The sequence below is a fragment of the Rattus norvegicus genome, chromosome X (assembly GCF_036323735.1).
Source record: "Rattus norvegicus strain BN/NHsdMcwi chromosome X, GRCr8, whole genome shotgun sequence".
NCBI classification, from domain to species: domain Eukaryota; kingdom Metazoa; phylum Chordata; class Mammalia; order Rodentia; family Muridae; genus Rattus; species Rattus norvegicus.
Genome location: NC_086039.1, coordinates 75,063,126 through 75,330,211, shown reverse-complemented (window position 1 = coordinate 75,330,211; position 267,086 = coordinate 75,063,126). Strand labels below are relative to the sequence as shown.

The window sequence follows — 267,086 nt, the reverse complement described above, 5'->3', positions numbered from 1 at the left end:
CCTTTATCCTTGAGATTTAGGCTGGTCTTCTCGGATTTCTCCCTAATTAATTCAGGTCTCGTAATCGGTCTTTTGTTACCGAAGTCACGAGCCAGGTAGTCACGAGCCAGGGTTTCCCACTGTGTTTCCCAGATATGTTCTACCTGGAGAACTTGGGTATATAAGTGGTGAATAAAGCTACAGGAGTCTCTCACTCTTCCTCTCTCTCTCTCTCTCTCTCTCTCTCTCTCTCTCTCTCTCTCTCTCTCTCTCTCTCTCTCTCTTCCTCTCTTCCTCTCCTGGCTTGACACGATTGTGTGTGTGTGTCTGTGTGTGTTTCTTTCATCCCGCAGGCTTTCGCCCGATTCTCGTACCATGTCGGTGCTGGCGCCAACAGGATACAACTGGCAAAATCCCAAATATAGGAGACCCAACAGGAAAAAAATATCACCTGGTTTTTAAAATTGAAAGGACAGGAAGAGGATGGGAAAAGTACATATTCAAATACATAAAAGAGGGGTTGGGGATTTAGCTCAGTGGTAGAGCGCTTGCCTAGCAAGCTCAAGGCCCTGGGTTCAGTCCCCAGCTCCGAAAAAGAAAAGAAAAATAAATACATAAAGGACATGCCAAAAGAGTATGGTGGGTGTTTCCTGTTATTTCAAACAAGCCAACCATAAATATTTAGATCCACATACACATGTTTATGGAACCCCCTAAAATGTTGAATATTGACTGGATATTTGATGGTCTTCAAATATTTTATTTAAGATTTTGGATATGATAACTATATACTTATATAATGGATTAAAATAATTCTTTTAGAATTACATACAATGTATTTTGACCACTTTTCCCAAATTCCTCCCCACTTTTACACAATTTTGATTTTTTTTGAAGGGTCAGTGTCTCAGACATTCACTAAAATGATTTTGTTTTCTTTTGTTTGTAGTGGTAGGATCAAGGCCAGAGTCTTGAACATCCTTGCCAAATGTTATACCACGAGCCTACATGTACCAGCCTCTGTCCTGCCTCATTCACCTTAACTGTAGGCTCATACACCACCAGATCCACCTCACTGCTGTTTTGTTTGTTGTTGCTAATGATTTCCCTTTTGAGATACACTATGCAGCCTAATCTGCCCTTAAACTCCTGGCAATGCTCTTTCTTTGGCCTTCCAAGTCCTGAGATTACAGGTTTGAGCCAACGCACTAAGCTATTATTGACATTTTGGTTTTTGAGATATGTCCTCCTGGCTAGCCTAGAACCCACAATGCAGAGCAAGCTGGCTTCTAACTCACAGAGATTCACCTGCCTCTGTCTCCTCGGTGCACTGGGTGCTCACTGCACTCCTAATAGAAAATACACGATGTTTGTTGCAGTGTTACTAGTGATAAGTGATCATTTGGTTAAGGCAGTCCCTAAAACTACCATAATTTTTTAGACAAAGTCTTGCTATATAACTTTGACTGGTCTACTACTCACTATGTAGATCATACATGCTGGCCTCAAACATGCAACAATCTTTCTTCCTCAGCTTCCCAAGTGCTAGGGACACAGGTGTATTTTACCATACCAGCTACCCTTATTCTTTTTACCTTACTGTAATCAGTAAGTAATCTGCAGAAAGATGCAGTGAGTTTGTATAAATGTCCTGTCCCTTCTGATAGTTGTAGCTTTTACATGAATCTCTCTCTCTCTCTCTCTCTCTCTCTCTCTCTCTCTCTCTCTCTCTCTCTCTCTGTGTGTGTGTGTGTGTGTGTGTGTGTGTGTAGTATGTGAAACAGGCTTTGCAAGCAAGCAAGCAAGCAACACTCAAAGCATGTCTGCCAACTGGATGCAGCCCATGGGTCACAAGGCTGTAATCTTTGCTCTTTATTGCCCATATTAAATACAGTGTCTCAAAATAATCTGTGATGCTGAATGAACATCAAGAGAGTGCTTCGCCTTTCCAGAGGAGGAGTGGGTATTAACTGACCAGTCATTTATGAGCTTCCTGAGTGCCAGGAATTTCCTATTATTCTTGGTAATCTACTGTAAACAGCTGTCTGGTTTGTCTAGGACCAAGGACTCTCCCAGGATACAATATTTGTAGGGCTGAATGAAGTTAGAATAATCTTACTATAATCACAACAGTTAGTCACCTGAACAGTTACATGTTCGTACAGTGAAAGTTCACTGAACTGAATATTTATGATTTATACATTGGTGACCTGAACTGGGCAGAAAAGAGGTCTGGTCGGCACAAACGTAGAACTGATATTTGTAGAATCTAGACTTCTATTAAATGGTCTTAAGGTTACATTATCATTTTCCTCAGCCATACCATAGAGTTAAGCTATGAGGTAATTAAAACTCTCATCCATAGTTTTCATGAGCTGTGATTTAGACATGATTCCTCTGTCCTTCCTTCATACAAGTAATTTTTAACCTTAGAGGCTTGACCTCCATTGAAGTTCATCCTGCTTCTGTGTCTATTATATTTTACTGAAATAAAATATATTGACTGACAGAATTCACATCTCAGTCCTGAACCTCCAATGGTGGTTTGCATGCTAAAGAAGGACACAAAAGAGCTTTCATTCTCCAGACTTTGTGCACTTCCACTGTGCTTTGACTTCTGATCAACATCACCAACCGTTTTCTCAGTAGTCTGCTGTATTTGAATCTTGTGTCCTCCAAAAGTCTCTATGGTAAGGGTCTTACCTGGTGTTGTGCCACTGGGAGTAGGGGAAGCTCTATGAGGTGGGCCCCAGTAGGAGATTTTTCAGGTCATTGGAGGTATATTCAAGCAGATACGGGACTCTAGTTCTTTGTCTTTTTCTGTTTGTCTTCTATCCATGTGGAGGACAAGGATGCGCTGAGGCATTGCCACTGGCGCAACAAAGCCAGTCAACTATGAATGGAATGCCCTTTCTCTTTAGGCGTCTATTTATCTCATGGATTTGTTGTCTTGATGGAAACTCACTAACACACAATACTGATTCAGCTGTCAATACAACCCCAAACATTTAGTGTTTGGTGTGTTTTGTATTATAAACTCAACTGATTTTTATTCACAGAGCTGGGAAAATATATATAATTGTCAAATAATTTTTTTCGTTTACTAAGTAAAATGTCGATACTACATGTTGCTCAGAATAGAGTAATTTTTATTTGTTTGGGTTTTTTTTTGTTTTGTTTTGTTTTGTTGTTTTGGGTTTTTTTTTTTTTTGAGACAGGGTTTCTCTTTGTAACAGTCCTAGCTTGTCCTAGAACTCACTTTGTATTCCAGGCTGGCCTCAAAGTCACAGGGATATACCTACCTGTGCCTCTCAAGAATAAAGGCATGTATCACCACCACCTGGCCAATTCTAATTGCAGAGAACAGTACTTGCTCATATCTCATGGTTAACTCTGTTTCCAGAAACTATTCTCTGTTGTGAAGAGCACTACTTTGCCAGTGCTGTGCCCTAATTCCCAGGAACATCTACCCAACTCCAATTGTTTATCGAAGTCACAAAGACCTAGCCTATGCGCTTCATTTCCAGGTCATTTCTAAATGCCTACATGTCAGAAATCAGGCCCTCTACCAGTCTGCCCTCAGGGATTCAGTGCACCAGAAGGTACATCATCACTACCCACCAACGCTTTTAAAGGCCCTATCCCAGATCACTCTCTTGTTCTTTCTCTCTGTCTAAAAATCTCTTTGCCTGCCTGCCTGCCTTTCACAACCTCACTCCCTTATTCCAAGTCTTCCTTTCATTCCTCCTCCCTCAATAATTCTCTGTCCTGTGATCTGTAGGGTGATGTGGTCTCTTTGCAGCACACCTTGGCCTCAACCCACCAAGGTACTTATGCCAATAAATTCTTACACCACATGTGGTTCAGAATTGTCTATAGAACTGGCTCAACCACACACGCGCGCGCACACACACACACACACACACACACACACACACACACATACTGTAACTTTTCCTCTCTGTACTTATTTCTTTACTCCTTTACAAATTTCATTACTAGAAGAATCTCCCAACAATCTACACCATATAAATCTCAGCTAGTCTTTCCAAGAACCCTAGGAAGAATTCTAAAATGGCCCCTATGATCTCTTCATTCTACCATCCACATGTTTGTATACTTTTCACCCCTTAAATGTGAGATGAATCTATTGGTTTCTTGTACCCAACAGCATATATAAAAAGCAATGGAATTGCATTTCAGTGATTAGACTGTCACAAAGCCCTAGGGGTTCATCTTGTTAGTATGCACTAGGGAACCTCCTCTGGTGACTCTGAAGTACACCACCATTTTGGGAGTCTGTTGAGAGGGCCACATATCAAGGAAGAAAGGGGAGGCTCTAGGATATAAGATCAACCCACTGGTGACTAGACAGTACAAAACTATGGACCTTAGTCCTCCAGTAGCTCTCTCCTTATTTGAACCTCTGATGAGGCTACTCCCTAGATGATAATTAGAATACACCCTTAGTGACACAAAGGCGGGTTATCTGGCCAAGATGTACTTCAGGTCTCCTAGTCTATAGAAACTGGAGATTGTAAACATCTATTACTTTAAGCTCTTACCTTTGCTTCACAGAAATAGAAAACTAATACAAGCACATGACACCCAATGTTAGCACATATACTCATAGAAAGAACAAGGAAGATTGGAAGTGAAACAAGTCTTCATATGGCAACAGTAGAACCCAGGTCCTAAAAAATGGAGCTTCTTCAGCCAATCTCTGCTGGCAAGGAGAACAGCCTGGAGTTCAGAGTCCAGAGGAACCTCCTCCCAGGAAAAGATTTCTGAAAACTTTATCCACAGCTAAATCTATAAATGCAGATTCCCTGGCTTTGTTTCATCTTGTCTAGAGGTTACAGTACTGTTAAATAAGTGGCAGAGAGTAACGAAGAGGTTTCTTACCATGAAGTTTTTAATCTCCATTTTTTTCCAGTAAGGTGAAAATCAACAGATCTGACATTTGGATGATAATGTGTTTGATTTTCAAATTTTGTTTTACTACTTGAAATATCTCAACTTTCAGTAATAATTTTTAAAAATTGCATTTTAATTAGGTCCATTGGTGTTTTAGTCCATATAAAGTACCTGCTCTGAAGCCTGAAGACTCTTATTTCCTGACCAACATGTTGGAGGGAGAAAGCCCCACAAGGCCTCTGACACCCACAGTCACATGAACAAAGTAAATAAATAGATGGCCAAACAAATCTGGCAAGAGTATGAAGAGAGAGAGAGAGAGAGAGAGAGGGAGAGAGAGAGAGAGAGAGAGCGAGCTTATTTGACAATTAAACATTAGTCCAGAACTTCTCAGAGTTGAGTCAGGAAGCATCAATGGAGATTCCATTCTTACCTCTAAGGGTTAAGAGACTCTTTATTCTGAGCCAGGAAATGAATTCAGGTTGCCATGAATATTCCAGAGTAGAAGTAGTTACATGAACTCTTAAAGAACAAATGAAAGTAATAAATAAGTCATTTTTCAAGTACATTGGTCACTGCCAAAGGTTTCAAATGCTATTTAATGGCTCTTTTTGTTTTTTTGAGATAGGGTCTCACTATATAGACAATGCTGGCCTCAAAGTCACAAAGAGCACATACCTCTACCTCATGAGCCCTGGGATTAAAGTCATGCACTGCTATGCCAGGCACTGATGGCATTGTTAACCTTTGAGTTAGTTAATAATAATGCTCTATGAGTATCTGTTAATGCATACGAAAGGTTTCACCTGATAGTTGAAAGGACATTAGGTAAGACACAAAGATGGGCTCTTAAAATGGCTCTTAAGATGCCCTCTACTATTTGTCCCTAAATCTGTAGCATTCCAACACTCTACATTTGTGGAAGCTTTATCAACTGGTGCTACAGCATCTTTAACATAGATGCGCCCTTTTCTCTGGGAACTTCAATTCACAAATGATAGAACTTGTAAAATAGTTAAGCTGAAATTTTCTGCATGTCTATTAAAATATAGTATTGAGAACATTCCCTGTTTGACAGGTTTTGCTGTTTCTGTAGAATCAATTCATTAACTAATTAATTGATTTGATTTTTTTTTCAAGACAAGGTTTCTCTGTGTAGTTCTGGCTGTCCTGGAATTCTTTCTGTAGACCAGGCTAGCCTCAAACTCACAGAGATCCACCTGCCTCTGCCTCAGGAACACTGGTGTTAAAGGCATGTGCCAGCACAGCCAGCTATAAGTCTTCATTTGGGGAGTTTGGGGAGCATGCTGAGGACTGAACCCAAGGTAGTGCTAGCACTCTACAACTGGGTTAGCCCCTCACAGAATAATTTCATGATTTCAATATTATGACCTGTATAGAAAAATCAATAGAAAATGTCTATAATTTCACATTTTAAGCATAAAACATAGTTGTAATTAAGCAGATTATGGGCAATATTATGGAAAATTAAAAACAGTAAGGTCATATTATAAAACCACATTTTTAGAAAAATACTAGTAACGTGGTATCGAAGAGATGACTCAGCGGTTAAGAGCAGTAACTGCTGTTCTAGAGGTCCTGAGTTCAATTCCCAGCAACCACATGGTAGCTCACAGCCATCTGTAATGAGATCTGATGCCTTCTTCTGGTGTGTCTGAAGACAGCTACAGTGTACTCATAAACATAAAATAAATAAATAAATCTTTTTTAAAAAAAAGGAAAAAAGGGGGGTTGGGGATTTAGCTCAGTGGTAGAGCACTTGCCTAGCAAGTGCAAGGCCCTAGGTTCGGTCCTCAGCTCTGGAAAAAAAAAAGAAAGAAAAAAAGGAAATTACTCTGTTTATGTTATTTTAATGTTCAGATAAGCAGTATAAATAAGGGATTTTCTCATATTCATTAATATGTAATGTACATTGCTTATTTTTAAAAAGAACTTCCTTTGTTGGCTTTGCCATGTGGCTCAGACTGACCTTAAACTCCATCATTCTGAATGATTTTATTTTTGAAGTTAGTTTTTAATAGAACTCTTTTATAACCTACCCATATAAAGTCAATTTTTCAGCCAGCAGGTAAAAATTCTGACACAGGGAATTATTTCAGTGCCCTAAGCTCTTTGAGGCACTCTGGTTTGGGTAACAAATAACATGACATTAGTATCACGCATGCTTTTGTGGCTTTATCTCTATCCTTTATCAGTGCCTGCAACTCAGATCCCCTTTCACAAGGAACCTGAGCCAAAAGAGCCACTTAGGCCTCTTAACTTAACTTAGGCCTTCTTCTCTATCAGATTCAAGTGAGGCAGCAAGGGAAGGGAAACAGAAAGTTCAGAGGTATAAAAAGGCTCTGGCATTTTTTCCCTGGGAGGCGTCTTTTCACCAATTAATTTATTAACAAGCCCCAAGAGTTGTCCTGGAAAATAGATTGCTGTCTCCATGGACGTGTGAGCAATGGGAAAAGAAGCAACCGAAAATGCATACATTTGGCAGCACTGACAGGAAGAGAACAAGGAAAACAAGTGCCCAAGAATTCCAGTAAACAGTAAATAGCACTGAGCATGGGGAAAGCTCACCTGGGGAAGGCAAGAAGTCGAAGCCTGCATAAACTTGGGATGCCCCGACATCAGTTGCCGCCTTTGTTTGTTAGATTTATATTTTTAGGTATGTGAAGTGCTCTATCTGCATGTACACCTGTGTGCCAGAAGAGGGCATCAGATCCCATTATAGATGATTGTGAGCCATCATGTAGTTGCTGGGAATCGAACTCAGGATTGCTGGAAGAGTAGCTGATGCTTTTAACCACTGATCTATCTCCCCAGCCCCTAGCTAGGGTTTTATTACTATGAAGAGACATCATGACCACAGCAACTCTTTTTTTTTTCTCGGAGCTAAGGACTGAACCCAGGGCCTTGCGCTTGCTAGGCAAGCGTTCTACCACTGAGCTAAATCCCCAACCCCCACAGCAACTCTTAAAGAGGAAAATATTTTAATTGGTGCTTGCTTACAGTTCCAGAGGTTTAGTCCACCATCATCACAGCAAGAACAGGAAGTATGGCAGCACGCCAGCAGACATGGTGCTGGAGAGGTAGCTGACAGTTGTAGAGTTCTATATCTAAATCTAAACACAGCAGGGAGAGAGAGAGAGAGAGAGAGAGAGAGAGAGAGAGAGAGACAGAGAGACAGAGAGACAGAGAGAGAGAGAGACAGAGAGAGACAGAGAGAGACAGAGAGAGAGACAGAGAGACAGAGAGAGACAGAGACAGAGACAGAGACGGAGAGGAAGTAAGGGAGGTAGGGAGGAAAAGGAAGGGGGTAGGGAGGGGGAGGGGAAGGAAGAAGGAGGGGGAGAGGGAGAGGGAGAGAGAAAGAGGGAGAGAGAATGAGAAAGACTGGGCCTGGCTAGAGCATCTGAAACCACAAAACCCACTAGCCCTCTGTGACACACTTCCTCCAACAAGGCCACACCTACTCCAACAAGATCACACCTCCTTCTAATAGGGTTACTCCCTGTGAGCCAACAGGAGCCAATTTCATTCAAACCACCACAGTTGTCCACTGCGAACTCCTGAAGAGGGGGGTTTATGCCATTGTTTAGACTACAATGCTTCAGTACTTTCTTGGTACCCTTAGCATCACCACCATACCAGAGATCCCTTTGTCTTCACTAAGGGGTAGAACACCCAGCTCTGAGTCAGGCTATAGCCATCCAACAAGAAACTGTACTTGCTTATTTCTCTTGCAGCTTCAAGTGTGCGTGTGATCAAGTTCGAGACCTCCTGTGTGAGATCATTCCACGGAGTGACCCTGAAAACGAAACTCATGATTTCTTCTGCCCTGTATTCTCCCTGTGTAAGATCTGAGTTTTTGTTGCAGTATCTGTCTTTTCCCTTATAAAACTATGCTGAACTCGTCTTGAAAAAGACCACACACACACACACACACACACACACACACACACACACACACAGAGAGAGAGAGAGAGAGAGAGAGAGAGAGAGAGAGAGAGACAGAGACAGAGACAGAGAGACAGAGACAGAGACAGAGACAGAGACAGAGATGAGACGGGGTGGTAGAAGGGAAAAGACTAGACCAGGAGAAGACAGAGCAATGGGCCATTAATAAACTAATGGGGTAAAGATAAATTTCTTTTTTAAATCAGTGGCACTGAGAACAGAACACAGCATTCTAGGCAAATGTTAGAGCACTGAGCTAGACTTCTACCCTAGAAAGATAAAGCACAAATCTTCACTCACAGCAGGGAAAATTCTAAATAGACACAGATTTAATGCTTTTTTATTTTAAGCCAACAGTTTCATTTCTCTGAACTTATTGTAAAAATATATCTGCACTTTATATATTAAGGCATTAGTATTTTCTCATTGTGTATTTAAAAAAAAGAAAGAAAAATCCCTGAGGATTACATATCTCCTTGCGACTTGTAAGGTTTTGCTGAATTGACACAAGCCAGGCTCATCTGGGCAAAAGGACCAATAACTGAAAAAAAGGACCCATAACACTGGCCCGTAGGCAAGTTTGTGTGGCATTTTCTTGATTGGTGATTGAAATGATCACTGTGGACAGTGACATTCCTAGGCAGGTGGTCTTGGATTAGATGAGACAGCAGGCCGAGTAAGCTGAGAAAGTAAGCCAGTAAGCAGTGTTTCTCCACAGACTCTCACCATGCCGGGCTTCCCTCTTTGTCTTTTTGTGGATTGATGCATATCTTTTTTTTATCATTGAATAATATTCCATTCTCTGGATGTATCACAGTTTATACGCTGACCTATTGAAAGGCATCATGGTGGCTTCCAAGTTTGAGCAACCTTGACTAAAGCTTCAATGAACATTTGTGTTCAGATGTTTGGCTGGCTTGGTTTTGAAACAGTCTCACTGTGCAGCCCAGATGGGCCATGAATTCAAGCTTTCCTGCCTCAGCCTCCCCAGCTGGGAAGAGCTGACATGAACCATCCATGGCTCTGATATTGTGTACATAATTTTTAAAAAGAATAGTTCTTACTTATTCTTTGGGGATTTCATATGTACATACAAAGTATCTTGATCATATCTATCCCCAGTGTATAATTTTTCTGTAAATGACTTACCTTTTATTTGAAACTTAGAGTTTTTCTAAAATCTATTTTAGGTCTAGCCAGAAAGCTTAGTATTTAAAAGCCTTTGCTAATAAGTCTGACAAACTGAGCTCAACCCCTACTTTGTAGAAGGGGGAAACCTACTTCTGAAATAGTCCTCCAGACTACACACACACACACACACACACACACACACACACACACCAAATAAATAAAAAAAATAAGGAAATAAATAAATACAATTAAAACATATTTTAACATTTATTGATAAATGTTGTCCTTTAACAATTTCATACATGTACATAATGCAACCTGATTATCCACTTCCCCTGCGCTCCAATTTCTCTCTACCCCTATCAAGAACCACACACCCCCTACGAGTCCCTGTCCCACATTTATTACTTTCAGTTTGGTTGTGTGGCCCCTTTAATGTGTGTCAATCTTTGTGACCATTGGTGCCTAGTGGGATCACAACAGAAGACAGTGACTCCCCTTCTCCCTGATTCTATCAGCAAACATTTAAGCAGTGAGGAGTAAGGTTCCCTGAGCCCTCCTCTTCCATCCCTGCCTGGATCGACAGGGCCCATTCTTTTGCTTTTGAATATTTTCCATACTGAACTAATCCATGGTTTCTATCACACCTTCAAATATCTTAGAAGTAAATAAAGTGAAATGTAAAAACTAATCCATAACACACTACTTAACCTTTTTAAAAAATCATTAAAAATCACCAGGCATAGTGGCCCACACCTTTTATCTCAGCTTTAGGAAGCAGATGCAGGTGGATCTCTGAGTTTGAGTTTACTCTGGCCTATAGAGTGGGTTCCAGGGCAGCCAGGTAGACACAGAGAAATTCTGTTTGGCAAAAAAATTATATAATATTTCATGTTCATCCTATAGAAATTGAAAAACACAGTGAGTAAAATGAGGGGGAAATGACTTCCAGTTTCATCCCGCAAACACAGCTGTTATCAACTAACATTTTTGGTGTATTTTCTGACCTTAAGGATGATTGTTTAAGATGTTTAGCCCAGGCTAGCTTCAAATGTGTTATTTAAAGTATGAACTTGATCTTTTAGTGTGCAGGTGCATGCAGAGGCCGTAGCAAGAAGTTGAGTATCTTCCTTTATTGCTGCCTGCCTTCTTTTGCCTTCTGATATTATCTCTTATTCAATGGGAGGTTCAACTGTTAGGCTCAGCTGGCAGGGTAGCAAGTGAACTCTTTTTTTTTTTTTTTTTTTTGGTTCTTTTTTTTTTTTCGGAGCTGGGGACCGAACCCAGGGCCTTGCGCTTCCTAGGCAAGCACTCTACCACTGAGCTAAATCCCCAACCCCGCAAGTGAACTCTTAAAATACATGTGTTTATGGCCCCCAGGGCTGGGACTATAGGCACATACATATACCTGCCTTTTCCATGGCTACTGGGGTTTGAACTCAGTTCATCAAGCTTACAGAGCAAGCACTCCTATACAGTTACTTTCCCAGCTCCCTCCTTACAATCACTCCAAAACTAGATGTTATCTTTGTATCTCACCTTTTCTATGTCTCTGTCTCTCTCTCCATTCCCCCACACACATTGTATCTCCTCCTTTCTGTGTCTCTGTATCTCTGTCTCTGTCTCTCTCTCAGACATTATATACATCATTTATAAACTATAGATATAAAAAGATTAACCCATTCAGTTTCACCACTCAATAATTATCACTGTTAATATTCTCCAGGGTGCCTTCATAAAATCGCAAGTATATGTCTAGACATATAAATGTACATATTTATATACAGGGCGTTTCCTTAACATGATTTTTTCAACTTACACTACACTGGCACTTCTTTCCATTTTGATAAATATATACATTTATAGTCTCATTGATGAGACTTATATAGCCCCCTGCTCTATGGACATATTGTAAATTATTTTAGCAGTGAACTACTACTTAACATTATTATGATCTTCAAGTTTTCGCCTTTACAAAAAAAATTACTTCAAGAAATAGCTTTAGGGCTGGAGAGGTGTCTCTGAAGTTAAGAGAGCTTGCTGCATAAAAGTTTTCAACTATAAGTCTCTTGACACCCTCTTCTGGCCTCCTTGGGCACCAGCAATGCACTCACAGACATATGTACATAGGAGCTCTCTCTGTGCAGCTCCACTTCCTGTCCTCCATTGCCTGCTGGCTTCCCTTGAAAAGCTGGTGGCACAGAGACACCCTTTTCTTTTCTTTTCTTTTCTTTTTTCCTTTTTTTTTTTTTCCGGAGCGGGGGACTGAACCCAGGGCCTTGCGCTTGCTAGGCAAGCGCTATACCACTGAGCTAAATCCCCAACCCCCACCCTTTCCTTTTTCTACCCTCAAATCTAAACCCAAAACTCAGCACCCCTGTATGCCATCCACTCAGCACGCCCTGTCCAGCAGGTCAGTCCTATATATTAATTATTAATAAAGAGTAATTAAAATGGAGTAAAAGAGGCTAGGGAAATGGCTCAATGTGTAAACTCTTGTTCTTCAAAGTCGAGGACCTGAGTTTAATCTCCGGCACCCACATAAAAGCCGAATGTGACAACCAGAACGTATAATCTCAGCTCTGGGGAGGCAGAAACAGGAAGATCCCTGGGACTTGTTACCCAGCCAACCTAGCCAAAGCCGGGAGCTCCAAGGTCAATGGGAAGCCCTGTCTCAAAACATGAAGGGGAGAGATATCAGGGAAGACATTAACACGGGCCTGGCTCACGCACACACTGAAGCGTGCACGCACGAGGAAGGGAGAGAGAGAGAGAGAGAGAGAGAGAGAGAGAGAGAGAGAGAGAGAGAGAGAGAGAGAGAGAGAGAGAGAGAGAGAGAGAGAGAGAGGAAGAAGAGTGAGAGAGAGAGAGAGACTTTGGGATTTCTGACCTCTAAGACTTTGAAGAATGCATTGCGTTGCTTTAAGCCACCGCATTTGTAGTAATTCGTTATAGTAGACTCAAGAAATTGATACACGCTGTGCGGTTACCTGCTTAATCTGATAACAGTGGAGTGCTTAGGCAGCTCATTAGGAAAGAACAATGGGGCCGGATAGGCTGTCTGGGTTTCATGCTGTGCCTGCTCCAGCACAGGTTTGGTTGGTTATTCCTCAGATGACCAGCAGGTGGAGGTGCTGTACAGGAGGCGGAGAGGAGCCTCCTAGTTCACATTCTCCCTGCATTTTCTTTTGAGGCAAGATTTCATGTGTCCCAGGCTGCCCTCTAACTCACTATGTAGCTGAGGATGGCCTTGAACTGCTGATTCTCTTGGCTCCATTTTCCAAGATCTAGGAGTACAGATGTCCACCACTCTACCGAGATCCCTCTCCCTCATTAAATAGCATATTTTCATCCTTTGTACCCATAAAACCAGAGTCTTCTTCCTCAAAGCAGCTTGTTTGGCCTTTGAGTATCTCCAGGCTGTAGATAATTTAGATTCCTGAGATTAGATTGGGCATTTCTTTCTCCCTCCCTCTATTCCCTCTTTATCTTTCCTCCTTTCTCCTTTTGTAACAGCCTCTTTATGTGTCCTCGGATAGTCTAGAACTCACTGTGTAGCCAAGGCTGACCTTTAACTCCAAACCCCATCTGATTCCCCTCCTGAATGCCGAGATTACAGACACATCCACAGCGACACCCAATTTATGTGATACTGATGTTTAAACCCAGGATCCCATCCCTGTTAAAACAGCACTCTTCGGCTGGGGATTTAGCTCAGTGGTAGAGCGCTTACCTAGGAAGCGCAAGGCCCTGGGTTTGGTCCCCAGCTCCGGAAAAAACAAAACAAAACAAAACAAAAAAAAAACCAGCACTCTTCTAGCTAAACTACAGTCACAATCCCTAGACTTGGCATTTTAAGGACTCCAAAGGATTTTTGAAATGTAGCCAAGGCCGTACTACGTTGCCCTGGCTGAGAGCTTAATGTTCCTGCCTTAAGCATCTCAAGTATTTAGAACTGCAAGAAAATGCCCCTGTGCCCTGCTGAAGATCTGTTAGTATTTATAAAGGTGTCAATGCTGGAAAATTGCAACCCTTGATCTGGATCTGTTGGTACAAGCCTGCCATCCCAGCTACTTAGGAGGCTGAGACTGGATGACTCCATTGAGTTCAAGGTCTGTCTGGGATGAAGAAGGGGTTCAAGGCAAGCATGAGGAATTTAGTGAGAACTTGTCTCAAAAAAGAAAAGTCAAATGAGAGCTGTGGATAATCACCCAGTGGTAGCCCTAGGTTTTATGTCCAGTGTAGTAGTAAATAACTAACCAAATACTGTGGTCTTTGGAGAAAATGCTCCAGGTTTGTCTTTAGGAATGGTCTTAGCAAATAATAAGACAGACTAAGCTGGTAACCACTGTGTTTATAGTGGCTTCTCTTTAATAATGCCAACATCACACACGCGCGCGCACACACACACACACACACACACACACACACACACACACACTGCTCCTTCCACTCCAGCTCCTTTTGTCTTGACGAAGATGGATTTCTTAGCTAGTGTTTCTTGGTCAGGAGTGCTGCTGATCCCTCCTATGTATTATTTCAGTTAATCCTTACAACATTTTGGAAGAGGCTGTTTCAGTGATACCAGTTTCATAGATGGGACATATGAAATTTATGGAAGTTTAACATCCGAGTTAGTTACTGAGAAGGAAATCCAAGCCCCAAGTCCTGGTCATCTGGGTATCACTTTATCTGTTAATGTAAGGGATTTGGCTTCTGGCCATCTTTCTTTTCTTTGACTTAGCACATAGACTTGATCCTTGAACCATGCATCACATGGCATTGTAATTATCACTTTGTAAGGAGATGTTGGATTAATTGCTGCAATCATCGCCTTGATAATCTACCTGGCAAAGGCAGCTGAATGATCTATTTTGTCTTCCAGTTTGGGTAGAATCCATTATAGTGGAAAAGGCACGGTGGCCAGAGCGCAAGGCTGTGCCAGCAGTGAGGGAGCAGAAGGGAATGAATGCTTCTGCTCAGCTCGATTTCTCCTTTGTATGTCTAGCTGCCATCCCATTCCCACCATGTTGGACCCCAACTACAAACACCCTCCCAGACATGCTCAGGAGTGTGTCTCCTAGGTGATCCTGAATCTGTCAAGTTGACAGCCGCTATTAACCGTCAAATATATGTTACGTTTTTTTCTAATTAGATAGCAAATTTCTTGAAAAAGAAGTTAGGGAACCTTGATGTCCACCCAAAACCTGGTGCTGTGCTAAAAGTCATTGCTTTTTACTACATACTTGTTAACATGTGATTGGAGGATGTTCCCTAGTTAGACCTTCGGTCAATGAACCTTTCATTGCTGTGACAAACTCCCTGAGGAAAAGCATCTTTTAAAAAAAGATTAACTTTGACTCAGCATTTCAGAGGTTTCAGTCCCTGGTTGCTTGATTCCAGTGGCTTTGGGACTATTGATGGAACAGAATAGCCTGGTGGGGAGCACCATGGAGCAAAGTCTCAAATCTCAAAGACAGAGAAGGGGTCTGGGTTGCAAATCTCAGGGCTTGCCATCACTGATTTAATCTCCCACTGGGCCTACATCCTAGAGCTCCTAACACCACCCACAAGTGCCACAATCTGGCAAACAGGTCTTTATTTAGGATTTGGGAAGTTTGATGGCGTGCACTTAAAATCCAAACCATACAGGCTCTTGTTCATATCAATATACTTAATGATTTAATATGGAAAGAGCCCCCGGAAAACTTCATCTGTGATGTACTTACCCTGTCACTATATTTAATGATTTAATATGGAAAGAGCCCCCGGCAAAGTTCATCTGTGAGCTTATTACCATTAGCCACCAGTAATAGTCTTAAAATGCACCCTGAAGGTAAAGTACATAGTAAAATCAGGTGATTTCATTAAGTCATTATTGAGTCGATGTAACCTTCCTGGTTTACAGACAGATTTGCACAGAAGCCAGTGTCCAGACGCATCTAGAAGCCTTATTGCATATTTCCTGAGCTAACAGGCCTTTTTTTATTGAGCTAATTGTAGAACACTCAGGTTAAATTGCTCAGTTTTATATAAATACATAGCATATTGCTGGATATGTAGACCGATTGGTCGAATAAAGTCCTAGCTTTGATCTCTAGCACTGTATGTGATCCTCCCTGCCCCTGGGATCACCAGCCAATATTGGTCCGTGAGGATAAATGGAGCAGAGCCTATAGACGGGGATTCTGAAGCCCTGTAAGTAAGTACAGTAATGACCACACACAGGGACCTGCTGTGGGAAGACAGATCAACATCACTTGGGAATGATTCAAAGATTATATAGTTTTAGGTTACAGGGGTGGGAATATCCAGAATGGGCAAAGGTCACTGGCTGAAGGCTAAGGTACTGAGATACCTTATTCGCATAGGGAGGCATTCCAGGAATCTCAGGTGGTAGCTGAATGAGTTCTTATCAGGAGAAAGGAAGTTGAAACTATAATCTAAGGCTACGTGACATTCTGCAGTTAAAGGTGTGTGTGGTGGGGGTGGCGGTTAAGGTCAGAGAAGGGGAAGTCATGCTACTAAACGGAATCCTCCATTTTGCGCTGAGCCCAGAAGGCTGTTTGGGCAATGGCAAACTTCAACCTTAATTAGCAGTTTTCCCACAATAGTCTATCACCCCAGCACTGTTGAGCTACTGTATGCTGGAGGATCAGTAGTTCAAGTTTATCCTCAGCTATATAATAAATTCAAGGTCAGCCTTGGATACCTGAGCTCAAAGATACATGTAGCTTGCAGATCCTCTATTTTAGTACTTTGACAATGAGAATGAACAGTATTTTAGACAAATAATTAAATTTGCCCAAGGATAAAAAGCCCTTCTGGGATTTGATGAACCATTATGTATTTTCACATGCAAACATTTGTCCTCGATTAACCCCATTTATAATATAACTCTAATAATCATAATTTATTTTTTATTTCACTGTAACTGTTATTCTCAGGTTTAGAAATAGCAGTCTTTGAAAAGAAAACAATATATGGACCTGAAAAAATGTCCCAGTACATAATGGGGCTTACTTCCAAGCCTGAAATCTGAGTTTGATCCTGCAACCCACTGAGTTTGATCCTGGGACCCACACAGTAGGAAAGAGTCAGCTCCCAGAAGTTCTGTTCTGACTGCCACACACTCTTGAGTCTCACACAGAACCATTATTGCCCTAACTTCATATTTATTGGTAGAATGATTAAAATACAAAAAACTAAGGATGACCATAGGTAGGGAAATGTTTGTGAAATATTAATAAAATTTATAAAAGCAAAATTCCATTATTGCTACTGTTATTTTTTAAATTAATAATTATGGGCTGGAGAGATGGCTCAGTGGTTAAGAACATTGACTTGTCTTCCAGAGGTCCTGAGTTCAAATCCCAGCAACCATATGTTGGCTCACAACCATCTGTAATGAGATCTGATGCCCTCTTCTGGTGTGTCTGAAGACAGCTACAGTGTACTTTCATATAATACATAAATAAATTAAATCTTTACAAAAATAAATTAATAATTATGTGTGCATATTGAGTGTGTGTGTGTGTGTGTGTGTGTGTGTGTGTGTGTGTGTGTGTGTTTGGGGTGGGGGCTTCAATGTTAAAATCAGAGTGCATGTTTGTGGAGTCCATTCTCTCCTTGCATTTTTATGTGGATTTCTGAGATTAAGCTTTCTTGGAAAGTGCCTTTTCCTATGGAGCCATGGCACCAGGCCTGTGACTATTATTTTTTAAGAGATAGTACATAAAGAGAAATCCAAGGAATGTGTAATGATTAACCCTGTGCCACCTAAGGGGAGTTAATTTTTGAAGATAGGAGAACCTTGACAGAGTAACTCTCGGCATCTCTCTCTCTCTCTCTCTCTCTCTCTCTCTCTCTCTCTCTCTCTCTCTGTGTGTGTGTGTGTGTGTGTGTGTGTGTGTGTGTGTGTGTGTGTGTGTGTGACTTACTTGTGCCTAAGACTCACCTGGGACTTTTGCTAACCCGCAGATTCAGGTTCAGAAGGTGGATTTGTGTTCAGTAGGCCTAAGATTCTTATTTGTGAAAAGCTTGAGGCGGGGTGGGGGCTGAGGGTGGAGGGGTGGGTGGGGCAGCCAGTTACACTCATGTTTGTGGAACGGTGTGAATAGAAAGCAATCATGTTGACTCTGCCTTTTGTTTGGCTTGGTTTGGTTTGGTTTGGTTGAAACACGGTTTCCCCATATAACATATGCTTGTTTCAGGCCTCCTGATCACAGGCCTGGCTCCACCTTTTAAACCATCATCAATACAGTAGGTGTGGTTACAAGAAAATACTGTAATAGAGCCCCAGACCTTAGCACAACTGCCTTCATGATGGAAGATCGTTCTACCCGTAAAACTCTGCACTGAGCACCCCCTGCCAAAACCAAAACCAAGACCCAGCCCATCAAAGTCCACGGTTCTGGGAAAGTCTCTCAGTGGACTAACCTTGCTTTTTGGCTTCTATAGTTCTACTTCTGGACAACTGTTCTTATTAAATGAAATATGTAAACCCAAAACATGTTTGTTTGTGCTTAAAAGCTCACTGTGAAGAAAGGCTTGGTGCCACACTGGGATCCAGAATACCCAGTGTAGTTGCTGGGAGGCTAATAAAGAACATCTATTGGCTTAAACCCACATCCAAGGAGTCTTCTCTGTGGACTACCATACAATAATAAGTAACCAATGAAGATGTAGAAACATTACCCACTTCAAACAAATATAAAACTGGCATGACTCTGAGGTTTGGAAAAGCTTGAAAGTCACTCAGGTGGGCAGCAGACTGATTTCCTAATGGAGAAGTCTCTGCCTGCCCCTCCTTTCAGTACTCATAGGGAAGAATAATTCAGTTCTTCAAAATAAATTAAAGCTTACTATATTTCTGCCTTTCGTGGAAGAAGGGTGTTTCTTATTCACTGTACATCACAATGGCTGTCTCCCTTCCCGGTTCCCCTACACACAGTCCCTCTCCCATTTCTGCTGTTTTTCTCCTCTGAGAGGGTGGAGACACCCTCCCACACACACAGGAATCCACCATCAGGCTAGACACATCCATTCCCACTGAGGCCAGTTAGGGGAATGGGAGCCACAGGCAGTCAACAGAGTCCAAGTTAGAGATGGTCCGTGCTCCACATGAAGACTGAGCTCACATCTGCTACATACATGTGGGGGCACTAGGCCCAGCCCATGTATGCTCTTTGGTTGGTGCTTCAGTGTCTGGGAACCCCCAAGGATCCAGGTTAATTGACTCTGTTGCTCTTCGTGTGAAGTTCTTATCCCCTACAGGATTAAGGATGTTTATTTTTGGGGTTGGGGATTTAGCTCAGTGGTAGAGTGCTTGCCTGGGAAGCGCAAGGCCCTGGGTTCGGTCCCCAGCTCTGAAAAAAAGAACCAAAAAAAAAAAAAAAGGATGTTTATTTTTATATTTTTTCTATTATGATTTAACCTTTGCCACTTCAGATTTGTTTAAAAAGAAATATAATAATTTTCAAATCTGTTTTTAGAAATAGAGCTCAATGCTTTCCTTAAAAATTAAAAAGTGCCTGGAGCTCTAGTAATTTAACCTAGGAAATGAATTTTCCCTGTGTCCTGGCTAGCTAGTTAATATTTAACATATAAGAATACATAATGTTGTGCTGGAGAGATGGCTCAATGGTTAAGAGTGCTGACTGCTCTTCCACAGGTCCTGAGTTCAATTCCCAGCAACTACATGGTGGCTCACAACCATCTGTAATGGGATCTGATGTCCTCTTCTGGTGTCTGAAGACAGCTACAGTGTACCCACATACATGAAATAAATCTTTAAAAAAAATCTTTTTTTAAAAAAGAAGACATAATGCAAGCCCCTGTGAAGTGAATGAGTATGTCTTGAACTACAGTATTACCCATTCCAAGTCCTAAACAAGAATGACAACAGCATATTTTATCAGTGACGGCAACAAATAGTACTTTGTTCATTAAATTCATCATCATCTTCATCATTATTAAGACTTTTTATTTTTATTTTATATGTACGGGTTTTAGCTGAATGTGTGTCTGTATACCATGTGAATGCAGTACCTTCAGAGGCCGGAAGAGGAGGCCAGATTCCATGAAACTGGAGTTATAGATAGCTGTAAGCCACCATGTGGCTTGTGGGAACCAAACCCTTATCTTTTGAAGGAGGAGCTATTTCTCCAGCTCCTACTTCCTTTTTAATACCAACCACAGTCCACTTATCAGATTGCTTCAAAGGTGCAGGATCATTTTGTTGCAACAAGTGTCCACCCTTGACTGAAGTGATTTATAGATGCTTTGGGCATATGCCCACTGGTTTTCTCTCTAGCGACTGATCTTATGCAGGCAAAGCTGATATTCTAGCTCATAGTAACAAGAAAGACCAACTTCATGAACACATAAATGATGTCCTCACACAAGGCCCCAAGCCTCAAAGGTCCTTATGCTTGCTTGGATGCTTTGTGATCTCTAATCTTGAAATTCTGAAAAACCTTAAGCTCACTATGTATTCCAGCCTAGCCTTGAACTCACAGAGATATGCCAGCCTGTGCTTCCAGAGTGCTGAGATTAAAGGTATGTGCCACCATGTTCCGCAACATTTCCAGTTTACACAGAGTCCCCCAATCTCTCCAGCACAAGAACAAACATACTGTTCAGTTTCCTAGAAAATGCCTATTTCAAAAGTTCTCCAAAACAAAGTCAGCTCTTGTAGTTAACTATTTACCCTTTCTGTTAAGAAAGATTCGACCCCTATGCACCTAAGTGTACTTTCCGATTAGCCCTCAGCTATCATCTACCCAGCATTGGAACTCTCATGTTACATAGTTTCAAGGACTCTTAGGCCATTGACCAGAATGGTCAATGATCTTAGTCTTTTTGACTTTGTGTGAGATAAGTTCGTTTCAGTAAGATAAATGTGTCATGTTAGTGATGTTAGATCTTAGTCTATGTTTTGTTTTCGCTGTTGTAAAAGAATCAGTAAGATTGAGAAGAATCAGTAAGAACAGGAAGACAATGTTCTCCCAATCCAAAACAATCTGGTCGGATTCCTGCTGTGATTATTTGAATCCTTCTGCTCTTCTGCCTGGCATGCAGGGAGGGTGGAAAGGATTGCAGCCCTGGAGTGGAAAGAGCAGTCGTGCAGTGGCCAGATCAACCAGACAGGTGAAGATTGCCCAAGACCAGGAGAGGAACACAGGCTTGCACGTCCCTTCCATTACTCAAGAGCTACTCCACCCCAGACAGATGACAGAAGATCAGGAAGGAATGGGTGTGGCCAGTTTCAGCAAAATTACAGTGCCCAGCATTGCCAGAAGCTGTAGATTCTGAGGCTCCAAGATCCAGTTTGGACAATGGGTATATTATTGGTAATCAATATGATTCAAAAATGGGACACTGTCCCCAGTTTTTCTTTATATATAAAAATATATAAATATTTTATATAAAATTATACATATATGTATGTATTAGAAACTAAGGTGCATGCCTGCAATCCTAGACACTATGAGGCCCCAATAAGATCTTGAGTTCCAAGCCAGTCTGAGCTACATAACAAGAACTTAGTTCAAAAACAAGGGGTGAGGGGGAGAAGGACCACAGTTTTTGAGTAAGTGGTAGACAGGCCTGGAGTTGATTATTCTACCATTTGTGTTGGGGGGTTGACTAGGGCATATTGAAGTACATGTCTGTTATCCCAGTTGGAAAAAAATTGTCTTCTCCAAGTCTCTTCCTTAACAAGCTGCTCCTAGAATATTGTAGATAAAGGGGAAACTGGAAGTCAGCAACTTAGGAGAAAGCTTTTCCCGGGACAGGAAAATAGACAGCACTCTCCACTATCAGCTGACCTGATTTATATTCCTAAGGTGTCACATACAACAGGGATTTGTAACACTTTTGTACAAAATACCTGCCTCTTTTAAGAGTTGGTGGCCTCTTTGTCTAATGCCAGAGCAAAGACTCCGTTCGACTTTAAGAACATTCTGTTGAGAAGGGTTCTGAAACTTCAAAACAGAAAATCAGTCCAAAGTCATAGTACTGGTACTGGAAACAACATGAAGTTTGGTCTTTTTACTGGAATCACGTGAAGTTTCCATGATAGTTTCTGTTGGCATGCGATTCCCTAAGTCAATTTTTCCTCCAATTCAGAGCACAAGCACCAGAAAGAGCACTTGCATTAGATCTCTCCGTTTTTGGAGAAGTGGGCTTGATGGATTAGCAGAACAGTAAGAGATGCGGAAGACACCACCCAGCCTACTTGGGTAAACAGATTTCATAGAAATGCCATCTCAAGACATCTTTTTAAAAATTTTCTGATTTATTTATTTCATATATGTGACTGCACTACATTGTAGCTGTCTTCAGACACACCAGAAGAGGGCATCGGATCCCACTACAGCTGGTTGTGAGCCACCATGTAGTTGTTGGGAATTGAACTCAGGATCTGGAATAGCAGTCAGTCCTCTTAATTACTGAGCCATCTCTCCAGTCCCTAAAGACATCCTAAGATAGGTTTGAAACTCTAATGGCTGTGTGCCTGGAGCATCAGTCACAGACCAGGATCATGCAGGAGACAATTGCTTTTCTTTTCCTTCTTTTACTTTTTTAATGTCATTTTGTTGTTGTTGTTGTTGTTGTTGTTGTTGTTGTTGTTGTTGTTCTTGTGTTGTCTTTGTTTTGGTGTTTCTGTTGTTATGTGACACTCTTCCTGGGGAGACACTAACAAATGTCTACTCACTCCAGATAGGGAACTGACAACAGACCAAAGTATGGATACCATCAAAGTCCAAATTGGTGAATCAATGAGTTTTATTGGGGCTATTTATAAGAACATGGGTGAGGGGTTACTTACAGGAGCAGAAATGATTCAAAGACAGCTGCATCACTAAAACCCACCCCAGCGTGGCTAACAGTTCGCAAAAACTGGGAACCTGGCACATACTACACAGACTTCAGGCAGCTCAACAGGATGGAGAGTGTCCTTTCCTGGTGGCTCAGCTGGTCTGAACCTCTTCCAGGCAGCTCTGCTGGTCTAAGAGTCTTCCAGGAACCAGGCTGCTCTCTGCTTCTTCCGGGCAGCTAGGCTTATCTGAGGGTCTCAGCAATCTTTACTGTTTATATACATTTGGGGAAGGAAAGGGCCTAGTCCTGGTCAGTTTCAGGGACTTTGTGAAACTATTCTGAGTTGTTTACCTCCTGTCTTAACAAGTTTCCCTGCAGGGTGGAATAGTTCCTTCTCCCCTTAGAACATCCTATTGTTCTCCCTCCCTGTAAACCTTTGTTTTAGGAAGTTTCCCTCCAAGATGGAAAGTTTTAATCTTGGGGCAGTTTGGGTACACAACAAGTGCAGTCTCCTGTGACAGCAACTGGTCTGGAGAAATGATCTGACCAAAGTTCTGGAACACATGCCAAGACCTTCCTGTTCCCCAGCATTCAGGTGACTGGTGTTCCAAGTCTTCTCCTTAATAAAATAGAAATTCCTTCTGCATATCCAATCCCATAATAGTGGGACCCTGCCCCTGAAAATTTTCTAAGCAGTCTCCCACACCCTTCTGTTTGTCCCTGGAAAGAGAGTTCACTTAGTCAAACAGCTTACACTTATTTTGTGCAACATTTATGCAGATGGATTTGGGATTGTAAGACCCCAGTCACTCGACAACAATTAGATGTGTATTTTCTTTCTCCACAGTCTCATTGCCCAGGGCATTTCTAATGCGAGCCCAGAAGAGTGGTTGCTGGTGAGCACTGTCGGGCCAAGTGATAAACGTCTGTCTGTTGATGAGTTTCCTGAGTCGGTGGTAGCTGGACAGCTTATAGTTCGGAATCTCTTCAAGGAAGATCAAGATAATGACATCCTTGTGCTCATAAAACATCTTCATGCTGGCCAGCTGGACTTCAAGCCGGCACCATTCACTGTGTAGGTAGTGGTTACTGACTACACACAAGGTTTTCCTGCTTGCGTTAATCGCATTCTGGATGTTCTCAAAAATGTCAATGCCTGGTTCAAAGTCCCGTTGGTGAAGACAAAGTTTAAAGGTGGTCTGGCTGCCTTCTTCTAGGGCTGGAACAAGCTCTTTGTATACCCATGCCTCATCAGTGGCCGAGAAAGAGACAAACGCATCATATAAGAACTTCTTCTCAGTTTTGTGCCATTTAGTGAGGTACCAGGCCCTACATATATACAAACCATACCACAGAGACGCAATCATCTTGGCACTGAACCAAGAGAAGACCATGGTGCTGAGGACCACACTGAAGGAACATAAGAAGTAGACCTTTCCCAAGTCAAAATTACACATGGCATCATCAAAATCTATAAGTAAACTCTGGCTGTTTGGCTGCTGACAGGGATAGCTCCGGAGGAAGGGGATGTGGACTTCCTCTGTGTTCATTGACCAGTTCTTGAACCACAAATTGTCACAGGTGCACTGAAGTTTGTTCCCATAGACATCAAAAAACATCAATGATTTCAGATTCTCCAGATGACTTTGATTAATGACCTTCAAGTTGTTGAATCTTAAAGAGAAGACTTGGAGGTTCTGTAAGCTGGAGAACATGCCAGGAACCAAGGACTCTAAGTTGTTATTTTCGAGGCGGAGGACCTTTAGCCTTTTGAGGTTTTGGAATAAGGAAGAGTTTAAATAGAGACTTCTATCTCCATCTTTTGTTCCTGAGATATCCAACTTTGTGAGATTAATGAGGGGGTCAAATTGGTGGTGGTCCAGGAATACTGAGGGGTTTTTTCCTAAGAGTAACTCCTGCAGACTACTCAACCCTTGGAAAAAGTTTCTTGGAACAACCTGTATCCCATGTTTTTGTCCTTCTAGATTAAGCTGTTTCAAAGACTTGAGCTTCATAAATGGAGGATACTGAAGGGTCCTAGTAGTTTCATATGTGATCTTATTAAAACCAAGTTTCAAAACCAGCAGCTTTTCAAGGCCCATGAAATGGTGTTTATGAAAATATGACAAGCTGTTATACATCAGGTCAAGGTAACGTAGGCCAGTGAGACCAGAAAATGCATTCGACTCCATGATTTCCAGGCGGTTGTGGGAGAGAATCAAAGTATGGAGCTTTTTCAGAGGTTGGAAGGTTCCGTGGTTGAGAGTCCGAATATTGTTGTCTCCAAGATCTAAGACCTCTAAGTTTGGAAACTGAGTAAAGGAATACCTGTCAATTGTTACAATCCAACATGCAGCTAAATTGAGCTCCTTCAGTGAAAATAGCCCACTGAAGGCCAGATTATTGAGTTCTGTGATGGGGTTTCTCGAAAGAGAGAGAAACTCCAAGCGCTTCAAGGGGGAAAATGCAAAATCTGGAAAGCTTTTAAACTTGTTGTGGCTCAGATCTAGGATGGTCAAGTTCTGCAAGGAACTCCAGGTCTTGTTGCTGATGAAGGAGAGCTGGCACTTGTTCAGATTCAGCCTTTGGAGACTGGGTAGAGCATTGAACTCGCTGTCGTTGAGATGAACCAAGTCACTGTTTTGGCCCAGGTCGAGGAACAAAAGCCTGGTGCACTTTGCCAGCTGCTTAATGCCCTCTGCATTGGTGGCATTTTTGTGAAAAAACAGTATCTCTAACATGGGTAGGTTTCTGAGGAGGTAACAAACAATTTTCATATTTAAGTGACCATGTTTAAGTTCTCGGTTACTGAGGTCCATAACCCTTACATTCTGCAGGTGTTTGGCTGAAAGCATCTCCAATTTCACCACTGTTCCACTCAGATTCAAGCTTTGAAGTTGGGGCAGAGTTTTCAGATACACATCCTGAATGACTCCATGGCCATTCTGGGAAGCACTTAGATTGGTTAAGTTAGGCAGTGACAAAGTAGAGAAGTTTAACTCCGTTAGATTGTTCCCCTCAAAACTCAGGTGAGTCAGAGAAACCAGTGACCTAGGGCTGTGGTCCAAGTACATAATGCTGTTGTTAATAAGATCAAGGTGCTCCAGGCACGGAAGATGCTGGACTGCTTCAAGTATACCAGAAAAATTGCTAATCCTGTTTCGAGATAGGCTCAAATATTTCAATTTGACTAGAGGAGTAAAGGCGTCTTTGTGAATATGGGTGATCTGATTGTGGCTCAGGAGCAAGGTCTCCAGGTTGGACAGGCCCTCAAAGGAGTTATTCACACTTTGAATCTTATTTTCCACTAAATTCAGCAGAGTCAAATTTTCAAGTCCTCTAAAGGCACCTTCATCGATCTTCCAAATTAGGTTCCACTCTAGTCTCAAGTCTACCAGAGCAGACAGATTAGTGAAACTCCAAGGAGGAAGGACTTGAATGTAGTTGTTTGTAAGGTTGAGGTGAGTAGTATATCTAGGTATGTCACTAATGGCCTCTGTCAAGTTGGTGATCTTCTTCCGAATGCAGAACACATGGTGAATATCAAATTCATACTGGGTGCACTTGTTGAATCCATATGTCTCTGCCAAAGATAGCAGAGAAAGTCCTATTAACATGAGCAGGAGCTGTAGAGAAGGCACGACGCTGCTCCCACACATCTTGACTGCCTTGGGCATCCAGGTTACAACCAGGAAAAAAATCCCTTCTCATATAGGATGCTCATGTTCAAAAGCATGGTCTTTACACATGGACTTTTCTGCAAAAGAAAAACAAAGGTTTTTGGTTGTAAATTCTCTTTCCTAATAAGTATTTTGTAGCTGCTTCAAGGACACAGAAAAGCTCAAGTTCAACATCAACCTGGATTTTTTTTTCTTTTTTTTTTTTTTTTCGGAGCTGAGGACCGAACCCAGGGCCTTGCGGTTGCTAGGCAAGCGCTCTACCACTGACCTAAATCCCCAACCCTGGGGTTTTTTTTTTTTTGGGGGGGGAGTGCTTTGTTTCGTCCCCACCTCCACCCCGTCAGGGTTTTTCTGTGCAGCCCTGGCTGTCCTGGAACTCACTCTGTAGACCAGGCTGGCCTCAAACACAGAGAGATCTGTGTGCCTCCTGAGTGCTGGGATTAAAGACATGAGCCACTGTGCCCAGTTCAACACCAACTTTCAAAATCCACTTCCAGAATATTCTCTGTGTTAACTAGGGGAGGCTGCTGCTCTTTTTCTGTAACCAAAATTCCCAGCCTGCGGAACCAAAGGAGGCAACAGTGTGTACAATTTATTTTAGTATGACAATCAGGAAGTCCCCTTATCCTCCTCTTAAATCTGTACAATAAAACATGCCCCCGTGTTTTGTGGGCTGGTACTTGAAACTCCATCATTGCAGGTGCATTGAATGGGTTGGGGTAATGCAATGTCACCTGTGATGCAAGTCACTGCTACCTCAATGTGAATGAGGCTGAGTAATCAATTTCACTGAGTAATCAGTTTGCTTTTGATAGAGGGAGAGGTGACTCAGTAAGCTCTGTCCTTGAGCTGAACTGGGGGAAGGGGCATTGGGCAGGAGGAAGAGATAACTGATAAACTCTGAGCAAGATGCCCTGACTAGTGAGATGCAGGACCACAATATCTGAGTATTGGTGATTTTGAAAATCTGCTTATATATTTGGAAGCTTCTCTTCCAGTAGCCTGCTTCTTCATCTCCATCCTCCATTTTCTTTCTTTCCCTTTTTTAATCCTTTTTGAGCATTCTTGTATACTCCTTATATATTAATCCTTTGTCAATAATTTAAATGGATTCTGCAATCTATAATTTAACATCGTTTATGAACTCCTTTGTTGACAGAAAAAAATCAGTAATAATATGGTGTGGTGGCTGGTTTAATTGTCAACCTGAAATAGTAAAGAATCAAGTGAGACAAGTCTCAAGAAAGGATTGTCTAGATCAGATTAACCTGGGAGCATATCTGTGGGGGACTGTTTTAATTACATTAATTGAGATGGGAAGACCTAACCTAAAAGTACATGGCACTATTCCCTGGGGTTGGCTCAGAATCCTATAAAAGTAGAGAAAGCAAGCTGAGCAGTGGGCATGCATTTGTTGTCTGCTCTCAACTCGGGTGCAATATGGTCAGATGCTTCCAGTTCCTGCTGCCCATATTTCCCTGCCATGATAGACGAGATATGAAAATGGTGTCTTTGAGATGCTGTTTTGTGGGGGTCTCTGCAAACACCAAAATTCCCAGAGCAACAAACCACATTGAAGCAAGAAGGAAATCCGATTTATATGACTTAGTTACTCAGTACCAGTTCAAACTTCTAGAGGCTGATACTGGGCAGTTTAGTTTGTTTTAGGTATATTTAAGTGCAGTACAATCTTGAAAACAAATGTTTCCTCATGATAATTAACGAAATCTCATTTGTACAGTAAAACTTTACACGTAGACACGTTTACATTGAAATACTTTGTAAAGTGCATGTGACCTCTTCCATAAAGATGGGTTCTGTTGACTCAGAAACAATGCTTTAAATATGGGTTAGGGGAAATGACTAAGATAAATATGTAAGTTTGTGGGAGTACAGAGTCGCCTAGCCCTATACAGATAGCACAGGGGTTACCCAGGCTGTCGTAAAGTACGTAAAGTACGAGAGACATCTCCCATAAGGAAGGGTTTTATTGACCGAGAAACAATGCTAACAATAAAGGTCTAGGGAGGAAGAGTCTGGGACAAAAACCATAAAAATCTGGGGGATTCAGGTGTGACCTGGCCCTCCAGATAGCACAGGTCACCAGGTTATCAGCTACATCCAAACCCAGCTTTCTGGGTGGAAAACAAGTAAACATGTCCCTGCTGAGGAGACAGTCTCGTGTGTTTAACATTCCTTTCCCTACTGCTTATCTGGGAGCAAAAGGACCTTGTGCCCTCTGCACGGGTTTCTGTGCTGCCTCCTGGAATCAGTTGAATCTTGTTATTTTGAGGACTCTCTGTTTCCTCTTATTTACTAGTTCAATACAACAAGAGAATCAGAATGTTCATTGATGCTGATCATAAATATAACAAGCCTTCTGAATTCTCTCAGTTTTTAAAATGTAAATGTTGGTTTCGTCAGAATTTTTAATTAGTTTTTTCTGTTTTCTGTTTGTTTGCTTGTTTATTTGTTTTGGATTTTTTTTCTTTTTTTTCCCTTCTAAAACAATGTCTCACTATATAGCCCTGTAGACCAGACTGGCCTCGAACTGAAACTCACAGAGAGCCCCCAGCTTCTGCCTCACAAGTGCTGGAATTAATGGTGTTCACTGCTATACCGGTTGCATTTTATCTGTTAACAATTATGCCTTCAGCAAGGAACAGATCCTTTTTTTAAGTCTTTGCATTTTCTATGCCTTTCTTTTGTGGTGACTTCCCAAAAATTGAATACAGCTTCTAGCATTATATTATAGTAGCATTATATTATAGTAACGATAGAGCATGCCCTTTGTCAGTGAGATGTCATCTATAATCTTATTAATTTTTATTTGCTGTAGTGCTGGACAAATATCAAGTCAGAAATATTCCCTCCCATTCTTAAATTTTTAAGATTGGGGAGTGTTGTCTGTTTCCAGGGAGACCAGAAAAGGGTGACAGATTCCTTAGATCTGCTGTTATTAGAGAGCAGGTTTGAGCTGCTTGGTACTGAGTGTTGAGTGTGTGAACAACTTTGTGGAGTTGGTTCTCTCCTTCCACTTGACGGGTCAAATTCAAATGGATTGCCAGGCTTGCTATCTGTGGGCCTCATGTGATACAGTCCATGATGAACAGAACATGTTTGCTTTTGTTTAATATCTGCTGGAGGCAGGCACACAAGGGCAAAAATGTCTCAGAGATTGAGTACTCTGCTTAGCTTGGGCTATACATAGACTTGTCTGCAAGTCATGGACCTGGCAACCCAGGCCCCTCCATGTGCACAAAGCACATGTACACTCACCTTTAAGCAATGGGAATGGCTTAGTCCCTTTAGCAAACTTTCAGTAATGCTGTTTCTATTCAAATGTGTCCCAGGATGCATTCTTAAAACAGAGAAGATGGGTCGATCAAGTCTGGACTGGTTTGAGGTGCTTCTGTAGCAAGGCAAACTGTCTTCTGAATGAATTTTCAAGAAAGATCCTCTACCTACCATCTTATGCTTATGCGTGCCGTTCATATATGTGATTAAAACCAGATGTATCACAGGAAATTACATGTGCAGTGAACAAAGGCTTACATAATCCAAACCTTTCAATGAAAATAGAATCATTTGTGATAATCAAACTCCTCCCTCCTAGACTTCATCAAGAAAGACCCCAGATGAAAGGCAGGGGCCCTTGAGTACTCTAACTCGAGGAAACTGCTGCTCTCTTGTGGCCTATTTAATCTGCATTATAACCTTGCCTTTGGATATAGCTTCCGTGCAACTTTGCAGTCTGTGTGCACTTTCGCAAATATATGAATAAGTCACCAAGTATCCGGAAATACCTGGACCAGAAAACAGTCACCAGACTGAGCTGAGTAAATGAATTCAGTGATAGGAACTGAGATTGAGGGCATTTCTGTTGCTGTAGTTGTTCAAAAGAGGTCCCACTCTGGAGCCAGGCTGAGCCAGGCTATTCTGGAATTCACTATGCAGCCCAGATTGCCTCATGGTGATCCTCCTGCCTCAATCTCCTGAGTGATGAAATTAAAGGTACGCATGCACCATTAAGTCCAGCTTTTAAGGGATGTTTACTAAGGTAATAAGAATGGAACAGAACAATGAGGAGAGATCTATCAAAGTAAATGGAAGAAATGGAGAAACAGAGATGGAGCCTAGGCCCTGAGTTTGAGTCCCAAGACTCTCCCAAAAACCAAAGACCTCAACTTTTCTGGGCATGGTGAACCATGCATATAATACCAGCAGCCCAGTCTCCAGAGCAAATTCCAGGATGGCCAGGGCTACATAGAAATATTAGACCTCCTCCCCCTCTGCTAGTGTCAGAGACGTATTTCAATGGGTAGAGGTGCTTGCCACAAAGCTTACATTCTATCCTGGGAACCTACATGTTAGTAAGAGAACTGACTGAGGAACCTGAAAGCCACCTGGGCAACTCAGAAAGAAAACGGGAAAGAAGGAAAGAGAGGAAAGAAGCAGGGGAGCAAGGGAGAGGAGAGGAGAGAGGGAGGAGGGGAGGTTGAAGAAATGGCGAAGAGAGAGGAAGCAGTGAATCCATATTGCACAAATGTGGCTAGAGGAAATTGGGTGGAGCAAGATGACACTGACAGATTAATGTGCTCTTTGTTCTCAGAGATGACAAAGGACAGCGATTTAAGCCCTAACATCTACAAGAATATTGGAAATGAAGGACACTAGCCATGAAATAGTAAACACAAAAGCTGATCTGAGCATGGAAATATTTATGCTGCTGTGTGAGGGACAGAGAGAGGAGCATCATCTGTGAAGTTGTCCGGAGGCAGGGCTGGTCGAGAGACAAGGAGCAGACGAAAGAGCAAAAGCCCCAGCAGAAAGCTGAGGCCTGAGAGCAGAACAAAGAGAATTCTGGAAAGTGTGGACCTGACTCCCGGCAGGTGGCAGGTGAGATCGCAAAGCATCGAGGAGAGAAGCAGGGAACAAGCTAGGCTGCAAAGGCACGGCTCTTTCAGCGGGATTTTTAAAATTACATTTAATTTGAGAGAGAGAGAGAGAGAGAGAGAGAGAGAGAGAGAGAGAGAGAGAGAGAGAGAGAGAGAGAGAGAGAGAGAGGGAGAGGGAGAGGGAGAGGGAGAGGGAGAGGGAGAGGGAGAGAGAGGGAGAGGGAGAGGGAGAGGGAGGGAGTGTGTGTGTGTGGGGGGCAAGTGCAGCACAGCTGGAATGCGGAAGTCAGGAGACAATGTGGGAGTTCCTTTCTCTCCTTCTGACTACGCGGTTCCAGGGATTAAACTTAGGTTGTCTTCAGGCTTGACAGCAAGTGTCTTTACTTGCTGGCCCCTATAGCTGGAATTTTACAGCTTTCCCTGCCATAACAGTGTGTGATGCAAGGAACTTTGGAAAGGACAGGGAAGAAAACCAACCCCTTAGAGTTGTGACATTAAAAACAAGGTAGGGATGCCTGGTATGGTCTTATGTCTGTAATTCTAGCCCTGGAAGCCAAACTGAACTACTACACAGGGAGGCCGGATCTCAAGAAAGAGATCTGAGAAACAAACCTTGCTTAGAAATCCCCAAACCTAACACCTCACTTTCTGCTAGGACAACATGCTATACAAGGGCACATTGAGCCTGAGCAAAATAAACAAAAAACAAAAACAAAAACCCACCCAATGAGCAGGAAAATAAAAGGGGTCAGGGGGATGTAGTGAGTTACACCTAGAATCCCAGCACTCGGGACTTAGAGGCGGGAAGACTGAGAGTTCAAAGCTAATCTCAGCCATGTGTTGGGTTTGAGAACCCAGGATATGTGAGCCCCCCTTTCAAAAACAAACCAAACAAAAAACTGTGTGGCCAGAAATAGTGGCACCCATGTATAATCCAGCACTGAGGAGATGGCAGCAAGAAAACCATGAGACTAAGGCCAGCGTGAGCTACATAGTGAGATTCTGACATCAAAAAAATGGTTGCAGACCTGGTGTGGTGCCACCTACCTTTAATCCCAGTACACAGGAGGCAGAGGCACAAGGATCTCTGTGAGCTCCAGGCAGCCCAGTCTCCAGAGCAAATTCCAGGATGGCCAGGGCTACAAAGAAAAATTAGACACCCCCCCCAAATGGGTGCTAGTGTCAGAGACATATTTCAATGGGTAGAGGTGCTTGCCACAAAGCTTACATTCTATCCTGGGAACCTACATGGTTAGTGAGAGAACTGACTCCTCCTCCTCCACCTTCACATACACAGCATGGCATGCACACATTCAATATCCCTACTACTTCACACACACACACACCACACACACACAACACACACACAACACACACACACACACACACCACACACCACACACACACCACATACACACACACAACACACAACACACACACACACAACACAAACCACACACCACACACACACACACCACACACACACACAACACACACACAACACACACACAACACACACAAACACACACACACACACACGCGCATACACACACACACAATGGGAAGATGCAAGTCAGTGCAAAGCTACTGCAGAACACTAAAGTTTCACTTCTCTAAATACTTGGAGTTTGGTCTCTGCTAGTTAATTAAAAAGAAAAATAAATGTGAGAAATGGGAAGGGCTGAACACACAGAATATATGAGCTAGCTCATTTACAGGGTAAACAGAAAGGCCAGCATTTTCGGTCTCACCCCACAGATGCTATTCGAGATTGTGCTCAGTGCCTTTAAGCTTGTCGAGCCACTGTTTGTGTGTCTTTGCTGCACACAAGCCTTTAGACAGACACTCTTTTCTGCTCCCTATGGAGATGCAACTGCTTTTAGATGCAATAGGCTTCTAAACCTGCCTGTCAAATCCACACAGGAAAGGGAGGAGCTTGTGTTTGCCAGCTCCAGATTTTCAAAGAAAATCCTGCTCTGGTGTATCAGGCTCCCACTGCAGAAACTGCGAAACCAAGAGTCTTTTCAGAGAATGGCTCAGCCAGGGCTTTAAACAATGTTCACTCCAGTCCTTGCACAGAGGAGACTGGGCCTACAGTTTGAACCCAAATTTCAATTATTTGGAATCTGTTTCTTTTAAAGCCTCAAAATTTCATCTCAGGATAGGAAGTTTTAATTGAAGGGCAAGAACCCCCACTTACTTGTTATTGTTTTGTTGTTGTTGTTGTTTTGTAGACATTGTGTGTGTGTATGTGTGTGTGTGTTGTTACATATGCACTTGCTAGTGTGAGTGTGTGCACATGAATAAGGGCCTGTGCACATGTACATACGTGTTTGTGAAGGCCAGAGGTTAATCTCTGGTATCTTTCCATTTGGACAAGGACTGGCTGGCCAGTGAGTTTCAGGGATCCTTTCTGTCCCCTCACTGTACCCTACATTCCATGTGAGTTCTAGGGATTTGAGCTCAGGACCTTTTGGATTGTCATCTCCCCAGCCCCCAGCCTACTTTGTTAAAAGATTTTTATGTGTGTGAGTGTTTTGCCTGCATACACATGTGTACCTTGTACATGCTTAAATCTGGAGCTACAGTAGGTTGTGAGCTAAAGTGTGGGTGCTGGGAATTGAACTTGGTTCCTCTCGAAGAGTAGCTTCTGCTCTTAACTGCTGAGCCATCTTTCTAGCACGGCAGTCTAGTTTTTTATTAGTATTATCACATGTTTCGTGTTGAGATAATAGAGATTCTCATGCAGCATTAGCAAATACAAAGACATGCCACTACAGCTTGAATCTCGAATGTCCCTCAGAGGGCCATATAAGGCAGACTCAATCCATGTGGTACTTCAGGGGAAGTTAATGAAACTGTTTAGTGTGGGGCTTTATATGATATAGATTCTCAATGATAGTCTTTGTTAGATAGGAACTAGGGCTTTAATAACACCCAATGTCCCTAAAGACCAAAAAAGGTGTGTGCCACCACGCCGAACAAACTACGGCAAGTTCATTTTTAAACAAAATGTTAATATTGGATTTTCATCTTGACTCTCCCTACATTGACCCACTAGGGGACTGAACATAAAGTGTATCCCATGGCAATACCTCAGCAGCATTATCTACATTAAAAAAAAAAACTCAACCTCTAAAATCTTCAATCGCCTCAACTTTTCACCCCATCCATTTCCTTGAAAGCAAGGAAGAGTAGTCTCAGATTCTTGGGCCAACATGGCCTGACGTAGCTAAGCTTTGAGGTCAGCACAACCTCACTTCATATCTCAGCTCTGTAATTTACCAGATGTGCTCAGGTTGCATACATACTCTGTTTCCTCATCTGTTCCTTTGGAACTCAACTGATAACATTTCTAGGCATGGTGGCACACACCTTTAATCCTGGCACTTGGGGAGGTGGAGGCTTAAAGATCAGAAGCTCAGTGCTAGCCTCTGCTACATAGTAACATTAAGGTCACCCTGAGCTACATGAGAACCCATCTTAAATACCCAAAACAATAGGGCCAGCAAGATAGCTAAGTGGGTTAAGGATGCTTGCTGCCAACTCTGATGACCTGAGTTCAATTCCTGGACCCATATGGTGAAAAGACTGAATTAACTCCAGGAAGTTGTCATCTGACCTACAGACATACGTCCTAATGTGTGACTGTGAGTTATACACACACATACTCACACACACACACACACATACACACAATCAATCAATCAATCAATGTAGTAAAGAAAAAATGATGACTCAATCATTAATAACTGTTAACTCAGTGTAAAAGCTTTCCACAAGCATAGATCTACCTAGGTACTGGACAGCCCCAAGGCTGTCTCATATGTTCAGGCTAAAGAGAGTTTCCCATAGAAAAATGGAAGTGAATTGAGGGGCCAGGGGCAGAAGAACAACAAGGGAAGTACCACTCTGTGTGGTAGAGGAGCTGGAGAGGTCCTCTTTACATTGCTCTGGGGTGAGAGCCATCTCCAAGTTCCTAATCTATTTTAGTAAAAACCCAAGGGGTGGGGCTGGAAACCACTGTCTGGTTTACCAAGAAAGTTTGGCTCATGTGATGAGAGCTGAGGTTGGATACAGACTGTGCAGTAGAACTGAAGCCTACCAAGGCCAGGAAGATTTGGCTTTCATGGGTTGTACAACAGGCTGATCTAGAAAACAGCAGTTTCCTTTGTTCCGGTCACTGGGGACTTTTCAGAGCAGATGTGGCTTGTGGCACTGTGTCTTTCCCGTGCTAGAAGCTGGTTGGGTTAGCTGCTTTAATGTGGGAAAGTAGAGTACAAGCGAGATTCAGACAGAGCAGGCCATAATCCACCACTACTCTTGACTTCTATAAGTGATCTTGGAAAACCCACCTTGAGAATGATGGATTGTGAAATTTCCACAAAGATATGCCCAACATGACTGCCAGAATTAGTCCTTTTCCTAACAGAGATGAAGGTTTTCTAATTCTGTGGTTTAATCTATCCTGGGATCAAGCACATGTTTGCCCTAACCGTAGGTATAAACATTGAGATTTACTTCTGATCTGGCTTTAAAATTCAACAGAGAGCCAGACATGATGATAGAGGCCTGTAATCCTGGCAATACTCAGGAGGCTGAGGCAGGGGCATCGTAAGTCCAAAGCCAGTCTTCAGAATGAACTTCAGGACAGCTTGTGCTATAAGTGACATCCTGTCTCTGAAAACGACTCAGGACCAGCCTGATCCACAGAGAGTTTCAGGACAGCCAGGGTTATATAGAGAAACCCTGTCAATAAATAAATGAATAGATAGATAGATAGATAGATAGATAGATAGATAGATAGATAGATAGATAGATGCAAACAAAAAGCAGAGAATCTCAAATCTAGGAGAGATTTTCAAAGGTCATGAAAATTTTGAAGCATACCTTGGTCTGATATAAGCAAAAGAATTCTGAGACTCCACAGCAAGGTCTGAGAGCCCACAGTACTCTGTGGTAGTTTATAGACTTGTTTAGTGGTTCCCCCTGGCCTGGGTCTTGTAGCCTTTTCTCATCACCCCAAGCCTATCACCATTTATTTAGGTTTTTCTACAAACAGAAATTAACACACATTATATTGGATGAATGTAAAAAGTGGTAAATGCCACCAAGCCCAGTGTCCTAAGACATGCTGAGGATAATTGGAGAACATCTTAGCTGGATCTGGTTGTATAGCTGTATACTCACAGCTACCCAGACACTGAGACAGAAGGACCACAAGCTTAACGCCTGCTGTGGAGGAGGTTCATGGCCAGACTGGGCAATTTAGTTAGAACAATCTTAAGAGCAAAACCACAAACAAACAAAAACAGTAGAAGGCTTGCCTGGAATGGGCAATCTCTGGTGTGACACACACAAAAGATTGTTATAAACAAAAAAAGGAGGAAAGATGCCCTATGAAGGGTGACTACCCACAACTTACCAACCAAATGGAGACGTCAAGTATGAGAAGGAATCAAACATAACAGGAACTAACAAAGATGCAACTGGTTGCAACATCTTAGTCACCCTGTACATAGGCTAAAAGAGTCTCCCATCTGTATTGTATTTATAGCTTATGAGTTACAACAGAAACCACATAATTCTTGATGGAAGAGAATAGAGCAAAGTTAGGGAACCAAGTGCCAAGACAATTGAGGTACTAATATGAGACCATAAAGCTGTGTTGGACCCATGCGGTCATCTGTTAGTTCATTCTACATACACATTCTACAGTGCCTACCCTACTCACTCATCTAGGTGGTGTGTAAAAAAAATTCCTTTCGCTAGAGCACTAACTCATAGTGAGGGTATCTATGGACTACTTCTGCTAATCAGGGTCGAAGTCTACCATGACCAGGTAGCTCCTATGGGCTTGGCATAAAATGGAGGATTCCCTTTACCAGCAAGGCTTCTCCTTCTCTGACTTTGTCTGGGGATCCTGACCTCCCACACCCTCTACCTGGGTTAGGTCAAGTAGTCTTTGGTAAACCTAAAACTTCAACTTCCCCCTTTCCCAACCCTTCCTGTGAGTACCTGGAGTTTGTGGAATGCCTCACCATACAAATGAGAACTTTAAATTCTAGCCAATGGAAACTTCACCCTAAGGAGAATCCCTTCCTACTCTCCAAAGTTCATGTATAGCCCTTTTCAACTCCGAATAAAGTGTATTAGTACAAGCCCCCCCCCCCCCAGAAAAAAGAAAGGCATGTGCATAAGCTAAGATTGTTTCAGAGAGCTGTTGCACTGAAGATTGCTGGAGAAGGCCTATGTCTAAAAAGAGCTGTGACACTAAGATCCGCACAGAAGACTCTCCTCACAGCCCTTCACACTCACTTCCAGCTGAGCTGGGATCCTATAGAGCCCACCTTTTGTGGACTCTGCTTCATCCTTCCAGCCCAGTGTGCAGTAGTGTCTGGGCACCCTGAGAAGGAGGAAGCAGACAACAAAGAATCATAGCTGGATCCCAAGACACATACCACAGGTATCTTGCTATAGAAAAGTTCTGCAAAGGAAGACATTTAGAGTGACTATTATGTCCAAATTTATGCCAATAGCACAGTCATTCCATTTAATAATTTTCTCCCTTGGCTCTCAACATAGACTGCTTTGTATGATAAGCTGCTCTTCACATACAGATAATATTTATTACTGTTCCTGTATTGTGCACAAGTGTCTGTCATGCAAGACCTCAATAGTTATCTGACCCAGTGATACAAGTGTCAGATAACTATAACCCTTATAGACAAAGAATCTGATTCTTGCCAGAGCCTTGCCAGTATCTTCCTGAGTACTGCAGTTTGCCAGCCCTACTTCGTGGTGACCACGTGTGACAGGAAAACAGCGATAAAAATGCAGACATGGGGGATGGAGAGACAGCTCAATGGTCAAGAGCACTGGCTACTCTTGCAGAGGACCTGGGTTTGGTTCCCAGCATGCACATGGCAGCTCAAAACCATCTAACTTTAGTTCCAAGGAATCCAATGCCCTTTTCTGACCTCCATAGGCATCGGACATGCAGGTGGTACCCAGACATTCATGTAGGCAAAACACTTATACGCATAAAATCAAATAAACCTAAAAAAATTTAGTGCAGATATTTTGGAAAAATGTAACAGGATTTGGTGGAGTATGCTAGCCAGGCATTTGTGAAATACCAAAAGCACAGGGTACAGCAGCCCATGTAAAACATCTAGGAGTAAGTCAAACCCCACCTGGCATTGCATCCTGCAACAGACTGAGTCATTTTGTCACATGAAACCAAGACTTCATCTATGGGGGTCATATGGCCATGATTCTATTCAAGTCAGAATAAAAGCATGGGCTCCCATGATCCATCTGAAAGACAAAGGCTGCAGTCTAGATTGGAAATACCAGAGTCTGCTGATGTTGTTGGCCTTGCTAAAAGAACACTTTCATGGTGTTTGGTACTAGGAAGTCTCTGCTCTGGTTAGTTGTGGTTATGGAATTGTTAATAAATCAGTTGTGCATTTATATTTTGTTTATTTTTGTTTTTCATTTTTTGTTTCTTGAGACAGGGTCGTATGTAGCCTCAAACTCACTTTGCAGCCCAGACCACTTTAAACACCTGATCATCCTGCCTGCCCAGCACCTCCCAAGTGCCAGGATTGCAGGCTTATGCCATAAAGTCTGGCCTTGTGTTTGTGTTCTATCCCATTCCTCCATGCCCTCTGGCTTTTTCTCCTCGTCCATTCTTTCAAAGAACAAACCTTGAGCCAATGGGATTGCTCAGTGAGTAAAGACATTTGGTGGCAAGCCTGAGAAATGTGATTCCTGAATCATATGGTGGAAAGTGAGACCTGACTCCTGCAAGTTGTACTCTGACTTTCATGCACGCACTGTGGCATGCACATGTCCATGCACTTATGCACACTTACACGTGGTGCACACACACACACACACACACACACACAAATTGAAAAAATAATCTATTGGAGATGAGGATGTGGCAAGAATACAGGCTAAGTATGCTGGCACGTGCCTTTAATCTCAGAGCCCCAGAGATAGAGGAAAGTGCATCTCTAGGAGACAAAGGTGAGATTGACAGAGTGAGTTCCAGGCCATCCAGGGCTAATAAGATCGTGTCTCATAAGAAGGAGAGGGCACTGCAGAGGAGGGAGAGGAAAAGAAGGAGAGGAAGAGGATTGCCGAGTGTTTAATTGTGGTGCTGAATTCCCCAATAGGCATAGTAGGTACTAAGTTTTTGGCATATAGTATTTCTAGAGTTCCATAAATGTAATAAATGTATTTTATTTCCTTTTAAAGTGTGTGTGTGTGTGTGTGTGTGTGTGTGTGTGTGTGGTGCCCGCAGAGACCAGAGAGGGCACTGGATCCCTGGAACTGGAGTTACATGCAATTGTGTGCACCCATTGTGGGTACTGGGAAATGAACCGAAGTCCTATGAAAGAGCAACCAGTGTTCTTAACCACGGAGCCATCTCTCAAGCCCATCATTTACTTTTTAAACTAAGGTAAAAATGACACTGTGGTGGAAGGAAATGTTTTCATGGTGAATGCTAGGATAATTGCATATTAGCAATGCCTAGTTTACAGTAAGGAAGGTCCAGGGGCTATAGTTACTATGTCCTCTAGCTGCTGTTCATTTTGTTGTTTTGACACAGGATCTCTCTATATAACCCTTGAAGCTCTGGAACTCACTATCTAGGCAAGGCTGGTCTTGAACTCACGGAAATCCCCCTGCCTCTCTCCCACATAGTGGGATTAAAGGTCATGGCAGCACATCCACCAAACGTCCACCGTTTCTGTGGAGCCTCTTTTTCCACATCTTTGTCCAATATGGAAGTAGAAACTGCTTCATCATTTTCCTTGTCAGGTTCACGATTTTCCCCTTTACTGTTATGTATTCATTGCACACGGCGCTGGCTTTCATGCAGAAGAACATTTTCATGCAGTAAAGTACTTTGAACATATTCACACCAATCCCTTCCAGCACCTGTTTTCTCACCCCTTCTATTGGTACCCCACTTCTGCTAGGCACTGTTACTTCTCCTTTCATTTTTAGATACATACACGATGGTATCTAACTCTATAAGATCTAGAGCTCATGAATGAGGAAAAGTATAGTATGTTCTTTCTTAGTCCAACTGACACAATTCACTTAATATAATCATCTCCAGTTATATCCTTTTCCCTGCAAGCAGTGTTTGTGTATTTTCTATAGCTGAATAAAATTCTTAAACCATAACATATACACATAATGGGATTTGATCGAGCTAACTGCTGTTTCTAACCTTTAAGGGAGAAGAAAAAGAGGACATCCAGACACCCCTGAGCTTCTCCGTTAAGCACAGGTGTCACCCTACATAGGCTTTGATCCAGCCCAGAGGCAGGTCCTGAGCTAGGAAACCATCTAATCCTACAACAGCAACCTATAATCCTAAAGGAATAAAGAGTCCATGACAAAAGGCAGCAAGACCCCAAGTAAACTTGCTGTATTGGTTGGGGAAAAGGCAGGGGAGACTCAATTAAGAAAACTCCCCCATCAGATTTGCCTGCAAGTTTCTAGGGCATTTTCTTGACTAATGATTGATACGGGAGGGGCCAGACGACTGTAAGTGCTGCCTCCCCTGCTCTGGGGTCCTGGCTAGCCTGGTCTACAGAGCTAGTTCCTGAATAACCAGGGCTACACAAGCAAACTCTGCCTCAGACAAAAGAAAAGAAGGCATAGAAAAACAAGAAAGAAAGAAACAAAGAAGCAAACTGAGCCAACCATGAGGCACAAGCCAAGAAACAGTTCCTCCGTGACCTCTACTTTAGTTCCTGTCTCCAGGTTTCTACCTTGAGTTCCTGCCCTGACTTCCCTCAGTGATGGATTATTAACTCTGAACTGAAATAAACCATTTTCACCTAAAGTTGCTTTTGGGTCCGGTGTTTTATCACAGCAGTAAAAAGCAAAACTGTGCCCTCAAGAACAGACTACTTTTGTGCTTCTCAATTCTGCCCGGGAAGCAGAATCCCCACTGCAGGGCCTGGATTTAAAACAAATGCCTAAATATACGCAGACAAGATTGAAACTAGGCTCAGAGGAAGGGATTCTCAAACATTAGTGTGACTCTGGCTCACCTGGGAGGTTTGCTAAATCACAGGGAGGGGGGGGGCGGGTTGGGCTCCACCCCTGGACTTTTACTGTCACTCATTCTGGAGAGGGCCCCAGATGCATTTTATCCTGTTTCCTGGTCACATTGATGCCTCTGCAGGGAAAAGGGCACATTCTCAACATCTGTCAGTACATATGTAAGTCTGGCCTTGATTCCTACCAATCCCCATAGTCTTCTCAGTTTGCTCCTGCACCAAAAGGAAACAGGAGTGGTGCCCATGGAAAGTTACCACACCATTCTCTGTCCTGTACTCACCACAGACAAAAATATGCTCACAAACCTTTCCAATATCACAAACCTTCCAACAGTATCTCTCTGTGGCTGTTCCTTTCTGTCTCCCTGTCTCTCTGTCTCTGTCTTTCTCTGTCTCTGTATCTTTCTTTCTTACAGACACACACACACACACACACACACACACACACACATACACACACACACACCTCTCAGGCCACAGGCTTGGAAATACAGTTTTTCCCTCAAGACTGGACCTTTAATAACACTGGGTCTGAAGGGTAGCACTGGTCCATCAAGGAACAACAGCTTTTGACCGGTGGCTTTCATTGAGGCTTATCTAATACAAACTTCACAGGCCCTTCAGCAATCACATCGAAACAGGCAAGAGATATGCTGAAATCAAAAGAAGCCTGCTGGTGTTCCATTTACAAAGGTTATCATGCCTCGGGGACATTCGTGAGCTGCTTTTCGAAGTAGATCCATGACCCCATTGATTTTCCAGCATCCATCACAAGCATTCCTGAAATGGGCAGGGGCGAAGGGACTGTGTGAAGCTAAAGCTGTCAGAAGGAGTCGTACGGAATTTTGATTAAGTGGCAGAGCTTCTTGACTGTTTTCCGAACTTCCAACTCACACTCACAGTGTTACATGCCTTGAAGTTATGCCCCACCGCAACTGTCTGTGAAGTGCTCTGTGAGTCCCCAGTGAAAGCTTTCTATGCCTTTGAAAGTACAAATACCTTCCTACTTTTATAATACTTCTAACCTTTCTCTGTGGAGTTAAGAGGGTGCTTCTATTGCTGCTCTGCCTCTGTCTCTCCCTCCATCTCCCTCCCTCTCCTTCCCTCTCTCTCTCCCTCTCTTTCTCTCTCTCCTCCTTTCTTTCTGTGAGGTCCAGGATGAGAGCAAACTCTTGGATTCAAGGCTCCTCTTGCCTCAAATCCCAAGGCTGGGATCTCAGGGTACACCACCCTACCTGCCTGGAAGTGGCTGGGCAGTGCTATTACCTGACCATCAGTATGAGGACAGAGGAGAGCCTCCACTTTTACAGGAGGTGAACCAGAGTTCATGCCCTGTGGAACTTGCTCTCCAGGGGAAAAAGGCCTCATAATTGCTTCGATTTTCACAGCCTACAGTCCTACCACATAATTCTCCATCAGGGTTTTATAGAAAAGGGAAGCCCATAGACATAGCATGACTTGGCAGTCAGCTATAAGCACTATGCAAAGATGGCCATTCAAATTCGGGCCTCCTGAACACTTACACTTCAGCAGAGAGGGAGAAAACATAGATACACATGTACATGCTCTCCAAAGGCCACTTCTGCCTGAAATTCTGCCCCATTCACATAACTGCTTGGGCTGGGAACCTCTGAAGTGTAGGAAAATCCTCTCAACGAGCACTAGAAAAACAGTGGCTGTACCTCAGTTGGTAGAGTGCTTGCTTGTCTAGCATGTGTGAAATCCTGGGTTCCATTCTCAGAACCAAATAAACCGGGCTTGGTGTCCCACACTTTTATTACCAGAACCTAGGAGGTAGAGGTGGGAGCATCAGAAGTTGAAGGTCACCCTGGACTGCACATTGAGTTTGAGCATCCTGTGAGGGGTGGGTGAGCAGGGGAAAGAGAGAGAGAGAGAGAGAGAGAGAGAGAGAGAGAGAGAGAGAGAGAGAACAAATCTGCTGCAACTCTAGCACTCTGGAAGCTAAGGCAGGAAGCAAATTCTTGGCCAATTTGGCCCATGCCTTTAATCTCAGCACTTTAAGGCACCAAAGGGAGAGGCAGGTGTATTTCAATGATTTAAGGCTGCTCTGGTTTACATAGTCGCTTCCATACCAGCCAGGGCTATATAGTGAGACTCTGTCTTTAACAAATGAACAATAATAACCAAAAAAAGGCTAGGGAAAATTTATAATTCTAAAAAAGCTTATTAAAATAAATTTGCATATGTTACATTGGAAAGCTTATTATAAAAAACATGGGAGTATATTTTAAAGCACAGTAGTTCAAAGTGATCTTCAAAATCGAGCTGGTATGAGGCCCACCTGGACTACATAAGACCCTGTCTCAATAATAATAATAATAATAATAATAATAATAACAACAACAACAACAACAACAACAGCAGTAGCAGCAACAACTTCAAAAAGTGTAAGCACAAGGGAACAGGGACTTTGCAGTAATGAGAAAATAAATGTCACTTCCCTTCGGTGCATACTACTGTCTATGGCAAGAGTCATGAAGTGAGTTACATTGAATTAAAAAAAAATTCTTGAGCAGAAATGGTGATGTTTGCTTGTAATTCCATTACCCTTGAGGCCGAAGATCAGTGGTTCATGATCATCCTTGCCTTATAGAGAGCTGCAGGCAAGTTTAGGTTACATGAGACCTGTCTCAAACAAAAATTAAACATATTTCCATTGTTTGCTGTATACTGCTGAAATGGAATCAAGTCAAGAAAGCTTAACTTACCTCTCAGAAGCTGCTGGCACAGGGCATAGTTGTTCTTCTTCATTAAAAAATGACATTCTATTTAAGGACTCTTAAAAACCCCGTGATGATTGTTCTAAACTCTTAGGACATGACACGTTTCCTTCCTCTTCAAACTTTTTTTTTTCCAGGCGTGGTGAAGGAGGCGGGCAAGGAGGTGTACATCAGATGTACCAAAGTCTTATGTGATGTGAATTGCAAAAACAGTCTCGAAGGGACAGTTCACTTTCTGCCTACCATACATTCTTCCAAGTTTCTTGCTGTGTGGACTCATTTGGGGATACACAGCCAGACCATGTCTTGGTGTTGCAAACCATCCTGCCCCATACCTGGACCCATACCTCAAGGTCCCAATTGTGGTTAAACTGTGGGATCAGATGCCCAATTCTGCCACCTGACCTTTGACTCTTCAACCAACACACATTTTGTTGCCTAATTGATGGGGTTCCTCAGGTAATTCTATATTTACTGAATTTGGGGGAACACAATTTGATTATTTGTCTAAAATGGTAGCCAAAAGAAGCCTATTTTCTTTCTGTTGCTGTGATAAAACACTCACCAGAAGGGACTAGGGGTGAGGCATGAGGTAGGAATATTCATTTTACAGGTTATAGTTGATCATCAAGTTCCATCAAGGCAAGAAACTCAAAGGGAAGGGGTTGGGGATTTAGCTCAGTGGTAGAGCGCTTGCCTAGCAAACGCAAGGCCCTGGGTTCGGTACCCAGCTCCGAAAAAAAGAAAAAAAAAGAAGAAAAAAAAAAGAAAAGAAACTCAAAGGGAACCTGGAGGCAGAACCTGAAGTAGAGACTATGAAAGAACACTGTTTACAGGGCTGCTCAGCCAGCTTTCTTATATAGCCCAGGCCCGCTTGCCCAGATATGCCAACTCACAGAGGGCTTCAACAGTTAGCAATCAAGAAACTGTCGATAGCTATGGCAATCTAATGGAAATAAATTCCTCAATTGGGATTTCCCTTTCCTAGGTATTTCTGGGTTTGTGTCGTGTTGACAAAAACCAACCAGTACAAAGACCAAATCCTCAAGTAACCACTCCATCAGGATCTGACTGGAGAGAGGGAGAATCAGTCTTCTCTAGGGATGAGCACCCTGATAAGTTGTCTAATTCCAAGTGGTCAACCCTAAGCACATTTACAAACAAGCAACACTAAGAAGACTTAAGCAGGTGTTATATGTGTGGTGCTTTGAATAAAAATGACCCTCTAAGGTTCATATATTTGAAAGCTTATTCACCAGGGAGTGGCAATACTTGAGGATTAGGTGTGACCTTGTGTCACTGGGGGGTGGGCTTTGAAGTTTCAGAAGCTCAAGCGAGGCCCCGTGTCTCTCTCCCTGCTGCCTACAGATCCAGACACAGAACTCCCATCTCCTTCTCCTGCATCATGTTTCCTGGCATGCTGAAACTCTAAGTAATTCAAATAAAATGCTTTCTTTTTTTTTTATTAAGATTTTATTTATTGTATATGAGTACACTGTAGCTGTCTTCAGACACCAGAAGAGGGCATCTGATCCCATTACAGATGGTTGTGAGCCACCATGTGGTTGCTGGGATTTGAACTCAGGACCTCAGGACCTCAGGAAGAGCAGTCAGTGCTCTTAACCACTGAGCCATCTCTCCAGCCCCCTAAAATGCTTTCCTTTATTAATGTTGCTGTGGTCATGGTGTCTCTTAATAGCAATAGAATATTGATTAAGATGATGTGTATATGTTTAAAAAATTGAAGTCATTTGAGACTTGTCATGATGACACACAACACTTAAGAAGTAGAGACCTGGAGGACTAAAACTTGAAAGTCTTCCTTGGCAACAGAAACAGTTTGAGAACAACCTAAGCTAGAAGGCTGATGAGATGGCCTAGCAGGTAAAAAGGCACTTGCTACTTCAATTCCTGGTGAAAAGAGAAAACTGACTCCTGCAAGGTCCCCCATCTCACACACAAATAAATAAATGTAATCGTTTTTAATTTGAAAAAAAAAAACACTACTGACTTTAGAATGCTCTGTCCTCCTGTCACATTACATCTACCTTTGAACTATATTAAGAAGCTTCCAACTTGCTACTGTCACTGGTTCACTAAGGTCCAATTACTCTAGCATCATTGTTGTCCGTCCATATGCACAATCCAAGATGTACTGTGTACTGTGTACATCTAGTGTACTGTGGTGGTATGAATGAGAATAGCCTCACATAGGTTCATGTGTTTGAATTCGTAGTGCTCAGTTAGTGGAACTGTTTGGGAAGGATTTGGAGGTGTGGCCTTCTTGAAGGAGCTGTGTCACTGGAAGGGGGCTGTGAGGTTCCAAAAGACTGGAGTCCTTTTTCAGTGTTTCAACATCTATTTCATGGCAATGTTGCAAGATATGAGAACTACAACTCCAGCACCATTCTTTCCTGCCTCCTATCATGTTCCCTACCACAACAGTTATGTATTTTAACCCTCTGAAACAGTCACAAAAACCCTTTCTTCTATAAGTTACCTTGGTCATGATGTCTTATCACAGTAATAGAAAAGTAACTACTCTCAGCCCAACAACCAGAGTGCATGTATATACGGATGCTCTAGAACGACAGAATAGAGCATTAAATCCCTTGGAGTTACAGGGAATTCTAAGCGATATGGCTGTGGTTCCTGGAGAACAGGAAGTGTTTTTAATCACTAAACCATCAGTTTATCACCTCTTATCTTGGTTTTACTGAGATCTACAACATTTAATTAATAATGCTTGCATGAGCATAGTTAGGCAGTTATCTACTTGAGCAAGGGCAACTTACCAGTACCTACACCACTGAGGAATGTGACCCCCTTCCCCACCAACTATTAATTACTTATAACTCCTCAAGGACAGGCAGGTCCTTATGAGTCATAGCATTGTTTTAATTTGTATTTTTGATTACTAATTGTGCTAGTTTGTGTTCTGTTGTAGTAATAAACACCACAACTAAAAGCAACTTGGGGAGGAAAGGGTTTAATTAATTCTATACTTCCAGATCACAACTTGTCATTGAGAGAAGTCAAGTGCTGGAATATCTGTGGAGCATTACTTTGATTGCTAATTGATATGGCAGGATCCAGTCCACTGTAGGTGGTACCATCCCTAGGTCCTGGGCTGTACATAGCTAAGCATGAGCCTATGAATAAGCCAGCAAATAGCATTAAGCCATGGTTTCTATCTTTAAATTCTTCCCTTGAGTTCCAGCCCTGACTGCCTTGACTTCAGCACAACACACACACACTCTCTCTCTCTCTCTCTCTAAAAATAAAAATAGAGTTGAGTGTGGTGGTCTACACTTTTAATGCTGTATTTGAGAGGCAGGGGAAATCTCTGAGTTTGAAACCAGCTACTTCCAGAGCTATACAGAGAAATTCTGCCCCCCCCCAAAATCATGATGATGATGATGATGATGACAACGACGACGATGACGACGACGATGATAAAAGTTCAAAAAGTTAGGGAAAAAACTAAACACAGCACTATCTCCTAATCTGGGTGTGTAAAAAGAAATACAATCCCCAAAGAATGTGATGATTGAAAAAGAATATTTATTTACAAAAAAAGAAAAGGAAGATTTAAGAACCTAAATTCGAACACAGAAGATAAAATAAAAAATGATCCCGACGATAAGCTGATAAATCTGCTTTCCCATGTGATTTTGTCAATCAGGGTGGGGGTCTGAGAACAGAAAGTAGAGAGAGGCAATGTAGCCTGTGGGGAAGAGAACGACTCAGAGCACTTGCTTATAACTGAAATCAAGCAAAATACAAGGTGCTTTCCTCTGGAATGTGAGCTACCAAGAAAAGGAGATATATATATAGAGAGATAGTACACTGCTTTCCATGACAGAACAAAGGATGTGCCTCATTCCTATTCTGGTTCTGCTTTTTCTGTCGACACAAATGGGTTTCTCAAGGAAATGGAGAAGTGAGGCTATAGACATTTACAATGAAGACAGGCAATGCCCTGGCAATCAAAGGAGCAAAGTGAAAAATGTTGTTTTGAAGCAGTTTTTGGCAAAATTTAGATAGATTATTTCAAAGAAGACTCGAAGGGAACAGGTCAGCTAACAAGGAAAGCCTGTGTTAGATCTTCCCTCTCAGCTCTTCCCGAAGAGCTTCTGGCAGGGCTGCAGAGGCAGCCCAGAGACTGGCCCTTTCAACAAGCTGGTGCTCTCTCACCTCTGAGCTACATGCTCAGCCTCTAAATTAACATTACTGTGAGTGTGAAGACTCAAAACACTTTGCTTATATAACTCAAGAAAATGTGGTAAATACATTGCACAAGTTAATCAGGGTAAATCTAAACATGTGAATTTTCTCATTCCACGGACTTCTTCTTTTTTTTATTGTGAGAACATCCCTTCTTTTTATTCGTATGTTGAGATAAATTACAGAGACTGAAAGACAAAAATTTGTAAATCATTCATTAGACCACTCATTAAAAACCAAAACCTGGGGTTAAGGATTTAGCTCAGTGGTAGAGTGCTTGCCTAGCAAGCCCAAGGCCCTGGGTTCGGTCCCCAGCTCCGAAAAAAAAGAAAAGAAAAAAGAAAAAAGAAAAAAAACCAAAACCTGCTTAAGAGTTCTCACATGAAACCTTATATAAGTCTGATATAACATTACATTTTTACAAATCAGACCTTCCATTTTTAAACCTAATTATGTGGTCTTGAATGCACTAGGGAAATCTCCTTTACCAATAGCACTTCATCTCACGTATACAAGGCTTCCATTAAGATCTCACCAGACCTTGAAAACCCATATCACACCTTGGAAATTACCTGCAGCTTAAAAAACAAACAAACAAACACCCTAAAACTTTAAATAAAAAGTCTCACATAGCAATCTAAAGACTAGAAGTCAAGCAAAAATGCAGCACTTTTAAATGCAAAGAAATTACAGATACCAATTGCTTCTGTCTTCCTGTAGTCACCCAAATCAAAAATAACTCACTTGGAAGGCACTGGTGAAGGTGCTACAGTGTCATGCAAAAGTGCCTTCCTATGTTACAGTATGAAAGGCTAAGCATGACCTTACAGAGAAACCAGCAAGACTTGCCAGCACTTGCGTCAGGTGCCTGTTGCCTCTGTGCAGTTACTAGACAGTTCAGTAACCAGTCACCCCAAGTTTTAATAAATTATTAAACCAGGACATTTCAAGAACCACTTCTGGATTACCAGGCTCAGAAAGATACAATTTTACATGATACATGGGCCTTGTGATAGAAATGTGCATTAAAAACATGGAGATCAACTGAAAATATTTCACACCGATGAAATTCTACTGACTAGTGGTCAATGTTAAAAATAAGAACCCACCAGCTCTGTGTAAATAGTATGGTACTTATTAAACAATCACACATCTGAGGTATTAGCTGGAAATATATATTTATACATGGTCACAGCCACAGAATATTCACTAATATAGTGGCCTCTACATCAGCAGATCAAATGAATGGAAAAAGAACCACGTAATAGGAAAAAGTTACACAAACGGCATTTACAAAACTGTGGTTACATAATCCGTAATATAAGGAGTATGTTTTGAACAACTGCTTTGAGGAAAATAATGCTTCCATTTATAGGAAAGTGTCTGTCTTAACAAGATGAAACCAAAAGGGAAACCTGGATTCAGGACTGTGATGCCTACATGTTTGCAAAAATTGCTTGAATAACCTGGTTTTACCTACTTTTGTTTTTATTTTTTATTGTATTTGGGACAGGGTCTTACAAGGCACCCAGGCTAGCCTCAAATCATGTCTCTACCTCGCTTGCTCTCCCAGGTGTGGGTACTACAAGTACGAGCTACCCTGCCTGATGTCCATTTGCAATGGAAAAACTGGATTGTATCGGGGAACAATGTGGAAGCTATTGTTGGGCTATTCTTTTCTTTTCAATGGTTTACAGAGAATTTTAAGGATTTTAACTACTCTGATATGGCTACTAGACAGGGGTTTTTAACTATTGCACGATTAGAGTTCAGGCTGTTCATTTTCACACATTTTTCTATACAAATAATAAAAAGTGACCTGGGTTTCCTCTTAGTTTCCCTCACTCAGTAAAAAGATGGATAGCAAAACATCCAGAACTAAGATCAAACTTGGTGTGGAGAAGCTAAATAAAGACATTCATTCCTCTTTTAACCATGTGGTCCTTTGTTATAATACTTGGCTAATTGAAATGATTACTTATTTGGCTCTCTGTCCACCATGAAACATTTCACTGCTAGCAGAAAACCACCAAACAGAACAGGACCCCCTTGGGGGGAATTAGAGGAAGGACTGAAAGAGTTGAAGGAACTTGCAACCCCATAAGTACAACAATGCCAACCAATCAGAGCTTCCAGAGACTAAACCACTACCCAAAGACTGACCCTGGGCTCCAACTGCATATGTAGCAGAGAATAGCCTTGTTGGGGCACCAGTGGAAGGGTAAGACCTTGGTCCTGCCAAGATTGGACCCCCAGTGCAGGGGAATATGGGGGGCAGTAAGGGGGATGTATGGGGGGAATACCCATATGGGGGAGGCGGGGGAGGGGATGAGGGCTTATGGACAGGAAACCAGGAAGGGGAATAGCATTTGAAATGTAAGTAAAGAAATATATCTAATAAAAAAATTTTTAGAAAGTGGGTGTTTGTCTGTTTGGTTTTTAATGAAATAGCTGAGAACACAGTAACAACCATATCATGTTTTAAGTAGCCATATTTCAAATATTACTGAAAAATATTTCCTTTTTATTTTACATATCAGTGTAAAAGGTTTAACAACAAAAAAATTAAACATAAAGGTGCATTTGAAGTGAAGGGCTGCATTCCACATTCCTACTTTTGGGAAGACCTGAACTGACACAAAACAGTACTGTGGTGCGCTGGTGTACACACACACACACACACACACACACACACACACACACCCCTACACCTACACATACACACACACATACACACACACCTACACATACACATAGACACACACATACACACACACACACCCCTACACCTACACATACACACACACATACACACACACCTACACATACACATAGACACACACTTACACACACATACACACACACCCCTACACATACACACACACATACACACACACATACACACACACCTACACATACACATAGACACACACTTACACACACATACACACACATACACACACACACCCCTACACATACACACACACATACACACACCTACACATACACATAGACACACACTTACACACACATACACACACATACACACACACCCCTACACATACACACACACATACACACACACCTACACATACACATAGACACACACATACACACACATACACACACACACACCCCTACACCTACACATACACACACACATACACACACACCTACACATACACATAGACACACACATACACACACACACACACACACACACACACCCCTTAAGAACCTTCATTTTTCTGACCAATTATTTGAAAATCACAAATAAACATGTAGTGATTATGAAATGAAAGCAGGTCTTAAATGTTATTTTCATTTGTTAGATGAGAAACCTGAGATTTCTCGGCATTCACTTAGCCTATCTGGTTAAAAAAATGACTTAGAAATGACTCACTAATACCGGTGCATTCAGGAAGAAGGAAGTTGAAAGGAGAAAATGTGCTGTTTTCATTCCTCGTGTGTGTGCATGAGTGTGTGTTTCTCTATGTATAAACAGATAAAATGTCAATTACTAGTCAGTATAACTACTGTTTCCAAACTTACAAAAGAAAAAAAACATTTAGATAAAGAGCTACTGGGTAAAGAGAAAAGTGATCAAATGAAATAAAGAAACTCCATGTACCTAAAAATAAGACAGGAAGATATTGGGATTTTTATTATAAGAATAATCAGAAAGCACAAAAAAGCTTTCAGCTCAAGCCATCCAAACACACATAAAGTTAAATTCAAAGATAGCAACTGGTCCTTTCCATAAGACAGGAAACATTGAGGACTCAGTGTTTCCTGGCGTGCTTTCACGTAGTTTAAGATACTGCACTCAGCCAACATCTCCCACAGATCCTCCCGAGCTTTGTTTATTCTAACCCATAAGTGCTATAAATGTGATGGCAGCAATGAATCTCACATCTAATACTGTACAGTGCATGTAGGACTGCATGCTGTGTTAGCTTCTCTAATCTGATAACCTGACCTATCCTCTCTACCTCACTAAAACCGGAAAAATGCAGCAAACGTCTCTACAAATTTCCTGACAGCTATGAGCCTTCAAATTAGAATGCTACATTTCTTTATTCTACAGGCTAAAGAAAATATGTAAGATTCTATTGACACATGCTCACTTTTGCAACGTGTACTGACAGAACAACACAGAGATTAGCATGCCCCTACGCAAGGATAACACCAAAAATTCAATTAGCTATATTTTTAATTCAACGAAGAAAGGTAAATAGAAATTAAAAATAAACCCAGTGAACTACTTGAAGAAAAAGAGGAAGAGTGGGAAATGAGACCAGCATACACCAACACTATCAAACGAAAAACCACATGGACCACAGGTTACACTGAAGTCTAGACAGAACTTTGCAGTTTCAGATTTCCATTAAAATAAAAGACAATGAACTGCTTATTATGTTTTGGGCCAATAGGTGAATGCTACAGCCAGTTTTTGCCACAGAACATTCAGTTTTTTTTAAACTGGGCAGAAGTAACTGTGGAGCTCATAGTGGCCATAGTAATGAGATGTGACCATTGAGTGCTTAGCCTAAGTGGGACATCTAACATTACCCACGTCAAGGAGCAAAGAACATTCTGGAACAAGGGGAGGGAACAACAAGAAGGGGTGAATGTGCCAGATCAACAGAAATCAGCCTCTGTCTCCCAAAGGAAGTAGACCATAAATACTCATAAATACTTGCTAAATGCTTTTACAAAAGTATGTGTGTACTCAAGAAATTATTCCCAAAGTGTAGTGGGAAGCCTGTTCATAGTAACCAACTGAAGAACACTTAGCAAGTTTAGCTGATCAGAAAAGCAACACTGACAACCCCTTCCTCACAATTGAATCTCACTGGGATCACTGGATTCAGCATTGGCAAGCGTGCAACCATTTTAAGGGCCTCTTTCTTGGTTTTCTGAGATGGGGGGAGGGTCTCCCTCTCTCTGTAGACTAGGCTGGCTTAGAATTAACTCACTCTTGTTTTTTTTAATACTGGAGATTTTTCTCAGGTTTTCATGCATATGCATGTTAGATAAATATTCTGTCACTGAGCTACATATACATACATACATACATACATACATACATACATACATACATACACACACATCCATCCTTCCAGCAAGATATATCCCCACTGAGGACCACAACTTTAGTAATTTATTTTATTTTTAATTTCCTTATACTTTTAACTTGCATGTTGCATATGCACACATTTGTGCAGGTGTGCCAGGAGAGGATGCTTGGGGTCCTGCTCTATCACTGTCTTCTCTTGAGAGAGAATCTCTCACTAAGCTTCAGCAATCCTCCTGTCTCTGCCCTCCCCTCCCCCTAGCACTAGGATTATAGACATCCATGGCCACATCCAGTTTTGTTTGAAGACGCTGGGGATTTGAACTCAGGCTCTCAGGACCATGCAGCAGGCACTCTTACCCACTGTGATATTCGCCCAGATGCAGGACCACAGTCTAAAATGAACTTTCCCAAAGTTGGTTTTACAGAAAGTCAGGATGTGAAAAGGACATGTTGGTCACATTACCTGAAGAGGGATGGTTCGGGGAAGTGGGGCAGACACAAAAAGGAATTTCAAATGGGTGGCTACGTGAGAGAACGTAGTCTCTGGTCAGAGGTTAGACTACTTAACCAGGTCAGAGATAGAGGAAAGAGGTGGGGGAAGATGAAACGAGCGTTAATCTTATCTTTAGCTCGGACGGCCATGGGAACAAGAGCAAGCTCCACTAGTACTTTCCATTACCTGAGCCTTGTGAGCAAACATGTCAATCCAATCATGTATTATGAGCCCAGAAGACTTTAGGTCGCTGCCATTTCCCGAGTACATTTCAGTCATTCATATATATATATGCACACACACATATATAAATTTTTTTACTGTTTTCCTCTTGTACAGTACATCCAGACCACCATTTTCTCTTCCTCCCAGTCCCTTCCCGATTTCCTTTCCCTCAGATCCACTCCTCCTCCATTTCCTTTCAGGAAAGAGCAGGCCTCCCAGGAATACTAACCAAAACCAGCAATAAGACCTGGCATACACCCTTTTATCAAGGCTGGACAAGGCAAGCCAGTAAAAGGGTCCATAAAGCAGGCAAAAGTCAGCCCCTGCTCCCACTGTTAGGAGTCCCACAAGAACACCAAGCTAACAACCATAACACATATGCAGACGGCCTACGTGAGGCCCTGGCATGCTCTCTGGTTGTTGGTTCAGTCTCTGTGAGCCCTTATGAGCACAGGTTAGGTAATTTTGTAGGTTTCTTTGTGGTGTCCCTGGATCCCTATGGCTTCTGCAATTCTTCCTCCCCTTCTTCCATGGGGTTTCCTGAGCTCTGCCTGATGCGTAGCTGTGGGTTTCTGCATCTGCTCCCATCAGCTGCCAGACGAAGTCTCTCTGATGATATTCCCCTACTACATATTTTATTATTCTGCTGTGTCGACGAATAACTTGAGCTGTGAGTTCCTCATTTGCTCAGCTCACTTCCCAGTTCTCTAGCTATTCTCAGTTAAAGGTCCATATCTAATGGTGAGAAGTTGACCCCAGTGTGCAGGCACACAGGTCTTAGACCTCTTAAGGTCACTTTCACACAGCTCCTGCCGTAATTAAAGGCTGGTGAGCATGAAGCAACAATCAGGGAGGGGCAACACGCTGAAGAGCAGCTGCTGCAAAACCATCCATCTGCAATGGTAAGTGCCATGGTATTGTGGAGATGACAGCTTTATGCCTCTAGCTGGAGCAAACAGGAGTTACTTCCCACGAGGCATCTGACGGGAAGTTCTCTGACTCATGTTATACTCATCACCACCACCATGTACTCCTGCATGTTCCCAAAGCCATAAAGAAACGATATCGATTCTGAGTCTGCACGTATACTTGCTTGCTGGCTGCCTCATTTATTTCTTTTGGAAGAATTTCTGGCTTGTATCTAAAAGCATAGTTCCTTTAAAAAGTAGTGTGTGGGGGTTGGGGATTTAGCTCAGTGGTAGAGCGCTTGCCCAGAAAGCACAAGGCCCTGGGGTTCGGTCCCCAACTCCGAAAAAAAAGAAAGAAAAAAAAACAAACAAAAGTTGTGTGTGTGTGTGTGTGTGTGTGTGTGCTCTCTTTTATGGTGTTGGAGATCAAAGTCTATCCCCTATCATGTTATGTGTGTGGTCTACCTTAGCCTCATTCCCCATCCTGCCCACATTACTTTATTTTTAAAGATTTATTTATTTATTTATTTATTTATTTATTTATTTATTTATTTATTTTATATATGCGAATACACTGTCACTGTCTTCAGACACACCAGAAGAGGGCATCAGATCCCATGACAGATGGTTGTGAGCCAACATCTGGTGGCTGGGATTTGAACTCAGGTCCTCTGGAAGAGCAGTCAGTGCTCTTAACCGCTGAGCCATCTCTCCAGCCCCCACATTTGTTGTCTAATGCAAAGGCTGCAGCCAACGCAACCAATGACTTTCAGAGTGAGGATCTGTGAGTGGGGACAGTCTCTAGAGAGAAAAACTAGTGACTGCTAGATTTCACTACTCCAGTTGCTCAGCCACAGGGGAAAACCACTTTTGTTGGGCTTTCATTGTGCAAAGGGCACCAACCACATCACCACCAATTGTCTCTAGATCCAGAATTACTGGAGACGTCCTTTAGGAAAAGAAAAACAACCAAAAGCACTACTTATTTAAATGTCACATTGAAATATGAACATCTTCCAATGGAAGCATTTCTCTCTTCCATTTTGCCCCTCTTGAGATTTACTTTCTTCCTTGCACAGAATCCTGAGTACTCAGCTGCTCTGAGGCCAGCCAGGGTGCTGTGAATGGCTGAGAGGGAAGAGAAGGTGGTACCCTCACAGACTGCACTTGCACCTGGTCTGGCTTTAACACCAGCTGTTAGAGGGGCTCTAGTGGTGGCTAATGAACTCTGGACCCAGGTGCCACCTACACTAAGGTAAGCCAGGGGTCAGCGACAGTCTGTGCAACCCACCTTCGTGCTCCAGGCAAGTCACAGGCTTTCCTGGAATAAATAGATAAATCACTGTGGAGATGTTGCTTCACTTCTGCTTTTCAAAGCTCTTGCAAAATGAGTTATGTGGCTAACACTGACATACAAAGGAACACAGTTCTACGAACTGTTTACCAGAGCTGTGCAAAAAGTCATCACAATTACGAACTGAGAAATTTGGTTTCCTTCAGCTATGAAGACCCCAGCAACTGAAGCAGGAGGATCTCAAGTTTAGGTGAACCTCACAGCAAAATTGAAGGGTTCGGGATGTAGCTCTGTGACAGGGTGCTGTCCTCGAATACTCAAGGTCCTGGATGCCATCTTCAGCACCACAAAGGAAAAAAAAACATTGAGATATGTAAAATGAATCACATCCATTTAAGTTGGCACTTTTTAAAAATATGTTTAAAATGTGTATGGGTATTCTGTCTGTATGCTGTCTGTATATCATGCACATGCCTTGTCTTCTGAAAGAGTAGCTTGTCCTCTTAATTGCTGAGTCAGCTCTCCGGCCCCACCCAAATGTATTTTTGGAATACCCACTGTTATGCTTTGAATGAGAAATGTCCCCTAAAGGCTCATAGTCACATACTGATTTCGTATTTTATATCTCTCACGATTAGAATTTTGTATATCCAGCTACTTATTTGGTATCTCCTCTGGGACACCAAAAGTGAACTTTTCTTTCTCTTCTGCCCCCAAACTCGAACCATTCCACCCGCAGTCTTCCCCATTTTAGTAAATGATAGCCCCAACCTTGTTTGTTGAGACAATGTCGTACTATATTACTCAGGCTGGTGTTGAACTTCCCAGATCAAGCAACTACTTCTACCTCAACTTCTGGAATAGCTAAGCCTACAGGTGCGCCCTACCACACCCAATTAACCATAGCCTTTTCTTTTGCAGACAGGGTCTTTCTATGTAGCCCTGGCTATCTTAGAACTCACTATGTAGACCAGGCTGGCCTTGAACACACAAAGATCACCCTGCCTCTGCCTCTGAGTGCTAGAATTAAAGGCATGTGCCACCATTCCTGGCCACAGCCTACTTAATACATGCGTTCATGCATGTACGAATGCAGGCACACAGGCACACAAGAAAACAAAACACAGAGCTGTCCTTGACTCTTCTCTCTCATTTTATAATGAAATCAGGGGCCAAGAACCTGCTGCCTTGTTGCCAGCCTGGTTTGAGCCATGTCCCAATTATTATTCCTGTAGCTCCTCAATAGGGCTGACAGATAAAGTAACAAGGCATCCAACTCTATTTGAATTTCTGATAAACAGCAGCCATCTTTTAAATATGTGTCCTATATAGTATCATCCTCTTCTAATGGTCCTCTCTTATGTCTCTTCATGGCAAACTCTCCTGACTCCAAGATTTTTCTCTAATCCTAAATTTTCAGTAGGTATGTCTCTGAACACCTTAAATAGCAACTCCTCTTCAGTATTCCGTGTCCCCTTCTCTATTCATTTTTCCATTGGTGATTGCTATAGTTTGGATCTAAAGTGTTCTCCAAGGCAGAGAGCTTCTTGCCTAAGCACTACCCAGCTGGAAAAAGAGCAGCTGGGGGCTTACAAAGACCACCATAATAACCAGAACTGCCAGCTCTTCCCTGATTGGTGGGAGGTAGTAAGATAATCAAGCAATCAGAACACCCTGCTGGCAGAGGGAACTCCTCATTCCTGCCTCAGCCTCCAAGACTCCAGGTTTCAGATTCAGATAAGAATTCTGAGGTAGAATCCAGGCCCAGATGTGGTGGACCTGCCACTTCAGAGATCAGCTGCTGCAGAAGTTTGCCAGGGCTGCAGACTTGCCCTGCAAAGGATTGACATCTGAGTGTCTTCCAGGAGTTTGAGGTACAACCTTTCTCTGATCTCTATCAGCTCTCAGCCAGCATCCTGTGTGACTGAGTTCAAATTTGCATCATTTAATCCCCATGTGACAATCAGGGTTGTTTTACCCATTTCACGATTATAATCCCAATTGACAGTGAAGTAGCTCCCATTTATTCTGGGTGCTGTCCATCACTCCACCTTTGGAGAAGGGTGGAAAGAGCCCAGTTGGACATAAAAGATGGTTTCCACTGACCAAAAGGGTCTATCTTTTTCTGTCTCCTCCCCCTACAGAAGATAAATATATCCTCTCTACATAGTTTATCACACTGACAGAAAATGAATGCAAATTAGTATCATCCATCATGCTATTTTATCTTGTGTCTTACCGCACCAGAATCGAAGATCCTCAGGGCAATGCTTAAGTTTTTGTTTTGAATGTTTTATGCTCTGTGTATCGTCAATGTTTAGATTAGCACCTCATATATGATGACATTCAATATTTATTGAAAGAATGAAAGCATAAAGAAAGAACCTTCATTTTAACAGAAATATCTGGGCAAATTTTAACTGTAAATTCTACCCAGAGCTTATAGGAGAGAGGGAGAAAGACAGATAACTACTACTGAAGGTGGGTCCTTGACAGTTCTATGGGTATTTCCAACACATCCCAAGGCACAGTGAAAGTAAGTGTTGTAAGGTACTAACTGCTTTTTGTGTTGTTTTCTTTGGAAAAAGGAAGAGAATCTTAAGGATCTTAGGATAGTCTCTCCCTCTTCTTCAAGTATAAGGCAGTGATTGGCCTGTCTTCCTTCTTTCCTTCCTCCCTTCCTTTATTTTCTCTGTGTGACAGTGATATGGCCCCCAGCAAAATTTGCACTCCAGACTGCCCTTGAACTTCTGGTTCCCCGTTTCAACCTCCTGAGTGCTAGGATTACATCGAATGCTAAAGTAGGTTTATATAAATCATCTGGGACTCTGTCAACACACACGATCTTGTTCAGTCAGTCTAGGGTGGGGTTTGGGAACTTGAATTTCTCACAAGCTCCCAGGGGATGCTAACACTGGTAAGTCTGGGACCACTCTGGGAGCAGCAAGAATTAAAAGGTTTTTTAAATTAATTATTAGTATGTCTGTGTGGGTTTCTTGTGTGTGTGTGTGTGTGTGTGTGTGTGTGTGTGTGTGTGTGTGTGTGTTCGCATACATACCACAGCACTCACATGGAGGTTAGGGGACAAAATAGTGGAGTCAGTTCTCCCCTTCCCCCTGTATGTGGGTTCCAAGGACCAAAACTCAGGTCACGAGGCTTATGTGGCAAGTGCCTTTACCCAAGTAAGCTATCTGACAGGCCTAGGCGCAGGAGCCAAAATGTGACGGGTTGTTGTTAGATCACACATCTCAGCTGCCTTTACTTCTCCCTGTAGTCAGGCCATGGAAATCTCTCTCCAGTGTGTTGACAATTAGGAGTTCTGTGACCCCTAAGTTCTCAGAGATTTGTCTTCTCAGTTACAGGATGAGGACTCGATGGCCTTCCCTATTGCTCAGACCCAAGACAGCCTTGAGGTGTAACTAGACTTTAGCACTGACTTCTTGACTTCTAGCATGAAGTCAAGGTCATGCAGGATGGAACCGAACTGACTCCCACTCTGAAAATTTATATGAGTAAGCAACTCCCCCTTTGCTCTTTGGAATCAGAAGTGCTTTCTCTCTTCAAGAACCCATCACACTGTCCATGATAATGATGTTATAACTATACTTTTAAGATTCTGGGAACTGAAGAGTCAATCTCCTTCCCTTCTGGATGCCATCATGGTTGCCTGGGCCAGGGTGTTCTCTTTAATAAGGTATTCTTTCTATGAACCCATACTCTTTCTCTTATCATAGTGGTTCAACTTACCAAGGAACAAACACATCTATTTTAAACAGAAGCAGTTAGTTTTTATTAAGCCTATTTGAAGGAACCTCTTGCCCAAGAGTTATGTTTTGTTTTTTTCTTTTGTTTTTTTTTTTTTTTGGTTCTTTTTTTCGGAGCTGGGGACCGAACCCAGGGCCTTGCGCTTCCTAGGCAAGCGCTCTACCACTGAGCTAAATCCCCAACCCCCAAGAGTTATGTTAAATATACAAATGTACTCCACTACGGTTCAATGAGGCAGTGTTACTTTAGTGGAACTGGCACATATATGAAGAGCAAAAGTAATGGAGGAAAAGGGAAGGCTAACACTGTTAAATTTAAGCATCCAAAGTGTATGACTGCTCTTGGTAAGGAGATTGGTATTTTGGTGCTCCTTAAATCACACTAAGGTTTCTTTTTTTTTTTTTTTGGTTCTTTTTTTCGGAGCTGGGGACCGAACCCAGGGCCTTGCGCTTCCTAGGCAAGCGCTCTACCACTGAGCTAAATCCCCAGCCCCCTATAGTAAGGTTTCTTAAAGGCAAGAGGAAAAGCTCTCCCTGACGTATATAATTAACAACTTAAATAACTCCATACCAAAAAAGGATCTATACATCTAAGTGGTATGGCCAGTTTCTCTCTCCTTATGCTCAGGCCAAGGAAGTAACAGCAGTAAACAGTGTGCTTTTGCAATACCCCTCCCAGTGACTCTCTTGGAGAAGTCCACACCCAAGCCCAAGGGTGTGTCTTACTTTCTTCTGGACGGCCTCTTTCTCGTAACTCTCATGCTTAAAATATATTTTAAATTATCTTTAATAAATCCTAACTCTGCCTCATAAAAAAGGAACATCACTTCCATTCTTGGAAAGCCTCGAAATTCCAGTACGACGGTGTAGTCAGTATTATTCTCATTTTGCACTTGAGGAAATTTTCAGGCCAAGTCAAGAACTTGACTATGGATTCCTTGATTGGCCCTCAAGATGTCCTAATTCCCAGAAGCTTTGGTGTGAAAGGGATTTTGTATCGATGATTAAGTTGAAGATCTGGACCTGAGGAAATCATCATGAACGATGTTAGTAGACCCAATGTAATCTTGCAAGTCACTGTAAGAGGAGCGATTGCATTAGAGGTAATAATATAAAGTATTACAGTGGAGACTAGAAAATGGAGCAATACCTTAAAGAAGCCATGGGCTAAAAAACACAGACAGCTTTCGGGAACCCCAAACCCTCAAGGCACTGAAGTGCATCTGAAGGAAGCACAACTTTACTAACACTAGTTTTACTCCTGCTGTCCTTTTTGGACTCCAGATCTCCTGGAATGTAAGGTAACAAGTTCCTAATCAAGAATGACACAGTAGCCCAAGCTGGTGTGGAACTCAGTACGTACCTCCAGCTACTCAAACAATCCTCCTGCCTCTGCCTTCTGACTGCTCCAATAACAGGTGTGAGCTACCACGCCCAGCTAGATCATTGGGCAGATCAGGCCCCAAATGGTTTCTACCTCCGTGGCCGTTACTTCAGTAGTCATTTGGATGTTCGAGAATGCTTTTCAAATAAATTGCAAATACGTCTGTCAAGCTCTAAAAGGCTTTGTTCTTTAGAATACACTAAGTTAACCTTAGCTTTTCTGTTATACTTTGTGATTGTATATGACAATGAAGAAATTAGGAGTTCTGATTGGGTGAGAACAGCACTTCAGTTTACAGATCAGCCTTGGATATTTGAGAGACACAGAGGGTGCTGACAATTAAAACTGACACCACTTGAGGGTAATAGGTACAGAATGCCAAAAGCTGCTCAAGTCCATTTCAACCTTTTCCATCAGTTGAGACTACTGCTGCTGTCACCTCGGTCTTTCACCTTGCCAAGAGCCTTCCCTTTCAGGCAGGCATGGTAGCACATCACATGCCTTAAATCCAGTAGAGGTAGGAGGATCTCTGTGAGTTCGAGGACAACCATGGCCTATATGGAGAGTTCTAGAACAGCTGAGGGAACAAAACAGAGAGGGCTGTCTCAAAAAGGGGGATGAGGGGACTTGCGTTTTGTAACTTCCTTCCAATTCATGAGCCATGTCCACAAATTGAAAGATAAAAACACACAGCAAGGCTGGCAAGTCCTACTCAAAGCAGACGACTCTATTTCTCAGTATCTACCCTCACTCCAAGGACCCCTGGCGTCTTAACCCAGCCTTCCCAGGACAAAAGCTCCTTCACTTTGGTAAATATGCAAGGGTTTGAAACCTTATCGGCTGCACTGCTGCTCATTGCGCAGTCTCCTTTACAGGCAGAAAGGGGTGAGGAATGGGAACACAGGAGCGCAATCCCGAGACACCCATCCTGTGCCTAGCTTTCCTTTTCTAACAGAATCACCCCCTATATTCGCTATGGAAGGTAGAAACTAGCTCTCACAATTGAATTTTTTTTAATCTTTTCAATTTAATGGTGTGCTGGGTATGTGAACACGTGTTAGGTAGGTTGACCATGGTCTTCCTCCAAGTATGGCAGCTGGAGTTACTCAAAAGAGCCCTAAGATCCAGCTAAGTCATTCCTAGAAGGAATGAGGAATGTTCTCTGATCCTCACGGTGGATTTCCTCCATGGGCTCCCACACCTCCCTCCCAGCCATACAGGTTTCTGGCCAGACGCACATGGTGTCGGGAGGTGACAAAACAGCTGTGGTTCGAGACTTTCACTAATTAAGCTGCTTGGGGGTGGGGGGTCACTTACGCTCCTGTCAGCAAGCCCAATAAATTCACCGGCTCAGCAAGCTGGCCTTGGGTGGACTCCCTCCTTCTGTTTGTTGTTAGTGCTCTATCTGCGGTGAGCAGTCATTTACTCACATTTCCCCAGGAAAAGTTCAGGCAGTGAATGGGATCTTCACAGTGCCTAGGGCTCCCACAAATCAAGCAAAGCTCATGTAGGGTGGATACTATATCAAGAATTTATTAGACACTACAAAGGAGAAGAGGCCATACACATTCCTTTGTCTCTTGTTCTAAGTGACAGCACCAGGGCAGTGGGATCGGAAAGACAACAGACTTTTGTCCCCTACCTGAATGTGTGCTGCTGCCTCTGGTCCTGGTACAGCATGGATTAACAGCTGAAACAGCCAAACAACCCCAAATAACACAACGAGGGTAGAGGGGGCTGGATGACTTAACACAGCAACACTTGACAACATTTTTTTAAAACAACACTATAATTATAAAGTTGAAGGCACATCTTCGGCAGAAATATCAATTACATGCGCATGAGGAAAAAATAAACTAAACTACTGTAACGAAATATTGCACAAAGTTGCCCGCTCCTGTTTTGGATTCTAACCAAAGTTTTACAATACATTTCTTTAAAAACACAAGGTTGAGACACCTGGTTATGGCTACAAAAGTTAATTATTAACAACATCATTAAAGAAGCTAATATGATTGAGGAATAAGAATTTTAGGATTTGTGTTCTATCTAGTTACTCACACCAGACTAAAGGACGTAAGAAAGTTAGTGTCAAAGTTGGTAAAGATTTGGCATGAATCTGTATGTTTATATTTGGTACAGAAATAGGTCTTTTTAATACAGAAAACAAAATAACTCAAAGGAGTGATTATCAGGAATGTCTATATGAAGAAAAGAAGAAGAAGGAGGAGGAAGAGGAGGAGGAGGAGGAGAATTATTATTATTAACCAGATGCCTCATACAAAGAAAATAACAAAGTAGAATAAAATAAATATTATGAAAAATAATTTTAAAACAGAAACTACACATAATGGAAAAATCCTCTACTATATCTTTTTGATTTTAAGCTGTGTACAGAAAAGATATGCACACTCACATTTTTGGAAACATCTTATCTATAGTGCTATTTCAATCATTCTCTATATCTAGCTGAATGAAGACATTTTTAAAAAATTAAAGCATAATATAAAATTATTTGTTCATAAGGCATCAAATTTAACATACTAAAATGTTGATACTAAAGTAGGAAAAGCAACATTTCTACTTCACACCTAACAACTATACTTTTAAAACTACAAGAGTAAATATTTGAGTTGTATTTTAATCTTTAAATTCAAAAAGCATCTTTGGATATTTAAGTTCAAAGGTGGCCCCTAGCCAAATCTGTATTAGCACTGGACAACAAAGTGTCCATGATGCTTTCTGACAGGGACAATGGTTGCTGGGTAAGTAAGGAAGTAACAAAGAACGTATAAAGAACCTCAAAGCAGATGTGTGTTCTTTCTCCCTCTCTGCCTCTCTCCGTCTGTCTCTCTGTGTATGTACATCTACACATACACACATGCACGCACAAAACCTGTTCTGAGCAGTGGCTCATTACCTAAACTAGTGGCCACCTGAAAGCAATGTGCTTGATCCCCTCTCTAAATGACCCTCCTCTCCTAGGAATACAGCTGCTCTCAAACAGGTTCTCTTCTGGCAGTGAGGCCTGAAATGCTATTCTCACTGTCCTCTAACATGACGTGGAGGCTAGAGGAGGACTCAACAACATATGCGTAACCAAAGGAGAAACTGGCTGAGGACTGAGGGACTTGTATTCTCAATCTGGATCCAGAACAAGAAAAAACTATTATAAATATCCAGTTTAGCTTTCTTCTAGAAGTCAATGAGTTTTACTATGATGATCTGCTAGAATTAAGAAACAAATATCCAAACTCAAACTGTTAAGACAGCATAGGTACTGGTTTAAAATACAGTTTAAGCATATAAACTTAATCATACTTCATTAAAACAGGTTTGCCTTTCTAGATTAATAGCACCTTCATCAAAAGTTTCACCTCTCTAAGATAGCTAAGATAGAAGTTAGGTCTTTCCCAAATCTGGAAAGACCGCAGTGAAGAATGTAAACGTTTTTGGGTGTTGGGTGTGAAAGGACTAGGAGAGAAAGGGGGTGGAGAGGACAAAACCCATTCTCCATTTCACTTTATACTCCAGTAATATAAAAATTATTTTTATATTCAATATTGACTTGAAAAGGAGAAATGAACATTTTCAGAGCACAAATTATATGTTAAGCATTGTGCTAGTAGCTTAAAGTATGGGATGAAAATGAAAGATTAGGAGTTTATAAGCACAAATATTTTGAATGAAAGAACAACATATTTGATTACAAGATATCATAAACCAGGGATATTCTGATTTCTCTATAACAGTTTGGTGTATATCTCAATAAAAGCAGCTCTGTGTGATAAGAATATTTTAAATTCATTTTGATAAGTTATCTAAAACATAAGAGGTAACTAAAATTTTATTAAATTACAATATACCAGCCAAGTGATTTTATCCCAAAAGATGAATTTAATGAGTCCAAGTACTTTTCTATGGCCTACATATGTTAATATATTAGTGTTACTCTTTGAAGAACTTTTCAGTGAAAGAGGTTCAAATGTTAAGTTTCTAGATGGGGACGGATGGACAGACGCCATCCACTATGAACAAAGCTGAACTCAACAAGAAGGTACTGAAAGCCAGCACAGGGCTAGGGAAACTGAATGAAGACTCGGAGATTTCTGCCAACAGTGAACAGAACTCACAATGTGATTAGAAAAGTAAGATTTCAGAAGAGCTGTCAGTTACAAAAACGCTTTAAGACAGGGTCTTAGTGTATCTAGTCAAGGCTGGCTTTGAACTTGTAACCCTTTGGCCTCATTCCAAGTGATTGTTGTCAGTTACTTTTAATCAAAGAAAAACCACATAAACTTGGCTCACTTGAAAGAAGATGTCACAAGCTGTCCTGTAGGCGATGGGAAACTGAAGGTCAAGGACACAGAATTATGAGGTGAAAGCAAGCCTATAATAAATAAGGCACATCTATTTTAGGACAGTCGCAACTGTTTTCCTTCTAAACTAGGTGCTAGGTACAGTGCTTTCAAAGCCATTGCTCCCAAGTGGGGCAAGGATACAGGCTCAAGGATACCCTCAAGGTCATGCTCTCAAATCTTCACATTTTTAATTGTCCTGTCTTTGGGCACTTTTTTTTTTTGGTCAAATAAAAATGATCTGCCCTATTAGCAAAAGTTAGCAACTTCTAACTATAGAGCTTGTTCTAACTTGCTGCTCTACCCTCTGTATCCCTAATCAAACAAAACTGCTGGGAATTTGTTTTACATAATGCCAGGTTCAGAGCTCCTGCCCTGAGAAAGGTATTTTTGCCATTAACAATTAAAACTCAGATAGAATCCTGCACATAAGAGCATGAGATTGACGTAAGATCCTTCTACATCAACGTAAGTGCTGTGTCAGTGCACATGAACTTCGACTAGCAGCATCCCCAAAGGCCTGTTACAGTGTGGTGTCGTCATCTTCCCGGAAGTCTCCCACCAGAAGTGAGTGCTTATCAGGCTCACTAGTGACGACGCTGTTGAGGGAGCGTTTGTCAGACAGCAGTGAATTTATGGAGGCTCTGCTGTAATTGACAATCCGGTCCAGTAAACCCAGTCTTGGAGAATTTCTGGAGGTATCATCTATTCCAACGTGAACGCTGATTTCTGAAGGACTCCTCTGTCCTGTGTGGCTCCGGGGACGCAACTCATAATTGTCATATGTTGGCTTCCTGTAACTGGATGGAAATTTAAAGCAATCAAATGTTAGCTACATGCTTGTTGTGTCTACAAACAAAAGGAGATTTACCCAGTATGAAATGTGCAAAAGTGGCTACCGCTAAGAAACTTGCTTAGAACGAACTTCATGCTGTCACCCAATCCGAAGTCCTGTTTCTCAAAGCTAATATATGACACTGAGCTCTACTCTGGGTTTATGCCTGCAATGCATACACAACACAAAAATAACAACGACTTAGCTTTTTCTTTTTGATTTGACACGGTATCTTTACTATGTAGCTTAGGCTACACTATCTGATTCTCTCACCCCTTCCTCTGAGTGCTGGGATTACAAGTGGGTACCACCACACACAGCTTGCTAATATTTATTAGATACTACCCTGTAATTCTTTTTTTCTTTCTCTTTTTTAAAATTTATTTTTATTTTAAATTTATTTTACGACCCAAATGCTGCCCCCTTCCTGGGCCCCCTTCCCAGGGTTCCTCCCTGACATTCCCCCTCCCCCAGTTGTTTGGGAGTCTGGGAAGCCGGCTCAGTGGATCAAGTGCTTGCTATAAAAGACTGAGGGCCTGAATTAGGATCCCTAGCACCCACGTAAAAGCTGAGTATGCTGACTGGCATCTGTGATCTCACTGCTAAGGAGGTGAAGCAGGAGTCTGGAGGCTTATTTCCAGTTGAACTGAACTGGTGAACCCCAGATTCAGTCAGAGACTCTCACTCAAAATATAATGTAAAGAAAAATAGAAGACACTCGATGTAGACCTCTGACCTCTACGTACATGTATATACATGTGCATACCTACATGTACACAGGTGCATGTCAGACACACATACACATCTTGCCTTACCCCAATAACACAAGAATCAAATCTCCTAAAAAAAAACCCTTGCTGTTAGTCTATGAAATAGCAAGCGTCAGCATACTCACAGCTTGAGGAAAAGGGAAGAAAGTACCACAGAGACAGATGAAGCGGCCATGGCTGCGGATCCCATCCAGGGTTGTAAAACCAAGCCGATGGGCAGAAAAACTCCTGGAAACAAGTTTGGAATAGAGTAAACAGTACTAAATGAATTATCAGCACACATTTCGAACACGTGCAAAATTTATTTTGTCACGTCTTCAGCGTTTTATCCTCTTGTTTGTGGAGATGTATGTTGCTGTCAATTTTTCCTTAGAATATACTTGTGCCTATTTCCTGTACTCATTTTTAAGAGTTTCCCTAGGGTGCGTGCTAGGGGGAGACACTGCTGTGTGCTGACAGCTGTAGCTGGGTATTCTTCACTTCTCTAGTGTGCCGGCATTCCGGACCAGCTAGTTGGCTGGCCTTCCTTCAGCCTCCCAGCCCGGCGTAGGTGCAGATCCCAGCCCGGCGTAGGTGCAGATCCCAGCCCAGCGTAGGTGCAGATGCAGCTGCCCTGAACTGGGAAGGCCATGCTCTACCAAATCACACACACTTGCTTGTTCTTTTCTTCCTTTTCTCTGCTTGCTTGTTTCCTTCCTTCCTTTCTGTTTCTGAGGCAAGGTTTCACTATGGAGCCCTATCTGGATTTTCCTATTTTTCTTACACTAATCAGCACTTAGATGATTAAAATAAAAAGTCTTTTGCTGCATGATTTAATCTAACTGGACATTGCTTCATCAGCATTTATGTGCCCGAGGGCTAAATATCTCTGCAGTTAGTTTACATTTTGAGGCAGAGAGAAGGAGAAGGTGAGAACTACTTCTCTCCTCACTGTCTCCTCGTCTATCAGTTCTCAGAGAGTGTTCTCTCTTGTCATTATTAATGTAGGAAGTCAGAGACGATTATTACACAAGACTGTTAGCGTTTACTGTTCCTATTCCTACAGTCACTCTGTCACTTGATCTCCTAGTGTAAAGGAACACCTGCTGACCACAAGAGAACCTTACAGGAAAAGCAGGAAAGTCAGAACTATGGGAAAAGAGCAAACAGATGCAGGGGCAAAACGACCAGAAGGAAACTTAAAATGGTAACAGTGGTTGTATTTAAGTAGCAAAGTTATGTGTAAATTTCTTTTATGCAGTAAAAATAAGTGTGTAAGTAAATAAATTATATACATCTATCTTATTTTTAAAAAGATTTATTTTTAATTTTAATTATGTGTGTGTATACCTGTGTGTCGGCACAGATTTTCTGTACCATTTTTTCAACATTTGCTTAGGTGTGAAAATTTTCAAATTATAACATTAGAGGGAAATTTTTTTAAAGTATTAAGATGTTTATAAATTTTTAGGTTATAATAAATTCGTTGAACATTACTGCTTTTAACAGTGCCACTCACCACACTAGCAGAATAAATGGAAAAACTAAGGTCAGAACAAAAATTAGTAAGTCTATTCTTTCAATGTCATAGGTATCTAATGACTTTAACCACAAAAATAAAAACTGTTAGCTCTTGCATACCAGCAGCGATGGGAATTCCAATCAGATTATAAATCAGAGCAAAGACAAAATTGATTCGAATCCTCTTGACTGTTTTCCTTGACAAGTCAATACTTGCCACAACATCCAGAAGGTCATTCTGAGAAGAGAGATCAGTGATATTAGTGACAGACCAATTCACCAGGACCGTCTCTACATGTTACTGTATAACAGGAGTATGTATGCTGTGGGACACACTGGGAATTAAGCACAGATTTCAGATACTGCTAAGCCTTAAGTCAAGGTTGGAAAACTTTTTTTTTTTTTTAGATTTTTTTTTGAGGGTTCTAAAAACATTTTCATGGTTGTGTGCTAGTATAATGACTGAATATTTAAATAATGTCAGTGAATATTGTTGCAAATAATTATATTATTGTTAAGTCTTCTTTTTCACATCAGAAGCTTGTGATTCTTGTTTGTATTGCTGGCCTGAGAAAGTCAGTCAGTAGTAAGCCTATCCATCTGTCTACTCCACACTCTGTGTTTTCCTGGCTAGGAGCATGGCCTTGAGGCAGGATCACTACAGTTTGGTTACAGTACGATCACTAAGCACGTCAGGCAATCTGCCATTCCTCACGCCTCAGACCGCAGGACCTACTTAGTGTATAGTAGTGCCCGCTAACTGACGCACCACTGGAGCCCTAGGACTTACCCTTATCAAAACCACGTCAGCTGCTTCGATGGCTACATCTGTGCCTGTGCCGATGGCAATTCCGACGCTTGCCATTGCCAGAGCTGGAGAGTCATTGATTCCATCTCCTACCATGGCTACGCGCTTTCCCTCCTCCTGAAGCTGCTTCACCTTAGCAACTTTGTGGGAAGGCAGAACTTCGGCAAACACCTTAGTAATGCCAACCTGGGTGAAGGAAAGCAGCTCCTGTCACTTCAGGAAGTGATATTAAGCACTGCGAATAATGCTCAGCTCAGAATAATGAGCCGTCATTTTGAACCTGCCAAACATTTTCATTTTTTTTTTATTTTTGGTTCTTTTTTTCGGAGCTGGGGACCGAACCCAGGGCCTTGCGCTTGCTAGGCAAGCGCTCTGCCACTGAGCTAAATCTCCAACCCCACATTTTCATTTTAAAAGACTGAAAACAATCCAGTGATAATGGAGAGAAATAAGCATTCCTCTTTTTATTTTTAAAAATTATTTATTTTTATTTTGTGTGCATGGGAGTTTTGCCTGCATGTATGTCTGTGTGAGAGTGTAGGATCCCCTGGAATTGGAATTACAGAGGGCTAGAATTTTCCATGTAGATGCTGGGAATTGAACCCACGTCCTCCTGAAGGGGCACCAGTGCTTTTAACTGGTGAGCCATCTCTTCAGCCCTGACATTCTTCTTTTCAAAAAGACGTATTCATTTTTACCTTATGTTTTGCCTGTGTATATGTGCTAACACTGTACATGTGTCTCACACTCACAGAGACCAAAAGTGGGTGCTGGATGCCCCATAACTGGAATTAAAGATGGTTATGAGCTACTGTGTATGTGTTGAGAATCAAACTTGGGTCCTCTGCAAGAGTAGCTAGTACTCTTAATGGCAGAGTCATCTCTCCAGCCGTGATCAGTCTTCTGCACTGCTTGTATGTACGGAATGACACTGTCTTCAGGCAGACAGCATTGGTCAAAGTGTGCACATCATCTGCTCTAGAAAAGGATAGACTCTTTTGTGTCCTAATATATCAGACACATTTTTTACTGCCTGTTTTAAAAATGAAAAATCCAAAACCACCTAAATGTCCACCACTAGGGGATGGTAACATAAATTATCATCCTTCTATACTACAGAATTCCATGCAATAGTCTAGAAGGAATGAAATAATTTTATATGTTAAGATCTGCAGAACATCAAATACACATACACACACACACACACACCCTACTAGATAAACTGTAGAATGATCCAATTAGTGCTGGAATAGCAGAACTCCATGCTTCTATACAGGCATACACAAAAAAAGCAATGCAGGAGAACTTGACAGAAATGAGGAAAATGTTACAAAATCTTTACAACTTTATGTAAGAATTTACATAAGAATGTGCTCATATAGTCCTTCTTAATTTACTAGAAAGGGACCATTAAGATGGCTCAGAGGGTAAAGGTATTTATTTACCATCAAGCCTGATGACCGAGTTTAGTCCTTCGAATCCACACAGTAAAAAAAAAAAAAAAAAAAAAAAAAGAGAGAGAGAGAGAGAGAACCCAACTCCCACAAGTTTGTCCTCTGATCTACACACACTGTGTGTCACATGCATGTACACAATGCACCCTAAATGCATACCTAATAGGAGAAAAAGCATTCCGAGTTTTTTGTAATTGAAAAATGGTGGAGGTTAAACAAATATAGGCTTAAAAAAAAGGTATGTCAATAATGAAGACAGTATAAGTAATATGACATCCTTAGCACTTAAATGGAAGAAAAAATTATATATTTAGAATCAGATGTTAGCACATGTTCGTATCCCAATAACTAAGTAAACCAGTTAGTTACCTGAGAAGCAATAGACCGAGCTGTTTTACTGTTGTCTCCAGTCATCAGAACTACTTCCAAACCCATAGATTTCAGAATGTGCACAGCCAGCTCTGCCTCAGGTTTCACAGTATCAGCAATAGCGATCAAGCCACACAGTTCATCTAATACAGGAAGAGCAGAAAAACAGTTGGAATATGGTGAATGAAGAATAACAGAATAAATAATAGAATAACATTTCAGAAAGAAATTAATTTTGCTAAACTGTTCAGAGCTGGTTTAACTCAAACATCCTGATCTCATATAAACTTTATATTATATGTTCTGTGATAAGCTTTCATATTTGGCTGTGAAATATTCATAAAAGAGATATATTAAATGAAAATGGAAAGATGTCATTGAACATTAAAAACCACTCACCCTTAGGTATTAAACACATTTTGCTAATTTAAAAGCAAACAGCATGAAAAAACAATAGGTAAACAGGATAAAACTGATATTTTATATTAGGGGGAAACTGCATGAGAACTCGAATTCAAATTCTGAAACATTGATACTATCTTAATACTGTGGTGTCAAGACAAGAGGAGCACTGGGGTTTGCTTGCTGTCAGTCTAGTTCCAGGTTCACTGAGAGACCCTGACTTAAGGGGATAAGGTAGCAAGTGACAAGGCAAGGCATTAGGGTGCTTCCCTGACAATCTGAGTTGGATCTTCAAGGTCCATATGTTGAAAGGATTCTTACTAGTTGCCCTTTGACCTCCACCTATACACCTTGGAACATATGTGCTCTGATATATATATATATATACAGGTAGACAGATGCATACACACACACGATATACACAGCAAAGTACAAGTAAAAAGAGAATAAATTTCCAACAACATGGGAATAATTATACTGCATGAAGAATAAAATAATATTCTAGAATTATGTGAGTGTAGCCTTATATGTGAAGTGCATGTCCAGAATATATCATCCTGTGTTTTGTCTCCAGAACTGCAGAAATAAATATATAATACAATTATATAACAATGAAATTATTTCATCAAGTAAAATAAACCACAATACAATAGTATGTGTATAAGAAATCTTGGTTGTTTTTGTGTGGGGAACTACAGTTTGAACTCAGGACCTGCTTTTTTCCTCTTTTTTTTTTTATGCTCCCTGCTCTAGATATGAAACTGGTGACCTCAAGCATGCTAGGCAAGTACTCTACTGCTGAGCTACATCTGCAACAGGATTTTTAAAGGTTTTTTTTGTTGAGATTTAATTTGAATGTCTATGTTGGTGTCTAGTCTGTATGTAAGTATGCACACAGACACCAGAAGTTGGGGGACATATCCTCTGGAGTTAGGATTACAGGCAGCTCTGAACCAACCAACATGGGTCCTCAGAATCAAACTCTGATCCTCTTCAAGAACAGCAAGTACTCTTAATCACTAAACCATCTTTTCAGCATACCACTGCCAAATAAGATTTTAAATTTTTATTCAGGCTGGAGAGATGGCTCAGTAGTTAAGAGCACTGACTGCTCTTCCAGAGGTCCTGAGTTCAATTCTCAGCAACCACATGGTGGCTCACAACCATCTGTAATGGGATCTGATGCCCTCTTCCGGTGTGTCTGAAGACAACTACAGTGCACTCGTACATAAGATAAGAAAATTTTATTTAACCTTCTTGACATTGATTTTACATATAAAATGTACATATTAGAAGTGGTACAAGGCTGGAGACATAGTTCAGCTGGTAGAGTGATTGCTTTGCATGTACAAGGCCATAGAGTCAAACTCTAGTACCATATAAACTAGGTGTGCTGGTACACAACTACAATCCCAGCACTTGAAAGGTAGAGAGAGGAGGATCAGAAGTTCAAGGGCTTTCTTTGCTACATATCAAATTTGAGGCCATCTTAGGATACATGGGACTTCATCTTAAAAAACAAAAGAGACTGGGGAGAAGATGCAGAGGTAAAATGCTTGTCACAGAAGCATGAGACCAGGATTTGGATCTGTAGAAGCCAGGTAAAAAGCTGGGTAAGTCTGCCTGTCTGCCTGTAATGTCAGAGGCAGAGGTAAGGATTGACGGGAACAAGCTGGCTGGCGTGACTAGGGAAAAGAGTCCAAATTCAGCAAAAGACCTTGCCTTGATACATAAGGCTGAGAGCTATCAAGGAAGACATCCTACACATGCATGCCCACATTAACACACCCGAACGTATGCATATATACCACATATACACAAATGCAAGAAAATAAAAGTAGCAGTATTATAAATACATAAAGGGTATATATAAATATACCAACAAACCAGTAACAGAATACATAAAATTAAAACTTGGGCTATATTAGAATGGTGAGATTATTAATGCTATTTTACTGTTATTGTTTAACTGCTGCCACTAAATTTTGTTTAAATCTATGATTAACTTTCAGGCAAGGGAAGAAAAGAGCAAAAGAAAAATGCAAGAAAACATTTTTTTGAGACATGGTCTCAATACGTAGCTTTGGCTGTCCTGAAACTTGCTATGTAGACCAGGCTTACCTTAAACTAACAGAACTCTCCTAACTCTGCTTCCCAAGTGCTGAGATAAAAAGATGTGCATCATTATGTCAGGCTGCAAGGTACATTTTTAAAGGTCCCACACCCTGATGTAGTGCTGGGAATTAAACTTAGGGTCCAACCTGAGGTTGTTTTGCCCTTTTTTCTGATTTAGTGTTTTGCATTTGTTTTGTCTTTTTTAGACAGGTTCTCATGTAGCAGAGGTTAGCTTTGAACTCACTACAAAGCCTAGCCTTCAACTACTGATCATCCTGCTTCCACCTCCTAAATGTGAGAATTACAGGCTTGGACCACTGTGCCTGGCTGACTTGGATTTTGAATAAGTCTTCCTCTGTAGCCCTTAAAGTCACGATCTTCCTATCTCAGGCTCCCATATGTATGTGCCACAACAGCTGTAAGAAAACCCTTAATTACTAACCATCATAGTCTGTACTACTTTAACTTCGAATTCAAGCCTCTTTGAAAATAACCTTATAGTTTAAGGCTCATAGATACATAAAACAATGACTGAGATCACAATTGCGTCAGTGTATTTCACAGAAACTTTACCATCGATTGTCACCAACACAGCAGTCCGGCCTCTTCTTTCATGTTCAATCATAGACTCGTCCACATCATTACTTATGACAAGACCATTTCTAATCATCCATTCCCGGTTACCAATGAGGACTTTGTACTGCTGAGTATTAACAGCATCTAGAAGTACAGAAATAACATTCAATAAGCTTATTTAATCTTTAAATCCATCTCATGAGGCAAGTTCTTCCTGCCTAACTTTGCAGTCGCAGTACACTTTTGGTAGGATATAACCTGTAACAACAATTTTCAAGTTTTCCAGGAATATATTCTACTCTCCCATACCTCTGAGCTCATGTTGCTATGGAAACTCAAGTGTCCTTAACGTTTCTCTCCAAATAGCAAACTCCATCACACTGTTGACATGCCAGTTCAAAGGCCGAGGATATAGCTCAGTAGTATGAGTGACTCTAGGTTTAATCTCCAGCAAGACTCAGAATTGGGGGAGGGGTAAGAATGTATTAGCTAAGACATTCCCTTCTGAGGTTTTCTCTTCGAACCTCCATCAAGATTCAAATACTTATTGTGAATCAGTAGCTGAAAGTCCATAGCTGCATGTAAATATGCAACTATGTTGATGTCTCATTTTAAACTTGTAACTACTAATTTTGTTTGGCTGGTTTTGGTTTTTCAAGACAGGGTTTTTCTGTGTACCCTTGGCTGTCCTGGAACTCACCCTATAGACCAGGCTGGCCTCAAAGTCAGAGATCCACCTATCTCTGCCTCCCGAGTGCTGAGATTAAAGGCGTGCACCACACTAATTTTAAGTGAGCTCTTACCTCTGTTGGACAGATGCTTGACTTGTCTCTAGTCCACTCTATTTCTTCAGGATGATTATTTGAAATCTCCTCTCACTTTTAAATCTCTAATTTTCGAGGGACCCAACCGCCTGGTCAGGTGGGCACTCCTGAGGCTGCAGAGCGGAAGAGACCACCAACACTGCTCACCCCTGCCCACATCCCTGGCCCAAGAGGAAACTGTATAAGGCCTCTGGGCTCCCGTGGGGGAGGGCCCAGGAGCGGCAGGACCCCTGCCAGAGACACCGCCGGACCCTGAAGGAAACAGACCGGATAAACAGTTCTCTGCACCCAAATCCCGTGGGAGGGAGAGCTAAACCTTCAGAGAGGCAGACAAGCCTGGGAAACCAGAAGAGACTGCTCCCTGCACACACATCTCGGACGCCAGAGGAAAAAGCCAAAGACCATCTGGAACCCTGGTGCACTGAAGCTCCCGGAAGGGGCGGCACAGGTCTTCCTGGTTGCTGCCGCTGCAGAGAGCCCCTGGGCAGCACCCCACAAGCAAACCTGAGCCTCGGGACCACAGGTAAGACCAAATTTTCTGCTGCAAGAAAGCTGCCTGGTGAACTCAAGACACAGGCCCACAGGAACAGCTGAAGACCTGTAGAGAGGAAAAACTACACGCCCGAAAGCAGAACACTCTGTCCCCATAACTGACTGAAAGAGAGGAAAACAGGTCTACAGCACTCCTGACACACAGGCTTATAGGACAGTCTAGCCACTGTCAGAAATAGCAGAACAAAGTAACACTAGAGATAATCTGATGGCGAGAGGCAAGCGCAGGAACCCAAGCAACAGAAACCAAGACTACATGCCACCATCGGAGCCCAATTCTCCCACCAAAACAAACATGGAATATCCAAACACACCAGAAAAGCAAGATCTAGTTTCAAAATCATATTTGATCATGATGCTGGAGGACTTCAAGAAAGACCTGAACACACTTAGGGAAGCACAGGAAAACATTAATAAACAAGTAAAAGCCTACAGAGAGGAATCGCAAAAATCCCTGAAAGAATTCCAGGAAAACACAATCAAACAGTTGAAGGAATTAAAAATGGAAATAGAAGCAATCAAGAAAGAACACATGGAAACAACCCTGGATATAGAAAACCAAAAGAAGAGACAAGGAGCTGTAGATACAAGCCTCACCAACAGAATACAAGAGATGGAAGAGAGAATCTCAGGAGCAGAAGATTCCATAGAAATCATTGACTCAACTGTCAAAGATAATGTAAAGCGGAAAAAGCTACTGGTCCAAAACATACAGGAAATCCAGGACTCAATGAGAAGATCAAACCTAAGGATAATAGGTATAGAAGAGAGTGAAGACTCCCAGCTCAAAGGACCAGTAAATATCTTCAACAAAATCATAGAAGAAAACTTCCCTAACCTAAAAAAAGAGATACCCATAGACATACAAGAAGCCTACAGAACTCCAAATAGATTGGACCAGAAAAGAAACACCTCCCGTCACATAATTGTCAAAACACCAAACGCACAAAATAAAGAAAGAATATTAAAAGCAGTAAGGGAAAAAGGTCAAGTAACATATAAAGGGAGACCTATCAGAATCACACCAGACTTCTCGCCAGAAACTATGAAGGCCAGAAGATCCTGGACTGATGTTATACAGACCCTAAGAGAAAACAAATGCCAGCCCAGATTACTGTATCCAGCAAAACTCTCAATTAACATTGATGGAGAAACCAAGATATTCCATGACAAAACCAAATTTACACAATATCTTTCTACAAATCCAGCACTACAAAGGATAATAAATGGTAAAGCCCAACATAAGGAGGCAAGCTATACCCTAGAAGAAGCAAGAAACTAATCGTCTTGGCAACAAAACAAAGAGAATGAAAGCACACAAACATAACCTCACATCCAAATATGAATATAACGGGAAGCAATAATCACTATTCCTTAATATCTCTCAATATCAATGGCCTCAACTCCCCAATAAAAAGACATAGATTAACAAACTGGATACGCAACGAGGATCCTACATTCTGCTGCCTACAGGAAACACACCTCAGAGACAAAGACAGACACTACCTCAGAGTGAAAGGCTGGAAAACAACTTTCCAAGCAAATGGTCAGAAGAAGCAAGCTGGAGTAGCCATTCTAATATCAAATAAAATCAATTTCCAACTAAAAGTCATCAAAAAAGATAAGGAAGGACACTTCATATTCATCAAAGGAAAAATCAACCAAGATGAACTCTCAATCCTAAATATCTATGCCCCAAATATAAGGGCACCTACATACGTAAAAGAAACCTTACTAAAGCTCAAGACACACATTGCACCTCACACAATAATAGCGGGAGATTTCAACACCCCAATCTCATCAATGGACAGATCATGGAAACAGAAATTGAACAGAGATGTAGACAGACTAAGAGAAGTCATGAGCCAAATGGACTTAACGGATATTTATAGAACATTCTATCCTAAAGCAAAAGGATATACCTTCTTCTCAGCTCCTCATGGTACTTTCTCCAAAATTGACCATATAATTGGTCAAAAAACGGGCCTCAACAGGTACAGAAAGATAGAAATAATCCCATGCGTGCTATCGGACCACCACGGCCTAAAACTGGTCTTCAATAACAATAAGGGAAGAATGCCCACATATATGTGGAAATTGAACAATGCTCTACTCAATGATAACCTAGTCAAGGAAGAAATAAAGAAAGAAATTAAAGACTTTTTAGAATTTAATGAAAATGAAGGTACAACATACCCAAACTTATGGGACACAATGAAAGCTGTGCTAAGAGGAAAACTCATAGCGCTGAGTGCCTGCAGAAAGAAACAGGAAAGAGCATATGTCAGCAGCTTGACAGCACACCTAAAAGCTCTAGAACAAAAAGAAGCAAATACACCCAGGAGGAGTAGAAGGCAGGAAATAATCAAACTCAGAGCTGAAATCAACCAAGTAGAAACAAAAAGGACCATAGAAAGAATCAACAGAACCAAAAGTTGGTTCTTTGAGAAAATCAACAAGATAGATAAACCCTTAGCCAGACTAACGAGAGGACACAGAGAGTGTGTCCAAATTAACAAAATCAGAAATGAAAAGGGAGACATAACTACAGATTCGGAGGAAATTCAAAAAATCATCAGATCTTACTATAAAAACCTATATTCAACAAAACTTGAAAATCTTCAGGAAATGGACAATTTCCTAGACAGATACCAGGTATCGAAGTTAAATCAGGAACAGATAAACCAGTTAAACAACCCCATAACTCCTAAGGAAATAGAAGCAGTCATTAAAGGTCTCCCAACCAAAAAGAGCCCAGGTCCAGACGGGTTTAGTGCAGAATTCTATCAAACCTTCATAGAAGACCTCATACCAATATTATCCAAACTATTCCACAAAATTGAAACAGATGGAGCCCTACCGAATTCCTTCTACGAAGCCACAATTACTCTTATACCTAAACCACACAAAGACACAACAAAGAAAGAGAACTTCAGACCAATTTCCCTTATGAATATCGACGCAAAAATACTCAATAAAATTCTGGCAAACCGAATTCAAGAGCACATCAAAACAATCATCCACCATGATCAAGTAGGCTTCATCCCAGGCATGCAGGGATGGTTTAATATACGGAAAACCATCAACGTGATCCATTATATAAACAAACTGAAAGAACAGAACCACATGATCATTTCATTAGATGCTGAGAAAGCATTTGACAAAATTCAACACCCCTTCATGATAAAAGTCCTGGAAAGAATAGGAATTCAAGGCCCATACCTAAACATAGTAAAAGCCATATACAGCAAACCAGTTGCGAACATTAAACTAAATGGAGAGAAACTTGAAGCAATCCCACTAAAATCAGGGACTAGACAAGGCTGCCCACTCTCTCCCTACTTATTCAATATAGTTCTTGAAGTTCTAGCCAGAGCAATCAGACAACAAAAGGAGATCAAAGGGATACAGATCGGAAAAAAAGAGGTCAAAATATCACTATTTGCAGATGACATGATAGTATATTTAAGTGATCCCAAAAGTTCCACCAGAGAACTACTAAAGCTGATAAACAACTTCAGCAAAGTGGCTGGGTATAAAATTAACTCAAATAAATCAGTTGCCTTCCTCTATACAAAAGAGAAACAAGCCGAGAAAGAAATTAGGGAAACGACACCCTTCATAATAGACCCAAATAATATAAAGTACCTCGGTGTGACTTTAACCAAGCAAGTAAAAGATCTGTACAATAAGAACTTCAAGACACTGAGGAAAGAAATTGAAGAAGACCTCAGAAGATGGAAAGATCTCCCATGCTCATGGATTGGCAGGATTAATATGGTAAAAATGGCCATTTTACCAAAAGCAATCTACAGATTCAATGCAATCCCCATCAAAATACCAATCCAATTCTTCAAAGAGCTAGACAGAACAATTTGCAAATTCATCTGGAATAACAAAAAACCCAGGATAGCTAAAGCTATCCTCAACAATAAAAGGACTTCAGGGGGAATCACTATCCCTGAACTCAAGCAGTATTACAGAGCAATAGTGATAAAAACTGCATGGTATTGGTACAGAGACAGACAGATAGACCAATGGAATAGAATTGAAGACCCAGAAATGAACCCACACACCTATGGTCACTTGATTTTTGACAAAGGAGCCAAAACCATCCAATGGAAAAAAGATAGCATTTTCAGCAAATGGTGCTGGTTCAACTGGAGGGCAACATGTAGAAGAATGCAGATCGATCCATCCTTATCACCCTGTACAAAGCTTAAGTCCAAGTGGATCAAGGACCTCCACATCAAACCAGACACACTCATACTAATAGAAGAAAAACTAGGGAAGCATCTGGAACACATGGGCACTGGAAAAAATTTCCTGAACAAAACACCAATGGCTTATGCTCTAAGATCAAGAATCGACAAATGGGATCTCATAAAACTGCAAAGCTTCTGTAAGGCAAAGGACACTGTGGTTAGGACAAAATGGCAACCAACAGATTGGGAAAAGATCTTTACCAATCCTACAACAGATAGAGGCCTTATATCCAAAATATACAAAGAACTCAAGAAGTTAGACCGCAGGGAAACAAATAACCCTATTAAAAAATGGGGTTCAGAGCTAAACAAAGAATTCACAGCTGAGGAATGCCGAATGGCGGAGAAACACCTAAAGAAATGTTCAACATCTTTAGTCATAAGGGAAATGCAAATCAAAACAACCCTGAGATTTCACCTCACACCAGTGTGATTGGCTAAGATCAAAAACTCAGGTGACAGCAGATGCTGGCGAGGATGTGGAGAAAGAGGAACACTCCTCCATTGTTGGTGGGATTGCAGACTGGTAAAACCATTCTGGAAATCAGTCTGGAGGTTCCTCAGAAAATTGGACATTGAACTGCCTGAGGATCCAGCTATACCTCTCTTGGGCATATACCCAAAAGATGCCTCAACATATAAAAGAGACACGTGCTCCACTATGTTCATCGCAGCCTTATTTATAATAGCCAGAAGCTGGAAAGAACCCAGATGCCCTTCAACAGAGGAATGGATACAGAAAATGTGGTACATCTACACAATGGAATATTACTCAGCTATCAAAAACAACGAGTTTATGAAATTCGTAGGCAAATGGTTGGAACTGGAAAATATCATCCTGAGTGAGCTAACCCAATCACAGAAAGACATACATGGTATGCACTCATTGATAAGTGGCTATTAGCCCAAATGCTTGAATTACCCTAGATCCCTAGAACAAACGAAACTCAAGACGGATGATCAAAATGTGAATGCTTCACTCCTTCTTTAAATGCGGAAAAAGAATACCCTTGGCAGGGAAGGGAGAGGCAAAGATTAAAACAGAGACTGAAGGAACACCCATTCAGAGCCTGCCCCACATGTGGCCCATACATATACAGCCACCCAATTAGACAAGATGGATGAAGCAAAGAAGTGCAGACCGACAGGAGCCGGATGTAGATCGCTCCTGAGAGACACAGCCAGAATACAGCAAATATAGAGGCGAATGCCAGCAGCAAACCACTGAACTGAGAATAGGTCCCCTATTGAAGGAATCAGAGAAAGAACTGGAAGAGCTTGAAGGGGCTCGAGACCCCAAAAGTACAACAATGCCAAGCAACCAGAGCTTCCAGGGACTAAGCCACTACCTAAAGACTATACATGGACTGACCCTGAACTCTGACCTCATAGGTAGCAATGAATATCCTAGTAAGAGCACCAGTGGAAGGGGAAGCCCTGGGTCCTGCTAAGACTGAACCCCCAGTGAACTAGTCTATGGGGGGAGGGCGGCAATGGGGGGAGGGTTGGGAGGGGAACACCCATAAGGAAGGGGAGGGGGAGGGGGATGTTTGCCCGGAAACCGGGAAAGGGAATAACACTCGAAATGTATATAAGAAATACTCAAGTTAATAAAAAAAAAAAAGATTCCACTCTTAAAAGAAAAAGAAATTCCAATCTGTATTTGCAGGTTGTTATGAATGTTCTTAAGGGATGGATGTATATAGGGCTTTGAATGTTTAGGTGGGCAATTATATCCTAACAATTGGATCAAAAAAAAAAAAAGAAAAAAAAATAAATCTCTAATTTTCCTCTCCCACTCTTACCCAAGATGCAACTGCTCCTGCTATCATAAGAGAATTTGTCATGGCTAAATTGCCCGAGCTCCAGTGCTTCCTAGGTGCACACAGCTTGTTTTCCCTGTTATAAACAGAGCTTAAGCCTGCTGAAGGCCTGTATGATAGCTTACCCTCCTATGCAGGCACAGAAAAACCCTCTCTTGAGCTTGCTGCTCTAGCTGTCACACCTCTTCTTCTGTGGGTAGCAGAACTGTTCAAAAAGCATTTCCCCTACTAGCTGTTTCTAATTCACCTCTTCCTATTCTCTTTTGAATCCATTCTAGTAAAGCTTTAGTCTCTACTATTCTACTGAACTATTCCCACAGTGCTCCAGTGATCTTTATTTTAGAAAATCTAGCAATGTTTGAACAGTTGTTCTAGCAATGGTGGAAACCTGTTCTGTTTAATTCTATAGCCACTAGCCAACACATGTGGCTACTGAGGGCCAATATGATTAAAAAGCTGGATTTTACATGAAACTAAATTTCATTAACTCAAAAAGTAAACCATCACATATAAGTTGTAATTATTGTATTTGATACCACAGATCTACAAAGCAAATAACTCCCAACTCTTTTTTTTATTATTATTATTATTATTATTATTATTATTATTATATCATTTTTTACAGTCCAGTTGTTATCCACCTCCTGATCTGCCCTCCAAATATTCCTCATCCCATTCCTCATCCCAACTGTGTATTTCCAATTCAATCTCTTTCTTGGATCTTCAGGCCCTGTAGACAATGGCCTACCTAAGAATTCCATTTTTGATATCTCCACTTAGATAGCTAACAGGCATCTAAATGTAACTTCTATAAAACTGGACTCCTGTTTTTCTTGTCTTCTTTATCCTGTTTAATAGTAACTCTATCCATCTAAATGGTGGACCACTAACTTTGGCATGGCTTTGAGTCTTCTGTTTTAGTTTTTAAAAAATGGTTCTTATGTGTATAGGTATTTTTCCTGCATGTATGTCTGTGTACCATGTCAAACAGTACTCATGGGAGGTCGGAAGAGGACATTGGATCCCCCATGGAACTGGAGTTAATGGCCAGTTGTTGAGCTGTTGTGTGGGTGTGTGGAATTGAACTGTGTCCTCTGGAAGAGCAGTCAATGCTCTTAATTGATGAGCCCTCTCTCCAGCCCCTTGACTCTTATTTAACTTATATTCTATATATCTAGTTGGTAATTAAAATCTTTCAGCTTGCTCTTCAAGACACAGCTGGAATCTGATCACTTTGTACAAACTTTACTGTTATCACACAGTCTGAGCCATTGTTCTGTTTTGCCTCAGTTATGACAACAGCCCACTAACTCAGTCTCTTTCTTTGGTCCTAGCTCCCAACTTCTCCCTCAGTGGTGCTGGAGATCAAACCCAGGGCTTTACACATGCTAAGCCGAGGAGAGGATTAAAGAGGTGTTCCATTGAGTTACACCTCTGCCCTCACTGATGATCCTTTATAGTGCTGTTAACAGTCCAGAACATACAGTAGATGATCCTGTTGAGTGATTTTTCTATATGTCAGTTACTTAATATGACAGCCATAGACAAAAAGTCACAGAGAAGTAGAAATGGTTAGGAAATAAATATTTTATAGTATGTTTAACATAATAGAAATGATGTACAGCTATAATTTAAGATGAGCAAGGATTTCTATCAGCATATTGTTGAAGTATCACTGAAAAGAGATGTGAGTTAAGTCTAGAAAGTTAAACAGGGTAGATGCTGTTTGCAGATGAGGGCACTGCATGGAGAAAACAGGAAATGATGTATAGAAATGGCAAACCATAAAGGGGTACCAAGAAAGAAATACTCCTCCCCCTAAAAACTCCTCAAAAAACAAAACAAACAAAAAACAAACCACCACAGGCCACTGCCAAGGTTATTTGGTGCCCTCTACTAGTAAGGACCTATTGCTGAAGACAATACTGACTTATATCGTAGAACATGGAAAAGTCGAGCTTGTGCCTAACTAGAAGCTTCACTTCTACTGACTAGTGTTCAGGGTACTGAAAGGTACTCTGCATTCCTGCATTCCACTAGAGAAGAAAGGTAGCCATCAATATCACCACTCAACTGCAAACCCTGCAACCTACAACATTGACCTGCCTAGTCAACCATTGAACTGAGAACAGGGTCCCCAATGGAGGAGTTAGAGAAAGGACTGAAGGAGCTGAAGGGGTTTGCAACCCCATAGGAAGAACAACAATATCACCAACCAGATACCCCAGAGCTCTCAGGAACTAAACCACCAACCAAAGAGTACAGATGGAGGGACCCATGGCTCCAGCTGCACATGTAGCAGAGGATGGCATTGTTCGGCATCAATAGGAGGAGAAGCCCTTGGTCCTGTGACAGCTTGACGCCCCAGTGTAGGGGAATGTCAGGGCAGGGAAGTGGGAGTGGATAGGTGGATAAGGGAGCACCCTCATAGAAGCAGGGGGACAGGGAGGGGATAGAGGGTTTCTAGAGGAGAAATCAGGAACGGGGATAACATTTAAAATGTTAGTTTAAAAAAAATATCCAATAAAAAAAGGTTTAAAAAGTTATTATTTTTCCTTTAAAAAAAAAGAACAATGGCCTGCCTATAAGACATACTGGTACAACAGTGGCACACATGGTATGGGAGTGACTTAACTGGTTTTTTAATCAGATTTAAGGCCTAGCCCATGAAATGGAACCCATACCCAGTACTACTAAAGTGGCCATGACCCCAAGACTAGAAAGGTCACGGGTCTAAGGTAAACCTTAATGCTATTATTTTAATAATGCTATTATTAAAGGAACATAGGAATAAAATGAGTCCTGAGGATATACTATGATACTCATAGAGCAGCACCTTACTCAACTCACATCACAGAAGCTTCTTCTTGAAGAAGATGGAAATTAACTTAGATATCCACAACCAAACAATATGCAGATTGTGGATCTTCCTACAAGACTCAAGGATCTATGCAAAAGAGAAAGCAGAACTATTTGAATCAGAGGTGATGGATGACTCCAAGGAAAGAGTGCCTTCTAGACATAACAGGATCGAAGCACTTATGAATGAAGATTGCAGCAGCATGCACAAAACCTGAACATGTTTAAGCTAGATGGGGTCCTACTCTTAACCAAGAAGCTATCTGCAATAGATACTCATTGTCAAAGGAAAAGTCAGTTTTCTCTAATAGACTGCCATCAAGTATATGAACCACATTCTAGGGTAGGCCCTGTGTCTAAGAGTAGTTAGTTGGCTAACATAAAATGAACTCAATGGTATTTTTGTAGACATTTGTTTCATTTTTCTTGTTTTGGCAGTTTTTGGTCTTCTTGGCCTTTTGCTTCTTTGCTTTTTCTTCTTTGTGCTTTTGTTTCTTTGGGGATTTTCATGGTTTTGTTTTTTGAAAAAGAGAAAGAACATAAAGTTGAACGGGTATCAAGGTGGGGAGGGTCAGAGATGAGTTGTGGGAGGGAAAAACCATGATCGAGATATACTGTATAATTTTTTTCTCAAGAAAAAAAATAAAAAAGAGATGGTAGGCCATGAGGAGGAAGTATAGGTAGGTGGCTAATATCACTGGAACACTGAGCACCCGTGGAGCGTCATGGAGAGACTGATAAGTAATTATAGAGGAAGGAGATGGACAGAGCACAGCAGACATCAACGTTCTGAATGAGTGACAACTATGAAACAAGGATTCTGAGTGAGTCACAGTAGAGCACGCCTTTAATCTCAGTACCCAAGAACAAAGGTAAGTGGATCTCTGAGTTTGAGGCTAGCCTGGTGGACACAGTGAAGTGTTTAAAGCAGCCATGACTATAGTGAGAACCTATGTCAAAACAAACAAGTAAAAATCCAAGGATCCTTAATTAAGATCCATGAAAGGGCTCCACGACACAAGCGAACCTTTTAAAGGAGATACGATAATTACTTATCATGTGGGTGGCCTATAACTTTCAGCACATTCCTTCAAAAGAACTATAAGTCAAACTACTAAAATAGTTATATGTCAGAAGGTAGTATGATCAGATTTGCATAGTAGCAAAATCACTTGAGCACAAATGGGTGGGGAGATTCTGAAACACTTAGGTAAACAGAGCATGTTGGGAATCAGATGATACACCAGCTGCCACCCGGGAGATACATATCTACCAGGGATACAGAATTTGGAGTGGTAATGGAAACCTGTAGGTGATTACGTAAGTGGTGGCTATGAATGATACTGTCTGGAGGATAGAATGCAAAATGAGAAAAGGGCCAAAGAACAAGTAAAGCATTGAGAATATCTAATACTCTGGAGTGGGATAAATAAAGAATTGAAGGATTAGAAGGAATGCTCAAGGCGGAAAGAGAAGAATCCACAGATAGCTGAGGCAGGCATGCATGCAAAGGATAAGTGGCTTTTAGGAGGAATATACAGCCAATATCCTCTACTGCCTTGTGAGGTCATGCAGAACGCAGAGTGGAGAACAAGCACTGGAGTGGGCTTTGAAGAGGTTGGTCTGTAATGAATGAGGCATCCCTCTGATGGGAGATGGAGAATGTGTGGATCTGGGAAAAGAGAAGGTGGGGTGGCTGGGAGCAGTGGAAGGAGGAGGAACTGTGGTTGGGATGCACTGTAAGAGAGGAGAATCTATTTTCAATTTAAAAAAAAGAAAAACAAGGAAAAAAGAAAAAGAATATCTACAAACTACTACAAACAGGTCAACTTACTTGAGAGATGAGCATCAATAATCATAGACGATGAAGGTGATGACTGTTCATTAATTGCATCAATTTGAACCAGGGATGCATTTTTAATGTTATTTTCTTCTATCTTCAAGTTACTCTTATGTAGCAAACCTTCAATATTGGTGACTTTACAGCTAATTCCACAGCCGGGTACAACCTGGAAATCTGTGCAGGTACCCAAGGTTTCAGTGTCCAGCTCCTAACAAACAGAAACACAACACACTAAATAAACAAACACACAAACAAACGCTGTGGTATTTTTAATTAGGTAAAGTGTTAGTAAGAATGGAAGAAGACAGCACTGACAATTTTGGGTGCAGGTACAAACTGATAAAAACCATTTGTATGGACATCGGTAGTAGTCATGAAAAACAAAACTGTAAGCATCCTTTGATCTAACAATCGCACTGATAGACGCTCAGCATAAAGACAGACTTGGAGAAACAGACAAGAATGCTCGGTATGCACTGAAAACAAAACACCACTCAAAGAAACGAATACAAAACGATGGGGTAGACTTGGATTTCCTGATAGGAAAATTTCATCTAATAAAATAAAAAGCAAAGCCACTGTATGATTTTCTATATAGGGTTTCGAAGGATAAATGCAGGGAGTCATGATGGCATACATTTAGAATCCTGGCACTTAAAAAATGGAAATCGGGGACTGGAGAGATGGCTCAGCGGTTAAGAGCACTGACTGCTCTTCCAGAGGTCCTGAGTTCAAATCCCAGCAACCACATGGTGGCTCACACCCATCTGTAATGGGATCTGATGCCCTCTTCTGGCGTGTCTGAAGACAGCTACAGTGTACTTATATATAATAAATGAATAAATCTTTTTTAAAAAAAGATGGAAATCTGCTCAGATATTGTAAATTAAGGATTTACCTGGCTATAGAGAAAGTTCCAGACCAGCCCCAGCTATGTAAAGAAACTCTGCCTCAAAGGCAACAAAAAAGTATCATGAGCTAGGTCCAATGACACCTGCCTACAGTTCCAGCCAAGTGGAGACTGAGGCAGAAACAGCACTTAAGCCCAGGAGTTTAGCACCGGTCTGGATAACATAGGAAAATCTTTGCTCTTAAAAGAATGAGGTTTTGCTGAAGAGATGGCTCAGTAGTTAAAAGCACATGTCACTCCATCAGGGGACTAGAATTTGTGTCCCAACACCCACATTTGGCAGCTCAGAAATGTAACTTCATCTTCAAGGTATCCGACACCCACTTCAGGTGTGCATAAATACACAGAGAAAAACACATTAATATCTAAACTAAACTAAATCTTTACATAATTAAAAAAGTAACATTAACATATACATTTGTGAACATACCGGAAATTGTTTATTAAATTTTATAAATTAAAAAAAAATCAATAAAGACGCCCCAACCACTGGGCAAGAACTCACTTTTAAAAATTAATTGGAGATTTCTGAATGGAAAACACATACTATCCTTTTAAGATTAGGAGGTGGGGAGAATTTTTTTTTTTAAGCTGTGATCGTAAGCCATGAATAGCAATTATTAAGCTTTGGACAGAGGAATCATGTTGGGGTGAAGGAGTGAGGGGTCCATTTTTTATTACCTAAATTATGCTATCAGTGAACATATTACTTCTATTTTAATGTTTTATATCAAACAGCGGTCACTGTGTGATAAGATCAGAATTAACTTCTTTTTTATGTTTACAGTTGTCTATATGAACAAAACAGTACATAATCATTTTGAGATAAGGTCTTATAGAGTCTAGGCTGCGATCAAGTTCACTATGTAATGAAGATGATTATGAAATTTTTTGTTTGTTTGTTTTTTGAGACAGGGATTCTCTGTGTAGCCCTGGCTGTCCTGGAACTCTGTAGGCCAGGCTGGCCTTGAACTTCAAGATCTGCCTGCCTCTGCTTCCTCAGTGTTGGGATTAAACATGCTCACTTTATTGGTGCTAGAGTTCAAACCCTAGGTCTCAACCATCTGGGAAGCATTCCAAAAGAGCTAGCTACATTCCCAGCCCCAACCCATTCAGTTAAATAAGAAAATACAATTCTCTTTAGCCTCAAACTGATGATACACATAAAATATAGTCAAAGGCCAGCCCAGATTAGGTCTGTATCATTCCTACATAACATAAATGATAACATAAATATGAAAGATTAAATGTACCTGCTTGCAATATTTGGTTACAGCTGCTCCTAAAGGATGTTCACTGTTACTTTCTGCAGTTCCCACAATGGCCAGGATCTTATTGCGTGATATCTTGTTACTTTCCACCAGAACCTTTACTTGGTTCACTACTGGGGTTCCATGGGTAATGGTTCCAGTCTTGTCAAACACCACTACCTTTACCTGGAGAAAAGTTAAAAACATAATTCACCCCTGTAACATCATCTTCCCAGAAATAAAAAATAGGTGTATTTTTTTAACAGATTTGATATTTCATTTCTTAATAAACTGGTCTTTGGCTTCACAACTGATCGCCTCTGGATGAACAAAAAGCATATTAAGAAATACTCTTGGAAGCACCAGTGGAAGGGGAAGCCCTTGGTCCTGCTAAGACTGAACCCCCAGTGAACTAGACTGTTGGGGGGAGGGCGGCAAGGGGGGGAGGATGGGGAGGGGAACACCCATAAAGGAGGGGAGGGGGGAGGGGGATGTTTGCCCGGAAACCGGGAAAGGGAATAACACTCGAAATTTAAATAAGAAATACTCAAGTTAATAAAAAAATTTTTTTTCTCTACCCCACAGTTGGGTTTTAATCCTGTTAAATGTCTGTGAATTTGTGTTAAACAACTAGAGCTGTTAGTTTTGGGTTGGCTGTTAATAAGTAATTAAGAGATGTCACTGGCATCTCTAGGGGAAAAACAAAGGTTTTCAATACTACTAAATTATAGATCTATTGGAAAAATCTGGGTGGCAAGCAGATGACTGTAAGAGAAAACGAAAATGTTAGGTTGAAGGGAATACCAACTGGGTTGCTGGACTTTGCTAGGACTTGGTGAAGAACTTGGGCTCTTAAGAGGACGCTCAGAGGAGCACTTTGAGAATCTGGAGTTAGAGACTGTGTTCACCTCACTATAAACTCAGAATGAGAACTTTGGAGACTGAACAGCCTAGTGAGCTGATATAAAAGGATAGGAATAAATAGTCAAAGCATCATCTGGATGAGAGAAAAACTGCTCTAACAGGTATCATGGAAACAAGAGAGGAAAGCAGAACAGGAAACTACAGACTCGATAACAGCACTGGGTCAATATTAATATCTTAATTTTGATAAATGTACTGTGGTAGCATAAGGGAATGTCCAAGGTCTTAGTATGATAGAAACAGCTGCAAAAAAAAGAGAATACTTTTTGTAAGTTTGAAATTATGCCAATTTTTTCCCTATAAAAACTAGTACCCTGGGGAGTGAAGACTCGGTGCTTAAAAACCCGTGTGTTCTTGCAGAGGACCCCAGTTCAGTTCCTAGCACCAATATTGGGCAGGTTACAACAACCTGTAACTGTAGCTCTAAGGAATCTGACACACCCTTCTGGCCCCCACATGAACCCATACATACGTGAATATACACATGAAGGTGCATGTACATGAATAAAAATAAAAAAATAAAAACTAGCCTTTAAAAAATTCCTTAGAGGGCCCTAGTGGCCCATACATATACAGCCACCCAATTAGACAAGATGGATGAAGCAAAGAAGTGCAGACCGACAGGAGCCGGATGTAGATCGCTCCTGAGAGACACAGCCAGAATACAGCAAATACAGAGGCGAATGCCAGCAGCAAACCACTGAACTGAGAATAGGTCCCCCGTTGAAGGAATCAGAGAAAGAACTGGAAGAGCTTGAAGGGGCTCGAGACCCCAAAAGTACAACAATGTCAAGCAACCAGAGCTTCCAGGGACTAAGCCACTACCTAAAGACTATACATGGACTGACCCTGGACTCTGACCTCATAGGTAGCAATGAATATCCTAGTAAGAGCACCAGTGGAAGGGGAAGCCCTGGGTCCTGCTAAGACTGAACCCCCAGTGAACTAGTCTATGGGGGGAGGGCGGCAATGGGGGGAGGGTTGGGAGGGGAACACCCATAAGGAAGGGGAGGGGGGAGGGGGATGTTTGCCCGGAAACCGGGAAAGGGAATAACACTCGAAATGTATATAAGAAATACTCAAGTTAATAAAAAAAAAATTCCTTAGGGCTGGAGGGATGGCTTAGTGTTTAAGAACACTGGCTGCTCTTCCAGAGGACCCAGGTTTGGTTCCCAACAGCCATGTGGCAGTTCACAACTGTGGATTACTCCAGTCCCAGGGGGACTCAATATCGTCTTCTGGCCTCTGAATGCATGTGGTACATAAGCATACATGCAGCCACTGCACTCATACACATTAAAACAAATTCTAGCCTGTATATACTTGCTAGCTATTCAAGGTTCCAGATTTGTTCTAAGCCATGTACAATGTATTCTCCATGCACCTGTATCTACTTTAGATCCTCATAATGAGATTGTGTTTTAATTGAGCATGGCTTTAATTGAAGTAGCCTTAATTGAGGCTGAAGTCACAGCTGCAAACTGCCAGCTGGTGGCGGTAAAGGCAGTGCCATTGCAGGTGCAGCTCCCACAATGTTGAGTCAGACACGAACATGTCAGAAGCATGTTTGGACATGCTTTTGCCTGGCAAATTTTCCCAGGCAAGTGTTGGAGTTGGGTGTAATTGGAGACCGGTTTGAACTACAGAGCCTCTCCATTCAGGGACTACTCTGAGGGAATAGCTAAGGGAGTATTAGAGCTCTTAAGTAACCAAGGCAAATCTGAAGAAGAACCAACATCACAGCTTTCCTACTTCAACCCTCAGGGTAGTTCCAGAAGGGGCTTAGCCAAGAACCACAGGCAAAAAAAAAAATCTATGAACCCCATTTCTCAATAGGGTGTGACTGCATGTTTGATAGGGCAATTTTTCGTTGTGAGGACTCTTACCTTATGAGCCATCTCCAGTGGCTCCCCACCTTTGATAAGTATGCCATTCTGAGCACCTACTCCTGTGCCCACCATCACAGCAGTTGGAGTGGCTAGCCCCAGTGAACAGGGACATGCGATACACAGAACTGTGATAGACGCTTGGAAAGCAAAGCGGATTATGGTTTCTGTTCGGGAGATGCTTCTGTTGTAGCCCTTTAGAAGAAAGACATGCACTCTGGTTATTCATTTACAGTTAGAGTCGTTCAAAACAAAAGAAACGCTGCTCAACCCTGTTTAAATAAAAGCTACGTCAAAGTCCCACATCCTACCTGGCTACTTATGTATACTTTAGTTACTAATGATAAACAGTTTTTCACTTAAGAACATGAAAAGGTGGGGCAAAATTGATTAATAAGTCCTATTTATTATTTCAGAGTCACTAACTATGAAGAAAAATCAAGAACATAGAACCTTATAATTTCTCCATATCTAGAAGAACTAGTAGCAACTTTCAAGAATAACGTGAGACATAATTTTCAATAAGTTTGTTCTTGAATGAATTCTGACTCTCTGATACTGAGGCCATAGATTGGACGTCCATACAACATTTTAAAGGCAATAACTTAAATATTCACTTTAGAGAGCAAAGGTTAAAGCCAGAAAGATGGCTCAGCAGATAAAAGTGCTTGCTGTGCAACCTCACGACCTTAGTCCAATTCCATGAGATCACAGTGGAAACAAAACAAACTCTTAGAAGTTGTTCTCTGTCCTCCACACATGTGCAATGGCACAAATGTTCCAGCATTCACATACATACAACACATATGCATTCAGTAAGTAAAATAAGGTTAAAAAATTTAAACGAGGCTGATGAGACTGCTCAGTGGTTAGGAGTACTTACAGAAGAGCCAAATTCAGTCCTCAGAACCCACATCTGGCAACTTACACCTGCCTCTAGAGCTTCAATGTCTCTGATGTACTCTTCTAGTATACATAGACAATTGACCTCACATGCATATTTCCACACACAGATATACACACTTAGGCATAACTAAGATAACTCTTTAAAATGTTTTAAAAGATAAAGTTAGAAGGGAATTTCATAAATATCTAGGCATAGACTTTTGTATAGGTCATGTGCAAATGTTTTCACATATGCTGTGTGCTCTCACCTCTGTGAATTTAAATCTTTTAACTTAGGAATTATTTCCCCTATGCCTCCCCTTACAAAAAGAGAAGCTGAGTTAAAGTTTGTATATCTAAAGTGAAGATCTACAGCTGCCAAAATGAAGTTCAATCCCTTTGTGACTTCTGACCAAATGAAGAATGGCAACCGGTATTTCAATGCACCTTCCCACACGTGGAGGAAGATCATGTTCTCCCCTCTTTCCAAAGAGCTGAGACAGAAGTATAGTATTCTGCCTAGGCCCATTGGAAAGGATGGTGAGGTTTGTGCTTTGAGGACACTACAGAACCCAGAAGACTGGCAAAGAGGTCTAGCTGTCCAGGAAGAAATATGTCATCGACATTGAATGAGTGCAGCAAGAGAAGACTACTGGCACAACTGCCATCCATGTGGGCATACACCTCAGCCAACTGGTTATTGCCAGGCTGAAGCTAAGCAGAGACTACAAAAACCCTCCCAGAAAGAACAGCCAACTCTCAACAAGGACAAAGGGAGAGAGGGAGAAACAATGGTGAAACCACAGGAGTGGAGGAATCTCGTGTACACTGTCATTAAAGACTGTTTAAGCAAAGTAATAAAGTGAGGGACAGCACAGATCTACTTTAGGACATCACAGAGCCATACTTACAAGGTATCAGAGACCTCAGTGAGTAGGCACTAATACAATAGCTTTTTAAACACTAACTATAAGGTATTCTTGGGGGCTGAAGCGATGGCTGAATGGTTAAGAGTACTGGCTGTTCTTCCCAAGGCCCCAGCACCCATATGTGAAGCAGATTCTCAGTACACACATGGTGGTTCATATCCATCTGCAACTACAGTTCCAGGGAATCCAGTACCCTCTTCTGGCCTCCACAGGGGACTAGTTATACACATTGTGTATACACATCTACACAGACAAAATAATGAATATATTGATTGATTGATTAAAATGTATTCTTTAATACATTCTCTTAGCCAGCTATGAGTAATCCTAACACTTGAGAGGTAGAGGCAGGAGAAGCAGGAGTTTAATGTTATCCCTGACAACACAAGACGCTCAAGGCCGGAGACTCTGTCATATACACACATATGTATGTTATCTTGTTCAGCCTTCACAACAAGTTATATAAAATGAGCATTATTAAAATGTCATTACAAACTAGGCATACTGGCCTACACCATTAGTTCCAGCACTCAGGATATAGAGACAAGCAGAAATCAAAGCTACACTGGTCTACATAGAGAAATCTAGGCCAGCCAAGGGCTATGGTGAGTGTCTCTCTCAAAAAAAAAAAAAAACCTAAAAACTAAATTTAAATTGCATACCATTCTAACAAGCACACTGAAATACTATTCTGTCTTATCTGAACAGCACACTAATGCTGTACACAGTATCTGCCATTAGCAACCCACTACCTTTCTCCTGGATGTTGAATAGCTACTGAAATATTACGGCACTTGTATAGATCCCCTGTTTTTGTTAAACTGTGTCCCCCAAACATAAAAGCGCGATGATGACAATTTAGACATGACAGAAAGATGCTGTCTGCTTCTTCTAAGTGAAAAGGTTGAAGTTCTTACTATAACGAAAAAAAGAAATCATATTCCAAGGTTACTAAGATTTATAAATTTCCACTTCCTAAAAATGTAAAGGATAAAACAGAAAGTCTGCTGGCTTTGCTGTTATAGCTCAAAACTGCTCAGGTTATAAGCTCGGTGCATGACAGTGCTTAGTTAAGACAGCCAAGCAATCGATTTGTGTAAAAGTGTCTGTACTGGAGCTAAAGATGACAAATACAATGTTACGTGCGCTGGTGGTTTGAATAGGTGTGGTCCCCAGAGACTCGTGTGTTTGAATGCCTAGCCCATAGGGTGTGGCACTATTAGGAGGCATGGCCTTATTGGAGGAAGTGTGTCACTGTGGAGATGGACTTTGTGGTCTTATGTATATGTTCAGTGTGTGCCCAGTGTGGAGGACAGTCTCTTTCTGCTCTCTGTGAATCAAGATGTAGAACTCTTGGCTCCTCCAGCACCATGTCTGCCTGCATGCTGCTATGCTTCCTGACATCATGATAATGGACTAAACTTTTGAAGAGTATGCCATCCCCAATTAAAGTTTTCCTTTATGAGAATTGCCATGGTCACAGTATCTCTTCCCAGCAACCATAACTAAGGCAGTTGCTATCTGTGGTTTCTGACATGTACCAGGACTCTGAAAATACAATCCCAAAGCCGGGCAGCATTCTACCACTAAGCTACACTCTTAACCAATACTGCTCATTTCCAAAGTCTGTTTGTGTATTTTAGACAAGGTTTCACTGTTCATTCCTGGCTGGCCTGGTACTCTCAGAGGTTGACCCTGAACTTATAGAGATGTGCTTGACTTTGCCTCCTGAGTGCTAGGATTAAAGTTGTGCATCATTGCATCTGGCTCACAATCATTTATGTTTGGAGGGAACGTATGCATTCATTCTCGGTGCAGGCATTCTCAGAAGCCAGAGGCATCAAATACTGCTGTAGACGGAATTGCAGATGGGTGCGATTTGCCCGACGTAGGTGCTGAGAATGTAACTCAGGCCTTCTGCTAAAGTAGTGTGTACTGTCAACTATGGAGCTATTTCTCCAGCTCCTCAAAATGATCTTTACTTAATGACCTCTATAAAAGTTTCACAAAGCGTTTTGCACATGGTCAAAAGTTATTATTACAAGTCACTTACGGGAAAGTAGGCTTCCACAATTTCAAAATTTTGAAATCCAATTATAATCCACACCAAGAGGGTAACAATGGAAACCAAGACGATAAAAGGAACAAAGTAGCCACTGAGTTTGTCTGCAAACTGCTGGATAGGAGCCTAGAATTTAGAGAAATGATAATGAGTGTCTTTAAGTCTTTTCTCTAACACTGAATACAGATATATCTGATAGTCAGCACAGACAGAAACATCTTAACAAACTACACGAAAGCAAGTAGAATTAATCCAAGGAAAACACACAAGAGTCATACTAGAAGGGTTTAATAAGAACAGCTTCTGCTTGTCCTAGAGATCTAGGTTACCTTTGATGTCTGTGCCTCCTCTACAAGTTTGACAATTTGAGAAAGTGTTGTATCTGCCCCTACGTGTGTTGCCCGGATGAGGAGCGATCCATTCTGGTTAATGGAACCTGCAATCACCGTGCTGCCAGGTTTCTTAGCCACAGGCATTGCCTCCCCTGAAGAAAGAGAAAACAAGAAGGCATTTATTCATTCACTGTCAACCAACACCTAGAAAGAACATTCTTCTTGAAACTAGGATCCGGACACTTGCAAAGGTAAAGTTGCTCTCCCTTTCTTCCTTTTCTTTCTCACCCAGAAAACACAGGGCTATACAGCCTGGAAGAGCTTCCCACATTGAGGGAACTTCAGACAGTCTCTAAAGAACTCATATTCTTTGCTCATGGTTTGTACATTGCTTGGTTCTCAGTGTCTGCTTTTCATTATCACTTTTGATCCATTTCCCTTTCATGTCATGTCCCTCTGACAGAACATACCTGTGATGAGGGACTCGTCTACCATAGAATGCCCTTCAATAACACGGCCATCCACTGGAAATTTGCCTCCTGGAACGACCTTAATGATATCTCCACGTTGTACAAGTTCCACATCCACTTGTTCTTCACTGCACATGAGTTAACATAAAAAGCATCATGGCATCTGCTTCTTATTCTACCCTTCACACACACAATTTGGAGACCATGTCAAGCTATGACTCCATAATTACCAACAGAACCTGGGTCCAACATTTATGCGAGCATCAACTCCATTAGTTTTGTGATGAACAAAGTCTTGGCCCAAAACAAGCACTCTAAATATTTACAGTAATCATGGAATGAATTAAAGCTTAAAAAAAGAGCACCACAGTCAGGCATGATAGCATATGCCAGTAATCCCAATACTTGGAAAGTGGAGGCAGGAGAATTATGAGTTCAAGGTCAGCCTGTATTACATGAGACCCTAACTGGCTGTACATAGTTGATGTCAGATATCTTATGTTTCTTTTAAACTAGAATAGCTCCTTCATTCTTTCCTTTCTTACTTCTTTCTTGAGTCAAAGGAGGTATCACTAAGGAGAAAAATAAGTAACACTCAGTGGCCAAGCACTTGTCTGACATACTTAAGGACTTCAAATAGTTTCTTAACACCAGAAAACTCCTAGAGACAGAGCCCCCAAACAAGACCTGATGTCAAAAGATGGGTAAGGTAAGAGGTTGGCCCAGGTTATTCTCAAATCCATGATCCCCCTGCTTCAGCTTCCAGAGTGTTGGGATTACAGGTATGTATCACCACACATGTCCCTTTTGGGGTGGGGGGTTGGTCTTGAGACAGGATTTCTCTGTGTAGCCTTAGCTTTCCTAGAACTCACTCTGTATAGATCAGGTTGGCCTTAAACTCACAAGAGATCTGTCTGCCTATCTCCCATGTGCCAGGATTAAAGGCATACGCCACAGCCGTCCAGCTGAATACATCCTTCTATAAAGAAATACTGTAGAAAATGGACCACAAAAACTATATGCCTACGATTTACTTCTTACTACAACAACAGAAAGAAAGATGAAACAGACAGATGAAGTAAAATATCATAGGATGGGGATAATTGTCAAATCTGAGAGCCAGATTATGTGGCATTATGACAATCCCTACTTCTACACACATCTCAAACTATGTCCATAAAAGAGGGCCAGTGGGATTGGGGATTTGGCTCAGTGGTAGAGCCCTTGCCTAGGAAGCGCAAGGCCCTGGGTTCGGTCCCCAGCTCCGGAAAAAAAAAAAGAACCAAAAAAAAAAAAAAAAAAAAGAGGGCCAGTAAGCTGGCTCAGCACATAAGGGAGCTTGCTACCAACCCTATCAATCTGAATACTATCAGTAGGACCCACACCGTAGAAGGAGAAAACTTCCCCAAGCTGTCCTCTGACCTCCACACATGTACTATAACATACGAATACCCACCGCAAAAAAAAATGAATGTAATAGAATGTTCAAAACAAGTTACAAAAGGAAATGAAGATGAATACCTCAGGAGGAGATTTTCAGAGTTAAGAGTTACAATAGTTGCTTCTGTTGCTTGTAAGGAAATTAGCTTTGCAAGAGCCTCGGAAGTTTTGCCCTATAAATTAAAACACAATAATGATACTCAAGAAAGGAAGTGTTTAAACCTAAAGATATAATCTTTTAACATTTGCTCAAACATCAGCTTAAGAAAAACATTTTATCAGAAAAAATTACATTGGAATATTAATAATATAATTTTAGAACCATTTTAAAAGTACTAGGTATAATTTGTAAAGAAATACAAATTAATAGGAAATATCAGGAATCTAATACATACATAAACAAAGCACATGAAAAAGTAGATTATTTAAGAGGGATTATAAATCCTCTATGTATGGGTATAGTTTTTCCACACTACTGATAGAAGAAACTCAAACTAGAGCCCCCTTGTAATTCTAGTTAACATCTGCCAACTTAGCAAGGAATTAGAGAAGATGCGATGGTGAGGACGCTGTAGTAAAATCTACTTTGCTGACAGACCCTAACTGGCAAAATTTCCCACACCTAATAGCATGAGACCATGAAAAGATTATGCCCTTTGAGACAACAATCATAAATCTCATCCTTTCTAATTACTCCTAAGGTCCTCATAAATCATATACTTTCTAATTACTCCTAAGGTACTCAGCTCAGAGGGAAAGAATGTTAAGACATGATTATGCTCAGTGTAGTATTATCTAAAACAAAAAAATAAGAGAAAAAAAGTGAAGAAGAAAGAATTGTTGGTAAACGAGAACACACTGACTTGACAGAACTAGCAAGTCATTGTCTAGACTGTAGTTAGGGAAAAACTGTACAGTGCACAAGGTACTGAGATGCACATAGATTATGCTTTTAACTCAGTTAAATATAAAGGTACATGGAGCAGGATTAGAACGTGGCCTTCATCACAGCATGGAAACATGAACGACCTTTGACAACACTGTTTTAAGTCACATGGCAAAATCAATTCTCAAATAACAATATGATATGACTAATAACTACCTCTCAAATGGTTCTCACAAAGTACCATGGGTATCCTCTAACCCTGGCAGTGATATAAACTTGGTAAATTTGCTGAACATATTGCTAAAAGTAAAACGATTAACTACATAAATCAATGCATATTTCTAATGAGTGGTCGAGAAAACATTGAGGTCTTTGACTGATCCACTATCTTAACAAATGTCACCCTTTCTTACTTTACCTTCGCTATGTGTTCCAGCCATCGGCCTAGTGCGATAAACACAAACAGCATAGGAGGTGTATCAAAGAAGGTAATAGGGTTCACTTTGGCTCTCTCATACATTGCAACCAGAAGAATGACCAGAGAGTAGGCAAATGCAATGGTGGTTGCCAACACAATCAGCACATCCATATTTGCTGTCTTATGCCTCAGCGCTTTGTAAGCCTGAATGTAAAAGTACCAGCCTCCACAAAACTGTAACAGAAAAGTGAATATTACTGAATTTTCCTAAAACTGAAATTCATATGTAAACCTAAGTAAACTTAGCATAAAGTATCAATGTTTGCTTCCTTTGCCTTTTAAGTAGTCCATAAACACTGTTATAGTGCCTCACATGTAAGCCCAGGTTGGTCTTGAACTTGACGAGGTTTGGGGCTTATAGGCATGCATCACTCCACCTGGCTGTAAGAGGGAGATTTTGAGTAGGAACAAGTTTGCACTTTGGCAGAGGTATGTACACAAGGCCTTCAAGTTGCTGTGCAAGACACCAAGGGACATCATCTATGATGCAATGAATACTTCATACCATTAAAAAAAAACCTCAGAGGGCTGTTGCGAGTTTTCTTTTCTTTTTCTTTTTTGGTTTTTTGAGACAGGGTTTCTTTGTGTAGCACTGACTGTCCTGAAACTCTCTCTATAGACCAAGCTGGCCTGGAATTCACAGAGATCCACATTTTCCTTTTTGATCCTAGCTTAAACAAGTAAACTAGGAAGATAATTTAGATATTTTGGAAAGTTTTTTTAAAAGATTTATTTATTATATATAAGTACACTGTAGCTGTCTTCAGACACACCAGAAGAGGGCATCAGATCTCATTACAGATGGTTGTGAGTCACCATGTGGTTGCTGGGAATTGAACTCAGGACCTCTGGAAGAGCAGTCACTGCTCTTAACCACTGAGCCGTCTCTCCAGCCCAGTTTTTTTTTTTTTTAATATATGATATGTAGCCCTTTTCAGAAAGTCAATCACAAGCCACGGGTTCTGGTGGAAGTATAACAGGAAGGCTTGTCTTCCATTAGTACAATTGGCATTAAGCAATTGTTAGTACTACTGCCTTTTGTTTTGCTTTTGGTTTTGGCGGTACTGGGATTGAACCTAGGGCTCTGAGTATATTAGACAAGTAATCTACCACTGAACAACACCCTGAGCCATCACTTTTAAACCTTTAGTGAAGATCAAATAATATACTTGATAATGTCACTTGCCTGTACAGGTAGACACAATAAAAGGGACAACAAATTCATAATGGACAGTCCCGGCAGGATCTGACGCTCCAGGAACATAGAAGAATGCATGTTGATCATTTCTTCATTACTCATGTTCTGATTATGGTTTAGAGTTGCAAGGTGGTGGTCCATAACCATCATATAGATCATCAGTCCCATTACAGGGATACAGAAAAACAGGCTCACAAGGAAAGACCCTCTCCATCTTAAATGAAAATATTTTTCAAAGAAAAAACACATTTTTAGTTAGTGAGTAACGTAAAAGTTAAATATTCTATGTGCTACAGAAAAACCATCTCACTCAGTGTAAGAAGATATCATGAGGCTGGAGCAATCAATGTCCCTGCAGTTACGAGCTCCTACTGCTGCTTCAGACGACCCAAGTCTAGTTCCTTCCACCCACATCAGTTCAGAAGCACACATAACTCCAGTAGCAGCAGATCCAACGCCCTCTTCTGACCTCCACAGTCTCCTGCATGCATGTGTCATACACTCATACACACATACACCCAATTGAAAAGTAAAAGTAAATCTTAAAAAAAATACTAGAGTAAAAATTGACATGCTAAAAGGATGTTAAATTTCTAAAAGGAGTCGAAATGTTTTTATTAACAACCCCAAAGTACTTACTGTTTTATTTCTCGTTTATGATCTAAGTGGTTGGCTGATCGATCTTTCTTGACCAAAGAAGCTTCAAAACCTAAGTTCTAAGGAAATTCATGAGAAAAATGTCAATTCACTCCATGCAGAGATATTCTAAGCCATGTTGTTATTACTTAGAACAACTCAGTTCAATTCCTGAGTCAGTGTCATTCTGGGGAATAGAAGCATGAAGCTGTCCAGAGCTTTCTGCCCATGACTAATCTGGTTTCTAAGTTTGTGAAGAAATTAAGAGCACATTGAGGCTAGCTACTGTCTATTTTGCTGCTCGTAAACTGGCAATTTCACTTAAGGGCAATAGCCATTTCCACCGACAGTGCAAAAAATCTAGCACTATAGTAAATACACTGTCCAAGGCCTTGCCCTCATTTATGTTCCACCTTAAAAAACATGAACCAGAGTCCTTTCCCCCACTACAGCAAAGTCTGAAGAGGGAACTACACCTCAGTAAGATGCACATGGGCTCAGAGAGTTCTATAACTGAAACCACCACGTTTTCAACTGCTAGGGAAACGGCTGCCATCTTCTAGTTGTTGGCAGCGTAACGTGGTGAAAGGAGCAAACGTGAGCTCCAGGGCCAGCGTGATCAGCATAAAGTCTCATGGAACTCAACAGATAGCTTCTCAAGTTGTTTCACCTCTGAATAAGATGGCAGCCCTGCTCTGAGAATCTAAAACTGGAGCTTGGCAACTCATCTGTGTACCTGCTGAAGGTGGCTAGATACTCAGAACTGCCAGCTCCACAGATATCGATGGTATATCTGCCTCAAATAATAGGATATTAGTATATACAGTGAACTGTAATACACTGTCAATCATCAGAACGTCAATTTCATAGCACACTGACAATGCATAGTATAAATATGCACAATATAAATATAAAATACATGTATATAACTGCTTAAGATGCACTGAAGTACATGGGATGAAGTTAGCACAAAGGGTTGCATTTAACTTGAAAGTGTTTTTTTTTGTTTTCTTTTGTTCTGATTTGCTTTAACAAACCATAGCACATCCAGCATGATGCTTTAATTTTATAGTGATTTGCTAGAGTCTTTCTTACAAATTTAACTTTATATCCGTTTCCTAAATACTTTAAGTGATTGACAGTTCCAGCTCAGGTCTGCTCTTGGTTTAATTGTACAAATGTGCATGTAAGTTTCCTGATGAAGGCCATGGGGGTTGGGGGTAACAAAAGCAGACACACACTAATGTTCTTATGTGGACAGTCGAAGGGGTCTTTTCATTGTCTCTGTCTAATGTAAACCAGATGTGATTCCAGAAGGTGGTTCACTGGAAAGGGAAGACAGAAAAACAAAATCAAGACTTACTCCAATGGTATGGATAATATCTCTGGGACCAATAATTTCTGGATCATATTTAATATGTGCTTTGTTCGTTGCCAGGGCCACAGAGCAGTAGAAGATCCCTTTGTGTTTTGTGAGCGTTGACTCAATTTTATGGACACAGGAGGCACACGTCATTCCTCTCACCTGTTAAAAACAAAGCCTTTGTTACTAAAAATATCCCTTTCCTTCTACAAAAATTTAGTACTTCTAACTCAAAGGACTATCATAACACAGGATTGTCTTACAAGGTTTCATCTGTGCAATGAGTATCCTTTTGATATTATTATTAGGATTCTGATTTCATGACGGAGTGCCACCAGTGATGGAGCTGGGGATTCTCGGAATAATGAAGAAGAAGATTCTGAATTTTTCTGAAACTAAGTGGACTAACCTAGGCATATACTAAAAGCCATGGTGTGGCATGTTTTCACTGAGTGCATTATGTACTGTAAGAGCCATATGTTATCCTGATAAAATTTAACAGAGGAAAAAACTCTCTTTTTTGTTGTGTACATGTATGGTGTGCATGTGTATGTATTCATGTGTGGGATTTGTGTGTGTGTGTGTGTGTGTGTGTGTGTGTGTGTGTGTATCCATATGCACGTGTGTATAGGGTCAAGAGGCTGAAATTCCGTATCTTCCTTAATTGCTCTACTTTATTTCTTGAAGATTACTGAGGCAGCATCTCTAGCTGAACCCAAAACTCATTCTTTTCTGGCTTCCAAGGCTACCTTAATACACATATTCAAGCACAAGTGTGTGTGCGAGTTAACTGTTAAGCCATTTTATCTGTCCAGCCCATTTAAAATATTCAAAGTAAGTAAGGCCTAGCGAGACGGCTCAGGAGATGAAGAGTACTCGCTGTTCTTACAGCGGATCAAGTGGATTCAACAACTGCTTGTAAGTCCAGCTCCAAGGAATCTGACATCCTCCTCACACATATGTATAAATATAAGTATTTTAAGTAAAAAACGTAAGTAAATAGCTCTCAGATTCCCCCATAAAAGAAAAAAATTTTAAAAAACTGTCTTAATGAATTTGTTTTTCCAGGAAGCATTTATTCGAAACCGAGTAAGAGGACTCTTGATAAAACCAGCCAGCTGTGTGGCACTGCCGCCCATTGCACTCCCTTCTTTTCCTGTCCATTCTGTGAGAGAGAACCATGAAGAAAAACTGCATAGCCACTAGCTACACAGAACAAAGAATCCATTCAGAGCCTGGATTCTAGAGTACTTATCATTTCTCCTGTCTGATAATTCTTGGAAATATCCCATGCAAGATTGTCTGCCCCGACTGTAGTTCAATGAGTGCAGAAAGCCTCCTTCCTGGAAAACGTCTCTTGGTGAGTAATGGTTTCAGGGAAGTGGACACAAGTTCTCATTCCCAACCATAAAGCTATCTCTAATTAATAGTCATTCACAAAGGAAAAATTAATTTCTACAAGGGTCTTGCTGAATATAAGCACAGGTCCCATGCCTAGCAGCAGATGTCCAACACAAAACTAACTCAGAAGTAGTTTTGGATATTGGTTGTTTCATATCGCTTTGTTTGGACGTTTTTTGTACCTTACTGTTTTTTTCCAGTATATTATGGTTTCTGGTTTTGTGCATTTGTGTGTGTGTGTGTGTGTGTGTGTGTGTGTGTGTGTGTGTGTATGTGTGTACGCATGTGTATACCTTTCTTATGCTCTTCCTTAATTTCCTTTTTGTTAGTTTGTCCATTTTGTTTTACCCTTGTTTGTCTATCTTTTCTATTTGCCTGCCTATTTTCTTAAGAGAGAAAGGAGTTAGAAGTGTAGGGGAGGATCTAGGAGGAAATGAGGGAAGGAAACCATAATCAGAATATATTGTATGAAGATGAAATTTTCATTAAAAATATAAACATGCATTCTTTTTAATTCAGTAGTTCTTTGAGAATTTATACAACTTATTTGAATATATTAACCTTCTCTCCCAGGACTCTTCTTATATCTACAGCCCCTTCCCTACCCAACTTTTTGTGTTCTCGTTTTTTTTTAAACCCATCAGGTTCAATTTCTTTTCTTTACATGAGAGTTACTTAGGTTCACAGTTGTTTTAGCTTTGTCATTTATTCCCCTCTCTTTCCATAAGAGAGCATTTCACTATGTAATCCAGGCTGGCCTCACACTCCCGGAGCCCTCCTGTCTCTGCCTCCTGAATGCTGAGATTCTGAGCAGGAACAACCACACCCCACTCTTTTTAGTGCATTTATTTACATGTGGTGTTCAGAGGAGGACTTTGCAGAGTCAGTCTCTACTTCACCCTGTGGGTCACAAATGCTCTGATCATCAAACTTATCAGCAAGCACCTTTACTGGCTGAGCCATCTTGCAAACCCCACCCCCTTTTCAGTGTTTAAAAAGGTAATACTTCCATCCTATGCTTGAAGACTACCATTAAGTCACAGCCTTCTACCTTTCGGTTTTTTCATATGTCGAATTTTCCAAGTTTTCTGTAAAAACCTCTCCAAGTTTCTACTGGAGGTTTATTAAACATAAAAAAGTTCCTACTTACAACAAGTTCCAAAATGCCATTGCCTTCTCCAGCATTTTCCATCACCACAGCTCCAAAGCCAAGCTCTCGAATAAGCTCTGCTATCACTCGGGGTTGGATAACAGCTGGGTTATATCTTACTTCCGCCTTGCCAGCCATTAGGGCTACAAGTACAGAATATATTCCTGGGAACATTGATAAGAAAAACAAAGCAGGTAATAGGTTTTACAAAAAAAAAAAAGAAGAATGCTAAAACTACTTTTCATTTAACTGCAAAAATATGAAAGAGAATTTGCTAAAATTTACTACTCAACATTTTATACAAGTCTTAAACCCAAACAATTTAAAAAACTGTTTTAAAAGGTGGCCTTAGTTCTTTAAACTTATTATACCAACTTGTAATTATGTATATGGAAAAGCGGATAACATTGTATCTTGATGTGCCTTCACTAAGCTTAAACAATTATTACTATCAACAACATCTGGTTTGTGTTCAAGGCAGGAGCTCACTAGGCAGCCCTAACTGGCCTGGAAACTGCTAAGTACATGAGGCTGGCCTTAAGTAGAACTCACAGAAATCTGCCTGCCCCTGTGTCCCGGGTGCTAGGATTTAACATATGCACCATTAGACTTTTTAGATACAGAATCTTGCTGTCACTCAGGCTAACAAAGGACTCCTAGCTACAAGCTGCCTTCCTGGCCCCCAAACGGCCATAGGAGCTGGGTCTTATGGATCGAAATTCTTTCTGATCCTGCCCTCTACCCAAATGATGTTGAAGCAAATCCCAAACATCTTATCACTTCGCGCAAAAATCTTTAAATATACATCTCCAAAAGATAGACTTCTTACAAAAACATAGCCGGAGCTCTTTTCCACCTCAGGGGTGATAGTGGGAATTACACATAACCAAACTTTGCACAGGCTAGTCATAGTACACACGGCCAATTAGTGTGCTGTGCCAGGGAGCTCCACTCTTAGAAGCTTTGGGCTTTTTAAGCAGTGCAATGTAAACTTGGTGAGGAAAGCTTACTTACATGAGCCAAGGCCAACAGTGTTAAATAAGAGGTGGTAAGGACAGTGGGGAATTAACTGAGAGAATTAATGAACATTAAAATGGGGACTAGGAATGTCACTTACTATCCAGGAATATATTTAGCTTTCATCAGGATCTGAGGAGACAATCATAACTGGCATCAACATTTTGGGGTAATATAGAAATTTCCTTTTCAAGAGACAAACAGGAACTGTGCAAGTTTCCTCTGAGAGCATTTGCTTAGCAACATTCATTGATCCCCTCCTTCCCATCTTTCCTTTTTTTTTAAAGATTTATTATGTATACAGTGTTGCACCTGCATGTACACGTGCAGGCCAGAAGAGGGCACCAGATATCATTATAGATGGTTGTGAGCTACCATGTGGTTGCTGGGAATTGGACTCATGACCTCTGGATAAGCAGACAGTGCTCTTAACCGCTGAGCCATCTCTCCAGCCCTTTCCTTTTCTTTTTAAGACAGGATCTGGAATCAGCTGTATAGACCAGGCTATCTGCAAACTTACAGAAATCTGCCTGCCTCTGCCTCTGCCTCTCTTTTCCTTTTTAGTGACTCAAGCAAAGCCTTGACTACACATTCAGACTGAAATGAACAAGGCATAAGTAACTGAATGCAAGACACCACAATGAACCACACATATGCTTATGTTTCATAAAAAATAAACATCTGGCCTTACTATAAAAGACAATGTACTAATTATACTTTAACTTCTTTCCTCAATTGTCAGGATATGCTTGTCTCATTAATCCTTTCTTCCTTATTTCAGTCCCTATAAGTGACATCTATCAAGACATCTAGGGTTATAGCAGCCTAAGTACCAAACATAAGACTTTGGTCTCATTAAACATAATTGTACATTTATATGACTAACTAAGCTACTATGCTATACTGATATATCTATAAAATGTGTATAAATTTATAAAGTAAAACATCTGAGCAACTACAGAAAAACAGTGGTATTGATTGTCAAAGATTTTGTAACCTGAGGTTAAAATACACAGTACTAGGCAACTTAGATCTTATAAGGAAAGATCAGAGGTCAGACTGTTAGAGGAGACAATATAATTCTACACAAATATGGTTTGGCCCTGGTGTTTAATCTAGATAAGACAATACCTAACTTATTCATTATCACTTTTAGAAACAGCCATGGTTCACAATAGTAATGCTATGTATATCCTTCTGCCATAACATTTTTAGTAAATTTCACTGGCACTAAAATGGGATCATAAAAGAAATAGCACTAATAAAAACTTGCAGAAATTCAGGAATGTATTATGCATCAAGGATGATCTTTAGGAAGTCTTGGGAAGAATTCTAAGTATGGCCACAAAACACAGATGGGAAAGAACCTGGAAATAAGAACATAAAAATAAACACACTGAAGACTGTCTTACCTTCTTCTCGTCTTAAGTTCCGTTCAATGTTTGCTACACAAGAAGCACACGTCATCCCCGAGACCTGTATGTAACACTTGTTCTGAACTGGTGTCATCACATTTTCTGGCTCAGTAGTTGAGGGCAAAAGAGGTGTTTCCAGTGAGGGCTGAGCTATCACGACCAGTGGCTCTTTCATGTCTGCTGGAAAGAGAAAGGTTCTTTTCATTTATTATCCAGCTGCCACCTTGTCATACGTCACAGTCCACACCTCCAGGCCTGCCAACCAATTTCTTGAAAATCAGCAAGGTCCTAAAAGCCCTCAACAAATACATTGTTATTACCCATTCCCAACACTGACTTTGAATTTCTTTATTGTTCACCTCAGCGGCTCACAAGAAGATCTGACCCAAGTGAGTACAAAAAAAGTTAGTTATGGCAGATTCTTCTAGTCATTATCTACAAACGCAACCTCAAATGGAGAACAACTGGTTACTAGACCGTTCTTGTGCTTATATTTAACTAGCATTATCATGCTGACAATTTTCACACTGGCATCAAAGGAGTCCTCCTTTATCTATAGGAGATACTTTTGAGTGGGTGTGTGAAAATATCAATAGTGCTGTCACCGTATGTGTAGATGTATACATATATGTGTGTGGTAATGCTTCATTTACCAATGAGGCATAATAAGGGTTCAACGACTGATAATAAAATAGAATAATTATAACACCACTCTGTTAACTGTTGAGCCATCTCTCCAGCCTTCTCACGAAGTATATACAAAATATTCAATCACATACACTATACAAAACCGTAACTACCATGTTGGTCTGCTTTTAAGTTTGTTTTGTTGTTGTTTGTTTTTTATTTTCACTGTGTAGTTGTGGCTTTCCTGAAACTGGCTTGGTAGACCAGGCTGGCCTTGAACTCAGAGATCCACCTATCTCTTCCTCATGAGTGCATGCACTGCCACGCCCAGCTGTACCTTAAAGTTTTTAGGCTCCTGATATCTTTAGGCATTTTTTACATGCTCGTGACTATGTCATAGGGCTCCTTTGTAAGAAGTAGAATTTTAGCCAGATAATGGTAATACATGCCTTTAATCTCAGCATTAAAGGGGTAGAGACAGGTGCCATCTCTGTGAGTCCAAAGACAGTCTGTCAATATTCACATCAGCAAGGGCTACATAGGAAAACCCTTTCACAAAAGAGGTGACATTTCAGTGACTATGAATCACTTCTTGTTGCTAAAAGCCAAAGGAAGAAACAAAATAGGAATACAAAAGCAATGAAGAAATCAAAGAAAAAGTGATGATTACCTGGAAGGACAGCATCAAATCCCATGTCTTCAATTGCTTCTCGCAAGGGTTCTGGAGAGGTTAGTAGAGGATCATATTCAATAGTCCCGGTGCTATTTGTGAGGGAAACGTGGATGGATTTTACACCTGGCTTCTTCGATATTACACCCTCTATCGACTGCACACAAGAATTACAAGTCATGCCATTAATGTTGATTACAACTTCTTGGGTCAGAGGCTGGCTCACTAAGTTCAAAGGCATCTTCTGAAGAGATGAGCTGGAGGGAGAGCTGGTGGGACTTTCAACTTCACTTGAAATACTAACTCTGTATTGCCCTGGAGAAACGGCCTCTATCGCTTTTCTCAGTATTTCTGGAGTGACTAAGCTTGCATTGTACTTTACAATGGCTGACCTATTCTCTAAAGAAACTACTATGCTGCTTACATACTGGAGTGTAGATAAAGCACTTTCGATATTTGACACACATGATTTACAATGCATGCCGTCTATGGTAAATGTGATTGCTGAGTCACTGGGATACGCTGGGCTCTTTTGCTGAGATCCTTCTGAAGATTTGACTGGTGTACTCTTCAGGCGCTCAACGTCAATGGCTCCCAATTTGAGGTACTTTGGCTGTTTTTTTATGAAGGCTGGAAAACCCACAGCTTCAATCTGCTTCTTTATTTCCTCTGCTGTGATCAGATGAGGTTGATACACAATAGTAGCTTCTTGGTTGTCTAGGGACACTAATAAACAGAAACATCTGTAAGTTACTTATTCCTGCTCCACTTCGGAGCCAATTGCTCTTTCTCCCTCACTCTTCTCAATGCCTTTTCCCTTAGATATCTTTGTGCTTTTTAGAAAATGAGATTGACGGGGTTGGGGATTTAGCTCAGCGGTAGAGCACTTGCCTAGCAAGCGCAAGGCCCTGGGTTCGGACCCCAGCTCGGAAAAAAAGAAAAAAGAAAAAGAAAAAAAAATGAGATTGACATACTTTGGAAACAAGCAAAAGACATGACCAGAGCTCCTATGGTCTCTATGTTTCTGCATCACTTCAGTACAAATATATTATAGGTAAAACATACCCAAGGCAGGCTGTTCAGGAAGCCTGAACACCACAAATCGCTACCACAGTGCCTTTCCTGCTAAAGTTCAACTCTCATAACCTTTCATTATAATCATTAACTTCACTGACATTTAATACTGGGAATATGCTACAACTCTAACTTCAATAAAGCAGGAAGCAATTCTAGGCCCATGGGTTTGAAACTCATGCTTGGGAAGAAAGCAAAAAGTTTAATGATCAAAACAAAGAATAGCTTTACAAAACGGGGGGTGGGGGGGAAGACAGCGGACAAATTACCTTTAATGCGTTGTACACCTTGCAGCTTTCCAACTTTTCCTTCAATGGTGCTAGTGCATGAATGGCAGGTCATCCCTTCCACTCTCATCTTCAGCAGGACTTCCCCTGCCTGAGGTGTGCTATGCTCTTCAGAAGTTCCTGACTTTTTCTCCTGAGTTCCCATGTCTAAACTGAGGTCTGGGACCAGCTCCACGATCTGATTAGCACTCACCACAGATGGGATTATGGTAACCACTGCACTTCTTTGCTGAGGGGAAATCTTAACCCCAGTCACACCCTTGGTCTTGAGCAATGTACTTTGGATATGGTCCCATGGCAGAGCCAGTGGAGCAGTAACAGTCAGAAACACAGTATTGGTTAAGACAGGAAGAGGGTTAGCATTGTGAAGAAGAGCATCAAAGCCCATGTCATCGATAGCTTCTTGGAGGGTCTTTGGAGTCTGAAGTTTAGGGTTATAAATAACAGTTGCACTTTTTTCTTCTAGGGAAACCTTTGGGAAAGAAATTTCAAAAGTTAGTTCGACTCAGCTGTATGACATAGGAATTAAGACTATCAAACATCAAGAACCAAGCCCTCCTGAGCCATTTTGCATTCCAATGCATAGACACTTAGCTCACAAACTGGCCTTCCCTGATAAGTGTAGCTCTCACTTCTCATCAAAGAAGTTTCTTTTCTGCAGCAGATGGAGACTATCTCAGAAATCCACAACTGGTCAAAATGAGTACCACGAGGTCCTCATTCACAACTGACACATCTGTAACACAAATCCTACACCTAAAACTCAGGGAACATTGCATAAGAGTGGGCAAAATTTTTAGAGCCAAAGGACCATCATCCATGAAACCATTGATATCTAAACAAGACCTTTGTAATGGCAACACCAGTTGACACGCCAGTGTGGATGGAAGAAATCGTACAGGGTCCTACTCCTAGATGCACAGATACAGCCAGTTAATTGTTGCAGAGAGATGGAGGATCAGTCTTCTCTAGGGATGATGGTCATCCCTAAACACATGAACAACACTAAATGGACTGAAAAATGTGTGTGTGTGTGTGTCTGTGTGTGTGTGTCTGTGTGTGTGTGTGTGTGTGTGTGTGTGTGTGTGTGTGTGTGTGTGTGTATGCACGTGCGCGCGTGTGTATGGATGGTTCTGATGCTAAGGTCATGTTTCCTAATTGGTTCTTGATCTATCAGTAAAGAAGCCATGGGGCAATTGCCGGGTTGAAAGAATAGGTGGGATTTCTGAGTCCACAAGGGCAAGGAAGACAGATACAAGGAAGAGAGAGAGAGAGAGAGAGAGAGAGAGAGAGAGAGAGAGAGAGAGAGAGAGAGAGAGAGTTCACCATGCTTCTGATGGAGAAAAGGTGACAAGCCATGTGAGATTTTGGATGGAATGGCCACAGGTCACTCTTACAGGCAGGTGGTTGGGGGTGAACAACTAAAGTGGGCAGGTGGAGAGGTGCAGAGCTAATAGTATTGATAAGGGCCTACTTCTCCAGGAGATAAGTAGTGCCCAGCAATTGTGCCAAAAAGGCAAGTTGAAATTGAACAACTATGTATGTCTATGTTTTTCATCTGTGGATCCAATATTCTCTGGGTGGGGGCTGGCAGCATAGTCCTTTCCTGGAGCTTAGTTGGGGTAGCTAAAACTACATGTAGCATGTATATGTGTGAGAACATGTAGCAATAATAATTAAAGAAGAAGGCATGAATTTGAGAGTAGTGTAGGGGGACATGGGAGGGACAGGGGAGAGAAAGGGAGAGAAATGAGATGAATTCCATAGTCATATACAAAATCTCAACAAAATAAATTTTAAAAATAAAATTAATTTTAAGAAGAGACTATCAACATTCAAGAATGAAATAAATAATAGCACTAGAAACTAGTTAGTGGTTTCTCAGCGAAGTTTTTAGCTTTTCTACTCTCACTGGAAAGACACACTAAATGTCTTGCCTTCCTAAAAGAGCAATGTGTGGGCTCCATGTGGTACCAGTCAGGCCTGTGAAGTATGTGCAGTAACATGTACATGCTAGAATTTCACAAGAGAATATAGACTATATTTTCCTAACACATCTTGTCATAAATTACTGTAATGTGTCACATTATACATATTTTAAAGGTTATACAGGAAATGAGACAACTATAGAAAATGAAAGGTAGGGCTGAAGAAATGGCTCAGTACTAAAGAGCATCTGCTGTACAATCATGAGGACCAGAGTTCATATCCCAGTGTCTACCTAACAATCCAGGTATCTCACACATATCTGTTACTTTAGCTCGGAGTGGGACAGAGACAAGAGGATTGTTGGGGCTTGCTGGCTTCCCTAGCTAAGAAAAATAGAAGAAAAAAATTTCCCTCAAAAGGGAAAGGGAGGAAAGATGATAGATGAGGATACAAGGTAATATGAAATCTAATCTTTTGAAAATGTTAATTGAAGGATGAAAGTATAGCTCAGTGGTAAAGTGGCTGATTTGTATACACAAGGCCCTGAATGTAATGCCCTAGATATACTTCCCAGTACCAAGCCAAAAACACAGGAGTAGGGGAAGGACATGCATGCTCTATTATCTTCCAGGATTTTTATAAGTAGGAAAGTTTTTTGTAGCACAAATGAGTTATAAAATAAATGTAAACAAAGATCAGCTAATATTTACCAAGCATTTGTTATATGTGCTAGGAAATGGGATTCTTAGGCCCCAATGCTGAACATGACACACTCACATGGATCAACACTGGGACAAAGAATAGAAAGAAGGTGGCTAACCATTAATCCCTGAGAGTACGGCTCAAGAAAGGCTCCTTAGAGGAAATAATGCGTACTAAAAGACAAATGGACTCATGAAATATGAGGAAAGTGCAGGCAAATGGAAGAACAAATGTAGAAAAGTGTGATAGCCTGGGGATGAAAGAATCATTCTATTATGAGGTCGTATGTCAATAATAGTTTGTACTTTATCTTAGTGGTAATAGAGTGCCATGAAAAAGTTACACAGGGGAAGGCATGAGATCTGTTGGATAAGAATTATTGCAGAAGCAGTATAGAAGATGATGGGATGGCTGGAGAAATACCAACTAGGATACTACTCTAATTGTAACAATAGCATAATACGACCTCTGAATTAAGTCATAGACATGAGGAAAATGGGAAGAGAGGCAGTTCTGAGACATGCATAGCAGATACAGATACAGTTAAATGATAAGGACACTGAGTAGCATGACTTTTAATTTTCTAGTTTGGGCCAGTGGGTAATGGTGTTAAATGGTATGAGAGAGGAGGGAAATAAGAGGTGTTTAGCAGATAAGAAAAGAAAGAAAGGATAAATGATTAATTCAATGCTAGCACTGTTCACTTTGAGATAGCAGCAGAATAAAGTGCCAGTGACAGTTTAAAGATAGGAGCCATCATTATTCCTAGTACAAAGCTTTGTTTCATACAACAAAAAAAATGTAAAAACTAAAGTAATTTAGAGTAGGAAATCTCCTTTTAGGAGAAGCCCTTGGTCTTGCCAAGGTTAGACCCCCAGTGTAGGAGAATGTCGGGGTGGGGGTAAGGGGGGTGAATGGGGAGGGGAACACCCATATAGAAGAAGGGGAGGGTGAGAGGATAGGAGGCTTATGGACGGGAAACTAGGAAAGGGAGCAACATTTGAAATGTAAATGAAAAAATGTCCAATAAAAAAACCCGAAATCTCCCTTTAAATCCTCTGTGATAACTATACAGTTAAATATTCTGTTTAATTTTTTTCCTTTAGATTTTAAAAAATGAGTTTGGGTATTTTAGCTGAGTGTATATCTGTGCAAAATGCACATGTGGTATCAAAAGAAACCAGAAAGGTCATAGTATCCCCTAGAATGGAAGTTATAGGGAGTTATTAGCTGTCATATAGGTTCTGGGCATCAAACCCACATATTCTGGAAGAGCAGGCGGTGCTCTTAACTACACCATCTCTCTAGCCCCCTGTGCATATTTTAATGAAATTAATTTTTATTTCTTCCTTTAGCTTTGTAACTGATAAAAATGCATTTAATAAACATTTGAAACATGGCTGGGCAATGGTGGTGCACACCTTTAATCCCAGCACTCAGCAGGCAGAGGCAGGCAGATCTCCAAGTTAAAGGCCAGCCTGCTCTACAGAGTGAGTTCCAAAACCTTGTCTCAAAAAACAAAACAAAAGTTGAAATGTGATCATGGCACGGAAGTTCCTAGGGCTCAGATAACTCTAATTCAGTAGCTTTTTTTTTAGTTTTAGAAGAGAACACTTAGTGTAAATGATCCAAAACAGAAATGGGAAAATAATTTGTATTAGTATTAGATTATATCATATAACATTTTTCATGAAAAAGCAGAGAAATAAAAGCTATGCATAGTGATACACTCCTGTTATTCCTGTATTCAAGAGGATACTGTAGATAGATTGTGAGTTCAAGATCAGCCCGGGGTATAGTGCAAATTATGATCTAGCCTGGACCAATAGTAAGACCTTGTCATAAAAGACAACATACAGAGTCTAGAAAGATGACTAAGAGCACTGACTCCTCTCTCAGGGAACCGGGGTTCAATTCCAAGCACCATATTATAGCTAACAACTATCTGTAACTCCGGTTCCATCATCATCCGGACTCAGCATCATCTTCCTGCCTCCATATGGGCACTATACATGTACATGTGCACAGATATCCATGTAGGCAAAATACCTATATATATATATATTTGTGTGTGTGTGTATACACAAAATAAAAATAAATAAAGCATAAAGCTTGGGGCTAGAGAGATGGCTCAGTAAGCATATGTGCTACTCTTGCAGAGGACCCTGATTCAATCCCCATCATCCACATGGAAATTCACAACCTTATCTGGAACTCTAGTTCCAGTTCAAGTTCCAGGGGATCCAATGCCCTCTAGAGGCATAAAACCACATGCAAGCAAAACACACATGTATATAAAATAATATAATAAAAAATTAAAACAAAGATGTTTTTCAAATTAATAGTTTATAGACTGTGAAGGTTTGTATATGCTTGGCCAGGGAGTGGCACTATTAGAAGGTGTGGCCTTGTTGGAGGAAGTGTGTCACTGTGGAGGTGGGCTTGGAGACCCTCCTCCTAGGTCCCTGGAGATGCTGAGTCTGTTCCTGGCTTCCTTCCGGTGAAGATGTAGAACTCAGCTCCTCTTACTGCACCATGCCTGCCTGGATGCTGCCATGCTTTGGCCTTGATGGTAATGGACTGAACCTCTGAACCTGTATACCAGCCCCAATTAAATGTTGTCCTTTATAAAGCTTACATTGGTCATGGTATCTGTTCACAGCAATAAGACCCTAAGATAGACATATAACTTTTTAAAACGTACAATATAATGAATGGTAGCCACTATCAATGCAGTTCCTCATGTTATTGAATAGATCTCTTTTAGTCTCACTCATCTGTGGTCCATGACATTCTGATTAAGGAAACAAATGTGAGTGTAGTGTTGTAGTCTATTTTCTTAGCCTGTGCAAAGACCTCCAGTAATCTTGAGTGTTGCAAAGAAAAGGCTTTAAGGTACTTTAGGCAGCCTAGCTAAGGGGAAGCGGGAGAACAGATCACTGGTTATCAGGGCCTATGTGTCTGTCCGGCTTAGGCAGTAAATACAGGGAGGTTTCAGGAATGGTGGTATTGTTCTGCCTTGTGCTGCTGCTACTGCTGCTGATCTTGCTGCTGCTGCTGCTGCTGGTGGCTGTGGTGTTCAATGAATTTGTACATGCATTTCTGAGAGCCGCTACACAGGGCAGGGATATTCAGGAGTAAACTCCTATGTTAAGATACCTTTAAACAGTTTAAGCACCATTGGAAATAATACTGCAATCACCTTCACTACTGTACGTAATAAGTCTTTCTCCATGCCTTTATGTTTTGGCTGTGCTTGTTTTAGCTTTTATACTCACGAAGAAGGGAACCTATACTATTCGGTGACAATAACATTCACAAAAATAAAAATGCCTATCCAGTATAGAATTCTGGTTTTAATGCAAAATAAGAAAAAATTAAAGGAAAAATCCTAATTATTATACAACATAAAAGTCAACATAATTAAAGGGAAATTTTTTAGATAGGGTGTAACTATGGCCTATGTTTACTTCAAGCTCACAATCCTCCCTCTGAATACAGGAATTACAGATGTGTGCTACCATATCTGGTTCTACATGAATTTTTTAAGTAAGAAATTCAATTAAGGTTAAAAATCCAGTAAGTGAGCTTTACTCCCTACAACTGAAGACCTCGTAATAGCTAGCCTGTCATACCAGAGAGGTATATATAAAACACTCCCATCACTGCTGAAGATTTTTGCACATCCCTATGCTGGGGACCACTGTACATTTAAAAGTACTAGTTTAAATTATTCTTTTCCTTTTTAACTTTCAATATATCATAGCTGATATGTCTTTTTTAAATGTATTGTAACATTTTTTGCTTATGGGGTTTAGGTCCACACAGTAAGTCTGAGGCCAGCCTGGCTTGATGAACCCCTATCTCAAACAACAATAATAAATAAAAAGAATATTCCCAGTGTTATTCATACTGCAGATGAAGAAAATATAGCCTTATTTATTCCTCTTTCTATGTTTTAAAGCTAGACAGCCATGCTTAGCACAGATCACTTTGGGGTATTGTAGTATTAGCACTCAACTTAAAAAAGAAGTTTCAAAGGAAGCAAAATTTCCTTTCAAGAAAAAGGTCACATAATAGCTCAGAATCATCACAGGACAGTTCTTAGTGCCAAAACCTTGAGTACTAAGTTGGCATTTATTTACCTAGCAAATATTGACTGAGTGTCCATTATGTGCCTGGCATTGTACGGGCTGCTAGAGACACAATGGTGAGGAAAAGCAGGCAAGGCTGTTGAGAGCTAGTAGGCTGTTGAGAGTTAGAAATTGCTGGTAGCAGTGTGACTCTATGCCTAAGCGAGCGACTCTTTCATATGCTCCTCTTGTCCCTAAATCACCTCCTCCAACTCCCCACACTGTGCAAATGACTACAGAATTTTGCATTAGGAAACAATGATGTTGTTTTTAGTTTCAGAGAAACTATTTTCCATTATGTCAAGTCTCTTTAAATGTAATCAGGACGGCCTACGGATTATGAGCACAGGAAGCACTAGGGACAGAGGAATATAAAGTGGTTATAGAAGGCAGTAATGGAAGAGAACAAAGGAAAGCCAACTGATGGTACTCTGTGAGCTTAGCGACAACAGGTGCAGTGGCACCCACATGCAGACAGAAGGAGCACAGATCCAAGGTCATGCTGTACTACTGTCGAGTTTGAGGCTACTCCACCACTACCACCACCACCACCACCACCACCACCACCACCACCACCACCACTACAATGTAAAGAGGGGGTAATTGCCCATATAATTTATATTAGTGCTTACAACTTTGTAAGTTTCTTGAAGTGTTAAACATGAAATTCAGACTTGAAACTAGGCATGGTGGCTCATACCTGCAATCCCAACACTTATAGGCTAAAGAGGAAGGGTCAGTGTAGTGCCAGTTTGAGACTAACCTGGAATACACAGTGAGCTCCAGGTCAGCTGGGACTACACAGTGGGACTCTACCAAGAAAGAAAAGAAGGGAGAGAAGGAGGGAAGGAGGAGAGGAGGGAGGGAGGAAGAGAGGGAGAGAGGAAGGAAATCCAGATGTAGCACACTTCTCACATACAATTTCTATGTAAACTGCATAAATACATAAGTCTGTATGCTCTATTCTCAGACAATATAAAAAGTGAAAACCTTGGAAAAATCATCCCATTTCTTCAGTTTCCTGAGTATACCACAAAAATATTTATTCCTTTTTAGCTCTACTGGTCTACAAAATCATAAAATTATGCCAGCAAGATGGCTTACTGGATAAGGTACTTACATAACAACTCACAATTGAGTCCCAGAACATATATTATGAAAGAAGAGAACCAAATCCAACAACTTGTCCTCTAATTTCCACACATGAACATCTGTTTGTCTCTCTCATGCATACACACACACACACACACACACACACACACAGAGAGAGAGAGAGAGAGAAAGTATTTAATCTATTCAACCAATCAAAATAAAAGTTACCACTTACAACTATTAAGTCAATTATGAGCCTGCAAAAGGCAATTCTATGAACTAAGAATAATCTAAAAGCAATCTAAAACTTCAAATATCTTAAGATGAAACAGATTTCATAGATTGTAAAAAAAATTAACAGAGCTTTTCACAAAGTAAGCTATTTATAAGTTGAGTAATTTGTCAAATGTCACTCTAATAGATTTCAATTGCTTCAAAAATACATAACAAATACATAATTATTCATGTAAAAGTTCAAATGCAGCAGTAAAAAAGAGAAATATACCACTTCTCTACTGCTAGGTTTTATCTTGGAATTGACCCTTTTTTGATCTTTGGAACAGAGTTCAGAACCTAAGCTTCTTTGAATAAATAACAATGTCTTTATGGATGTATGATTACTCATTTATAATTATTTTAAGGTTTAATGTTTTTATTTATGTGACTGTTGGCCTGCCATTGTATGTGTGTGCTCCACATGCATGGCTGATGTCCACAGATTCCAGAAGAGGGCATCAAAACTTCTGAACCTGGAGTTACAGATGGTTGTGAGCTGCCATATAGGTGCTGGGAACTGAACTCTGGTCCTCTACAAGAACAGCAGTTCTATTCACTAATATTTATAATAATCAGAATGCTGTTTTATCCTAATATATATATATATATATATATATATATATATATATATAGTGTTGGTAAGGGGGCATTAGTTTGAAAAACAATCAGTGCGCGTGCTCCCTTTTAACAAAAACCTTAAACAATCCTAAGATGAACAAGGGATGTGTTTATTGCACCACAGGAACTTAGTAAGTACTAGCACTCGCAGATCCTTTTCCGGCATGAGCATGGTGTGTAATGCATATGTATTTATGTGTTCCCAGTTGTGAGAGCACACATTTGTAGGTCTATTACTCATGTGTGGATGTCAGTGGCTGCCACTGCAGGCCTCCATTACTCACCACTTCATTTTATGCCCACCTGGGTACAAGGGATTCAAACTCTGGTCCTCTGGTTCTCCTGCTTGTGTACTTTATGTACTAAGCCATCTCCCCAGCGCCCCGGGAGATCACTGTTAAGGGCTACTGTACATAAAGAGGGTAAACTACACTTACATGAGTAAAGGGGGATCCTACTCCAAAAGTTAGCATTCTAAGTTTCAGGTTAATAAGGCATTAACCTTTACAGCCATCCGATTCTCGTATCTAACAAAATTTGATTTTACATTCCCACTTCAAAGAAGTCAAACAATCGCAGAGAAAAATCTTCACATTATCGGCTCACGTTATGTTTCCTTTGAACAGACCACTGGGGTAATTCAATTAAACTTCAGGTTAATCCCTTTAAAGTCGACTGTGATGGCTCTAGCAGGACAAATAAGAATACTGCACTCAATAACAATACAATTGCAGACAAAATTCCCAAAATGAATTTAAATGCTAAAGCTAAAAAGGTAAAAGATGAGATTCCATTTATTTCGGAGTTAGAGACTCCCTTTGAGTTAAAGCTTCAATGTCTTCTACTGCTGTGTGATTCAATAAAGTAGCTCACTCATTTCAACATCACAACTTTATTACCTTATTATTCCAAACACTAGCAAGGGCTCCTTGACTTAGTCCGAGTTTTGTTCTCCCAAACCTTTTTTTTTTTTCTAAATTGGTTTCACAGAAGCTGTGGGTATAGGCCAGTGCTCGAGTGTCTGTCTTGTATGTGTACGGCCCTGCATCATTTACACATAAAAAGACACTGACAACATAGTATAACCTCAAAAGTTATGATCCAGAAAATGTAAACCTTTAAATTCTTTAAAAAGTCATCAGTATTTGTGTATTTCCAAATTGAACTACATTCTGACTGTAAATTATGTCTGGACAAAGGCAATTTTATAAATGGTGCCTAGGAAGAGACAAATCCACTTTTGGTGGAGGGGGGGCCTCTGAGACAAACAATTGGAGGAACCTTCTATAAGGAAAACAACCATAAAACTACAAATGGTAAAATTCTATACAGAAGGAAGTGGTCTGAATATAAAACAAAACTTACGCACTGCATCTGGCCATTAAGGTACAAGCCGGTAATCCCAGCACTCGGAGGGAGAGGGATGAAGAGTTGAAGGCCAGCCTGAGCCTAACAACAAGACTGTCACACACGTACATACAAATAAACTCCAAGTTACAAACTTCTTTTTAAATCTTTTTTTCACTACATGTGTATGAAACTGAGTGAGAGAGCAAGAGAAAGAGCACAAAATATAAACTTTCCAAAGATAAAGGTTTAGTCAGGTATGGTGGTACACATCTTTAATCCTAGCACTAGAAAGAAAGAAGCAGGAGGATCTCTAAGGCTTGGAGGCTAGACTATATTGAGAGTTCCAGAACATCCAAGGCTACATAGTGAGAGTCTGTCAAACACACAAAAAAGGGCTTCCATAAAGCTAACATTTTAATTACTGATGTCTCAGGCATGTCTATAACTAAGTTTCTTTACCTATACCTTTCAACTATATGGGTATTTGATGCAGATGATTTTATAAAATCCTTTCTGTATAGAAAAATAATTGCATTTGTCCTGTAGACTGAATAGTAGTTTCCTCTGTCCTACAATGCTGGTGAGAGAATACTGTATGTAAACCTAGGCAGCATTAGTCCTACAATATTTGTTCACCATTGTTTGAAAGGTCCTTTCCAGCATTATAATTAAACGCTCAGTTTTTATAACTGTTGGCAAGTTGGAGGAAAGTCCTGAGTTCCTTTCATATATAAGCTATAATATTTCAGGGCGTTTCATAATTCCTTGGGCAGTGACTAATCTTATATACCCTCTGAGGTACTGCTATCCTTTTATATTTTTATATAAATATTTATACACAATTATATAAACTTAAAGAAAATTATAGTTTTATCTCAGGCCTGGTATCTACATGGTAAGACCCTGGGGGAGGCAGTACATTAGATGGGGAGCCATTCCTATACCATAATTCCTAATAATAATTCACCCAAAAGATGTAACCAAAACAAAACCACCCAAAGCCAAATAGCCTAGTAACTCAACCGCCCAATCGCAGGTAGTCCAAATGGTCATATATACTCCAGCCACTGAACACAAAGGGAACCTTTGTTAAGAGGGAGAGGTGAAGTGGAAAGGACAGTAGTCATTAAAAGACTGTTAAAAACTGCTTTTGCAAACTGTACAGAACATGACTGTGGGCACAGTAGCACATATTTACAGTCCCGCCTTAGGAGACTGAGGCAAGCTCAAATCCTGCCTGGGCTACACAAAGAGAATCTATATTACTTCTTAGCCTTTTGGCTAAGTTCCAACATAAAACCAAAGTCAGGCAAAGCGAAGCAGGCATACAGAAGGTCACGAGTTCAAAGCCAACCTGGGTTATAGTGAGGCCCAGTCTCAGAGCAAGTAAACAAAACACGTATTCATAGGAGCACATCTGAGGCTCTTTCCAGAGTCTTGGCAGGAAGTTAATGCACACAGAAGCCCTGAAACTAAAGTTTCACAGTAAATCTCTAAGTCTAAAGGCTTAATAGTAAAATATTTTTCAAAGGAAAGGAAACAAAGGTCACAATGTATCCCATTTCATAAAAGCTTTTGACAGAGCCTGAGGAGATGCAAACTGGAAAAGGCTGCTGTGTTTCTTTTCAGGTTCAGCAATCAAATTACAAATGTACCCTGGAGAGTGCAGACTTCAGTACCTGTCACTAGGATTCATATAAATCACTGCTGGTTCCCCAAGTGCTTTCATATCACAGCCCCATTCTTCTGCCTTTACTGTTTAATCAAGATACACTGGCATTTGTCTGACTTTAAACAGACCTTATTAGAAGTGGAAATAGAGGTTTTACATTTGAGTGGGGCACCGGTCGCCTGCTTTGAGAAATAGCAATGTGCTTGAAAATATTAAAACAGAATCTAGCTGCAGATGGGGAGCTTCCTAGCACACACAAGGCCCAACTTTCAATCTCCAACACCACAAAAGGCTGCCCAATATGGTGGCCTATATTCTTAGTACTTCAGAGGAAGAAAGGAAGATGAAGAATTCAAGGACATCCTCAACTACAGACTAGGTCTGAGACTGGTATATTTGAGACTCTGCCTGAAGAAACATGTAGAGGGGACTGAAGAGCTAGGTTAAGAGCACTGGCTGTTCTTTCAGAGGACGCAGATTCACTTCGCAGGACCACATTAGGAAGCTCATAACTGCCTGTAATTCCAGTTCCAGCCAATCCAGCATTCTCTTTCAGTCTCTTCCAGTACATGCTCACATGTGGAGCACATTTATACACTCAGGAACACATACATAAAAATGCATAAATATTCTGTTAAGTAGAATCTAGACCTATCGTTTTGTGTAGATGTTTTAACAGAAAGAAATAACTTGGGTTAAAGGTTCTGGAAAAAATATCTCAGTTGCCAGTAGATAGCAAGTAACCAACTTGAAGAAAAATTAGGCGACCCAGCATCTATGCTTAAATGACTTTATTGCAACTGTAGATACAACTGTAGATTTGGCTTCTGTTCTGGCCTCCTGGACCAGCGCTACCTTACCTCAAGTGGAGTTAAAACTGTTCAACTATGAATAATAAAGCAAGCAGAGGTGTCATACATATTACTTATTGAAATGAACTCAGTTTAAAGCTTTGAGCCTGAAGGATGCAGAACTTCCTTGCTGACAAACCACAAAGCATTCATCTAATTTGTTAAGGCTATAATTCATAAATATCGTGTAAATAATTTTTACAAATTTGTCTATTTGGGGAGATAAGTGTATTTAGGAAACCTGTAGCATAGGAAATAAATAAGATAATGACTTCTCAGCTTTTCCAACCTGGTTCTCGTGTCAAAAACATTAAAGCCAGCCGTACTAATCCTTACTGGGTTATTGGTAAGAAGTAAAGGAATCGGGCCAAGGCAGAAAAAAAATTATATCTGAAGCATGTGAAGATGGCAAGTACATGCCCAGGCGTTCACACAGATGCCTCTGGGAAGAAAACTTCAGGCAATACAAATCGCAAGACAGGAGTGAAGCTTAAACACAGCTGTCTGCTTAGCCTTGGCTGATCAGTCAGGACAGCAGGACACTGCTTCCCTCTAGGCAAATACTAAACTGAACCCACAGTTTGTTCCGTCTGCTCTAACCAAGAGTAGGAAAGAGATGAGAAAAGCACCTAGAGATTCCTATTTGGAAAAGAGAAGCCAAATGCACATGAATACTCTCACATGATTCTTATGTGAAGGAAATTCAAACAGAATCATGATGTGCCACTTAGTCAATGTTTTGTAAGCAAAACAAAGTGAACAAAATCAGTCTGCTCAAGATGCTGAGAAGAATCATGAACAAGAATATTATATAGACATTACAGTAGAAATCCTGTGTCTTTCTGAAAAACCAAAACCATCTGATATCTCTGGTGACTAAGTAGCTAAAGGTTTAGATAAAACAGAGACCAGGTAAGTATATAATCTAGGGATACACAAAACTTCTAGATCCAATGGGATAGAGATAGGCTCATAAGAAGAAATCTGGTGAATCCTCAATTTTAAATTATGTGCTAAATTGGGTGTATATGTGGATGAAGCTCTTTAAAATATTAACATCTGGAAGCTTCCACCTGTGATACTAGCACTCCTGGGGGTGAAGCAAGAGGACTGCCCTAAGTATGAGGCCAGCTTCTGCTACACACTGTGGTCACAGAGTGAGACCCCGCCCCCAACCCCCATTCTCAAAAGCATCTGCTCTTAGTGGTAAAGCTAAGAATGCAATGTTTGCATGTGGATGTCAACTGCTCACAGGAAAAGCATTCTGGGATTGAAGCAAGCTGATCAAATTCCAAAGTGACATTCTCTTTCCAACAGCATTATAATAAGCACCGCTTAAAGCCAAAATTACAGAAAACCTCCAAAAAACACAACCACCATTACTCTAAGGTAATTTTTTAAATGGTGAAAACAAATATTAGAACAGCAGGCACAGTATGCAAATGAGGACAAAATCCAGCGAGAGCACTACATACTGGAATTAACTCAGTAGGCTCCAGCAGTAAAAATAAACACGCTCAAGTCTAAACAATTTGTAGCTTAACATTTAAGAAAATGGTTCTGTATATTACTGTTATTATATTAGAAATCTTCAAACAAATTATTTTTGAGCCAGATTCTTGCTATGTGGCTCAGTTTGAAGTGGGACTTGCTATGAAGCCCAGTCAGCCTCACACTAACAATTGTCCTGCTTCCTCCCAAGCACGCCCAGGAATCTTCAATACTCTGACAAGAAAGGGACTCTTTGTTGATTTCCTTGACCTCTATGGATAAGCTGCAGGACAGGGAAGAAAGGGTATGTGAGAAACCAGTGAAATAAGATACATTAATCTCAATGCTGAGACTCTGAAAAGGCTACAAGAGACAGGAGGGAGGGTCCAAATTACGTTAACAACTGAAACATCTCTACAGCTCCCTTGGTTTGGAGCCTTACCCCTATCAAACTCGGACTGAGATCCCACATAAATATTCAGGTGTGGTACCATACACCAGTAATCCTACTGTTGAGGAGAAAGATACAAGAGGATCTCTGGGGTGTAATACCTAGCAAAAGTAGCCAAGCTTCAGGCTACTAAAAGACCCTACCTAAAAAATCAAATTGGGGGCTGGAGAGATGGCTCAGTGGTTAAGAGCACTGGCTGCTCTTCCAGAGGTCCTGAGTTCAATTCCCAGAGACCACATTGTGGCTCACAACCATCTGTAAAGGGATCTGATGCCCTCTTCTGGTGTGTCTGAAGACAGCTATATTCAAATACCTAACATAATTAAATAAATTTTAAAAAAATCAAATTGGAGAACAATCAGGAGACATTTGGCTTCCTTAAGTACAGAGACACATACCTTCATATATCACACATACATAAATATGTGCGTTTAGTTTTCTAAAATATTAAGCTTGAGGCCAGACACTGTGGCACATACCTCTAACCCCAACATTTGGGAAACAGAGGCAAGAAAATCACTGCAAATTCCAGGCCAGCCTAAGCTACAGAGTCCCTGTTTCAAAATACAAAAGGCAAAGAACAGAGGCTGGAAAGATGGCTCAGTGGTTAAAAGAACTGACTGCTATCCCAGAGGATACTAATTCAATTCCCAGCACCCACATGGTACCTCACAACCATCTGTAACTCCAGTCCAAGAGAATATGGTGCCCTTTTCTGGCCTGAAAGGCACCACACGCACATGGTACACAGATACATATGAAGACAAAACACTCATACACAAAAAAATAATAAAATAAAAAATTTAAGTAAAAAAACAAACAAAAGGTATAGAAATTGTCATCAGCATAGATATACTAGCAATTATAATGCACTAGTTAGGGTTCTCTGCATTACTGTATACAATAGGCAGGACCAACTCTGCAGAAGGAGCACACTATCAAATTCAACTGGTGATAGTGTCACGTAAACAAACAGCAAGGACTTGCCTATATGTGGGGGTCTCTTGCACCAGTCTCTCTACTTCTGTATATCTGAAACACTTCATTAAATGAGTATTCTTAGCCAGACAAGATGGCTTCTGTTTGTAATCCTAGTACTTGGAAGATTGGAAGTGGGAAGATCAGGAGTTCAAGGATAGCTTGGCTACATATGAGATTCAAGGTTAGCCTGAGCTACATAGATCATGTTTCAAACAAACAAACAAATGAAACAATGAAAATATGCTCTTAAGAAAATATCAAGCAACTGGCAGGCAGGTGGCCCCAACTATAGCACTCAGGAGGCTGAGACAACTAAATCACAAATTTGAGGCTAGCTTAAGCTATATTAAGAGTCCATGACAAACCTGGCTATACAAATAGATCCTGTCCCACTAGCCACCTCCAAGAAGAAATATAATACCCACCCCAAAAAAAATGTCAGGCACAAGTGCTCTCTCTAGTGTTGGTCTAACTGCTTCAATTCCAATATTAAAAGTTATTCTTTTCTTTTTTTAAAAGATTTACTTATTTATTTTATGTATATGAGTACACTATAGCTGTCTTCAGACACACCAGAAGAGGGCATCAGATCCCATTACAGATGGTTGTGAGCCACCATGTGGTTGTTAGGAATTGAACTCAGGACCTCTGGAGTCAGTGCTCTTAACCACTGAGCCATCCTCCAGCCTTAGAAGCTATCCTTATCAGAATTCTTGTTAATGGCAGCTTACCAATTTACAAAGAGCAACTTACTTTAATGTGATGGACACCATTCACTTTCCCAATCTGCTGCTCAATGGTCCGGACACAGGAAATACATGTCATTCCCTCAACAGTGATAGTAATTGAATTTGCATCCATATTTGGTTCCATTTTGATGTCTTTACATTCCTGTTAGAGACAATAAAATCATCAATTTAGGTTGGGGATTTAGCTCAGTGGTAGAGCGCTTGCCTAGGAAGCGCAAGGCCCTGGGTTCGGTCCCCAGCTCCGGAAAAAAAAAAAAAAAAAAAAAGAGCTCTCGTTCTAAAATCATCAATTTAACCATGGAAATAATCTTTACTCACCGTTTCCCACACACCTCCAATTGAAAATGTGCTAATAATAAAATATGCATTTGTTTATACTTGTTGAGGAGAAAGTTTTAACCAACCTTTGATAAAGTAAAGGAAAATAGATTCAATGGCTAAGCTAATCAAAACGATACAACACTCCAAATAATAAATTTAACTTGCCTTGGAACCAACAAGATAGCTCAGTGGGTAAGGGAATTTTGTGTCACGCTTGGTGATCTGAGTTCAAGACCCCAGAAATAACTCCCTAAAATTGTTCTCTGACATCCACACATAGGCACATGCATGCACACACACATAAATTAGCAAAATATAAGAAACTTGCCCTTATAAACTACTTTCCTGATTATGAAACATACATTAGCTCAGGCAATATTCATACAGTCCTATGTGATTTCCCCCGTCTGCCTACCTCAAGTTGACCTCTCTGACCCTCAACCATTCACCACATGTGACTTTGTGCTCGCAGAAAGCTGCTTAGCTAATTTTCTGATCCCTTTAGAGTCTTTAAGCTTTGTAATGAAGGTGTATGTTGACACCATGTTTAAAATGGCAACTTAAAGCCCTTCAACACAAATATCCTGATTCCCTTACCTCTATTTTTTCCTATAGACGGCCCCCCGTCTAAAAATGCAGCTCAAATTTTGCTTATTTATTCTGTTCATTGCTTACCAACGTTCTCTGTCATCCTATAATGCAGCAGTTCAGTTCTCAACCTATGGGTTGTGACCCTTTTGGGGGCTGAATGACCCTTTTAGCAGGGATCACCTAAGACCATTGGAAAACACAGATATTTACATAACAATTCATAACAGTAACAAATTACAGTTGAGAAGTAGCAACAGAAATAATCTTATGGTTGGAGTCAGCATAACCATGAGGAACTGTATTAAAGGGTCATAGCATTAGGAAGGGTGAGGACCACTGCTATAGTGTGTTTACAACAAATTCAGACTCTTCTCCCTTCGAGAATGCAATTTAACTCCTTTTACCATGAATGTCTCTTAGACTTGGTGATGCTTCTAATGAATAGATTACAATGGACCTGACAAAATATAATTTTCAAGGCTAGCTCACAAAAGGCATTGTGGACTGCGGGTATGGTGGTACATCCTGTACTCACAGGACTTGGAGGTGGCAGGAGTCTATCAAAAGCAGCCTGATCTAATGAAGAATTCAAGGCCAGGCATTGGAGAGACAGCTATTCAGTCAAGAATACTGGCCCTTCTTCCTGAGAGCCTGAATTTAATTTCCAGCATCCACAACTATCTCTCATTCAAGTTTCAGGGGATCCAACACCCACTTCTGCCCCTCTTGAGCACCAAGCATACATATGGTATACAGACATACATGTAGGCAAAACACCCATCCACATAAAATATTTTTAAAAATAGTTCAAAACCAGTTCAACTTATATAGTAACAATTAGAGTCAAATAGATAGGAGGGGAGAGGAATGTGTGTTTGCTTATATGTATACATGCACATATACACAAGAGAAGTCAGAGGACAACTTGTGGGAATTAGTTCTGACTTTTCACCATATGGGTTCCAGGGGATCAAACTCAGGACATAAGGTTTGGTGCCAAGTCTCTTAATTTGGCCATCTCACTGACCCCATGTGTTCATTTTGAAACTGGAATATAATTCACATGCTAAGAAACTCAAGTCATTCAAACGTTTCGGTTCACCGGCTTTTGACACATTGAAAAGATGTAGAACCATAACAATCACATGGTTAAAGAACATTTTCATTGCCCTCGAAAAAAAAAAGCCCCCAGGCTAGCAAGATGGCTGAGTACAAGTTTCTACCACCAAGCCTGACAACCTGAATTCAACCCCCGAGACTCACATACTGGAAGGAGGAAATCAACCTCTCCATGGTGATCTTTGACCTTCACTCACATGCTCTGGTATATGCACACACACACATGCAAAATAAAAATGAAATGAACAAAATCCCCACTCATTAACAGTCGCTCCCACTCTCATGTCCTCAGTCCTGGATGTACTTCCTATCTGTACAGATGTGCCTACACTGGTCACTTCATGCAAATAGAGTACCTCAATATGTGGGGGTTTATGTCGAGATTCTTATAGTTAGCATATTTTCAAAGAACGTCAACAAGTTGCATATACTGACATTCCATTCTTTAATGTTCTTGATGACATCTGCTGACACATAAAAGCTTTAAATTTTATGATGCCTAATTTATCAATTTTTTGCTAATTTTTTATTTGTGCTGGGGATCAAATCCAGGACTTGCATATGCTAAGCCAAGTGCTCTACCACTGTTTATCCCCCACATAACCCAAGTTACGTTCTTATACATGAAGAGATGGAATTCTCTTAGAACCATTTTTAAGCTTTGAGACATAGTTGACATATACCTCCCGTGTTCAAAGTGTAAAATTCACTGATCCTTAACATATGCCCCCACATGTGTTAGCATCACCACATGTGTAGCCATCTCCACAGCTAATTTTAGAACAGTGTTATAACTTCATAATGAAACCCTAGCCCCTTACTACCTCTCTTTAACTCCTGAGGTCAACACTGTTAGTGCTAGGCAACCACAATCTACTTTCTGTGTATACAGAATTCCTCTCCTCGTTACTTCATATTATTGGACACATGTAATGTGTGACTGGTATCGTTGATTTTGCTTGTTTTCAACTTTAATCCATGTTGTAGCACATACCAATACACCATTGCTTTTACAGTTGAATAAATATCCATTGTGATTACCCATTTATTACCTCATGGACATTTGAGTCATTTCTACTTTTGGTTCTTATACATACTGAAGTTATAAATGTTGGCATACATTTTGCTTTCCTTTAGTTAATGCTGAAGGGTGGGCTTGCTCTTTCACATAACTCTGACTGTCTGAGGAACTGCCAGGGCACGTTCCAAGCAGCCATGTCGCTGTGAATTCCCACCATCAGTATATGAGGATACCAGTTTCTTTACCTCCTCAGAGACACTCGCTGCTGACTGCTTCTTATGGTATATCTGTAGAGTGGGGTTAGTTTTATTTTTTGAGACAAGGTCTTTTCTCCCTCTCTGGATGGCTTTGAACTTGCAAAAGCTGAAATTACTCTGGCTCTGACTTTTCTCCTAGCCATTCCAAAAGGCATGAAGAGCTAGCTCATGGTGGTTTGGATCCAGATTTCCTAATGACTAGTAATGTTAAAAGCATATTTTCATGGGTTCAAACTGTAAACCAAATCAATCCTTCAAGTTACTTCTCGTTGGGTATTTTGTTACAGAAAGTAACTAAGACAGGCCCTTTAAATGTGTGGGATTTACATATTTGGCAGATCAGAAGAGAATGTCTGAAAATTAATGAAAATTACTAGATTTCCCACTACTTCTCAATTTAAGTACAGCAAATAAACTATTAATACATACATTTTTCTTTTGCTTTGTTTTTCAAAATTCTATTTCAATTGGACCTTACACACAAAACTTCAAAGGATTCTATCTCCCTCTTATTGCTAGTACATATAGTATGGACACATATACAAATCTAATAAACTTTGTGACTCATGTTATATCTATCTTTAAAATTTTAAGTGTCTTTACAAAATCAGGACTACGTATTGGAACCTTGTACTGCATTTAGTAAAATTGCTCAGGAAATAGCAATTTCATATGGTATGAAAAAATGCAGGCTTGGGAAAAATCACAATCGCAAAGAAACAGACCTGGCATGCAGCAGTTAATAGTGTGTGACTCGGAGACAGAAGCACTCAACAACACTGAGGGAATAATGTCTACTTATTAAAAGAGTTTAGTCACTCCTTAAACACTGACAGCAATGGCATTTCTACAAGAGTAGCATCATGACTAGACCATCATCTCCGACACAAAACCCACCATGTACACAGCCCCAAACCACTTCTTAAAGTTCATCACCGAAACACGAGCATGAGTTGTAAATTACTGTCATATAAGGCCTCATAATTTGGAGAATGTTTCTGGATTTTTAATACATTTTCTTTTTTTTTCTTTTTTTCGGAGCTGGGGACCGAACCCAGGGCCTTGCGCTTGCTAGGCAAGCGCTCTACCACTGAGCTAAATCCCCAACCCCTTAATACATTTTCATACAGTAAAATTTCAATTCTCTATTGGATACAATTACATCCAGATAGATTTTTTTTAAAAAAAAAACCTTATGATAATCAAAGAAATATAAACTAAAATAAATAATTGATTATCATTTGTCAGGCAAAATATATAGTCTGCCCATACAAGTTACTGATATAGACTGACACTGTTGCCCTTATTCATCTGGCTAATATAAATTACAATACAGACATTCTGTGGCGATATCTGGTAGAGTCGAAAATATGAATAGAACAGAAGCCAACCTCTTCCATTCCTCTGAGAGGGACAGTCTGACAGATGTGCCTGAGAGAGCATGAATGAGGTGACTCACACCTGTAATCTCAGCACTCGGGATGCAGAGTGACAGGAGGACGACCTGTTCCACACAGTGAGTTTCAAGACAATTAGAGCTATTTAGTGAGACCCTGTCAGAAAGAATAAAAAGGGGCTGGGGTATGGGAATGAGAATGAATATGAACAAAAAAGGCTCGCTGAAACAGTCTTCCTAATAATTGACATTGTAGAAACAATCTAAATGTCAGTGTCCACCCATGAGTAAATAAAACATAGGTTTGTTATAACGTCACATGGAAGCATGACACAGCAGTTTAAAGTGAAGTAGAAAAGTGGTTCTCAGTGGAAGTGGCCCACAGAGGTGAGGGGAGCATTCCTGGCCTCTCAGTGAATAGAAGCCAAGGGCACCACCAAGCAACCTGGGATGAAGAAGGAAATGCTTCATAAAAACTTATCTGGCCCCAAATGTCAACAGCACAGAGGCTGAAAAAACTCTGAACTAGAGCCAGAGCAACAAGATAAAGCCCAGAAAGCTGTGCTGGTTGGGGAGATATCTTAGAAGGACACAAAAATTAAAAGCGTAAAACACCATTTTCTATTGTGTTTCTATGTGTGCATACATAAAAAGACACAAAGGTTGGGAAAAGGCGAAGGAATACGACTGCAGGAAAGGGAAAGGGCAATTCAACTACTTAGGTGTTCAACTTCTTAGGCTGCACAGTGAACACACAAATATGCTTTAGGCTCTCCTCTTCCTACAGCCCCTCGCTATAATTGTTTTTTTTTCAGTCAAGGTCTTGCTATGTATACCAGACTGACCTCAAATTCACTATATATCACAGGTTGGCCTCAAACTCATAGAAATATCCTCTTCTTTGAGCCTCCCGAATGCTGGGACTACAAATATGAAATACTCCCAACTGGTTTTTTTCCCCTTGGGACAGGATCTTATTTATCCCAGGCTGGCCTCAAAGTCACAGAAGGTCACAGTCTCCACAGGACTAGGTTATAAGCATGCAATAGCATGCCTGACTCCTTACTATTTTTTTCTTGAGACAAAGTCTTATTATTTAGCCTATGCTGGCCTCAAACTCATGATCCTCCTGCCTCAGACTGGATATATAATGATTTTTAAGCTAAGGTCTCACTATGTAGTCCTGACTGCCTGGAACGCAGAGTTCCTCCTGCTTCTGCCTCCCAAGTGCCAGGATTAGGTGTATGCCACTATGGATGGCCCTAGAATAATTTTTACAGACAAACGGCCACTTTAAGAAAAAAACAGCGAGGGGGTTGGGGATTTAGCTCGGTGGTAGAGCGCTTGCCTAGCAAGCGCAAGGCCCTGAGTTCAGTCCCCAGCTCCGAAAAAAAGAAAAAAGAAAGAAAAAAAGAAAAAAAAACAGCAAAGACATAAGGAATATATGGAAATTAGAAGTTACCAATACTGAAATAATTTAGTGAGATTAACAATAAGCTCAAACATAGAAATAGTTTAAGTCACCCATTTCTGTAACATCAGAGCTATATAAACGTGCCTGCTTTGTTAAATTAAACAACAAAAAAACATGCTTTCCATGACAGCAAGAACTACATGAAGAAACCCTGTCTCAAAAAAAAAAAAAAAAACAAAAACAAAAAACAACCATAATGTCTTTTAGTTAAACAAATGAATAGTTTCTAGCTATTCAAACAACACTGAATTAGTTGCCTCCAGCACTGCTACACAATATTTTCAAATCAATTTAAACTTTCTACGCATTTGCTTTCATTGCAATATAAACAGACAGAAAAAGTACCACCCTCTGTTATTACATATCACACATCCCTTTCTTTTAAACTATGTAAGCTTTCCAAATGAAAACAAATCCTACTACTTAATCTGTTTTCAAAACAGTGAGTGCTAGCTTTCTCTCATCAGACAACTGTTATTACAGAAGGACCAGGATTCCAGATGAAACAGGTGAAGGATGTAGGAGGTTTGCTTTAAAACATTCTTCTTCTCATGGCGATTCCTACAAAATTAGGAGTCAATACTAAAAGAGGTTTTAGTAAAGTTAAAACAGCACAGAACATTCAAATTAAGAAAAAGCCATTTGCTTTACTAATCCTTTTTAAGACTCTTACACTTGCCATGGCATCTCTACAAAGTCAAAAGACAACACTACAGGTACCTCAGAGTCCTACAGTGCTGCATCACTGAAACCCTTCACATGTATCTCTCAACAATCCTGCTACATACCGATCAGGATGGTAAACTCCTTTAAGATAAAGGCGCTAAGACTCAGATGCAACCACACTCACACAGCCAAGTCAGGAAGGGTTCCAGGGCTAATCATAGTACAAAATTATTAACTTAATAGGGCAATGTTTGCAAAAGCCATAAAACAAAACCAAGATGACGCCATGTGGAAGAATGATTAAAAAACATGAGTGTCCTGGAAAGAAAACAGATGGAGACAGGTTCCCAAGAAACTGATAAATATTCCTCAGGTCTCTCTGAAGCTTTTTACCACAAGCTAAACAAATACTGCCATGCCAGTAAGACCAGAAGGGTGCATGTTTCCATGGAGTGTCAAATTATTCTTGCTTTACACAGGGCAGCTATTATGACATCAAGAAAGTAGGAGGAAATCAGATTGACCTATTTGACATTATGAAATAGTCAACCATTTCCAACCCTGTTATGACTTAAAAATGGACTTGGTGCGGCAGTCTTAGAGTCTAAGGAGACAGGTGGTTGAAATACAAAACAAAAACGACAAAGTTTGCTGAGGTTGGAAATAACAACTATGACCACATACTTTAAGTATGTCATTAATTTCATAAAAGATAGCACTACACGGATAATGATGTTAATTGTCTTACCAAACGCAAAAGCCTATTACACTTTTTTTTGATCCTATGCCTCAGAGATGACTGCAGAAGATGGCGATGGAAGATTGCAAGGGCCAGAGGAACAGGAAGTTTGCTGTGAAACTGTGTCTCCTAGAAACATCAGAGAAGCACTATCTCACCAGCATGGATGCCCAGCCATGAGCTGAACAAGGACGATACCCATAGACATGCTAAAGTGGACAGGGAAAAGGCCTGGTCTACAACTGAGCAACACCACCCAGCCTTAAGTTAATTACTTAAAAGTCTTGGGCTGAAGAGATGATTCAACAGTTAAGACCTAAAGACCTGGATTCAATTCCCAGAGTCCATATGGTAGCTCACAACTATCTGTAACTCCAATTCTAGAGAATCTGATGCTTTTTTCTTCTGGCCTCCACGGGCACGAGACATGCACATGTGGTATGTTTGTGTGTGTGTGTGTGTGTGTGTGTGTGTGTGTGTGTGTGTGTGTGTGTGTGAAATACATATAAATAGTGCCATATTCATAGGAAGGCAAGCAAAATGATGTTCACTTGTAATCCCATTACTGAGGAGACAGAAATTTCTGATGCTCACTGGCCAAATAATTTAGCCTCATCAGCAAGGCCCAGGTCCCAGTGAGACCCTGACTCAAACAACAAGGTGGAAAGAGCCGAAGGAACAGCAGCCGAAGTTGCAGTCTGACCTCCGTATCTCACACACGGCAGGGTGGCACAAAGGGACATTCAAAAGTGTTCATGCTTTTAATCCCAGAACTCAGAGACACGGGCAGGCAGATCTCTGAGTTTGAGGCCAGCCTGGGCTACAGAGTGAATTCTAGGACAGCCAAGGCTACACAGAGAAACCCTGTCTCAACAATCCAAAACACTGAAATCAAACAAAACAGGCCAATGTCCTCACTAAAGAAGATATACACAGGGGAAATAAATATGTGAAAAGATACTTCCCAGCATGCTGAAGGTTGAGGCAAGAGGATCCTGAGCATAAGGGCAACTCTACCGCCATAACCTGACCCTGTCTCCAAAACAAGGGTGTGGCTGCTTCCTTAAGTTATGGACAAAGAAGAGGCTAGGGTCAGTAGGAGGGCAGAAATCTTGGTTTTCCCAGTACAGGGACAAAAAACTGAAGAGGATGCAAATGCCTGAAACTCACTTAAACACATGAAACTATTTCAACAATTCTATAAAATGTTCATGGTGTGTGTGCGTGCGCACCTGAGATCTACTTTAGTTACCATCTATGAAGTATCACTCTCAACCTTAATTCTGAAGACAAAATAAGATCTCTCACTGAACCTGAAGACCCGTATTTTAGTTAGACTAGTTGCCAGCAAGCTTCCAGGATCCTTTGGTCTCTGTCCCAGCAGAACTGAGGTTACAGGTACATGCCACCACACCTGGCATTTATGTGGGTTTTGGGACTGCAATTCAGATCTTTATGCTTCCACAGCAAGCACTGTACTCACTGGGCCATGGCTCTAGTCCCTGGAACTACATAAAAACATTTTGTAACAGGAAAACTGAACATCAAGAGTCGGAATGAAGAAAAAAATTACTAGAAAACATATGAAATCTAATGAAAGAAAACCAATCTAACTGTGTACAATCCTCACACGAAAGCTAGTGGAAGGAGCTAACATGCTATTTTGGAGATAATGATAGGCTTGCATGCTCTGTTTAGCCAAACAAATGTTGATCAGTCAGGCCTTTAAAAACGGATAGGCCAGGCGGCGGATTGAGATATTGAGAAAACTGAAGAACTCAGCCACCAGTTTGCCACACTTTTTAACAGCCAAGGTGGAATCTGATATTCAAAAAGAAGAGGAGGAGGAGGAGAAAGAAGAAACCAGAATGGGGAATTGAAACAAAGAGAAGGAAAACCAAAAGTTACAAGAGACATACAGAGCCTTAGAGAACTCATGAGTTCTGTAGAGTGGTGTGCTTTAGTTTACCAAAAGGATTTTCCTACTTAATATGCATACAGTATAAAATCAATTTTGCTTTTCATCTGTTTGGTGTACCACAGTCTGTGAGGGGTTTCTTGTCTGCTCTTGGCATGACTGCATTTTACTAGAATTGTGGTGTAGGAGGTTGTAGATATATGGATGTGAGAGAGACAAATAGGTGTTGTGTTTGTGTAGGTATGTATATGTATGCACATGCATGGAGAACAGAAGTGTCTTTCTCAATCTCTTCGTACCTTTAAAAAAAACAGGGTTTCTCCCAGGACTGGATGCTCAATGATTCAGCTAGGTAGGCTATCTGCCCATGAGATCCAGGAATATGTCCATTTCTGCCCCATAGCATTGAGATTACAGACACATGCCGTCTGGCTTTGGTACGTACAGAAAGCACTCTACCTAGCCATGCTGGGTGGCACATGAATTTAGTTCCAGTACTGGGGAGGCAGATGGATCTCTGAATATCAAGGCCAGTCTGATCTGCAGAGTGAGTTTCAGAAAAGCAGGGCTACACAGGGCGAGCCTGTTTTTAAAACAAAGTAACAAACCAGAAAGCACTCCACCGCCTGAGCCATCCCCTCAGCCCATGAGGCTGTGATTTTAACACCAGCTTGTGTGGGCTAGGGATGTGGCTCAGTTAGCAGAGGGTGCACAAAGTACTGGGTTCCATTTCTAGAACTGCATAAACCAATTGGGCATCATGAAGCATTCCCTAACTCCAGGGAAGTGGGGGCAGGAGGATTAGAAGCCTGAGGTCATCCTCTGCCACCAGCCTGGACTATATGACCCTGCCTTTAAAGAGAAAGAGATGTTAACTTTTGTTTATAATGAATTAATCATAAATACAAAATTCCCAATTATAACTAACTTTATAATATTCCAGCAGTGGCAGTGGCATTAGTCCCAAGAAAACCCAGTACTAGTGGGGAAAAAGTCCTACCACTCTGCTCCTGGGGTGGAACTTTATTCTGCTCTAGGTTCACTGGGTCCTCAATCGAGGCAAGCTGAGCATTATTTATGTTGATTCTATAAGCAATCTAATCACCTCCTAAGAAATTCCTTTTGTAGCTAGGTGAGTCAGCTGTACCTTATGTTGCTGCAAACAAGAAGTCAGCCTAATAATCCTTGTGCAGGAAACAGCAGGTGGCCATTAAAAACAAAGATGTAGGTCTCTACTTTCACGCAGGGAAAATATTCAGAACTCTTTAAGTGAGAAAAAGCTAATTTCACTCTATTAGAAGTTCTCTTAAGCAACCTCCAGCAATTTAGTGGACGGTCTGGCTTCTAACCATGAATGCTGCGGTTTCCACAGCATGCTACTTGAGCGCACACTCCACATTCCGTCGGAATTGTCAGCACACTAACAGAGGAGGGCTTGACCTTCAAGCTCTTTGTGCCCACTGACTTTCTCATGATTGTGAGATAAAATTAAACACTATGTAAATTGACAAAATAAGAACAGAGGAGAGATTTGTTCTCCACATGAGAACAAAGGCGAGTGCTTCAGATCAGTTAGTAAGGGCAAACAGTAAAGTTACAGCCTAAACAGCTATAGAAAATCAACTTTCCAATCCGAAAGAATTCTGACATCTCAAATTTGCTTCCTTTTACTACAGCAATTCTCATCCTGTGGAGTGTGGCCTCTTTGGCAAACCTCTATCTCTAAAAATGTTTAAATTATTATTCATAATAGTAGCAGAATTAGTTATGAAGAAGCAATGAAAATAATTTCATGGTTGGGGGTCTCCACAGCATGAGGAACTGTATTAAAGGACCACAGCGTTAGGAAGGTTGAACACCACTGTTTTAATATAACCAAATGAGAAACAAGCAATCAGGAATGAAACAATATCAGTATCGTTTATGAAAAAGAAAATGATGCATTCTATGGGAGTGGATCAGTGGTCTAGAACACTGTCTACTCTTTTTTTTTTTTTTTTTGCTTCTTTTTTTCGGAGCTGGGGACCGAACCCAGGGCCTTGCGCTTCCTAGGCAAGCGCTCTACCACTGAGCTAAATCCCCAACCCCTTACACTGCTGGCTACTCTTACCAAGGAACTATGTCAGTCCCGGCACACAAGGAGGCTCATAAACTTCTGTAACTCTAGTCCTAGGAGATCTGATCCCCTCTCCTGGCTTGTCTGGACACACCAGGCACAAACATGGTGCACAGACATACATGTAGGCAAGCAAATAAAACAAAATAAAGAACAGCAAACAATAAAAATAACTAAGACATTTTTAAAAGAAAAATGAAGATTTCTAATGGATCCAAACACAAAGAAAAGGCTTGGCTCTACATATAAATACTGTTGAAGAAATGAATGTATGTTTTAGGTTTATAAAAGCTAAGCTTTGAGGGGTTGGGGATTTAGCTCAGTGGTAGAGCACTTGCCTAGCAAGCGTAAGGCCCTGGGTTCGGTCCCCAACTCTGGAAAAAAAAAGAAAAAAGAGGAAAAAAAAAAAAGCTAAGCTTTGCTAGGCATTTTGGCACATGCCTGTAATGCTTGAATTTGCAAGTGAAGGCAGAAGGATCAAAAATCCACAGGCATTATAGTACATTCCTAACACACACACACACACACACACACACACACACACACACACACACACACACACACCAATCCACTGTATACACATACCACATTATCCATTTATCTAAGGAAGCCAGTAGCACTGAAAAGGTCCTCACCAAACTAAGATGTGACCTTGTTTGTTCTGTTTTACCCTCTTTGGGTTATCGCTTATTTTCTAAACCTGGCTGGCAATCCTTCCTGTTGTCTATAAGCAATATAATAGCCTACCAATAAACCCCCTTTGGATTCCGTGAGTCAAGCCATTTGTGCTGCTTCTACCTTTCAACTACTGTGAATAATGCTATGATAAATAGCTGAATTTAAATATCTGTTCAAGTCTCACTTTTTAATTTGTTTGGTGTGTGCCCAGAAGAAGAACTGGTGATTCATGTGGTAAGTGTGTTTAGTTGTTAAGGCTTCCCCATATTGCTTCCCCCATGACTGGACATACCACACTTTACTAGAAGCACAAGGGTCTTGGCTTCTTCACATCCTCATCAGGGGTTAATACATACTGGTTGTCAAGTAATGTGCTTTGGTTTTATAGCTCAGAAATTTCAAAGAAAAATAAATGGACAATCAAAACTAAAATGTGGCTGTAGATGATGGTATACAAAAAACACTGTGCTTAGAAAAAAATTAAAATATGAATAAAACAAAAAGGTATACACTTGATTTAACAGTCATTTCATTTCTTATATAATATAAATAAAACTTGATTTGTTTAATGATAATCAAATTTGTTCAAATTTCAATGTAGTTTATAATTTTTCTTAATTTCCACACTATGTACTATTCTGAATTTGTAACAAAAACTGATTATAATGTATACTTATATACTCTACTTATTTATTTTTGGTTTATTTGAAATAGGATCCCTCTATACAGCTTGGGCTCACCTATTAGAATTTGTTATATAGGCAGCTGGCCTTGAATTTGTAATCTTCCTGCCTCAACCTTCCTAGGGAAGGAATGTGGTGGTGTGCAAGATATGACTATAATAATAGTTTTGAATTCTAATTCATGAATAATTAGCTTAAGAAGTTAGTACAATAATTTAGAATGAGTTCAAAAGGATTAGGATAAAAAGACAAACAACTGGTCATTAATGAGTGGTCCAAGCTTTGCAGAGTACTTCCTTTCAGAGTGGATATTGCGTATTTCCTTTCTACTAGTTCTTCAATGTCTAGCTAATGCTTAGATTTAAACATATTTCTCTAAAATTTCTTCTAAAGTCCCACCAAGTGTAGTAAACACAGTATTGTATCTTCAGCCCTAGAAAACAGCAGCCAAGTAATAATGATGCAACCCTGACCGTGAGTAGAGCAAAGTAAACAGGCTAGTTAAGATGATATGGACAATATCTAACATCTACAAACAATTAACTTATCATCCTTAGCAACCTGTTCTGTTACAAACAGCAAATCACATGCAAAGCCAAACCCATTAGAATAACAGCAGATTTATCAACAGAAACTGAAATCCAGGAGAACATGAAATGATATATTTCAAGTTCAGAAAGAAAATTAGTACCGAACAAAATTAGCATACCCAGCACAATTATCCTAATAAAAGAGAACTGAAAAGCTTTCATGATTGGCTAGCTGTGGTAGTGTGTTCCTTCAATCCCAGCACTTGAGAGGCAGAAGCAGGAAAATCCCTGTGAATTCAAGGGCAGCCCAGTCAACACAGAGTCTACCTAACAACATGTCTACCTAACTCCCTTCCACCACGATCCCTGCCATGATAATGGATTAACCTGCTGTAACTGTAAGGAAGCCCCCAATTAAATGCTTTCCCTTCTAAGTTGTTTTGGGGTCACGGTGCCTTGTCACAGCAATAGAAGAGTAACTAAGTGACTATGAAAAAGCTTTTGGAACGGAAGGACCAACATTAGATGTGAATTTCACTCTTGACTACACCCACCCTGTAGAATAGAAAATTAAATCATGTATTGTGAATTTCAAACACTTCCTCCAAGAGAGAATCCATGAACAGAAGAGCTGGGACTCAGGGTGAAGGGGTTGTAACTACCAAAAGGAATACAGGCAAAGTCACTGTAACATCTGAGATGCCTTTCCCCATGGAGGTATCTTACCAAAAACATTTTTAAAAAGATTTATTTATTTTTATTGTATGCATGTAAATGTTTATCTGCATGCATTACCTGCATGCCTGCAGCCTGTGGTGGTCACAAGAGGTGGACTAGAAGAGGATCCCCTGGAACTGGAGTTAGTGATAGTTGTGACCCATCATGTGAATACTTGGAACCAAATGTAGGTCCTCTGCAAGAGGAGCAAGAGCTCTAAACTGCTGAGCCATCTCTCAAAGTTCTCAAAAGCATATAAAGAACTATAAGCTATATGGTTGGTTATAAGTAGTAACTAATGACAAAAAGTACAAATTTTGTTACTTCCCAATGAACAGGACTGAAAAATAAAGCTTAAAATTAATTTATTTGGAATATTTTGTTTGAATTCATAAATGAAGTTTAGGAACAAAAAATTAAAAAAGATAAAGCTTATTACTTGAAATTCTGCAAGAAATCTAATCTACAAACTCAGAAATATAATATATGATTTTAAAATAGGTCTTCCTCATTACATTGTGTTTGTGTGTGTGTGTGCGTGCATGTGTGTGTGTGTGTGTGTGTGTGTGTGTGTGTGTACACGCATTCACATGCATCCAATGTCATGTGTGTGTGATAGTCAGAGAACAACTTGCAGGACTCTTTTCTCACCTTCTATCATATGGGTCCCAAGGACCACAGTCAGGTCAACAGGATAGATGGCCATTTCACTGGCCTCTTAACATAGGTGTTCAATAAAGGCAACAGGTAAACCTCTTATCTGAAGACAATGTTACACTGAGACCACAGAAGAAAAAAGAACTTGGCCAGCTTTTGATGTTTCCAGTGGTGACAGCATAGCCTAAGAAATTTCAACTCATTATTTCTGTTGATCTACTGAGGTAATTTGGCAAATTACCTTTCTGCTACCACTTAGCTCTATAATTCTGGGCAATTACATATGCTGGCCTACAGGGACTCTGGCCTATAAACACAGCATAAAGAGCTGTCATACCAGATTGACATTAAACACTAGACAACTAAATACATTACCTCAAATATAGGTTAAGAAAAATTAAAGAAGTCAAAAATAATTAGCCTACATTAGCCTACTATCCAGAATGGCATGGGCTGGAGAGTTGGCTCAGCAGTTAAGAGCACTGGCTGCTCTCGCAGAGGACCAGGTTCAATTCCCAGCACCCACATGGTGTCTTGCAACCATCTGTATTTAGCAACTCTAGCTCCAAAGCCTTCTTTCTGGCATCATCTTTGAGAGCACCAGACATGCACATAGTGTGTGTACATATAAAATAATAAATACATCTACAAAAAAGGCATAACAATTGTCACAAAGCTAATCACTCTCATTAGCAGACTTGATCAGTGGCCTATTCAGCCAGATAATAAGAAATCACTGTAAAACCAAGCCAGTTGACTGATTGGGCAACACATGCGGAACTCTACCAGATGAGATTTCTTCATGTGCACCTCAGAAGATGGTTGATCCATACATCACTCCAGGGGTGTGCAAGAAAAGAGGCACAGGTGCTCACACTCTTTCCCCTAAAGCATTTATGCTATTTCCCGCTAAACATTTCTAATGTGTGCTGTCCTTTGCAACCTGATTGCTCGACATACATTTGACTGTTAAATGAAAAGATAATCAAATTACTTAAAAATAAAAATTTGAAATGCCAGGCAGTATGACACACACCTGCTGTAAGACCAGTATGTAAATGGATAAGACAGGAAAATCACAATTTCAATGTTAATGTTGGCTAGAGAATGACTTTTTTCCAAAAATGAAATACATAACACAAACAAGAAATTACTGTTCTATTACTGTGAAGAGACACCATGACCAAGGCAACTCTTACAAAAGAAAGCATTTTTTTTATTGGATACGTTTATATTTACATTTCAAATGTTGTCCCCTTTCCCCGTTCCATCCATAAACCCCCTATCCCATCCCCCTCCCCCTACTTCTAGGAGGGTGTTTCCTCACCCACTCCTTCCCTGCCTCCCCACCCTGACATTCCTTTACACTGGGGGTTGCAGCTTTGGCAGGATCAAGGGCTTCTCCTCCCGTTGGTGCCCAACAAGGCCATCCTCTGCTACACATGCAGCTGGAGCCATGGGTCTGTCCATGTGTACTCCAAAAGAAAGCATTTAACTGGGGACTTGCTTACCCTTTCGGAAGGTTAGCCCATTATCATCATAGCAGGAATCATGGTGGCAAGCACGTTTCTGGAACAGTGACTGAGAACTACATCCTGATCCATAAGCAGAGAGATGGGAGGGGGGATTGGGCCTGATGGGGGCTTTTGAAACCTCAAGGTCCACATATTCCCTCTAACAAGGCTACATTTCCTGATTTTTTTTAAAAAAATATTGTCACTTACTGATGACTAAGCATTCAAATATATGAACTTATGGGGGCATTCTTTTTTTAATTTTTAATTGGTATTTTTTTATTTACATTTCAAAAGTTATTTCCTTTCCCAGTTTCCCGGACATAAGCCCCCATCCCCTCTCCCTCCCCTTCTTCTATAAGGATATTATGGGCATTCTTACTCAAAACACCACAGACATGTTTGCTTGTTTATTGCCTTGGCCAGAAATTAAAAGTTTGATGTGTCTAACACTAATATGACCTAGGATATAGAAAAATATTTTATCAGACTGTTAACCAAGTATAAATCACTATGGCCTTTCTGACAGGCAATTTTCTAATACAAACATATACGAATATGTACATGACTCGGCAACTTTACTGAAAAGAATCTAACCTACAAAACTACTTCCATAGATGTATATGCATATTTAAGATAGTTACAACTTAGAAAGTAACTAGACATGGTGGCTTATGCTTGTAATTCCAGCCATGAAGATCTCAACCTCAACCCATCCTGGACTATATATAGGAAGATCGTGTCTCAAAAGAAACCTGGGGGCTCTTTGAATGGTGATCATTCACACACACACACACACACACACACACACACAGAGAGAGAGAGAGAGAGAGAGAGAGAGAGAGAGAGAGGTAGGTACCACGAGAGCACAAACAATGTGTGCTGGCACATACCTTTAATCCCAGCACTTGAGAGGCAGAGACAAGTAGAGCTCTATGAATTCAAGGCCAAACTGATCTATATAGTGAGTTCAGGCCAGCATAGGTGACATAGTGAGATTCTGTCTGTAAACAATAACAACAGAAAACAAACAGAAAAAGTTGATGCAGTCATACTAAAAAGCACTACATAGTAGAAAAATATGATTTACATATGTTTCACAGTGATAGAGAAGCAGATTTATAAAATGAAGAGTCTAGAAGAATATAAACTATAATAGCTATTATTCTATGTGCTGGTTAGTGTTTTGTCAACTTGACACAAGCTGGGATCATATAGGAAGAGAACTTCAATTGACAAACTATCTCAGGACGATTGGCCTGTAGGCTAGCTAGTGGGGTGTTTTCTGATCAATGAGAGGCGGGAGAGCCCAACCCTGTGTGGGCAGTGTCTCTCCTGGGCAGGTGGTCCTGGGAGATAAAAGAAAGAGAGTTGAATGTGCACTGCAAGCCAGTAAGCAGCATTCCTCTGTCATCTGTCCTTCAGTTCCTGTCTTGAGGTCCTGTCCTGACGTCCCTTCATGATAGATGATAAAATGCAATAAATCCTTTTCCTCCCCAAGTTGCTTTTGGCCAGGGTATTTATCATAGCAACAGAGAAGCAAACTAGAACAGTCTATAAGGGGGTAATTTCCTTTTTTAACTTTATACATTTCTACATTACTACCATTTCATTAAAGCAAGGCTAGTTTTGGACTGGAGAGATGACTCAGCGGTTAAGAGCACTGATTGCGGGGTTGGTGATTTAGCTCAGTGGTAGAGCGCTTGCCTAGCACGCGCAAGGCCCTGGGTTCGGTCCCCAGCTCCAGAAAAAAAAAAAAAGAGCACTGATTGCTCTTCCAGAGGTCCTGAGTTCAATTCCCAGCATCCACATGGTGGCTCACAACCATCTGTAATAGGATCTGATACCCTCTTCTGGTGTGTCTGAAGACAGTTACAGTGTACTTATATATATAATAAATAAACTAAAAAAAAAGCAAGGCTAGTTTTCTCTAGTATTCTGAAAAAGGAAAGGCTAAAATTACCCATTTTATCTACTTGGATGAGATGTATTTTATTTTCTTCTGTAGCTGTAGGTTTTTTTCAAGTACAGAGGAATCATATGACATGTAGTTCCCTTTTGATTTTTTTAATGTGTATGAATGTTTTGTCTCCAAGTATGTTTGTGTACCACATGCATGCCACATGTCTTCAGAGAGAGAAGGAAGATGGCATTGGATCACTGGGACTAGAGTTACCTGTGGTTGTGAGATAGGACATAGGTGCTGGCAGTCAAACCTAGATCATGGAGCTGGAAAGATGGCTCAGTGGTTAAGAGCACCGACTGCTCTTCCAGAGTTCAATTCCCAGCAACTACATGGTGGCTCACAACCATCTTCAATGAGATCTGATGCCCTCTTCTGGTGTGTCTGAAGACAATGACAGTGTACTAGCATACATAAAATAAATAAAAATATCTTTAAAAAAACTGGATCATCTGGAAAAGAAAGACATACTCTTAACAGCTGAGCCATCTGTATATGTCCAACATGTAGTTCCTTTGTTCTAGGGAGAGGGAGTGTTTTGAGGAAGAGTAGGTGGTTCTGCCTGTCCTGGAACCCACTATATAGACCAGGCTAGCCTTGAACTCATAGAGATCCACAATGCCTGGCTAAATGTAGTTCCTTTTCAAAGAGTATGATCTAGCAATAATTCAAAGTCTGAAAGAAAAAAGAGAATATGACATGGTGACACTGTTCTTAGAGGAAAAAATCTGTTAGTATAATATTCTTACCTAATAAACAAACATAGTTATATACTCATTATAAAGATATTTTATATCTCACCGTAACATGTGATGTCATTCAAGAGAACTTTGATATGAGAAAAAGTGGGAAAAATCCATTCCTAAAGTGTATTCTAGAGATCTGAATACATTTCTAAAATGCTTTTATCATATTTTATTTACTTATCTCATGTGTCCATGGGTGGATATGCCATGGTAAAAGTGTAGAGGTCAGTTCTGGAACTGTAACTCTGACAACTCCCCAGGCTTGCCAACGAGGGCCTTTACCTAACACTTGTGTCAGACAAAAGTAGGGCTAGGGATGTCACTCAGTAGAGGAGAGGCCTCAGGTTTCACCTCCAGTGCCACAAAAACAAAACAACTTTTACCTCAAAAGAAGAAATAAGGACCTGGCATTTTATAAAACTGTTGTATGAAGGCTGGGAACATCACTCAAAGTACTTAGTGCCTAGCATGCACGAGGCCCTGGGTTCAAACCCTAGGACCAGAAAGTATTATCCCATGGTAGTCCATTGTGTGAATGGCATGTTTCAATGATTCCTTTTTGATTTACATTTAAGGTTGTTTTCAGTTCAGTCGTATTCCAAACATTGTTTTGATGAACATCCTTGTGTATGATCTTTATTTTACACAAAATTCCTGGGAGTAGAGCTGCTAAATCATAGAGCACATCACTGCAAACTTTGATATACAGTGCCCTACTGGCCTTAGAAAAAGTGTGCCAATTTATATTCCCTCTAACAGCTCATAAACATGGTTAGAGCCAGATGTGCCGCATGCCTGCGATCTGAACACTTGAGAAGCTAAAGCTAGAGGATTAGTACAAATCCAAGGCCAGGCTGAGCTCCATCCTGCCTCAAAAACAAGTACTTAGGATCCAGGCAGAGTGATGCATGCATGCCTGAGATCCCAGCCCTGTGAGAACAAGGAAGGAGGAGTCTGGGACTCGTGAGATCTTGCCTCAAAAACAGTGATTTTTTTTAACAAGGTCTTGCTGTATAAACCATGCTGGCCTTGGACTCAAAGAGTTCTTCTGCTTCCCCAGCACCAGGTCTAATGGTGTGTGCCACCATGCTCAGCCCTGATTAGTACTTCTTAAAGCCTCTGTTACTACTCCCAGCCCATTCTCCAGAAAGATGCATCATGCTAATTGGCTAGCAATTTAGCATAGTAGCTACTTTCTCACAGTAAGATTGACAGGTTTTTTTTTGTTTGTTTGTTTGTTTTTGGTTTTTGTTTGGTTGGTTGGTTTTGCTTTGCAGGACTAAGGATCGTACCCAGGGCCTCATGCTGTATCAGGCCTATCATGGAAAAGGCAATATACACAGATAGAAGTTTTGTCAATCTGTTCTATAAAAAATGTTCACCTAGTGATCTTTACCTCTGGTAACTTGAGACTATCTGACATTTGAATTTCCGTCCATAAATTGCCTATTTATTACCATTATGCCCTTTTAGTTGTTATTATGGAACTTGAGATATGACCAGGCTGCCATGGAATTCAGAGATCCCACTTGTTTTTGCTCTGAATGTTCTGATTAAAGGTATGTGCCACCATGCCTGCCCTCCACCATACACTTTTAGCTTTAATTTTAAATTAGCATATAAAGCAATGGGATTCCCTCTGGAATTTTCATACATGCTTTGTTGTTGTTGCTCCTCCTCCCTTGTGCCCCTCCCCCACTTCCACTGCCAGGAGTCTCCATGTACGCTATTATCTCCTTCTTTAAGACCTTTAAGGCCCTTTTCTAGTTCCATGATCCATAGTCACATATAGTCTATGTATATCACACACATAAATATTTAAAGTTAGAGACTGTGTATGAGAGAATGTGTAGTGTCTGTCTTTCTGAATCCAGGTTATCTCACTGAATAATATAATTTCCAAATCCATCCATTTTGCTACATTGTATGATTTCAATTTTCTCCTAACTGAATAGACTTCTGTTGTGTGTATATAGCATATTCATCTGCTGATGGACATCCAGGCTGATTCCTATTTCTAATATTCATCAGTGGAGGGTTCTTAAAAACTAAAATAGAACTACATGACCCAGTTACACCACTCTCGGGCAAATGTCCAAAGAACTCTAAACCTTACCACAGAGATTGCTCGCCCTCATTTCCTGTGCACTGTTCTTGTGTTTACCTGCTATGGACATGAAAAATACCTTCATCATATTTATTGCTGATTCTCTGAAACGGTTTCTTGTTTATCTTTTTATCTCTTTCTGGATTCCTTTCCCTTTTGCAGCTTTTAACTTGTATCATGACTCTGGCATTATGTTTGAAAGACTTTCCCCATCCCAAGTCTACACTAACACGTGCTTATCCTTTTTCCTACTCCCATTTGTACTTTACATTTCAATACTAAACTAAGCTAGAATTTGCTTTCGTTAAGTTCCTAACATAGGAAACTGTCCCATCTCACATCATGAATTGCTTGTCCCAAAGCCATTGGCTAAGGGAGCTAGTTGTTTCTCCCTATCTGAAATGCTGTCACTATTATATATGCTAAAATCTTATTTAGAGTGATGTCTTCTTTGCTGTACCTTTGAAGCTAGACAGTTGGCTCAGTGGTTAAGAGCACATAGTAGTCTTCTAGCGGACCAGGGTTTAATTCCCAGCATCCACATCAGATGGTTCTAAACAGCCTGTAACTCTAGCTCCAAAATATCAGGCCCAAAAGAAAGTAGAGACAAATGACTATCTGTGCTACTTATTAGCAAACCGAAGTACAAGCTGGCCTCCAGGCCCTGTCAGCACCACACAGAGCTGTTACCAAGGTCATGCTGGCATCCTTTATCTTCCCAGTCCACCACCTATGTAAACTCCTCAGCTCCTGGGCTTCTGCTGCCCTAGTGTCTCATTTCCCTGAAAGCCTGCCATCTTGGCCATGTGCTTCCTTGCTGTTCTTTTGTTTGCCTCTCTTCTCTTCCTCTCTTGCTCTCCTCCCACCCCCTGCCTCTCTCCCCTCACAGCTAAGACAAGTCTGCTGACCATGATCAGTTTACTACTTTCTCTCCTTGCCCTGGACTCTTCTAGATGCCTCTGGCTGTGCCTTCATATGTACGACAAAAACCTTCCCTCCAACTTAACTTAAAGGGGCCATATCCTCACGTTATACAAAGAGAATCTAACATCTCTGGACGCCATGGACAGCCACGCTCATGTGATACACAGACAAATACACAGAATTTAAAATAAATCTTTAAAAAAGAGAGACATATGAGCCGATGCACCTTGCTCAGCTATAATCAGAGAAGGTTCCTCCAGCAGCAGATGAGAACAGACACAGAAACTAACAGCCTACTTTATGCAGAGAAAGAGACCTTTTAACACTCAGCCTTAAATGGAATGTCTCCTTCAAATCCTTCCCCTTAGGATTCAGGGAATCCCACAGAAAAGGTGGCATAAAGAATGTAAGAGCCAGAGGGGATGGAGGACACCAAGAAAACAAGGCCCTCTAAATCAACATGATCAAAGCTCTTAGGAACTCAGAGACTGAGGCAGCATGCACAGGGTCGGCACCAGGCCCTCAGTGTATATATCATGGTTTCCTGTTTAGTATTTTATGGGATTCCTGAGTGTGGGAATGAGTGAGTCTTGGATTCCCGTGTCTTCTCTTGGGCTCTTTTCCTTCTGTTTGTTTATCTTGTTTAGTTCTGATGTGATAATATTTATCTTATATTTTATTTGTTACATTTTATTATTATCACTCACAAGCCTGTTGGTCTTCTGAGAGACAGAAAGGGAATGGATGTAGATGGGAAGGGAGGGGAGAATTAGGAGGAGGAAAGAAACCATAATCAGGTTTATTATGTGAGAAATAAATCTATTTTCAATAAAAGGGAAAAAAGAGAAAAGATACTAGAAGTTAATGAGGCTTGTAAACAGCAAAGCCATGATGTAGGAAAGGAAGTAGAAAGGGGGATTAATAAAGGTGAAGTTATGGTAGCTAATACTGGGCATAGTAGGGGTAAAGAGGTCCAGTCAGCAGAATGCACTTTAAAAAGTTATTTAAGGGTTGGGGATTTAGCTCAGTGGTAGAGCGCTTGCCTAGCAAGCACAATGCCCTGGGTTCGGTCCTCAGCTCCAGGGGAAAAAAAGGAAAAAAAAGTTATTTAAAATTATGGTCTCATCATTATTATACTCTTGTTCTATCCATGATATGAAACTTCAAGGTGCTAGTAAAAGAAAAGCATTTGCCCCACTTCCAGGCTGCCTGGATTGCATGGTAAATGATTTTCTCCAAGGGACCAAGCAGGTCTTAGAGTTGCAGAATTTAGCATTAACTGATGCAAATAGTCTACTCTACACAAAGCTTAAGCATAGTAAGTTTATCTGATACAACCACAACATCCAGCGAAGTAAAAAGTCTATATTCTGTATGATAAACACTGTGATTCACTATTTTTAGCTAAGATATTTCTACAGCTTTCCATATAGGGATAATAAACAACATCTTATTTACTTCCTTTTTTTGTTTTTTTTTTTCTTTCTTTTTTTTTCTTTTTCTGAGACAGGTTTACTCTATGTCTGCCTGTCCTGGAACTAGCTCTGTAGAGCAGGCTGGCCTTGAACTCCCAAAGATCACTTGCCTCTGCCTCCCAAGTGCTAGGATTAAAGGCAAGTGTCACCGCTGTCTGGCTCATTACTTTCTTGACCTGAACTGTCCCTCCTATAGTATTGAGAGTATAACGAAGGCAGCCTTAGTCTTCCTATGAGAACGAGCAAAGCAAGCACTAACACCAACCACGCAGCCACTGACTTCGTGTGAGAGGGCAAGGGAAGAAACGATGGAATACTGGGAACAGGCTAGGGAAGAGGGAGAGGGAAGAGGGAACTGCCAAAAATCTCATGTTACTCCTTTACTCTATATCTAGTACTTCCTGTACCCTGAAACCCTGGCACCCAGTGTTTTCCTACTTAGTTTTGCTTTTCTGGAATTGTCATATAAATGGAATTTTACATTATGTGGCCTTTTGAAGCTGGCTTCTTTCATTCAGCAAACAGCAGTTTTAGAGATTCAGTGACATAATAGTATGAATCAACAGGCAGTTTCTTTATTATCAAAGAGTAGCATAGCATGGCTTGGAGTACAACGCTCTGCTTATCTGGTTACTGGCTGAAAGAAGTGGCTTGTGGCCAGTTTTGGTGACTATTGCTAAATAACATTAGTTACTTACACAAGGGTTATTTTATTGTCAGGTTTCTAACGCAGCAGATCGAAACCACAGATATGTCTGTTTTACTGTGAGCTGCGGCCTTAGCACCCAACTATAGCTTTTTTGTGAACCTGAGCCTTCATTTCTCTTGGCAGATACCTAGAAGGAGGACTGTGAGTCATAGGATAAATACAGGTAATTACATAAGAAATTGCAGCTAGGCGCTCTCTTCAGTGTAAGTATTGCTTTTGCTTTCCCACTCACAAGCAATAAATGCTCCAGTCGCTCTGCAGGGCTGCCAGTTTTGCTTTATATTTTTACACACTCTAATAATGTAATTTGTGTTTTCTAAAATAACTTTATTTCTAGGGAATTCTTAAGGTCATAACAAAATTGACCAGAAAATACAAAAATTTCCCATATGCCTCCTGCCATATGTATAATCTCTCCTGTTATCAATGACCATGATACGTTATAGTTTATTTTATATATATATATATATATATATATATATATATATATATAGAGAGAGAGAGAGAGAGAGAGAGAACGCTTCATACACAAATACACATCCATACATATATACATATACATTTATTTTTTTTTGAGACAGGGTTTCTCCGTGTAGCCCTGGCTATCCTGGAACTTACTCTGTACACTGACCTAGCCTTGAATCCAGATATCTGCCTACCTCTGCCTCTTGAGTGTTGGGAATAAAGGCATGCACCACCAAACCCAGCTAGCATCTTTATATATTCTAAGTGGAAGATCTATAGCCTTTGCCACTTTATTATTTAGTTATTTTCTCAGTGTTAAATGTTGAGGATTTCAAAAATGTATTCTGTATAGGAGTCTTTGCCAAATGTGTTCTCTTAGTCTGGGTATGACTGAGGGCAGGTAACCGTTATGTAAGAGGACATAAAGCTAATTGTTTTTTTAGTTCCATTTTTCATGTGGTGGACAAGCACATATAAATGTGCTCCATGGTGAAAGTATAAAATCTACTCTGAAGCTCCACAGCCTCAATTTCAAATGGCTGCTCTAGGGGTTGGGGATTTAGCTCAGTGGTAGAGCGCTTGCCTAGCAAGCGCAAGGCCCTGGGTTCAGTCCTCAGCTCTGAAAAAAAAAAAAGAAAAAAAATCAAATGGCTGCTCTAACTATATTAGTTGACCGAATTTTATAGTTTTGGGGGTCAGGTTAATTTTGGTGTGTAATGTTTATTTTAAATTTTTTTTAAAAATTATGAACTGGAAATAACTGGGAAATCCGTTTAAGAAAAAGAGAAAATAAATAACAATTTCACATTGTCAAGAACAACTAGTTAGCCAAGCAAACATAAAGGAATTCATGGCTCTAGAGCTTATTTTATTTTTTTTAAAGATTTATTCATTTATATATACATTGTAGCTGTCTTCAGACACACCAGAAGAGGGCATCAGATCCCATTACAGATGGTTGTGAGCCACCATGTGGTTGCTGGGAATTGAACTCAGGACCTCTGGAAGAGCAGTCGGTGCTCTTAACCACTGAGCCATCTCTCCAGCCCACTTATTTTATTTTTTAAAGATCTACTTATTTTTATTTTGTGTATATTTTGTCTGCATGTATGTCTGTGCATGACGTATATGTAGTGCCCAGAGATGCCTCGGGAGGGTAGGTCCCCTAGAATTAGAGTTACAGATAGTTGTAAACCACCATGTGTATACGGGTATTAAGCTGGGTCCTTTGGAAGAGTTGCCAGTGCTTTTAACCAATTTCCATCTCTCTAGGCCCCCTTTAGGGCTTTTATTGAGCAAGTTTTAAGTGATTTGTTATCCCAAAGAAGCAGAGGCACTAATATAACCATCTCAAATGTACTGAATTGCTAAGAGCAAGATAAATTCTGCAATAGCTCAAATGCATACTTGCCAAGCAGAAATCAAGACAAATTGGCCTCTAGAGAGAGGTTTTCCTCAGTTGTTGAGGACATGAATTAGAATCGCATGATCCTATAAACAACCCCTCCCTTCCTATAAGTAAACACTAATGAAATTCATCAGGTCACTTAAAAACACATGAAAGTAGAGAGGGGACTAATTGGGAAGAGAAAGGGATCTGCAACAGAGGGAGAGGACAAGAGAGAAGGCTGAGGAGAGGAATCTGATCAAACACATTATAATACAGGTGTGAAACTGTCATAAAGAACCCCTCATGTATAATAAATGTATGCTAATAAGCATAAACGACAAAATAATGTACAGAACATGGATACAATGGGAGATTAAGCTTTATTTCAAAAAGAAAAGTGCTTGCCATTTTCCATGTCCTTCATGAGGTAGGAGGATTTGCCAAATGAAATAAGCTAAACGCGGAAAAGAAAAATATCCCATAATCTTACTTATACACAGAATCAATATAATCAAATGTGCAGAGATGGTTAACGGGGAGGAGGAATCAAAAGATATATACTAACAAAGATAGAGGAAAGGTATAGCATGTCTAGAAGCACGGGACAACATGAGAACAGATGTGTCTGCAATGTGTATTTGTCTCACTATGGTAACCTTTAAGCAATTTACATGTGCACTCCACAGAAAAACCTATTAAGAAAGAAAGAAAGAGAGGGGGGAAGAAAGGAAGAAAGGAAGGAAGGAAGGAAGGAAGGAAGGAAGGGAGGGAGGGAGGGAGGAAGGAAAGAAAGGAAGGAAGGAAGGAAGGAAGGAAAGGAAGGAAGGAAGGAAGGAAGGAAGGAAGGAAGGAAGAAAGGAAGAAAGGAAGAAAGGAAGAAAGGAAGAAAGGAAGAAAGGAAGAGGGGTTGGGGATTTAGCTCAGTGGTAGAGCGCTTGCCTAGCACGCACAAGGCCCTGGGTTCGGTCCCCAGTTCCGAAAAAAGAAAAGAAAAAAAAGGAAAGAAAGAAAGAAAGAAAGAAAGAAAGAAAGAAAGAAAGAAAGAAAGAAAGAAAGAATTCAATGCCAGGCATGATAGTGCACTCCTTTAATCCCAACACTCAGCAGGCAGAGGCAAGAGAATCTGTGTTTAAGGTCAGCCTGGTATAGAAAGCAAGTTACAGGACCAGAGAAACCCTGTCTCAGGGTGGAGATAGCAGAACAAGACAAACTGTCACCAACGATAATGCTTACTATTTAGGGTATTTCTAGTCCTCATTCAGGGTAGTGTAGCCTAGCTTATGAACATGGTGCTCAAACTCTAACAATGGGGCGGGAAGTGCAAATTCATCATAATTTATAGGAAGAATGTTCTGTCCAGAATCTACTCCTGAGTTCTGTTGTTTGACCATTTGTTTGTAAAAGACAGACCTGACCTAAAAAAGAAAGCTATTTCCCCCATTTGGATCAGCTGTTTTCTGCCTTTAGTTAGTTTGCTTTAAAGGATGAGTCACCCTTTTTGTTGTGCAGGCAATCAGACCCAGAGCCCCACAGCCCAGCCCTAGGATGGACATTTTGAATTCTAAAACCCTGTGGGGGAGTAAAGCTACAACTCAATTTTAAATTTTGGTCTAGTATGTTCTATTAAATATTTGAAGAGCAGGGTGGTGGGGACATACAGTTTAATGCCAGCACTTGGGAGGTAGAGGCAGGAGAGTCTCTGTGAGTTGGAGGCCAGCATGGTCTACAGAGTAAGTTCCAGGACAGCCAGGGCTACATAGTGAGACTCTGTCTCAAAAACAAAAACAAAAAAAAAATGAAGTATTTTTCATTTTGATTTTTTTTTTGAGACAGGGTCACAAATTCTGCAACCCAGATTGGACTAGAGCTCACAATCTTCCTGCCTCAGCCTCCAAAGTGCTGGGAATACAAATATGTCCTACAAAGCCTGAATTGAAATAAACGTGTAAAGTACTTTCGTACTGTGACTTTTCTTTTCACCTTTGATGAATTCCGAACATACATATCCTTGCATGTGCACATATAGAGACAGGCTGAACTAACAACTTCTAGCTCAAACCTAAATCTGCATGTTTTCTCACTGACAACACTTCCCTTTCCAAGAGAAGTGATTTCTCACTGACAACACTTCCTTTGAAAGTGAAGTGACTTGGAACGACAATTATGAGTGCCTGCTTCTCTTGCAGAGGACATTCATTTGCTTCCCATGACTAAGTTTGACTCCACTTCCAGCAGATTAAAAGCCCTTTTCTGATCTCCACAGGCACTGTACACACAGGGTAGAGGTACAAACACTTTCTCTTAAATTTTAGATATAAATCCAATTGAAAGTGCTGTGACTTTAACGGCTGGAGAGAAGGCTCTGCAGTTAAAAGCACTAGCTGCTCTTCCAGAAGACCCAGGTTCAATCCCCATCACCCATATGGCAGCAAGTGTACGTAACCCCAGTTGCAGGGGATGAGCACTATAACATAAACACACATGCGAACAAAACACCAAGGCACACAAAATAAAAATAAGCAAATCATTTCTTTAAAAAAGTAGTGTGAGGGGCTGGGGATTTAGCTCAGTGGTAGAGCGCTTACCTAGGAAGCGCAAGGCCCTGGGTTCGGTCCCCAGCTCCGAAAAAAAAAAAAAAAAAAAAAAGAAAAAAGTAGTGTGAATATAAAGGAAGTTAATTTGGACATAGAAATGTCTCCAAATGTATCCAAATGACACAGAGAAAGATAAACTGATCAAAACTGAAAATGTATAAGTATAGAAGTCGCCGCTCTACCCAACGGTCTCTTATTCCAAAATCCCCAGTGAATGCCTGAAGCCAAACCCGAAATGCTTTTTCCTATATAGACACAAATCTAATTCATGATCTTCCTAGCTATTTATCATGACCTGTGGGGTGATGTATAAAATATAATAGAAAAGGGAGCTGGGGTTTGGCGTTTGCTTGTCTGTGCAGTTTCACAGACAAAATAAAACTCTCTTAATGCAATTTTTATTTTAAAAAATTGTAAAAGAAATGTATTTTTTATAAGGAAAAAAATATCAGATCACCTAGAGCTGAAGTTGCACGGGATTGTGAGCTACCCATGTAGGCACTGGGAATCAAACTCTGGTCCTCTGGAGGAGTGAGTGCTCTTACCACAGAATCGTCTTCTGTAACCTCTCACTGCAGCTCTTAACAAGCTCAAGATGGCCGGTATTTTTCTTTTTTTTGGCAAGCTGAATTTTCACCTTCCCTCTTAAAGGAAGCACTTACAGCTTCTCTCAGCACAAACACATTTGCTCCTCTTAAACTTTGGGTCCATTCTTATCTAAATTAAGCATGTCTTGATGGCTTTGGGGTAAAGCACTTCCTGTGTACGAGAGCCTGGAAACCAGAGCTCAATCCACCAGCCCACAACGAAAGGCAGACTGTAAAGAGTGAAATCCTATTTCAAAAGATTGAAAATTCAAACAGTGGTTACAAAGGTACATTTTGCATACAAATAAACGTAATGAAAAATTTCACAGGACAGTAGTGATGTACACCTTTAATCTCAGGTAGAGGCAAGTACATCTCTGAGTTTGAGACCAACCTGGTCTACAGAGTAAGTCCCAGGACAGGCAGGGCTAAACAGAGAAACCCTGTCTAGAAAAACCAAAAGAAAGCAATAAAATGAATCCAGCTGAGGGTCTGCTATGTCACAGATGGATTCCTTGTCCAGTGGTCATCAGAGAGATGTCCTCCAGCAGCTGATGGGAGCAGACACAGAGACCCACAGCCGAACAGTAGACGGAGCCAGGAGAACCCTGCAGAAGACCGAGGGAAGGACTGTAGAATAGGGAGCAAGGAATCCAGGAGAACATGGCCCACAGAACCAACTCTGCAGGGCTCAGCAAAGTTCACAGAGATGGAACTGACAACCGGGGAGCCTGCATGGGTCTGCCCTAGATCCTCTGCACAAACATTCTGGTTGTACAACTTTGTGTCCTAGCAGTGGGAGTGCAGGGCTATCCCTGAGTCTTTTGCCTGCTTTTGGGACCCTTTCCTCCTGGTGGGCGGTCTTGACCAGACTCGATATGAGGGATGCGCCTAGTTTTGCTGCATCTTTTTCTGCTGTGACAGTTGATAGCACTAAGCCTGCTCTTTTCTGAAGAGAAATGGAGAAAGAGTGGATCTGGGGGACAGGGGAGAAGGGAGGAGAACTGGAAGGAAGGGAGAGAAGGGGAACTGTAGTTGGGATGTAATATGAGAGAAAGATAAATAAAAATTTACAAACTGAAACTTTGTAGACAGAGAGAGATGGCATTATCAATTATAACTTAGAGGAGGAAGCAAAGTCTGCAAACGCCAACTAATTTGCTCAAGGTTGGTGTGTTAGTAGCAGAGAGGAAAAACTCCAGGCTCAGCTGGAAGCCAGTGCACCTCCCACTACTACAACATAACCAAGGTGAATATTAGCTCAGCCTTGCGCCACACTCTATGATCAATCTACAGTGTCCTACATACAATTACTGTACTTGGCATTTTATAACCTTCATGCTACACAGAGCAGACACTGTCATTTTTACTAGCGAATATAGACTAAATAGAGCAAGAAAATTGGCATTGCTTCTTGAAAGTCTCACACAAACACCTAAGGTTTATCTGTGGCGTTAAGAAGGAACCTTAAGATGGGAAAGGAAAAGAGTCAAATGGTGACCTTGGCAGAACTCCTACTGCCTGTCTGTACACAGTAGGTAAACCGCCTGAAGAAAGAAGATGGCTTGGGCAGCTTTCGTGCCCACCATTGCACAATCCCATGTCCCGGGGGTTCATGTAGCACAACAGTGCAAAAGTAGGGCGTCTCAAACTTGCAGATCAGGATCTACTGGCACATCTAGAAACCTCAACTCCTAGCTGCACCAAGCTGGTTCCAAAAGTGTCCTCTCCTCCCTTCCTGTCATACATCCTAGACGAGATTCTCAGGGAGACAGAATAGTGCAGCAAAGCATCTCTCTCTCTCTCTCTCTCTCTCTCTCTCTCTCTCTCTGCAGTTACACCAGCAGTGCCTCATCGCAGGATGCCAAAATTAAAAGCTAGGTTATAGCAAGAGGATAAGTTAAGGCGCTTTCTACCAAGCCTAAAGGCTTAAATTTGATCCCAAGGTCCCATACGGTAGAAGAGAACTAATTCTAAGTTGTTCTCTGACCTCCACACATATGACATGGCATACATAAGCATACACACACAAACGAATATTTACAAGATTTTACAGAAGCTGAGTATTTCTCCCCAGTAACCCCTCTTCAAGAGTTCTTTTTCATGTTTTCTTAATAAACCTATGTTACTCAGCTTTTGAAAATTATAAATGAAGAAGCTCCTCATATTAAACATAATTCATAATTATGATCCCAGCACTCAGGAGGCAGAGACAGGGGTATTGTTCTGAGTTCTAGGCTAGTCTGATCTACATAGTGAGTGTTAGGCAAGCCTAGCCTATAGAGTGAGACCTTGTGTCAAAAACAAAAACAAAACCAGGCCCAAAGCCACTTTTCCCATGTGTTGCTGCTCAGTTGTCTATAAACCCAGCACTTAGGAGGCAGATGGATGAGAATTACCAAAAGTTCAAGACCAGCTTGGACTAGAGAGCAAGTCAGAGCTACATAGGGAGACCTGTCTTAAAGCATTAAATCAAAGAAAGAAAATGCTATACAAAGATAGAGATGATCACAACAAAAGACTGGACTGACAAAGTTGATCCTATGTGATCATTTCTACCTGTTTGGTGAGGAGGAAAAGAACTAAGTACCAGGACAGTATTATCTAACCTTTCTAGAATATAACGCTTACATCAACCCCAAAGGTAAAAAGTGAGAAAATGAGCCGGGTACTCCAGAGGCAGAGGCATGTGGATCTGAATTTGAAGCAAGCCTGGTCTACAGAGTGAGTTCCAGGACTGCCAGGACTCTACACAGAGAACTCCTGACTCCACAAAACAAAGAAAAAAGGTGAGAAAATGCAGGTCATGACAGGCATTCATGAGGCAACAGGAAAACAAACAGGGGTTACAAACAGTTCTAGCTCCATAAACCTCTATCCGAATTGTGTTTAGGAGCAACAGAAAACCAAGACACAACTGGTCTGGCCAGTTGCTTCAATTATGAAAGATAATCTAAAATTGACCACATGCTTCAGATGCAGAACATAATCTGCATTTTCAGGGCTGTGGGTGTATCTTAGCGGCAGACAGCTGGTCTAGCTCACAAAAGTGCCTGGGCCCCATCCCCAGAGTCACAAAAATTTACAAAACTACCAGCAGGTCTCAAATGGATGTTTCAAGTAGCTGTAGTTGGTTCTCTTCATATTTGGGAAAGAGAATCACAATCAGAAACAAAAGCAACAACTGGGTGCACACACACACACACACACACACACACACACACACACACACACACACCCCTCCCTACCTCCGTAATCCTAGCACTTGGGAGGCTGAGGCCAGAGTAGAGCCAAGTTTTAGGACAGATTGGGCTGCACATAAAGTTTGAAGCCACCCTAAGCTATACAAAGAGTTTGACTCAGCTGTAGCTACAGAAAGAGATCCTCTCTCAGAAAGAGAAAAGGAAACTAAGGCTACGGCTAGTAGTGGTGTGTGTTGGTAGAGCCCTTGCCTAGCCCATGTGAAGCCCTGGATTCAATGTCTAGCAATGCATAAGGCAGACATGGTGATACACAGTTATCCGCACTCAAGTGACGGAGGCAGGAAGATCGGTAGGTCATTATCTTCAACTACATAGCTAGTTTGAAAACAGCATGAACTTATGAGACCCTGTCTCCAAAAAAGGAGGGGGATGGGGAAAGACTAGTCAAATATACTGTCTTGCCTTGAATTCACTTGGCAGCCTAACAATTGTCACACGGTCTAGCTTTTTCTCTTTCCTCACCTAATTTCCTTCTTTTTATCCTGATCTCTAAGACTTCCCACTGGCACTTTGTATACGTATTGATTAGCCTGCCTAATGACCCCAGTCACTTGACACAAATGTCTATGGAGTTGTATCCTTGAGAAAACTTACAAGAAATTCAACACTTGTGAAACAAATCAGAGATAAGGCTAACGCAAAGCAGTGTGACTCCAAAGATCATACTTCTCATGCTCCCTAAAACACTGAACCCCCAACTTAAATAATCTCCAAAGCCTTCACTTCAATGCTTTGTGTTGACATAAGATCCCTACTGGCCAGTCCTTCACTGAAAGCCACACACCATTCGATCCCCTTATTCTTTTTTGTCCCTTCATCTAAAATACTTTCTCATATGTAAATCATACCACTATCTATAAAGTCCAGATAGGTAGAATTGTGTGTACGGGTATACATACTAGCATACCTCTGGTGAGCAGGGTGTCTACTTGGTAAATCATTGTTCAATAAGTAAAGGAACCGAAGTCCCACTCCATGATGAACAGGTATGCCAAACACTCCTACTCACTTTCTTTTGTAATTACCAAATACCTTAGAAACAGTATCACAGCCTAATACATAATTTCTCCGCATTTAACATAGTTCCCTGGTTAGGCTCCACTGGTGCCAGACACCTTTGTAAATCTCTGCTTATCTTACAGGATATAAGTAAAATTGGAGACGCAGGAAGCACACCATAAATATTTCCTACAATACAGAATACTGCATGAGAATCCCATCCACAGCCAACTTTGTGAGAAGAGAGTTATTTTTGCACTCTAGGTTAGAGATGTCTAGGCCTCTTCTCTTGTTGACATTTTCTATTTCAAAACTCATTAAGCAGAATTGAGATGCTGCATTTAGCAATTAGGGAAATCACCTGGAAAATCTTGAAGCCCCAGCGTTTGCGGCTTGCTGATTACACAAGCATATTGTTACAGGCTTTCTTGGTAGAGAAGCAGAATGACTACATCGTGATGATTTCATCTGCTAGTTAGCATGAGTTTCAAGATGCCATGTTCATAGTAGGTGTACTGTTGGCTCCTCCCAATCTGTCTTCATTTTTCTGAGGCATTATGTAGAACTCAGATACTGCTTGCAGTATTGATTAGAATATAATTCTATAATCTAGTAAATTGATAGCAGAGAAGAGCTACAATTTAGAATTTTACTACATAGGTTGCTAAAATTACTTTTACAATAAATAACATATTAGAATAGTAATTGTAACTAAAATGTATTGTAAGCTCACTACTTCTTAAGCACTTTTCTTTTTTGTTTTGTTTCTTGGATTTTGTTTCGTTTTGTTTTTTCAAGACAGAGTTTCTGGTTGTCCTGGAACTCTGTAGATCAAGCTGGTCCTGAACTCAGAGATCTGCCTGCTTCTGCATCCCAAGTTCTGAGAGTATGGCTCAGTGGTTAAGAACACTGCCTGCTCTTCCAGAGGTTCTGAGTTCAATTCCTAGCAACCACAAGGTGACTTACAATCCTCTATAATGGGATCCAATGCCGCCTTCTGGTGTGTCTGAAGACAACATATACATAAAATAAATAAATCTTTAAAACAAACTGCCAGGTAGTGGAAAAAACCATGGGCTACCACCACCTGGTACTAAGCACTGTTCTTAAAGCATTACATATATTAACTCATTGCGAACGGCAGTAGGTGGCTACTGTTATTGTCCCCACTTTACAAATGCATGGGAGAGTGAGTATATACCTTAAATTATTACCTATACCAAGAATAATCAGAGGAACTAGGATTCCAACCTAGACAGTTTGGGACCAGAATCCCCACTTTTAACCCTATGTCCCAAACAATACAACATTGTGACTGAACACTGACATTGAGGTCCTTAAAGTAGTAGGACCTCAATGTATGTATCTGGGAATGTTCCAGTCTCTACTTTCTTATTACCTTCTACTGTACTTCCTTTCAGATTAGTTCAGTTCTATCCCTTAATATAAATAGTGAAGTGTAGCAAGGTTTACTGTAAAGACAGAAAAACAGTTGGTAGTGCTGGACATGCCTTTAATACCAACAAGGCAAGAGGTTCTCTGTGAGTTTAAGGCCAGCCTTGTCTACACTGTAAGATTCTGACAAATAAAGAAAAGGGAGGGGTTGGGGATTTAGCTCAGTGGTAGAGCGCTGGCCTAACAAGCGCAAGGCCCTGAGTTCGGTCCCCAGCTCCGAAAAAAAAAAGAAAAGGGAAACTACATGTCATTACTTTTGAAATCAGTTTGAAAGTAGCAAGGAAATGAGCTATCCCAACTTTTCCTACAGAGTCTTTCTCTGTAGTTTTGGGGGCCCTGAAACTCAGTACTTAGTCCAAGTTTGCCTCAAACTCAAGGGAATCTTCCTGCCTGATCTCTCTAAGTGATAGGATTACAGGTGAGCTACCACATCAGTTCCTTGTCTACATGAATTTTTTCCTTTTTTTTTGAGACAGACTAATATATAGGATAGTCTCCAATTTGCTACAACATGGGCCTGAACTTTTTTTTTTAAGATTTATTTATCTTATGTATGTGAATACACTGTAGCTGTCTTCAGTCACAGCAGAAGAGGACATCAGATCCCATTACAGATGGTTGTGAGCCACCATGTGGTTGCTGGGAATTGAACTCAGGACCTCTAGGAAGAGCAGTCAGTGCTCTTAACCACTGAGCCATCTCTCCAGCTCAAGCCTGAACTCTTGCTAGTATTATAGGAATACATAAGCACTCATGGCTTACCTATATATTTTAAAGTCATACAGCCTAGGCTATATAGTAAGGTTCTGCCTCCTATAACGATGGGTACCAGGGAGGCTGAAGGGGGAAGACTGCTTAAACTGAGAAGTTTGGGACCAGCCTAAGGCAACACAGTAAAACTACTGTCTCAAAATAATAATAACAACAAAATTACAGTCTCTTTATATTAAGTAAGAGCATGGCTTTGAAGCCAATATTGTGTGCTTTTAAAGCCCAATTTACCCACCTGCTATGTCTGGGATTAAAACCTGCCCCTGTTGGGGCTGGGGATTTAGCTCAGTGGTAGAGTGCTTGCCTAGCAAGCACAAGGCCCTGGGTTCGGTCCTTAGCTCCGAAAAAAAGAAAAGAAAAGAAAAAAAAAACCTGCCCCTGTGACATATTATCTAGTGTTGAGTTGGGAATTTAGTCCAGGGGTACAGAGCTTGTCTGGCATGTACAAAGCCCAAGCTTCATCCTCAGAACCTAACAAAAATGTACCCCTACCAAAGTACAAACAACAGGCAGCATATGGGATTTACTTTTCAAAGCAAACTGTGGTGGTTACATCACTTACATGCACAGTTACAGCACTGGGGAGGTTAAAGTATTCCAAGTACAAGGTTTATCTGACCTACACACTAAGACTTGGTCTTAAAAATACATAAACAGGGGTTGGGGATTTAGCTCAGTGGTAGAGCGCTTGCCTAGGAAGCGCAAGGCCCTGGGTTCGGTCCCCAGCTCCAAAAAAAAGAACCAAAAAAAAAATACATAAACAGGTTGGGGATTTAGCTCAGTGGTAGAGCGCTTGCCTAGCAAGCGCAAGGCCCTGGGTTCGGTCCCCAGCTCCGAAAAAAAGAAAAAAGAGAGAAAGAAAAAGAAAAAAATACATAAACAAGACCCTCGATCCTATGACCTAGCACACTTTCAAAAGTTAAGAAATGGGAAATTGTGGGTGGTATTTTTAATAAACACTGTGAACCAATTCTGCCACAATTCTAATCATACTTTTGTACAAAAGGTCAAATTATACAATAGAGAGAATAAATCTCCTATTGGCAATCATCCCTGAGTGGATTTAAGGATTTACAACTATATAAAAAGCTACATCTGAGAATAATGGCAGCACAAAAGCAGGAGGATGCCACTGAATTCAAGGCCATCCTGAGCATACAGTGAGTTCTAAGCTGCCACAGACGATAAAGTGAAACTCGTTATCAAAAAAAAAAAAAGCAAAAGGAAAGAAATATCTGAAGACTACATGGTTTTCAGGACCTAAATTAATAGACTCAACAAGAAATATATGTCCTCTAGATGGACAATATTTGACTATATAGAATTAATACATTAAAATGTATTTATAATTGTGATTAAAAGCCACTATCAAGATATTATGGTTATAAATTGGAACTAAAACTTAATAGGAGAATTAATAGTGAAATGGGAAGCTAGTAGTGACAGTGCAGGCCTGCTACCCCAGTATTGGGGAGGTAAAGGCAGAAGGGTCAGGAACATCCTTGGCTGCATACCAAGCTCCAAGCCAGCCTAGACTGCACAAGACCCAGTTTCAAAACAAACATAATTCAGGTACGATAACTCACACCTGCAATCTCAACACTCGGGAGCTGAAGCAAGCTACATAATAAGTTCCAGACAACCTAGGCCTGAAGTAAAACCCTTTCTCAAAGGAAGAACAAAAACAAAAACAAAAAAGCTACAGAAATAGCTTTGTAACTTAAGAACTCATACTGCTCTTACAGAAGGCCAGATCTCAGTTCCCAGCAACCAGATCCAGAGGCTTACAACCATCCAGAAATCCAGCTCCATGAGATCCGCGCCTTCTTCTGGCCTCTTCAGAAACCTCCATACATGTGTACATACACACAGAGACATATGCATATAAGTAAAAATAAATAAAATATTTTTAGAAGAGAGGTATAAAGAGATAGCTCAGCAGTTACAAGCACTTGTAACTCTTCCAGAGGACCAAAGTTTGGTTCCCAATATCCATATCAGGGAGTTCACAAGTCTCTGTAACTTCAGCTCCAAGGAATCTAAGGCCCTCTAGACTTCATAATTATTCAAACACACATGGAATACATATGTGCACACACATAATTAAAAATAAAAATGAAATAATTCAAAAATGAAATATCAAAACATTTCTGATTAATGAACTATATTCAAATGATACTAATTACTATTTTAATAATATATTTAACAACTATACCCTAAACTTGATATCATTTACTTATTAACATTAATATAGAATACTATTATTGATAAAGAAGAATTCTGCTAGAGTTGGAGTTCAGAGGAATTTGTCTAACATAAAATAGGTTATATATTTAGCATCACAAAAAAGAGGAGAAACAATCAACATTTTCATCATCTTCAGAGCAAATGATTTTATCAACAGAAAAATTAGACATGCCAGGCATAGTGATCATGGTCCATACCCACAATTCCAGCAACCAGGAGGCAAGTGCAGGAGGATCTGAAGTTTGAGGTCAGCCAGGGTTACAAAGTGAGTTACAGGACCATCTGGACCAGTTAGGGAGATCCTGTCTCAAAGCAAATGTCAGATACCTTCCTTCATTCCACCACAAAGGAGATCACACACACTTGGAACTCCAACAACCGAGCTCTTTGTAACACTTGGTTAGTTGTAGGATCAACTCCTCCATGTGTCAAGGATTGAAAGCAGGGAAACTCACATGGTAAACACATGCTCTACGACTGAGCTCCAGCCAAACCCCTTAGGAGCCACTTTTAAGAAACGTTATCACACTGGTGACTACAAATCTGTCCTACCGAGTTTTGAGAATTTTCTTTAGAGAGGCTTCTCAACTTTTCAGTTCTCTTTTTCTCTGTTCTGATCGTTTCTGGTGGCTTTTCAGGTCATAACTGAAGTGCTTTCAATTCTTTTTTTCTCCTGAGTAGCATGTAGCACAGATCAGATGAAAGCCCAAGAGAGCAGAATGAAGCTGGGCATGATGGTTCTGATCTTTAATTTCAGTACTTGGGAGGTTGAGGCAATAGGATTATAAGTTCAAAGTCAGCCTAGGGGAGATACACACACACACACACACACACACACACACACACACACACACACACACACACACAATTGCATAGAAGATTGTCTCAAAGCCAAACCAAAACAACAAGGAAAAAAAAAAAACCATGGAGGCTGGTGACATAGCTCAGCAGCAGAGCTTTTGTGTAGGATATACAATTCCCAGCACAACACACACGCACACACGCACGCACACACACACACACAGGTAAATGAAATTTAGAATCTTCTTTTTAAAAAGAAACAAAAAGGAGAGAGTGTGTGGCTGGATAGCTCAGTGGAGATGCACTTGGACCTGAAGACTTGATTCAATATTCACTACCAAAAAAATGAGAAAGAAGCAGTCCCCCTCCCAACACACACACACACACACACACACACACACACACACACACACACACTCACACACACACAGAGGTGGGGGGAGGGAGGGGGAGAACAGAAACTAGTTTCTATTCTTCCTAATGTCAAGAGGCACCTAGAACTCTGCAAACTGTCCATCAGAAGCGAAAATGGGAAGTGATTCAATTTTTTCCTTTTTCGTCTGCTTTAGTTGTGACATCAATGACACATGCAGGAACAGCAGCAATCACAGCAGCACACAGAAAACACACATTTTTGTAATGAACAAAATCAGCAGGTGTAAATAGCCAGGCTAAAAGAGACTTCCTGCCATGTGAAATAATCCATTTAAAGGCACTTTTGATTATATACTGGAAAAAAATTCACTTCTGCACAAGTTACATAAAAATTTGTAATTTTTTCCCAATCTTCTAGACATATCTGTACAATTCCAAACAATCCGACAACATATAATGATGCCCACCTAATCAGTTAAGAAATGGGATATTTTATCCCTCATTTCTATCAGGAAAAGAAGTATTTGCGAAAACCAGTGTGATCTCTCACATACTTGAACTCACAAAATGAGGAAGTCAATTTGCTGACAACACAGGACAAACAACATAAAAGCAGAAACCAAGCACCCACTCTGTAATAACACACATTCAAAATAAATATTGCTTCTTTTCTTGCCATATTCCTTCAATAAATTAATACCTTGCAAGTTTTCTGTTTTGTTTTTTATGTCTTGGTCTTGCTAAATAGCCCAGGCTGGCCTCAAACGCTTAATGTTCCTGTCTTGGCCTCTCAAGTGCTGTGAATTAAGCATATACCACCACAGCCTGAAATTAGTTGTATCACATTAAGTCAACCTACAGACTGAGAATAAGAAGTAAAAAAATCAGAGTTGTCAGAATTCGAGTTTGAACTGAAACACTTGTCATGATTTACCAGCTATCTGCCTCATTCTAATTTTTACTGAATCCTAGGAAATATCTCTATTTAATAACAAAACCCTGACATCTATTATCCCATCACTTGTAAGGTAGAAACAAGAGAAACAGGAGTCCAAGGATAGCTAGGGCTACATGAAACACTGTCTAAAAGAGAAGAAAAACATAACACGCTTGCAAGAGGGCCCTGCTGGTAAGGGTACCTGCCACCAAGCCTAATGTCTTCTGATAACCACATAAGAGCTGTTGCATACAGGCACCCACACAATACATAAACATGTACAAAAGTGAATAAAAATGTAAAAAAAAAATAACATGTTTCTGGCAGGATGTTAATTGAAGCAGAAAATTCTTTTAAATAAAGTCCTAGTCAGAGAGGTACAGTCAAAGATCATTGTTAAATTCAAAGCTAGCCTGATCTACATAACGAGATCCAGACAGGCAAAGGCTTCATACAGAAATCCTATCTCAAAAAGACAAAAAAAAAAAAAAAACCCTTGTGGGGGGAGGGGTACTAGAGACATGGATTGTACTTCCTGAACTAAGTTCAGTTCTAAGAACCTATGGCAAATAAGTTCACAACCTTGGGTAACCTCAGCTCCGAAGTTCCAGAGCCTCAAAAATGATCTCCTAGTTTCAAAGGACACACAGAAATAAATAAATAAATAAATAAATATTTATTTATTTATTTATTCCAAGCATGATGGTATATGCCTTTAATCTCAGAACTCAGTAGGCAAAGGCAGGCAGATCTCAATGAGTACAAGACCAACCTGGTCTGGTCTCTCCACAGTGAGTTCCAGGACAGCCAAGGCTATGTAGTGAGAAACTGGTCTCAAAAAAAAAAATCTGGTGGGGGGGGGGGGCACTGGAGAGATGGCTCAGCGGTTAAGAGCACAGACTGCTCTTCCAGAGGTCCTGAGTTCAATTCCCAGCAACCACATGGTGGCTCACAACCATCTGTAATAAGATCTGATGCCTTCTTCTGGTATGTCTGAAGACAGCTGCAGTGTACTTATAGATAATAAGTAAATAAATTTAAAAAATTTTAAGACCGAAAATACTTGGAAAACTTGGACTATCCCTTTAACAAAGATGAGTAATGGGGATTTTAGGAGAAAACTCTAAAATATTATTTTCATAAATATATTAAGAACTGTATCAGCTCAGACAAATATCTCTGACAATTTTCTTCCTTAATTGGAAAAGGAATATATTTTCATTCTCTGTAATGTTAAAATTTACAATTAATATTTTGACAAACAAATCTGAATATAGTATAGAGATAAAAATCAGTTCTTTTTTGTTTTTGTTGTTCTGCTTTGGTTTCTCGAGACAGAGTTTCACTGTGTAGTCCTAGCCGTCGTGGAACTCACTTTGTAGATCAGGCTGGCCTTGAATCTGCCCCTGTCTACTGAGTGCTAGGGTTAAAAGCATGTGCCATCACCTCCTGGTACGTTCTTTTCTGCATTAAGAAACAAAGATGTCAGCCTATCTTTCAGAAAAAAACTGTTTAACCTGGCTAGGGACCCCAAATCAAGATCTAAGACTAGCTAGAAGAGTTTCTATTACATTACTAAGAGAAATCAATTTGGAGGAGAAATGCAAGGATTCCTTGAGGGGAAACTGGAACAACTTTTGGCTTTAAAAATTGTTATTCATTGCCAACTTTTTTTTTTTTTTTTTTGGTTTTTCAAGACAGGGTTTCTCTGTGTAGCCCTAGCTGTCCTGGAACTCGATCTGTACCCCAAGCTGGCCTTGAACACAGAAATCTGCCAGCTTCTGCCTCCCCACTGCTGAGTTCAAAGGTGAACACTGCCACACCCAGTTGCCATTTTTTTTAAATTAAGACACAATACTCAATAAGAATTAAAAACTGGGGTTGGGGATTTAGCTCAGTGGTAGAGCGCTTGCCTAGAAAGCACAAGGCCCTGGGTTCGGTCCTCAGCTCCGAAAAATAGAAAGAAAGAAAAAAAGAATTAAAAACTGATTGAGATTTAACAGAGAAACGAAACAAGGGGAAGGCCAGACATGTTCCCACACACGAATGATGCCTACTGACTTTACTGGCTTTTACATTTCAGTTTAAATTACTATCAAACTGCATACATTAACTGTGTTTATCACTACCATTCTCTTTACATGTAGACTTTTGGTGGGTTAAGTTATGTCTATATGACTATCCTTCATGACTTCTTTATGTTGATTGTTTATTATGATTATTGATTTTTTTCAAGGTGCCAGCTATAGAACCCAAGGCCTCTCCCATGGAAAGGCAACACTCTACCACCAAACTAACTCCTCAGACCTTATTCTTTTTTCCCCCTTGAAATCTTGAAAGGTATGATTGTTCGAAATAAAGAAAGGTGTGTGTGTCCAGTATGACCTTACCAGTATTTCTGTGCCTGGACTATTCCTCCATTCCTCTACTCCTACAGAGCTAAGTCCTGTTCATTTTTCCAGACCCAGCTCCAGTGCGGTTTTTTTCCATACACCTTCCTGGTTGTAATATGTTACTTAGATTTTAAGTGACTAGGTGACTGTGTGCTCCTTTCCTACTTTGTTAAGCGATACTCAAGGCTAAGAACAACAAAAGCTTCATTACCATAGATACAAGAAAGTCTGAAAAAAAATCTCTGTTCAAAATAATCTTTCTTTAAGAAGGATGGTAGAAACAATCTAAGTTGTTTATTCAGTTAGTGAGGTTGCCAGAACCACAGTCTTCATGGCCAAATTCGATTCAGTTGAGTGCAAACTCTCTGGAGTCCAGGAACTGTCTTAATTTGACATCACCCCATCTCTCACACTTCAATATCACACCTAATTCAATGTTCTGCACACAGTGTCTCAATACAAAGCTGTATTACTAAATAATGAGGCTATAATTAAAACAAAGTTCAGATCCTTGAAAAATATTGACTTATAAAAGCATGAGTGCTGTCCCTGATTAAAATAAGCTCAGCATCTACAACAAAAAGAGTCAAAAGTAAGATACAATCCAGCATGTGAGAGGCAGTGAATTCAATGCCCAGCACTGAAAAGAGGGAGGAAGAGGGAGAAAGAGACAGAGAAAGAGCCTCAGAAAAGCGGCACAGGGTGGGACAGGGATGGCTCTAACTTTACTGGAAATGGAGCACAAAGAACAAAAAGGGGTGCCGAGTCTCTGTTTAGTTTATGCTCCCAGATCGTGACAAGAAGCCAAATATCCGTTTTAGAAAAATATTTAGTCAGCGATGGTGATCTTCGGGACCTCATTTTCTAAAGTAGAAAAAGATGTCATTAAGCAAAGATCCCAGTCCACAAGAAGTCCAGTGCGCGGTTCAGACCTTCTCGTGTCCACAATTAGCACAGGCCACAGATGATCAAGATATTCTTTCCAGGAGAGTACAAAAAAGTGACACGGGTCAAGACCCAGCCTCCTTTCTCTACCCTGGTTGGGAGGGTAAAGCCTAAGTGTGGTATGTGAGTTGTGAAGGAGTTTGGAGACTGCCCCAGCTTAAAGTGGTGACCTTCTCACTATCCTAGAGGATGCAGATCAACTGACAAAAGAGCCCCCTGAGTGAAGTTGCGGATCGGAAGCCGCTGTGGGACTCACCTAGGATTCCAGGGCTGGGGTTCGAGCTCGGAGCTCCGTAGGGCGGCAGCGATCAACCAGCACGCAGCCTCCGCGATCGCACACAGAGAAGAGTCTAGGCGCAGGCGGAGGCAGCTCCTCCCTCGACGGCTTTCCCAGCCCCAACCTCCCCAGCCCACAGCGTTCGCCCCGCCCGCCTCTGAGGCCCCCCACTTCCGGGTGATGCCAGGGCCCGGAAGCTGGGCCGACTAGGGAAATGGTCCACGTCACGTGAAAGGGAGCGCGCGCCCAAAGCTCCGTGCGCCCCCTGGTGCACGCATGCATCCTCGGCCAAGGTGGGTTAGGCCCTAGCAGTCCCCTAGGCTCCCAACCGCAGTACCCTTGGCAAACTCAAAAAAAAAGGGGGGGGGGGAAAGTACTTGAATAGTGAGGGCTTGCCATAAACCATCCATAGTTTGTCCTTGTCAGCATAAAATATCGTAGACCTGGCAAACCGTGTTTACCTAACTAAACTAACTCCAGACGGGAAAAATCAGAACCAAGAACTTCCCCTCATCCCTCTGATATAAATGACATCGTGGTTTGTTGCGGTGGCCTGTGCCTGTAACTCCAGCATTTGAAAGGAAGAGGCAAGAAGATGGCGAATTGAAACCAGCCTAGGCTACAGAGTGAGTTCCTAGCCATACTGGGGTACAGAGTAAGAGTATGTCTCAAAGAAAAAAATTCACCAGGCTGGAGAGATAGCTCAATGTTTAAGAGCATTAATGACTTCTGTTCCAGAGAATGCAAGGCAGCTCTCAACAGCTGTTGCTTCAGGTGCAGGGAACCAATGCCCTCTTCTGGCCTTCCAAGGCACTACCTACTCGTGGTTCACAGATGTACATGCAAGCAAAACACCCATACACACAAAAAAAAGTACCCAAATGGTAGACTGCTGCTGTAAACTGTGCTCTGATGTGGTACACACACACACACACGATTTTCACAAATAAAACATAACATCATTCAACGAGGTTGGCAATTTCTAGAGTTTACTCCCCTGCAGGAAAATGCTTACCACCAGATCTGCTGACCTGAACTCCATCCCTGGTAGAGGGAGAGAACTCCCACAAATTGTCCTCTGGTCTTTATGCCTGAGCTGTAGTACATACAGCACACCCGCAAATAAATAATGTAAAATAAATAAAATGTTTAAACAAAAATGGGCTGGAGTGAAGGCTCAATGGTTAAGAGCAAATGCTGTTCTTGTAAAGGACCCAAGTTCAGTTCCCAGTGATAATGGTTTTTGTTACTTTGTAGGCTCTTCTTTTTCCCCGTCCTTTATCATTCCACTAACCCCTCCTCCCACCCGTTTCACCACCTATCACTAGATAGGAGAGAGAGGATAGAAGGGGAAGAGCTAGAGATCCCTGGAACCAATTTCTTTCTTGTTTCTTTGAGCACGACTATGAACAAACCAAAACCAAACCTCCTGAAAGACCACCAACCACAAACCAATCTATGGGGGCTTATATACCCAGAATTCTAACTGTCACGCAATCACACAAACTATCTGCAGCTGACAAAAGCATGCTTCTGTTAGAGCACCAGGCAAATCATACACAGCTGCTGTGGACATTTTGAAGCAGCCCCATATCCCACGCCTGGCATGAAAACTAAAACACATTTCTTATATTTCTGTGTTTATTAAAGAAAATAAAATTCCAAAACTCTGGCTACAATACAACCACTTGTAACTCCAGGTCCTCCTGTAAGAGGACCCAACACCCTCTTCTAAACTGAGGCTACCTACACCCACATGTGTGCATAGTCAGACAAATACACATAATTTTGAAATTAATTCTTTAGTATAAAGATGTATTGTGGGGGAAGGCAATAAGGACCTGGAAGAAGGGTAGAGGCAGAGAAAGGGGAGCTGAGAAACACAGGAAGAGAGTCAGCTGGGGACAGGCGGGAGCAGAGAGAGTAAAGTCTTTAAATCAATTTTTAAAAAGAAACTAAGGCAACTTTTAAGTGGGCTCCCAAATATCACCAAACTGAGTTATAGCTGCAAAATGATTGGCATTGAACTAAAAGAATATCACTATACCCATACTTTATACCTTTGGCCACTTGGGACACATTTTCCCTCAATACAACTGTCATGGAAATAATAACTAAAAATATAAAATCAACACTCAACGGGAGCAATGGAGAAATGAGCTTTAGAGAATTAGAATAACAAGTCAGCTGTACCTTTAATCTAAACACTAGTTTATCTCTCCTCACTCACGGAGTCACTAAAATGTCACTTTTACCTGCATCCCCTCTATTCCCTGAATGCTCAAGCATGCTTTTCCTGTTTACTGTACTGACTGAGCCATTATAAGACAGTATCTTTAAGAGTTTTCAGGTTTGCTGGGAGTTCAGCAAATACTAAGCACCTCCAAATTGCTTCAATATGGGATCAATATATCCTTAATAAAGTCACCAGGTAAGAACATCTGGGCCTGAGGAAATGGCTCTTTGGTTAAGAGTACTTCCCAGAATGGCTAACAACTGCCTGTAACTCTGGCTCCATAGAAATAGAAAATACAGGATTCCACTTCAGACTAAAGTTGAAAACAGGACTAATGGCATCCATCATTTAACAGTACTTCAGAGTCCCTCAATCTTAAAAGATGCTAATGCTTCTAAGGTAAGCTGTCTCAAGTCTTCAGCCATAGAAATACCTAAGAGAAATGTATTTAGTCACCTCCCAACTCCAGGAATTATAAAATACAAAGTATTGTGTTAGTTATACCAGTTTAACTAAAGGGTAGAACTTGCCTGAATGAAGCAGCAATATTGTGGGGACAAAACTCAACTACTGCTTCATTTCTACTAGTGGCTACGGTAGTGTTAAAATCATCCATCAAAGCCAGGCTTGGTAGCACATGCCTTTAGTCCCAGCACTCAGGAGGCAGATAGTCAGCTCTCAGTGAGCTCAAGGCCAGTCTGGTCTACTACAGATGGAGTTTCAGGACAGCCAGGGTAGAGAAACCCTGTCTCAAAAAAAAAAATAATAAGAAAGAAATAAAAGAGAGGCAAGCTGGGGTTGGGTCAGTAGGTAAGGGCATTTACTGCCAGGGCCTACATGGTAAAGAACCTACTCCTGCAAGTTGTCCTCTGGGAATTGTCCTCTGACCTTCACATATGGACTGTGGCACATGTCAGTACAACATAAACACAACTTAGGTAAAACACTCCATGAAACTGACAACTATCATTTACCTGACAGAAAAGAACACATCAGAGAAAGGGGAGAGGGACCATGAGGGGGCAGTGACTGAAAGAGGGTGACTAGAATGTAGTAATTAATGGAAACAAGAACAAATCATAGTGTACCTCATCATAAAGGAGTGCTAGTTCTGAGCTCAAAAGGTATACAATTGAAGATATTAAATTTGTTTAATCAACATTTCAGATTAATCTATATTTGAATGACTTAGTACTAGCTTGAACATTTCTACAGATCTTATAAAAATGTTCCAAGGTTTTGTTTTTGGTTTTTTTTTGGGGGGGGTTTTTTTTTTTGAGACAGTGTCTCAACTATGCAGGGCTTGACTGGCCTAGATCACTGCAAAGTGACCCTCCCTGCCTCAGTACTGGGATTGACAGTATATGCTACCGCACCCAGCTTAAATTTTATCAAACAGGGGGTTGGGGATTTAGCTCAGTGGTAGAGCGCTTGAGCAAGCGCAAGGCCCTGGGTTTGGTCCCCAGCTCCGAAAAAAAGAAAAAGAAAATTTTATCGAACAGAATTAGCTTAGTTATAAATCTTGGTAACTATTTCTAGTAAACAGGATGTGAAATACGTATCAGATAAATTTAGAGACTGCTAAAGGCAACAGAAATTCCATGTTCTGCTTATTAAAACATTGTAAATGATAATTAGACTATAGCCCTAACCAAAAGTATTAATAGAACTTGTGATATAACATTTCAATTAGTTTACACTTTACACCAGAAGTTCAGTGCCATATACTAAACTTGGGACAATCCCCAAACCTAAATGTTCTATAATATTGCTATACTTAACAGAAAACCAACAGGTGAGGCCAATTAGTCAAAGTCTTGTCATTTTAAACCCACGATTAGCAGATACTCTTCTTTTTACTGCAACAGTTACATAACTAGGAAGCATAGGACGGATCCGAAGGACTAAGGATCATGCTGAAAATCTACCATCTACTTAAGATGAATTTGCCATACAGGCTAAGGAGGTAGTAGTCTTTAGCAAACCTAGCTCATACAGGATCATTATTCCCTTGGGTTTGGTGACAGTCTAAAGTCTCTAAGCAGAAGGGAGCTAATGACAATTCCAAATTGTCTTTCACAAGGTAGAGAGCACTAAGCATAATCTATCTGGCCAAACTCTTGACCCAGTGCTCTAAAACAGCTCTGTGGATTTTTTTATTCATTAGCTATAATTTCGGCTTACTATAAATGTGTCTTCCTGATCACAGATTTCCCTCGTACCACTTCATAGGTGAAAAGGCCATTTTAGGAGACAATACAGCTTAAATAAATAAGTCATCATGCTTGGCTTCATTTACAAAGGAAGAAAACCAAACCTAGAATGAAGGTTTCAAAGGTACTTTATTTCTTTATTTTTTTTCTTCAATATGCCATGTTTTAATGAGTACATGATTCTTTGACTTGGCATTCATTTATGAGTTGGTTTTTTGAAACAATTCCTTGATTATTGTATCAGCTGGCATGACTACTGATCTCTCCATTCCTTTGGGGTGACTCTGCCAACAGGGGACAGGTTCCATTCTATTCCAATTTGTGTGGCTGTCTGTAAGAATTAAAAGGCTGTCAGTTATACATATTTAAACCACAGTCCATTCTCATCTTGGAAACGATGTCTTCAAAACTAAAAAGAAATTCTGCTTAGTTTAACAGTAAACAGCAAGTCACCTGGGGTATAGTGGTCAAAACGGATTGCTGTCCGTTCTGAGTTGAAGGAAATGTTCTAAATCTGCACTGTCCAGTACAGAAGTCACTGGCCACATCTGTTAAGTGGTTGGAATGTCTGCTGGTGATGGCACACACATTCAACCCCAGGACTCAGAGGACAGAGACAGGCGATTCTCTGAGTTTGAAAACACCAGAGCCTACAGTGTGAGTTCCAAGACTGCTAAGACTATGCAGAGAAACTCTGTCTCCAACTATCCCCCACCAAAAAAAGTACATGGAATATGGTTAGAAAACTAAGGAAATGAATTTTGAAATTGTTCTTATTCAAAACTGTATTTTACATTTTTTTTCTCCCACTGAAATATTGCCTCTGTCAAATACAACTATCTAAGAGAATTCATTTATTTTCGTATCTGACATCACAGCAGAGGTACAGATCATTAAAGGTGCATGAATAAATGTTCCTCCATACAGAAGACCGTGGGTTCAATCCTTAGCACTAAAATTAATAGTGTACTTAATTTCAGAGAAGTGCTGAAATGTCCCTTTTGCTTTTCATTTTTTTAAGATTTGTTTTATGTTTGTACACTGTTGCTGTCTCCAGATCCATCAGAAGAGGGCCTCAGATCCCATTACAGATGCTTGTGAGCCACCGTGTGGTTGCTGGGATTTGAACTCAGGACCTCTGGAAGAGCAGTCAGTGCTCTTAACCACTGAGCCATCTCTCTGTCCCTTTTGTTTTATTGAGACAAGTTTGGTGACATGTGGCCCAGGGTGAATATAGACTTGTTATGTAGATAAGATGCCCCTAAAGTCGTAGCTCTTGTGTAGGATCTCCCTGTAGCTCTCCTGTTAGGATTACAGGTGTACCACCTCACACAGCAATCTGTATCACTTACACAGAAATTACCACTTTTAACCAGAAAATAACTAGAAAATAAGTTGTTAAGCAACAGATGTAGTTGGGGATTTAGCTCAGTGGTAGAGCGCTTGCCTAGGAAGCGCAAGGCCCTGGGTTCGGTCCCCAGCTCCGAAAAAAAAGAACCAAAAAAAAAAAAAAAGGCAACAGATGTAGAACCCTAAAATATGGTAAACAAGGTATATTTCATCTATCAAGAAAATTATATTTGGGTTTGGGGGTTGTTTTGTTTTGAGACAAAAGGTCTGCTATGTAGCCTAGCAGACCTCAGGCTTGTTATAGCTCTAGCTGGTCGTCGTCTTCTCAGTCTATCTGCCTCAACCTCCCAAGTGCTGGCATTGCAGGTGTCCATCTCCAACCACACTGGCTTTGCCTCAGCTGTGACTACAGAATTTTAGAAGGAAATCCAGTAACTGAAGTATAACTAGCAAGGTGACTCAAAATATGAGAATCCATAAATTATACAACAAAACACCTGACCAACATATCTATAGATGTTTTAATCTTAAAAGACACCAGGGCAATACGGTTGTTGCTGTGAATTGAACCAAGGGCTCTGTCAGTGGTAATCGTGTACTTTATAACCTATGACAGCAATCTTCTACTAGCTGATATCATATGGAAATATGATGGGTCAGAATTTCTCTTCTGCAATGAACTGATGTACAAATTACCAAGGGGAGCATATTTAACTCAACAGTACAATATTTTAACTGTTTTAGAGGTAAGCTCTCACTATGTACATTATATAGCCCAGGATAACCTCATACTTGCAGACATATACCACCATGCTTGGGCTCCACAAATAAGATTCCTCTAACAGCTATACAATTCAGAAAAGGGCTGCCTTGCAATCCAACCAAAACTTTGTTACTGGAAACATTAAGAAGATGAATGAATGCTGAATGCAAAGGAAGACACACATATTGGGTGGATGATCAGATAGTATTTCAAATCCTTCCTTAACTAGAAACTTAACATTTTCAATACATAGACTAGATGAGAATAAAACATATCTAAACTAAAAACCACTGAGCCTAAGATAACAGCTCAATAGCAGAGCACTTGCCTAACACGTATGAGACCCTGAATTCAATCCCTAGCGCTGCAGAAGAAATAATCAACTAATAGTACTTACATATGTCCATGCAGAAATACAGAAGATGCTTCCACCTGCTAATACAGCATTTCCATATTTGTCATGGAAAGTAGGTGTCTTCTTCTGATGGCTCTGCCTTGCCACCACTTGCTGAATGCTTCGAACTTAGAAAAGAACACAGAAGTATATGAATCAGTTATCAAAATAAAAACAACACAACTGCCAATCAGGAAAGCAAAGGTAGTGAATTCTACAGACTACTACAATTCAACTAAATGTCAACCACAAGAACAAATGGTCAGGCAGTAGTGGCGCATGCCTTTAGTCTCAGCACTTGGGAGGCAGGGGCAGGCAGATTTCGGAGTTGGAGACCAGCCTGGTTAGAAGCTAATTCTAAGACAGACAAGGCAGAGCACAGAAACCCTGACTCTAAAAGACAAAGCACAACAAAAACAGAAAGAGAGAAAGAATGGACAGATAAACAAGTCTGCACCTTCTCAAATGTTCTGGAAACAAGACAAACCGCCAGGTTAACAACCAAAAGCTCAGTACTTGGGAGACTGAGACAGGAGAATTGCCATGAGTGCAAAACCAAACTGGACTATACAGTGAATTCTAGGCTAGCCTGAGCTACAGTAAAAGACTCCATCTCCAAAAAAAAAGGAGGGGGGTGGAGAGATGGCTCAGTGGTTAAGAACACTGACTGCTCTTCCAGAGGTCCTGAGTTCAATTCCCAGCAACCACATGGTGACTCACAACCATCTGTAATGGGATCTGATGTCCTCTTCTGGTGTGTCTGAAGACAGCTACAAGGTACTAGTATACATAAAATAGTCTTTAAAAAATAAGATAAAGGGGTTAGGGATTTAGCTCAGTGGTAGAGCGCTTGCCTAGCAAGCACAATGCCCTGGGTTCGGTCCCCAGCTCCGAAAAAAAAAAAAAAAGATAAAGTGACACATAGACAGAAACATGATTTTAAATATCTGATAAAATGTTGACACATAACATGAATGTTCTTCACACAATTCTCATTTTTTCTGGATTCCTGAAAATTTTCACAGCAAAAATAAAAGTCAAATGTTTATTACTTTAAAATTATGGGGGTTGGAGAGATGGCTCAGCGGTTAAGAGCACTGACTGCTCTTCCAAAGGTCCTGAGTTCAAATCCCAAAAACCGCATGGTGGCTCACAACCATCTTTAATGAGATCTGACGTTCTGTTCTGATGTGTCTGAAGACAGCTACAGTGTACTTATATGTAACAAATAAATAAATCTTTAAAAAAATATTATGGCCCCAAACTATTGTAAGCAGAATTTTAAAATGATTGGTAATGAATAAGGCTTTTGATTATACAGTAAGACTATATAAGCAGGCAAGCCTATTTGTAACCTAAGCACTTGGAAGGTGGAAGCAAGAATCAGCCTAGGGTGCATGAGACCCTATCTCAAAAAATAGAGTAGAAAAAATGTATGAGAAAGATTTTATCATCATGTAATTTGTAGCCTAGAAATGAGTATTATAAATGAAGACACGAATTCTACAAGAAAGTAGAATTAACTTAGCATTTAGGAAAGTAGGATTTGTTCATAGATGTCGAAAAATGGAATTAAAAATCGACAGAGGGGTTGGGGATTTAGCTCAGCGGTAGAGCGCTTGTCTATCGAGCACAAGGCCCTGGGTTCGGTCCCCAGCTCCGAAAAAAAAAGAAAAAAGAAAAAAAGGAAAAAAAAAGAAAAAAAAATCGACAGAGATAGATAGATCTACTGTACCAGAAAGTCAATCAAGTTTGGATGAAGAACAAGGCAGCTTAGGAGTAAAACTAGAAAGAAGTGGTAAATACCAAGAAAAGCTATGCTTTTCTCTTTAAATCTAGACACCACTTCCTTATTGTTTTAAAGGATTTTAAAGGTGCTTACAGATGCAGTGTAAAAAGCAATGAATGTTGAACTGAGGTGTGGTGGTTTACACCTATACTCTCAGTACTTAGGAGGCTATGGTCTAAAAACTATACTCAATTTTGATGCCAGGCAGAGATGTAAAGTAAGACCATTTCAAAAATATAAACAAAATAAAATGTTGTTCACTCACTAATACTTAAAAAAAATATATATATATAATAGTTTCAGGCTGGGGAGAGCCTGGGTTCGGTGGCAGAGCTTTGGGTTCAAATTCAATCAAACTCCCCAAGACAAAAATAATGGTCTCTAGGTGTCAGAATCCCAATAATTAACCATTATATTAGCTCTTTAGCTGCCTTACTTACCCTTTCATTTTCACCTTTAACCAGTCACACCCAGGGAAATGTAGCTCGATTGGTGTAGTGCTTGCCTAACATTCCCTAGACTTGGTCCCTAACACTGCAGAAACAAACACAATTAGATCTATAAAGGTGCTAAGTACTTGTAAGCCCAGCACTTGGGAGATGGCGGCAAAGGATCAGAAGTCGAAGACATGCTTGGCTACAAGTTAAATTGGAAAGCAAACCTAGTGTACTTGAGACCCTCCCTCAGAAAACAGCCACATCCAGATAAGCAAATTAATAAACATTCCATAATGGGTTCTGCTCTAGAACACTTAAAATGTATGGGAACTCCACACTAAGAAATAGAAACGCAACAAAATAAACTTGAAAAAAATAACCTTTTGCCTGCTCTCCAGAGCAAGTTCCAGGACAGCCAGGCTACACACACACACACACACACACACACACACACACACACAACCCTGTCTCAAAAAAACAACAAAAATGTTTCCTACAGTATTTTAAAAGTCCCTAAATCACTCAAAGATCAAAGAAATTGAGATTAGCAACAATTGTTGTTTCAACACTCTGATTTACCAAGTGGATTTCCTTAAGTCTCTCTTCTGTACTAAAAATGACAAAAATGAAACAAAAAAATTTAGTGACCAGAGAACTGTTAATGATCTTATGAAATCGGTATTACTTACTAACCTTTGTTTTACAAAAACAAATTTATAAAGCTAAATCATTTGTCCAAAGTGAAAGAAAGAACACAGCCTGTGGCAGATGAAACATCAATTGGGCTCCTATTTTTTCAATTATTCCCAAAGTACTTCAGTGCTTAGAACACAGTGATACTCCTAACATTTCTGTAAAATAAAAATAAATCCATGACTAGAGAAGCAAGCTAAAGGTATTTGCGTAAGGTCACCTTTATTCACATTACTGAAGGTCACCTTCACGGGAAAGCAATTACGAAAATGAGTTTTTCTTTCCAGTCTAATGTTTTCTCCATATATAATGCTAGTCTCAAATTTCCACGTACTTGCCTAACTTTTAAGCAGGAACAAATGACCATGATTGTCTTCGCGATAATTAATATTCCGTTAATAATCTACAGACGACTTCTTCAAAGCTGCCAGAATTTTGCTTTTCCCCCTCGCTATGAATGCAGGTGAGGTAGATTTAGTTTCCTACCACCGCTACCACCATAGGAGATCAGTTCTATATAAATACAGTCCCAAAGCTACAATTTAGAACATGGCTAAAAGAGCAAGGTGCCCGCCAAAACGGTCTTCCTGGAAATGATAGGTCTCTGAAGAAAGAGAATGCAGAACTAGGCTAGGAACACAAGGACAGGATGATAAAGCCACTGTCACAGCTACCACTGTCATTGCTATCTTCCCAGTGACTGGAGACCACGCAGGGAACCGTGCACCTAGAATTAAAACTGCAGGCTTTAGGGCAGAGGAAAAAGGCATGAGAGCACGAGGGCAGATGGATCCCGGGTGTTGTAAAGGGCTCGCCCACATTATCTGCTCACCTTGGAGACGACTTAGTGCGTTTTTGGCCAAGGGCAACATCGCGGAGACAAGGATGGAACTGCGGTGACTACAGCTGCTACCTGGGTGCAAATTCACCCCAGCTACCCTTGCAGAGTCCTGAAAAACAAAATGGCTTTCTGCGGCGATTCCTAATGAGATTTGGTAACATATCGCGAGATTTGGGGAAATTGACCTATAGAAATTGTAATCCTATTTCCTGCGAGAAAAAAGGCCTTTGGGAAATGTAGTTTCAAACTTGATGGCTGCCATTGACTAGTATTTACTAAACAGGGAGATAACTCTTTGGACAAAGGTTTAGGACTCTACAAAGGAGATCTGAGACACCAACCTTACAGAAGGCACCAGCTTCAAGATGCTGGGAGATCAATTAGTCTTTTTTTCCCTAGGGATTCCATTCAGTGTATGTACATCTGGCAATGATACTATATACAAATGTATCTTCTTAAACTCTGTGTAAGGGCTCCAACTGCATATGTAGCAGAGAATAGCTTTGTTGGGGCACCAGTGGAAGGGAAAGCCCTAGGTCTTGCCAAGGTTGGACCCCCCAGTGCAAGGGAATATGGGGGGGGGGGCAGTAAGGGGGAATACCCATATGAGGGAGGGGGAGGGGATGGGGGCTTATGGACAGGAAACCAGGAAGGGTAATAACCTTTGAAATGTAAATAAAGAAATATATAATAAAAAATGTTTTAAAAAAAGAAAGAAAGAAACTCTGTGTAAGACAGAGTTTACTATGTAACCTAAACTGGCTAGAACTCACTATGTAGCCCAGACTGGCCTGGAATTTGCGATTTTTCTGCCTTAGCTTCTCCAGTGTCATGATTAGAGAAATAACGTACAAATCAAACTGCTTCTTAGAGCATCCTATCAGAAGGTATAGGACCTTAGCATCCCATTCAGTAATAATATGAACTTAATCATTTAATCAAAGCACTCCACACCAGATTGCTACACTTTAAAGTCAATGCTTTCCCTTGGTAATTCACAAAGTATCTTGTGGGGAAAGGAGGGATGTGTGTCAAAAAAGTAATTTTGTGAACGATACATTATGACTATTCTGTTCTGCATCAAACTTTTATCCATTTTGTATCCATTGGTGACTCTGTACCAAGTTGTTTCTATTTGACCACTCTGGTGCATGTGTCTAAAGCAACCTGAATGAGCATAACACAAAGATTCCCCAACCAACCATGCTTGTTTGGTACGCTTGTTTGCTCGTGTTTGTGTTTGTTTCTTGGAGACAAGATTTCATCCTGGGGTCCAAGCTAGCTTGGACTTTACTATGTAGCCAAGCCTGGCCTGGATCTCATGGCCAGCTGCCTGCTTCAGTTTCCCGAGTGCTGGGATTAGGGGTGTGAGCTGCTACACCTATGATTAACCATTTTAATTTTTTTCTTTTTAAATTTTGAGAAAAGCTCACGCCAAGTTGCCCCTATTTGGCTGTTCACTCACTCTAAAGTATAGACAGGCACTGAACTTGCAATCCTCCTGCCTCAGCCTCTCAAGTAGCAGCAATTAAACTGACCTATGAGGTCCAGCTTAATTTTTTCATAACCTATAGTCACATGCATTTTTCCTCTTCTTTGAAAGAGAGACTCACCATGGAACCTTAGTGGGCCTCAAAGGTGTGATTTTTCCCACTTTCCTCTGCCCAGTGCTGGGATTACAGGCATGTGCCACCACGTGTGGCTACTGCATTCTCTCTAGCTCTCTCTTCTGGTCTCTCATCTTCTCTGTGTCTTTTTGTTTGCTTGGTTTTGTTTTGTTTGAGACAAAACAAAGTTCCCCCCTTGTAGCTCAGGGAGAAACTCCCTATGCAACCTAGACTGGTAATAAGCCCTGACATCCTCCTGCCTCTACCTCTTAAGTACTAGGATTACACTTATATACTGCCACGCTCATCATTTTATATCTCTTTAAGTTGAGACCAATTACTTTTTTCTTTTTAAGATTTGTTTATTATTTATACAGCATTCTGCCTGCATGTATGCCTGCAGGCCAGAAGAAGGAATCAGATCCCACTATACACAGTTGTGAGCCTCCAAGTGGTTGCCAGAAATTGAACTCAGGACTTCTTGGAGAGCAGCCAGTGCTCTTAACCGCTGAGCCATCTCTCCAGGCCCTCCCTCTTTTAAAGTAGTTGCTTTCCTTTCAACACCCATCTCCTTAACTCTTGAATAGTGGAAATATAATTCTGTGGGATTTTTGCTTTCCAGCAGGACCTAAAAGAGTAATCACATATGTTCCACACGTTCTAAATAAATGTACCTTGGGTTTTCGATGTGGCTGTGATAAAATGCTTGCCCAGCTTGTGTGGGATCCTTTACTCAATGTCCTACACTGCAAAATAAATAAGTCTAAATTGTAATTGTGTGTGTGTGTGTGTGTGTGTGTGTGTGTGTGTGTGTGTACTGAGAGAATATTGAGGACTAAACCCATGTATTTACAAATGACAGTTAAATGTCCTATCAATGTCTTAGCCAGGGTTACTGTTACCATGTTGAAACATAATGACCAAAGGTAACTGTGATGAGGATTTCCAGTCATGGGAACAGTACTTGAGCTATCTTCAAGAATAGTATGCACTTGAAAAAAAGATTGGGGTGTGTGCATCTGTGTGTGGTATGGTATGTGTGTTTTTGGGGGTGGGGGCGGCTGCATGCACGTATGTGCACCAGGTATGTGCCTGGTCTCTGTGAAAGTCAAAAGAGGGCATCGGATCCTCTGGAACTAGATTGTTGCCCATCGTGTGGGTGCTAGGAGGGTCATCTCCAAAAACAGTTAGATGTTGTCAACCATCGAGACATTTCTCCAGCTTCTCTTCCAGAATATTATATTAAGAAGTAGATTTAAAGGGGCTGGGGATTTAGCTCAGTGGTAGAGCGCTTACCTAGGAAGCGCAAGGCCCTGGGTTCGGTCCCCAGCTCCGAAAAAAAAAGAACCAAAAAAAAAAAAAGAAGTAGATTAAAAAAAACTTTTTGGGCTGGAGAGATGACTCAGCGGTTAAGAGCACTGACTGCTCTTCCAGAGGTCGTGAGTTCAAATCCCAGCAACCTGTCGTAAGATCTGATTTCCTCTTCTGGTGTGTCTGAAGACAGCAACAGTGTACTCATATACATGAAATAAATAAAAAAAAATTTAAAAACCTTTTGATGTAAAATGTTTGGATGTTTTGGGTGTTGTCAGCATTGGGTTTGGGGTTGAGGAATTCTTATAATGCAAGCTTCCACTGAAGATCATGTAATTCTCTCGGACCTGTTTTAAGAGTCCAAGCTAGAATGGAACTCTAAAGATTCCTTGAATTCTTGAATTTAATCGTCCTGCTTCCACTTCCACCTCCCAAATGCTGGGATTTTGGTTGTGAGAAATCACCAGGGCTCCTTTATCTTTGAGACAATCTTACATCGATCAGGTTGGCCTGGGATTCTGACAATGGAGCCAAAGATGACCTTGAACAATTGGTGCTGTTGCTTTCACATTCCAAATGCATGGATTAGAGGCTTGTGTTAGGTAGGCCGGCTCAAATTCAAACAATTCTAAAGGAATGCTTTCTGGAGGATGATTCCATTTTTAAATGTACAAGCCATTTTGTGCCTCCAAAAAAAATTATTCAGAAACATTTCAAAACCGCGCATGTGTATTGAAAGTTCGCTGAGCGCTATATCTCTACGCGCACGAAAGGGGCGGTGCAGTCTTTTCAGCGGACCAATAAGAAAACTCCAGATTATCCTTTTCCTATTGGTTCCCAGAAACCAATCGGAAAAGAACTGGTTCTTTTAAGCGGGCGTCTGCTGCGTGTGACGTAATAAGCGGGGTCGCGTGGAAGGGCTGAGCCGAGCCAATGGGGAGCCGCAAGGGCTTGGTCCGCCCGTTCTCACGCCCCACCCTCGGACCGTGCTGGAAGAAAGTTTCGCCCGGTCGCCGAGAGAGACAAGCGAACATGGCCTCGCCGAGGTGGCTCTGGTGTGTGTGTGCGACCGCAGCGGTCACACTGCTGCTCGTTTCCAAGGTTCCTTCGGCCTCTGCCCAAAGAAAGAAGGAGGTGAGGCGGCGCCTGCCAGCGGCAGGGACTTTCTCAACTTGGGGCTAGAGAGGGTTCGCTCGCCCCTTCCCAGGGATCTGTGCTGGGCGTGACTTGGATTCCGCGGTTGGGAGGAAGTTGGCTTCACAAAAGCGGGAGCTGCAACTTCTTGTGTTGTAAGGTTTCGAATCCAAAAACAGGCTGGAGTAGGTGACCAGCTGGCTTCCAGCAGCTGAGGAATGTGCAGCTACAAGTTGTGACAGTCCTGGAGCTTGGACCTCTTTGGGTGTTGGGCTGGGGAGTTCGTTTTACTATCCAGAGGGTATAATAATACAAGCTTCTACTGTCGACCATGTGTAGCGCCCTCGGACGTGTGTAAGAGCTGTCTATCATGTCAGTCCAGGAGTGGCAAAACTAGATGAGTGAGATGATGCCAGTTTCATGCCCGTTTTTCAAGCGTCCAGAATATGTAAAGCGTGCTCGCCTGTGTCCAGTGTTTGACCGACACGAATCACGAATGAGCAAACTAAACCCCCATCCCCCATTTGTGGAACAGACAGTGTTTGAAGTGTAGAAAACACAATGTTCGCATTCCTTCCTGTTTATTTTTTGTTCTGTTTTGTTTGAAGCATTCTCCCCTAATAGCCCATTCTAGCCTCGACCTCATGACAATCCTGTGCCTTCCAAGTGCTGAGGTTACAAGTGTCAGGTGTGAGCTTTTTTTCTTTATTTTTGTACTTTAAGTTTGCTGTTTAGCAGTCTGAACAGATAGATCTTAGCACTGTTTTTGAACATTTGTGACTTAGAACCATATATACTCATAGAGCTTTAAAAGACTAGTGAAAATTATTTATATTCTCTAATTTTATAAGCCCTAGGTTTACACAGTTAACAACTGTATTTAAAGTAGACTAAATCCATTGATTCTAATGCCGTGTTCTGTGCATTCTGAACTCCCTTTAGTATACAGAGCCCATGAGTACATTTTTGAGTTACCAGTTAAACATTGCAGCTATTAAGTTAATAAATAAACTAATTTCTGTATTTATCTGAGTATTTGAATTATTTCATAAGATTAAAACCTAAGCTAAGCCTGGTATGGTGGACATGCCTGTATTCAAAACACTGTAGTGAAAAAGGTTCAGGAATTCAGGGTCATCCTTGGCTACTATGTGAGTTAGAGACTAACCTGGGCTACATGAGACCCTATTTGAAAACAACAACACTGAAAACCTAGCAAATGAAAACATTCAATTAGGGAAGTTGGCAAAGAGGAAAATAAAGATATATAGTTATCAAAGATATATAATCTAGTGAGCAGCCTTTTTGCGGGCCAAAAAATTAGCACAACTTTTCTAGGTTTTTGAGTGTTCGCTGCACGTATATGTGCTCACTGGCTTTCTGGAGGTCCAAAGAGGATATAGAGACCCTAGAACTGTTGTTGAGGACAGTTGTGACCTGCCATGTGGGAACTAGGAACCAATCCTGGATGCTGTGCAAAAGAAGTGCTCTTGACGTAAGCAGTTTAGTGCCTGCTGTGGCTTTTTGGGAGAATCACAAGCCATTCTTTGTAGACAGTAGTATGCAGAGCAAAATATTTGATTTTTGCCCTTAAAGTCCCATTTTTAAACCATATTCCTAAGTGTATGTATATGTTCAGGAAAAACTCAAAACTCTGTGTCATGTGACAGTCCCTTAAGAGCTGCTGTCTCTAGGCATTTAGGAAAGTGCTTTTAGATTTTTGTCCTCTATATTTGTATTGTCTAAATGTCCACAATAATGACTTACATTTTGGCTTGAGAGAAGTTTCTTGGTACATATTTCAGGCTGGCTTTTGAACTCCTTTGGGGTGACAGAATCACAGGGCAAAGTTTTGCTTGCCTTGAGTTTTAGGTCCTTCTGCCTCAGACTCTCCAGTACTAGAATTACAGGTGTCTGTCTGCCATTATTCCAGGATATTTAGTCTTTGTTTTTGTCAGCCTTTTTAAAGATTTGCTTTTATTTTTAAATAATTGAAACAATATTTTAGATACACGAGTGTTTACCTGAATGGTTAGATGTGTACCATGTGTGCAGCTGGTGTCTTTTAGAGGTCAGAAGAGAGCATCAGATCCCCTGGAACTTCAGTTACATGAACCACACTATATGAGTGCTAGGAACAGAACCTGGTGCCCTGCAAAATCAACTATTGCTCTTAACTGGCAAAACCATCTTTTGATAAGTTATTTTTATTTGTGTGTGTGTGTGTGTGTGTGTGTGTGTGTGTGTGTGTGTGTGTGTGTGTGTATGCCATTTGTGTGTAGGTGGAAGGCATTAGATTACCAGAAGCTGGAATTACAGGCTATTAAAAACTGACTGAAAAAAAAACTGACTGATGGGAACCGAAGGATTCTCTGGAAGGTCTGGACTCTCTCTCTGGTCCCTTAAATTTTGTATGTTTGTATGGAGGGGGATGGTCAAGTGCCACTGCATACGTGTAGAAGCCAAAAGATAAATTGCGGGCATAGGTTCTCTCCTCCCATATGGTACTCAGGGTTTAAACTCAGGTCATGGGCTTGGTGATTAGCACTTTTACCAATGAGCCATCTCACTGGCCCCACTTAATCTTTTAAATAAAAGGCGAGGACTCTTTGTTGTTGCTTGTTTTGAGACAAGGAGTTCCTGAAACTAGGTCAGGCCAGCCTCAAAATCTTGGAAGAGCTGTGTATCAACGACTATGCAAGAGTAACAATTACTGTTGACAGAAGTCAGTGTTCCAGGCTGGGGATGTAGCTCAGTGGTGGAGTGCTTGCCTACAGTGCACAGGGCCCTGGTGACCGACCCATTTTTGTGCTTGCAGAAGTGCTAACAGGGAAAACCTGAAAACCTTTAACCTCCTTTGTAAGTCTATACAAAGGGCTTCTCTAGCCTTTATATTCTGCTTCAACCAGCCTTGTATCAGCCCAAGCTTATTTTTCTTTTTTCAAAATATTATTCATTTATTTTATGTATACAAGTGCACTGTCACCATCTTCAGACACCCCAGAAGAGGGTTTCAGATCTCATTACAAATGGTTGTGAGCCACCATGTGGTTGTGGGGAATTGAACTCAGGACCTCTGGGAGAGCACTCAGTGCTCTTAACCACTGAGCCATCTCTTCAGCCCCCCCTTCCCCAAAGCTTTTTAAAGTTCCTGTTTTTTTTTCTTTTTTTCTTTTTTTTCAGAGCTGAGGACTGAACCCAGGGCCTTGCGCTCGCTAGGCAAGCGCTCTACCGCTGAGATAAATCCCCAACCCCATAAAGTTCGTGTTTTTGAATTTATTTATTTATTTGGAGGGTTGAAAAGATAGCTCAGTGGTGTATGCTACTTCTGTAGAGGAACCTAATTAGATTCCCAGCACCCTCCTAAGGCAGTTTACAGCCACTTGTAACTTCTGCAACAGGGAATCTTCCTCCTCTGGCCTCTGTGGGCACCTGGTGCACATACATAACTCACATGCGCATACCTATACATAGAAATACATTCCTGGGGTTGGGGATTTAGCTCAGTGGTAGAGCACTTGCCTAGCAAGCACAAGGCCCTGGGTTTGGTCCCCAGCTCCAAAAAAAAAAAAAAAGAAAGAAATACATTCCCACAACTACCAGGAAATATTTATTTTATGCATGTGAGTATTTTGACTGCACATATGCATGTGTGACATGTGCATGCAATGCCTACACTGTAGCTGTCTTCAGACACAACCAGAAGAGGGCATTGGATCCCATTATAGATGACTGTGAGCCACCTTGTCAATGCTGGGAATTGAACTCTGGACCTCTGGGAGAACAGCCAGTGCTTTTTTTTTCTCCATCTTTATTAAATAGGGTATTTCTTATTTACATTTCCATTGTTATTCCCCTTCCCGGTTTCCAGGCCAACAACCCCCTTACCCCTACCCCTCCTCTTCTATATAGGCTTCCCCTCCCCATCCTCCCCCCATTAGCACCCTCCCCCCAACAATCATGTTCACTGGGGGTTCAGTCTTGGCAGGGCCAAGGGCTTCCCGTTCCACTGGTGCTCTTACTAGGCTATTCATTGCTACCTATGAGGTTGGAGCCCAGGGTCGGTCCATGTATAGTCTTTTTTTTTTTTTTTGGGTTCTTTTTTTTTTTCCGGAGCTGGGGACCGAACCCAGGGCCTTGCGCTTCCTAGGTAAGCGCTCTACCACTGAGCTAAATCCCCAGCCCCCATGTATAGTCTTTGGGTAGTTGCTTAGTCCCTGGAAGCTCTGGTTGGTTGGCATTGTTGTTCATATGGGGTCTCAAGCCCCTTCAAGCTCTTCCAGTCCTTTCTCTGATTCCTTCAACGGGGGTCCCGTTCTCAGTTCAGTGGTTTGTTGCTGGCATTCGCCTATGTATTTGCTGTATTCTGGCTGTGTCTCTCAGGAGAGATCTACATCCGGTTCCTGTCAGCCTGTACTTCTTTGCTTCATCCATCTTATCTAATTGGGGGGCTGTATATGTATGGGCCACATGTGGGGGCAGGCTCTGAATGGGTGTTCCTTCTGCCTCTGTTCTAAACTTTGCCTCCCTATTCCCTGCCAAGGGTATTCTTGTTCCCCTTTTAAAGAAGGAGTGAAGCATTCACATTTTGGTCATCCTTCTTGAGTTTCGTGTGTTCTGTGCATCTAGGGTAATTCAAGCATTTGGGCTAATAGCCACTTATCAATGAGTGCATACCATGTGTGTTTTTCTGTGATTGGGTTACCTCACTCAGGATGATATTTTCCAGTTCCATCGATCTGTCTATGAATTTCATAAAGTCATTATTTTTGATAGCTGAGTAGTATTCCATTGTGTAGATGTACCACATTTTCTTTTTTTTTTTTTTCTTTTCTTTTTTTTTTTTTTGGATCTTTTTTTTTCGGAGCTGAGGACCGAACTCAGGGCCTTGCGCTTCCTAGGCAATCGCTCTACCAATGAGCTAAATCCCCAACCCCTGATGTACCACATTTTCTGTATCCATTCCTCTGTTGAGGGGCATCTGGGTTCTTTCCAGCTTCTGGTTATTATAAATAAGGCTACTATGAACATAATGGAGCACATGTCTTTGTTGTAGGTTAGAGCATCTTTTGGGTATATGCCCAAGAGAGGTATAGCTGGGTCCTCAGGTAGTGGAATGTCCAATTTTCTGAGGAACCTCCAAACTGATTTCCAGAATGGTTGTACCAGTCTGCAATCCCACCAACAATGGAGGAGTGTTCCTCTTTCTCCACATCCTCGCCAGCATTTGCTGTCACCTGAGTTTTTGATCTTAGCCATTCTCACTGGTGTGAGGTGAAATCTCAGGGTTGTTTTGATTTGCATTTCCCTTATGACTAAAGATGTTGAACATTTCTTTAGGTGTTTCTTAGCCATTCGGCATCCCTCAGCTGTGAATTCTTTGTTTAGCTCTGAACCCCATTTTTTAATAGGGTTATTTGTCTCCCTGCAGTCTAACTTCTTGTGTTCTTTGTATATTTTGGATATAAGCCGTCTATCAGTTGTAGGATTCGTAAAGATCTTTTCCCAATCTGTTGGTTGCCATTTTGTCCTAACAACCATATCCTTTGCCTTACAGAAGCTTTGCAGTTTTATGAGATCCCATTTGTCGATTCTTGATCTTAGAGCGTAAGCCATTGGTGTTTTGTTCAGGAAATTTTTTCCAGTGCCCATGTGTTCCAGATGCTTCCCTAGTTTTTCTTCTATTAGTTTGAGTGTATCTGGTTTGATGTGGAGGTCCTTGATCCACTTGGACTTAAGCTTTGTACAGGGTGATAAGCATGGATCAATCTGCGTTCTTCTACATGCTGACCTCCAGTTGAACCAGCACCATTTACTGAAAATGCTATCTTTTTTCCATTGGATAGTTTTAGCTCCTTTGTCAAAAATCAAATGACCATAGGTGTGTGGGTTCATTTCTGGGTCTTCAATTCTATTCCACTGGTCTATCTGTCTGTCTCTGTACCAATACCATGCAGTTTTTATCACTATTGCTCTGTAATACTGCTTGAGTTCAGGGATAGTGATTCCCCCAGAAGTCCTTTTATTGTTGATGATAGTTTTAGCTATCCTGGGTTTTTTGTTATTCCAGATGAATTTGCAAATTGTTCTGTCTAACTCTTTGAAGAATTGCGTTGGAATTTTGATGGGGATTGCATTGAATCTGTAGATCGCTTTTGGTAAAATCAGCCAGTGCTCTTAACCACTGAACCATCTCTCCAGCCATACCAAGCTCTTAACCAAGCACTAGCAACTGAGCTACATATTCAGCCACATTCTTGTCTTAAAATAAGTTTTATTTTATTTATATATGCGTATCTGTGTGAAGAATTGCACATGTGGGTTGATTGCAGATGCTGTGAGATAGGGTCTGATTCCTTTAGAGCTGGAGTTCTAGGCCTTTGTGGGCTGTCTGACCTGGGTGCTAGGCCCTGAACTCCAGTCCTTATGCCTTCTTTCCGTATCAGGTATATTGAGTTATCAGCCTTTCCTGATCTTTATTCTACACGTGTACAGATGTCTCCACTTTGCTGGAGGAACTTTTCCTTCTTCCCTACCACCACATCCCTGTTTACCTAAGGGTCTCTACTCCTCTTTCAGTGTGTTGTTTTTAGAGTCTCAAATGTACGCTGATCTCGAACTCACTTTATAGCGAACATTGGCCCCCTCAGCCATGCTGGGATTACATATGTGCACCAGTGCTCCTGGTATTTCCAACTCTTTAAGTCTTGACCTTTTCTCTGATCTCTAAGGTAAGGTAAATAGACATGAATATGATACTGGCATAGTTTATATATCAGCCCTTTTCGTTAAACTGAGAACATCTTGAATACAGAAGCTTAATTTTTCTTTCAATAAGTATCAGAAAAATCCAAGACTAGTGGTCCACTCTTGTAATTCCATCATTTGAAAGGCTAAGCCAGGGAGTTAATCTTCATTTCTGGTCAGCCTGAGTTACACAGACCACATCCAATTTATGCAGTGCTTCATCATGCATGCTAGGCAAACATTCTTCCAACTGAGCTACAGTCCCAGCCAGGGATAATTTTCATTTTAGTTATGTGTGTGTCTGTGTGAAGGTATGTAAACATATGTGTTAGTTCCTGCAAATACCAGAAGTGTCAAGAGCGATCCCTTGGAGCTGGAGTTACAGACATTAGTTGGCTATACTTCTGTCTTATTAGGGCTTCTATTGCTGTGAAGAGACACCATGACCATGGCAACTCATAAAGGAAAACATTTAATTGGGGCTGGCTTACAGCTTCAGAGATTTAGTCCATTATCATCGTGGTGGGAAGCTTGGTGGCATGCAGGTGGACATGGTGCTGGAGAAGGAGCTGAGAGTTCTACATCTCAATCTGCAGGCTGATGAAGAACACAGTGTACCACACTGGGTAGAGCTTGATCCTATGAGACCTCAAAGCCTGCTCCTGCAGTGTCATTCCTACCCTAACAAGGTCACATCTCCTAGTAGTGATACTCCCTAATGGCCAAACATTCAAACACATGAGTCTGTGGGGGCCATTCCTAGTCAAACCACCACATCCCACTCCCTGGCCCCCATATTCATATAGCCATACCATAATGCAGAAATGCATTCAGTCCAAGTTCAAAAGTCTCCAGTTTCTGACACTCTTATACTTGTTGAAAAATTCAAGGTCTCTTCTGAGATTCATATAATCTATTAACTGTAATCCCCTCTAAAATTAATATAAAAAGCAGATCACATACTTTTAACATACAATGGCACAGGATACATATGACTGAGCAGCAAGTATTCTTACTGCTGAGAAATTTCTAGCAGGTAGGTAGGCGTGTGTGTGTGTGTGTGTGTGTGTGTGTGTGTGTGTGTGTGTATACGCGCGTACATACATACATACTGGGGGAGTACTGAGGATTGAACCCATATCTTTACAACTGATCTATATATCCCCAATATCTCAGTCAGGGTTACTATTGCTGTGTTGAAACACCATGATCCTAGCAAGTTGAGGAGTAAATGATTCATTAGCTTACACTTCCACATCACAGTCTATCATCCAGGGAAGTCAGGAGAGGAACTCACACAGGGCAGGAACCTTGAGGCAGGAGCAGATGCAGAGGACATGGAGGGGTGCTGCTTACTGGCTTCCTCTCTATGTGCAGCCTGCTTTCTTATAGAGCCAGGATCACCAGCCCAGGGATGCCACTATCTACAATGTGCTGGTCCCCTCCCCGATCAATCACTAATGAAAAAAATGCCCTACAGACTGCATTCACCCCAATATTATAGACATATTTTTCTCAAGCAAGGCTCCCTCCTTTCTGAACACTTTACCTTGTGGCAAGCTGACATAAAGCTAGCCAACACACCCACTATAAAACAATTTTTGGAGTAAGCTGCTACCCCAGATTGAACCTAAGGCCTCAAGCTTAGTGTAGCCCTGACTGTCCTGGTCCTAACTGAATATTGGGATTAAAGGCTATAACTACCAGACTATCTTTCCTCTCTCTTCCTTTTCAGTCCCCTCTTCCCTATCCCTTTTCCTCTGTCTCCTTTTTCTTTTCAAACACAGGTTCTGGCCCAGAACTCAGTGATCTGCCTGTCTCTGCCTCCTGAATGCTAGGATGAAAGGTATGCACCACCATGCCTGATGGTAGGGCATTTTCTTAATTACTAATTGATTTTGAAGGGCCCAGCCCACTGTAAGCTGTGCTGGAGGTTCTGCATTCTATAAGAAAGCAGGCTGAGCCACCCATGGGAAGCAAGCCAGTAAGCAGCACTCCTCCATGGCCTCTGCATCAGCTCCTGCCTCAGGTTCCTGCCCTGTTTAAGTTCCTATCCTGACTTCCTTTGGTGACAAACAATAACTTGGAAGTGAAATCCCCACCACCACCAGCCTCACAGAAGTAAAAATCCTATGTAAGACAAAAAGGGATAAAAAATATGAAAAGGAATAGTTGCTGTGGTGGTTTGTATATGCTCAGCCCAGGGAATGACACTATAAGGAGGCATGGCCCTGTTGGAGTCATCCTGGGCTTGGGCTTTAAGATCCTCATCCTAACTGCCTGGAAGCCAGGATTCTGCTAGCAGCCTTCAGCTCAACCTATACTATGCCTGCCTCGATGCCACCATGCTCCTACCTTGATGATAATGGACTGAACCTCTGAACCTGTAGACCAGCCCCAATTAAGTGTTGTCTTTTTAAGAGTATCTGTTCACAGCAGTAAAACCCTAAGACAATTGCAAAAGCATATCAAAGCATGATAAAAATGGTTATAATATTGTTTGAATGGCTCTCTTCCTGCTTCTTAGTTCTCAAAAATTTTTTAAAAATTCATTCTTTTTGTTTTTCAATACAGGGTATCTCTGTGTAACAGCCCTTGCTGTCCTGGAACTCGCTCTGTATGACAGGCTAGCCTTAAACTTGTGGAGATCTGCCTGCCTCTGCCTCTGCCTCTACCTCCCTAGTGTTGATATTAAAGGCTTACACCACCACCACCTGCCCTCAAAAAAAATCAATGAATTTCTAAAAGGATTTCTTTAATCCAATCATATTGAGTTTTAGTAAATAGGTGGTCCTGTTTTCCTTTTTTTAAAAAGATTCATTCATTCATTCGTTCGTTCTATATAAGTATACTGTAGCTATCTTCAGTCACACCAGAAGAGGGCATCGGATCTCATTACAGATGGTTGTGAGCCACCATGTGGTTGCTGGGAATTGAACTCAAGACCTCTGGAAGAACAGTCAGTGCTCTTAACCACTGAGCCATCTCTCCAGCCTGTTTTCATCATTAATAGATTGGAAGAAATCCCTGTGATTTGGCTTTTTGCGAAAATTAAATGGGATGAGCTCAGTCCACAGATTCTCTAATACAATACTTGGAATGTAAATATATATGAGATCTTTTCCCTCTATGACTAGATAGTTGCCAATTGCTTTTTTTTTCCGTTGTTTGCTTTTGCAGTTTTGGGGCTCACACTCAGGTCCTTTCTCATGCTAGGCAAGCCCTCTCCTACCAAGCTACATCTCCAAATCTTTAATTCATCTTTTTGTGTGGTTTTGGTTTTTGTTTTTTTGAGAAAGAATTGCGTACATCTTTAATGAGACAGACTGGAAAAACTTTCAGATTCTGTAATATAATTTTGAAACATGACATAGGAATATCACAGATGTTAAGTTAGAGAGACGCCTCAGTGGTTAAGAGTACATACTGCTCTTGGAGAAGACCTGAGTTCAGTTCCCAGTACCCACATGGTATTTCACAACCATTTGTGACTTTTGCTCCAGGAGGCCTGACAGCATCTTCTGACTTCCTTGGGCACCAGGCACATGTGTTGTGCACATACACACAGGCAGATAAAACACTCATACCCATAAACTAAATAAACTGGAAAAATAATTTTAAAAGAAATACCACAGATGCAAACTCTTGTAGTTCTGTAGATGGCATTTATTACAGAGCTGTAACAATAACAAAACAGCTACAAAAAGTTGAGACAATCCTAGCTCCCCTACCCCCCAAAAAAAAGAAAATCAAAGAAACAGACAGTGATGGATTTTGGCTCTGTTTACAAAGTAGATAAACCAAGAATGGAGCAGATGGCAAAAGGATTGAAAATGCTCTTTTCTGCTCAGTCTGTCTCTTTCACTAATTATCTGTCAATTATGTTTCCAGATCTGTTCAGTTTCAGTTTTAATTGAAGGACAAAGTTGTAAGTGTATTGCTGAAGAGTGGTTAGATGAGTAGAAAGGCTAAAAATAAGATTTTTTAAAAATGAGTAATTCCTGGCCTACTAGAACAGAGATACAATTCAGGTTTTGAAGAAATTCAGACTGGTGATGCTTCTGAAATTCAAAATAACTTAAATGACAGAATTTGTTTTAGTTCTAACCACTAATAGAGTTCTGTATTTTTTTCTGATGAGGGAGATAGAGTGACAGAATTCCTGTCGGTTAAGCTTTAATCTTCTTCTCTAGAGCTAGTGGAAATAAGTAAATGTGCCTGTGTGTGATGTTGCATGCTTGTTACCACAGGATGTGAGCGCCAGAAGCAGCAGAACATCTAAGCTTAAGACTACCCTGGTCTGCACAGTAAAGTTTAAGGTTAGTCAGGGCTAGCTAATGGGAAAGAGAAAGCTAGCTGTCTGGGAGTGCAGGTCTGTAATCCCAACACTTGGGATTCTAGGGCAAGAAGATAGTGAGGTTGAAGCATGACTCGACTACCTAAGAAGTCGAAGGCCAGATTGAGCTACAAAGGGAAAGTCAATCTCAAAACAGAAGAAAGAAAATAGAACCAAACCTTTCGATTTAAATTCAACAAAACAAAAGAGAAATTTTTGTGTACTTTTAAGATACTTTCATTTTGTCCCACTCTCCAGCCTAGAGCTTAGTATGTAGCTCAGGTTGCCCACATACTTGTAGGACTCCTCTGCCTCCACTGAGTAGTGGGGTTACAGATGTAAGCCTCGCTTCCTTTTCCTTTAGACAGAGGCTTTTATTTTGTAGTCTAGTCTGGCCTTGAACTGTCATTCTTCCTGTCTCAGCCTCCCACATGTTGTAACAGGTGTGTGTCGTCTCACACAGCTTTAATTATTTTTAATTTTTTTATAAAAGCTAATAAAAAGCCACAGCATTAATTTCAATAGTCAGATGACAGAGGCAGGTGGATCTCAGTGAGTTCGAGACCAGCGTAGTGTACATAAGGAGTTCCAGGACAGCCAGGGCAGCATAGTGAAATCTTGTAAAACTAAAACAAACAAACCTATAGGGGCTGAGGGATGGCTGCTCAGCTCTTTTAGAGGTTGGTTCAGTTCCCAGGCATAACATGGCTGCTTACATCCACAATAGGGTCCGATGCCCTCTTCTGATGCTTCAGACAAAAGCACTCAAATAAAACACATAAGTAAACCTTTTAAAGTATCCATTCCATGTAAGAATAGAAAAGAAGACAAATGTTTGAAAGAATTGTCTAAGAATTATTAAGATGTGATACATGACTTGAATCCCAGAGCTCAGGAGGCAGTGGCAGGTGAATATCTCGAGATTGAAGCCAGCCTGTTCTACAGTATGAGTTTTAGGATAGCCAAGGCTACACAGAGAAACCCTGTCTGGCAAAACAAAAAAAAAAAAAGTGTGAGGCTAGAGAGATGGCTTATTGGTTAAGAGCACTTGTTCTTACAAAAGACCCAGGTTGGGTTCCTAACACCTGCATGGTAGCTCATAACTTCCTTTAACTCCAGTTCTAGGGAATTCGATGCCTTCTTCTGACCTCTGAGTAGCAGGCACAGACATACGTGCCTGTAGACAAAACCCTCGTACACATAAAATTAAAAACATCTCATAAAAAGTTAAAAATAGCTGGGGATTTAGCTCAGTGGTAGAGCGCTTACCTAGGAAGCGCAAGGCCCTGGGTTCGGTCCCCAGCTCCGAAAAAAAGAACCAAAAAAAAAAAAGTTAAAAATAATTCTTAATGGAGTTATAGTTCTGGGTTGGAGAGATGACTTAGTGGTGGATTAAGCGTGTATCCTGTTATTTCAGAGAACCTGATTTTGGTTCCCAGGATCCATATCAGGCAGCTCAGAAGTGCCTGTGACTTCAGTTCAGAGAGTTCAGTTCTAGACACGTGCACTGATGTATGTGTGCACCCCCCAACATACATATATGTACATAGTTAAAAGTAAAATATTTAAATCGTTTTTAAAAGAATGAAGATTATTTTAATGCTATTTTGATTACCTAGATTAGCACATCTTTCAACATTCCTGGGAAGATAAAGATGTACTTTCCTATAAAGGGTTATATTTTCCCTGTTTATTTGAAGTACTTAATGCTTATATAATTTTATTTGTAAAACATGGAAATTTATATAACACATTATCCTTACTCATAAGAATTAGGCAGACCTAGACCTCTCTGCACATAATGTAGCAGATGTGCAGCTTGGTCTTCATGTGGGTCCTAAACAATGACAATGACATGTGGGAGAGGGGGCTATCCCAAAACCTGCATATAGCTGGGTTACCTTGTCTGGCATCAGTGGGAGTGGAAACACTTAGCCATGCAGAGACCTGAAGTGCCAGGGTAGGGTATACCCAGAGGGCCCCCACCTGCTTAGAGGAAAAGGGGAGATGAGGGAAGGATTATGGGAGGGGATAATGAGGGGGAAGGTAGTGAGTGGGATGTAAAGTGAATAAGTAAAAACTAAATAATTTAAAATAAACTTTCATGGTTAAAAAAAAACTAGAATATAGGGGTTTTTTGTTTTTGTTTTTGTTTTATTGAGTAAAGCATGGTGGTATCCACATGTAACCCCGGCACTTGGAGATAGAGGTAGGAGTACCACATTCAAGGCCAGCCTCAACTATATAGTTAGTTCCAGGCCAGACTGGAATATGTGAGACTCTATTCCAGCAAATAACAACAACTAAACTGAGAACATAGATTTGTGGGTCTCAAACTTCAGTGTATTTAGAGCAGGGATTCTCAACCTGTGGGTCAAGGCCTCTACGGAATTTTATATCAGATATCCTGTACATCAGATACTTATATTCCAAATTATAAAAGCAAAATTATAGTTAGTAAGTGGCAGTGAAATCATTTTATGGTTGAGGGGTCACTATAACATGCATAAGATGTTTGCTTTTTATTTATTTATTTTATTTTATTTGTTTGTTTTTAGAAATGGTTTCTCTACATAGCCCTGGCTGTCCTAGAACTTGCCCTATAGAACAGGCTGGCCTGGAACTCACAGAGATTTACCAGCCTCTGCCTTAAAAGTGCTAGGATGAAAGGCATGGGCCACTACCATCCAGCTCTTGGTATTTTTAAGATGATGTCACGTGTAAACCAGGGTGACCTTGAACTCATTTCTCTTTCTCCTGTACTACCACCCTCCCCTTAAATCTTGTAAAATACTGAATTTTAAGGATTGGGTTTTTTAAATGATTTTTTAAATATCTATTTATTTAATGAACATAAGCACACTGTAGCTGTCTTCAGACACACCAGAAGAGGGCATCAGATCTCATTACAGAAGGTTGTGAGCCGCCATGTGGTTACTGGGAATTGAACTCAGGACCTCTGGAAGAGCAGTCAGTGCTCCTAACCGCTGAGCCATTTCTCCAGCCCCCTTTAAATGATTTTTAAGGATAATTTTTGTTTGTTTTTTGAGACAGGATTTCTGTGTAACAGAGCCCTAGCCATCCTAGACTCACTCTGTAGACCAGTCTGGTCTCAAATCTGCCTGCCTGTGTGTAGGCACAGCACTAAAGGATAATTTTTTGAAGAAACCTTGAGCAAGTTGTGATGGCTTACGCTTGCAATCCTAGGACCCTAGTACTCAGGTGATTGTACGTTTCTGGCCAGTCTGAGCTGCATGGTAAGTGTTTTTAATATTTATTTTATTGATTTTCATGAGTGCTCTATCTGTGTGTATACCTGCATGCCACAAGAGAGCATCAGATCTCATTATAGATAGCTGTGAGCCACCATATGTTTGCTGGGAACTGAAATCAGGACCTTTCTAAGAGCAGCCAGTGCTCTTAATCTCTGAGCCACCTCTCTGCCCTGTAAGGTAAGATCTTATCTTAAAAGAAAAAGGTATCATCAGGACTAGCTCCCATTTTTATAGGATTTCTTTCTAAAAGATTAATTCACTTTTATGTTTCTCTGAGTTTACACACATCGTGTGTGTGTGTGTGTGTGTGTGTGTGTGTGTGTGTGTGTGTGTGTGTGTGTGTGTGTAAACATGTACAGGTGCCCCAAGAAGCCAGAGGGCATTGGATCCCTTGGAACTGGAATCATAGGAAGTTGTGAGCCACCACTCCAGCCCCTGAGATGTGTATATTCTGTGTACCTCTGCTTGATGGACTTGGTCTAAGAAAGTTGCTTTGCTAATGTAACTTTTAAACATGTAGTTACTTATTTCATGTGTATAAGTATGCACCATACTATATGTGTGGAGCTCAGAGGACAAGTGGGAATTAGTTCTCTCCTTCTCCCATATGGAATCAAACTTGTTGGGTTCCAAGAGTCACCCCACAGACCACACAAACACTGATCTCAGTTAGACAGGGATGGTTTATTGGACACACATCCTAAGACTGATCAGGGCTGTACCTCAGAATTCTGAGCTGAGGCTACAACCCTGGACGTTTCTCAGGGCCAACTTGTAAAGGAAAAAAGCACAATGAGCTCATGTGCAGGTACAGGAAGTGCTGCTCCGTAGTTGGCTCTGACTCAAGCTATTTTGACTAGCTGGACACAACACTTCTACCTGACCTTGATTCTGACTGGTCCTAAGTGCAGCTTAAGGTTATCAAATTTCTTAACATCAACAAACTTGAGAACATACAGAACACAACACGGTATGTGGTCAGTATGACCCTGCTATGAGTCAAGTCACTTTGTCAACGACCGGCAGGCATGTTATAGCAATGTGAAAGAGCTGGTGGGCATGGAACAGAATGGCTACAGCTATGTTGGGGGCGTAGACCTTAACAAAACTCAGGTTGTCGTTTTTAACTAACTTTTTGGTTTATTGTTTTTCTTGTTGCTGTTGCTGCATGGCTACTCTCCATTCACAACACTTCTTTTTGAAACAAGGTATCTCACTATGTAGGTTGATTTGGGACTCTATATGTCAACCAGGCTGGCCTCAAACTCAGAGATCCACCTACCTCTGCTCCCAGGGGCTAAGACTAAGGCACGTGCTACCATGCCCAGCTATTTTTGTTGTTGTTTTAAGGATTGTTTTGGTAGGAATCCTAGACTGGCCTCAAACTTATGAACTTGCTCCCACCTCCTAAGTGTTGGGATAATAGGCATTTGCCTGCACACCTCTTCGTGTTGTTTTTGTTCTTGGTATTTGGAATTGGGGTCTTACTGTGTGGCCCAAGCTGTTCTTGAACTGTTGGGCTCAGGAGATCGATCCTCTTATGTTAACTTCCTGTGTAACTGCAATTATAAACAAACTTCCCATTTTGTCTTTTGTAGATGGTGTTAGCTGAGAAGGTTAGTCAGCTGATGGAATGGACCAATAAAAGACCTGTAATAAGAATGAATGGAGACAAGTTCCGTCGCCTTGTTAAAGCACCACCAAGAAATTACTCTGTTATTGTCATGTTTACTGCTCTCCAACTTCATAGACAATGTGTCGTTTGCAAGTATGATCTTTCATCTCTACTTTGAAATGAAATAACGTAAATGGTTCTTTTTCTATCTCAGAAGAAGCAAACCTGTGTAGTGGGTTTGTTAATAGTAAAGTATATACCTTACTCAGGTATATAACAAACAATACTACTGGTTTACAATCATTCTTGCTTGTGCATATTGGTAGAGGAGAGTGTATAGAACATTGTAGCTACCATGGATTATTTAAAAATCAACCACTATTTGAATTGGTAACCCATTTATATAACACTATACTAGTTGCATTGACCTATTTTTTTCATGTGTGTACAAGCACACAGAAATGGGTGCAGGTATACTATTATGCACATGAGGTCAGAGAACAACTTTCTGTCCTTTCTGTCCTTCCAACATAGATTCCAGGAATAGAATACAGGTCATCAGACTTGCACAGCAAGTATTTTCACTCAGTGAGTCTCTCCCAGCCCACTGTTAAGAGTACTTTCAGGCTGGGGATATAGCTCAGGAATATCAGGATACAGCAATAGAAAAACTCCTGGTTTTAATACCCAGTACTCCAAAAGAAAGGGTTTATGAGTGTTTTCAATTTCCTACTCTTTTTCCTTTGGGGACTTTCTTTTATATCTTTGAAGTAGGGTTAAAGTTTGTTTTGTGCTTGTGCATTTGTGTGTATGTGTGCATGGGAAAATTATATGTATGTATGTATGTATGTATGTCAGAGGACAGGCAACTGTAGAAGTTGGTTGTCTCCCTCCACAGTATGGTCCCAGGGATTGAACGCAGATCATAAAGCTTAGGTGGCAAAATCCTTTACCCCCCGAGCCAACTCAGCAGCCCTTAAAAAGGGATTTTTGTACTATTTCCGAATGTCCTGGAAGTTGGTATGTAGGCCATGCTATTGTCAAACTCACAGAGATCCACCTACCTCTGCCTCCCAAGTAATAGGGTTAAAACTGTGTGTGCCGGGCTGGAGAGATGGCTCAGAGGTTAAGAGCACTGACTGCTCTTTCAGAGGTCCTGAGTTCAAATCCCAGCAACCACATGGTGGCTCACAACCTTCTGTAATGAGACCCGATGCCCTTTTCTGGTGTGTCTGAAGACAGCTACAGTGTGCTTAATAAATAAATAAATAAATAAATCTTTAAAAAAAAAAACTGTGTGTGCCACCATACTCAACTTTATTTTTATTGTTTAGGGATTTTTTTAAATTATGTGTATCTATGTGGAAGTTTGTGCACATGAATGCAGGTTCCTTCAGAGTCCAGAGGCATTTGACGCCCCCGGAGCTGGAGTTGTAGGTGACTGACAGCTACCTGATATGGGTGCTGGGAAGCAAACCTAGGTGCTGTGCAAAAGCAGTGTGTTCTCTTCACTGCTGGGCCATCTTTACAGCCCCTTAGTGTCCACCTTGATTATGTATGTGTGGAGAGGACAGGAGACTAAAATGAAATGGTATAAGAATTCCTTTCAGAGGCCTGTGAGTTGGCTCAGAGGAGCTGGCATGTGGATGTATGTGCCCACAGAGGCCAGACGCATCCATTACAGGTGATTGTGAGCTGTCCGATGGGAGTGCTTACAACCAACCTCAGAGCTTCTGCCAGAGCAGTATATGCTCTTAAGAGCTGAGTCATATCTCTAGCCTTTTAAAAATTGCATATGTGTGAGTGTTTTGCCTATGTGTATGTCTACCACTTGAATGAAGGGACCACAGAGGCCTGAAGAGGGTTCGGGTTTCCTAGAACTGGAGTTACAGGCAGTTGTGAACCTCCATGTGAATGGTAGGAATGGAACCCAGATCCTCTAGAACAGCAAACAGTACTCATAACCACTGAGCATCTCTCCAACATCAGCCCTTATGAAATATTTTAAACCAACTCATTTCTTAGGAAAGGAAGTGAAGAAGGAGAGAATACGTTTCCATAGTGGATCCTTCTAACTATGTGTGTCAGAAGCTAAAAAATATTTGCTGAGGCATTAGTGTGCCACTGGACTACAGACTAGTTGGCTCAGTCTATAGCCCTTCATCAGGATGTGGTAGACAATGCCAGGTCTGAATATTTATGCTGTAAATTTGTTCATTGTGGTCCTATAATTGATGTGTATACCACTCGGTTTTAGGGGCTCAAAAATATTTTTTTTTATCAAAGAATGGATACTGAACAAAATTATAAAATATGGATAGAAAATAGATTAGTGAATGTCAAATTGAAATATGCTCTAGGATGCCGGGCAGTGGTGGTACACGCCTTTAATTCTAACACTCAGGAGGCAGAGGGAGGTAGATTTCTGTGAGTTGAAGGGCAGGCAGGGCAACACAGAGAAACTATGTCTTTAAAAAAAAAGAGAAGAAACAAAAACAGAGAAATAGGCTAAAGATTTAATCTCCAGCACTAAAATACATACATAAACAGAAGAGGATGGAGATAAAAGTTTATCATGAATAAAGAAAATGTTTTCTAGCAGAATAGTAATTAAAAAGTAAAACAGCAGCACTATAACCCCCAAACTTCCTTTCATAAATAGGTATAAGTTAGTGCATTTATGTTACTTAAACCTCCAAAGATTAAAAAAAGTAAGATAAAGACATATATATGGGAAAATATGTAAATTAGCCAGTCTTAAAAATGAAAGTATATAGTAAAAAATATTCAAGGATTATCCAAGGTTTGTCTTTCATTCTAATAATTTATCTGATTGGTTTACTTACCAACTATCATCTGTGCTTCGTTCTCTCTCTCTGTGGATATGGGTGTGTTCTTTTTTTTTTTTCTATTTTTCAGAGCTGGGGACCGAACCCAGGGCCTTGCGCTTGCTAGGCAAGCACTCTACCACTGAGCTAAATCCCCAACCCCTGGGTGTGTTCTTAAGTGTGCAGGTACATGTGTGTGTGTGCCTCACTGTAGGGTCCATAAGACAGCCTTTGGTGTCATCTTCAGAAATGCTGTCTACCTCCTTTGAGACACTGGAGCACACTGATTCAGCTAGGCTAGCTATCCAGCTAGCCCAGGGGATCCACTTGTCTCTGCCTCCCAAGTGCTGCAATTCCAAGTGTACACCACCACCCGTGGCATCTGAAAAGTAAACTCATGTCCTCCAGGCTTTCAGGGCAAGCATTCTACTGACTGAGCCATCTCTGCAGCCTCCATTTTATTTAATTTTTAAGATTTTTGAGAGGTGGGGGGTCTCACTGTGTAGCCCTTGGCTCTTCTGAGACTTGCTATAACAGCAGGCAGGCTTTTAACTTTGGCAGGCCTCCCGTCTTTGCCTTCTGAGGGCTGGTCTTAAGGCTTGTGCCAGCGTCTCTCTCTGGCTACATACTTTAGATTTTTAAGGTAGGCTGTTAGATCCTCTTTGTCTAATAATTTAGGACCCCAAAATTATTGAGAGTGTGGGGTATAGATGAGTATTAGAGCCCCTGCCTTGACTGTGTGGGACTCCATTCAGTCCCCAGCACCTAAATCAAAAAAGTGTGGACACTGGGTTTGGTCATATATGCTCACAATCCTTCCTGCTGAGTAGTCTGAGACAGAAGGAGCATCTGAGACCCGTACTTTGAGTCCAGGCTGAGCACCATAGCAAGACCCTGTTTTAAAACACAGGCTAGAGAGATAGCATAACATTTAAAGGCCCATTACTGCTCTTGCTGAGTTCAGTTCAAAGAACCCATGTTGGACAGTTTACAACCTACCTGTAACCAGCGCCAGGTGTATCTGATGTCTCTGGCCTCAATGACCATTGGTACTCATAAGCATATACCCATGCAGACACACACACATACACACACACACACACACACACACACACACACACACACACACACACACACACAAACAAACAAATAAAAACCACTAAAGGGAGGAAAGCCCCCACAACTTACAGAGGGTATTAGCTGGATTTTTTCAGTGACCACCAAAAATGTTTTGGAGCCAGGCACTAAGGAGGCAGAGTCCAGCCTGGTCTACAAAGGATGGGCCAGGACAGCCAGAGCTGTGACGAGAGGCCCTGTCTCGGAAAAAAAAGTTTTTAAAGAGGTTTTGGGATTTTGTTTAAAAAAAAAACCTAAGTATAAAGTCTGAAACAGAATCATGCAATTACTAATTCCTGGTGAGAGCTCCAACACTTAGATTTAAGGCTTCTTTTATACTGAAAGTGTATTCTAACCTTACCAGCTATACCCGACTTACTTGCCAATCATTTTTGATATTTCTTTCACTAAAATTTGCTGTTACTTAATTAGGTTTTGCTTTACTGCTGATAGGCTAAGTTGGTTTTTCAGATTGTTTCATATGTTTTCTCCCCACCAATCTGATTGAATTCAGGCAAGCTGATGAAGAATTCCAGATTCTGGCAAATTCTTGGCGATACTCCAGTGCATTTACCAACCGGATATTTTTTGCCATGGTGGATTTTGATGAAGGCTCTGATGTATTTCAAATGGTAAGATGTTTGGTTTCTTCTTTTATGTAGGAATAAAGTGTGGATAAAGCAAAATATGTTTTAAGTGATTCAAAGAAGCTAACTAGAAGGGCCGGAGAGACGGCTACTTGGTTAAGAGCTCTTGTTCATCTTGCAGAGGACTCGAGGTTGGTTCCTAGCACCCACATGATGACTCAAAACCATCCATAACTCCAGTTCCAGGTGGTCTGATACCTTTTTCTAGCTTCTGTGGGCATCAGGCATGCATGTAGTACACATACATGCATGCAGATAAAATACTCATATACATAAAATAAGTCTACAAATAATTTTCTTTGAAGTAAAATAGGAATGTTAATGTAAGAGCTAAAGTAGTGAACTAAAAGCAAAATATGACTAATCAAAAACAGTAATAACCCATGCCAGCCTACTAGAGTACAGAAATTGGGCAGTAAGTAATTAACGTCCACACTTTTAAGTTTGTTGCTGTGTGATGTATGACATAGTCTCTGTAGCATAGACTGTATACAAACTTCAGTCCTTCATCTCCCAAGTATTGAAATTATAGGTGTTCATCATCCTACCTAACAACTTATACACACACACACACACACACACACACACACACACACACACACACAAACGTGTGTTTGTGTGCATAAAGCAGAGGAATTTGTTAATGTAGGAGAATAAGTGATCAGTGACACGCTTTATGTGGTAGTCTGAGCAGAAGTGGAGCAGGGGAAAGAAGTATGTGTAATTAAACAGCCAAGCTAAGGCTGTTTGTCTAATCATTGTCTCAGTTCTGCTTCATCAAGATGGTCAATCCAAAGTCAACATAGCTTTATGAGATTAATCTGATTCCCTGACATTACCTGTGCTCCAAAATGGAGTCTTATCTTTGGTATAATTATCTTATTTGGGAGGGAGTGTTATTGTCCTTTATGAAATCCCACTTATTTTTATTATAAATATATAAAGAACAAGCCAGGCACAGTAACTTATGCATAAATTCCCAACACTTGAGAGGTGGCTGCACTGGAACTTGCTGTGTAGACCAAGATAACTTCCAAGTCACAAAGATCTGCCTGCCTCTGCTTCCCTACTGCTGAGATTAAAGGTGTGTGACCCCATGCCTGTTTGTTTTGTTTGTTTCAAGACAGGTTCTCTCTAAGTTGCCTAAGCTATGTGAACTCAGTGTATTGCTCAAACAGTTCTTTAGCCTGGACTCTTCCCATGTTAGTATCATGAGCTTCTTATAGCTATATAAGATAATTTTAGGTGTCATGAATGTATCCTTATTTTCTATAGAGTATATGAACAACTGGTGTGGGAAAGGTTCCAGTCACAGGTAGTCATGTGTTAGAAAGCATGCTTCCACTCTCTGCTCCTTTTTTCTCTTACCTCCTTCTCTCTTCTCTACCCTTCCCCCTTCCCTCTATGCCTCCACTTCCTTCTCAACCCCTTTTCCCATACCCCCAAATAAACTGTATCCTATACTTAAAAAAAAGAAAGCATGCTTCCTAACTCTCCTTAGACAAAAATTATGTCAGCTGTATAATAATGATCTTCATGTCTGGGAAAAGCCTAAGTTTCTATCAGGCATGGTGATGCATGCTTTTAATCCTAGCACAGGAAGCAGAAACAGGAGGATTACTGCAAGTTCAAGGCTAACATGAATGGCTCAGCAAAAGCCTGTTTCAAAAAAGGCCTAAATTTTAAAATTATTTTTTGCCATTAAGATTATTTTCTTGGAGGAAGCAGTACAGAATGAAAGCTGGGTTCACAGAATAGAGGAGGATGTGGGTTATTGGGGAGTTTCCAGAAATGAGTGCAGTAGGAGGGGGTGCCTTCAGAGTTTCTAGGACATTCCCAGTACATGCTCCATGGGTGGTCACTGGTGCTTGCTTGTGTAGCCTGGCTTGGCCTTGGGACCCTGGTGAGTCAGATGATGTTGGGAGCAGAGTCCCTACTGTTTGTATATTTCTTTTCCTTGATCGAAGTGGTACAGAACATCTTAAAGATGCTTGCAGAATAGGTCTCAAATTCAGGTGTGGCTTATGAGTAAGTGAATATGCGGATAGACGTTGTAGTATTGCCTTTGATGAGTTCATGAACCCAGTATTAGATGATGCAGAAGAGATTCATTCTAAAACAAAGAAAACAACTAGGTCAGATCATGCTAAAAGATAATACTGCTCTGCTCCAAAATATTTCCAACTAGTAATGGTCAAGCTGAGAGGGCAGTTCAGTAAAGATGTCTTCGGCTGGGAGCTACATTTATGCATCTTGTTTTTGTGGCACATTTTCATTAGGTGACAATAAATGCTGTGAGATTGTTTTTGTTACAAAAAAAAAATTTTCTTGGTAACGTTTGTTTCCACGGACCACTCTTTATTCAGCTAAACATGAATTCAGCTCCAACTTTCATCAACTTTCCTCCAAAAGGAAAACCCAAAAGGGCTGATACATATGAGTTGCAGGTGCGAGGGTTTTCAGCTGAACAGATTGCCCGGTGGATCGCAGACAGAACTGACGTCAACGTAAGTTTTCCTGCTTTACAGAATGTGATTTTTTCATTGTCTTTGAATCTTACCTGGGGATCATAGCTGGTCTTGTCTTCATGTCATTGAGATGGAATAATTTGACAGTTCTGAGATGTTATTTCTAGGATATACTTTAGAATGTTTGATTGGAGTACATAAAATAGGAAAGAGGCGTTTTCCCCTAAAATTACATTTTGCCTGCTTTCATTTTACTATTATTAATTACAAAAAAATACGTTTTATACTTTAACACATTTTTCTCTCCTTTCCATTAGATTAGAGTAATCAGACCTCCAAATTATGCTGGACCTCTAATGTTGGGGTTGCTTCTTGCTGTTATTGGTGGACTTGTGTATCTGCGACGAAGTAATATGGAATTCCTCTTTAATAAAACCGGATGGGCTTTTGCAGCATTGGTAAGTAAATTGAAGAAGAAAATTGGATCAAAAGAAACTAATAATATACTTTTTTCTTTTCCTTCTGTTTTATTTCCATTTACTTATTTTCCTTTGGTTTTTCTGAGACAGGGTTTCTCTGTATAGCCTCGACTGTTCTGGTACTCACTCTGTAGACAAGGGTGACTTGATCTCACAGAGATCCATCTGCCTCTGCCTTCTGAGTGCTGAGATTAACGGTGGGCACCACTACCACCCAGATTTTTTTTTTATTTTAGTCATTTTTATTGAAATTTTTTTCTATTTTACATCTCAGTGGCAGTTTCTCCTTCCTCCTCTCTTTCTCTTCCTAGTCCCTCCCACTCACCTCTCCTCTATGCCCCACCTCCATACCCATTCCTCCTCCCTTTCTTCTCAGAAAAGGGCTAGCCTTATTGAATATCAGGGAGCCATGACATACCAAGTGGCAGTAAGACTAGGCACCTGCTCCTCTATTAAGGCTAGACAAGACAACTCAGTAGGAGGAAAGAATCCCCAAGGTAGGCAACAGAATCAGAGAAGGCCAGTGCCCACAAGAAGTCCACGCTAGATCAAGCCCATGCAGGCTTCCTGGCTGTTGGTTCAGTCTCTGTGAGGCCCACTGGCCCAAGTTAGTTGATTCTATGGGTTTTCTTGTGTCCTTGACCACTCTGGCTCCTACAGTCCTTCCTTCCCCCCTTCTAGAGGATTCCGCAAGCTCTGCTTAATGCTTGGCTGTAGGTTTCTGCATCTGTTTCCATCAGTTGCTAGATGAAGTCTCTCTGATGACAATGGTCTAGATACCAATTTATGAGTGTAACAGAACATCATTAGGAATTATTTCATTGACTTTTCTTCCCATTTGTGTTTGGTTCTATCCTAGGCCTCTGGGCTATCCAGCCTTTGGGTCCTAGCCCTCCGAGCAGTGTCTGGGGTGGATTCCTTCTCATTGCATTGTCTCAAGCTGGACCAGTCATTGGTTGGCCACTCATACAATTCTGTACCCCTTTTACCCTAGTGCATCTTGTATGCAGGGCAAATTGTGTGTAGGTAAACGGTTTATGGCTTGTTTAGTGTCCCTGCACCTCCACTAGAAGTCTTGACTGCTTAAGGAAGGTGGCTGGTTCAGACTCGGTATCCCTCTTTGCTAGGAGTCTTAGCTAGGGTCGGTCGCCCTCATTGATTCCGTTGCCTTTGGTTCCTAGCTTGTCCCAGAGATGCCTCCCTCATTGCAGTTGACTCTCCCAGTACTCTCTCCCCCATCCAACCCACATCCGATCCCTGTTGTTCCCATCTCCATCCTCACCCCTACCCATTTCCTCTCCCCATCCAACCATAATGTCTACTCTGTCTGTCCTTCACAGTGAGATTCATACATGGATCCTCCCTTGAGTCCTACCTGTTACTTAGCTTCTCTGGATCTGTCCATTATTTTTTTTTAAAGATTTATTTATTTATTATATATAAGTACACTGCAGTTGTCTTCAGATGCACCAGAAGAGGGCATCAGATCTCATTACAGATGGTTGTGAGCCACCATGTGGTTGCTGGGAATTGAACTCAGGACCTCTGGAAGAGCAATCAATGCTCTTAACCACTGAGCCATCTCTCCAGCCCCGGATCTGTCCATTATAACATGGTTATCCTTTATTTAAGGCTAATATATCCAGTTATAAGTGAGTACATACCATGTGTGTCTTTCTGGGTCAGGGTTACCTCACTCAGGATGATATTTTCTAGTTTCATTTATTTGCCTGCAGATTTCATGATGTCTTTGTTTCTAATGGCTGAGTAGTACTCCAGGGTATAGATGTACCACTTTTTTATCCATTCTTCAGTTGAGGGATATCTAAGTTGTTTCTGGTTTCTGGCTATTAGGAATAAAGCTACTATGAACATAGTGGAGCAAGTGTCCTTGTGGTATGGTGGAGCATCTTTTGTGTATATGCCCAAGAGTAGTATAGCTAGGTCTTGAGGTAGATTGAGTCCCAGCTTTCTAGGAACCACCATATTGATTTCCAAAGTGGTTATAGAAGCTTGCAGTCCATCCAGCAATGGAGGAGTGTTTCTGTGCTCCTTGTCCTTGCCAGCATGCATTTTGTCACTTTTGTTTTGATCTTAGCCATTCTGATGGGTGTAAGCTTAGAATCTCAGGGTTGTTTTGATTTGCATTTCCCTAAGGTACTCTTCTATTATCTCTCCTTTTTCTTTCTTCTTCCTTCCTTCACTCCTTCCTTCCTTCCTTCCTTCCTTCCTTCCTTCCTTCCTTCCTTCCTTCCTTCCAGTGTAGGACACAAGCTTTCATTGGGGGTCTTCCTCAGAGTCTGTCTCTCTGAATCGGGAATTAACCAATTTGGGTAGTCTGTTGCACAGTTATCTCCAGAGAGCCTCCTGTCTCTGCCTCCTTACTTCTTACTTCTGAGATTATAAGCACATACTATTAACACCCAGAATATTCTCTTGGGCTCTGTTAGCTTCCATCTCTGTGAAAAGTAGCTTAGCTTTTTTGCTGTGGGGTGTGTGTGTGTGTGAAGGAGAGAATACATGCATACAACTGCATATGCATAGACCACAGGAGAATATTTAGAGTCATTTCTTATTGCTCTCTACTTTTTTTTCCTCAGAGGCAGGGTTTCCCTGTGCAAAAGCCCTGGCTAACCTGGAACTCACTCACGTTGTAGACAAAGCTGTCCCAGAATTCACAGAGATCCAACCATCTCTGCCTCCCCGAGTGTTAGGAGTAAAGAAAGGCATGAGCCACCATACCCAACTTCATCTTGTTTTTTTAGATGATCTCAAATCAGCTGGCCAGTGAGCTCCTAAAATCTGCCTGTCTCTGTCTTTCTTTCATTTATTATATTTAAGTATTATATTATATATTTGTAGCTGTCTCTCAGACACACCAGAAGAGGGCATCAGATCTCACTACAGATGGTTGTGAGCCACCATGTGGTTGCTGGGATTTGCACTCAGGACCTCTGGAAGAGCAGTCAGTGCTCTTAACCGCTGAGCCCTCTTATTTAGCTCCATTTTTTTTCAGTGACTGTGCAGGCTGGTGCTTATTTACGTAGATGTATATGTTGGTGTTTATGGAGGCCAGAGAATGAACCTCTCCTGTTCTCAGGATCTGTCCACCTCGTTTTTGTTTTTGCATTTCAGAAGGTGTCTCACTGATTTGAGTTAAGCTGGCTGGAGGCCAGAAGAGGACCCCTTAGAGTTGTACGCATTTGTGAACTGCCTGACAGGAGTGCAGGGAATCCAACTTCAGTCCTTTACAAGAGAAGCAAATGCTCTTAACTGCTGAGCCTTCTCTCCAGCCACATGCACTCAGCTTTGTTATGTGGATTCTGGGAAGTGAACTTAAGTCATTGTCTCTGTTGCTTTTCTATTGCTGTGGTGAAACACTCTAACCAAGGCAACTTTATAAAAGAAAGCATTTAATTTGCTTTAGCTTCAGAGGGTAAGAGTTCACAATGGTGACTGAAGGAACAGCTGAGAGCTCACATCTCAATCCACAGTCAGGAGGCAGAGAGTGGCACAAATCTTTTGAAACCTCAAAGCCTACCCCCAGTGACACACCTCAAAATTCTACCCAAACAGTTCTGCCAGTTGTGTATCAACCATTCAAACATAAGAGCTTATGGGTCTGTCTTAGTGTTCTATTACTGTGAAAAGACACCATGATCATGGCAACTCCTATAAGGAAAGCATTTAACTGGGGCTGGCTTACAGTTTCAGAGGGTCAGTGCGTTATCATCATGGCAGGAAGCATGGCAATGTGCAGGCATTCATGGTGCTGAGGAGTCGAAAGCTCACCCTCAGTGACACACTTCCTCAACAAGGTCACACCTAATTCTTTCAAATAGTGCTACTCCCTGTGTGCTGAAGAGGGGGATGGATTTTCTTTAAAACCGCCTCAGAATCCATTCTCATTCAAAACCACCACATTCCTGTCTCTGACTCCATTAGTACAATTTCAAAAGTCCCTATATTGAGTTATCACATTCTATCATGTAGGTCTTGGACATTTCAAACACATGAGTGTTCATGACAAGTACCTTTATTTTTTTTTTTGTTTTGGTTTTTTTTTTTTTTGTATTTTTTGGGAGCTGGGGACCAAACCCAGGGCCTTGCGCTTCCTAGGTAAGCGCTCTACCACTGAGCTAAATCCCCAGCCCCCGACAAGTACCTTTATATGCCAAGTCATTTCTCTGTGTATTTTGTGTATTTTTATTTTCTGTCTTAAAATGGATTTATCTCCCTCATATTAGCATTTCCAGAGCTTCAAGCAACTGATTCTGTTTAGAGAGGGTTTTTTTTTTAATATTTTATTTTGCTTTTAATTATATGTGTTGGGGGGTTATGTGTATAAGTGTAGGTATGTGTATAGGCCAGACAGAGGCATTTGAGTCCCTACAAGCTAGAGTTACAAACAGTTTTGAGCCACCCATTATGGCTCCTGGGAACCAAACTCAGATCCCTTGGAAGAGTAGCATTGTTAACAACTGAGCCATCACGGAAGCCCCACTTTACAGTTCTTTTGAAATTACTTTTCAGATATATTTCCAGTACTCAATTTTGAAACTGTTCTGTTAAAATATAGTTTAAAATCCCTTTAGAAATAATGTTGAATTGTGATCCTTGTGGTAAAATATAAATTTTAATAAAGAAGTCATTTATTTGAAAAAATGTCATATGTTTTCTGAATGGCTAAGTATTTTCATGTATCTACTAACCTAATCAGTTGAGCTGGCTAAACTCTGGGTATCCCATTATTTTTGTTTTCTAGTGTTTTGTACTTGCAATGACATCTGGCCAAATGTGGAACCATATAAGAGGACCACCATATGCTCATAAGAATCCCCATACAGGACATGTGGTAAGGAAAATCTGTATTCTTTATATTGGATACTAAAGTTAATGTAATTACAATTACCATGTGAGGCCAGTGCTGGCTTATACAGCAACTAGATACAGTTTTGACTTTTTAATCTTTGTTAATGAGCTTCAATTACACTTAGGGCATCAGTGCTCCAAAGAGGAACACTCTTTATTCTATATATTGAGTTCTTTTGACTAGGATGACTAAAACAGCTCAAACTAAGTATAAGAATTAGTCAAGTATTTAATTATCTGTTGTTTCTAGCCACTGTGCTAGGTACTATCAGATACAGTGTTTTATTGGGACAATGTGGTCCCTGTTGTCATGTCTGCATTGTTTTACCTTGGAGTTTCATATACTTAAATATTGTTTTTCTCATATATTTTTTGTGAAATAAATAGTACAAATACAAAGAACAAGTAAATACAGAAATAGCTTTTAATAGCCTCACAAAGTATGCTACATGCTTACATACAGAGAGTGAATTGATAATTTCCTAAGGTTTAGCATATCATATTTTAGGATACAACACTACAATTCAGTATATAATGTAATGACTTATCCCACTTGTCTTCTCCTCCCAGAATTATATCCACGGAAGCAGCCAAGCACAGTTTGTAGCTGAAACCCACATTGTTCTTCTCTTCAGTATCCTTTCACAATAAGTCTTTATTGTCGTATTTTAAGTTGCCCATTTTCTTACCGTCTTGTGTTCTCTGTACAGCATTTGGTTGGAGCTGCTATACTAATTCAGGGATTTGCTATACTAATTCAGATCCTTTGGAACTTCTGTGGCTCATGTCTTCCTCAAACCTTAAGTTTGACGAAGCCAGGTTGATGAGCTCATTGATTATGGAAGTCCTCACATAATAGGAAGCATGGCATGTCTTTTTAATAGAGTTAAAGTAGAACGGAAACTTTAGAAGAAAGGTAAGGTTTAAGTGGTATTTAAAATGAAACATTGGGCCTGGTGATGGTAGTGCCGACCTGTAATCAGGAAGCAGAGGTTAGCCTGATCTGTAGTGAAAATTCAGGACAGCTGGGGCTATACAGAGGAATCCTATCTCAAAGAAACCAAAAACTAAAAAGAAAGAAAGAATAGATGGATGGAACATTAATGTAATAGGCTACAAGAGTTGGGGCTAAGTATCTCAGTAGTGTAGCACTGGCCTAGCATGCACAAGACCTCAAGGTCAATTCCCAGCACTCTTCAGAGAAAACCTAGATACAAGGTGCTGCAGGAGGAAAAGAAAAAATGGTGGAAAAGAAACTTGGCTTAGGGGAAACAGATCAACATTGGGCTGGGTAGTACTTGCCTGCCGCTCACCTTCACAAGTTGGATCTCCAGGACCAACTCAGTGGAAGGAAAGAACCAATTCCTGCAGCTTGTCTTCCAACCTCTACAAACAGGTGTACCTGTGTTACACACACTTATACACTAATTAAGTTAAATTAATTAAAATCTAATTAATTAAATTAAAAACATGGGCCTTCGGCAGTCATTCTTAATAAGGCTATTGAAGAGAATACAAGCTGGTAACGAAGAGGTGAATAAAGTCATCAGAACACCTTTTTCTCTCATGCCACTGAATTATACCCACAGGCATTAGCTTACAGTGTGCATCATGTACATAATTATCTCGGGAATATTGACCATTACTAGTATTTACAAAGGGCAGGCGTTGGTCTCTTTTCTGCTTGAACAGATTTTTCTTTTAACAGTGATACTACTTATTATTCAACCATGTGATGCACTTCTTTGCTATAGTATATCCATTTTGATTTATGTAGCTGCTGTTATCAAAACAAATAATATAAAGTTATTGCACATGGGGATTTTCCTTTTTTTATTAGAATATGACAAAGTTGGATACCCAAATAATAATTTCTGCTCCAAAGTTTAATTGTTAAAAATCTGAAATGATTTTCCATGTAAAAGTGAGTTGTTATTGTCTTAAATGGTGCATATTTCCAGTATGTGCTTTTCAGGGGTGTTGGGGATGACTACTAAGTAATTTTTAGTTTGTTTGGAGTTAGAAAATTACTGTGTTAAAGATGTGATACCCAAAGGCTCATTTTTTATATAGGTGGGATTTCTTAGAAGTATATTTTACTTTACAAACTGAAATATTTTCAACCCTAATTCTTTTGGGGGGATCAATATGGGGGTTTGGTATTGGTTTATTTTGTTTCTTTGAGACAGGGTCTTACTATGTAGCACTGACTGGCCTGTGCTATATAAACCAGGCTGGCTATGAGGTCACAGAGATCTGCCCGCCTCTGCCTCCCAAGGACTGGGATTAGAGATACGTACCACCATACCAGGTACATGGGGCCAGGTTATTTTTTAAAGATTTATTCATTTATTCTATATAAGTACAGTGTAGCTGTCTTCAGACACACCAGAAGAGGGCATCAGATCTCATTACAGATGGCTGTGAGCCACCATGTGGTTGCTGGGAATTGAACTCGGGACCTCTGGAAGAACAGTCGGGGCTCTTAACCGCTGAGTCATCTCTCCAGCTCCCCAGTTTAGTTTAGTTTTGTTTTTTTAAAGACAAGATCTTATGTATCTCAGGCTGGCCTAGCTACCAAGCCTGGCTCAACCTTACTTTTTTTTTTTTTTTCTTTTTTTTCCGGAGCTGAGGACCGAACCCAGGGCCTTGCGCTCGCTAGGCAAGCGCTCTACCGCTGAGCTAAATCCCCAACCCCTTTAACCTTACTTTTTAATTAAATCTTTGCAGTTAATAATATTGTAAACACGTAAGAGTATTTGTTTGGGTTACTAGTTGAAGATTTATAAATTCATCTTGGGGTTGGGGATTTAGCTCAGTGGTAGAGCGCTTGCCTAGCAAATGCAAGGCCCTGGGTTCGGTCCCCAGCTCCGAAAAAAAGAAAAAAAAAATAAATTGATCTTAATTTTCTTCATGAGAAATTGGGAATACGAAAATGGTATGTGTTTTGTGGCTACATGAATTTCTCCTTAAACAGGTTTTCTAAGATGGTGGGGTTACCTTAGGTATGGTGCTTTTATGTGAAGCTGCTGCCTCTGACATGGATATTGGGAAGCGAAGGAGTAAGTCACATGACATGTCACGACGTTTCACTTCTGCCTTTAACACGGAAAAGTCTTTACTAATCTCTTTCCCTTTATAGAAAATACAAAAAAAAAGAGAAAGAAAGAAAGAAAGGAAGAAAGAAAGAAAGAAAGAAACTGTGAAACTTTTAGAGAGTTTTCTATGTTATTCCACCAGGAACAACTAATAATTTTAATATAATCTATTTCTTTCCACTTTTTTTTCTTTTCTTTTTTTTTTTTTTTCAGAGCTGGGGACCAAACCCAGGGCCTTGTGCTTGCTAGGCAAGCACTCTACCACTGAGCTAATTCCCCAAACCCTTTCTTTCCACTTTTTTGTTCAGTTGATTTTCTTTTGTTTTGAGATAAGCTCTGCTCTGTGGCCAAACTGACCTGGAACTTTCAGCCTTCGTGCTCACCGCCTCTTTCCACTCATGAGAACATCTTGGTTTTTTGAGACAAACAGGGTCTGTATAGCCTAGATCAGCTTTAAACTGGCTATGTAGCTGAGGCTGATCTTGAGTTTATGATCCTCCTGTCTCCACCTTCCAAGTGCTAGGAGTACAGATAGTGCCGTTATGTATGGTTGTATGCTTTAATGGGGATGGACTGGAGGGATTGGTGCATGATAGCTAAGTATCTCACCTACTGAGCCTCTTCTCCAGCCGCGTGTAAAAACATTTTAAAAACTCTTTGTGTGAGAGCCAGACTGATGGCACTGGCCCCTAACTCTGTATATTCAGGACGGTGAGGTAGGAGGATCACAAGTTCAAGGCCTAATTGGTCTATAAAATGAGATGGAAGCCAGCCAGACTACAACTTAGTTAAAACCCTATCTCAAAATAAAACTATAAAAAGAGGACTGTGCCTATGACTGTGTGGTAGAGTACTTGCCTAACACGTTTTAGAATCTTGATTGAATCACCAATATCCCAGAAGGAAACAAAAATACTATGAGAAGGCCTGGGAATATAGTTCTACTGTAGATTGCTTGTTGTAATGGGCACACACCAGCTGTGTGTGTGTGTGTGTGTGTGTGTGTGTGTGTGTGAGAGAGAGAGAGAGAGAGAGAGAGAGAGACACAGAGACAGAGAGACAGAGAGTGTATTAGTTTGTTTTTTCCTGGAGCTGAGGACCAAACCCAGGACCGTGCGCTTGCCTAACTGAGCTAAATCCCCAACCCCGAGAGAGCGTGTTTTAAAGTGAATATTCACTTTAAAAACTAAACACAGGTGTGGATGGGGGAGTGTTAGCACACACCTTTAATCGCAGCACTCAAGAAAGGCAAATTCAGGTAGATTTCTGTGAGTTCCAGGCCAGCCTGGTCTACAGAGTAAGTTTCAGGTTAGCCAGGGCTACACAGAGAAACCTTGTTCCAACAAAACACAACAAAAATGCTTGGGAGGCAGAAGTAATATTGATGCAAGTTTGCATGTAGAAATTGTTATGAATTCAAGCTAGCCCATATAAAAGACACACAGTCCAGGTATTTTATTTCCAAGCTGTAAGCGTAGGTTAGGCAGGTTTTGAAGCCATTCTAACTTACACCCCAGCCATATGTCCCTTGTTACTTGCTGTTTCTCTTGGCCATGTCCTCATGGTCCATCTCCTCTCTCTAGCAGCCTCTCCCTTGGTGTCCTTTCTTCTCTCCCTGCAACCCCCAGCCAGGTAACTGAAAACCCATCTACCTCTACCTACTGCCCAATCACAGACTTTAGCCTTTTATTAACTAACTTGGTGAGCAAGGTTACATAGCATCACTTGGTATTGGTGAGGGGCTCCTTAGGCTCAACCAGATCTTGGAGGCTAGTATTTACCATTTGAATACATAGCAGCATCACACCTATATTTGAGGCCAGACTGGTAAACATAGCAAGTTCTAGGCAGGACAGGGCTATAAGAGACCCTATCTTAAAACAAAACAAATTTAAAAAAACCTTAGGTACGCTGTGGCAGTACACACCTATAATTCCAACACTTGGAAAGTAGAGAATAAGAGAATTACAAGGTCTTGGACCCCTGGGAGCATGTACATTTTCCGCATTAGAACATGCCCGTTTTGTTGGGTGTGGTGGCAGTTCTATAATCCCTGCACTCCAGACAAAGAAGCTGTGCAAGGTGATACACTTGGAATTCAGGCACTTAGCCAGTAGAAGAAGAAGAAGGATTAAGGACTTCAAGGCCATCCTTTACTACATAGGAAATTTGAAGCCATCTCAGGCTACATGAGAGACCCTGTCTCAAACAAATAGTCACACGTTTTTATTGTTTCAAAAAATGCCTACAATATAACTTGTTTGCACAACTTCTGGGATTTCATTAAAATGTTGTTTTTCATACTTAATATTTCTATAAAAAGATTAATATATTGGATTTCTGATTTGACAGATAATTTTTGCCAGGCATAGGTGATATACACCTATAATCCAAACACTGAGGAGGAAAGTTCATCTCAGAGTGGGGTTCATCACTGCTACATAGTGAGACCCTGTCCCAAAAACTAATATAATAATATATTAACTATCTAATATAGATAACACATTGTGACATTATTTTAAAGTATTTTTATTATTTCATGAGTATATGTTCATATGCATGTGTGTGTACATGTGTGTATGTACGTATAATGTGTTTTAAGGTTTCATTGCTGTGAAGAGACATAACCAAGGCAACTCTTATAAAAAATATTTACTTGGGGCTGGTGCAGTTTCATAGATTCAGTCCGTTATCATGGCAGGAAGCAGGACAGCATACAGACAGACATGCTACTAGAGAAGCAGAGAGTTCTACATCTTGATCCATTGGCAGCAGAAGGGGACTGATTCTGCAGGCAGCCAGGGGGAAACTGATTTCACACCTGATGGAACTTGAGCATTTAAAGATCTCAAAGACCACACCCACAGTGACACACCTAACACCTCCTAATAGTGCCACTTCTCATAGGCCAAGCATTCAAACACATGAGTCTGGGGGACAAACCTATTCAAACCACCATCACAGAGTGTGTGTGTGTGTGTGTGTGTGTGTGAATACAACATGTATGTTCAGGTCAGAGGACAACTTGTAGGAGTCCCTTCTCTCTCCTACGACGTAGGTCCTAGGGATCAAACTCAGTCAGGCTTGGCTGCAAGCACTTTTTCTTACTGAGCCACCTTGCTGACCCAATGGTGATTTGTTTGCCTTGCCCATTTCTGTATTCCTCATTTGGAAAATGCCATTTAAATACAATCTGGTATGAATTTAAATGGCAAAACACTATAGCAGAATATTATTGAAATTGTCATAATTTCATCTAGTTCTTGGATTTTTCTTTAATAGTCCTACTACATAGCCCTGGCTGGCATGGAGTTTGTTATGTAGAGAGACCATGCTTGCATCTGAACTCACCATGTAGCTCAGGGTGTACTCCAACTACTGGCTTTAAACTACACCTCCTGAGTACGGAATTACATGTGTACTCCACCACACCTGGCCGTTTTTCTTTAAGAATCATCTTTACAATGCTTAATTATATATGTGTGTGTCTGTCTGGATCTGGGTATGTGCATGTGTGTATAGGTAGGTACCCCTGGAGACCAGAGATGTTAAATCCCTCCTGGAATTAGGATTATGGGTACTTGTGAGCTTCTTTATAGGGGTGCTTAGGAGTGAACTTGTGTCCCCTACAAGAGCAGTCCATACTTAGAACTGCCGAGCCATGTCTCCAGCTCCATACTTAGCCTCTTTTGTCTTCTGGAGATGGTCTCATATAGGCCAAGCTTATTGCACAGTTAGTGCTTACTCCAAGCTGGCCTTAAACACTTGATATTTGTACCTCTTCTTCCCAAGCACTGGGATCATAGACAGGAGACTACTTTTTAACATTAAATTATTGGAGGCTGTGATGCTTTTAATTTTTTTCTTTTTTTATCTTTTAAGACAGGGTTTTGCTATATAATCCTGGTCAGCCTGGAACTTACTCTGTAGACTGACCTGGCCTTATATTTGCTTTAATCCTGCAGCCTCTGCTTCATGAATTGTGGGATTATAGGCAGAGTGGGATATATTTAAGGAAATATATTGTTTTTTACAATTCAGTTACATGGGTATATAAGTAAATTGACTATTGCATTGTAGTGGAGTAAGCTTAGGAGCAATGCAAACTCTGCAAGAGTAAAAAGTGGAGATAAGGGCTGGAGAGATGGCTCAGAGGTTAAGAGCACTGTTCTTCCAGAGGTCCTGAGTTCAATTCCCAGCAACCAGAGTGGCTTACAACCATCTGTAATAGGATCCAGTGCCCTCTTCTGGTGCATCTGAAGACAGCTACAATCAATGTATTCACATACATGAAATAAATAATTTTTTTTTAAGTGGAGAGAGCTAGGCTGTAATGGCACACATTTTTAACCCCAACACTCTAGGGGGCAGAGGCAAGCAGATCCCTGAGAGTTTGAAGCTAGCCTGGCCTACATAGTGAGCTCCAGGACAGCCAGAACTACACAGAGCATCCCTGTCTTAAGGTCGGGGGAGATGAGGTGGGAGTGATTTTATGATGTGCCTTCTTCCAGGCCACCTCTCTTCCTCCTAACCTTTGTTTTCAGAATCTATATTAAAACGATAACCCCCCAAATGGGGCTTAAATCTGTTGGAAAGCTGATTCTTAGTGTGTTTTCTCTGTGGAAGTGTACAGTCTACCCTGTGCAGGTGGTTTCTCAGGGGCGACCTGATGACTCTACTTTTTTTCCTCACAGTGATGTGTATTGCTGGGATTGGACTTGTTGTGTTATTCTTCAGTTGGATGCTGTCCATCTTTCGATCAAAATACCATGGCTATCCATACAGGTATATTCTTACTTTACCTATACTTAAAATGATTATTGCTTTATAATAGTTTATTGCTTACCTATTTATGCCTTCATTTAAAAAAGTCTCCTGGTTTCCACCTGTTCTCCTGTTTCATCTTGGTTTGTAGCAGGATCTTGTCTACCCCAGGCTAGCCTTGAACTCCTGACCTCCTGTCTCTATCACTTCAGTTCTGGGCTTACGGGCATATACTATTGTACTGTGCTGTGGCGGTCATTTTATATGCATGTACATTTTTTGTGTTGGTGTGTTGAGATAGGGTCTCACTGGCTTGGAACTCACTATGTAGCCCAAACTTCCCTTGAACTTGGCAGCATTGCTTCTGCATCCCAAGTTCTGGAACTAAGGGCGTGTACGTCTCCTGCCTGGTTTATGTGGTCTCTCTCCCTCTCCCCCTCTCATGTGAGATAGGATCTCACTGTACAGATGAGGCTGTGTTCCAGCTCACAGAGACCTGCCTGCCCTGGCCGTCCAGTGCTGGGATTAAGGGTGTGCCCCAGCACAGCTATCTGGTCATTTCTTTTATGGAATTACAAGGACATTTGTTGGAGGGGGATTGTTTGTTTTGTTTTGTTTTTCTTTTTTTTTTTGGTTCTTTTTTTCGGAGCTGGGGACCGAACCCAGGGCCTTGCGCTTCCTAGGTAAGCGCTCTACCACTGAGCTAAATCCCCAGCCCCTTGTTTGTTTTTCAAGACAGTGTTTCTCTGTGTAGCTCTGGCCATCCTTGAACTTGCTTTGTAGACCAGGCTGGCCTTGAGTCACAGAGATCTATCTACCTGCTTCTGCTGGTATAAAAGGCATGTTCCACTACCAGCAGCTGGCTAGTGTTTGTGAGGTTTTTTTTAAATATTCTTTTATTTTTTATTCATGTGTGAGAGAGAATGTATATACTGCATGTGTGCAGAGGCCAGAGGAGGATATCATTTCCCCTAGAGCTGCCATATGGGTGCTGGGGATTGAACCTGAGTCTTCTGTAAGAGCTATATGTATATGCTGTTAACTCTGAGCCATTACTCCAGCTTCCATAGTTTCTGTTTTAATACATGTCCTCCTATGGTGTCGCAGACCTGTGATACCAGCAGCACTCAGAGACATAGGCAGGGTCAGATCTGGATTGTCTGGCTACATAATGAATTTGAGCTGCCTTCCAAACTCTTTGTTTGAGCTCATTATATGACACACTGTCTCCAAAAGAAAAAGACTACTAGGCCTTTCGTGTTTCTCACTTCTTGTTTTTGATACTCAGGCCATGGTACATATATTAAAATCAACATACTATGTATTTATAAAACATCAAACTTAGCTGGGCATGGTGGCTTATTCTTTTAATTCTGGCACTTAGGAGCCAGAGGCAGGTAAATCTCTGAGTTTGAGGTCAGCCTGGTCCACAAAGCAAGTTCAGGACAGCCAGGGCTGTTACACAAAGAAATCCTGTCTCAAAAAAAACCATGTGTTCCCAGCCAGCCTCTCTCCTCTGCTCGTCTCTGTTCCCTTTCTCTGCCTCTACCCCTTTTCCAGGTCCCTGCTCCCCCCACAATAAACCTCCTTTTAACCTAAAATAAGGAAACTTAGTTTTCTTTCAGAGACTAATGTATTGATATATATTTTGTTTCAGCTTTCTGATGAGTTAAAGAGGATTCCAGAGAAACATTGACACCGGTAATGGAAACTGAAAAATAAAACCTGTTTGGTGTTTGAAGAATGCAACTCATGTATTTTATCTTACCTCTTTTTGTCAAGTGATCGAACTAGTTAATCATTTAACCAAAGATCTGTAGTGCCTTAACAAGCAATTGTGAGATCATGAAGTATTTGGAATTATGTTCCTGTTAACCTTTCCTTCCCAATGAACTTACGAAACATTTGGGTTTTGTAGTATTAAGTACTTTATAAAATTTAAAACTACTACGTCATTTTACTTAGAGCAAAACTCAAAACTACTTTAGTTAACTTTTGGTCATCTGCTTTTATCTTACCTAAGGTTGGATAGAAGGTTCTGAGCAGGAATTTTCACCTCTGCCTATTGCAAACAGCTGCATCTGGAAGCGGTTACCTTTCCTTCTTTGTGCAGATGTGTGTGCTTTACAGACCTTTCCTCTTGGGCCAAGGTATCATATGCACTGTAGGATCTGAAAATGGACTGTGTAGCCTTTGGAAAGACACATGCCTTGCTCTGTCTTTCTGACTGAAATCAGCTACATAGGCCTCCTTTTACACATTAAGAAGTACCTCTAACTAAAGACTATGATTTGTGCATGAGTGTGCTATAACTACCTTGTACATGAAAAGATTTCTCATTCATTCTGTTTCTAGTTTTATTTAAAGTGGCCCTACTCTAATAATAATAGTTTGTTGCTAAAAATCAGTATAACTTACAAGTGGTCTCAAATGTTTGTATAAGTTACATATTGTCATTGATGTCGTTTTTTACCTAACAGAAAAATAAGCTGAGTTGTGTTCATGGAAAGGACTCTGTTAGAATGAGAAAACAAAATTGTGAAATATTGACTCGTTGTATAGGTATAGAAGTGAAATAGTTAGGGGTTGGAGATTTAGCTCAGTGGTAGAGCTCTTGCCTAGGAAGCGCAAGGCCCTGGGTTCGGTCCCCAGCTCCGAAAAAAAAAAAAAGAACCAAAAAAAAAAAAAAAGAAGTGAAATAGTTTGCCAGGCTGCAGTAGACAAAGGCTGAGTTCTGTGAGTTTGTGTTCAGCCTGGGCTACATAGTGAGACCCTGTATCCAGGAGAAAAGGGGGAAAAAAGGAAGGAAGAAAAATGACATGTTTTCAAGCTTAGGCTGTAACTCAGAGGTAGCATACTTGTCTATCATGTATCACATCCCAATGCCATAGGGGAAAATAAGGAAGATTTCTTGACTTGTGTCAAGAAATATGTATTGTGTCTGTGTGGGTTTTTTTTTTTCTTTTGGTAAAAATTGTTCCTTGAAAGCTGGTCTTTTGTTTTTTAGAATACATGTTCTGTAAAACCTGGGCTATTTTTTAATAAGTGTTTTCTTGAAACTTCTCTTTGAGACCTAGTTCTAGCTGGTCTTACCTCCCTTCTGGAGACCTGCCCCACCTCTAGCTCACTTTCACCCTCATGTCTGAGCTTCACAAGTGCTGGGATTGCAGGCATGTGCCACCATTGACTGTAGTCTGCTTTTGCTCTCACTTTAGCTTTTCTCTGCCCCACAAATTAGAGATACAAAGAGTGGTGGCAGGCACCTGCCTTTTCCGTTAGCTACCCTGCTGGCCGAAGTAGAATCCACGAAGTCCAAGAACGTGAGACAGTCTGGCATCATATTAACACCTCATCTCAAAAATATGTCAGAAAATAAAACTATGAAGGGATTTTACTTGAATTTTATCCTTTTTTTTCCCTGATAGTGGAAATAGCCATATATGGTAACGTTTCCCATGAGGAATATTTAAATCATGGTTATGATATGGTTGACTCTGGCTTTTACCGTAATTATGCAGAGTAATCAGAAATGGCACTGTCAAAAAAAGTATAGGGTTGGGCTGGAGAGATGGCTCAGTGGTTAAGAGCACTGACTGCTCTTCCAGAGGTCCTGAGTTCAATTCCCAGCAAACACATGGTGGCTCACAACCATCTGTAATGGGATCTGATGCCCTCTTCTGGTGTGTCTGAAGACAGCTACAGTGTACTCACATACATAAAATTAATAGATTTTTTTAAAAAAAGTATAGGGTTGGAATGGAGCTCAGTGATAGAGCACTTGGCTATGGTAGAGCACTTGGCTATGGTAGAGCACTTAAAAGGGTGTGGGTTCAATCCTATACTTAGGAATCCCATAAAAACCTAGGAATGTAGCTGGAAAATGTAAAGACATATTAGGAATATTACATTTAAAATATAGAGATGAATTGTGGTTGAGTTGATAAAGTGCTTGCTTAGCATACATAAAGCCATGGGTTTGATCCACAACATCACGTAAGCCAGGTATGGTAGCACATGTGTACAATCCCAGTACACTCAGGAGACAGAGATAGGAAGATAGGTTCAACCTCATCCTTGAGTATATAGTGAGTTTAAGGCCAACCTGAGCTACAGAAGACTCTATCCCAAAGAGAAAAATGAAAAAAGAAAAGATACTGTGACTATTCCCTGCTATTGACCATGTGATAACCTTCCCATGTCTTATATAATAGAGGTTTGTGGAAAGAGATGGACATAATTGACCCAGAAAAAAATGTTTTGGGTGGTTTGTTGTTGTTGCTACAAATTTGATAACTATGAGGAGGATACAGTTGATTGTTCCTTGTAAATTAAGTGATTCTTAATTCCTTATCTGCTATTGTACTTGTCTCTGCCCAATGAATTTATGCTGTGATTCTTAGGAAACTTAGTGTGAAGACTTGCAGAATTGAACTGGGCAGTACTCCTACTGTGTAACTTCTAGCTGCTGGTGTCTCCCATGCTCAGTGTTTTGTGTCTTTTCTTTTTGTTTAAGAGCACCATTCTTCAGTGTGGAGAAAGGCATGCTCTGGCTAAAATCTGTGGAAAGCAGATTTTCTCATTTAAAATAGTGTTACTTTTGTGGAAATTTTAAATTTAGCTTTTATCTGAAGTGCCTTAAGTAGATTCTTAATTTACTTTTCTAGTACTGGTTTAAATATAATTCATTATGTATTTTTAATACACTGTTCAAAAATGATACATTATTATAGCAGAGATAACCAAATGTCTGGCTTATTGCTTCCTGTCAATAAACTTTTTGCACTCTAAATTACATGGTTTTTTAAATTCTCTATTGTCACTTCTTTTCTGTTACTATTATAAAATACCCTGAATCAAGCAACTTAAGGGAAACATGGTCCATTTGGCTCAAAGATGGAAAAGACTATATCTAGATTAGGTATGACACCTGAAGCATGACGCCCTCGGGCAGCCAGGAAGCAGAGAGAGTAAGAGCAGTGGTGTACTGCAGCAAGACTGTCTCTAAAATGTTCCACAGCCTCCGAAACCCTAGCACTAGCTAGTAGATGAGCCTATGAAGGGATTTCACGTTCGGACCGCTGCACCTGTCTATTGAGGGGTCAATACAAAATATCAAAGGGGATTCTTAAATTAGAATATTCTATCTGAAATGTTTAATTTGTCTAATTTTTGTACTGTCCTGTAACAGTGCATTTCATAGAAAATTCTCTTCGTCACCTCTAGATTAAGATAAACTTCTGCTGGGTGTGGTGGTACATATCCTTAATCCCAGCATTGGGAAGTAGAGGCAGGCAGATGTCTATGAGTTGGAGGTCACCCTGTTCTACATAGTACTTCCAGGCCAACCAAGGCTCTTGTGAAACACCCGCCACCGCCACCACCAAATAACAAACAGGTTCTCAACCAACCCCTTTGGGAATCTAATGGCATTTTCATTTAGCTAACTAACACTAAGACCATCAGGAAATGCAGACATTTACATTATGATTCATAATACTACCAAAATCTCACCTATAAAGTAGCAATGAACATTATTTTATGGTTGGAGGAAGGTCAGTACAACACGAGGAACTGTATATTAAAGGGCTGCAGCATTAAGACTGAGCACCACTGGACTAGAACCACTGGAGCATAGTTGTTTTCTTGGTAATCTCTAAATTAAATGTTGAGTTAAATCAGTTGAAATACAGGGACACTGGGCATGGTAGTGCATGCCTTTAATCCCTGCACTCTCGGAGACAGGCAGGCAAATCTCTGTGAGTTTGAAGTCAGCCTGGTCTACAAAGTGAGTTCCAATATAGCCAGGACTGTTACAAACAGAAAACCCTAAAGCCTGACTTATAATTTATTTTAAATGTAAACATATGTATCTTTAATAGTTTACATAGTAGAACAGCAGGAAAGAACTCTGAAGGAACTTTGTGGAAGGTCACCTTCAGCTGCATAGTGAGTTGGAAGCCACTCAGACTACAGAAGAGCTTGCCTCAAAAAGAAATCATTAGGGGCTGGGGATTTAGCTCAGTGGTAGAGCGCTTGCCTGGGAAGCGCAAGGCCCTGGGTTTGGTCCCCAGCTCCGAAAAAAAGAACCAAAAAAGAAAGAAAGAAAGAAAGAAAGAAAGAAAGAAAGAAAGAAAGAAAGAAAGAAAGAAAGAAAGAAAGAAAGAAAGAAAGAAAGAAAGAGAAAGAAAGAAAGGCTGTGCTTTGAACTTCTATATCTACCATTAGGTCTATGGCATGGACCCTGCCCATTCTGAGCAAGGGTAAGATCAGCGTTGACACACTATCCTGATAGGATTGAAAGCCAAAGCCAAAAAGACATTAGAAACGCTTAAATTAGTACCTTCACCTGCACTGCTGAAGAAAACCTGCCCTAGAAAAACGAAGCAATTTACTGAAGGTTATTCCAAGGAAATGCTTACAGGTTTCCATTTTGCTGAAAAATACCCTATGGATCAGATTTCACTTGCAGATGCAAATTGCTCTCTGGAGACCATAGTCCACCTTGATTGCTTCCTGACATCCAGATTTCTGGAGAAGTCCTAATGAAAAAGGCATTTCCCAGGAGAGCCTGAATCTTGTAGGTGCCCTAAGGAGGGAGTTTTGATTGACAATCAGTCTGTGAACGTAGAATGGAGGTGAGGAGATAAGTCTTTTGCCAGTACTAACCTAGAGAAACTTCTGAACTTTGTGCACAAGTATCCCTTAAATTTTGTGTTCTCTTTTTCCTTTATGAAATTAAAAAGTTGGGCTGGAGAGATGGCTCAGTGGTTAAGAGCACAAACTGCTCTTCCAGAGGTAACAGTAACTGGTTTAATTCCCAGCAACCACATGGTGGCTCACAACCATCTGTAATGGGATCTGATGCCCTCTTCTGGTGTGTCTGAAGACAGCTACAGTGTACTTATAGATAATAAACAAATAAATCTTTTTAAAAAATTAAAGAGTTAAAATACCAGTGTAAACTGGCAGTGGTAGGACAGACAACACCTGTAATCCCAGCATTTGGGAGGCAGAGAAATGGAGGATCAGAAATTCAATGTTAGGGTTGGGGATTTAGCTCAATGGTAGGGCGCTTGCCTAGCAACCGCAAGGCCCTGGGTTCGGTCCCCAGCTCCAAATAAATAAATAAATAAATAAATAAATAAACAAACAAACGAACCAGAAATTCAATGTTAGACTCTGCTTCAGGGTTTGTAGCTTAGACTATATGAGTCTGTCTCAAGATCAGAACAAAACTAAAAAATCTTCCAAAGCTTATCACCAACTGAAATATAGAATACCATTCAAAACAATGAAACCAAGCATAGCAATAACATGTCTTTAGTTCCAGTGCTCAGGAGGCCAAGACAATTGGATCTTGTGACTATGTAACCCTGGATCACACAGTTGCAGGCCAGCCAGTGCTACATAGTGAGACCCTGTCTCAAAAGATAAAACACAAGGGCTGAAGAGATGGCTCAGTGGTTAAGAGCATTGGCTGCTCTTCCAGAGGTCCTGAGTTCAAATTCCAGCAATCACAGGGTGGCTCACAACCATCTGTAATGAGATCTAATGCCCTCTTCTGGTGTCTTAACACAACTACTGTGTACTTACATATAATAAATATTTTAAAACAAACACACACAAAATACCTAGAAATCTTACATGTGTTTGTAGTCCCAGCACTTGGGACTTCCCTCAAGCTGGAGTCAAGAGTGCAAGGCCAACCTGAGCTACATAGCACGTTCTAACCTGATCTGGGCTGTGGATGGGGACCCTTATCGCAACCAACACAAACAAGAAACATTTTCTATAAGGAAATGCTGCCTCACACCTACTATGGTAGTTACTGTCAGAAAAACAGTAAATTAGTCAGAGTATGAAGAAATTGAACCTTTACAACTGGTAGAATATAAAATTATGTGGCTTGACTTGGGAAATTCTTGACTGTGGAAAACATTGTCAACGCTCCTCGAAAACTAGTATTTCGGGGGCTGGAGAGCTGGCTCTAAGTTCAAGATCCCTTCCCAGCACTCAACCTACTTCCAGGGGATCCAGTGACTTCTGACATTGAAAGATAGCAGGCACACACAAATGGTGCACATAGACATACATGCAGACAAAATATTCATACACATAAGATTTAAAACTTAACATGAGACAGACATAATAGTATATACCTATAATCCCACAAGTTGGGAGGTTGAGGCACAACGATGAGGATCTTATCTCAAAAACCAAAAATAGCCAATAATCCTAGCACTCCAGAGGCAGATGCAGGAGGATCTGAAGTTGAAGACCACACTCAGCTGTATAGCAGGTTCTAGCCCAGCTGGGAATGTCTCAAAAAGAGAGAGAGAGAGAAAGAAAGAAAGAAAGAAAGAAAGAAAGAAAGAAAGAAAGAAAGAAAGAAAGAAAGAAAGAAAGAAAGAAAGAAAGAAAGGAAGGAAGGAAGGAAGGAAGGAAGGAAGGAAGGAAGGAAGAAAGAGAAAGAGAGAGAGAAAGAAAGAAAAAGAAAGAAAGAAAAAGAAAAAAAAGGTGTGATGCTGCACACCTGTGCTTCTACCAGTTCGCACTTATCGCCAAAAGCTGGACTTCAAAGTCAACCTTCAGCCTTCAGTATATAGCACACATAACTAATTGGTGGCAAGCCTGGGCTACATTAATTGCCATATAATCCAGCAATTTAATTTCTAGGGCTATACCCCCAAAACTAGAAATAGGATTTTGAGCAATTGTACCCCAATGTTTGTACAACATAATAGCTGAAAGGCAGAAAGTAAAGTCAAGTTCTACCAATAAATGAATGGGGAAACACAGTGTTATTCAACCATGGAATCAAGGACATTCCAATGGGGTGGTTGTGGATTGCCTATAGGACCAACTACTCAGAATGCTGAGGCACAAGGATTACTTGAGCCCAGGAGTGTGAAAGCAGCCTGATGAAATATACGATTCCATCTCTAAGAAAGGGGCAGAGGCGGAGAGATTGTAATATTTGCAACGTGACAGCCTTAGGATATGCTACTAAATGAAATAATCCGGCCACAAAAAGACAAACCCTGATCACACATACATAAAATGTGTACAATACTGGAGTTTGCAGCGACAGAAAACAAATTGGATGCCAAGCTAGAGTGGGTGGCTGGGGTTGTTGAATGATGTATAGTTTCAATTCTGAAAGGCAGAAGGAATTCTGGCCCCAAGGTTTAGTTCACCAAGCATTTGCCTAACATACGTGAGGCCCGATGCTTACCACCTAGGCACCACAAACGAAGTCGCAGGGGATACAGTTCACTGGTAGAGCTTTTGTCTAGATTCAATCACACACTTACAGTCCCAGCACTCAAGACTTAAGGGCTGGGTTGGGGATTTATCTCAGCGGTAGAGCGCTTGCCTAGCGAGCGCAAGGCCCTGGGTTCGGTCCCCAGCTCCAAAAAAAAAAAAAAAAATGGGCAAGAGAGCCAGGAGTTCAGGGCCATTACTAGCTACGTAGTAAGTTGGGACAATCTGAGGTACATTGGGACCTTGACTCAAAAAACAAAAGCAAAACAGACATGGTGGTGCATGTCCCAGCACATACATGGAAGGCAGAGGAGATCTCTATGAGTTTGGGACCAGCCTGGTTCAAAGAGTGAATTCCAAGATATAGTGTGATCCTGTCTCAAAAAACAAACAACAACAACAACAAGAACAGGTTTCTGGAAATTGATTGCAAGGGGTGGCTTAGCACAGGTGAACTACACGGACTACACAGGCTGGGCTCACATCTGTAATTCCAGCACTCTGGAGACAGACGCAGGAGGATCACAAGTTCACGGACACCCCTAGGACAGGGATACATTTTCTAGCTATGAGGAGGACAAGCAGATTGCCACGAAAGACAACACACACACACACACACACACACACACACACACACACACACACAGAGGTTAAAGCTATGCATGTGGTACAAACTTTACAGTCAGGAGGCACACACAGGATGGTTACCACAAGTTCAAGGCCAGCCTAGGCTTCACAGTGAGAAGACCCTGACTCAAAAAGGGGGGTGTGGCTTGAGAGGTGGCTCAGCGGTTAAGAGCACCTACTGCTCTTCCAGGGGTCCTGAGTTCAATTCCCAGCAACCACATGGTGGCTCACAACCATCTGTAATGAGGTCTGATGCCCTCTTCTGGTGTGTCTGAAGACAGCTACAGTGTAGTTACACATATAAAATAAATAAATCTTAAAAAACAAAACAACAAAAAGGTTAAGAGGCTGGAAAGATGGCTTAGCAGTTAGGAGTGCTTGTCGTTCTTGACCTGGGTTCAGTTTGTAGTGTTCACATAGCTCACAAGCATGTAGAACGTCAATCCCAGAGGATCCAGTGCTCTCTTCTGGCCTCTGAGAGCTCCAAACACAGCAGCAATGCACAGACATACATGCTGGCCGAATACCCATACACTTATTTTAAGGTTTTTAAAAGTTATTTGCGGGTCTGGAGAGATGGCTCAGCGGTTAAGAGCACCCGACTGCTCTTCCAGAGGTCATGAGTTCAATTCCCAGCAACCACATGGTGGCTCACAACCATTTGTAAAGAGATCCGATGCCCTCTTCTGGTGTATCTGAAGACAGCTACAGTGTACTTATCAGTGTACTTATATATAATAAATAAATAAATCTTAAAAAAAAAAAGAGCACTGACTGCTCTTCCAGAGGTCCTGAGTTCAATTCCCAGCAACCACATAGTGTGGCTCACAACCATCTTAATAGGATCCAATGCCCTCTTCTGGTGTGTCTGAAGACAGCATCAGTGTACTCATACATAAAATAAATAAATTAAATAAATAAATAAATAAATAAATAAATAAATAAATAAAAGAAAAAAGTTATTTGCACTATTTTTAAATTATGATTATGGGGTGGATATTTACATGTGGGCGCAGGTCTCTCCAGAGCCAAGCAGTGTTACATCTTGGAACAGAAGTTACAAGTGGTTCTGAATTAGCTGACATGGGTGCTGAAAACTGAACTTAGGCCCTCTAGAAGGGTAGCCTGTTGTGTTATCTTAACTGCTGGGCCATGTCTACAGCCTCTAAAATTAGACCAACAAAATAAGCATAATTTAATCAAAACAAAACCAGAAAGATCACAATGGTAAGAGTTCTGGAGTTTTAGTTTAGTTTAGTTTTGTTTTGTTTTGTTTTGTTTTTTCATTCCTGTAGCCCAGGCCGGCTTTGAATTCCCAATGCTCCTGCCTCTCCCTGCCATATACACACATGCTGGAGTTACAGGCATGTACACTAGACTCAGTTTATTTAATGATATGGATTGAATCCAGGGCTTCATGGATTCTAGACAAGTACTGGACTAAGTGAATTAAATTCCTACCCCCTGAAACATTAAGATGTTCTTTTTAAATTTGTTTTATCTTTCTTTCTTCTTTCTTTCTTTCTTTCTTTCTTTCTTTCTTTCTTTCTTTCTTTCTTGAAACAGGGTCTTGTGCAGCCTTTGATGGCCTCAGACACAGAATGTTGAGAGGGCTAACTTTGAAAAACATTGTTTTTCATGTGAGTATATTTTAGAAATAGGCCTTGCAACCTTCTATTATTGTATTTTATTTGGTATTTCAAAACAAGGTTTCTTTCTCTGTGCAGCAGCCTTGGCTGTCCTGGAACTTGCTCTGGAGACTGGCCTTGCATTCACAGAGATCTGCCTGCCTCTGCCTCTCTATTGTTGGGATTAAAGCCATGTTCCAACACTGCCCAGCCTTATTATTTATAGTTTTTTTAGATTTATTTATTCATTTATTATATATAAGTACACTGTAGCTGTCTTCAGACACACCAGAAGAGGGCATCAGACCTCATTACAGATGGTTGTGAGCCACCATGTGGTTGCTGGGAATTGAACTCAGGACCTCTGGAAGAGCAGTTGGGTGCTCTTAACCGCTGAGCCATCTCTCCAGCCCTATAGTTTTTTTTTTATTTTAAAGATCTTTATTTTTTTAAGATTTATTCATTTATTATATATAAGTACACTGTGTAGCTATCTTCAGATACACCAGAAGAGGGCATTGGATCTCTCTCTCTTTTTTTTTTAAAAGATTTATTTATTTCTCTGAGTGCACTGTCACTTTCTTCAGACATACCGAAGAGGGCATTGGATCCCAGTACAGATGGTTGTGAGCCACCATGTGGTTGCTGGGAATTGAACTCAGGACCTCTGGAAGAGCAGTTGGTGCTCTTAACCGCTGAGCCATCTCTCCAGCCCCTCTTAATAGTTTTAATTGCAGTATTTTTGTTCTGATCATCTCGCCCCCACCTCTCCAGCACTGGATTACAGGTGTGCGCCCAGTTTATATAAAGCTGGGAATCAAACCTAGGGCTTTGTGCACAATAGGTAAGAACTCTACCAACTCAGCTACATCCATAGAAGTCAGCCCTTTTGGCTATTTTATTTTTGAAACAAAAATCAATCTGAATTACCCAGGCAGGATTTGAACTTTAGACTCTTTAATGGTTTGTATATGCTTGGCCCAGGGAATAGCACTATTCAAAGGTATGACCCAGTTTGAGTAGGTATGGCCTTTTGGGAGTAGGCATGGCATTGTGGTATGGGCTTTAAGACCCTCATCCTGGCTGCCTGGAAGTCAGTATTCTGCTAGCAGCTTTCAGATGAAGATGTAGAGCTCTCAGCTCCTCCTGCACCATGCCTGCCTGGATGCTGCCATGTTCCCACCTTGATGACAATGGACTGAACTTCTGAATCTGTAAGCCAGCCCCAAATAAGTGTTGTCTTTTATAAGACTTGCCTTGGTCATGGTGTGTATTCACAGTAGTAAAGAAGACAGACTCTCCTTTCTTAGCATCTAAAATAGTTGACATTACAGGCTAGTGTCAACAGGCTTAACTGCAAAAGACATTTTCTAAATCCTAATGCCTGGGTAACAAACCAGTATGGACTCATTTCCACTGACAAGACCTTGTGTTTGATTTTTTTGTTTACTTATTTACTTTGTATTTGTTTTTATTTACTTAATAAAAAAAATAAAAGCAGGTTCTCATATAGTTCAGATTGGCATCAAACTCAATACCTAGTCGGTGGATGACCTTCAACCCCTGATCCTTCTTCCTAGTATTACAGATGCACACCAATGCAATTGCCATGTGTTTGATCGATTTATTTATTTTTTTTAGATTTATTCATTTATTATATATAAGTACACTGTAGCTGTCTTCAGACACACCAGAAGAGGGCATCGGATCTCATTACAGATGGTTGTGAGCCACCATGTGGTTGCTGGGAATTGAACTCAGGACCTCTGGAAGAGTAGTGGGGTGCTCTTAAACCGCTGAGCCATCTCTCCAGTCCCGGTGTTTGATCTTTTATATGAGTCTCAAAAATAAGACTACAGACATCCCAAAAGGACATGAATGGTATGTACTCACTTATAAGTGGATATTAGCTATAAAATACAGGTACCATACTATAATCTACAGACCCGAAGAAGCTAAACAAGAAGGAAGGCCTAAGCAAGGATGCTTGAATCTCACTTAGAATGAGGAAAAATAGTCAGAAGAGGCAGATGGAGGGAGGGAACTGGGAGAGAGGGGGAATGGTATCAGGTATGGAGAAGGACAGGAGAGATGGCTAGATGGCCATAAGAATGAATGAACGTCTGCAACTGATGGGGGTGAGGAGATGGGGAGCATCTCCAGGATGAGACAGAGACCTGGGATAAGGGAGGCACCCAAGAATCAATGAGGGTGGCCTTAGCTGTGACTCACTTCATTGGAATTATGGAACCTCCTGTAGCTGGGCAGGAACCTCAGTGGGAGCGATAGATATACAAATCTTTCAACCCAAAATTTATCCTGTCTACAAGAAATGGTAAGCACAGAGCACGGAGCAGAGACTGAGGGAATGGTCAACCAGTAATCTGCCCAAACTGAGACCCCTCCCATGGGCAAGCACCAATCCCTGACACTACTGATAAGACTCTGTTTTGCTTGCAGACAGGAGCATGTTGTTCTCTGAGAGGCTCCACCCTGCAGCTGACTCTGACAGATACAGACACCCACAGCCAAACAGTGGATGGAGCTTGGGAATTTTTATGGAAGAATACAAGGACGGATTGTGGCACCTAAGAGGATAGCAACTCCACAGGAAGACCAACAGAGTCAACTAACTTGGACTCTTGGGTTCTCAGTCTGAACCCCCAAAGAACCTATGTGTGTTGTATCTAGGCCTCTCTACACATATGTAGCAGATGTGCAGCTTGGCCTTCATGTGGGTCCTGAACAACTGGAGTGGGGGCTCTCACAAAATCTGTTGCCTGTACATGGGATATGTTCTACTGGCTGGGCTGCCTTGTCTGGCCTTAGTGAGAGGAGAAGCACCTAGCTTCACAGAGACTTGAAGTACCAGGGCGGGAGTGATACCCAGGACCCCCTACCAGCTCAGAAGAGAAGGGAAGGGAGAATGGGGGAAGGATTGTGGGATGGGTGGCAGGAGGGGGCAGTGAGCAGGATGTAAAGGGAATAAGTAAAAAATTAACAATTAAAAAACTACAGCTAACTGGATCACCTTTAACCCCAGCATTTGGGAGGCAGAGGCAAATGAATCTCTCTGAGTTCGAGGCCAGCCTAGTCTAGCTTCAGGATAGTCAGAGCTACATAGTGAGACCCTGTCTCAGACAACCACAACAAAAAAGAAATACCCACGGTGAATCCAAAGACAATCTGCCAAAAGTTTTGCATAAGTAATTTTATTATTAAAATTAGAAAATTAGGGGCTGGGGATTTAGCTCAGTGGTAGAGCGCTTACCTAGGAAGCGCAAGGCCCTGGGTTCGGTCCCCAGCTCCGAAAAAAAGAACCCAAAAAAAAAAAATTAGAAAATTAAAGACAAAGAATGGTACAGATGTCAAGAGATGATCTTCAGGCTCTTTTGGGGTGACAATGTAAGGACATTCAGTTAAAAGTGAAATCATCTGCAGGGTGAGTGATGATTAGAATATTCTAATAAATGTTTTGTTGTAATGACTTACACGGGGGGGGGGGTTAAGGACTCTCAGAAATGAATTTCTATTGGTTCCACCCAATATCCAGGTTCAGAAAGAATTCATTTTGTCTGACCCTGCCAGTCTGCCAGTTTCTTCACTGCACATGAGTTAATGTAAAAATTGTTATGGTATCTGCTTCTTATGCTAATCTCTACACACAAGATTTGGAGAGCATGTCAAGTTTATGGCTCTGCAATTAGTACCAACAAAACCTGGGTCCAACATTCATGCTAGCAATAACTATTAGTTTTTCTCACTGGTGATGAACAAATTCTTGACCCAAAGCAAGCACTCTAAATATTTATTCAATAATCACTGAATAAGTAAAAGCTTTAAAAAAAAAATAGCGTCACAGTCAGGCATAGTAGCATACACCAGTAATTCCAACACTTGGGAAGTGGAGGCAGAAGGATTATAAATTCAAAGTTACCTTGGGCTATACAGTGAGTTCAAGGTCAGCCTCAGAACCTCAGTAGCTATATATATAATTGATGTCCTCATCAGTTAAGAGCAATTGCTACTCTTCTAGAGGACCATAATTCAGTTCCCCTGCACTCGTACAGTGACTCACAACCATCCATATTCCTGTCCCAAGGGATCCAATTCCCTCTCCATCCTCTGGGGGCACCAGGCATGAATGGATATGGTACATGGTGCACAGACATTCAGGCAAAACATCCATACACATAAAAAAAAGTCACTGAGCAGAACCAACAACCCACACGTAGCAAAAAAAACAAAAAAAAAAAAACAAAAAAACATTGGGGAGTGAGGACAATCTCAAAATATTCACATAGTTGAGGTCGAACATATGATGAGACTCTGGCTTTAATCCCCAGCACAAATACAGATATTTTAGACTAAAATAACTACATAAAGATGTTAACATTAGGGGTTGGGGATTTAGCTCAGTGGTAGAGCGCTTGCCTAGGAAGTGCAAGGCCCTGGGTTCGATCCCCAGCTCCGGAAAAAAAGAACCAAAAAAAAAAAAAAAAAAGATGTTAACATTATCCATCTTTCTTTTTCACGAACTTGTTCCCTCCCTCCCCACCCTGCCCCTCTCTTATTCCAAGACAGGGTTTCTCTGTGAAGTCTGTGCTGTCCCGGATTTTGTTCTGTAGACCAGGCTGAGCTGGGTCTACTTCCCTCTGCCTCCAAAGTGCTGGGATTAAAGGCATGCAGTCCTACTGCCCAGCAAATTATCCAGTTTTCAACAAAATTGATGAAGCATGTAGAGAAACAAGAAAGATAGTCTCATGATTAAGAACAGGTATTGCTCTTGCAGAGGACCTAAGGTAAGTTTCCCACCCTCACTTTGGCAATTCACAATGGCCTGTGACTACACCTCTAAGTGATCTTTCTCCCTCTTCTGGCCTCCACAGGTTGTGCATGAATGCACGCAAGCACACATTCCTAAAGAAAATTAACAATAAATCTTTTAAATTTTTTCTTTATTTTTATGTGCATTGATAGTTTTGCCTGTCTGTCTGTCTGTCTGTCTGTCTGTCTGTCTGTCTGTGTAATTATGCCAGATCCTCTGAAACCGGAGTTATATACAGTTGTGAGCTGCCATGTGGTTTGGTCCTTTGGAAGAGCAGCCAGTCCTCTTAATTGTTGAGCTACCTCTCCATACAAATAAATCTTAAAAGAAGAAAAAAAAATCAAGAAAGTCTGGTCTGCTTGCAGGAAGTAAATGATATGAGGTGGGACAAGATGACAGCTGAGTAGTCACCCCCCCCCCCACAAGCACACCAAAGGAAGCAGCTACCCACATACATTTACTTTCACAGGAGCTAAGTCAGTCAGGTGAGAGGACATAGTATTTCTGTTTACTAAAGTGAAAAGACACATTTAAGAAAGCAAAAAGTCACTTGTGTTGTTTTCCCCCTAACTCCAAAGAGCCCACTCTGGAGACACGACTCCTGCACAAGGAGATGGAGAAAAGTAAGCCCAGGCCTCCTGAGGCTTGAAAACCAGTTCCAGGCCTGCCATGACACTTAGTTCTGGGTAAATCCTCATCAACCCTATGATCTGAGCCACTGAGACCGAGGGAGGCAAACTTAGAGGATATTTTAGTAGCCTAGGATTCTATTTGGTTTGAAGGAGCCTAGTTCTTGCTGAAGTGTAAGAGCTATTAAGAGGCTTGGCCTGGTAGAGAGTAGGTAGGTTATGGGGTCATGTGAAGGACCTAGGGGCTTTCACTAGCCTTATACCCATGATCTCAGGTCAAGATTAGTCCAAGTACCAGCTTCCCGCCTCGGGTGAAGGCTAGGCCAAGTTCCATTCTCCACCCACAGTTCTTGGGAGGAGCAGGGACATTCTTGAAAAACTGCAGAATTTACTGATAGTCACCTGACCCTCCGGTCCCAGAAAGAGTTTGAATGCATGTCATATGCTTGCTAGCCAATAGATTCAAAGGTCAATATGCTTAGCCAATAAGTTTGAAATATAACTTTGCTGATGTAACCTGTACCCCTAAAAAGTATAAAAACTGCTTGTTATAGCCATTTGGGGTTGCCTTCTAGTCACTTGCCACAAGGGGTTGATTGAAGGTCGACCCCCATGTGCCAAAAAATAAACCTCTTGGGTTTGCATTGAATTCCATTCTCATGTCTCACTTGAGGGGGTGGGGGATGTTCCCAGTAGTTAAGACTCACTTCGAGCCTTATGGGTTCGGTTTTTGTACACCCTCCTAATAATGTACTTGGCAGTCAGTCAAACCCTTCACTTGCATGTCCTTTGCAAAGACATCCTTCTTTGAGCAATGCACCCTAGTAACCTACTGGCAATCCACTGATCCAATTGCAGACCCCCACACTCCAAATAATTTCTCCTCTCCTAATGACCATCAAAGTTGGACAGTTTCTATACAACATACTCCCTTTATGTCTAGGCACAATTTGTGTATGCATGTCCATGATGAAGCCTGAACTGGTTTGGGATACATGCACAGTAAGACAAAACTGTGTCCTCAAGTGAATCTTTGAAGAGAATTCCCTGTTTACCCTTATCATGACCATATATAACTGAACAAGCATATGATTGAAATCAGATGTATTGTGGAATGGGACATAGGCAGTGAGCAAAAACTGACATACTCTAAGCCTATCAATCAAATAGAATACCACACAAACTATATTCATTTCAACCAATCTTTCCCCTACCTTTTTTTGAGTCAGAGCCTGGCCATCATTATGTAGACCAGACTAACTTTGAACTCAAAAAGATCTGCTTGACTCTACCTCCTAACTCTGAAATTAAAGACATGTGTCACTATGCCTAGCTACAAACTCCTTACCTTGCATAAAAGGAAGGTAATAAATGGTAATAAATGTCCTTTAGTATCTTTATTATGATCCCCTGTCTGTTGCAGCCATTTTGATCTTTCTATAACTTTGCTTTAAATAAAGTTCCCTTGGTATGTTTGCAACTATATGCAGGCTTTTATTTTATTCTTCAATAAGAGACCAAGCACCTGGGAACACCTGATCCCAAACACTGGCAAGTGAATCGTGTTAGGGTAGGCAACAGAAAGCAACCACCGGGCTGGAGAGATGGCTCAGCGGTTAAGAGCACCCGACTACTCTTCCAGAGGTCCTGAGTTCAATTCCCAGAAACCACATGGTGGTTCACAACCATCTGTAAAGAGATCCGATGCCCTCTTCTGGTGTGTCTGAAGACAGCTACAGTGTACTTATATATAATAAATGAACAAATCTTTAAAAAAAAAGAAATGAGGAACCCAAGTCTTGTACCAAAGGTGGGAGGAGAAAGAAAGAAGATACAGGGACACATTAGGACCAATAAAGAAAGGGGGTGGATGACCAAAGAGGACTATTTAAACTCAATAAAAACCTAGACCACCTTATAGTCAGTCATCTCTGCAGCTAGGCCGGGATGAAGGGAAGAGGGTGCTTCTCTCCCTGAGAAGTTTGCAACCCTTACCAGTAAACAAGTTCCCTTTGTGCAGAGCTCATTTCCGGTCTCTTGTTTTATGGGTAGCATGCCCTATGGCAGGTTTTTCTCATTGAAACTTTCCATCCGGCTGGGAAGCTCCTTAAAATAGGAAGCTAACAACTCAAAATGGTTTCCGGAAATCCCTGAAACTGAACAGATTCGCTAGACCCCTCTATACCCAAGAATAAATAATGAAGACTGCCGAGAGTCATCTCAGACAAGCCAAGGTGCCTGGAAGAAGCAGAGACTAGCCAAACAGCTTGAAAAGAAGCTGAGACCAAAAAAGCCAAGCTTCAAAGAAGGCACTGAGACCAGCCAAGGAGCCTGAAAGAGGTAAAGAGGAGCCAAGTGGCCTGAAAAAAAAAAAGCAGCCTGAGACTAGCCAAGCTGCCTGGAAGAGGTATAGACCAACTGAGCCATCTGGAAAGGATATTGGCGAACCTGTTGAGCTACCTGCAGTATGCTCCAGGTTCCCAGCTTTTCTGACTTTTCACCCAAGATTGGATGGGCTGTGGTGATGCAGCTGTCTTTGAGTCATTTTTGTTCCCTAAGTACTCTTTCACTCATATTTCAGCAAGTATCTCAGAAAAACTCTTGGTTCACCAAGTTAGACAAGGATGGTATCTGTACTTTGGTGTGCCATGGGTTCCCAGTCTGGAGTGAGTAGATGTACATGTGTTAAGTCTCTCCAGGAAAAGTTTGTGACACAACATGGCAGGGAAAGATGGTAAGACCTGATGCCTAGAAGAACCAGAAGGCCCAGTAAATAAGGGCAGACATCACAGATGAGCATGTAGAAAGCCCAGGGGTTGACATCAGGACTTATTCCTCTATCACTCGTCACCTTACATTTTTGGGGGGAAAAGGGCTCTCAGATCAGGACTTCTCTGTCTGTCCTGGAACTCACTCTGCAGACCAGACTGGCCTCGAACTCACAGATCTGCCTGCCTCTGCCTCCTGCGTGCCAGAATTAAAGGCATGAGCCACCACCACCCAGTTCTCCACCTCACTTTTTTGAACAGTCCCTCACTAAACATGGGGCTCACTGTCACAGCTACCTGACTGGCTAGCAAGATCTGTATCTCTCTCCTCCAAGTCCTTGGATTACAAACACATGACACCTGTACCTGGTTTTTACATTGTGTATATGGATTCTGCCTTCAATTCACTATACAGCCTAGGGTAACTTGAACTACTGACTGTCCTGCCTTCTCCTACATATTGGGACTTTGGTTGTGTCCCCAGTTTCTTTTTTTTTTTTTTAAAGATTTATTTATTTAACGTATATGCACTGTCACTATCTTCAGACACACCAGAAGAGGGCATCAGATCTCATTACAGATGGCTATGAGCCACCATGTGGTTGCTGGGAATTGAACTCAGGACCTCTGGAAGAGCAGTCAGTGCTCTTAACCGCTGAGCCATCTCTCCAGCCCCCCAGTTTCTTTTAAACAATGCATCCATAGTATAGTTAGACTAACTTGGATTTTTATAGCTACTAGTGCTGAAATAGTGAAGGACCCTAGTTCTTACTGAAGTATAAGAGCTATTAAGAGGCTTGGCCTGGTAGAAAGTAGATAGGTTATGGAGTTCTTGTGAAGGACCCTAAGGACTTTCGCAGTTTTACACCCACCGCCTCAGGTCAAGGTAAGGCCAAGTATCAGCTTTCCACCTCGGGTGAAGGCTAGGCCAAGTTCCATTCTCCACCCACAGTTCTTGGGAGGAGCAGAGACATTCTTGAGGAACCACCTGACCCTCTGGTCCCAGAAAGAGTTAGCACGCATGTCATATGGTGCTAGCCAATAGATTCAAAGGTCAATATGCTTAGCCAATAAGTTTAAACTGTAACTTTACTGATGTAACCTGTACACCTAAAAAGTACAAAAACTGCTTGTTATAGCCATTCGGGGTCACCTTCTAGTCACTCGACATGAGGGGCTGATTGAGGGTCGACCTCGACTCTCCAGAAAATAAACCTCTTGGGTTTCCATCTAATTCTGTTCTCCTGTCTCACTTGGAGGGTCTCCCGATAGTTAAGACTCACTTCGAGCCTTACATTAGGAGCAAGAAATTGACAGCCTACTCCTGAGAAGTTTACACCTGGTACCATCCCATACTAAATCAGGGGAGGTGACTATAGGCGTAAAGAAAATAAAGCCTGCTAAGAATTCCTGGAGACAGGCACAAAGCCAGATTGGGAAGACAGGAGTACCTAATTAGTTATTCAGTTCCCTAAAACTGCCCTACACCAACAAGACAGCAAGGGGTCCCAGAAGCTAGGCATGATAGTGCTTACTGTTGGAGGATCTCTGTGAGTTCAAGGCCAGCTTGGTCTATATAGCAAGTCCCAAGCCAATTAGGATTACACAGGAAACCTTGCTTAAAAAGAAAGAAAGAAAGAAAGAAAGAAAGAAAGAAAGAAAGAAAGAAAGAAAGAGAGGAAGGAAGGAAGGAAGGAAGGAAGGAAGGAAGGAAGGAAGGAAGGAAGGGTTCAGAGGCTGTGCATGGTAGTGAAGTCTTGCAATTTTTATACTATATAGGCTGAAACTGGAGGATCAAGGAAGTTGAAGTCTAGTCTGGGCTACATATTGGCTGGTCTGACTATGCAGCAGTACCCCATCTTTAAAAGAAAAAAAAGTCTGCGGAGAGGGGGACCTGGGAAGGTAGTTCAGTAGGTAAAATGTTTGCCATGCAAACATGATGGCCTTAGTTTGGTTTTCTAGCACCCTTACAGCTAGGTAGGGTGCTGTGTGTTTACAAACCCAGCTCTGGGGAGTGAAGATGGCTATCTGGAGCCTAGAGGTTAGCCAGACTAGGACAATTGATGAGCTCCAGTTTCAGTGAGAGACTCTGTCTCAGAAAATAAGAAGAATGATTGAGCAGGACACTCAGCATCAACCTCTGGTCTGCATAGGCATGTGCACACATATGCACAGGCAACTGTACATGTACATATGTACCTACCCACATAAATATTTAAGCATACCATACACATAGGCTCGCAGATACACTGAAATTCCACTTCACCACTTCAGTTAGAATGGCTGTCACGAAGAAAACAGGCTACAAGTGCTAGAGGTTCCTTTAAAAAAAAACCTAAAAACTAAAAATATAACTATCGTATAATCCAGGCATACCTAGGTACTAAGGAACGCTTGGGTCAATATCCAAAGGAATCTAAATCAGCAAACCAGAGTCATTTGCACAGTCAGGTTGGGCCACTATGCCCACTCAACTTTTATGTGGGTGTTAGGGATCCAAACCCTGGTTCTCCTGCTTGCACAGCAAACGCTCTACTCATTGAACCATCTCCCCGCCCCACAGCTATATATTTAATTAGCCACAAATCAAAAAAAAAAAAAGGAAAAAGAAACTTTGTCTTATGCAAGACTATGGGTGGAATTGGAAATCCACATTTTAAATAAAATAAGCCAGGCACGGACAGACCAGTTCTACATGATCTCATACAAATATGTTTTGCTGAACCCACATAGAACGGGTTGCCAGAAGCTGAGGAAAGTAATGATGATATAAACTTGGGGGAAAGGCCAATCAATCAAAGAAGTTCTGTTCTGGAGTCAGTGAGATGACTCAGTGAGTAAAAGTGCTTTTATGTGTAAGGCTCACAACCTCAATTTGATTCTTGGAATGCACATAAAAGAGAAAGGCTGATGGCACAAAGTTGTTTTCTGACCTCCACATCTGTGTACTGCGGCACATATGACAACCTCCCCCAGTAAAACACACACACACACACACACACACACACACACACACACACACTTAACAATAATAACCAAAGAGCAGTATTGATCAACTTGAGAAGGGGAAAAAGAGAATAGTTGAGAGAGGCTGAGGGGGGGGAAAGGGAGGAGGGAAAGTGCTGTGAAGCGGAAACATCTGATTTGTTTGGAAAGTTGGTTGTCAAATGATGTTTTGCTGGGGCACAACAGGTGAAAGGATGTTTTGATACAGCAAACATGTGAAAGGACTCTTGGTGAAGGAGTATAAATATGACCCCACAGACAGTGGGAACTGGAACACTGGTTTACTTTGCTCTTCCTCACTGTCGCTAACAACATGCTCGTATTGGTTCACTTTACATTGTGATTGCTGACGTTTGGTTGTGGTGACTTCCTAGAAAGAAACTCGCCAAAGAACTTCTCATGAGGTTCCTTATGGCTTCTCGCTGCTTCCTCGGTCTCGGGGCAGGTTGATGAGCCTTGAGGTTTCTTCAAGATTAAACTGTAGTTGTTGGTTCATATGTTGTCTGCCTGTCAAGAGAACTGGACTACAGTTGCTGATTTGTATTTGATGTTTGCTACAGGATTGGACTGCTGGTATCCTGATAAGGAAGATTGGACTCGTCCCCAAAGACCTTGCCTCTCAAAGAACTATTTCTAAACAGGTGCATTTCTCCCATATCCTAATGTCAAGGTTTGAATATGCTTGGCCCCGGGAGTGGCACTTTTAGAAGGTGTGATCCTGTTGGAATGGGTGTGTCACTGTGGGTAGGATCCTTACCCTAGCTGCCTGGAAGTCAGTGTTCTGCTAGCAGCCTTCTGATGAAGATGAAGAACTCTCAGCTCCTCCTGCACCATACCTGCCTGGATGCTGCCATGCTTCCTGCTTTGATATAATGGACTGAACCTCTCAACTTGCAAGCCAGCCCCAATTAAGTGTTGTCCCTTATAAGACTTGCCCTGGTTATGGTGTCTGTTTACAGCAGTAAAACCCTAAGACACCTAATAACTTTTCTTTTCTACTACCCCTGGTGGACATGGCTAGAGGAGAGGGAATGATTATTAAAGTAGGTTGAGGGGTTGGGGATTTAGCTCAGTGGTAGAGCGCTTGCCTAGCAAGCACAAGGCCCTGGGTTCGGTCCCCAGCTCCGAAAAAAAAAAAAACAAACAGAAAACCATAATCAATCAAGATATGGTGGGTGGTATACTCAAATTGTCCTAGTATATTTAGAAGGTTAAGGCAGGAACTTTGAAAAATATTACGTTTATTTGTTTATGCACATGTTTGTGTATGTGTATGTATAGGGACACACATATACACACATGTGAAGGCTAAAGGACAACTTGGAGGAGTTTGACCTTGTGGGTTCAGGGGTTGACTCAGGTTGTTAGGCTGGGTGATAAGTGCCCTAATATATTGAGCCATCTCACTTTATTATATTTAGGAAAGCTGGGAGTGGTAATGTAGACCTGTAATACTAGGACCCAAGAGGCTGAGGTGGGAGGATCCCCAGTTTGAGCCCAGCTTCGATAGTGTGAGCTTAAAACCATTCTTAATTACATAGCGAGTGGAGGCCAGGAGATTCTGTTTCAAACAAAGGCAAAAACGTGTTCAGTAGTTTGATGTGGTGCAAGTCTGTAATCTCAGCATTTGGGCAGCAGGGTGAAAAGGACCAAGATTTTAAGACTAGCCTGGGTTACATAGTGAGATCCTGTCTCAAAGAGTATTATAGAAAACATGTCAAGCTGAGCAGAGTGGCACATGTCTTTAAATCCCAGCATCCAGGAGACAGAAGCAAGCAGATCTCTGTGAGGTTAAGGACGGCCTGGGTTACATAGTGAGTTACAGGTCAACCTTGGCTATAGTGTTAATTGTATCAAGAAACAAAAGCAAGGGGGCTGGGGAGATTGTTCCGTGATAAAAGTATTTCCTGTTCTTTCAGAGGAACTTGGTTCCACATAACTGCCTGTAACTCCAGCTCCAGGAGGATCTGATGCTTTCTGTCCGCTGATAATTCTCCACTCATATGTGCATGTATACACACACTGTACGTAATGGCCCTCGATTCTTGAAGAGTGATACCCCAGGCTCAAATAGTGTGCAACAGCAAAGAGCATTTACTCTGCAGAGAATCTGCACACAGGAGTTTACCATACATCAGGATGGAAGACAGACGTGTGGACTTTTCAGGGTCATTTTAAAGCCTGTTGAGTAGTAGTAAGTGAGTTTTACCTTTCTTTCCTTTGATTGGTTGGCTCTATCTCCAGTGGTGGAGGTGCCTTTGTGATTGGTTAAGACTCTGGGGGATTTTGGGGACTTTTGCTGATTAACTATCCTTGGCTCAAGCTAGGGTAGTAGGCAGCTTTTTGACAGCTCATGGTAGGCTGCCCATGAAGGGTGGGTTTTCCTGGAATTGACTTGTTTTGAACTTTTCTAGTTCTGGGAAACGGAAATTTAGGCCTAGTCTACCAAACTGCCAGTATACAGCCTGTCATGGAATCAGCCTGCCTCTGGTTAACTCAGTCCTCTCAACGCAAACTAATATATGCACACATACACAAAAATAAAATAATAAAATAAGGGCTGAAAGACATGGTTCTGTGGTTGAGATCACATCCTGCTCTTGCAAGGTGAGTTCAAGGCCAGTGTCTACTGCTTGAGACCCTATTTCAAAAAAGCAGCAACAACAAAATTTTTGGAGCTGAATAATATAAAGTGTACTAGAGGGTGTTCAAAGCATACTGGGAGATACCGTAACATATGCTCATGATTCCAGCAGTTAAAATCTAATTAGGATGGTCTCAACCACATAATGAGGCCTTTTCTCAAAAGTAAAAAAAATGGCAGGCAGAAAAATGAAATAGCAAAGATGAGTATAAAGCACTTCCCATGAGGCTGGGCATGATAATTTTTTTTGAAGTTTATTAATAATTTATTGCACAGGTTTTTCCACATCAAGAATTTTTGCTGAAAAGAGAAACAGGTGGGCCTGAATTCAGTTTTCCCCAAGATTTCTAAAAATATTTCCCCTAAAAAAGGAATCCACCCTCTAATTTTAAAGAAAATATATTTCTTACACAAGACAATCCAAACTGATGCAAAATATTTATTCCACGTTAGTTATTTTATGCAGTAGTTTTTCCCCTCAACAGACTTGTAGTAACCACATCTTTTAAATCTGTAAATAATGTTATCAAAATAATCTTAATCTTTGAATCTCACAAAAATTCATATTTTACAATCCACCCTGAATATCAAGGCTGCAAGAATAACATTTCCTGTATCCAAATATTTTAGAGCTGTACCCAAAAAAAAAAGGAAAAAAAAACCCAAACAAAAACAACCACATATGCTTGGTTAAGGGCTAAGTTACCCCAGCAGCCAAAAATAAAATAAAATATCCAAATTATTAGCATTAATTTAATACAATTATAACTTCAATAGTCACTTTGTCATTGACAATGATTGTGTGAGCACAGGCTGGGTGCCCAGGGCTGGGAGCAGAAGCTGTTGAGCAGCGCAGCGCCCCTCCCTGCATCTTTGCCTGCACAGCTCCCACTTGTGCACAGCCCAACAGGTACTGTGTGTGCTTAAAAATTCCCACCACACAAATGTCTACTGAGCAGATAACAGGGAAGAACAACAAAAGCTAAGCAGGACAATGGCTCTGTCTTTGGGATATGACTATTTCCCTTGTGCACGAAGTATTCAACAACAGAAGAAAGGAAAGAACTTTATATTCTCTAACACAAGGCCGAGCTCAGCGGGGCAGGGCAGCTGCGAGCATTTCTACTTCTACTTCCAGGCATCGTCGTCTGACGTCTCGCTGCTGCTTGTTTCCGTGTCTGAGTCCTCACACTCTGCAATGCAAGTGCTTCTCCATGGGGAGAACAGGCTGGAAGTACGGCCTTGTAAGAAGCCATTCTTTACAAACCCGTTCCTTCGTAGCTGTTCTGTTCTCGTGTGAAACTCCTTGAGTTCATCCTCTGTGAGTGGGAGGCAACTCTCATCATTTTCAGGATACTCCTGCCACCCCATTGCTTTCAATAACCTGTGCTCTGCTTCTAGAGAGTGTGACAGGACCTCCCTCTCCTCTACCATGGGTAGAGAAAGCCCGTTCTGAAGACAGCCTTGTTCTCCATTTTCCTTTGGTTCAGGTGTGTGGCTGCCCTCCAATCTTAGCCCCTCCAGCTTGTCACAGTCTCTCCTTTGGGAGCAGTCTCCATTGCGCTCATCCTTCAGAGTCTTCAGGAACTCGCTCTTCCTGTCTGTGGTTCGTCGGGTCAATTTGGTCAGGCGAGAGGAGCTGATCTCTATCGGAGGGGTAGTACTGGAGGGACTCTCTTTGGGAGAGTTGAGAACTACACCAGCAGCTAGTACCACTGGTTTAGTAACAGAAACTGGATTGGTCAAAGCAGACTCCCGGCTGGAGGAAAGTGATCCAGATTTGTGTTCATTCTGTTAGCTTTCCATGCGTTGGGCTTAGAGGGAGGTGGTGCAGGCTTGGGAACCAAGTTCTTATAAACACTCGGGACCATGGTTGACACTTTGTTCCCATTTGCATGGTGGGATCCTGAGGTAAATGCAGCGGAAAAGGCGGCAGCAGGATCCTCTTTGGAAATTTTTTTGATGACTAGCATCTTTGAGGGTTGCTTGGCACTAGGTGGATTTTCCCACACTCCAGAAGGGGTCCCAATAGGTCTGCATGGCTGATTCTGTTTGCCAGCTTCTGGATTCAAAGAAGGGAAGTCTTCCTCTTCAAACTGCAACTTTTCTACTTTATCCTCTTTTTTCTCTTCCCTAATTTCAGTTGGTGTTTTTTCTTGAAAGGCACAGCCTTTCCGGGAATGGAAGCTGCCATTCCAGTGTCGGTGGTTTCCTGTGCTACCTCCACCACGTTGGCTCATGCCATCATGACCTCGGGAAGAGCCATGGGCATGATAATTTATCCCAGCACATCAGCGGTGGAGGCAGGAAGAGCAGGAACTCTAGGTTGTCCTTGACTATAAGACATTGTTTCACAATAAATAAAATGCTGAAAGATGACTGGGCTTGTATTGCAGATTCATTGCTTAGTACACACAATTCTTTTAGCTTTGTTCCAAACACTGCACATATATACAAAAACAAAAAGTCTAATTACTAAAAGAAAAAGTATCACCCAAGCATTCTATACGTGGCAAAACAGTTTGACCCAAAATGGGGGAAAAGGAGGCTGGTGATCTAGCTTAAAAGTACAGCACAGTTCTAGCATGCATTAAGTTCTAGGTTCAATCCTCAGCAGCACAAAACAACAATAAAACAAAAGAGCAACCCTAGCCCATCACATTCACTTGATGAACAATAGTGAGATTCTCAGATAAGGAAAAGTTGAGGTGAGCTTCACTAATAGATTACAAGATATGGAAGCAGGAATCTCAAGTATTGAAGACAAGGTAGAAGAAGTGGATAGCTCAGTCAAAAAAATGTTGGCACACTACTATGATCACAGTACTTGAGAGGCAGTGAGTAGCAGATGAATTTCTGAGTTCAAGGCCAATCGGATTTACAAGGTGAGTCCCAGGACATCCAGGGCTACACAGAGAAACCCTGTCTTGAAAAACACAAAACGTGCTGGAGAGAAGGCTCAGCAGTTAAGAGTATTGGCTGCTCTTGCAGAGGTCCTGAATACAATTCCCAGCAACCACATGGTGGCTCACAACCATCTGTAATGAGATCTGACGCCCTCTTCTGGTGTGTCTGAAGACAGCTACAATGTACTCATATATAATAAATAAATAAATGAATCTTTAAAAAAAGAAAAACACAAAACAAAAAAAAAGCCACGAAGGAGATCTAGGACATTATAAAAAGACAAATTTACTAATAAGTAGGATAGAGAAAGGAGAAGAAACCCAGATAAACAGCACAAATATTTTCAACAAAATCATAGAAGGTATTTTCTCTAACATAAAGAAGGAGATGCCTATCAAGGTACAAGAAGCAAACAGAACATCAAATAAACTGGACCAGAAGAAATTCTCCTCAGTATATAATAATCAAAACAGTAAATATACAGAAAAATTAAATACAGAATATTAAAAACTGCAAGGGAAAAAGACCAAGTAACATATAAAGGCAGTTCCATTAGAATAACTCCTAACTGTTCTTTGGAGACTCCAAAAGCCAAAAGGGCAGGTATAGATGTTTTATAAACTCTAAGATGGCACAGATGCCAGCCCAGCCTATTATACTCAAAGCTTTTAATCACCGTAGATGGGCAAAAGAAGACATTCCATGATAAACCATTTTTTGAAATGGGGTTTCTCTGTGTAACCTTGACACTCTTGTCTATCAGTCTGGCATTGAACTCAGAGATCTACCTGCCTTTGCCTCCTAAGTACTTGGATCAAAGGTTTGGGCCACCACCACGCAACAACAAATCAATTTAAGCAATACCGATCTACAAATCCAGCCCTATAGAAGGTGACAGAAGGAAGACTTCAGTCTGAAGAGGTTAACTATATCTGAGGAAACACAAGAAATAGATAATCTCAGAACAGCAAATCAAAAATAAGAAAGAAAATCCCACAAAATAACAACAGAATAACAGGAATCAATAAACATTGTGGTGGTTTGAATATGCTTGACCCAGGGCGTAGCACTATTAGGAGATATGGCCTTGTTGGAGTGTGTGTGGCCTTGTTGAAGGAAATGTGTCACTGTGGGAATGGGCTTTAAGACCCTCCTCCTAGCTGCCTAGAAGTTAAACTTCTAGCAGTCTTCAGATGAAGATGTAGAACTCTCAGCTCCTCCTATATCATGTCTGCCTGAATGCTACCATGCTCTTGCCTTGATGATACTGGACTGAACCTCTGAACCTCTAAGCCAGCCCCAATAAAATGCTGTCCTTTATAAGAGTTGCCTTGGTCATAGTGTCTGTTCACACCAGTAAAACTCTAACCAAGACAACTGTTCAATAAAAATTATGTCATTTCCTAAATAAAAAGATACAGACTAGCAGATTGGATTAGAAGACAGGATGGATCCATTCTTCTTCTGCATCCAAGAAATATACTTCAATAACAGTGATAGACATCACCTCAGGGTAAAAGAATGGAAATGAGTATTTCAAGAAAATAAATCCAAGAAGCAAGCTGGTATACCCATTTTAATATCTGACAACATAGACTTAAAACTAATTAGAGAAGATAAGAAAGGACACTACAGGGGCTGGAGAGTTTGCTCAGTGCTTAGGAACACTGACTACTCTTCCAGAGGTCCTGAGTTCAAATCCTAGCAACCACATGGTGGCTCAGAACCATCTGTAGTGAGGTCTGATGCCCTCTTCTGGTGTGTTGGAAGACAACCTCAGTGTAATCTTATATAATAAATAAATAAATAAATAAATAAATAAATAAATAAATAAATAATCTTAAAAAAAAAGAAAGGACACTACATAAACATTAAAGGAAAATCCATTGCAATTTTAAACAGTTAAGCACTAAGCACAAAGACACCAAAGTTTATAAGAGAAACAGTTAAAAAAAAAAAAGACATAGCTCTGGTTGTCCTGGTACTCACTAAGTAGACAGGGTTGGCCTTGAATTTACTGAGATCCCCTTGCTCCTTGCCTTCTGACTATAGGCGTGTGCTGCTATGCTAACCTAAAAGAAATACTTCTATAGGGATCTTTGAGACCATCATGTCCAGCAGAGTGGAAGGCAAAAACAGTTTGGCTCAGCACAACTAAGTAGCCAGTAGTGGTTCAAACTTTGAGTCTGATCCTGGGTAGTTTATTTTAGGCATATGTAAGCACATCACAATTTGGTGAAAAATTTCCTGGTGATAATTAACTCAACATGGAGTAAAAAATAAAGCTTGAGACATGATCACATCAAAATTTTTTGTAAAGTACATGTGACTGACATCTTCCATAAAGATGAGTTCTATAGATTGATAAGCTTACAATAAGGATCTAGGGGAGAATCTAGTGTGGTCTCAGCTATACAGATACTGCAAAAGGTCACTAGGCTATTTTTTTTTCTTTTTCTTTTTTCTTTTTTTTTCGGAGCTGGGGACCGAACCCAGGGCCTTCCGCTTGCTAGGCAAGCGCTCTACCACTGAGCTAAATCCCCAACCCCGTCACTAGGATATTAACCATATCTGCTCCAAGCCTTCTGGGAAGTTAACAGGTTATCCATCCCTCTCTTTGAAGGGACAACCCTGTGCTTTTAACATTTCTGGTTCCCCTAGTGCTTATCTGTGAGCATAAGGACCTCCTCCATACCTCCCACACACTTCGACAGCTAAAATCACACATTGACCCTAACATGGTGATAGTGGGTGAACATTTCTTTAAGTGTTTCTTGGCAAGAATTTTCTCTTTTGAGAATTCTGTTTAGACACATACATACCTCATTTTTATATTTGGTTATTTTCCTCCTTCCTTCCTCCCTCCCTCCCTCCCCCTCCTCTTCCTCCTCTTCCTTCCCTCCCTCCCTCCCTTCCTCCCCCCTCCTCTTTTTCTTTCTTTCTCCTCCTTCTTTTTTGAGACAGAATTTCACTTTGTAGTCCAGACTGTCCTAGAACTCTCTCTATAGACCAAACTACCCTTAAACTTAAAGATCCACCTGCCTCTGTCTCCTGAGTGCTGGGATTAAAGGTGTATGCTGTCACCAACCCACTGGGTTGGTTTCTTGATGTTCAGAGTTTTGTTAAGCTCCTTATATATTCTAAATACTAACCTATCAGATGTATAATTGGTAAGGATCTTTGCCCATTCTTTGAGCGATGGTGTCATGTGCTATACAGAAACTTTTTAGTTTGAGGAGGTTCTATTCATTAATGTGGGTTTTGATGTTTGTGCTCATTGTTCTTTTCAGAAAGCCCTTTTCTGTGACACTGAGTTGAAGAATATTTCTTACTTTCTCTTATATCAGATTCAGGGTTATCTGGTCTTATGTCAGTCAAAAGTGTCGGGGGAGATCTAAAGTGTAGGGGGTGTTCCTAGCCCTATATAAGGCATAAAGTAAGAGAGACTCACAGTCACCACCAGTTTCAAGGGTTAATTTGGTCAAGGTCTCCTTCGGGGTCCCATTCATCCTCCTTACTTACACTGAACTCTGGAGTCTGTATGCACAATATAATTTTTTTCCATCTTTATTAAATTGGGTATTTCTTATTTACATTTCGATTGTTATTCCCTTTCCCGGTTTCTGGGCCAACATCCCCCAACCCCTCCTCCTTCCCTTCTCTATGGGTGTTCCCCTCCCCATCCTCCCCCCATTACCACCCTCCCCCCAACAATCACGTTCACTGGGGGTTCAGTCTTGGCAGGACCCAGGGCTTCCCCTTCCACTGGTGCCCTTACTAGGCTATACACTGCTACCTAATTTCTAATTGGCCCAAGAACCTGTGCTAGAGATTGAGTTACCTGAAAAATGAATGCTAGTCCATGGTCAGACCCAAGCAGGGGAGGCAAATGATAACAGGATATGTTGTCTTCCAGAAGCTTCTTTGCCACTACATTGGCAGTTTCCTTCTTTGTAGGGTAGGCTTCTACCCATTCTAAAAATATATCTAGGGGTTGGGGATTTAGCTCAGTGGTAGAGTGCTTGCCTAGCAAGCACAAGGCCCTGGGTTCGGTCCCCAGCTCTGGAAAAAAAAAAAGAACTAAAAATATATCTATAAAAACTAGCAAAAACTTGTACCCATATATTCCTAGTTTTATTTCTGTGTAATCTATTTCCCAATTAGCCTCTAGCTGTTGACCCCTGATTCTGGTTCCTGGAGTGGCTCCTTGATGGGGCCTGAGGAGTTCACAGCCTGACAGGTGAGATTACCTGATCAACCAAGTGTCCTAAGTCAAATATTTTGTACCTTGCCCCTCACAGCAATTTCTTCAGCTTTTGGTGACCAGGTTTGAAGTTTGATGAATCTGGTGGATGAGTGGCTTAGCAAACTCCTTAGGTGGGATGGTGCAGCCTTCTGAGGTCAGCAACCATCATCTCTTCTGTAAACTCCTTGGCATTTCGCCTGATGTCATTTGTCAGCTGTATATTCCAGAATGACTGGGAGTGCTGAGGGCAGTAAAGCTACCAGGAGTTGGCAGCTTGGGTGGCCTTCCTGTCTTAGGGTTTTACTGCTGTGAACAGACAACATGACTAAGGCAACTCATTTATTTAATTTTATGTGCTTTGGTGTGAGGATGTCGGATCCCCTCCCCTGAATTGGAGTTACAATTGTGAGCTGTCATGTGGGTGCTGGGAATTGAACCTTGGGTCCTCTGGAAGAGCAACCAGTGCTCTTAACCATGGAGCCATCTCTCCAGGCCCCCAAGGCAACTCTTATAAGGACAACATTTAATTGGGGCTGGCTTATAGGTTCAGAGGTTCAGTCCATTATCATCAAGGCAGGAGCATGGCAGCATCCAGGCAAGCATGGTGCAGGAGGAGCTGAGAGTTCTACATCTTCATCTGAAGGCTGCTAGCAGAACACTGACTTCCAAGCAGCTACGACTAGGATTTAGCCCACACCCACAGTAACACACCTACTCCAACAAGGCCACAACTCCAGATAGTTCCACACCACGGCCCAAGCATTTAGAAACCATCACAGTCCCTTTTAGCTTTATCAGCTAGCCTGTTCCCTTGGGCTATTTCTGCTGTCCCTTTTGGATGCCTGGAGCAATGAATTATGGCCACTTTGAAAGGAAGCCAGAATACTTCCCATGAAGCAAGTATTCCTTCTTTAGTTTTGATGGTTTTTCCTTCAGCAGTCAATAATCCCAACTGCTGTCAGTGTAAATGTTAGCCATGGCTCCTTTTGCCAGTTTTAAAGCCTGGGTTAGAGCCTTTAGCTCAGCTTTCTGGGCTGAAGTTCCTGGCGGCAAAGCAGTTGCCCAAATAACGGAGTCCATGTCCATTACTGCCGCCCTTGCATACCTGACTCTGCTCTGGATGAAGCTGCTCCCATCTGTGAAGTAGATACATTCCATGTCTGGCTAGGGTGTGTCACTCAAGTCCAGCCTGATGATCTGGACGTGCCCCAGAGCTATAGCGCAATCATGCTGCTTATCTGAGGAAGGGTCAGGTAGCAGGGCAGCTGCGTTTAGAGCAGATGATGGGTTATCTCTTATGCAAGGGGGATTCAAAAGTAGAGCCTGAAAGTGCCCCAGTCTGGCATTGGATAGTCACCTGGATTCTTGAGGGTCTCCCCAATAGCATGGGGGCGGTGATAGCAAGTTCCTGTCCTATGGTCATTTTGTCAGCATCCTTGACTAGCAGAGCAGTGGCAGCTATGGTCTGGAGGCAGACTGGCTGTCCTTGGGTCACCCAGTCTAGCTTCTTAGATAAATAGGCCATGGGTCTTTCTCATCATCCCAAAGTTTGGGTGAGCACTGCCTTTGCTATCCCCTTTCTCTGATCCATATACAGGTGGAAAGTTTGTGAATGTCTGGGACAGCCAAGGCTGGTGCCTCCAATAAGGATCTTCCTAGAATCTTAAAAGCCATGTCCATCTCAGGGGTCCATTCTAGTTTGTCTTCTTGGCCCCTGGTGGCATCATATAACGGTTTGGCTATCTTAGGAACCCTGGCACCCAAAGTCTACAGAACCCTGTAGATCCCAGAGATTCCTGTACTTGCTTTCAGGTTGATGGGACTGGGATGCTAAGGATGGTTTGCTCCCAGGGCATCCTACAGCATGTGTTGGCCAGCCCCGCTTGAATATGTATCTCAGATAGGTGACATCAAGTTGACAAAGCTAGGCCTTCTTAGCAGACACCTCATGATATGTCTCTAAGTTGGGAGCCTGCAATATGTACTAGAGCTCAGTTATTTGGGGGTGGGCCCACCAGTATTCACCCAAGTCCCAAGTCTTCATGCAGGTGGTGGGGTGAGTTCTTGAATCCTTGAGGTAGTCATGTCCAAGTCAGTTGTCCCTTGAAGCCTCTCTCCAAGTCTTAACCATTCAATGGCAAATAGGGACTGGCTTTTGGGTGCCAGCCAGAGGCAGGCTGCAAAGCCATTCAGTGGCTGAAGCTTCCAGTGGCTATCAGGGGCAGTTTGGTTAACAAAAGCCATGTTCCCTGCTGACTGGTGCTCTCTGGCTTCTGGGTCAAAAGCAGTGTAGGTATTATATGTTGGTATTCTGTCTAAGCTCCACCTCCCACAGTTACCTGGCAACATCCAGCTGTGCCTGGCACTATAAAGGGGGCTGCTTGCCCCCTTCTCATTCTCTTGCTCCTCTCTTGCTCTTGCTTCTCCCTCTTCCCCTCTTCCCCTTTGTTCCTTCCCATTCCCCTACCCCCTTCCCTCTACGTTTTCATGGTCGGCCTTTAGTCCTCTCCTCTTCTACTCTTCTTCTCTCATTAAACCTTTCCATGTGGAACCATGTTGGCTTGGTTTGTCAGGCGCGAGCTGAGATTTCTACCCTAACACTATAGGCTTCAAAAAGTCTTTCTAGATGGCCCTTGGGGCTCTCATTTTTGCCCTGTATCACCAGGCTCACCTTAGATAAATTTGTGGGCCATCTAGAGGCCTCTTGGAGGACCCCCATCAGAATCAACTCAGGAGCCTCTCCTTGCCTTCAGCAGTGTTAAAATCCCAACTGGGTCAACTCAAAGGAAAGGCTGGATCGATATCAGCTTGGACTTGAGGGGGCAGCCCATTTGCTTCCGGAACCTATTTCCGGGCAGTTCCCATCATCATCTCTTTGTCCTCGGTTGTGAAGAGGACCTGGAGCAATGGCTGACAGTTATTCCAGGTGGGCAGGTGAGTCAGCATAATTGACTCTAAAAGACCTGTGAGAGCTGATGGTCTTTCTAAATATGGGTAGTTCTACAACTTCCAATTATAAAGATCATTAAAAGACACACGTGTCCCCTGGGCATCTGCAGGTCCTGCAGCCTGGAGGGGAAAGGCCATAGTAGAGTTAGACTTGGGGCAATAAGCCCCAAATGTGAGGTGAACTCCAAGTGGATTCAGGAAAGTCAGGGGGCTGCTCCTCCCTCCGCCTGTGCTGGCTGGGCAGGAGCAGCAGAGGTAGGAGCAGGAACATGAAAGGGACGGAGATTCTTTTTTTTTGTTGTTTGTTTTTTTGGTTCTTTTTTTTTTTTCCGGAGATGGGAACCGAACCCAGGGCCTTGCGCTTCCTAGGCAAGCGCTCTACCACTGAGCTAAATCCCCAAGCCCCCCTCCCCCCCCCACGGAGATTCTTATCAGGAGCAGAAAAGAGGAACAAGGCAGGGGGTTGAAGCTGATCTTCTTTTAGAGGAAGAAGGGTAGAGAGCAGGGGGGCCTGCAACAAAAAAGATCTCATTCAAACAAGGGGGCTTCTCGACCAGGTATTGTCACATGGTGATTTATGGGCCTTGTTCTGGGTGGCCTGAGGCCTCAAAAACTAAACCTTCACCCCGTAAATGATGGCAAGTTGCAAAGTCCCCTTCACAGGCCATAGGTGGACCATTCATTCCTGCAAAAGATACTTAGTTGGCGCTAGGCGGGGCTGGGAGGGGCGGGTAGGGGGTTGTGGGGGGATGAACTAGCAGACCTGAATCTGCGGTGACTCAGCGGAAGTCCTTAAAATGGTTCAGGCCCAAGCCCAGTAGGGTGCTTTGTGCTTGTTCCGTCCTAGGAATCAAAGAAAAATTTGTATGAGAGAACAAAAAGCACAAACAGAATATACACTGACAGATAAGGAAGGACATTCCCTAGAAAACAAAACCAAAACCAAAAGGCTGTCTCAGGCACCAGGCTTCCTCCTGGTGCACGGAAGGCCCGAAGACCCACAGGCAGTTTAGAATCAAGATGAAAATTAGCAAATTCTTCAGCTTCTGTTTAAGAGATTGGAATCTTCTTCCGTTGCCCCAAGCCAGTTGACAAAATACAGGTCTGCTTTGTTTCTCTTGGCCTCCAGATTAAACCAGAACAAAAACACAGATTAAACCTGAAACAGAAACCAGAGATGGACAAGACAAAAGACAACTGGGTGCCTAGATTTACTGATCAGAACAGCATTCCACTATTTGGGTCAAAGGGTCTCCCATTACCAAGATAGACAACTAAGTGACCTTGCAGGTCATCAGATTTAACACATGTTAAGGAAATTGCAGGGGTAGGTGACTTTATCTTGCTCCATCTCTAGGGACATTCCATTACCAGGGCATGTGGGCTGGAAACTGTTGCTGGGAAGATCTAGGAATCGCTGCTGAGGAAGTAGTTGAGGAAGTTTAGAAACTGCTGCTGGTCTTGCCTCAGGCCAGGTGTCAGGCAGCTTCTGAGGCCTGGACTTAACCTGTCCTTGAGAACAAAGATTTAGGCCTCATCTCCTGAACTGTCAATTTGAAGCCTGTTATGGAGTCAGCCTAGCTTTCTCAATACATCCAGGAGTTCTGGATTGTTTTGGCTATCCTGGGTTTTTGTGTTTCCAAATGAAATTGAAAAATGTCTTTTTAATTTTTTATGAAGAATTGTGTTGGAATTTTAATGGGGGTTGTGTTGAATCTGTAGATTGCTTTTGGTAGGATGGCCATTTTCACAATATTAATCTTATCTATCCCTGAGCCATGAGCATGGGAGATCTTTTGATATTCTGGTGTCTTTCATTTCCATCATCAGTGTCTTTTTATTTTAGTTTTTATTTTTTTTTATTTTTTTTTTTTTTGGTTCTTTTTTCGGAGCTGGGGATCGAACCCAGGGCCTTGCGCTTCCTAGGTAAGCGCTCTACCACTGAGCTAAATCCCCAGCCCCTATTTTAGTTTTTATAATGCAAGTCTTTCACTTGGTTGGTTAGAGTTATACCAAGATGTTTATTTTATTTTGAAACTGTTGTGACAAGCATTGTTTTCCTGAGTTTTTCAGTCTGTCATTTGTATATTGGGAGGCTATTGTTTTTATATGTTAATTTTGTATCCTACCACTTTGCTGAAAGTGTTTATCAAGTGTAGAAGTGTTCTGATGGAGATTTTTAATGTATAAACTCATATCATCTACAAATAAAGATACTTTGACTTCTTCCTTTCTCATTCATATCCTCTTAATTTACCTCCTTTTGATGCTCTGCTAGAACTTTAAGTACTATATATTGAATAGATATGGAGAAAGTGGACATCCCCATCTTGTCCTATAAATTTCTCTCCATTTAATTTGATGTTAGCTATAAGCCTATAGCTGTCAATTGCCTTTATTTTGTTTAGGTATGTGCCTCTATAGCTGATATCTCCAAGACTTCTTTTCTTGAAGGGGTGTTGGATTTCTGTCTGAGGCTTTTCTGCATCTACTGAGATGATCATGTGGTTCTTGTCTTTCAGTCTGATTATATGGTGAAGTACATTTATTGACTGACCTACATTAAACCATCCCTTTCTTTTTGGAATGAAACCTAATAGATCATGGTGGATGATCTTTTTGATGTGTTCTTGGATTTAGTTTGCAAGTATTTTATTGAGTGTTTTTATTTCTACCTTCAAAAGGGATATTCATTTGTAATTTTTTTTGTTCTTTTTTTTGTTCTTTTTTTTCGGAGCTGGGGACTGAACCCAGGGCCTTGCGCTTCTTAGGCAAGCGCTCTACCACTGAGCTAAATCCCCAACCCCTCATTTGTAATTTTTTGTTTGTTTGTTTGTTTTTTTTTTTGAGACAGGATTTCTCCATATAACCACACTGGCTATCCTGAAACTTGCTGTGTGGACTAGGCTGGCCTCTAATTCACAGAGATCCTCCCTTCTCTGCCTCCCCAGTGCTGACATTAAAGGTGTCAACCATCATCACCTAGCCTGTATTGTTTTTTTGTTTCTATTTCATTGATTTCAACCCTGAGTTTCATTATTTATTTATGTCTACTTCTTTTTGGTGTTATTTTTTTCTTATTGTTCTAGAACTCTCAAGGATGTAGTTAAGTTGTTAATATGAGATGTTTCTAGTTGTTGTAGGCACATAGTGCTATAAACATGCCTTTCAGAACTGCCTTTATTGTGTCCGATAGGTTTGGGTATGTTTTCATTTGATTCTAAAAGGTTTTTCTATTTCCTTTTTAATTCCTATCTTGACCTGTTTTTCATTTAGTGGCAACTTGTTTAGTTTCCATGAGTTTGTACTTTGTGATGTTTCCCATGGTAATGGCCAGCTTTACTCCATGGTGGTCAGGTGGGATGCAGAGGGTTATTTCAATTGTCTTCCGCCTCTTGAGACTGGCTTTGAGTCCGGGTACGTGGTCAACTTTGGAAAAGGTTCCTTGAGCTGCTGGGAAGAAAACCTGTTCCTTTGTGTTTGGGTTGAACATTTTGTAGATGTCTGTTAGATAGTTTGATTTATGACATTACCTAACTCCAGTATTTCTCCGTTTAGTTTTTTTTTTTTTTCTGGATGACCTGTCTATTGGTTAGAGCGGGTCACTGAAGTCTCCCATTATCACTATGTAAGGATCAATATGTGGTTTTAACTGTAGAACTGTTTTTTGTACTCACTTTGGCAGCACTTATATTAAAAAGTTTTCTAACAGTGTTTGAAGGATTACACATTTGCATAAAGGTAAGGAAGATAGAAAAACATTCACATTCCTTGTCTTAAACACCATTTTCCTAATGTGTTTGATAGAAAATTAATATCTAATGTTTCTTATATTTAATAAAACAAAATTCATGTTTTTTATGTGCCCATGGAACATACTGTAGACTCCAGAATAAATTAGGTCACCGTTTTAAGGCAGTTTCCTGGGAATAGAAACAGGCTCTGTAGGAGGGGGAGGTTTCTGAGACCAATGAGGTAAACAAAAGGTCACGTGTCTGAGAAAGCAGAAACTTAGAAGATTCTTGGAGGCCTTTCCCTAGCTTTTTAAAAGGCACAAACAACTGCAGGGGGAGGAGCCTGGGCTGTTGGGAGAGAAGCTTGGCGCCTTAGCTTCCTGTAAGTCAGGCAGAGAGCTGCAGGGATGCTGTTGTCTTTTGAGTCTCAAGTGCATCGATGTGGACTTTTCATGGTGTAATGGCTTTTGAGTCATCTATGCTCATGAAAATAATCCCCCACCCATACTGCCCTAATAAAAAGTCTGCTTCCCAAGTTGGGCAGTGATGCAATCAATACTTCCATTTGTTGTAGGGTCCCTTTCAGGCTATCCCTAAGAAAGGCTTCTCCCATCACAGTCACGAACAAGGCACAATAAACAAAAAAAACTGAAATCATATGAGGGATGTCTGTCTTCCGAGCACACAACTGACTGAAACTAGCGGGAGCTAAAGGAACTTGAGGGAATTCTCAAGAACATGTTAATTGAAGTGTATTCTCTCTCTCTCTCTCTCTCTCTCTCTCTCTCTCTCTCTCTCTCTCTCTCTCTCTCTCTCTCGTCTCTCTCTCATTTTGAAATAGGATCTCGTGTACCCCAGACTAACTATGTAGCTGAGGATGACCTGGACCTCTTGATCAGGTAGGTGTTCAAGGCTAGCTTTGGCAACATGAGAACTAGTTTCTTTTTCTGTTGTTCTTATTTCTATTTTTTTTGTTTTTTTTCAATATATCCAATTTTCTATGTAAGTGTGTGTGTGTCTGTGTGTGTGTGTGTGTGTGTGTCTGTGTGTGTAAAACTATCATAACGAATACCACTTTTTGGATACAAGAGTCTCCTTATGTAACTCTGGCTGGCCTGGAACTTGATAGATAGTCCAAGCTGGTCTTAAACTTGTGACAATTCTCCTGTCTCAGCAGATGCTGGGATGTGTTACTATGTTATATACTAATTTAAAAAGTAAAATAAATGGACAAAATTAAAAATAAGAATCAGCAAAAGTATTAAACTATTACATCACAGTATGTAGAACTAGGCATACAGCTCAATTAGTAGAGTGCTTGTCAGCATGTGCTAGGCTCTCAGTGCTGCATAAACCGGTAGAGACGGTCCACACCAGTAATTCTTTTTTTTTTTTTTTGGTTCTTTTTTTTCCGGAGCTGGGGACCGAACCCAGGGCCTTGCGCTTTCTAGGCAAGCGCTCTACCACTGAGCTAAATCCCCAGCCCCTCACACCAGTAATTCTTGCATGTGGGAGATGGAGAGAGAGGGATCATAAATTCAGTCATTCTCAGCTACATTGCTGGGCTATATAAGACTGTTTTTAAAAAAAAGACTTTCAATCTCCCTTCCCTGTGAACAACCGACCCAAGTCTTCAAATAGAACACCAAAGCTCACCCCGCTAAAACAACAACAACAACAACAACAACAACAACAACAACAACAACAACAACAACAACAGCAACAACCCTGTTGATTTTAAACCTGGGACAAATGGCTGAGGTGCCTGTTTTAAATATCAAATCGGATGCTGGCCACCAGGTTCTCCCAACATCACTCATTCCCCACCTGTTACACAGGCCTCCTGACTGGCATTCCTGCCTTCCGCCCTGAACTCTCTAGCCCAGAGACCGGACTGCTCTTTCCTATATAATCCAACGCTTTTCCTTGCCTGCTCTTTTTGTACCTTTAAGCCTTTAGGCCACTGCACTTACACTCTTTCCCCTCTTCCCTTCCGGCCTCTCCCCCACATGGCATAGCTCACTCTGGTCATGACTGCTCTTTTCACAGAGGTCTCTGCCTCTGTGATCTCCCTTTTATCTACAATAGACTTTCTCTGACAACATACCTCGGAGCAGTCATCTTTTCTTTCTTTCTTTCCTCTCTCTCTCTCTCTCTCTCTCTCTCTCTCTCTTTCTCTCTCTCTTTCTCTATCATTTATTTGATGCCAAAAGCATGGAGCCAGTTATGTTTTATTTCTTTTCCTTTTCATTTCTTTTTTTTAATTCAAAAACAGAAAGCAAACCCTAAACACAATAAAACCATGTTGTTAGCACACTGACATTTTGTTTTATAACCAGACTTACCTATTTTCTATCTAAAAATGACACACGTGCTATTCTAAAAACAAACAAAAAAAACCCAAACCAAATTTAACAATTAATAATAGATGACATGCCAATTGAAAAGGAGAGAGAGCTGGAGTGGCTTTGTTAATATTAGAAAACATAGACTTCAAGACAAGAACAAAAAGATGCATTTTGCAATGAAACCTGTAAATCAAACTGGCAAGATAAAACAATTCTAAGGTTGTACACAACCTACAACAGAAATACAACATTCAATAAGCAGACCAAAATAAAAAAGCAGGCAGAAGTAAATAAAGATTTTAGAAAACACTCCCTCTCAATGGCAGATACAGAAGATTAACAAAGGTATAGAAGCCTTGATTCCCAACTTGATTAGATTGAGGAGAGATTAGTAGGGCCTTTCCAGAGGTCTGAACTCTGGGGGGAAAGCTTTGCTTGCCTGTGAGGAATCCACCACTCCCCTGCAGGTCCAGATAAAAGGAAAAGGGGAACAAAGCAAATCAATGAGTAGGGAGGGCACCTGCTCTTCCTGCTTCTGGGTCTCCTTGTTGGGAAGAATCTTGGCCACATGATCCATGATATGCATCCTCACTAGTATGTGGGCCTCACTAGTATTAGAATTTAATGAGAACATCTGTTAAAATAATGAGCTGAGGTTTATGTTGGCATAATCCCTACTTGGTTCATATTTGTTGCTAGAAAATGGTTAATCCTTTTGTTACTTGCAACAATTAAAATTAATTTCCCCCATCGCCTTTATAATATATTCTCATTATAGGAAAATTTGGGAGTAATGGAAAAGTACAGTGCAGAAAAAAAAATCACTGAGACATTTCATCTGAAGATAGCTAAGCTATCATTTTAAAAAATGTCTGCATAGAGAGAGAGAAAGGGAGAGAGAGACAGATACAGACAGACAGACAGACAGAGAGACAGGCACCTGTAAGATCTTGTCTCACTTTTTATCCCTGGCTGCCCTGGAACTCGCAGAGATTCTCCTGCCTGTACCTTCTGAGTGCGGGGATTAAAGATATACACAACCATGCCTGGCTATAGTTTATGTTTATTGTTTATTGTGTTAGTTGTGTGTGTGTATGTGTGTGTGCAGTGTGCACACTATTGGAGATGCTGATAGAAGTGAGGTTATGGGCAGTTGTGAATTGCCTCAGTGACTTCTGGGAACTGAATGTAGGTTCTCTGCAAGAGTAATGCACATTCATAACCACGGAATCATCTCTCCAGCAGCATGTACATATGGTGCTGGAGAAGGGCCTGAGAGTACTATATCTTGATCCAAAGGCAGCAGAAGGAGACTCTGAGTCACACTGGGTATAGTTTGAGCATAGGAGACCCCCAAAGTGACCCCTTAGTGACATACTTCTTCTTGCAAGGCCACACCTTCTAATAGTGCCAGTCCCTATGGGCCAAGCATTCAATGGGGGCCATACCTATTCAAGTCACATACTGGGCTATAGAGTAAAATGGTGTTTAAACAACACAGAATGGTGGCAAATGCCAGTAATACCGGTGCTCTAGAGTCTCAGCCAGGAGTTCAAGACCATCCTTTTCATGCTATAATCAAGTGTCGTGACAAAAACAACTTAAAAAAGAAGGGTTCAATTGTCTCCCAGTTCCAGGTTGTACAGTTACACAAGGTGGCAGGAACTGGTTATGTCACATCTGCAGTCAAGTGCAGAGAGAAATGAACTCATGCATGCATGTTAACGCTCAGCTCCATTTCTTCATTCTTACACAGTTCCGAATCCACAGCCTTGGGAAATATGATACCCACAGTCTTCCCGCCTCAATTAATACAATCAAGACAATTCCCTATAGATGTCCGTAGAGGCCCTTCTCCCAGGTGGTTCTACATTGTGTCAAGGTGGTGGCAATTAAAACTAACCTTCACAAACACATAGTGAGTTTGAGGCCAGTCTGGGCTACACAAAAACTTGTCTCAAAAAATGAAGCAAAGAAACAAAGTTCATTCAGATTAAAATAATGTATGATTTACCGTTTTCCATAGTTGTGTCTGTTAGATAGCAAGCATATTTGTTGTGATGAGATGGATCTTTCAAATTAACTTTATTTCTCAAGGAGGAAGAACATGACTTCTGTAAATTGTCTTTAAGTAATATTTAATGTATTAAACACAAAAGAAGAACATTATTGAACAACAGAAGGTTGGTTTCCACAGTTGGTAATGGGTCTTGAGCATTTAAAACTTATTTGAAATGTTGTAAGTTTCTGTTCATCAAAAATGTATGCTATTCAAGAGAACTCTTTAAAATTGTGATGATGCTGAAGTAAAGCTCCACACTTGATGGCTTCTCCGGGCAGGGGATGGCATCTGGGGGACAGGCGCAGTTTTCTTTAAAGGGCTGACCACTGGGACTTTGAGCATGCTATGGGACTTGTCGTCGTCGTCTTCTTCTTCTTCTTCTTCTTCTTCTTCTTCTTCTTCTTCTTCTTCTTCTTCTTCTTCTTCTTCTTCTCCTCTTCCTCCTCCTCCTCCTCCTCCTCCTCCTCTTCCTCCTCCTCCTCCTCTTCTTCCTTCTCTTCCTCCTCCTCTTCCTCCTCTTCCTCCTCCTCCCCCTCCTCCTCTTCCTCCTCCTTCTTGTTGTGGGGTGGAGGAGGTTAGAATGTGGGGAGGGCAGACCTGGGAAGACTAGGAAGTGAGTGTGGTGGGGGTTCATAATGTAAAATTCCCTAATAATCAATAGAAGTACTGTGAAAAGAGATAAAATTATGTTAGAGGCTGAAGAGATGGCTTAGTGGTTAGGAGGATTTGCTGTTCCCAGCACCTACATCCGGCAGTTCACAGCTGCTTGTAACTCCAGTGGCAGGGGTTCACCATCCTTTTCTACAGTGTGAGGACTCGTGCACTTACATACACCCAGGCTTTCTCAAACATACATACACCATTAAAAAAAACCCCAGGTCTTTATGTTAGTTAGCCAGGTGTGATGGCATATGCCTTTAGTCTAAGTACTCAGGTGGCAGAGGCAATTGGATCTCTGAGCTGGAAACAAGCCTGATCTACAGAGCAAGTTCCAGGAGAGCCGGGGCTGCACAGACAGAGAAACTTTGTCTTAGAAACAAACAAACAAACAAAAAGAAAGAAAGAAAGAAAGAAAGAAAGAAAGAAAGAAAGAAAGAAAGAAAGGAAGGAAGGAAGGAAAGAAAGAAAAAGGGAAAAAGAAAATAAAACTGTTTGAAATGTCTTGCTATTCTAGTCCAAAACTGCAACCCTGACATCTAAGCATGACCAAAGTTGTTGGATATTTCACAAAAATAAACAGAACAAACAAAATAAAGGGAATGAACATGTGTTGCAGAATAAATGTGGGCACAAAATTGGAAACTTCAAACTTAGAAAACTTATTTGTGATTTCCAGAGATTATGAATGAAAACCGAAAAGAGAAAAAAAAAAGATTTGGATCGGTTAGTTTGTGAGATAAACCCCCAATCATATCAGGTTGATGTAATGGCTGATCTGTGTGTAACAATTTCAAGTTTGTTCAATATCAGAAGAATTATATGCCAATGTCTGGTTGATCATATAAGAATAAGTATCTGTTAGTCGGGACTGTATAGCTAGAATTTTTTTCATTCCATCCTACAAAAGGTAAAAATTCACATATATGTAAGCTGTCGGCAAGCTGAGTATTTTTATTTTTTCTTTCTTTTTCAGAGCTGGGGACCGAACCCAGGGCCTTGCGCGTGCTAGGCAAGCGCTCTATCGCTGAGCTAAATCTCCAACCGGCAAGCTGAGTATTATACATAAAATATATAGAAATCAAGAATATTATAAAATACAAAAGAAAATATTTATATTTTGGGTGGCTGTAGAGATCAATGATTAAGAGTGTGTGGAGGGGTTAGGACATAGTTCAATGATACGATATTTGCCTAACATGCACAAAGCCTTGGGTTCAAAACAGCAACAGAGCGTATGTCCCCCCTCTTCCCCAAGGATGGATGTTTGGTTGAATGTGGAATTCGTGCTTTGGTTTCCTCACCCAGTAAAATGTTAGGTCTGCCTACTTTCAATGGTTCAAGCATGAGATTCAGATAAAGCATCTACCTGCATAGTGGTTGACATATAGTAAGTTCTCAATAAA

At 41.1% G+C, this 267,086-nt stretch overlaps 4 protein-coding genes and 1 pseudogene across 14 annotated transcripts; 1 reads left to right on the top strand and 4 right to left on the bottom strand.

Moving 5' to 3' along the window:
• Positions 1-22,276: 22,276 nt before the first annotated feature.
• On the bottom strand, positions 22,277-44,380 carry Tlr13 (toll-like receptor 13). 4 transcript variants are annotated; one of them, XM_063280024.1, is made up of 3 exons: positions 44,223-44,269; positions 32,447-32,538; positions 22,277-26,578 (listed from the first exon to the last, which is right to left on the bottom strand). In XM_063280024.1, the coding sequence occupies exon 3, from the start codon at positions 26,496-26,498 to the stop codon at positions 23,628-23,630; it is 2,871 nt and encodes a 956-aa protein (XP_063136094.1). In that variant the 5' UTR covers positions 26,499-26,578; positions 32,447-32,538; positions 44,223-44,269; the 3' UTR covers positions 22,277-23,627. The 4 variants fall into 4 exon arrangements, with proteins under 4 accessions (XP_063136094.1, NP_001395788.1, NP_001395789.1 ...); NM_001408859.1 differs by lacking the exon at positions 32,447-32,538 and having other exon boundaries at positions 22,771-26,578; positions 44,223-44,380; NM_001408860.1 differs by lacking the exon at positions 44,223-44,269 and having other exon boundaries at positions 22,771-26,578; positions 32,447-32,828.
• An 18,737-nt stretch (positions 44,381-63,117) lies between these two features.
• Atp7a (ATPase copper transporting alpha) lies at positions 63,118-170,577 on the bottom strand. 6 transcript variants are annotated; one of them, XM_039099486.2, is made up of 24 exons: positions 170,347-170,577; positions 143,838-143,948; positions 126,552-126,689; positions 110,235-110,724; positions 108,892-109,617; positions 107,592-107,774; positions 105,163-105,326; positions 102,612-102,773; positions 101,252-101,328; positions 100,601-100,826; positions 99,355-99,588; positions 98,132-98,223; positions 96,611-96,738; positions 96,138-96,292; positions 95,800-95,934; positions 91,933-92,127; positions 89,126-89,308; positions 86,954-87,170; positions 74,794-74,940; positions 71,704-71,846; positions 69,863-70,066; positions 69,193-69,310; positions 67,698-67,800; positions 63,118-66,767 (listed from the first exon to the last, which is right to left on the bottom strand). In XM_039099486.2, the coding sequence occupies exons 3-24, from the start codon at positions 126,669-126,671 to the stop codon at positions 66,491-66,493; spliced, it is 4,479 nt and encodes a 1,492-aa protein (XP_038955414.1). In that variant the 5' UTR covers positions 126,672-126,689; positions 143,838-143,948; positions 170,347-170,577; the 3' UTR covers positions 63,118-66,490.
• A 4,349-nt stretch (positions 170,578-174,926) lies between these two features.
• Positions 174,927-181,176, bottom strand: Cox7b (cytochrome c oxidase subunit 7B). Its single transcript, NM_182819.2, has 3 exons — positions 181,075-181,176; positions 177,327-177,451; positions 174,927-175,147 (listed from the first exon to the last, which is right to left on the bottom strand). The coding sequence occupies exons 1-3, from the start codon at positions 181,112-181,114 to the stop codon at positions 175,070-175,072; spliced, it is 243 nt and encodes an 80-aa protein (NP_877971.2). The 5' UTR covers positions 181,115-181,176; the 3' UTR covers positions 174,927-175,069.
• A 3,788-nt stretch (positions 181,177-184,964) lies between these two features.
• Magt1 (magnesium transporter 1) lies at positions 184,965-226,172 on the top strand. Of its 3 annotated transcripts, none has more exons than XM_039099413.2 (11): positions 184,965-185,138; positions 201,095-201,264; positions 205,570-205,687; positions 208,069-208,209; positions 208,488-208,628; positions 213,415-213,504; positions 214,092-214,155; positions 216,509-216,583; positions 221,314-221,404; positions 223,041-223,084; positions 223,407-226,172. In XM_039099413.2, exons 1-10 carry the CDS (start codon positions 185,037-185,039, stop codon positions 223,054-223,056), a joined length of 1,008 nt encoding a protein of 335 aa, XP_038955341.1. In that variant the 5' UTR covers positions 184,965-185,036; the 3' UTR covers positions 223,057-223,084; positions 223,407-226,172. The 3 variants fall into 3 exon arrangements, with proteins under 3 accessions (XP_038955341.1, XP_063135826.1, NP_446398.2); XM_063279756.1 differs by adding an exon at positions 199,276-199,478 and having other exon boundaries at positions 185,000-185,138; positions 223,041-226,172; NM_053946.2 differs by having other exon boundaries at positions 185,000-185,138; positions 223,041-224,058.
• A 21,344-nt stretch (positions 226,173-247,516) lies between these two features.
• Positions 247,517-249,050, bottom strand: Gpbp1l1-ps1 (GC-rich promoter binding protein 1, pseudogene 1; annotated as a pseudogene).
• Between the last annotated feature and the right edge of the window lie 18,036 nt (positions 249,051-267,086).

Bases quoted from the DNA above. Each gene is read 5' to 3' on its own strand.
- Tlr13 (NM_001408859.1), bottom strand. From the start codon at position 26,498: ATGCCCAAGGCAGTCAAGATGTGTGGGAGCAGCGTCGTGCCTTCTCTA.
- Cox7b (NM_182819.2), bottom strand. From the start codon at position 181,114: ATGTTGCCCTTGGCCAAAAACGCACTAAGTCGTCTCCAAG. The intron at 177,452-181,074 runs GTGAGCAGATAA...TTCTTTTCTAAG, and splicing joins CGCACTAAGTCGTCTCCAAG to TTCGAAGCATTCAGCAAGTG. The intron at 175,148-177,326 runs GTAAGTACTATT...TAATTCTTACAG, and splicing joins GTATTTCTGCATGGACATAT to ACAGCCACACAAATTGGAAT.
- Atp7a (XM_039099486.2), bottom strand. From the start codon at position 126,671: ATGGAACCAAATATGGATGCAAATTCAATTACTATCACTGTTGAGGGA. The intron at 110,725-126,551 runs GTAAGTTGCTCT...TCTTTCCCAAAG, and splicing joins ATGGTGTCCATCACATTAAA to GTTTCCCTAGAAGAAAAAAG. The intron at 107,775-108,891 runs GTAATCATCACT...TTCTCTTTCCAG, and splicing joins ATTTGATGCTGTCCTTCCAG to CAGACATGAAAGAGCCACTG.
- Magt1 (XM_039099413.2), top strand. From the start codon at position 185,037: ATGGCCTCGCCGAGGTGGCTCTGGTGTGTGTGTGCGACCGCAGCGGTC. The intron at 185,139-201,094 runs GTGAGGCGGCGC...TGTCTTTTGTAG, and splicing joins CTGCCCAAAGAAAGAAGGAG to ATGGTGTTAGCTGAGAAGGT. The intron at 205,688-208,068 runs GTAAGATGTTTG...CTCTTTATTCAG, and splicing joins GCTCTGATGTATTTCAAATG to CTAAACATGAATTCAGCTCC.